General features: G+C 42.0%; 12 protein-coding genes and 1 pseudogene across 38 annotated transcripts; 6 read left to right on the forward strand and 7 right to left on the reverse strand.

Moving 5' to 3' along the window:
• The first annotated feature begins 38,867 nt into the window (after window positions 1-38,867).
• fdx2 (ferredoxin 2) lies at window positions 38,868-42,675 on the forward strand. The gene is made up of 5 exons (XM_030413965.1): window positions 38,868-39,065; window positions 39,410-39,461; window positions 40,453-40,559; window positions 41,219-41,306; window positions 41,419-42,675. The coding sequence occupies exons 1-5, from the start codon at window positions 38,879-38,881 to the stop codon at window positions 41,573-41,575; spliced, it is 591 nt and encodes a 196-aa protein (XP_030269825.1). The 5' UTR covers window positions 38,868-38,878; the 3' UTR covers window positions 41,576-42,675.
• Window positions 42,676-42,918: 243 nt separating this feature from the next.
• zglp1 (zinc finger GATA like protein 1) lies at window positions 42,919-48,784 on the forward strand. Of its 3 annotated transcripts, XR_003983597.1 has the most exons (6): window positions 42,919-43,038; window positions 44,512-45,819; window positions 45,918-46,030; window positions 46,931-47,024; window positions 47,717-47,899; window positions 47,932-48,784. XR_003983597.1 is itself a non-coding variant. In XM_030412643.1 (5 exons), the coding sequence occupies exons 1-5, from the start codon at window positions 42,998-43,000 to the stop codon at window positions 47,847-47,849; spliced, it is 1,689 nt and encodes a 562-aa protein (XP_030268503.1). In that variant the 5' UTR covers window positions 42,919-42,997; the 3' UTR covers window positions 47,850-48,784. The 3 variants fall into 3 exon arrangements, 2 of the variants coding, with proteins under 2 accessions (XP_030268503.1, XP_030268513.1); XM_030412643.1 differs by having other exon boundaries at window positions 47,717-48,784; XM_030412653.1 differs by having other exon boundaries at window positions 42,946-43,071; window positions 47,717-48,784.
• A 978-nt stretch (window positions 48,785-49,762) lies between these two features.
• On the forward strand, window positions 49,763-52,175 carry LOC115590685 (forkhead box protein D3-like; annotated as a pseudogene).
• A 3,418-nt stretch (window positions 52,176-55,593) lies between these two features.
• On the reverse strand, window positions 55,594-57,506 carry LOC115579120 (sialidase-4-like). The gene is made up of 2 exons (XM_030412632.1): window positions 57,210-57,506; window positions 55,594-57,121 (listed from the first exon to the last, which is right to left on the reverse strand). The coding sequence occupies exons 1-2, from the start codon at window positions 57,408-57,410 to the stop codon at window positions 56,168-56,170; spliced, it is 1,155 nt and encodes a 384-aa protein (XP_030268492.1). The 5' UTR covers window positions 57,411-57,506; the 3' UTR covers window positions 55,594-56,167.
• Window positions 57,507-59,746: 2,240 nt separating this feature from the next.
• LOC115597399 (sialidase-4-like) lies at window positions 59,747-62,066 on the reverse strand. Its single transcript, XM_030443306.1, has 2 exons — window positions 61,627-62,066; window positions 59,747-61,537 (listed from the first exon to the last, which is right to left on the reverse strand). The coding sequence occupies exons 1-2, from the start codon at window positions 61,852-61,854 to the stop codon at window positions 60,590-60,592; spliced, it is 1,176 nt and encodes a 391-aa protein (XP_030299166.1). The 5' UTR covers window positions 61,855-62,066; the 3' UTR covers window positions 59,747-60,589.
• Window positions 62,067-62,388: 322 nt separating this feature from the next.
• On the reverse strand, window positions 62,389-64,288 carry LOC115597465 (sialidase-3-like). The gene is made up of 2 exons (XM_030443420.1): window positions 64,043-64,288; window positions 62,389-63,954 (listed from the first exon to the last, which is right to left on the reverse strand). Exons 1-2 carry the CDS (start codon window positions 64,268-64,270, stop codon window positions 63,028-63,030), a joined length of 1,155 nt encoding a protein of 384 aa, XP_030299280.1. The 5' UTR covers window positions 64,271-64,288; the 3' UTR covers window positions 62,389-63,027.
• Window positions 64,289-88,241: 23,953 nt separating this feature from the next.
• Window positions 88,242-96,663, forward strand: lyl1 (LYL1 basic helix-loop-helix family member). Of its 3 annotated transcripts, XM_030432258.1 has the most exons (5): window positions 88,242-88,574; window positions 88,673-88,945; window positions 89,960-91,265; window positions 93,154-93,251; window positions 94,109-96,663. In XM_030432258.1, exons 3-5 carry the CDS (start codon window positions 90,523-90,525, stop codon window positions 94,651-94,653), a joined length of 1,386 nt encoding a protein of 461 aa, XP_030288118.1. In that variant the 5' UTR covers window positions 88,242-88,574; window positions 88,673-88,945; window positions 89,960-90,522; the 3' UTR covers window positions 94,654-96,663. The 3 variants fall into 3 exon arrangements, with proteins under 3 accessions (XP_030288118.1, XP_030288100.1, XP_030288109.1); XM_030432240.1 differs by having other exon boundaries at window positions 88,242-88,945; XM_030432249.1 differs by having other exon boundaries at window positions 88,242-88,945; window positions 89,963-91,265.
• Window positions 96,664-99,161: 2,498 nt separating this feature from the next.
• LOC115588455 (uncharacterized) lies at window positions 99,162-107,706 on the reverse strand. Of its 2 annotated transcripts, XM_030429075.1 has the most exons (8): window positions 106,530-107,706; window positions 105,413-105,747; window positions 105,133-105,243; window positions 104,736-104,858; window positions 102,213-102,588; window positions 102,037-102,096; window positions 101,574-101,911; window positions 99,162-101,396 (listed from the first exon to the last, which is right to left on the reverse strand). In XM_030429075.1, the coding sequence occupies exons 2-8, from the start codon at window positions 105,743-105,745 to the stop codon at window positions 99,804-99,806; spliced, it is 2,934 nt and encodes a 977-aa protein (XP_030284935.1). In that variant the 5' UTR covers window positions 105,746-105,747; window positions 106,530-107,706; the 3' UTR covers window positions 99,162-99,803. The 2 variants fall into 2 exon arrangements, with proteins under 2 accessions (XP_030284935.1, XP_030284945.1); XM_030429085.1 differs by lacking the exon at window positions 102,037-102,096.
• Window positions 107,707-107,850: 144 nt separating this feature from the next.
• On the reverse strand, window positions 107,851-111,820 carry hmgxb4b (HMG box domain containing 4b). 3 transcript variants are annotated; one of them, XM_030429109.1, is made up of 8 exons: window positions 111,687-111,820; window positions 110,682-110,816; window positions 109,867-109,906; window positions 109,537-109,634; window positions 109,330-109,386; window positions 108,868-109,245; window positions 108,321-108,443; window positions 107,851-108,170 (listed from the first exon to the last, which is right to left on the reverse strand). In XM_030429109.1, the coding sequence occupies exons 2-8, from the start codon at window positions 110,814-110,816 to the stop codon at window positions 108,126-108,128; spliced, it is 876 nt and encodes a 291-aa protein (XP_030284969.1). In that variant the 5' UTR covers window positions 111,687-111,820; the 3' UTR covers window positions 107,851-108,125. The 3 variants fall into 3 exon arrangements, with proteins under 3 accessions (XP_030284969.1, XP_030284958.1, XP_030284963.1); XM_030429098.1 differs by lacking the exon at window positions 111,687-111,820 and adding an exon at window positions 111,607-111,655; XM_030429103.1 differs by lacking the exon at window positions 111,687-111,820 and adding an exon at window positions 111,250-111,599.
• A 1,798-nt stretch (window positions 111,821-113,618) lies between these two features.
• hmox1b (heme oxygenase 1b) lies at window positions 113,619-116,130 on the forward strand. Its single transcript, XM_030429123.1, has 6 exons — window positions 113,619-113,738; window positions 113,889-113,945; window positions 114,582-114,693; window positions 114,823-115,038; window positions 115,127-115,399; window positions 115,491-116,130. Exons 2-6 carry the CDS (start codon window positions 113,896-113,898, stop codon window positions 115,677-115,679), a joined length of 840 nt encoding a protein of 279 aa, XP_030284983.1. The 5' UTR covers window positions 113,619-113,738; window positions 113,889-113,895; the 3' UTR covers window positions 115,680-116,130.
• Window positions 116,131-116,938: 808 nt separating this feature from the next.
• On the reverse strand, window positions 116,939-120,491 carry rnf11a (ring finger protein 11a). The gene is made up of 3 exons (XM_030434355.1): window positions 120,045-120,491; window positions 119,001-119,173; window positions 116,939-118,666 (listed from the first exon to the last, which is right to left on the reverse strand). The coding sequence occupies exons 1-3, from the start codon at window positions 120,141-120,143 to the stop codon at window positions 118,495-118,497; spliced, it is 444 nt and encodes a 147-aa protein (XP_030290215.1). The 5' UTR covers window positions 120,144-120,491; the 3' UTR covers window positions 116,939-118,494.
• A 419-nt stretch (window positions 120,492-120,910) lies between these two features.
• LOC115588254 (pistil-specific extensin-like protein) lies at window positions 120,911-122,856 on the forward strand. Its single transcript, XM_030428719.1, has 4 exons — window positions 120,911-121,103; window positions 122,167-122,313; window positions 122,393-122,542; window positions 122,625-122,856. Exons 1-4 carry the CDS (start codon window positions 121,101-121,103, stop codon window positions 122,679-122,681), a joined length of 357 nt encoding a protein of 118 aa, XP_030284579.1. The 5' UTR covers window positions 120,911-121,100; the 3' UTR covers window positions 122,682-122,856.
• A 3,538-nt stretch (window positions 122,857-126,394) lies between these two features.
• Window positions 126,395-241,113, reverse strand: LOC115580196 (nuclear factor 1 X-type-like). 20 transcript variants are annotated; one of them, XM_030414262.1, is made up of 14 exons: window positions 240,158-241,107; window positions 232,851-232,934; window positions 202,653-203,184; window positions 149,942-150,004; window positions 149,565-149,639; window positions 149,091-149,214; window positions 148,565-148,600; window positions 148,078-148,205; window positions 146,808-146,882; window positions 142,371-142,499; window positions 139,216-139,385; window positions 137,458-137,605; window positions 135,052-135,140; window positions 126,395-131,288 (listed from the first exon to the last, which is right to left on the reverse strand). In XM_030414262.1, the coding sequence occupies exons 1-14, from the start codon at window positions 240,158-240,160 to the stop codon at window positions 131,274-131,276; spliced, it is 1,671 nt and encodes a 556-aa protein (XP_030270122.1). In that variant the 5' UTR covers window positions 240,161-241,107; the 3' UTR covers window positions 126,395-131,273. The 20 variants fall into 20 exon arrangements, with proteins under 20 accessions (XP_030270122.1, XP_030270147.1, XP_030270131.1 ...); XM_030414287.1 differs by lacking the exon at window positions 146,808-146,882 and having other exon boundaries at window positions 240,158-241,110; XM_030414271.1 differs by lacking the exon at window positions 148,565-148,600 and having other exon boundaries at window positions 240,158-241,109.
• Window positions 241,114-251,589: the final 10,476 nt, after the last annotated feature.

Raw genomic sequence — 251,589 nt, forward strand, 5'->3', positions numbered from 1 at the left:
TTTGTGTGCATTCTTCTGGTTGCAAAAAGTCTTTTTAAATCTCTTCTTGATGAATGACAGATTAGGAGAAGCTGGAGAAATGATTACATTATGATCTCATTGATGCCCCTTCAGGGTTAATGGTGTTTCTCTACATTTAAAAGTTCACATTATGTCATCAGTTGGCACTCTGGTACGGATAGGTAATTAAAACTGGATCATCCTGATAGTATAATGGAGACTCTTCTCTTCTGTCTATAGTAATAACATAATGACACAAAGACAAAAATCATTAACTTACAGTGCTTACACAGGTCTCAAATCTTCCCTCAAAGTTAAGGTACATGTGATCAAGGGACGTTGGAAGTCAGTCAGAGTTGGAGGGGGCTGAGTAGTCATAATGACATCATAGTAACTGGTGTGCAACATCAATTATTTTTATATTTATTTGGATAACTGAAAGCAAAAAAATTGAGACGTTTGGACTACAGCAGTTGGAAAACTTTAACACCATCATACTATAGGTCAGAGCAGCCACAGAAACTGCAGTCAATGACAGCAAGAAGATAAAGAGGGGGAGAAATTCTCCAGACTTCCTTATAAAACTGCTTAATTTTGAGCATTTTTGAGATAGGAGAAATTTTGTGAACTTTGCGTCTACCACAAATTCTTGATTATTTGGGCCTTTTTTTAAATTTTGGTATGTGTCATACATCAATTTATTTTTTGTGTTTTGTGCAAGGAAGTGAGATCATATCACACATTTTTTAATGCCTTGCTCTACTTCCTGTGTACATTATGTGATATGAGCGTGCAATATGTGGAGTGCTAGATACAAAAATGCAACTGATGTTGCAGCAAAAAAAGGTGTCAACACCAGAAAGTGCACTGAGAACAGTATATAAAAGATATAAAGTATTAGGAGGAAGTGGCATAAATTTTCAGTTTCTCCTAAATAAACACTTGTTTCCAATGAAAGAAACAAAAGGTGAGTGGAAGAACCAGTTTTGACAGGACACGGCTCCGTAAAATTTCCCCCAATCACCCTGAGTCAACTGCCATGGAGACACTGAGGTTTTGTGTTTCTCAAGTTCCTTTGAATTAATTTTATTTTATGCCACTGATTATGTATTCTACAACCCCTAATTATGCAGCAAGGCAGGTGAAGTCATTCACAAGCTTTATGTTGTAATGACAGCATCCCAATTCCCATAGCCTGTCAGTGAGAGTGCAGCATGCTTTGACAAGCTTAAGCGGCTCACCTGCGGAGCCTCCCCAGTGCCTGCAGGAGGTTGATCAGGACGGAACAAGCAGGGGAGAGGTGAGAGGGACTGTTGTGTATCAGCCTCGAATAAAACTTTTATTGGTAGGATGCACATGTTGTCCTGACTGTTCGTGTTGCACATACAGAAAGAGCAACACATTGTCTTCTGAACTTTGCATTTATACAATACCTCCATTAATTCAAACAACGATCCTTCTCAGCCAAAGCGTTTGACAGTTGGAAATCCTGTTCTTTATCCGGATGCTCCTCGGACACATTACACTACAGCGTTTGGTTGCTCAAACAGCGGCTTCCTTCAGCTAAACCTGTTTGTTGTAGGATTATCTGCTTTAGCTGAATAGCCCTCTGGCTCTTTTGTGTTTGTCTGCGTCTGACTATGGAAAATATACAAGCGTGTTTCTTTCTTTCTCTGCCATCAGACCCCCTCTATATTCTGCTCTCTCTGTCTCACATGGCCTACATCAGTATTTTGCATTCTTGTCTGACGGGGTCAAGTGCCTGCTTTTCATGCTCCTGATAGTGTGACTACTGGCACACTGACACACATCAACAGATCAAACAGTCCCAACACCCTGAAACCGTGATCTGGGCTCTGTACTAAAAAGGGATTAGTCCAATTGGTAACTGAAATAAATACATGAACTTTTCCAATCAAAGGACAACTGCGTCCTGTTTTCGTCAACTGGAAGCTTAAAGGTCGCTGTGTATTGTGTCAGGTAATTATTGCTCCTGCACAAACATCAGTATGTACAGTAGGGCCTATAATATCTGCATGTATGTACATGCAAGCAAGCAGTCATTGAATGTCATTAACTACACATTCAAGGTACTTGTACTTTACATTATGATTTTGCATTGTATGAAGCTTCATTGTGCTACTCCACTACATCTCAGAGGCAAATGACTCCACTGCAAAAATTCTGACAATTTAAATTTAATGGCCAACTTAATTAGAAATAAACTACTTCTAATGGATTAATGCACTGTCTCAAAGCTGAAATCTAATGAAAACCTGAGACTTCAAACAGGACAGTGATGTAACAAACACATGTTGATCTCATAGAACATGATGTGTTGCTGTAGAGTAAAAAGTTGTTCAAAATTAGCTCAATTTGAAACATCTACAGCAGTAAAATGCAGCGTACACATACCCTGTATACCCTTGCTACTATATACATCAGTATATAGTAGCAAAACACTGAAGGGGACCATTTTACCGTGCAATGCCTATTTGTACTTTTCATTCTTTACGTATATTTTGGTGACTTTGGTGACTGGTGTATTTACACTTTTACTTAAAGGGTATTTTTCCGCCAAGTTTACAGATTTAAGTGCGTTTACAGGTCTCGGGGAGTACGACAGAATATGTGAAAAAAGTCATATAAAGCCTTTTGTGGCTCCAGAGGAAGCTGCTTGTAATCTGATAAATTCCCTCAAGTAATGTGACTTTAAATTGCATTGTGGGTAATGAAGACAACAGGTTATGAAAAGCAGTCCACTGGTGTGGCATTGTGCTGTTTTAGACCTGCTGGACTCATGACCCGACAAATGGTCAAATCGAATCAAAATCGATGCAGGAGAACCAGAGATATCACATTTTCTTTCATCCTAAGCATTCTTCTTCCTGATGCCTACATTACCCATCATGCAACTTAATCACTGAGTCACATCACTGGAGACAATTTTATAAGATTACTGCAGCTTCCTCTGGAGACTTTTTTTCACATATTCAGTCTTACTCTCCAAGACCTGTAAACACACTTTAATGTGGACAATTGGTGGGGTTACCCTTTAAGTAACAGCACTTCAACACTGCATCCATGTGAGTCTGTTGGTGAATCTAGTAAAGGACCTGAAGTTGGGTCAACGTTCTCCACTGCTGCACTTGAGTCTATCACTGTTTTGAATGTTATGTGTCTGTGTGTGTATAGATATCATGTTTCACCCACACTTCCTGCTTTCTGCACCGCTGTGTGCAGGAGGGGAGCTCACTAAAGAGTAATATCCTGCTGGGGTGAATGCAGAAGCCTCATATCAAAGCCTCAGACAGAAACAGAGGTCTGAATCTGAGGATGAGTGGTCTAACAGACGGACAGGACTCGCTCAACTCTGCACAGGACGGAAGCGCTGTCCTCTTTCATCTCTACTTCTTGAGCAGTTGTGACTTACTCTGTCCTGCCCGTGTCTGGTATCCTGTCTCTCACACTTTTCCTGATTGTATCCATTCCTTACGCCAATTTCCATCATGTCTTTTCTCCATTCTCCACTTTCTGTACAGCGACAACGGAAACACACTCTACAAGGATTTCCCTCTCTGGTATTCCTAACATATGTTTTTGGCTGCGCTGCGATGCTGACCGCCTTTAAGCTGAGCCAGCTCCTCCTGGGCGTGGAGGTAATGTTGACTTTGATGGACCAGTTTTGCGACCTGTATGTGGTGCACGAGGGGTTTATTTCTGTGGTTCACCCAAAGCTGCCCTGCTGATTTGATTCTACTCGGGAAGTGATGTTATGATGGCTTCCCTAAGCTGGCAGTGCTGACACAGAGCTGTGGTGTTAATATTTTTACAGCCTTGATATATTTCTCAGCCTGTGTGGAGAGACGTTGTTGTCAGAAGTCTGAAACTCAGGACCACCTAAGGTTTGAGAGTTGGAAATGTAACTCTCCTGGCATAAATTTTTTTTTTTAAGGTGAATTTTGGCCTGTGCATGAACCTGATCGCACTTCCTCCCTCAGCAATAAACCATTAAAGTATTCCAGACATTATTTCACAGCTTCAGCTTTTGCCTGTCAGACATTCATAAGGGTTGAGGTTTAGATAACCTAAGAGGCAACGATATGAGCGTGGCATATTGGGCTCTAAAACACAATCTAAATGGGTCTTCGTCAGCCAAGTTCTCTCAAGTCCTCTTCCTCATCACCAAAACACTTCAGACTGAGGTCTTTCCACGGCTATCGCACCGCAGCCCCTCCTGCAATCTATCACCACTCAGTCCGCGGGCCTAATCCACTGATAAGTCCCCCCAAATCAGACTCGCCAGACCAGCTCTGTGATGATAAGAAAACATTCCACACTGCTTGAATTTTCTGTTGCAGGAGCAGCATATTGCCCCTCTCCTCTTTGACTTCATCCTCCCCTCTCAGCATTTCCATGTATCCTCACTGGAGCGAGACGTTTACTTTCCAGTATCCGATCACTCGATGGGCTCAGAGGGCTGCATCGCATGACCTCAGACAGTCCTACACACTCATCAGCGTATTGTTTGTTTGGATTTTCCAGCCGACTTGGGGCGGTCTAGGGGCCACTCAAGGGCGATTTATGAGGATCTGTGTTCTTTTGAAGTGCTCGCAGGTCACGGTGGCTTCGAGAAGGAGGGATGAGTTGAGAAATTAGTTCAGAGAGACAGAGCACACTGTGGGAAAGAGGTACACGTGATGTCGTCCTCTTCTGTGCACAATTGAGTGGTTCCTGGGAGCTGCGGCGAGAGGAGCGACGAGTCATCACAATCAAGCTCCTTTCTCGCAGGAAATGACCCCTTATTACTCCAATTACAGTGATAACAGCGGATAACACCTCGGACAAAGAAGCGCCAATGATCTGTGTGCGTGTGAGCTCATTCATTTATGCAAGTGCGTCTGTGCTTGTTCTGTATTTACATCTGTTTTCAGCAGTCTGCAGTTTCCATCCTCTACTGTAGAGGTGGTTCAGGTCATTAAGCACTCTGTTGGTGATCCGGTCTGTGTCTCTTGGCTTGGCTGTGTCTCCATGCTGAAGCTTTGTTGGGTGAGCGTGGCTGCAGTCTGGATGTGTTCACTCCAGCACTGGCAGACTTCAGGCCTAATGAGATCCAGATTTGAGAACTTTCTTGGTTTAGAGTGTGATACTGACACCCCTCTCAGCTCCACAGAGATGTAAGCGTCTCACTCAGCCCTCAGGATGATGTGTTCATTCCCGCTATGCCAGAACTGTGCACAAAACCAATAGAGGCTTCGGGTCCCTGAGGGCATTTGTCAGTTAGAGACGTTGCATCAGTCACACTTTCACATGTGTATATACACACCTCTCCCTCCACATCAAAAAACGATAATAACTGCCATTGCTCCACCTTAGGACAAATAATGAATTTTATCAAGATGAATGTTTATCAATCCCAAGCATCCGTAAAAAAGCAAACAGTATAAGAAATTATTAAAACCGGCGACCAAATAAGTGAACAGGAATAGATGCAATGTTAAATAAACATGAATTTAAATTTTGGTGACTTGGTTGGGTTTTCCCAGAAAATATGGGTACGGTCATTACATCTACATTTACATTAACATTTAGGGCATTTAGCAGACGCTTTTATCCAAAATGACTTACAGTGATTCAAACATACATTCATACACTGATGGCGGTGGCTGCCATGCAAGGTGCCACCCAGATGAAGAACACATAATGTCAAAACTCCACAGATAATTCTCATCTCTGTCTGTAGTTTCCCTCGGCACTATGGTGCATTTTAGTGTCTTTCAGCTCATTGTCTTTGTTTCACGGTCTGCACCTTTACTGTTCCAGTTCTTTCTCAATGCTCTCTCATCAGTTTTCTCTCCAGTCAACGGCTAAAAGGTAAAATATGACACTTTTCTCTCCTCATTATAAATGCAGTGGTATTATCTCCTAGACATTCACAAACACACTCGCCGACAACACACATGAACACATGAATCCTGCCCTCATGGACCTCTCTAGAGACATGATGGTAATCAGAGGAGATGGGCGGACAAAGACATTACAACCGCACGGCAGCCACACGGATCCCTGTGGGACGCTCACTCAAGGATTTTGTTGCTTGAACGATTCCCGCTCTGTTTCTTTTTGGCCCCTTGAAATTCCATCTTGCTCTCTGTTCTCTGAAAAAAAGCAGAGCAGGAGAAGCACAAACCAGTAAGAATGTAAATGAATGCCAGATCTCCCAGTTTTGGCCCCTTTCTGCCTCTCGGAATAATTTGTAAAAAAGAAAACCTAAAAAACACACACACACACACACTCACATACACACACAAAAAACTTGCAGCCAAGATGCCGATAAGGTGAGAGTGAGCAGAAGTGCACGAGACAAGCTTGGGCCTGAGATGTTTTTTTTTTAATTCTTCTTTTCATTTCAGTTCCTCTTCTTTATAGCCTTCCTACTTATTATCTAGGTTTGACCTCTACTCTCTTTCTCTCTCAGAAACTGCCTCATGTTTCTAGTCGGAAGGTGTTTTACAAAGAGCGAGACTCAGGCGAAACGGGCAGAGTACCAGCTCACTCAACCAGAGTGTAGGGTTAGCGTGACTGCGAGTGATTTGAAATTAAGTTTGGCATCCCTGTTATTTTTTTCCTTAAAGTGTTTATTCTTCAAGAGCGTACCACTCAAGAAATTGTTGACCTCAGCTGAATGATTGCCCCCCCCCCCCCCGCATCTCCTTCAAAGTGACGGCATTAATGTTTCAAAGAATCTTTAAGTGGTTCGGTCAGCTGAATGTTTTCATAGTTTCAGCATGATTAACAGGGCGCCAGCTCAAACAAATGACATCTTTTTAAAGGAATAGTTTTTGGGAGATATGGAGAATTAGTATGGGGCTAGAACCAAGGAACATAAAAAAGGGAAGGTTATTACGTCACCAAGTCTTGCTTTGGGGACAGACTTAGGTGCCAGCTGTACTGAAGTCAATGAAAAACATTCAAACCCAACATATATATGACATCCAGAAAATGTAAGAACACACTTCAGGTAGTAGCTTGATGATTTTTTTTTTTTTTTTAACCAATGCGTTCGTGCCTCTAATTTGTATTAGGAATAGAAAAGGCTCCTGTTTGTAGTGTGATTGCAGTCTCATCAGTGGAAATAAGTCGGACCTGCCCCGTTTGATCACTATATTATTGGCCCTGTCAATCATTTTGGGGAAAAAAAAAATCAGTCTTTAACCTACTCTCTGAAGTGTGGACTGTCATTTTCTGGAGCATTTCTTTAACAGGAGTCATACAACGTAGATATGTTGGGTTTTCGTGTGCTTCTCCATGCATTTCCCATTGACCTCAATACAACCGGCATCAAGACCAGCATGTTACTACTTCTTAAAAACACAATGAGCATTTTAATATTTGTGTACAGATTAAACAAACCAGGTGCAATATGTTTATTAGTGGCTTTACAGGTGTTAGAGGGCGACTTCTTCATCCTCTCATGTTCACTTCCAGTCTGCCCTCAAAGACTGGGCGCTACCATGTCGCTCTATCGCCTCTTGAGGTACGAGGACTTATTACAAGACAGGACAGACCGGACAACACTGGGACTAGGTTGGTAACTAGCTAACTTCAGGACACATTTTGTCAGCACAATACATAGACGTGTTTGACTTACTGTAATGTCAAAACTGAGAGAGAAAAATCTTCATTGATTGTTTTCATTCTCAAACAAACTAAATAAACAAACTCTCTTCATTTTCATTACTGAATAAACTGAAATAACAAACCCCTAAAGAACTGCCACTTTTCCAGCCTCGAACAATGTTCTGGGGACCTTATTTTCCTCTGACAAAGAGTTTTCTATTCAGTTATGGAAATAATAAATATTGTATTCAGATTATCACCTTATCAATATTGTAGATATTACTTTTCTGAGTTTCTCTACATATTTTTTCAAACAAAATGTTTTACATTTGGTTTTTTACTAGGTCAACCCCAAAGACATAAAACCCTCCCTTTTATAATGGGAAGAAAAGAAAGTTCTTGCTGGATTGTAACGCTTTGATCCCCTGTTCAGTCTTGTAAGCACAACCCTGTTTCTGTTTAGCACATCTTGTAAAATGTAAATTTTTGACAGCATTCACAAAATTAAACTTAATTCAAAGTACTGCCGCATCAGATACTTGCCAGAATCAAAGCTGCAGAATTAAGCAAAAAAGCCAAACATGTGTCCCAGATCTGAGCTGTGCCGTTGTGCGCCTTTGGCTTTCTGCTATCTGTTATGTTTTCTTACCCGTAAATCATTTCAGCTTCTCTCCTATTCACACAGTTGTACAATCAGATGTTTAATCAGATCAGCAGCACATATTTCAGCCCCTTACTGTGCATACTGACTTGCCAACAGATGCCGGACATGACGACACATTAAGATAAATGCTGAAGATAAAAATTCCAAAAGAACATGATGATTTTTCATGTCGACTTTTATATTAGAAAAGCATTAAAAACATATTATATATTTAAAAAAAATATTTCATGTAAAGCTCAATGTGTGATCTCTGATAGCCTGTTTTGTTTTGAACGACGCTCGGGATCTTTCACTGAGCCTATTAGTGGGAGTCAACACTCTGATGTCATTCAAGCTCTGCAACCAATTATGTGCGGTTCGGAGAAATTCAAATGCAGTATTCTTAATGTCTTCCTGGGTTTCAGAGCCTCCACGTCTATGTGTCAGTCACCCGTCTCTTTGTCCCCCACCACCATCACAACCAACTCCCCTCCTCCAGAAAACCACATTTCCATGCTGCTTGTTCCACTGCAAGCAATTAGATGTCAGGTCACGAGCGCACCAGCAGCTGGGTCCTGTTTCAGTGTGCCGCGGTGCAAGTTCAGAGCAAGTTTTAGTAAATGGGGTACCGTGAGTACATCAGCAGACTGTACACAGATAAAAACCAGCTGGCCCCTGCAGCTAATTTGCTCAACGGTGAAAAGTGAAAGAAAGCGAAGGGAATTTTGATTTAATTTGAAAAGTGCTCCAAATGTGAACTGAGCGATCACTGCAGCAGAATAATCACCCCGGCCTCCCTACTTACATGTATAGGCATGTACGCACACACTCATACACCCACTGGGGAGTGGGGCAAATTCTTCCAAAGCCATGTTTAACTCCTCATTTTTCAGGCAACCCAGCTCATTGCCCTAAAGGTTTAGTGGATCAGAAATAGACCCAGCTGACAGCCAGAGGGGACAGAAGAAATCTCCAGAGTCACAAAGTTCCCAGTCAAAAAAAAAAAATCCCTCTGTTGGAAGTCAGTCACTTTCTCATGTTTTCAACAGTGTCTTGACGAGACTCGACTGCTGATTAAACAGTTTTCATTTAATTACGAACCAGAACTGCTGAAGGGAGCGAGTTACTGTGCGGTTTATGTTTAGACAAATCCAAATCGTGCAGTCGCAATCAAAGTTGTCGAATCAGCTCAGCAGAGGGGGTTTCAAATCAGGCAGTGGTCCTGGGGCTTACTTGCCTTAAAGGGGTAACCACCAATTTTATATATTAAAGTGTGTTTACAGGTCTTGGAGAGTACTGCTGCAAGTTAAAACAGTAGATAAAGCCTTTTGTTCCACGCATTCTTCCTCCTTTGACATCCATAATGAAAATCTTTTTTTTATTCTCCCATAAATATGCACTACAAGCTACACAAGCTTTTAGAAATGGTGGTAATAATCGGTTTCAGTTGGTCCTTGGTTACGATCACCTCACCCCCAGCGCCTGATGTTCTTTGTTCTAGACAAGCAAATCATTGGTTCCACTCTGGAACTGAGTCTCCTGGCTGAAAGCCAATTATTTGGCTGTGGAAACAAAGAACTGGTGCCAGAATAGGCACTGGCTCTGAACCACCACCATAAACCACCGCGGTTGCAACTAGCACCGGCCAAAGATCAGAACTTGGTTAGCTCTGGTTGAAAGTGGGTGATATCATTGGAGGCAACGTATCACATTACATGCAGCTTCCTCTGGACCCAAAAAAGGCATTATGCTACTTTTCACGTGTGCAGAACAACTCCAGAAGACCTGTAAACATATGTCTAAAAAGTGGTGGAGATACCCTTTAACCAAATATCCCCGCACTGAGATTACTCGTCAATCCCACAAACTCTTTGGCAGGTCTGCTTTGCACCAAAACCACAGAACTTGTAAAGTCTAGTCAAGATGCCAACGTTTCCAACGATACCAAATGAGCCCGGATGAATTACAGGGGAATGTGTACAATTTCCATTTGACGTAAGAATCTTTAATCAACGTAATCGTGCCTTTAGTGATGTGCCGGAACAAACAGGTCCAGTATGTTCATGTGATATCACCTAACTCGTAAACCAGTTTTTCCAACTATTCCAGGGGAATTTTGACAGAATGAGAGTAAAACAGTGTTATGTCTGCACATAGTTCTGTGTCAGGACCAATCAGCACTGTGGGACTTCAGAGATCAGCAGGTCACTGTGGGTTTTAGCTCCATGTCTTATTTTGGTGTTTTGTTTGGGTGCATTTCAGGAGGGAGGGTATTTTAGTTTTCCCAGTGACTGATAGGCCTCGTTTGTTTACGGAAGCACAATTATATGAGCGACTGGGCAGCATACTGGTCCCAAACGAGTCCCTGCGGGCCCCTCTAATGGCCACGCTATAACTGCTGAGGTGTGGTGAAAGAGCAGCTAGTGTCTTTGCTAGCTGCTATAAACTATTTTACTGTTCACTTACACTGTAGACACTGTGCTGGGCCTGTGTTTGCAACATCCTCCACGTTTAATGTTAAGGACTGAGAGGGATTCATAGGGGAAGAGGTCTTTTTTAGAAGCTGGAGGCGATGGATTTCACAAGCTTCCTGATGTGCCTCTGACATTCCCACTGGGACTTGTCATCTGGGACCTTTCCCCTGTTCTCCCCCTCTAAAAGGTAGCATGCCAGGAGCAATTAGGAGGGATAGGAGAGCAGAAGAAGGAAGAGGGAGGACCGGTTCAAAAGAAAGTCACTTTGAAGGAGAGCAGGAAGAGAGAGCAGGACAGAGACAAAAAAGGACAACACCAACAAAGAGGACAATAAACAGATTTGAACATTATCCAGTTGCACATGGCTTTCCTCCGGCCTCACACATTAAACAGCTTTAATGAAAACATGGAATAGAGCAGTGAGTGCTTCTCTCAGTGAACAGCCAGGAATATGCCAGTGCCTGAAGAGAAATGGCACTCTTCTTTTAAACTTGTTTGGACTAGAGAGCAAAAGATCCTCCATAATTCCTCACGCTGTCATCTAGTGTCTTTTCTTCTTCTATAAGCTAAACCTTCCTCCCACCGTGATCGTCCTCTCTTGTGTTTTTTTTACTCCCTATATAAGCCTCCGAGGGGAAATGTGTCCTCTTGCACATCTGTGCTTATGTTTGGACGGGAAAACATAAAATCCCTTGTAGCGCTGAAGTGATTGGTCAAGGAAAACCAATGTGCTGCATCAGCATTTAATTACCTCAGAAAAGATACACAAAACAGTTACTTACGGTAAGTCCATGGGTTTTGGTGTGTTTAACCATAAATCAATGAGTTCTAGTCTGTATTTATATGCTGCAGCAGGTCACTGTATGATGACTGCCAGCTGAGAGGGACCTCAAGGCAGATGGTTTGGATGGGAAATGCACTGCAATGCATCCTGGACATGCTGGAGGAATACTTCCCTACCACAGTGGAGTGGGGGTTGTTTGTTTACTGTTTAGTCAACTACACTGCACGTCCGTTCTCACCCACGCCTCCCTCCCACTTTCTCTCTTTCTGTTTCCTCGACCTCTTCTTCTTCCCACAGCTCAGCCCGGGCCTTGAGTCCCTCTCTTACTCTCCAGTTTATTTCACCCTTCAGACTGCCCCTGCCTTTATTCTTTGCACCCATGGTCATATTCTCTTGACTCAGTGTGCTCTTGAATGCTCATCACAGCATCAGCACTAATAAATGTCTTATACAAGTCCAAGTATACTTCCACCAAAGTGCTTGTTGAATGGCTGAACAACGTATGGAATGCTTTTGAGACACACTGCCTGAAAGTGCAAAAACTGCTTTCATTCAGACATGATTAGACGTCAGGTCACACAAAGTAGTTCATTTGAAGCATAACTCTGCCTCTCCTCCCTGCCCTGCTCTATAACTATTACAAACTGACATTGCGGTCCAGAGCCTCTTTACGTTCATTTGTAAACATCTCTTGCAGACAGAAAAGTCAAAGGGATTTGGAGTGGGCAGCATTGCCATCAGCATGGATAGCAACTGGATAATGTGTTAAAATCCACGCAGACTAAATGCAGTCAGTCAGGAACTAAAACCCAAGGAGGACACAACATGAGAGGACATGCAGAGACAGTTTGATATCTCTGTCAAAATCATTCTGAAGAAAGGGGAAAAAGTTTACAAGACATTATTTTCCCATGATTAATCCGTCTCCGTCCAGCTCAGTGCAAATTATGCTTGTTAGTAAGATTTTGGATGGAGTCTCACGGAAACAGAATACAGATGGTGATCGAATCCAGGACAGCTGACCATTTCATGCCCATTTGTGGACGAATCTATTTGGTATCTATGCTACACAGAAAAAAAACAAGCAAACGACAACCTAACATCACTAAATGCTCTCATCGTACTTGTCTGTTTCATTCAAATGCTGCTGAAAACACATTAATTCACAGGCTCCCCATCACAGTCTACTTTCAGAGCCCCCATGTCATGCCAATGGGACATGGAAGAGGGAGCAAAGCTGATTATATCTTCAGGCCATATTTGTGTATTTTTCCAATTGGGACCTGCTTGTTTATTTTGGTTCTTGTTCAAGCGCTGCCTAATTGCAGATGTGATGGCCCTCAAGTAGTTTATAAAGATGCACGCTTCACCACCAGTGACCTTAAAGATCGCTACGGGAAATGGAAGGGTGAGAGGTTTTCTGTGATTTTGTTTTTGTGTTTAGGTATGTTTTCTGTGTGTGTGGCTGTAACGCTGCCCCGGGCCAGAGAGACAAATGGGGTCATGAGCCTCCCAAAAAATATTCTCAAGAAAAACAAAGTTCAGCAACTTTATCTTTCAAATTTGACCTTTGGCTCTAAGTGGTGATTCCTGAGAGCTTGTTTTCATTCTTTACATTTACCTCATTCTCTCTCCAGCTCCCCGCCCGATCCTGTTAAACCCCTCAACCACTTCTCAGGTCACGCCATCAGACTTTTTGTTTCTAGATGTGACCACTTGTTTTCTGCTGCAGCCCTCTGTTTTGGCTCTTAAGGGGCGGCATTACCGTCAATTTACACAATTAAAGGAGAATGCGTGAAGGGTTAGCACATTGCTGCTCTCCAGCCAAATATGTAATTGAGCTAATAGCAGCTGTTCGAGCCGGATCTCATAACACATTCACATGTTCCATTAGGAGCTGCTCTCAAGAGCCAGTGGTGGAGTGACTGGCTCCAGATGTTTTCCGTGGAGCTGAAAAAAAAAAAGCCTCACAGGATACAACATAGGAGATGAGGAGATGTGTTTTCTGTCAAAAGAGTGACTTTAAATACCTTAAAAGGGGCTCTATTTTTACCAGCTCCGGACCTATCGGGCTGCATTTAATCAGACGGCGTCCCTGTGCCAAATCCTCCTGAGTAATCACGTCCTGTGAGCTGTCCAAATGATAACACCTTCATAATTCTGTTATTGTATTTTGGTTCTGGGAAACTGAGCACGCTGTGGTCCTAGTTGAGTCACGTTTGCGTTGGAGGGATGTAAACAGCTCTGGGTGGTGGTTTGAGAACAGAGCTGATCAAGAGACACGTCTAGTAATGTTTCTGCTCAAGCTTTTCATAAAATTCATGTTTGTGTGTGACTGTCTCCTAACCATGTCTAACTATGATTTCGATCAAATGTACCACACCAGACGCTAGAATAAAATGTTTGCAGTTTATGTTTCGGCAAACCATGTTACCTGGTTAGCTTTAGGCATTAAAACCTCTTGGTTAATGTCAGGAAAAGATTATGTTGGGGCTTGAACTATACATTTTGAATGTCACAAACACGACTGCTGTAGTCCCAACTTCTCAAAAATAGTGGCTTTTTTGTTGCCATAAACATGGCTGGATATTCTTCTGTGGTGTCACGCTTACAAATGACGAAATGTAGTCACGAAGTAGGGAAAAATGCTTGTCGGCCTTCTCACCTGTAAGGGCCCGTGTCCATGTAACTTTTCAGAAAGGCGCAGGGTTGCTCAATATCAGACAACCAATCATAGTTAGATTGAGCGGAGGTCGTCACACTTAACTAAACGCATGGAGGAGAAGCTTGTTCTGGCTGTTCCAAACAGAGACAGTTAAGCCCATTTGTTGGAGCAGATCCTCTAGACACTGAATATGGATGGTGAGTGTTGTGCTTTTATCACCCTACACATTATAAGTTTGTTGTCAGCTTGTTGTCAGCTGTGTGGTCAGCCCTCTGTTACAAAGGCTATTGTCCATTTCTGTCAGCGCCCAGTGCTTCATTCCAGCGCTCCCGAGTGCAGCTCCTGCGCCACATTCTGCCCGAAAGAAACACTAAACTGGACACGGGCCATAACTCAAACATCATCCCCTCCATCTGCCAATATGACAGTCAGGTCATGGATGTGTAATGTGAATTTGATATGACACTTATTGTAGAAATGTCAATATGGTATGTAGACCTGTGACACACATAAATCTGGATGTATGAGTGGTTTGCAGAAACATTAAGTGCCAACATTTTACCCTCATGACTTGGTTGCCAAAGCACTGGATACTTCTAAAGAGACAGTGGGGCATTTTCCAGCTGTTTTTTGGTGACAGCAGCAGGTTATTCATAACACGATCTTTTCCTAACATTAACCAAGTGTTTTTTGTGCCTAAATCCAACCAGAGCACAATCACAGCATTGTTATGTTAAATTGAAAACTGGACATAAAGAAACAAAGTTGCTTCATAAAGGAAGTTTCAACATATCTGTGGTTTTGCAGAAACACACACTGACGTCATGTATTCTGATTGGGTTGAATGTACGAGTTTTCACTGATAGTGCAGAGTGACTGGCTTCTGATCAGCAGCATGTTAACTACTGTTCTGATTCTGCTGCCGGTAAACTTTTTCCAGGCCAGACAGCTGTGTTCTCAAGGGAAAGTTATACTCGTCACTGCTCTCCTTAGGCAGTTCATGTGGAATCAAGCTCTTTAACTTTTCTCTCATGACTCAGGATTTCTCTTTTCCAACATTGTTAACTCACTGATTCTTCAGCCAAGCTGGAGATGATTATTCATGCACATCATTTCACATCACTTGATTGTTCATAAGTAATCAGTAATCATTCTGTAATGCAGCCGCTGACCCTGTTTCAGTAAAGGTTCAGAATTCAAGTTTTTCAAGCTCAACTGTTTACATCAGTGAATTACTGCAATCTGCGGGTCAACGAAAGCCTCTAATCAGGTCTTGTTGGTTATGCCCTAGGCCGAAGACAAATGCTGATTGCACATTTTGGAAGTGAGTAGTTCTGGACTGAAGCTTTGACAAGTTTTTTACAATAGATATACATTGCTGTTTATATCATATTGTTTAACTTCTTTTTATGAGCTTAATATAGTATTCAGCACCCGGTATGCCTCGGGATCACATCCATATAGGATGTGGATCATGACTTTCAATGGCAATGTTCTTCACCAAAGGAAGTACAGCAGGGTGTCATTTATGTGAAATGGTGAAAAGTAGGGGTGTGTGGGTCAGAATAGTGAATGTGTGTGTAACATTTCTGACTTTCATGCGGGAGACTGAACTTTCTGTCTGGTCAAAAACCTATAATTAATGATTGCCTTTTTATTATCTGTGACCATGATCCTTCCCAAACTATAACCAAGTGTTTTTAGTTGCCTAACCATAACCAAAACACTGACCACATACATATTTTATTTGCCATGACCCCAAATCAGTCTTTAAGCGTAACTACACAGTAGAGCAGTTGGCATGCACAAATATTGTAAAGGGCATGAATTAATAAATTATGGCATTGAAAACATTTTGGGACTTTGCAGAATCAGCCAGTACAGACATTCTTGTCAGAGGAAAAGGCTGAGTTATAACTGTGAGGCTGCAGAAAAGGTACAGTATTTAGAAGATTTGCCAGCAATATGCTGTGGGATATGATTCTATGATCATGTTTGTTTGTGTGTATGTATCTTCATGTCTGTATTTGGCCTTTTGATGGTTGATGAGATGTTTTGTTTCCTGTGGTCTATTAAACTTAGGGGAAGTCACAACAGCAACAGTAGAGGAAAGCATTCAGGGCACTAAAGCCAACAGCACATTAAACAGATATGTTCTCTTTCTGTATTTTAGATCGCCTGCATTGTCTGTTTTGCTTCTTCATCAGTTTTGGGGCGGTTAGTCATGCTGGATAGCTCGGCCTCAGGGCTGCTGACAGCTCATCAAAATAAGAGTCAGGTGGTGAAACCGACATTTACAGTGACTAAAGGGAGGAGAGGAACACTGTCAAACACTACACAAGACCACAGTGAGAATGTAATGTTTATTCTATACAGTAGCTTTCAGGGAACAGGTCACAAAGTGCTTAACAAGTAAAATCAAGTAAACCATCAGATTATAACAAATCAAAAAGAGTAAAAGTACAAGAGTGATTTAGCTAAATCAAACCTGTGAGTTATAACTAAAAATCCTGTTATTGCTTTATTTCCCTCCATACAGATACACATGATTTCCATGCAACAAAAACACTGGCAGAGTCTTAGTATTTCACAGAAATGTTAGAAAGGGAGGAAAAATACAATAAAAACGTCATCCAAGAGTTGAACTCACAAACAAACTGTTAAACCCTTTCATTAATATTTTTTCGACCCCAAACTGGTTTTGTGGAAAACTCTGTTGGCCAACTGGTCAATATGAAATCTATTTGGGAATGTTAATGGCCATCCAAAAAATAGAAAAAGGACAACCAGAGGTGCAAGACATATTCAAATCATTTACTGAGGTCAAAATACCATCCACACTATAAACATACTACTTTAGAAATTATCAGAAGCTCTATATTCAAATGTCTAGTTAAGTGAAAGTGAAAAAATATTAATATCATTATAATTTACTTATTTGTATGTAAGAAATGCTTTAATGCTGTAGTTGGTCAAGGTGGAACGTTTAACTGTACTTCATAGTGTCAGGCAGTTAAATCTGTATAACATTATAAGTTGCTACTTATATGTTTTGTGTGTACAATTTAAATCTGAGTAATTTACAAGTGACTAAACTGGTGTAACAAGTATAATAATTCGAAAAAGTATGAAGTAACATTACAAGGAAATACTCAAACTAAATAGCAGCACTTCAGAAGAGTCTGAAAGTTTCCCTGACTAAGTTTTTCACAACTTTAAAAATAACACTAAAACTACAATTTAAAGTCCCAACCAACACTGGGACACTTCTCCACAGCGTGCCGAGGTGGAGGTTTTTCTCCCGTGTCAGGGAATGTGGTTTTTATGAGCCCATCTTCTCATCTGTGCTTCGTTAACACTGGTTGTGTTCTCTTGTGGTGTCGGTTTATGTGGCTCTGATCTCTGGAGCTAACTGCTCCTTATTCAGTCAAGTCAACTATAAATCCTAAATTTCAAGCAGATCTCCGAATCTAGAGAAGAGTTGAGCCACATCATAGCTTAAGTAGCAGGTAATTGGATGAATTGGCGTCTGGGGAGTGTTTTAATGATGCACTCATTTGGGTGGCTTTATGTGCTTAACGATGCTAATGTGGCACACATCTGCCCGCTCACAGTAAAACACGTCCAATTTGATGACGAAATCAAGTGTAATGTGTTCGATGTAATCAAGAATTGAAACAAAGGTTGAGTAATGCTCTCTGTAGCCGTGTTTTTATCTCACGGTCAGGCAAATTTGAAGCAAACTTTTAAAATATCACAAAAAAGAAAAAACTAATAAGGTGCGTTTCTATCAACTGGTTTGGAGCGAATTAACTGAGCATAGTTCAGTCAGAAGTGAGTGGTTAAGGCTACCTTCTGCTGGCTGTAATTAACAGAGTAGAAAAAAATAGAGGACTCGAACCATAAACAAAACCAGTTGTCTGCCAACCACCAGTAAGCTTCAAAGAAGAAGAACAACCAGTTGCATTCATTTCTTCTTTTTCTCTTGCGGTGGAAACAGCTGATCAGTCATGTCAGTTAAATATTGGGTGTTTCTATTTCCCATTAAGAGCAGTAACCCTGTTTCAAAAAAAGGCAGAATAACCCCTTCAAGTGAGCACCACAAGTTTGCCTAATTTAGGTTTTCTCAAATTCCCTGTTCGCATCAGCCAAAATGCACATGAGAATATGTTGCTTATGATCATCCTCTCTCTATCTCACCGTCGCTCAGAGCGCCGCAGCACCTTTCATCTGCTTTGACAAACTGCTGCTGTGGTTTCTCAGGCTTTGTGTAAACACAGTAAAACACCGTCGGCTAACACATCTGGGGCAAGCAGCCAGTTAGCAGCAAAAAAACAACAAAAGAGCATGAACTGCCAAGGGGGACTTCAAATAAGCTCCCATCCAGCGGTGTTACACTGACCCAGTGCAGACAGCAGCTGATTTAAACTGACGACAAGCCTCATTCCCGACTTCGACTCCCTCGAAAAGTGCTTTCGTTTCACTCCCTGCAGCTGTAAGCACATTTTGAAGACAAAGTGTGTGTGGGGAGTGACGCCGGTCATTAATGACTGACGTTAAACAAGGGAGTGACACTATAATGGTGTCACAGGATCCTCGGTTTACATTAGCAGCACTCTAAGTAATCCCAATCTGTTTGGTGCCGCTTTAATGAGGAATTAATGTGAAGTACATTACATGCTGGTTGACAGACAGGCGACACACTCTTTAGGTGATGTCACCTCCTCTGCTAATGAACCCGTCAGAGACACATTAGAGAGGGAGAGGGAGACGTTCCCCACATTCTTCCTGCATAGTACGTTTATGTTCTTGACGCCATTGTTACGGTTAAGTTCCTGACCGCTAAGTCTTATCACTGGCAAACTAACAGATCTCTGTCTGAACACTGTGCTATAAATTGTATTGAATTGCAGCTGTTTTTCACAGCACAACTCACTCTTGACCACAGACCCGCACAGCCAGATCTACTATCTAGTTCTAGCTAATGTCGCTATTGACCATGTGCTTTGCTGAAGTCTTTCTATACAGGTCTTGCCATTCAGCAGCCATGTATGCCACAATCCTAAGCAGTTGTTTCAGGCTAACAAGAGGTCCAGGCCCCTATCTAAGACCTAGCCGTAACTTCACTTTCTGGTGTGGGCGGGCCATTACAACGCATTTTGACACGGAGCAAAAGAATGCGTATCTTGTCCCCCCTCTGGCAATTAGAGAACCAAAAGCAAAGATGTCTCTAAATCTGTGTGGTGGATAATTGAGTGTTTCTGTGAGAAAATATCCAGTGAGCCAATCCATGCTGAAGTCATAGATCCTAACGATGCGAGCCGTAAAGCTACCAATTCCCACTCCTCTGGATAAACAAACTGTGTTGTTCAGTCGTCCTCCTAGACAACTGGAGCCATTACCAGCCACCGCAGAAACCCAAGGCTTTCTCCTTATTAAAGATTGCCTTCATCCACGGCCGTTTTCATAAGCCCCTCTCCTCCATCCCTTCCTTGCTCGCTCCTCCAACCTCATTCTTTGTGGGTTTCGGGGGTTAGCGGGTGCGAGGCGTCACAGAAATTGAGGCCCACTCTCTCTCTCCATTTTTCTCTTTCTCGCACTCCCCCCTTTCTTTTTTCTTCCTCTCTCCTTCCTTCCTCCACTCCCTTTCTCGGGACTGGGCGTTCACGTTTTTTTAAATGGAGGGGGGAATTGCCAAAGCACATGTCAGAGAGAAACAATGAGGGAAGGTTGGTTTGAGAGAAAACACAGGAAGCCATGATGTATGGACTCCAACTGGCCTGTACCCTGTTGAGAGTGTGAGCCAGCCAGATGAGAGTTTGGTCTGTGGGTGCGGCCCGCCCTGCTTTCTACCCAGGGATGGAGTGATTTACCTCACACAGACAGAACACACACGAAAGCATTCACACAGACGCTCGCCATAACAATAACACACACATTGATACTCCAAATTCTCCATTTCCTTTTCGAATCTTCAACTGAGTTTGAAAGCAGCTCGGCATTAATGGTCCAGAAAATTCCTCCTTGTTCCTGAGTGTTTGCCAGTTTGAGTTTGACACGACAGAGATCTGCAGATAGTAAATGGAAACCTGCAGGGGATAGATAAGGAGCAGGAGTGCTTTGGGGGGGGGGGCACATAGACTCACAACAGTTTACAACCAGAGTGTGGGAGGACAGATGGACCCCTGTGGATGTAGATGAAGGAGGTCTTTGTTGATAATGGTGATGGACGATGTTCTTATGGAGTCCTAGATGGTATCTGTTTTAATACGGTCCTAAAGATGGGTCTGGGGGTTGACGGGCACAGCGCCACACTCCATTCATCAAGTGTGAGGAGGAGAAGAAAGAAGGACAGGGAGAGAAAACAGAAAGAGATACCAGTGTTTGAACACAACTTGTTTATGACGATGTCCTCCTCCTTACATGGGGCTTTCCACTGAAGGCCTTTCAACATGGCAACATGAAACACATGCTGGAAGAGGGAGTTGGGATGAGAACAAGAGTAATTATTGGCACGGTGGGAGTCATAGAGTCATGTGGGAGTGCAGTCTGCGTAACTGGCATGTCCTCCCGTTCTGCGGTTTCATGTGAATCATTAAGAAGAGTTGAGAGAAGAATTTCACCTCCGCTTCTCGCACATGGACTTTTTATTGTAGCTGTTGTACAAGCAGTTCACAGAAGGAACCTGCTAAAAGGACACATCATGTTTTTCATCGGCCTGCTGCTTCTGCTTGCACGCCTGGTATTGTGGCTCCTCATCAAGCATGTCTGCATATTGTACACAGATGGCAAAGACGACCTCTCGGATAGAGGCAACCCAAACCAAAAGGCACAAACTATTCATTTTCAGCGAGGGGAAAAACTTACATCAGCAAGAAAAGCTTCATGAAAAACGCTGCTTTCACAAAAGACATCTGGTGGAGGCTCTTCACGCTGCGCTGGATGAGCGTGATTGACAGCCCACCATCCTCTGTGTGCCACTGACATTTTGGCTTTTGCATCGCAGGATAGGTCAGGAGGGAGAGTTTAAGGTGGCAAGGTGCCAACAAGCAGGAAACATGATCCAAGACGGCATGCTGCTGGGCCAAATGTCTCTCCTTTTAGCGCTATGGGTGAAACAAAATCACGTTTCCAACGAATACGAACGTGGCCTGCATGGAGCACGAAGTCAAAAATATACCTGAACACATGAATAAATAATATTTAATAGGCTATATTAAAATGTCATATTTATGACCTGATAATGTTTTTACAGACTAAAAACAAACATCTACATGGCTTGAAGAAAAGGTGCAGAGTAAAAGTCACTTTTCATTCAAAACATTACCATGATTGTGAATCAATAATTAAAAAATGTTTGTCGGCTCCAAAATGATTGCTATGTTCATCTCTGTGTAACGATTCTGACAGTTGGTTCCAGCTTCTAACAAAATTTGTGAGACAATAGTATAACACTGTTGGTATCATGTTGTATTTCTGTTTCGTCAGCACCAGCAGTCTGAGGGGGCAGATAATTCAAACAACAGTAGCGTTGTGATGTGAGTGCAGTGGAAGGAGGGAGATGGAATGGAGCATTTAGTGGCTGAATGCACATCAATATGAAGATAATGAAGACAGAGGCCTGTGTTAATTTGTTGCTATCTAAGTAACTTTGCTACTGTTAGCAGGCCAGCTGAAGAATGTGACCCTACATCAGTGGACAAAACAGAAACACGTCATCATGCCAAACCGTGAAATTGTCAGCTTGTCACTGTCATGTTTGGCTTCGCCTGTCTGTGAAGACAAGAAGGTCTAATTCCATTTTCACGTGAGCAATAACAAACATGCAATGTCGCCAAAACTACTTCGTTAAGTTTAAGAAAAGATAACTTTGCTCGGAGGCGAGGCAAACCGTCAGTGTAATACACACTTTGGCGTGAGACTGGGCCCACACAGTGTATAACTGTCCAATGTGTTCTGATAACAGTTAGCCATAGCTGGGTGGGTAGCCGAAAAAGCTGTTCGTTAGTGTGTTTAGCGAACAGTGTATTCAGTCGGGCTCAAGCCCCGAGGAAGCTGCTTCGCCAATTCCACTCATTAGCTCGACAGTGTTATTACAATGTCACATGATGCACAGGAGACAAGCTTACATTGTGGAAGAATAAAAATAGTTTAGTGATTTGTTTCACAATCAGAATTTGATCCTTTTGGTCTGATAACATTTGTAAAGTCTAGACGAGCTGCATGATTTAGTCAAGTGAGGAGATGTCTAGACCAGAAGTTAAGTGGCTGTAACGCGAATTGGTCTATGGGCAACACGATGTGGAAGCTATGTGGAATATAACTTCATACCCAGGCGTCGAACTTTGGAGGCTTCATGCACCAATGAGCAGCTTTCATAGGAATGAACGTGGCCCCTCCTCAGACACCGTGACCACTTCTCATTATGTGTCCATGGTTTGGCTAGCTAGGAACACATTCCTGTCATTTCTCTGCAGATTTTACTCACACAAAAGCCAATGGACCCAACAGGAAAACTGGAAATGTGGTGAGGAAAATGGGAAATGTTACTCTGGTAAAATAAGGAAAATAGATAAATGATTATTTGCCAAAAGAAAAAAAGAACATGAAAAATTAAAAAAATTAGATAGTGATGCATAAATGAGAGTTATATTCAGGACTCATCTGTTAACTTTTAACTCCTCAAACCTGCAGCTAACTGAGAAGCTGTAGTTCCTGAGGTGAGGAAATGCCTCCAGGAAAGTGAAATGAATTCTTTCCATGAAGGGGATTTCCACACGCTGGTGGCTCACTATCAGACTTGTCCAAATTGTGTTTCTTTCATGTCAGTGGAATGTGTAGCTTACGCCCCTCCCCTTCCATCCACAGAGCCCCGACCATGAGAAACCCCATGTGTGGCATCAACTTTAATTAAAAAGCAGATTACTAAATGGATGTTGGTCAAATGACTGTGTGATTGTAGATCTGGCAGACGCTGTCTGTGGCTGAGCTTCCAGTAAAGATACAGTCATCGTCTTACTCATTTATTTTTTTCATTTGATGAATCTCATCTCGTTGTTTGTCTGCATTTACAATATCGTCTGTTAAAGCTCACCGTTTACTTATCTGTGTATTATGTTTAATTATCTGCTTTTTTCAGCAGCTGTTGTCAAATGTGATCTATAAATAAACTGACAAGACTTGACCTGACCAGCATCTGATTGATGTTTACGTGTGTGTGTGTGTGTGTGTGTGTGTGTACAGATTTATTTTAGTTTCTATGAAGTAATGTGACCAGGTGCTGCCTTCTAGACTCTAGAGAAAGGATGAGGTAAGTGTATAGGGATAATTAAAGGACCCTCTTTATATTTATGTGTATATGTGTGTGTGGCAGTGGGTTTGTCATTGCTCTGTCTGTCTACGTCTGGGTACTCTGTTAGATGTTTGCTGCGTGGGCGAGTGTTCGTGTCTTGGAATGCGTATGACTAAACCTGCAATATGCACCGGCTCGACACACCTGTCCACACCACGTCACCTCCTGAGGTGTCTGGATTTGGCTCAACTTTTTTAGTGAAGGGAACCTAAAGATAGTGTCTTCTCTATAAGATGATAAAGAGGTGATCAAAAAGCACACATGACTTAAAGTGCCTCCTGGTTCCGTGCGTTAAGTGTATGTATACATCATAGGTTTGACAGCACTTGTGTCTGTGTGCCCTTTTTGTGCATATCTGCGACCGTGTCAGCAGGAAACCCCGGAGTAATAACTCACACAGGGCAGTGACAGGAGCTGCTGCGATGCCCGGCGCAGATACACCATCCCTGGCTGAGGCGACGCCGCTGACAGCTGCCGCTTTTCCAGGAACAACCACACCAGACCGTTCAACTGCCACCTGCCAATTCTTTATCATCACCTCCCTGACCTTGTGTTAAAGTGTGTGTGTGTGTGTGTGTGTGTGTGTGTGTGTGTGTGTGTGTGTGTGTTTGTGTGTGTGTGTGTGGACACAAAGGGGAAGGGGTGCAACACGACCAGCGGCAGGAGATAAAGTGAAGTCAGTTTGAAGAATTGCATCACATGAAAGGTTGGAGAGAAAGTGTCGGTATGTTCGGTGGACGGTAGATGCGTGTGCTGTGCATGTGTGTGTGTCTGTTATAATTTCCATAATTAAATCCATGCAGACCATTAATCATTTCCACCGAAAGGGCACATTCTTACCACTATGACAGCCTGTGTAATGTTCATTTGCTTAACAAATTATCATCTCAGATGAAAGAAAGCTTTGGCTGTTCTCTGGCTCTCACCTCATGTAATATAATATCTCTTTTTCACTGGACACGTCTGGCCCGAAAGCACAATGTAATGAGACTTTGGTGCCAATTTGAACTTGATGACTTTTCCGGAGTTTGATTTGACCCAGTTGAGCCTCCCCTCGTCTCCTCTTCTCTTGCACGCTCTCTGATCCATTTCCCCATAAATCTGTCCCATCTTAATCCTCCTCCAGCCGGCTGCACAAACCCCCGAGATGTTAAAAAAGAATGAGGGCTTTGTTTGAGTTTGCTTAAGCGTTGCTTAAATCTTAAATCATCACAGCTCTCTTACAGCTTGGAGAGACTAATCTTCTCACATGTCTTCAACCGCAGCAGAGCTTTCGATGCAAACACCAACATCAGAGAGAGACCTAGATTAAATCTGAAGAGCAGAAGACAAAATCCTCCGCAGCGCGCTCGAGCTCTGCCACCACAGTTTTTATTTCAAGGCTGCAAAACAAATTTGAGGAGGAGTTGTTTGCACGCAGAACATAAAACAAATGATTTTACACATGTTGGGATTCTACAAACCATTGCAGACTGATGCTTTTATTGTCTTTCAGTAGTTTTTTTAGACCTTAAAGCACAGGATTTAGAAATAAATTCATCACATTTAGACAATCAATGAGAGGAGAAACTATTTTAGAGCTGAGACGACCTGCGTACATCATGTGAATTAGGTGCACGTCGACACAAAATACATTATGTATAGGAATTTCCCCATATTAGGCTGTCAGAAATGATTTAGGTTGAGACTTCACATCACCTCTTAAAGGGTCAATTCTGGTTCACCCAAATTACAAACCAAATTTTCTCACTAAAGTGTTGTGGTATGATTTTGGACTGATTTGCGACTTCGGGATCTGCCTCGGTGTTTGCTGCCAGTTTTTCTCCTCAGATGCATGGAAGTGAATTAGTGGCGCTCGCAGCCTTGAAGTGGCATTTTGAGATTTCAACAGCAACGTTTCTTTCCAGAGTCGGTTCCCCATTTTTTTGGATCATCCACAGAAAGTTGTCAGGAATTTTCATTCGGAAAACTGTAGCAACGGATAAGTAATTTAAGTGAAAACTGCTCGGAGAGTTCATATCATCAGTACAGTCGTGTGCGTGTTTGTTTTCACAGTGTCACATTCGGGGCTAGATTAAACTGTAGACCAGTTATTTCTGGACTGCATGCCTGTTTGACATTGTGAACAGTCATGGACAGTGGTGTATGTTTACTCAAGTACCATACAAAGGTACACATTTAAGCTTCTTCTTGTACTTTACTTAAGTGTTTCCATTTGAAGCAGATTTATACTTCTCCTTTCAGAGGCAAATGTATTTTTTACCCCATTACACGGATCTGCCAGCTTTAGTTACCAGTTACTTTTCCGATTCCATTTTTTCACAACCCTCCAAAACCCATGTATCTCTAAATTTGGGTGATTTCTAACATGAATGTGAAGGATTAAAGGGTTTATAGGTTTAGAAAATCCTTCTACTTCTTCAGCTAAATAAACGTTTTAGAAACCTTCTGGGACGACCAAGGAAAAAAGGTGGAAACAGAAAACTTGACTTTTTAGAGATACAAACATATGATGATCTCATAGAATATGATGCATTGCTGTGGATTTAACTACCCAACAGTATTTGAAGTAGTTCAATAAGCTCAACCTGAAACATCTACAGCAGTAAAATGCAACATACACATTAATGCAGCAGTAATATTAAAGCTCCAGCACTATTTGACTGCAGAATGAAGACTTTTCATACTTATTGCTGAAAACCCCTTAATATTGAAACTGGTGAGCGATGACTTTTTTTGCTTTAACTTATCATTCTGTAGGTTAATACTTATCCTACTCACTTTTACTGTACTAGTTGGTGTGCTGGATTTATTTTTTATCTGTTTTACCGGCATTGTTTTTTTGACCTGTCACTATCCCCAGGTAACAGCTGGAATAACTCTGGAAACTCTACACTGCAAAAGTTAAAGAAACCAGCTGAAGGAGGAAGAAGAAGGTGTGTAATAGAAGCCGAGGTAAAACACAAGTGAACCGACGGACAGTCACCCGATGGAAAACCATGTTGTGTCATAGCCAGTTCGCACTTTTTTGGATTAGATTGTTCAATAACAAAACCTGACAACGCATTAACATTACAGTGTTTTACTTTGCCTTTTCATAGCACTGTGATCAGGGTTTATAGGTCAAATTAGGATTCTTTCCTGCTTTAGACAGAAGTCACTTTTACTTAAGTAAAGGATCTGAATACTTCTTCCACCACTGATTATGAAAAGATACCCATCCAAGTCTGGCCTACACACCACTGGCCTCCTGAGTTGTCTCTTATCATCCCTGCTGTGCACCAAAAGCTGAAAGCCCCGAGCTCCAAATAATAAGAGATCCCAGACAGGAGACGACCAACATGTACAACATGTACAACACATGCACACACAGACGAACACACACACTGGCGAGCGCGTAAAGAAAAATGCATCAACTAACAGATACACATACGGCATTATACCCTTTGAAAAACAACATAAACTGGTTACTTTACATCATTCAAATTAGATAATCGAACATGAATTATTTTTCCAATGGATTTTAATGTGTTCCAGAGGTCCATGTTGCCTTTTGAAGACACAGATAAATAATTTTACAACCTCAGAGCTGCTGTCACAAAGTCTAGGAAGAGAAAACTGGGGCAGTTAATATGCACACACACTGTTGGCTACCGCCATGTAATGGAAACCAATAAAGCAATATTTGAGACACACACAAGAAATAGGTTTCCATGCTGTCTTGGCCATTTCAGTCGGCAAGCAGCACCGATAACACTGTTTAGTCTGGCTATACTGTGGAATCATCCGTCTAAATCATTAGAAAAGAAAGATGTGCTTGTGTTTTGTTTTGGTCCCGAAGAAGATGAGGGATGGGTGTTCGGTGGAGAACGTGCAGGAGGAGGAAGAGAAACAGGGTGGAAATACGCCAGGAAAAGCAGAGTGGATGAACTGAATTTTGACGTGTCCAATACCAGGGTGACGATTTTCCTAGAAGTAGCAAAGGCATCAACCTCAAATTTAGCAACAACTTAAAATAGTCAGAAAGTCAGGAGCATGTCAACCCTGATGCCATACATAGAGTGTTTTTTTGTCTTCTGCAAGTTTAATTATTTTTTGAATACAGAATCGTACTGCCTTTAAAGGCAGGAAAGCAAAACTTCATTTAGAAGTTGAAAGGGAATCAACTTCTGACTAAATTAGAGTATAAATTCCTAAAGTACACTGTTTTACTCAATCTTTTGTTTCACTCTCTGCACTATTTGGGCCTAACTTAAAGGAAAAGAACACCTAATAAAGGAAAATGTGGCATTATCTACTCACTCCCATGCCAACGGAAAGTCAGGTAAGGTTTCTTAGTCCACAAACATTTTCTGGAACCTCACAGCAAAACAGTGTTGTGGCATTCTCCATAACAACTGATGCAGATGGGGACTTAAATGGTGGGTAGAAAAAGTACATTAAACAGCTCCCTACAGTTCATCCATCACTTTTCAGCTGAAATCTAAGCTGATAAGCTAAAAGCACCTCATCTTTAGTGGGGGCATTTGAAAATGTCTTTTTAAATCACTTGGATTTATGCCAGATGCACTGTATGGAGGGATTTTCTTTTTCTTTTAAGGTTTTATATCAAATTCAAATCTACTTCAGTTGTTTTGCTGCAAAGCTCCAGAAATGTTTTGTGAACTACAAAACTTGAAACCTGACTTTCTATTGGCTTTGAATTTTCCTTTAATACCCCTTTGTCTTAAAAACAATGGGCCTCATTCACCAATATCTTCTTAAGAATCTTCTTAGATTCTTTCTTAAGTTGTTCTTAAGAGGTTCCTTAAGAAAACCCTACGTCAGATTCACCAACGCGTTAGTAAGCCTCAGAATTGTTCGCAGCTGTGTTCTTACATTAATGAAAGCCGCAGGAGCAATGTATATGCCATTGTTTTGCGGGCCTTGGATGGAGAAATGCCACGTATAAATATGGTGGGGGGGTTGCTAATTGATGGCATGTTTCCAATTTACTTGATTTATCTTAAATCATTGGCACATTTAATTTATTTTAGAATTTAAATTCTTTGTAAATTACCAAAAATATGAAATGAATAAATAAATGAATAAATATGACATAATTATTACTGTAATATTGCATTTTATTGAACTACACAAGAGAAGAAAACACAACCATGCCAACATTTCGGCACTGAAATGTGCGTAAGAGTACTCCTGAGTGTTTGTAGGATTTGTTCTTGCCTAAGAAAAAATCCTAGATAAGAAAAAATTCATGAATGCCACAATCTTCGTAAAATCTTCGGAAGTGGGACTTAAGAACAAATTTGTTCGTAAGAACGGTTCATGAATGAGGCCCAATGTATCCTGACAGTTTGCAAAGTGCTCAAACATATTCTTCATTAGCCAGGGCTAAGTGGAGTGTGTGTACACACTGGCACACACCCGCAACTTTAAACACCTTTGTTTGAATGAAAATTTCCTCTAAATGTAATAACAAACTACTGTGAGCACACACGTCATTTTCTTAAGGATAACCACTCATTTTAAAAAACACTGTTGAAATAAAGACAATTTATAGCCACAATGAAAAGTTGTCTCATGTGGAGGGAAACAGAGTCCAGCTTGTCATGGAGTTAACACCTCTCAGTCCCCAGAGAGACATCGTACTCCGGTCGGGACTAAATGTTTCACAGAGGCCAGGTCTAGATCACGGAGGGTCAATTACAGTCACTGTTGGAGCCGTAAATCAACTCCATGAAACACACACACACACACACACACACACACACACACACACACACACACACACACACATATGCGCACACACACATGCACGCACACATGCCGGCAAGTCGTCAGGCAGAAAAATGAATACGCATTTGCACATGCAAACATGCATATACATGCAGATGTTTTAAGTTTATTCACATAGTGTATTGACCTCTCTCTCTCTCTCTCTCTCTCACTCTCTCTGTCTTCGCTCTTTGTGTCACACACACACACGTGAACACACAAACACGCACTCTTTGCCCCAGTGAATGTGATCTTTACCTGCTGTCAGCACATCAGAGCAAAGGCCCTGGAGTTGCTCTCCTTCCCCAAGGACACCTATCAATCACTCTGCTGCCATGACAACAGAAGAACGCCTCTGGTTGGTTCACATGATGATCTCAGTTCAGGATTGCTGACGTGCCCCTGGTAACCATTGAGTGATTGACAGGTAGGTGTATAATTGGAAAGGGAAAGGAAATGAAAGGGACATCATATTTTGAGAACGCAGCGTCTGAGGAGCCAGTGGCATTTAAGATATAAAACTGGTGACGTTCTATGTTTGGATTACTAGAATCAGAAAAGGCCAAGTATGCAGCCACACACAAGGAATTTCACAACAGTTTTATATTGCCGTCAGTGTACTTAGACAGAAATCAACATACAGCTAGCTAGGAGCAAGGACAGCAACTGGACAAACAGATCAAACAGTGGCAAATCCGTATCATTATCAGCTTTATTGGCCAAGTATGTGTACACAAACATTGGATTTGACTCTGCTTATATATGCTCTCAATGTACAGGGAACAGTTTTTAAACATTAGATCTAAAAAAACAAAAATGAATAAGTGAAAAATAAAGACTAACATGTACAGAGGAAGAAGAAGAGGAAAAAAGTCTGATTGTGAGGAGTGCAGAATTTTCAGCAGTATTTACCTTCCAAACAGCATTTACATTAAAAACAGTTTCAGGAGTCACTGCACAGTGTTTTTTTTCTGACACTTTGACTGTTAAGTGTGACAGCCTGGAGGAAGAAACTCTCTCTGTCTGGTCATTGTGGCGTACAGGGCTCTGTAAGGCCTACCGGAGGGGAAGAGCTTGAAGAGTTTGTGTCTGGGGTGTGAGAAGTCAGCAGAGACATTACTCGTCTGTTTCCTGACCCTGGAGTCCTGTATGGAGGGCAGGTCGGCTCCAATTAATTGGTCAGCTCTAATTATTATCAAGTATTGAATAGTCAAGAACATATTGTTGTTTTTGTTTTTCTAACAAGATTTATTGACAAAAAGAAAAATACAGCACTAGCCTTATCCTTTAGCTTAATATTAAAAAGGTCATATTATGCTAATTTTCAGGTTCATACTTTTATTAAGGTCCTTGTAGAATAGGTTGTGAGACATCTCATCTGTGTTGAATTTTTGGTGGGTGTTACATATGCACATTACTTAACGGGCTGGATGAAGCCACTCAGAGGGAGAGTAGGGTGGGTCATGCAGAACAAGGTAGTGTGAACCAAAATAACACCGCTACAGTAGTAGCAACTATATGTCTGCTGAATGACTGGAGTGTATATATTTTATAATGAATAATATAAAAATGTAATTTATAAAACAAATGTTACATAGTGACACACAAAAGTTACGGAAGTTAAGGCTCGATTTAAAACCAGCTGTTTCAGGTGGTGCAGGAGCAGTGTTTTCTGTGGGAGAGAGGAACTACTGCACCTTTGGCGTGGACTTCGAGCTTTTTCACTTTGCAGACCTTTTACATGCATAAAAATGCTGCATAACAAAATAAAGGAAAGGAAAAACACAAAAATCATATTATGACCTCCTTAAGTTGGCAAGGCAATCTCAGCACAAGATCCATTCAACAGCTGTTCTTGAGCACTGTGCTGCTGTGTTAGCAAATTATTTAGCCTGTATAAATCAAACAATGATAGGGTAAGAGCACGTCCTGGACTCAAACTGAATTCATTAGAGTAACTTGTCAGCTTGTCGACATAAAAATCACAACAGTACTCCTAAGCACTTTCTTGTTGTGATGGTGGCGTAATCATGAGCACTGTCCTGGGTCTGATTCTTGGTTGGGGCAGGGCCTTTCTATGTGGAGTCCACATGTTCTCCCTGTGCTTGCATGGGTTTCTCTACCATGAAATCATGCACACACAAATTTTCCGGTCAATGCCTTTGACCAAGGTGCAGGCTTGGATCTGGAGTATGTCCCTAGGCGCTGTACATTAGCTGGCCACTGCTTCAGGATGAGTTAAATGCACAGAAGCAGTTTCACTACATTGTAAATGTACGATTGCATATGATAAATAAAGATTCTTCTTCTTCTCCTTGACTTTCGTCTCTTTGGCCATGTCCATGCCCCCACAAGAAAGGACATTTAAAAAAATTTCTAGAAGGAGGGTGCCTTGAATTTCTCGTAAATTGTAGGAATTAATTTGCCTTTTTGTTGCCTAAATGTTCTTGTCAGCAGTAGAAACAAATGGCCACAGATAGTTGAAGGTTCTCAGAAAGTGTTGTGAGAAGGACTTAAGTATTGTTGCTTTAGTCCTGTTGTTTAAATGTGAGAAAACCCAGCATACACAATCTTCCCTCTCTTCATGTTATGTAAATGTTGTTAAAATCGGATCTACATTCCGGAAGCCTTTCGCCAAATTGAGCTTTAAAAAACAACATGATTGGAATGAACCTATAACTTCCTTGGTGTGTTTGGATTTGTTGACATGATTGGTTGCACCTCCATGACCTCCCAAGTCTTTGACCTCTCTCTGCAGCCTTTCTTTATCTGGTGTCAAAGGTCAACAGTCAGTGGTCAGCGCTGTCTGTCACGGGCCAGACGGTAGTCCCTCAGACCACAGACTGAAACCAGTAAAACCACTAAACCAAATCCAGACCTCAAGCTTAAACAAACACTATCACCGCTGGCCGCTGTGCAGTTGTTAGTGCTGTGTGTGAAAAAGGTAATTAATTACTAACTACTCAACACAACCTTGAGCCCCAGGGAGACTCCTAAAACGCTGGTACCATTAAATGTGTGACACACAGTGGAGAAAGTGTCCCAGACACATTAACATCACAGGAGTTTGACTAAGACGCTGTTTGCCCTGTAACAGTGCCAGCTCCCAGGCTGCTGTGTTTACTCACACTGACGGTAAGTTTCCCCTTTTGTCTCGCTCAGGAACAGGCATTCCCACACACATGAAACATGATCGGGCATAGGGGCACTCTTTTCTCTCTTACCTGTTTCTAATTAGTTACTCTCCGATGTTTGTGTGACTCATCTGAGAGAAGGGGCGTCACGACACTGCTTGCACAACGCTGCTCATATGCAAACCTGCAGGTACGTTCATGTGCACACATACAATGGTTACATACACGAAGGCGATGATGAGATGGTGATAAGATTAAATGGAAATCTGTGAACAGAAGTTCAGACTTGTCCTGCTGTCAATGCATTCTCTTTGAGGTCACAGCAGCATGCTAGCTGTGAAGTTTGCTGAATCGTGTGTCATAAAAACTTCTACAAGGAACTTCTAACTTGCTATGAAACAATCTTTGTCCATCAGTGGAAAGATTGGCGGTGTTCTACATTTTTAATGCCTGTCAATGGGTATTTCCAGTTAAACCAGATTAAACAATTACGACAAGCAGATCGGAAAAGCCTATGTTTACATTTTCCCCGGCAAAGTTTTACAAAGATATTATTGACAGTTCAAATTAAGCACAGCCAGGAGGAGATTTTGCTTCAGGGAATCTTATTTTTGATAATATGTTTTGTGGTTATGGCTGATACTGAGGCAGAAAATGGGGTTAACCTGGGGTAGGGAGCCCAGACAGCTTTGGCAGTCTTCGACAGAAATACACTCATCTCACCTCCGAAGAGGAAGTGCAGGGATTGTGTTGAGTGCAGCAGACCCTGAGACGATCACTGGACATGGCATCCTCCAACAGGGCAGCCAGACCAAGTGGACCAATCACCACTGCAAGCAATGAGGTCAGCCCATGAAGTTGAGGGAGCAACTCAATTTGAACATGTAGAAACTTTAAATTCCTTTTTTTTCACATTACTACACAATATTTTATAATTCAATATCACAGGTATCAGCAATATCAGTAGGTTGTGACACCTCTAGTGTCACACTTACAAACTTTGGTCTTACAAACGGTCGCTTGGCAGCCTTCTTGCCTGTAACTCCAACACAGTCTCATTCACCTCTCAACATGAAAGTCAGCTCATAAACATGTAATATGATTGTGATATGACACATTTTGTAGAAATGTCAAAACATTTGTACGAAGCCATATGTATGTACAAATCAGTGATGTGCAGAAACGTTAACTGACACAATTTTGGTGGTAAATCAAAAGTAATATTAAAGTTATTAATCTTAATAACCACAAATTGATGCATCGCCAATAAGCATCCTGCAAACAGCTGTGGTTATAAATAAGGTGCTAGCCACAGGGGCCTCCAATATGATCACAAATTGTAGTTCCTTGTAGTTGCCTTTTGTATTATCAAGCTGGGAACAAAAAAAACCACACAAAATTTAAGTTTGGGGTGTTAATTGTATAACTGCATTGTTCAAGTCAGCTTTTTAAAGGCAGTGTTGCTCAACCCTGAACAGGCTGTTCCTAAAGGAGGGCAATAAAACAGGAGAATTAAAATGAGACAGCTTCTGACCTTCAACCAGGTAGCCTAATATAGATCACCATGACTGTTCTTACAGTAAAGCCAGAAATAACATTGAAAGGGGGAACTAGAATATGCATACAGACAGTGTAAGCATGCAAGAGTAATCATACTCACATACACTGACACGCTTTAAAATACTTTGCAGCTCCAACTTTGGATATTTCTTTGCCTTACAAACCTTTTCAAATACCAGAAAAGAGATAAAATCAAAGAATAAGGTTGGTTTTATTCTATACTTTCCTTACATTTCCAATAAATAACCCATTGTAAATATCACCACCAGCAATTTTATCAGTTCCTCGCTAAGTAATTTCCAACTTCCATTTCTGGTCCGTGGCTTTTGACCCTAACGCCCTGTTGTTCCTTAATAGCTGTTCCCAAATACAGTTTATAGTTCCATTTTTTAAGAAATAATAAAATAATTTCCTCAAACTGCTGATCACTGCAGTTTTCTGGCAGAAGTTACTCGGACATGAATGAATACCAACTTTTTCTTGAGACTATTTAGAATTTCAGAGTATGTGTACAAAACTCAGTTTCCATTTTTATTCCATTGATGGTTTAGATAATTTCATAGGATTTGTGGTCAAAAACTAAGAAATGGAAAATCACCAAGTTCATCATGTAGAAGAAGTGTAAATCCACCTTTTTCAGATTCCAGTTGGCCACTTTTTCAAATATAAGACTTCTGCTTCAGAGGTGGCAAAGGTACACACATTTTTTTCTCAATTAGAAGTAAATATACTTGTGTATCTAGACCCTGGAGAAGTAGAAGTACTGATCTAACTTCTTTACTGCAGTTAAAGTAAGAAAGTACTCTCTGTAAGTATAAAAGTGAAAAGTATCCCTTTGTAGGACTTTTCTACCTACCATTTCTGTGCAAAGTTGACTGAACCTCATGTCATATAGTATTGATATTCAAATTCAAAGACTATTAAACTTAAAGGTAGAGTCAGTAGGATTTGTCTGAGCTGTTCGTAAACTCACCACAAAGATAGTTGATTGGCAAATCTCATTCCCAGGATGTCAGATACTCACATATTGGGTTGGTAAAGTGTCCTGAGCAGCAGAAAAATTGAGACAATTAGAAAATTGAGGCAGATATGAGACACTTACACAACATTTCTTCCCATTTGAGTCTCCCTCGTTTTCTGTTTCTGTCTTTTACATCATTTCGTCTTGCTATGTCTGCCGTGCTTGATTTGCACTGACAGGTTGAAATCAGTCTTGTGATGCTGGAAAGGTGGCATGCAAAATGAGAACAATAATTTCACTCAAACGCATTAAAACTAAAGGTTTGAACATGTAAGACATAGAAAGTCCAGATCATTTTGTTAAGAAATTAAAAGTGAATATTTGTAAGAAAAACAAATACTCAAGTAAAATACAGATACCTGAAAAATCTACTTCAGTACAGTAACAAAGTGTTTGTACCACGTTACTTCCCACCTAGGCAATTCTGTTGTGATTTTCAAGGTGGGAAGAGTTTGATAAATAATAAACAATACTGGGAGTGCTGATGGGAGTGATTGTATGGCCCCAAGAGCAATGCTGGGAAATGTTGTGTTTTTCCATGCTCCATCTGCCAGTGGAAACATAGGCTGTGCACATACACATGGTGTCCTCTAGGGAGATCCGGGGAGATCCGGGCAGATCACTAAATCACTGCCCAAAATGTCCACACAGGCTGTTGCTGCTGGCCGACATATGTTAGAAAAGTGTCTGTGAAGAAGTGTCTCGTTTAAGTGTTTCAGTGTGACTGTGTGAAGGAAGTCTGCTGGGGTTTGTGAGTTATTGTACTGGATAGTCATCAGGGAGTGAGTGGAATGTAAACTGAAGGAACAGCTAGGGGCCACTTCATACCCAAGTCAAGTGTATGAACCTCCACCGACCACACCTCTGCACACACACACACACACACACACACACACACACACACACACACACACACACCTGCAGGACCTGAGGACAACAGGGCCCAATGATATACTAAGAGCTGTAAATTCACAGACTTCACAGGTAAATGGTCTCTGGGCAGTAATCTTGTGCAGGTGTGTTTGTGGGAGATTACATGAAAGTGTAATGGTGTTTCATTATGTGTATAGAGTATATAAAGTGTAATAATCCGTATGCCAGGGAGGTGACTCCCAGCTCTCCCTATAAAATAAAAAAGTAGGCATGAGAGTGCCTCATTTACTTTTTATGGCCATGCAGGGAACCTCTGGAGCCAAATCCAGATGGGGGTTGAGTATATATCTTAAAAACCAGCTTTAGAGTGGATTTCCCCCAGATCATTGTGAGACACTGAAGGAAAGATAAGACAAGAATAGTGTTATCCCTGTGGATGAGATCATCAGTCATTATAGAGTCACTAAAGTCTATAAATCACATCTCAAATATCAACACAGCGCTCCTCCGGGGGAGTTTACTACTCTGTCAGAGGATTATATATTTAAAGGCTCAGTTCTTTCTTTAAGATAACTTCCTCTCTCTTTAAGTAGATGTCGAGGACTGAGAGAGAGAACAAAAACAGAAAGCCTTAGCTCTTCACATGCCTCTAGTCATAACATCACTTCTCGGTCTTCATACACCAGTGGTCTCAGCTTTCTGCAGCCAGTGTGCATCAGATTTCTTATCTAGGTTTGTCTTCCTCTGCAGCACGCATAAACAAGGCAGGACATGTACTGTATTGTGCTGTGCGATGCTGGCAAGTGCAAAGCCTAACACTGAATGCGACTTTATGAGCATATGAAATATTATATTTTGATTCTGTTGAACCGTGGGAAAACCTGTTTTTCTTAACCAGAGAAGAAACTTTAACAGGCTTAGACTGGTCAGAGCGGCAACAGGGATGAAACAGCAGCAAAAGTAGTGAGCTTGGTGAAGTAAGAAAAAAACAGAAATACCACAGTGGAAAAACTACGACAGTTACAGGTAAAAGATATGCATTGATATTAGACTACATTTGCATAATCAGAGATTAGATTAGAAAAGTATTAGTGATGTTAGTTGAGGTGGAGCTAATCTGACTCTGCAAAGTGAGATAAATGTAGTGGAGCTGAAGTAAATATTCTGATACTGACAGTGAATGTTCCTAAAAAAGGCAATGTGGTTTAGACACAGTAGTCAGAAAGTAAAAAAAAAAAAAAAAAAAAGCAGCAAAAAAATAAAAACAGCAATGAATAAAACAACACTGTCTTCACTTATCACCAAACCATCTTGAGAAAGAATTGAGCCCTATCTTATTCACAGCTGGTCACAGACCAAATAACATTTCCCAATGAGCACTCAAATAGTATTTAAAGCAACATCATCTCACTTTTTTAATCTTAAGATAACAGCTTCAAAATAATTGTGATGGTACAGTGTCTTGTAACAGGATGAATGGTGTCTCTGTCTCAGCCATCACTTGTTTCTGCACTATGTAACTTCAGTGAGGGGGGAGGATCACGGCGTTACACAGTGTTTACTTCAACATACAAGTTTTCAACACATAACACTGTTATGATGTAATGAGTTTTGTTTGTAGTCAGCACCTACATTACGTCTGACAAACTGTTACAGACCTGAGATTTTTATTTTAAGACAGTGGTGTTGCACACAGAAACGGTGGCATTTTGGGCAAATAAGGTAAGAAAGGTTATGCATTATGCTGAATGGCCCCTTTCAAATGGTTACATTGTTGTATGTTTTACTGTATTGGAATGTTATTAACTTACGATAATGCATTGAAATAGTTAGTTATAGCTGCGTTTTAGACGTGTAGTTGATTAATTTAAAGCCAATTACAAATATTCTATATGATGTCGGATAGATCAGTCTATTACAGTACATCATAAGTGATCATATATCAGATAAATGAAGTTGAGTAAAAATATATAACATTAAAAGAAACAGCAAATGGAAATACTCAAGTACAAGTGCCTGAAATTTTTAATTAAATCCAGTACTTTTTATCCCTGCCTTTTTTCTTTTCTTTTTTTTTTAAAGATGGTGAAGTAAAAGACCTCTATGCTACCACTTCTAGGGAGATAAAAACCTCCACCCTGATAGAAGCAAATAAATGATGTCTGGAGTTTGATATTCTCTGATGCATTTGTAGATTGTCATTCATTTACCTAATAAATCTCCTGTGGTTGGAGAGTAACAAAGTACATTCACTCAAATGATAAACAAAACCGAGGTACTTGCATTTTCATTTAAGTTCAGAGTGTTTAGGTACTATATACTTTACAGATTAAGACTTACAAAACAGGCGATGATCTTAGAAAATATTACCTTGATATTCCCTTTTCCTTGTTTATTTTAGCTTTGTTTTGGCACAGGGTGATCGTTCATCTCGAATGCAACTAGTGTTGTTGTGAATGTTGTAGGGGTTAATGGGATTGGGATGGAGGAGGGGTGTTATTGTCAAAGTATTTTTTATTTTGTCTCATATGTATGAATTATGTATATGTATTCATCATGAAATAATAAAATACACTGTGATGAAAATATTGTGCTTCGTTTGAGATTAAAATACCAAACAGTATGCAGAGCAATTTAAATTTGCTCGACCTTGACCAGCTACGCACAACAAGGTACGGATTACATGTTAATAGAGGTTATCAATACCATTGATCCAATAAGAGACTAAATTCAAAGCAACACAGACAGCGGTCAATCTGCCTGATGAGTACTTGCACTTTCACTACTTTAAGTTCATGAGTTTTGTTTTAACCTCAGTAAATCTGACATCATCCTCCTGTTATGATCTGTATTTCCTGTGCAGTGTGAGAAGCAGCAGCGCCCTCTGCTGTCAGAGCTGTACGTCACAGCTGAGACGTCATCGCCACAGTGCTCTTCTCCTATTGGTCGCTTTCGGCCATGTGACAAAAACACAATCATGGCGGCCTCTGCTGCTGTCCGGTCGAGCATGGGGCTGACTTTCAGACTTTCTCGAGTTATGCCGGACTGTAACACGTGTCCTCTCAACAGGTTAAAGAGCTGTGTGAGCGGCGCGGCTAATGTCCAAAGGAGGGGTTCATTTGACAGCTTCCGGACGATAAACCGAAACTTGCAGACGAGTAAAGGTGAGTGGTGCAGCTTGCTAACACATTTTAGCCTCCATCAGAAGCTGGTTCTTCTCTCTGGACCGTTTGTTGATAAATAGTCGTAATAAATCTTTGTTTTTTGTTCCGGAGTTTATAGTTTATGTTGTTGTTAGTGCCGGCAAAGTCTGGAGGCTGGTGGTGAAAGGACATCAGAGGTTATTAGAGTCGAGAATCCGCTCAATAACACTTGTGTAACTTAAAGTCAGCATGCCCAGTATGGCTGGTGAAACTTTGTGCAACAAGTCAAACATTGTCCACATCCGGCACAGTCTGATATTACCAATGACAGCAGAGACACAGAGTTGTTGTTTCTTCTCTCGAAGGTCTTTACCACAGTGAGGAGGGCAGCTCCAATGCAGAGGACCCGGAGGATGTGTAAGTTCACTACGTGCTTTTATTTTGGATTTATGTGGTTTTCCCAGTCGGTGTTCATGCACAAATCCTACTAACAGATGCACCACAAGTCCAAGTTAGAGGAGGCTACAACAGATATTCAGGGGAAGTTTCTTCAATTTTTTGCATTGTCATGCTGAACATGCATTATTTATTTATTTATTTTTTGCACACTGAACACATCCTGAACATGGACTGAACCAGTTCTTTACTTTAAAGTGAAACGGTTGTGCTCTAAACCAACAGCTTACATATTCAGTTTGCATTTAGGAGACAAATTGTAAACAAAACCCATTGAGTGGGTATACATTATTAAAGTTTGATAGTTCTGACAGTTTTTTTCATCTTAATTTGGTAGTCGCTGTTTCTCAGAGTGGGTCATCCATAAATTTCAGAGCTGTTGGTTTTATCTCAGTGTCATTTTGTCCAAAGTGTTTTTAGCAAGGCAATGAACTCAATGAGAAGCAAAATATTAAAGCGCTTTCTACATTTACAACAAACTATTACAGTTGTTGCTCTTCTCTGTGTGTTTGAGTTGGAAACTAGCTTTTTGTCCTTATGCTTAAAATAACAAAAAAACTATGTTAACCTATATTTGTTAGAAAATGGCAGCAATCAAAAGTAGCAGTATTCAGTTAGCCAGAAATGTAATGTGAGCAATGGAAAGGGCTTTGTGCTCTTAAACTAATACAGCATAAACAGTGTGTAGGTGAACAGTTTCACCTGACACAGAAACATGCATTGCGTCTCTAGAGTGACAGAAAAAATATAAAGGAAATGAAGAACTGATTCTTTTGTCAGTGTTTTTTTTCTTCAGATGTTTTTAAACTATGCAACAATGTGCAGATTTTTTGTGATTCTTTTTCAAGCCTTAAAACAGCCCAATGATGATTTGAAAATTTTCAAAACCTTGCAAGATTAACTGAAATACGTAAATAAAGCTAAATAATTTCTAACCTTTTTTGCTGTTCAGGGTGAACGTGGTGTATATAGATCGGTCTGGTAAGAGGATCCCAGTTAAGGCCAAGGTGGGAGATAACGTCCTGTATCTGGCGCACAAGCATGGAATTGACCTGGAAGGTGAGCATTTACACAGATGGGCCTGTTTTAGATCAAAGCAGGTGTTGCAGCGAAAAACACCAGCCCTCTGAATTATTTTTACTTGGTAAGCTGTTTAGGCTGCACCAGTGTGGACTGAAGGGGTTGATGTCATGCTGCGGTGGTCAGTCGCATAACTCAGCAATCAGACAGGCTGGTCTGTATTATTGTAGTTCAAGCTGTTCGCACTACATTTAGAAAATGAATAAATTACACTATAAACAAAGTCTGTGATACTTATGATGGAAGCTTTTCACATTGTCTTATAAGCACTGGCTGACATGACAGACTCCACGCACAAACATTCAGAGGTCCACCATATAATGCATTTATGTTGCTTACGTCCTCTAACAACATTGTGGTGCCAGGTGACTGCACCAGCAGGGGAAGAGAAATACTCTCCAAACTTGATACGAATGGAGAAATCCTCTCTGGAGGAACTGTTTCTCCCAAGCATAAAGCTGGAAATTGGGCACTTTCATGGCGAGTTCAGAAACCAAGCGATGATATTTTCCCAGTTGTGTCCACCTCTGCAATGCCTGATTTGTTCTAAATGAGGTCTTAAAGTTATTTTTGAGGTTTTATTGAAGCATGTTGTTAAGACAATTAATGCTCATTAACTATGTTCCTTTTTCATCCAGGAGCCTGTGAGGCATCTCTAGCTTGCTCAACATGTCAGGTCTATGTGAGTGCTGACCATTTTGACAAACTGCCAGAACCTGAGGAGAGGTAGGTCTGCTACAAATGACATCTTCCTGAACCATTTCAGTTTTCAGCTAATATGTTTGATGAGGTGAAAGGGAGGTCATTGTAAATGCTGACAGATATGTTGGCTCTCTAGGGAGGATGACATGCTGGACATGGCGCCCATGCTTCAGGAGAACTCCCGGCTGGGATGCCAGATCACCCTCACCCGAGACCTGGATGGAATCGAGCTCACACTGCCCAAAGTCACCAGGAACTTCTATGTGGACGGGCATGTGCCCAAACCTCACTGAGAAGAGGCCCAGATGATGATGATGAAGAGGGGGATTGATGGAAAATGCCATGGGGTCTCTGCGCTGCCCCTGGAGTGACGGGTTGCGACCATGAAGAGATACACTGCGAGGATAGTGAAGTCCGTAGCAACTCCCAAGATGACTTGAAGAACAACTGATTCCACAGTTAACCAATGACAGGACCGACCTGCAGATGAGATCAGGCAGAGTCAGACATTATATGAGTGAAGGTGAAACTAATGGTTACTTCCAACAACCAAAAAAAAAAAAAAAGCCCTGTGATGGTTTAACTGATATTGTATTTATTTTTGTGGACATGTTCTCAGGCCAGCATTACAACACCATTCAATATCAAAAGCTGTTCTTTGTTAAAACACCCTATACATTTAGATACATTTCATGCTTGTTTTATACATCGCACACCTGTTTTAACAAAGTTCATCTTTATGCCGTTAAATGGAACATTCCTTGTTACAGCTCATACACGCACAAGTCTCACAAGCTGATCATTTCTGCCACCCTGATTCCCTTGTCAGATATTGTATACATAGAATTTACTCTCATCTATATGCTCATTTGTAGGTGTTGTCATGGCTTATCAGTAAGTACCCACTAACTGTAATCAGCACTAAGTCACAAACCCTCAGTTTTCCTCTGCATGGCCCTGGAGAAGAGGAAGCCATATGATGAAGTGGTGTTAGATGACAGTATTTGACTGGAGCTTAACGGATGGTCTCTTTAAATATAGTGAAAAATAAACCAGGATTTAGACTGTTAATGATTACATTTTATTCACTATAGACATTTCCAATCATATATGGCTGATTTTGCTTCGAGTGTTCATTTAAAGCACTTCCTGTTAGGTGCCAGTGATTCAGCTTAATTAGCAGATCTGGTTCAGGTGTGCTTTGAGATGGAGGTGGAGACTTATCTGTTCTGAAGCTGGTGGGCTTTGTGTTACCATGGATTGAGTTTACTACATCTACCTTAAAGTCTACTGTACTCGTCCAATTTACGCACAAATATAAGTGAATTCTGTATAATATGTCTTAGGAATTACAAATATTTAAAGTTGTGCAATAAAATCAGTTTTAAAAAGATGCTTTTTTGAGACTTGTCATTGCCAGAGGAACAAAAAATGGGACATTTTTTCCATTGTTGCATCAAGATGGAAACAACCAATAGTTCATTGTATGAAAAGAAGGCAGCTATTCTTAGTAAAATCGCTGCATTTGTCCGGCAAATATTTCAACATGCATTCGTGTGGTTGCAGCAGCTACAAAGTGAAACTAAGACTGTGAGTGGGCAGCACTTTTATTCCCAAACAGGTGTAATCCAGCAAATCAAATACACCCGCGCAATGTTTCCTGGTCCAGAACACGTCATAGCAACACATCAGCTCCATCGGTGAGAGTTACGACAATGTTGGCACAGTTTTGTGGCGATCGATCTGAAGATCCGAGGTGAGCATGAACAGTAGTACGCAACGATGACAGGTAAACTGAGTGGTCTGCACGTTTTTAATATGATTCTTGGCCCGATTTTTAACTGTTCTCTTCAGGCCCAAATGATCAAGACGTGGTTATCCACAGAGGCCATGACAGGTCAAGAATAGACAAATAGAAGCATGGATCTGCGATTTTTAAGTTAGATCACAGTTACAGGATCAACATGTGCGACAACTGAATCTTGTAGAGTAGATCTGCCTAAAACTATGAGAAATCATAATCCAGGCTTTGGTTCAGCCTGGCCATAGTTACTACGCCAAAACAATAAATGAAATAAAGTACACATACTTCTGTATAAGCAACTAAATCGACCATCATTCAATATTTTTTAATGTGGTCCAGACATATTCGGATGCAAATATGAGAGAGTAGAGGTGGAAGAATCGACAGGTTCAGTCATAATTTCACTGATTTCCAATATTGCGTCGGTCTCCGTTCGACCTGCTTCTGCGCTCGCGACAGTCCAACTCAAGAAAACCGCGAAAAAAATCTTCATTATTGTAGAACACAGGAGCTACGTCAGTGTTCTAGAACTCTGGAGCTGCACCGAGGGTTCCACGGTTTGTTACATTTCCTCCGCCGGTTGAGTAGGCCGAAGTTACGTTTTTATGAAAAGAACAAATCTATCGGCTTCATTTAAGTTAGTTTTTTTTTTTAAATAATTGTTGTTGTTGTTTTTAACAGGGGTTTACATTTAAATTGTCACCAGTCGAGTCTTGTTAGCTTAAAAATAATGTAGGTCAATGGAACATTGCAATAATACTATCCTCAAGTCAAGAAGCTAACGTCACTGTCGCCACAGTTTGGAAAAAAAAGTTAAACACTGCAATAGCTTACCTGTTGTCACTGTGGATATAGATTTGGCACAATTTGTAATATTCTCTGTTGTGGCAATGTTTGAAATCCATTTAGCCCTGGAATGGAGGTACTGTATTTAAGTTCTGTACTTAAGTACAACTTTGAGGCACTTAAACTTTACTGAGCATATCCATTTTCTGCTACTTTATGCTTATACTGTGTACTTTGTACTCCACTACATCTATCTGATAACTTTAGTTACTAGTTACTTTGCAGTATGATGCATCAAGCCGCACATTTTTAAATAATTCATTAAAAAAACACACACAAAAAACCAAAGCAGATTCTGACAATCAGAAAAATGCTGAACATTGCTTTTAGTAATTGGCCACTGGGTCGACCCATAATGTAGAATATATACATGTAAATGCATTTACCATTTACTTTCACTTGTATTTTTGATACTTAAGTACTATCAGAGACTTTCAGACTTTTACTCAAGTACTATTCATGTGGGTTCAACATAATTTTGTGTCAAAAAATAACTGCTTTTATTATTTCCTATCTCTGTAATGAACCCCTTTATGGGACAAGTGATCTGAAAGCTGTTTGTTTGTTATTATGATGCAGACACTGTCCAAACATGAGCACAGGACCAGAGACACAAGCTTCCTTCATCCAGGGAAACCAGAGCGCAATGGAACATGATGCCTCCCATTCAGCCCTCCTGTATCTTTTCCAAGAAGTTTCCAAGCTAGCTTCCCCCATCCACAACAGTTTCCTGGACACAAATTTGCCCTCCACCTGGCTAAATGAGACTTCTAGGCAGGGTCCTTTTGTGTCTAAAAAAGAGGAAGATGATGCACATTCATTTCAAATCTCTAACGGCTCCCACCAGCAGGGTTTGTCTCATAAGATGCCTTGTAATCAGATGAAAAAAGTGAAGGAGAAAAGTCACAGCAGTAAGGTCACAACTTTTGTTGACCCTCAAGTATTGAGTCTGATCGACCTGCAGTGTGAGAGGCTCCTGCATCACAGTGATGTAGAGGACTCTGACTTTAGTTCAGCATCATCTGACACAAAATTAGGCCATTCAGTAGACGAAGCAACAGATGGAACAGATCAGGGAGTTGGAGGTGACTTCATAAGTGTTGAATGCACTTTGAGACCATCTGTTCTTGTCTGCGAGAGAGAGGATACCCCAATCTGTGTTAGTTCAGTGGAAGATGTGAGAGTCTGCAGTGGTGGAACTGGAACACCAGAGTCCAGTGTGAAAGACTGTTGTCTTCAGTCACAGGCTGTTGAAAAAACTGTTGCTGTTAGACCAGAGCTGGAGGAGGAAATCTCAGCATCATCTCAACCTCACCACAGAGACAAAAGAGAGAACAAGTTCAGTGTTCACAGACTATTTCAGTGGAACCAGGAGAGCAAGAAGAATTGTTTCTCTCCTGAACAGGATATTTTGAAGGCACCATCCTCTGAAAATGAATCCCTCAGTACCCAGCTGACTTTTATTGAAAATGAAGATGCAAGCGTGGCTCTTACAAAGCCAGCACTAACACTAGACCACAATGCAAACCTTGCTTGGACTACAGAGTTCCCATGTGACAAAATCACTGCTTCTACACCAGAATGCACACATGCTCCAATAGTGGAAAAGTTCCCTCCAATTTCTCAAGTGAAATCCTCAAGCTATGATGGTGAAAAGAACCACTCACCTTCTGTACCATCAGAACCAGAACACAGACCAGTGGAAAAGGAAAAAAATGTCCTTCCCTTTACCCAGAAGTGGAGAACCAAGACTCCTAGAAAACAACCCCGCCCCAGCCGGAGTGCTGATATCCAAGATCCAGACTTCCAGGGAGTGACGTTCAGGATGGACACGGAGCTGGACGACAGTAAGGAACAGTGTCGGCTCCTCATAACTTCAAAGTACAGGTAGTGAGAGACTTGTTTTTTTTGTACAAGAATTTAGAAGATAACATATCAGTAGGTAAAATGTACTCACTCTTTTGCTGCTTGTGTGCCCAACACAGCAAGGAACTCTGCAAGAGTGTGAGAAAACCGAGGCCGAGGACACGTACAGCACAGAAATCCCTCAAAACAAGTGGCTCGGAAGAGGAGAGTGACCCAGCAGCCAGTGTTTCCAGTGAGTAACACTCCAGTGCCTGTCCTGTTCAGTCAAGCTGAAGTCACTTCACGTCAATTTTATAGGCTCGTTAGACAGCAATGTGAAGCCTGTGAAATTTTAGATGATAGAAACTCTGAACTCTGAAATCTGTACAATACATACAATACATACGCTCTCATCTCCAAAATGCTCCAAAACTTTTTTATGGGGAAAATTAAGGGGAAGGAAGAGTGAATAATGTACATAATTAATGAAGTAAATGACTGCAATTATTTAAGTTTCAGATATATACTTGAATATAAATGCATCCATCTTATGTGTTTACATTGGATGCATCAGAAGCATCACTCTATTGTAGTTGATATAACATCATTTGAGGTATGAAATGTCAATTCTCTCCACTAGAGGACGCCATGACACCAGAACATGTGACTTTATAGCGTCGCTCAGGACAGGTGGTGGACATTTGTACAAGTATTTATGAAAGCTGCTGTGTAAATATCCTCCAACCATGATGGATATCATCTAGTTCTCAGGAGACCGTGAAATTCAGTATAAATTCCAGCATGTGATTTTAACTTTCAGCTGTTAAACTGATGTTTTTGAGTTGGTGTGTTTTCACCATCAATAGAGTGAAACTTCATTGCATTTCAAATGAATTGATTAGAGTCTCTCCTTGGTAACACATTTCAACACTACTTAACAATTGGACATTTTCCAGCTCATAGAAGGACATCAAAAATACACGATACTCTTCCAGGTTGTAGTACTGATCTATTGATTAGCGTTAATTATTCAAAAAATGTTATGATGCATTAAAGTACATCTGTCATTAAGACAAAAACTGTTTCTCAAAGTTCACTCATTTTAAAATACCAGTAATACTAACGATTATGTTTTTTTTCTGTTTCACAAAAGAGGGTAAGGTCTGTGCATCATGCTGCACCAGGAAGACCCCCATGTGGAGAGATGCAGAGGACGGGACCCCCCTCTGTAATGCTTGTGGAATAAGGTAGCTGACATTGACAGTGGCTCAGTTTACATGCACACAGTATTCTGTTTTTTGCCCTAATCTCCAACTAAGCTGTTCACATGGCAAATGAAAAACCATCATTCAACTACCTGCTAGAAGAGAGGTGTTGCAAAATGTATGCATATCCAAAAAGCGACTGATATTCCAAGTTATTTATAATGTTTAAAAAGGAGATGGGTTTCTTCGTCTGACCAGAATCGTGGGCTTTTCTTCTGTGCATGCGTTTCTAACTCGGCTTTGCAAATGGTTGGCTGTTTTTTTGATAATGCACACAGCCGACTGTATGCTGTAAACAAAGAGGTCTCAAACTGCTATGTATGTATTCTGAAGACATTGCAAACATGTCCAGAGAACACTCCTAAAATAATGATAATCCCAGAATATCCCAAATTTTGTTATTGGAAATGCTTTGTACGGAATTATGCCGAATTATGAATATTCAAATAGTTTACACAACATGTTTCAGATCCTGAATATTGTCGTATCCGAAATAACAGTAGAAAGTTTGTGTGCATGTAAATGTAGCCAGGGACCCATAACTGAGATCTACTTCATATATTCACAGATAAATACTAAATATATATGAGGTATGGATAAAATCACCTCCATCATGAGACCTGAACATGAAAGGGCTCATCTGTGTATTATTTTTCTGTCTTGAACTTTTGAAGGTATAAGAAGTACAGAGTGCGCTGTGTCAACTGCTGGCATATCCCGAGGAAAGAGGGCAACTCCAACTCGTGCTGCCTCAAGTGTGGAAACTTTGTGAGGCTGACCTCAGCTCTGCGGAAACACACCGCCTAGGGAACATACACAGAGCGAAGGTTTTTATGTCCACATGTGACAAAGCTCTTCACACACACACACACACACACACACACACACACACACACACACACACACACACTTTTGCACATGACAGTTCAAGGCTACACTTTCGGCTCCTGTAGTTCTTGGTCCACTATGATTCACTACAGATGTGATTGCAGATATGGAAGAGCAGCACCAGCGTCTTACATCTTAGGTGACTCTGAGTATTTAAATTAGATTCACTGCTACAGGAAAAACATTCAGAACCTTCAGAACTCCTAAAGCAGTTAAAAATAGAGGACAATGTCTAAAAACATATTTGTACTTGAGGCTTTACCTGCTCTATTTGTGCCACCGGCTGACATCTATGTAGCATGTGTGACAGATCTTTATACAGTTGATGGGTTTGTTTTCTTCCATCTGCACAAAAAGGGATAGATTGTTGAAGCACAGACAGTTTGTAGCAGAGCTGAGAAACATTTGCGGAAATTAATGGCATACTGAAGGGCAACTATGAGAAAACATTCAGTGGAAAGTTTAGTCATAATTGGTGACATTTTTCATCTAAATAGCTTCAGTGTTGCCTGTGTACGATGGTCTGCGGTGCCAGATGGCTGCAGTAGAAAGTCATTTCTGTACAGGACCTGAGCTCAGCGCTGCGTTCACTGTTATTAACTGCAAAACAATTCACTTCTCTTGACCTTGACAGCAAGACTGTCTGCTAAGTTCAGTGGATAGACATTAAGTTGCACAAGTTAAGTTATTGATTTTGTTTTCTTTGTCTTGTTTCTGATTTGTAATCGTTTATTTTCTCGTTGTTTGTTTGCGGACTTTTGCTGGTTTAGTTGCTGTTTCCCGTGAGAAGAAAAAACAAAATTTTTGTGTGAGCTTGCATTGGTTTCGTATTAAATTCAGTATGAACCATCCAATTTGTTCCCTGGTTCTGTTTTTAAGGTACTGTACTTGATGTAATCCCCTCCTAAAAATGCAGTGATTATAAAATAGTGTAATAGTTTCTTAGGGGTGCACATATCACATTAAACTATGTGGAGAGCTACAAGGAAGAATTGTTCATTAATGAGACTTCCCACAGTTTCCTCAGCCCACCCTGCAGTAAAGCACCATTTGCCAAGTGGGTGGCCTCACACGGATTGATACAGTGCAGCTATTATTTCAAAAACGGATTACGTCTTCCTCTTATTTGAAACAGCCAGAGAGAGAGAGAGAGAGAGAGAGAGAGAGAGCTGCCTCTCTTGCCATGTGCCCAACCATCCAGCAGTGAGGAACACCGAAGGAAATGAGCGTTGTTTGGGCCAAGAACATAAAAGATAGAAACAAGCTCAATAAAATGAATGTGCTTGCTTCATTTTTACATTAAGCATATTTTAGTCCAAATCAGCCTCACCTGCTGCGGTCACCAAAGCATCAACTGAAACAGAGTCAGCAGTGAGGGAGAGTAACTCTGCAAGTGCTGTACTTGTACTTGTATTTTATTGGAGTATCATCATGACATGGATACCTTTGCATCATATTTCAGAGGAAAACTGTCTACTTGACTACTTTTGTTTGAAAGCTATATTTTCTTCTTTTATCGTAAACATAATCCCCTTGTGAAATATGAATTGTTACAAAGTAGTACGTAAAGTAGTTAATTGTAGCTCCAACCTGCGTGCTCATAAATTAATGTATGTATAATCCAATTATAATTATATATGCTATTTGAAACAGAATCTGTCGAGGGTACATCTGTATAATGTACTTTTATTTTGTACTTTTATGAATGCATGACTTAGTAAATACTTATTTTCAAAGTGCAGTTATAGTTAATCTAACATTGATATCCAGACAGTCATTTTTGAGACATTGTACTACAATTAAACATAATTCCTGCATACATCTTGGCATTAATGGATCTCAATTGTGTCTTTGCTGCCTCATCCAAAAGGGAAAAGTAGGCCAGTTGTATAAAACAGGAATTCAGATGCGACCATTCTTCCCACAGTGAAATCGTGACTTTCAAATATCATCTATCACTCAAGATACTTGAATCATAGGATAATTATTATTATCCTCAGTAGTATCATTCACAATCTGAACCTTTCATTCAGATGTTTTTGCTTCAGGTTTGTGTCTGCTGCTGTTGTGATGAAGACAGACTGAGGAGGAGGAGGAGGAGGAGAAAGTTTAGAGTGGGAGGCAGAAAAGTCAAAGATGCAGTCAGATGCGCAACTTTTTTTTTTTTTTTGTGAATGAAAGGAGAGAAGGGGGTCTGCTCTGTCCCGGACAGGCGCTGATCTCGCCTGCTGGGGCCGGCGTGCCACCGGACGCTCTGGACCATGACCTTGGGCGGCAAACTCATGGACGGGTCGAACATTGACGTTGGGGGACAGACAGACGTGAAGAAGACAGATCTCTCAGTGTTTAGTGAGAGTAATGTCGACTTTGAGCAGAGCGCGTCATCCTTCGCTCCTGCAGACCGGGAGGAGGGAGACTTCACGGTCCGGCTACAGGAGGGTCCGGGCAGGAGAACCGCCTCGGTGAAGCCCCCGTACTCCTACATCGCTCTCATCACCATGGCCATCCTCCAGAGCCCGAAGAAGAGACTCACTCTCAGTGAGATCTGTGATTTCATCAGCCAGCGCTTTGCATATTATCGGGAGAAGTTCCCTGCGTGGCAAAACTCAATCCGCCACAACTTGTCTCTGAATGACTGCTTTGTCAAAATGCCCCGGGAACCTGGGAATCCTGGAAAAGGGAATTATTGGACCCTGGATCCCATGTCGGCCGATATGTTTGAAAACGGGAGTTTCCTTCGGCGGAGGAAACGCTTCAAGAGGCAGCATTTCTGTGTGGGCGCGCTGAAGGACTCCAGGGCGCCGGAGCGCAGCCTGGTGCCCGTCTTCCCGCTGCTCGGTGCGCACAGCATGGGTCCTGATTTATACCGCGACCTGGACATAAGGAGTCGTTTGGGCTCCCAGTGTATCGCACCTGTGAACAGCATCATACCTGCGCTCTCCTCGCTCCTCTCCAAGAATTTCCCCTCTCGTCTTACATTTGAACATCTCGACCCGGTTCGCTGCGCCGCCGTCCCATCTTTGGCCCCCGGCTCCTCATTCATGTCTCCTGTGTCGCTGCACGGAATGATTCCCAGCTACCAACATGTCTCTCACGTGTCCAGTTTCCCGACTGGGATCATAAAAGTTTCGTCGAATTCAATTTAATTTGATGACGAATTTACGGGAATCTCAGAATAAACTCACATGGTACAGAATGTAAAAGGTACGACAGTTTTTAATGACGGCCTAAACCTGCGGACAGGCCGCTATATTCAGCGAGTTGTTTTCTTGACGCAGATGTTTTTGGATACATGATATTTTACATTTTAAATATGTTTGCAATAAAACGTGAATGAATTTTGAAAATCTGTGCAATCTGGATTAAATATCACAGGGTTTATAATCATCAGACATCATCAAATAAAAGTTACCTACATTTCTTTTAGATTATTGATTTACTGTTTTAGGCCGAGATATTTCTGTCCTTTTGTTTTGGCGGAATTTGAGACAAGACATCAGTGAAACGTGAATTAAACCGCAACATAGAATAATGAATATTAAAGAAAAAATCAATAGCCTTTACATAATTCAATGCAACTAATTATAGGGTGACAGGCTAAGAGCGACGATGGAGCTTTGTGTGGCAAAATGTGGGGCCGTTTATTTTGTAAGATTTGAACGATGAAAAAAAAAAATACCCATGATAATGAATTAAAAATAAGTAAACCGACGTGAAAACATCGTGATCGTGTGATTTGACAAAATATCTGAGCACCAGCACATTATTATCTTTTTCCCTTGCTTGTTTATTGACCGTTGGTGTGTGTGTGTGTGTGTGTGTGTGTGTGTGTGTGTGTGTGTGTGTGTGTGTGTGTCCATGTTTGCTTTAGTCAGATCAGGCCTCTATTACCACACGCTGGTCTGGTCAGCCTCCGCAGTCTGGCAGTGATCAGCATGAATATATGAAATGCATGTGATCATCTGTTAAAATTGTACCACTGCGCTGACTTTCATCGCTTGTGGCTTCTTTTTTTGTTTCTTTTTATGTGGAAATATGAGGCAAAAAGCGCCTGTATTTAGGAATGAGAAGAAACAGCAACATGTTATTTAATTGGGCCTTTACGGACCTACTCTGCAGAATGACTCTTTTTCAGTGATGCGTTATGAAGCCTACAGGCCTATTTTCACTACAGTGGCCTCGAGTGGACACACTTCAGGCGAATAATTGTGTGGATTTCACAATAAAACGTCACCAGCAGACAGTTATTTTTTTGTAAAAGTGTTGAGAAATGTTATTTTTAGATAATGAGGTTGTGAAATTAAATGTGTACCAATTTTCTTTCCACCAGTCTGAAAAAAATCAATTCTATGGAAGCAAAACAGCATAAAATGTCAGAAAACTGAGCAATGCATGAAAAACGTTTATTTGTTTCTTCCACCTGTAGTGTCTCATAATCAGCTGCAGCTGCAGCTCATCATATTATGTTTGTTCAGGACAAAAAGTTTTTAGTCTTTATTTGTGAAGTAAACATTGACTTCGACTGTCTGTTGCTCCGCCAGACGGCTGTCTGCAGGTTGTAAGAGATTATAAAAGTGTCAGGGGTTGCGAAAGTTATTCAATCAGAGTAAATGCAGTTAAAAAGAGGCAGTTTAGTTTAAATTATAAAATAATTTATCTTGTTGTTAATACATTTGATTTGACTTTTGATTAACCAGGCAAATCATTAAGAACAAATTATTATTTGTGACTTGGCAGTGTTGTCCTGTCAAGTCTACTAATGCAACAAAAAAAAAAGCTTCTTTAGTGGATGAAACCCAATTTTTACACAGAAAATATAATAAACTTGCATTTTCCATTTTTCAGTCTTTAAATTAAAACTGTTTATTCAAAACAGAATTTCAAAAACGTCTGAGTTTTAATATGTTTCTTACACTGTCATTTAAAGTTTTACATGTTTTTACTGTCGATCTCACAATAGAGGCTTGCTTATGTTGTAGCACTACACTTCTGTTTGCACGTTTGTTCTTCAGAGGAACATCAGTGGGTAAATGTGTAAAAAAAAATCTCTCCCAGGACGTAGCTGCTGGTGTAAGTGTGATATGGCTCATAGCAGATCGTCTGCCGTCTGTAAACAGCTGCCTTCAGCCTAAATAATCCCTCAGGGAGCAGTTTGCTTTTCCTGGCACGCTCTTTCATATCAGAGTTTACTTCAATTATACCGCACATGCACACTCACAGTCCTGCTCCCCGCTTTGAAAACATCAAATCTCCATGTATATCCTCATCGAGAGTGGCCCATTAAAGTTAGTTGGTGATGTGTGGGCCACTGTCAGACTGTGACAGGAAATACGCTGCTGGAGTATGTATGAATGTTTGAAGAAAGGGGAACCCTCTCCAGTCCCTAAAGATGGGCATGGAGGGTTAACATGTGACACTAGAGCCACCCATGAGCTCATGATTTCAATATGTCTGTAAAAAGAGAAAGACTTTACTGACAGAGTGGCACTGCCAAAGTATGGAAGTCGATTTCCATTGATAAAAGAAACAAAAAAGGTGAAAAGTGAGTCATGATAAAGACAGTGTAACCCTCGGAAACAATAATCCATGAGGCAGAGAGGCAGAGAGGGAGTGAGAGACGGACTTAAGGTCAAGGTGACAATCCAGTTTATTTACAACAACAAACTTTTTATCCAAACAGCTGTTGCTTAATATATCCTCAGCTCTCTTTCATAGGTGTGGGTGTGTGTTCTGGGATAAATATGTATGATTATAGTCTGGGCATGATTCAAAGCCACAACAAAAGCAGAAAAAAGAGAAGATTGCAGAAAAGTCCTAATTTAACCAGCTGTGTTTTGCAGAGAGCCTGAGACATGACGTCGTCAGCTCAGCCTCAGTCAACCATAAAGTGATCCAACACATTGAAGGACTTCTCTCTGTGTGTTTCTGTGTTTTCAGCAGTGACACACACACGTGACGAACAGCAAACACCAGGACTGCTACAGGCCTTTGATGCATGGAGGTTTGATTTGGCTTCTGCAGATAATCCTTTAAAGTTATGTCGTCCATGTTATGTGTAAAGTGATCGTACAATGGTTACGAAAGAATGAAGACAGAGTAAACTGCTTCAATCAATAGAGATTGCCTGCTGTTCCAGTGCAGTGCAGGTATTTTTTATCAGAAAGGGGTCTCTGATTACAGACTAAACTGAATTCTTCACTTTTCAAGAAGTGACTATGAAAAAAATCCTCAGCAGCACTTTTCAGTTGATTAACACAGAAAATAAAAGTCCACTTCCTTTTCAGCAGTGACACACGTGACAAATAGCAAACACCAGGACTGCTACAATCTCAGTGACCTTTGATAAAAGGGGGTATGGTTTCAGTTAATCTGTTATTTCTTTACTCTCCTACAACACGACTCTGCATCTGTGCTGCTTTCTCTCTTGGCATCTTTCTCACCATGTACCAAATGAACTCTTTGCATGAGCTAAAGGATCATTTCACCCAAGTTACAAAGATATTTGTATTTAGTGCATGGCCATCAGGGGTGTCGATATCTTTTTTTACTACATGATTATGGTGGCCGAAAGACAACATGACAACGATATTATCTAATATCTAGAAGATCTGAAGAAATGAATATTTGATTTTTAAATGTCACGGTTATCATAAGTACAGGCATACTGGGACACTGGTGATAGAATAAAAGGAAAAAAAATCAACTTGTCTTCTTGATAGTCAACCCAATATAGGTATTTTTTCTGGGAATTCTGTACAAAGATATCAACAAGTCTACAGCATGCTGAAGCCCTGTGAGGCCAATTTGATTAGAGTTACTGTCGTGTTTCCATCCAAACCTGGTAACAGGAAACAGGAGTTTCCTTCTTCGTCTTAATCTATCAAAAAATAATTTTCCTTGGACTGATAGTTCAACCAACTGTGATGGGAATTTTAACATCATGTTAGAAATCCCCTTCATTTGCTATGAATTGACATCGTTGGAAGTACACTCATTGTTTTTTCCCACAATAGTTGGATGATGAGATTGTTACAACTTTGATTCTGCATGAAGTATGGAGCTAAAGGCAGGTTACAGTTAGCTTAGCTTGGCATTAATACTGAAATCAGTGCACCAGCTGATCATTTGTTGAAAAATCTACCTACCAACAGCCCTAAATCTCACTTAATAACACTTTTCCTCACCTGTACACAGCGACAGAAATGTAAAACCAATAGTCATGACTGGGAGTTACATGCTGTAACCATAGACTATATAAAGATGGTCGACGCACTACCACCTCCTTCTAATGTACAAAAATGAAGCCAAATATCCTGGATGAAGGCGCCGTCATATTGCACCGAGTTCCCGCACACACAGCTGCCCAATTCAACTGCAAGCAGGGCTCAGCTGTCAGTCATTATGTCACGCCCTCTTTTTCTAGCATCATAACTAATTAAAACCAAAGTTATCAGGAAAAATACAATTTGAACTTACTTCAGCAAGATAAGAGCAACCTAAAATAACTAAAACCATCTTTGTGAAAAATGTGACTTGTGACCTATGCTGCAGACAGCCATCCAGACCACAATTCATATTTAAAAATGTATCATTAATTACATTGCAGACTGGTGCATTTATTAATTTATTAATGCACTAAGTTGGCACAATGAGAAACCTATGACCCCTTACCAGTGACTTTATTAACATTTCCAACTGCAGTTGGAATGAAGTTTACATTTCTAAGTAGATGATCAAACACTTTAAACATTTTAACTCTGTACATGAATAAAATAAACTTATAAAATAAAATAAAATAAATTTGTAGATAAGAGCAAACATCAGCAAAATATCTCTGATACATACATCATTAATATGGTTGATACAGCTGAAATAAAAACAAAATCAGTCATTTTCATGGACAGTGTCAGTCATTATAACTTTGTTTTCTAAATCATATCAATCTAACATCTTTATATTGAGTAGTTATAAGTGTGATTTCAGTACAACAGCATCACTCTAATACACAACAAGCTGCTCTGAAGGCTGATGTGAGTGAGACGTTTTAAAGGCCATCTGATCAACTTCACAATGCTTCCCACACTCCATTAGCCTGAGCATTTAATCAGATATTTACAAGCTTGATCAGCATCAGAATCTAAAATTCAGGTGTATTTGTAGAGCTCGTAATCATTTCAGGTCTTCAGCCCCATTCAGTGTCTACAAAATGGTAGTAAAAATGGAGAGAAGGCTTCACATCAGTTAAAAACAATTTCTTTCCCTGCAATGCCATTTTCGACTTGACTGTAATGAAAAACTTCACACTTTATCTGCTCAGTTTCTTTCTGCACCCCACACTCCATGAGACATGCAAACCAACCATCACCAATGTAAGCCAGGTCTGAGTAACCACTGGGCCCACTGTTGATGATCCAGGGTTTGCTCCATCCATTTGGATCCTGTGGGGTTTTATTCAGATACACTCCTAAAGCGATCCTCTTGCACTGATCACTTGGGTGGGTGTAGAGCAGCCACTTATTTGGGCTTGAGTCAGACGTGGCACCTTCGCTTACAGCTGGAAAGGAGACCACACTTCCCTGACAGCCTTTACCGGTTTCCACAAGCTTTCCAGCAGACGGGAGGATTTTAAAACCAGCCCCCGTATCAATAGCTTCCACTCGATAGCCTCCCTCACTACGAGCATTGCAGTAGATGTAGTTTTTGCCTGCATCATCAGACACCTCTGCCATTTCACATTCAACTGATTTTGTTTCAAGCATCCTGCCAAATTCCCAACTACTGCCCTTATTGTCACTGTACAGAGCGAGAGCATGTGGGACGGCGCAATAACATGATATGCAACAGTATGAGGCGGAGCAAGAAGCATATGCATAAGTTGGAATAATCAATCTACCACTCTCTGTTTGAATACCATGACCTGGACCAACAGCAAATGTGGCCCATTCATTGATATCAGGAAGATGCGTCAAATCAGTCACCCCGCTCCAAGTCTGGCCACCATCTTTTGTTGTAATGTAGCAGAGACGAGCCCTGTTACAGCCCCAGAATCTCTGCCATCTCTCTGTGATGCCGTCCTGAACACAGATGAAGAACAGGAAAAGTGTCTTGCTGGTTTTCTCATACACTGGACAGGGGTTCATCGGACGATGTCCATCAAGATGTGCCTCCTTCACCACTTTGAGCTCTGACCACTAGAGAGAACATTAATCAGAGATGTGTGAATGAAACAAAGCAGATTCACAAGTAATTTAGAAATGAAACAATTGTTTGGATGATTACCTCAATCATTCTCACACCAGTGCTCTCCTCCTTCTTCAGCGTTCCTGTTTTCATAACCAGGTGTTTTGTCCTGCTATCATCCACAGTCTCCCTCTGCTCTGCAAAGGCCATGAAGCTCTTTTTGTCTCTGTCGTAGAAAAGAGAAGGAATCCTGTAAACCCATTTCTTAAAAGTAGTTTCAATCCGCGGGTGATGATCCATGGTTGGTGTAAAATGATCGTATAATGGTAAAGAAAGAATGAAATGCAGAGTAAACTGCTTCAATCATCAAAGTTCGCCTGCTGACTGTTCCAGGGTGGTGCAGTTTTTAAATGAGGGAGGGGTCTCTTATCACAGACCAAACTTCATTGTTCGCTTTTCAAGAAGTGACTTGAAAATATGTTGACGTCATCCTTTTCTAGGAAGAGTATCAGGGTCACATGTAACAAACTGTTTAATGCTGATTTTAAACTCAGAAGTCTGTCTTTTTTTCTAAGAATTCTCAGATCACATTTTTCAGAAATTAAATTTCTTAGAATTCAAATAAATGTTTCACATGCGGCACAAATCCTCTTTAGCACGTTTCAGCTGATTAACATGGAAAATAAAGGTTCACTTCCTTTTCAGCGGTGAGACACACATGTGACAAACAGCAAACACCAGGACTACTACTGTTTGGTTTCAGTTAATCTTTTATTTTCTTGCTCTCCTTTTTACTCTCCTACAACACGACTCTGCATCTGTGCTGCTTTCTCTTTTGGCATCTTTCTCACCATGTACCTAATGAACTCTTTGCATGAGCTAAAGGATCATTTCACCCAAGTTACAAAGATATTTGTATTTAGTGCATGGCCATCAGGGGTGTCGATATCATTTTTTTACTACATGATTATGGTGGCTGAGAGAGAACATGATTATGATATTAACTAATATCTAGAAGATCTGAAGAGATGAATATTTGATTTTTAAATGTCATGGTTATCATAAGTACAGGCATACTGGGACACTGGCGATACAATAAAAGGAAAAAAAAACAATTTGTCTTCTTGATAATCAACCCACTATAAGTATTGTTTCACCGGGGAATTCACAAAGATATCAACAAGTCTACAGCATGCTGAAGCCCTGTGAGGCCAATTTGATTAGAGTTATTGTCGTGTTTCCATCCCAACCTGGTAACAGGAAACAGAAGTTTCCTTCTTGTCTTAATCAATTAAACTATATTTTCCCTGGACTGATAGTTCAACCAACTGTGATGGGAATTTTAACATCATGTTAGAAATCCCCTTCATTTGCTATGAATTGACATCATGGGAAGTACACTCATTGTTTTTTCCCACAATAATTGGATAATGAGATTGTTACAACTTTGATTCTGCATGACGTATGGGGCTAAAGGCAGGTTACAGTTAGCTTAGTTTGGCATTAATACTGAAATCAGTGCAACAGCTGACCATTTGTTGAAAAATCTACCTACCAACAGCTCTAAATCTCACTTAATAACACTTTTCCTCACCTGTACACAGCGACAGAAATGTAAAACCAAGAGTCATGACTGGGAGTTACATGCTGTAACCATAGACTATATAAAGATGGTCGACGCTCTACCACCTCCTTCTAATTTACAAAAATGAAGCCAAATACCCTGGATGAAGGCGCCGTCATCTTGCACCGAGTTCCCTCACATACACCTGCTCTGTGACCCCTTACCAGTGACTTGATTAGATTTCCAACTGCAGAACTGAGGGTTAGAAAGATTAGAGAAAGTTTGGCCAGTTACCTTTCAACAAATGTAATACTGGATTTATGAATCCTTCCTTGATTAGAGTCAGTGTTGTGTTTTTTTTTTTTAAAACAGGAGGAAGAATTTTCCTGCTGCTTTCCCTTTTGTCTTCGCAGCATCTTACTGTGAGAGAAAGTCACCAGCGATACTGTAAAACTATTATATAGTCACATTAGATTCTCAAGAAACAAGCTTTTAGTTCTCATGCTATGCAACATTTCCCTCTAAATGATACATCCCTTGACGTACGCATCAGAAGTATCAATAAAATTTCAGCATATAATCGGACATTAACAATGTTGGTTTTATAAACTCAGTTAACATCTTAAAGTTAGGCATATTTGTATCATTTGAGGTGATGAGTCTATTCAAGGAAAACAAAAACCTTTAAAAATAGTAAAAAAAAGTTTTAACATCATGTAGAGATTTTTCTTCACTCTTTAATGCCGTGCTTGACCTGATTGTAGTGGGAAACGCTTCACATGTCATCTGCACACCATAAAGTCTGAGTAACCACTGGATCCACGATTTATCATTGCCTTTCACAGCAGCCTTCCTGTATATGAACAAACAAATAAGAGCACAAAAACAATGTTAAGACAAGTGCTGATGATCAAAGTTAAAATATGTGCCCCTTTGAGGACGTGCATGTTTACAAGTGTGCAAAAATAGATTAACTCTGCAGAAAACCAATAAAAAAGTGCTTATAACTTCATTTATTTGTCAAAATTTGTTTACATTTAATAATAATTAAAAAAAAACATTAAATCTGTTCCAGTACAGCTTTGCTTAAATTACACCACATTAGTATCAAATGTTAGTAAAATATCACATTTAATATGGTTGTTACAGCTGAAATCAATCTAAAACATCATATCAGTCAAAACATGTAGATAATTCTACATTTGCAAATCATACCAATCCAACCCTTTCAATATGTCTAATAGTTGTTAATATTATTTCAGCGCAACATTTTCTCTTGTAATATACAACACAATACAACCAGTTCATGGGAGCAGGAACTCGGCACAGAAAACTGACTTTCGGCCCTGAAACACCTGGTTGGAAACGTTCTTTGTTTGATCCTTCACTCAATCTTATCTTTTTTTACACGAATGAGAGTAAACGCCACGTCAAACACTTTAAACATTTTAACTCTGTACATGAATAAAATAAACTTATTTGTAGATAAGAGCAAACATCAGCAAAATATCTCTGATACATACATCATTAATATGGTTGATACAGCTGAAATAAAAACAAAATCAGTCATTTTCATGGACAGTGTCAGTCATTATAACTTTGTTTTCTAAATCATATCAATCTAACATCTTTATATTGAGTAGTTATAAGTGTGATTTCAGTACAATTGCATCACTCTAATACACAACTAGCCGCTCTGAAGGCTGATGTGAGTGAGAAGTTTTAAAGGCCATCTGATCAACTTCACAGTGCTTCCCACACTCCATTAGCCTGAGCATTTAATCAGATATTTAAAAGCTTGATCAGCATCAGAATCTAAAATTCAGGTGTATTTGTAGAGCTCGTAATCATTTCAGGTCTTCAGCCCCATACAGTGTCTACAAAATGGTAGTAAAAATGGAGAGAAGGCTTCACATCAGTTAAAAACAATTTCTTTCCCTGCAATGCCATTTTCGACTTGACTGTAATGAAAAACTTCACACTTTATCTGCTCAGTTTCTTTATGGACCCCACTCTCCATGAGACATGCAAACCAACCATCACCAATGTAAGCCAGGTCTAAGTAACCACTGGGCCCACTGTTGATGATCCAGGGTTTGCTCCATCCATTTGGATCCTGTGGGGTTTTATTCAGATACACTCCTAAAGCGATCCTCTTGCACTGATCACTTGGGTGGGTGTAGAGCAGCCACTTATTTGGGCTTGAGTCAGACGTGGCACCTTCGCTTACAGCTGGAAAGGAGACCACACTTCCCTGACAGCCTCCACCTGTTTCCACAAGCTTTCCAGCAGACGGAACAGTTTCAAAACCAGCCCCCTTATCAATAGCTTCCACTCGATTATCTCCCTTACTACGGGCATTGCAGTAGATGTGATCATCAGACAACTCTGCCATTTCACATTCGAGTGATTCTGTTTTAAGCATCCTGCTAAAATGCCAATTCCTGCCTTTATCGTCACTGTACAGAGTGAGAGCATGTGGGACATAGTGCTTACGTGATATGCAACAGTATGAGGTGGAGCAAGAGGCATATGCATAAGTTGGAATAATCAATCTACCACTCTCTGTTTGAATACCATGACCTGGACCAACAGCAAATGTGGCCCATTTTCTTTTTTTGATATCATGATGATGTAACCAATCAGCCCCACTGTTCCAAGTCTGGCCACCATCTTTTGTTGTAATGTAGCAGAGACGAGTCTTGTTATGGCCTTTCTTTATCTGCCAGCTCTCCGTGATGCCGTCCTTAACACAGATGAAGAACAGGAAAAGTGTCTTGCTGGTTTTCTCGTACACTGGACAGGGGTTCATCGGACGATGTCCTTTAAGATGTGCTTCCTTCACCACTTTGAGCTCCGACCACTAGAGAGAACATTAATCAGAGATGTGTGAATGAAACAAAGCAGATTCACAAGTAATTTAGCAATGAAACAATTGTTTGGGATGATTACCTCAATCGTTCTCACACCAGTGCTCTCCTCCATCTTCAGCGTTCCTGTTTTCATAACCAGTTGTTTTGCGTCAGCGTCATCTGCAGTGCTCCTCTGCTCTGCAAAGGCCATGAAGATCTTGTTGTCTCTGTCATAGAAAAGAGAAGGAATCCTGTACACCTCATTCTCTTTGGTAAGAAAGACAGTTCTTTCTTCTTCGATTTTTTGACATGATGGTTTGATGCCCATTGTTTTTGTCCATGCGTATCTGCATATAATGTTTTGGCTTATGAGCAAGGTGTTTATAAGGCTTGGTGCTGCCCTGTGTGAATGAGGGAGGAGTCTTTTATTACAGACTTAACGTCATTATTCACTTCTCAAGGAGTGATTTGAAAAACAGGAAGACATTTCAGCTGAAGTCATCCTTATCTAGTAAGAGCATTAAGGGCATGTGTAACAAAGTGTCTGAATGCTGATTTTAAACTCAGAAGTCTGCCTTTTTTTCTTAGAATCCTCAGATAAAATTAATCAGAAATTAAAGTTCTTACGGAAAATAGAAGTCCACTTCCTCACTTCTTCCACAATTAGGGTTACAAATGCAGAAAAAACAGAGTGAGTTTATTTTTAATAGATAACTTCTGGCCTGTGCAAAGTGCCAGTATGACAGGAATATCTGTCGTATGTCCATTAAACAGCAGGAGGTAATTTTCTGTTTAATCAAAAAAGTAAAAAAGTATACCCTTTGAAGGTCATGCATGAATACAAGTGTGAAAAATGTACACATTTTTCAGAAACACAATAGAGTTATTTCAATGCCATTGTTTGTCAAAAGTGTTGTTTAATTCTTTAGATAGAACGAAAAACTAAAACTTGGTGTCGATACAGCACCGTTTGAATTACACTTTACAGTATCAAATGTTAGCACTTATCATACATCATTAATATGGTTGTTGCAGCTGAAATAGAACACAATCAGTCATTTTAAAGGATGATGTAAGTCATTACAACTTTGTTTTTGAATCATATTAATCTAACACCTTTATATTTAGAACTTTTACATGTCATTTCAGCACGATGGTGTCACTTCTATTACACAAAAGACTACTCCGAAGTCTCAAGTGAGGAAAACAACAGGTCATTTTGTGGCAGAGCCTCAGAGAAAGATGGACATATAAAAACATTTGATTTTTACACTCTAGTGCCAGCTTGACTTCACTGTAGCAAAAAACCTTAAAGACAATGTGATCAGCTTCACAATGCCTTCCACACCATTAGCATATTTTCATACATACATACGGCGTCAGCATCTTGAAGTCACACATATTTGTAGATCTCTTTATCATTCAAGGTCTTCAGCCCCATACAAGGAATCCAAAATATATAAAAGGCTTCACACCCGATAAAGGCATTGATTTCATTCTTTTACTCCTCAGTATTCTTCTTGACTTGACTGTAGTGAAAAACTTCATATGCTATCTGCTCAGTATATTTCTGCACCCCACACTCCATGAGACATGCAAACCAACCATCACCAATGTAAGCCAGGTCTGAGTAACCACTGGGTCCACTGTTGATGATCCAGGGTTTGCTCCATGCATTTGGATCCTGTGGGGATTTATTGAGATACACTCCTAAATTGATCCTGTTGGACTGATCACTTGGGTGGGTGTAGAGCAGCCACTTATTTGGGCTTGAGTCACCTTCGCTTTGAGCTGGAAAGGAGACCACACTTCCCTGACAGCCTCCACCTGTTTCCACAAGCTTTCCAGCAGACGGGAGGGTTATAAAACCAGCCCCCGTATCAATAGCTTCCACTCGATAGCCTCCCTCACTACGAGCATTGCAGTAGATGTAGTTTTTGCCTGCATCCTCAGATACCTCTGCCATTTCACATTCAACTGATTTTGTTTCAAGCATCTCGCCAAATAGCCAATTACTGCCTTTATCGTCACTGTACAGAGCAAGGCCATACGGGACGGCGCAATAACATGATATGCAACAGTATGAGGCGGAGCAAGAAGCATATGCATAAGTTGGAATAATCAATCTACCACTCTCTGTTTGAATACCATGACCTGGACCAACAGCAAATGTGGCCCATTCATTGATATCAGGAAGATGTGTCAAATCAGTCACCCCGCTCCAAGTCTGGCCACCATCTTTTGTTGTAATGTAGCAGAGACGAGCCCTGTTACAGCCCCAGAATCTCTGCCAGCACTCTGCGACGACGCCCTGAACACAGATGAAGAACAGGAAAAGTGTCTTGCTGGTTTTCTCGTACACTGGACAGGGGTTCATCGGACGATGTCCATCAAGATGTGCCTCCTTCACCACTTTGAGCTCCGACCACTAGAGAGAACATTAATCAGAGATGTGTGAATGAAACAAAGCAGATTCACAAGTAATTTAGAAATGAAACAATTGTTTGGATGATTACCTCAATCGTTCTCACACCAGTGCTCTCCTCCTTCTTCAGCGTTCCTGTTTTCATAACCAGGTGTTTTGTACTGGCATCATCTGCAGTGCTCCTCTGCTCTGCAAAGGCCATGAAGCTCTTGTTGTCTCTGTCGTAGAAAAGAGAAGGAATCCTGTAAACCGCATTGTCTTTGGAAAGAAAGACGGTTCGTTCTTCTTGGAGTTTTTGATGTGAGGGTTTGTTGCCCATGGTTGCTGTCCATGCATATCAGCATATACTGCTTAAGCTTATGAGAAAGGTGTTTATAAGGCTTGGTGCTGCCCTGTGTGAATGAGGGAGGAGTCTTTTATTACAGAAAATGACTCATTGACCAAACGCTAATAAATCAGCTAATAAAGTAATAAAAAGCTGGGAGCTGATGTCCTTACTCCCTCTACATCTTGATAAAACTAGAAATGACAGGACAAGTTTTCAAGCCATAATTGGAAAATGTATAATGCAAGGTTTATATTATTACATATTGCTAGTTATTCAAGTAAGTAAATTTAATAGCAGAACAGAGGCAGGATTGAATACACAAATCATGGAACTACAAAAATGTTTGTCAAATGATCAGTCTGACAGCTAGCAAGTAAATCACATTTACATTGCTAGCGCAAGCTAGCTACCCACTGGGCATGACAGTATGCTGGGTTTATACTGTAACCATTTTTACATTTTTCTCCACAAACTACCAAGACAAATTGCTGTCAGTTTTCAATTGCTGATGAAACAGAAATACCAAGTGATACCAACAGTGCGAAGCTATTGGCTGACAGCGCTTTTTAGAAGCTAGAACCAAGTTGGTTCTAGCTTCTAAAAAGCGCTGTCAAGCATCAGAATTGTGAGAGAGAGACAAAACAATCACTTTGGAGCCTACAAACAGTTTAAAATGATTCATTCACAATCATAATACAGAGATACTTCTCTTCTGCACCTTTCTACAAGCCCTGCAGATGTATTATGATATCAACATGACATTTAACATGTATGTCATGGCTGGTATGAATATGAGTCATTTACACTGGAGACACTGGGGATATGCTTTTTTTAAAAGCATCATTTGTTAAAATTTTTAAAAATAGCTTAGACCAAGAAATGTTCATTAACAAATGAAAAATGCTGACAGATGCACTGGTGGTTTCTGGCGATATTGACACTGTTTGAATGACATGTTGTTGAAGTTATGGGTGTGATACATATGAATGAGGGCTACTAGGTTGGTCAATGTTATTGTTGAACCAAATACAGATAAGGCAAGCAGACGGGGAAAGTTCCCAGATGTAATTGACCAGATAAGGAAATATTAAGTAAGCAAAGGGAAGGCAGCCCCAATAGAAAAACAATTCCAAAGGGCCCGGCAGTAAATCCAAAATCCAATGACAATGCATAGCTTCAAAACAGCCAAGTAACAGGTCTCAGCTTTTGGGTTTCGGGTAGCAGATTACAGCAACTTAATGCAAAGGGGAGAAGCAGCTTTGACAACCTGGCATTGACTGGATAAAGGGGCTGGTATAAGTACTGCAGGGCTGATAAGGGAAAATGTGTGAAAACATGTGGACATGGAGAGGTTACTGCAAGGCAGAAGGGAGTGGCTGGATGTTGGATCAAGGTGACTGGGACACGAGAACAGGGGGCATCTCATGAACAGAGCATAGGACCAAACAGGGGAAGTGCGAATGTGGCCAGAGGGAGGAATACAGAAGTTGAATGTAACAACAATTTTGAAAAGAAAGGCACTTTCAGCAAAAACGCCCAAGTGTTTAGAAGTGGAGACAGGAACAGAAAACAGTTTTCACTGAAAAGTTACGTTGTGCCAGTTATAGAAGAGCATGTTCCTTTTTCATGAAAACAACTTTAACTTTGTGTTGTCAGCATTTAGCACTGCTCAGTTCATACTGCTGTCACTGAGTCGTCTCAAATGCTACCTGCAGCTAACATGTACCACACTGTGTCTATCTATCTTGTTGTCTATATTTTTATTTTACAATTTTTCATCAATTTTTTTTTTACACTTGTTTATATTTGATATTTATTTGTCAAACTAAGAGCTGCTAGCTATGTTTCATTGTTTTTGAAACAATGACAAACATCTATTCTATTCTATTAATTCAAGGGTCTGAACAACACATGATTGCAACATCTGCATAACCCGTAAAGAAACATTTGACACACCATGGCTGTAAATTGCAAATGAAAGCTTGTTTTCACACACTATGAACATGCCAGTTGGAAAACCATTTTACCATTGCAAACAAAAAGGGCGCGAGAAGATGATGTAATCATACCCAGGGCCTTTAAGTTACTTTAAAATGATTTATGTTATATCTGTAGAAATCTCTTCCCTACATCCAGGCAGCAATCAATAAATCAAATTCTCTGAGAAAAAAGAAAAGAAAATCCCGTGCCCATCACAGGCTCAAACAATGATACACTTCTGGGGTAGTCTGGGTAACCCTTTTCGGTACATTCCTGATGGCTTTTTGCTTGTGTTTATCTGATTGTGCCATTTAACAGAGTAGGGAATGTGCATATTAACTTTTAGTAAAAAAGATAGGAGAGTTTTTTGAAAGAAGTGGACTAGCTGACGCTGAAGGAAGGCCTGTAAGGAGGTAGTGGGATTCTTCCACTGAATGTTTGCTCTTGCTGGATTCTACCATCGTACCAACCCCACTTTTTAAAAAGGGCTAATTACACCTCTAAAGATGAAAAAAAAATGTAGCAAACACAAAGGTCGTCAGTTTCCATTAGGAACATGAACTGTGTATTGAAAATGGGAAGAACCACCCAGAAGTGAGCATTAAACTATATTGTGAAATTTAGCTTTTTTTTCGTAGAACTTTGCAGTTTCACCCAAATGCTGTTACTATTAAATTACATAATAGTATGCAATAAAAAGACTTGTACGAATTCAAGATACGGAACAATGTGTTTTTTAGTTTCTAAAGATTGGTCCCCCCATATGCCTAACAATGGTTTGGTCTGACGCCAATCAACCTGCCCCTTACACACCTGTTTCTGTGGAGCCTCTCAGCACAGTGCTGGTGGATCATAGTAAGCAGATATTTTGCAAAAGTTAACTTAAAAGAAATGTGCTATTTTTCTCTTGTCACAAAGTTTAATGTTAAAGCACAAAAAATGCTTGGTTTGGGTTAGAAGGTAAAAGTGTTTTAGCTTAAAATAGGTCCCTGTTTCAGTCACCACAAATAGTGTAGATGTCTCAGTAAAAAAACATCTGGTTTTGTCACAACAAACAGGAAAAGAAAATTTCTCAAGTTGTCCTTAAAAAAAAATTTCAGAAATGTGCTCATTAAAATGTTTTCTGTTTATTGTCCCCCCAACTGTGAAGGGAAATATCTGCCCCTGCCAACCATAACTGTGTGCTTTTAGCACAATAATATGATAATGTTATGTGACTTCAATCACAAAAATCTACCATTAAACTGTTAAACAATCACTGAAAATAGTCAGTTACAGCTTTCAGGTGATTGTTCAGGCTCATCTTCGAAGAATCAAGGACAATATTTAATAAAACTGCCACATTATTCAAAAGATTATATAAGGTCTGCTTGCTCTTGCTGTGCTAGAATGAACTTTGTTTTTCTCAGCATCCAAGGACAGCAGGTAAATTGTCAACCTGCAAATCAGTAGCACACATAAACCCATGAACATTTATTACTGAGCTGTATAACCTTGCAAGGTCTGTCTCAAATACCACTGCAGCCTCACATGCATTGGTGCAGTGTTTGCATGAAAGTTGTCCAAAATTCAACCCATTTGTTTTTGCTCCCATTTTTTCGAGTTGAAGTCAAAGATTTAAGACTTTCTTTTGTGCATATTTTTCCAGCCACCTGACAGGTGTGGCTTATCAAGATGCTGATTAGACAACCTGATTAGTCCAAAGGTGTACTTTGGACTAATCAAAATTAAAGGCGTCTCACACAACACAGATGTCACAATTTTAGTCCCATAAGTCGTCTCCATTATGGTTTGGTGTGCTGTGTGACCAACATTTACCTCATGGATTGTGACAAAATATACATTCAGTTCCCGAACAGCTGGTGGAACATCCCTGCAGTCAACACTTGCTCAAAACATGTGAAATCTGTGGCATTGTGTTGTGTGATAAAACTGCACATTTTAGAGTGGTCTGCCTGTTATTGGATTGGTCCAAAGTACAGCTGTTCACTAATCATGTTTTCACGTTTAATCAACATCTCGATAAGCCACACCTGTCAGGTCAATGGATTGTTTTGGTAAAGGAGCTCACTAACAAGGATGTTAACAAATATGTGTTCAAAATCTGAGAGAAATAATTATTTTGTGCGCATAAAAAAAGTCTTGAATATTTGACTTCAAATATGAGCTAAATCGAAACAGCTGTGCTTATATATTTGTTGGGTGTACATGTTATGTACACATTCACAAATGAATTTCACATTTTAGAGATGCAAGCTGTAGAATAAGGAAATATCAGAGACAGTATCACACACACACACAAACACACTTGAGTGGCAGCAAATGGCAGTGATGCAGCCTCATCTTGTGTACTGACTGTTTTCTGTTTGTTTCGTTGTTTTCGTCTGCAGATGGTTTTCTGGGCTGGAGTAAAGATTGCATGAGCATGAAATGGCCCAAAATGGAAGTCATTTTTATGTTTTGGAGGTAGATCACATTAAGACTCAACCAATCAAAACAACTATAAAACAGGAACGTGTGACAGACATGGGAAGGAATGCAATGCATCAATGCATAAAATGGGAATCTTCAAAAAGAGGGGAAAAAAGCATCCTGGTTCCCTGAATTTTCCTGCTTCAACATACATTTGAATCTTGTAACACTTGAAAATTCTAAGAAAATTCTATCAAACAATTTGGAGCAAATTACACGTTTTACTGTAATCATGTTTAATTTGCCACATGTGCTCCCCAAGCACGGCCGTAGGTGCACAAACGCACAGGAGAGCTGACGCTGAGACACTGTGGGCGGTGCCTGATCAGGCCTGTGAGAGCTGACCAACCAGAGCAGACTTAGGAAGTCGGGCCTTAAAGAGACAGGAGCTAAAATGGATTGCTCAGACAAAGGGTGAATAAAGGTGCTGCAGTAATAGAGTGTAGGAAACGTAATGGGGTTTTTGAAAATTAAAGCATTTAAACATTTCTGGTAGATACCCAAGCATTGAAAAAAGAACCTAATCTTACTAAGGGGCCTCCCAAGGAATGTGTTGAATGGAGCCATAGTCCAAGCTGCACTGAAGTCTTTATGAGCAATAATTGATGAATCGATAGATAAAAGATATCAAGAGCAAAACAGCCTCAATGGCAGGTGTGGTGGTTTCATACACGAGGAGGGAGAAGGTTTTGTAAGAGCTGCTTCCTACAATGCCGTGCTGAGTGCCACCCTGCAGCCCATAAATATCACAAATATCTCCCTTTCCTCTCCTCCTCCCACTCCTCCGCTTCTCCTCCCTCCAAACTGCTCTACCCTGCTGCTCTGTATCCACTCTTTCCTCCCGTGCTCATAAAAAAAACAGAGCTGACAGGTGCTGGAGACCCAAGCCAGGAATACAAGAGTTGCTGGGATCATTAATGAGCTCTGGGCCTGATAACTCGAATATTTTTGGATCAAATAAATCCGTACTTTATATTCTTTCCAAATATATATATAGACATCAACAGCTGCCTCTAAATTCAAATGCACTTGTTTGAACTGTTTTTTAAAACGGGGAGACCTGAATCAGCAAAAACAAACAGCTGCAAAGTGTTGAACACACCGGCGAGCCAATCCTGACATGAGGTCTGGTTAACTGGAAGGGGAAGTAAGACGAAGTCAGACACAAGGTCAGTGTCAAAAGCAGCTTTGTTATTTTAGTAGAGGACTCAAATCTCCTTCCTCCTCCTCCTCCATCTCCACCACCCACCACCAACTTGGCCAGCCCTGGCTGTCTCTGCCGCAGTTGGGAGAAGTTAGGAAGAGTCGGATGACTTGGATGTTTTCTGCTGTTGTGTTGACAAGCCTCCCATCTGAGCACGCAGCCAAGGACCACCCTGGTTGACTCTTGTAAAAGCTCACTCCCCTTCGCCCTCGCTCGCCCTTTCCTCCGCTCACGATACAAGCTTGTGAACTCCGGTTTTCTTCGTTGGCTGCCTTGTTTTCTTTGTTCACTTTGTCTGTGTGCATCATGCTGGTGTTTGTTGAAAGAGAATCAGAAATCAACTCCTCGCCTTCAAAATAACAATCACAGACGTTGTTCAGGAGTGAATTAGCGAGAGTGCTGACAGCTTTCAGGCACGATTAAAAGGTGCATGTTGCATTGAGAACAGGCCATTTGTGTATGCTGCCATGCTACATAATCCAATACAACACATTGACGTGCAACATGAGCCACAATGGCAAAATACAGATGATACTACTTCCCTGGACAATATTTTTGCACGTGCATCAACATCCTTAATTCTGATACTCACATTGTACATCATTCTTTATTGTATTAATTTGATTCTATATTGTACATGCAAATTTCTAGAAACCTAAAAAAGTTACTTTAAATAATCACATTGTAAACACTGTTTTAATTGTTACTATTATTATTGTTGTGTCTGTTACTATTATAATTATTTTCATACTTTATTTTTCAGTTTTATTTTTCTATAAATGCTCCCTGACTATATAAAACTATATAAAAAAAAGTACTTTACTATGGTATGGTATGGGGCACAGGCCAAAACTAAGCTTTAATTTTCTTCCACTGTGTGTTTTGTGTATTAGCAATACATTTTTGCTAACTTGATTAATAACAAATCTCTTTTATAAAGCGCAATATAAACTTCAATAACAAAGGACTTAAAACTATAGTTTAACTCAGTGTTGATCTACAAAAAAGGATCTCAAATGTATTAAAGGCCCTGAAAACTTATTTGCCCAATCAGCCTCTTGCTTTCAGTAATAAGGTCCTCAGAACAGTTTCAGTTGATTCACGGGAGACATTTCTGTATTTGGGGGTTTTTTTCTGTCTCCTCCAATGGTTTGAAATGGGTGGGACTCCAATGGACACGGATCAGGATTCATTCTTTCGAATCACATTTTGATTACAGTTGATTGGTTGTTCAATCAAATCAAATCAAGCCACATCTGCACAGTGTCTGCATAACCTTCTAATACCTGAACACATATTGGTTGGTGAATATCTAATGTTAAATATCAGTTTCAGCCCAGTCGCCAGATTAAAATGTTAGCCATGTATGTTTCTACAAACCACAGATAAGTAATTTGCACCATCAGAAAGCCACATGATGAACCTGGAGCCCTCAGGGCCTCTGAGGGTCTGAGCCCCAGAGTTGTTGCCCACTGATTATCCAGCACTGGTTGCTACAGTGTAAATGATTCAGCCAAGTTATCCCCCCACCCTGATCCACCACCATCCTTAGATGTTGCTCATATATATATATTATACATATATATATATATATATATATATATATATATATATATATATATATATATATATATATATATATATATATATATATATATATAATATATATATTATATATATATATATATATATAACATACATACATAAGTTATCCATCTCTATTTCTATATTGCCTCTGTGCTCATATTTGCACTTTATCTGCCCTTCACTGCATGTCTCGTAAACTGACTGTGCTGTGTCTGTTTTCTGTGCTCTTCAAAGTAATTGGTGATCCAACCAAAGGTCAACGTAAGATTAACGTCAGAACCAGGGAACAGCAACATGGAACCAATCTGCAATACATTTCCCAATTATTGACAACCTGTAACAGAAGAAAAGTGCATCTGCAGGCCTGAGTCGTCTGTATAAGCTCTGCATGGCCCCTTTGAACCGTAATCTCCCAAATGTTCACTCACACAGCAGAAGGCCTCGCTAAGTGGAGCACTGTCACACAATGCGAGGATTCACTTCAAAAACAATACGAATACGAAACAAGGGAGATGCACATGTGCGGGGAAGCAGACTCTTTCATAAAACCTAAAAAAAAGTTGAAAGACATGAAAGCTGAATATGTCTCAGCATATGGTCGCCAGATTTGTGGCAGATTTCCGATCATAGAGATACAAGCTTTCCTGGTTTTTGAGAGAGGAAGGACGGATGGGAGGGGGGAGGGAGTCTGTTTTATTTTAGAGTGCTATAGTGGTCAGTGTTTCATGTATGTGCAAAGGCTGACAGACAGCTCCATTCACAGCGATACATGCTTTGAATCTGATGCTGCAGTTGCAAGGAAAGATCAAGTCTCTCAGGCTTTGAGCTTCAATGAAATGTTTAGTATTTTTTAATGATAGCCACAGTCATGATTCATGAAGAATGAAACCAAAATGACGGATAAAACGAAGTCTATTAGCAAGTGATCAACGCTTCAGTCAGAATGACTATTTTTTATTCTGATTTGTCAGCCAAAAAAATCACATCATAAAACTGCAAGAGCTGCTCGCAGACAGCACTTACATAGAAATAAAATATCTGACGTGTGTTACATTTTTGAGGGAGACTACACAGGGAGAAAACATATGGCATGCAATATTTTTTTCCTTGAGCGGAAAGCAGTGAAAATAGAAAACTTGTGTTAGATGTCTGCTTCACAAAAGTTATGAGTAGCACTGTTTGCATGCAGATCGTGAATGGTGGCATTGACAAATGTTTGTTGTCAAAAAAGGGATCTAGCATGTAGCTCTTGCATGGGTTCTACCTATGGTGTCTGTTTTGAATCCTGACACATGTAAGAAAACAAGATTAATGAGAAAAAATTACCTCATGTTGAAAAAATGTCAAAAGGGCCTTAGATTTTTAGCCTGACTATCAGACTAAATTGCAATTTCTAATAATTTAATTCAATCAAACATTGTGCTCATGTTTTACTTTCTAATTTTCCCCAAATCAATTTTTTGCAGGAATCTATCCCACAGTACTTGGTGATAATAATGGAGTGTTAAACAGCTGAAGATATTTCTTTCAGGAGTTGGTGGAGATCAAAACCAGAGCTAAAAGGTTCACAAGGTGGCCAAAAATATGACCTCAAATGAATTATAATGTTGCTCCGTCACTGCTCCATCCATGTCAGCGTAAAAAGTAAAAGGGGGTGATATGTCAGTGCTGTTCAGCTTATTCTAAGTAATGTTTATTAAAGTTATTTCTGCAATTACACTTAAATCTCAAATGTACTTTCCGTTTGCTTTTGTCTCTTTACAGAAAAATAATGTCTTCAGTCTTAAAGATATAGTATAATATTTCTGCAAACAAAAGAGTCAAATGGCTACTAGAACTGTATAACATAATTTATTGTCATATTTTTACTGACATCAGCCCAAATGTATCAAAGGATGTCCACACCAGAGAAATCCACAGGTTTACTCCAGGTGAGTTTTATTTGGTCGCCTGTCACTTCCTGGAGAGAGTCAGAGAGTGAGGCAGGAAGCCACAAACCAGACTAAACATAAGACTATACAACATTACATCATACTTGAACATTTGTTTCATCAGCATTTGTTGTTATTCATTGTTTTTTCACCCCAAATACTCTGATTTCTTAACTGTGCATTAGCCGTAAGCTAGTGGGCAACGGCATGCACCGAGGGTGTCAACCTCTCACTAAACTCAGCATTCATCAGAGTTAAAGTACATTTCCCCTCCATCCCCTGTCAGCAGTCACCATTACATTACATAAACACCCAACGAGTTCTCCACCCGTCAGGCTCCGGATCAGAAGAAGAAGTCAGATGTAACTCTGGGTGTTTATTCCTCCAGATGGTTTGGCTCTGCACCAAACGTCTCATGCTTTGTTTTGATAGAGAGACCCCTCACAGCAGAAATGACTTTCTGTGCTTTAAATCCCACCAATAAAACATTGATTGGCTCAGTTGTCTTGAGGAAACCGAGCACAACACCATATGTATGTGAATTGCTACATAACTGGAGATGTAAATCAATATTTATCAGTATATCCCTGTGGGACATTCTGTCAAGGTTTAGGGTTGGCACCAACTTTAAAGCTAGGGTCTACAATCCTGGAGAGCTAGCAAGAGAGCTAGCAATATTTGAAAGTGGCACCTCCTCTAAGTTCCACCCCCCCCCCTCCCCATCCCGTCAGTGCTCCATCCAAAGCCACTCCCCCACAAACTTGAACGCGCATCTGGCAGTGGGACTCAGCAGGGAGAAGGAGATGCCGGAGCAAGCCGCAGCAATTCAGCTGAATTTAGCACGGAGCAGACAGGAAGTCAAGCGCCAAAATAACAAACTACATCCGGTTGCTTTTTAAAATAAAACACTCCGTGTTGACACTAGCACACATCGTGAGGCCAGCTGTCTACCGTACTGCGGACTCAAACCACAACCGGTGGGGGTTGCCGGAAGGCGGAGCAAAATCGGATCAGAGCCGCAACGCAGCGGACCGTATCCAGCGGAAACTGGACCGACTCATTAGCCATTCTCATGACTAAAAACAACACACAAAGAAGCTAACGTTAGCATTGTGCTAATACGAGCTACAAATGTAGCCAAGTTGGCAAACCTCACATATTTCATAAAAAATAACAAATCCCCCTGAAACAAAACAAATAATTACCTGTCCAACAGAAAGAGAGCAACCTCTGCATCACTTTTCAAGCCCTTCACATGCCCCAGTTGTCTCCAAACGCCACACCGATGTTGACTCGGTCCGACTTCTTTCTTTATCCAGAGCCTTTTTCGTCGCAGCCTTTTCTGCCTCAGGCTTTCTTTTCCTTGCCTTTTTAGCGGGGTGAGCTGTTAAAGTAACGCTGGCTGCATTTATCTGCCATTGTAACCAAATGAACGTCTTTTCCTGCAACTCCGTATTTCTGCAGAGGAGTGTGCTGAATATTTACGGCATCAGTGAAACGTAACGTGTGCACACGCGGAGGAGGGAGGGACAGAGGACGAGACATGAAGGCATCTGACCAATCCGTGCTATCCGGGCCAGATGGCACGGATTGGTCAGCTTTTTCTCAGTCCTACAGCTGCCACAGAGGTCCAATTATTTTCGTTCCTTTTTCTGAATTCATAATGTATTGACTACTCTCAGGATAGCAGGATCATTTCACCCAGTATAACAAAATGTGTTTCTGAACAACATTACAGACCCTAGTTTTAAGTGTCCATAGGATACATGCACTGTAAATATGTACAGCCACACACATGCCCTTAACACCCACACAGGCCCACACACACGTCTCATATCAGCAAGCTTCTCCACATTCAGAATCCAAGTAATTACATGAGATAACACTGAGTTTTTAGAGGAATCATTTATTGCTCTATAACCTGCGAGAAAGGAACAGCTCTGAAAGAACAACAACTACCAAAGTGCCAAGTGGGATAAAACCTAATAGCCCCAATAACCAGAGCATCAACCAAAATAAGTTTTAACAGTTCCAGGTAACACACCTCGCGGTCGTAGCTGAGCCGCAGTGAACGTGGATTGAGGCCCCGTTTATCCCGGTGTGTGTTTGCCTTTCCATGCTCACTGGTTTAACTTAATATCTCGTTATGAAAGAGAGCTCTGAGGTCATCTGAGCCAACAGGGAGAAAATATGAAGGATGAAGTAAGGACCCTGTATGGAGAGGGCAAAATAGTAAATGCAAACAGGACCTATGCAAACACAAACTGGTCTGCTTTATATGATGTTCTATGTCCAGGAAGTCGTAAATACAGATTGTTTTCTGTCATTTAGGAGGGCAGGTTTAATGTCATGCTGTGTAACAAGCCACATCTTTATCCTGTTAAACTTTATTAATTTGGCCTCAGCTTTCATCCAGACTTTATAGGCCTTGGAAATGCCTGAATCCCAGAGGTGGGGCTTGTCGAACAGGGCTCACCCACTGTTAGCTATGTAAACAGCTGTAACCCACACACAGACAACACACACACATACACACATGCTGCAGAGGAAAGAACCAGTAAATCAAACCAAAAAAAAAAAAAAAAAGATGCAAGGCTGAAGCTTGAAGGGTTGGGTTTATGATAGATTTTCTGTGCAGGCCGAACACAGAAATCTCGCAGTGCAAATATTTAGAGGTGAGAAAAGAAAGTGTGACGTATTCATACAGTATGTTTTAGAGAGCAGGGTGCAAGTCATAATCACAAACAAATTCAACCAATGACACAAACGTGGTTCAGCTGGACAAAAGAAAAGAATCTGTATTTAACAGAAACTAAAAACAAGCGAAGTTAAAGATGAATTCTTAGAAGCTGTAGTTGATAAAAACAGTTTTAGCAGCTGTTCTGGAGCTTTTAATCAAAACTCCACACCGTCCTCAGCAGATGAGGTCTGCCCAGTTGTCATTACATTTAATTATTTTTTTCTAAAGCGCTTAAAGGACACTTTATGTCCATGATAGCTTAGATAGCTTGGTTGATGAGCATGAGAAGGTGAGAATATTTGACGAAAGCTTTCAGATTAAAAGCTCCAGAAATCCTACTGACTGAACCTCGTGACACTGCTGCTTTTGCCAGCTTGCTTTTATACATTTTTGATGCCTTTTTCCTGCTTTTCCATAACTATCTCCTTTAAGAATTTTTATTACTTTATACCTTAAGTTTAATTTTATCATTATCATACTCCAAATTATTTTCTTCCTTTTTTATTGATTAATTTATTTCTATGTTTAAAGTGTAATCATTTTCATTCATATAGTTTTTTTTTAATAACAACCTGTACACTGTATGCTCTTACACAGTGTATCCATGTTGATCCAGAGTGTGTGTGTATTTGTGATTTGTTGATATGTATATCACACTAAGCCTTTGAAAGTGTGTGTGGTCAGGAAGCGCCATGAGCAGCAGAACAACCGTCTTCAAAGGTAGTTTACTGTAAATAGGCTTAATGATGGTTTGAGTGTTTAACTGTTCTGCTCCTCGTTATTCATGACTACATGATATTTACTTACAGATCATACAGTTAAATAAAGGCAACAAGGTTAACTGTGGTCTCAAGTGGTATCTGAGTTACAGAAATATTAACGGAACTTGATGGAAGTTTGTTATTTCTCTTGGAAACAGTAAGTCCAACCTGTCTGATCCCCTCTCATCAACATCTTCCTCAAACACACACACACACACACACACACACACACACACACAAACAGTAACTGGACATGTTTTGACAGGTGGTCATCTCTGGTTTATACTGTAATAGCAGCCTGAAGAACGGAAGAAGAGATGGAAAGAGAGCCAGTGTGTGTGTGTGTGTGTGTGTGTGTGTGTGTGTGTGTGTGTGTGTTATGTATATAACCAAATGACAGACAACCGGAGCCAACACACACGCACACACAGGGAATAAATAGAGAGCGCGATTGAGCGAGGAGCAGAGGGAGTCTGAGTGTTATTTCAGTCACAATACATCCAGTTGTCACTGAGCCCCGTGACCAAAAGCTTTTTCATTCCCTCCTCTCTGTTTCATAAAGCACCTCCGTATGCAGAGCAGCACATCTGGTGGACAGATGTCTATCTCTCCGTCTCTTGTTTTCTCTCCGTCTCTTGTTTTCTCTCCCTCTGTACTTCTTTTTCCTTTAGGCAGGCCTGGTGCTAATCCCTTTCTCCTCCACCTGGCCCGGACCACCCACACACTGAGCGGGGCTGCGGTAGCCCACCAGCAGAGAGCAAGTGTGTGTGTTTGTGTGTGTGTGTGTGTGTGTGTGTGTGTGTGTGTGTGTTACATATGGGCAAAAGGCATCTGTACTGATGTTTACACAGAGGCAATAATATCAGGTAAACAACAATCAAATATTATTATTACTATTATCAATGTTTAAAATATCATACATTTTCTTTAAGTTTCTGGCGTCACCTAAAGCATGATAATCAAACTTTTGCCACTCTATATTTGAAACAAATATCACTGCAGTGATAACTGTCAATTATTTTTAGCATTTTTGTAGGATCTGCAACACAACAACCCCCCATTTTTACAAACAGCAGAAAACAACAGTGTCTTGTTGTGTCGAAGCACTTGATGAGCCTTGTTGAGATTAATTTTAGGCTAGCGAGTTTTGATTTAAAGCTTCCACAGCACCCCACGGACACTTAAAATCTTAACTTACATGAGACATCTAAAGGAATGTGTTCCTCTAGAGAAGCAGCATTCATTTTCAACCTCTTCGGTGATTTAAAGGTGTCAATTGAAATGTTCATCCACTAAAAACCTATTACACTTGTCATTGCTGTGAGAACCATTCACCACTTAAACTGTTCATCTGATGGTACTTTTATAGATTTTGTTTTTCAGTTTTTGTGTGTCATGTCCTCTCTATCTCATACAGATGGATGAAGGATATGCAGAAAAGATGTTGCATTAGTTAAACTATTAGCTTTTGTCGCCATCTTGTGGTAAAAAGATAGACAAAACACTAGACAGTAAATGACATTTTCTTTTATTCCCCTACATCATGTTAATTGTGTGTGCTTACAGGGAACATTAAGTCAAACTGGTGTTGTGTTATTGTGATAAGATACTTGTTTATAAAGAATTTTTTATATATATATTTTTGAATATTCATCAAATTGGTGATGGTATATTCATTTTAGGAACGATTGTTGCGTGTGTTTGCATATGAACTCTTCACTTGCACCTTGCTATGCACTCAGTTGCCTGTTAATTAGCTACATTTGTCTGCAAGTAATTCAGCCTAATATGACTGTTTCAGAGAGGAGCTAATGATCATTTTTGGATGATATAGTTTAAGGATGCTTTGAATGGTTTGTATTATACAGAGAGGTGTTTCTGATCTGCTTCTTGTTATTCTGCCCCTGTTGATAGAAAAGGGGTGGAGAAATTAGAATAGTGATAGAGACACCTGTCCTTTGCAGAGGGTGAGGGTTAGGGGAAAAAAAAGTCCCTCTGTTGGGTAGAGACAAAGACTCAGCGGTTCAAAACTGGATACTCTTCACAGGCTCCCAAGAATGGAAGGATTAGCGTAAAATCAGAACTCAAGCCTCCCTCGTTACATGCTACATTTGCCCTTGAGCAAGAATCTTCGATCAGAACTTCCCCAGTGTATCATTCAATGATCAACAGATTTTACCATGGTGTAGCCTCAGTATGTGAAATAACACCAAGGACACTGAGCCATGTGCTCTTGATTCTGTTGGTATTTGGGTCTTTGCAGTCTGCTACTATGTGCCATACATTCTGAAATATAGGCCTTGACCACATCAATACCCCTTTCACACTGGTCAAAAAACCCACTAGCACCTGCATTTAGTCCCCATCAGCTGAGATGAAAACACAACACTTGGGTGAAAACATTATTTTTTTGCCCTTTGTAATTGTAAGATGATATGACATGTGTTGGAGTTAAGGATGCTGGCTTGTTATTACTTTTGAATCCGTCCCTGTCAAATCAGATCCTGTGGTGGAGAATCTAAGGAAACAGAGCAGGACAACAGGCAGTCTTTTGTCTTTTGTTATACTGGAAACAAACTGGTTACATATGCCAGGCTGTATGTCATAATGTACGTTATATGAACAAAATCGAACTGCATGCAGTGTTTCTCCAAAGTAAACAATCAAGAGTGACTGAGCTCCAAACAGGAACTCATATATTTTGAATTAGTGAGGGAGAAAGTGGAAAAGTGATGCTGAGTTTCCTATTATTGCAGGATGGGGGGCTGACAACAGGGCCGAGTCCGCCCACCATGCAGTGAGCACGGCAGTGGAATTTGGACGCCGACAGTGCTGATGATGAGAAATATGAGAGAGGAAGACACAATACTGTGCTGTTCCACGCAGTGTCATCGTAACCCGAGGGCACAGCCACCTGACACACACACACACACACACACACACACACACAAACTAGCACACACACACACACAAAGTTGTTTCCATTTATGCTTAGAGACACAAACACAGTTGTACTCATATTCACAATTAGTAATTTTGAGTAGTCGTTCACAGTGAAACACACACACACACACACACACACACACACACACACACACACACACACACACACACACACACACACACACAGAGGCTATTGTCAGTGCTCATCTCATGTGGAAATATTTGTAGTTTCGTTGCCAACACTGGAAGTGGATGCGAGTGGTGCTATTTGAAAAGCCACAGCGCGATCGTAAAGTTCTGCACGTAATCCAGTGCAGGTGACGACGCTTAAGAGTCAAAGGTCAGACTGAGGCGTCGGGGTCAAATGAGTCAGACCAGTCCTCCCAGTAAGAGTTACTGGGCTGTCTGTGTTTTCCCGCTCATCGTTTCTGCCTTTTTCCACTGATGAAGAATCAGCAAATGTAATAACAAAGAATGGATAAGTGGTTAAACTTGTGCTGAGAGCAAAAAATATAAAACAAGACAGAACGTAAAAAAGAAGTGAAAGTAAAGTTTTGATTTATTGTATCACTTTATTAGACGTGACGGAAAGCTTTATGTTGAATCAGCTGATGCATTAAACATAAATATTGTATTTTCAATATTTTATAACATTTCTTCTTCCTCTTTATGCCTCACTGAAAAAATATATTCCACAGTGGAAAAAAATATTCCACCAAAGAATACAGTTTTATCCCAAACTGATCTTAAAAAAAACAACAACAACCTTTTAATGCATGAAGTAGCATCTCTAATTTTATCTCAGCCTTCTCCAAATCTTCCAAAGTTAAAACAGCTGTCTAGTTACATCTTAAGCAAAAATAATAAAGCAACATCATGTAACTGTCTTGAGAACTATTAGCTGATTGTTGAGTCTCAGTCCCCAAGTTTTCCAGTAGCCTACTGGCACTTTGGGTTTATGGCTCAGAGCCAGACTTTTCACTAATACTCTTATACTTATTAAACCAAATCAATCTACTCATGTGTCAAAGAGGGAGATATTCACCACATTATCTGCAGTATCAGTCAATATTTTAAACAATTTCAAATGAATGTTAGACATTTAATGTTCTTGTGGCCATAAAAACATCTTTTATCACTGAGGTGTTTGTACTGCAGAACACTGAAACCTCATCAGACGTTTTTATATTTTCAACACTCCTGATTTAAGTACCTCGTAAAAACAGCCTCTTTTCTGGCTGCTGTTCAGCTGTTGAGGCTGAATGTACATTATATGTGTGCAATCAAGGAAACGATTGATTGAACCCATTATGCTCTGATTAGCCTGCAGGCCGCTCTCTCCCTCCCAGCTGAGTGAGTCTATTCTGAGACGGGAGACAATAAAGGAGCGCTTTCTCCTCGCTCCCTCTGTGAGTATGTCTGTCTGTCTGTCTGTCTGTCTGGACTGTCTGTCTGTCTGTCTGACTCTTCTTATCCTTCCATTTCCCTCAACCAATCCTCGCCCCTCCCATCAGGAAAGTCTTTGATTTCTTTTCTAAAAGTGCAAATATTAGCTTGAGCAGCGTTGGTTCCCTCACACCTGTGGCAGATATATCCTGTTTGGAAAAGGCTTCACTTAACACCCTTATCCACCCCCACTTTTACCCTGCCCCTCTCCCCCTACTACCCCCCACCCCATCACTACCCTCCTCCTCCCCTCCTCTGCGCTGCCAAACCAGGAAGTGTGCACAGGAAACAGCTGTCCCCCACGTCCGCCCGCTCGCCCCTGGCCAGGTGCATCCTGGGAACGGAGCAATGTGTGACCGTCGACATGTGGCTGACACTGTACGAGGTGCCGTTACAGTAATCAGGATTGCTATGAACTCCAAACAGCGACAAGATAAAAATAAAGCACCTTGTTATCTATTAGGCCTTTTCAGATAACCTGAGATTTATTTTTGTTGGAAACAGTCTGCAGTGTTTGAGCCTTGATGTCACTGGGAGGCAGTGATGGGGAACAAAACAGGTTATGTTTGATCTCAAGCTGATACACTTGACTCACAAGTGATCGCTTCTCCTCAACTTGAAGGGGAACTCCACTGATTTCACACATCAAAGTGTGACTACGGGTGTTGAGGAGTGTTACCGCGTGTGTGAAATAAGTTGTTTAAAGGCTCCAGAGGGCGCTGTCTGGAATCAAATAAACTGCCTTAAGTGATGTCACTTGAGTCAGCTGCAGTCGTGGCTGAAGACGTTGGATGAAATGAAAAAAAAACTGGGAGTGTGGAGTTTGCAAGAAGTGTGTTTAGCAGACTTCTGTACCTCGTTCCTAATCTCAGCAAGGCTGCATTAGCTGCTTCTAGCATTACACGCCTGTCTCCAACAGAACTGTCAGTGGTCAATTTGAATTGTGGGTAATGGAGGCAGCAAGAAAGAAGAATGTGTGGAATAAAACAGATGATACCTCTGATTCTACTGATCCCTTTGGTAAATGCACTGTACAGAATTTCCAGCAATTCAGCACCAGGGTTTGAAGCCAATTTAAAGTCTAGATGAGTGAAAGAAGTCTAGAAGGGCCTCATAATTAAATTGGCTTATTTGATTCACCTTCAAGTTTGCGGAGGGCTAAAACGGAAGATAGCAGGCACGGGAGGCGGAAGTCTACAGTACGCATATTCTATGTTTAAACATTGTTGGAAACATCTGGGATCATCTAAACACACAAATCAACACCATTTATAGCAAAGGTCTGGGCGTTTATAGACATTGTAATGCAGAAAAGTAACATTATATCTTTAAACTTTGAAATTTCTGCTTATCTATTTGGACTTCTGCGTGGTTATCCATATTGTCTCTAAGTAGTCCAACTCACCAGCTCAACACTGATCTTCTTTTGTAATTTCTGATTTAACATTTAAAGAAGAAATTCCTCCACTCTTTTTGACCTTCAGCTCACATATAGCAACCTCTTCTTTATCAATTCAAACAGGTGCATACAGGTTGATCCCGAATGGTTCTCTCATACACTTCAGGCCAGAACAACTCTATTATTACTATTTTATTATACTTAAATAAATAAATTAATCTGTTTGTGTGTTTCATGTTCATAACATAACAACATGCTTCTTCTGACACCTCTGGTCATAAGCTGATTACTGATGAGGTCGATCAGGTCTAAGTCATAAGTGTTTCCGGTCAGATCCTAGGATGGCAGTACACACACGTCCTCCTGTTTTGTCCTAATTGTCCAACAGAAACTGACACTCTTCTTGTTGTTGTTTTCAGCAGTTGGATGGCCGGTCTCCAGGACAATCAGGAAAAATAAACAGAGCCGACATCTGTCGTGGCAGAGGAGGAGAGAGAGCGTCTGTCCCGGCCAACGCTCACAGCATTGTTTGTCACTTTCTCCATGAAATGCACTGCGAATATTGCCTCAAACAATTAGGTTCCAGCGATCGCTATCGCCCGGCACACAATAGTGTTTACATGGCGAGGAGGAAACGTGGCCATGGAGCCCACTTTGGGGAGTGTGTGTGTGTATGTGTTTTCTTGGGCATGTGCATGCGTCTGTATATATCCACTATACGCTCACACGATTCTGTGACGGTGGAAAATATTGGTTTACCGTAAGAATATTGTTTTGATTGCTTTCTCATTTTCACCCTTCAGTTTTCCCAAACTTTTGAAACTGACACCTTTAGGGTTTTTCTGCCAGTACTGCAATACCTGAGCTTGTATGACTGGTAGCTTAGCTCTAAAGACTAACTTTAAAATCATTTTAAAGGCTTCGTCACATCAGAAAGTAGCTAAGCCAAACTCATCCAGGCATGTCTGGGAAGTAGATGGTTCTTTGTTGACATTAGCCTCATCGCAAGGCTTGTTGGTGAACTAGTTTACTGCAGCAGGCAAGCTAACTACTGAAATGCTAGCCATCCATGTCCATGCTAATGTAGTGACTAACAACAACTCCCCAAACTTACTTTCAACGTTTTACACACTTTGTTTTAGGGACTTTGCATCACTTAATAAAGGCTTACTGAAGAGGAAAGAAAAAAGCTAATGAGCTTGCTAACTGTGCTGTGCTAACTGATTGTTAGCCCTGTTGCTAACAGGAACTTGAAGTTTCTGCAGTTTAATCAAAAACTGTATTAGTATCATCATCTCCTGTCTCATAACGGTCTGCTAAACATGCCTCTTTTGTTACGTAGATACAACAACAGAGGGGTTAAATAATACTCATTGGTGCAACACAACTGATTAGCTATGTTAGTTTCCTTCATTTTGGACTCTTTGGATCTCTGTTTCCCACAAAGATCAGGGGCCTCACTTATAAAACAGACTTGCGATTCATTTTGATCTTAAGCTTGACTTACAGCAGAAAACCTTGTAAAATATGTTCATGAAAAAACATATTGAAAATGACCTTGTCACTAAGCAAAGTCTTGACTAGACTGCTGGTTCTGTGCAGGTGTTGCAGTTTGGAACAGATATGCATCCAAACCTGTGGTGAAATTTGCATGAGCTTAACAAATTCTGTGCAGCGGTTTGGCTTCGTTCGTCAACCCACTGTTCAGTCACTCTACTCTTCTCTACCATTGTTATGAGTCCATCTTCCAAAAACTTTTATTTGCTTATTTGATCGGTGACTATTTTTTTGTGCAGGAATTTTATAGCAAGGCATTTTTTACTCAGTATCTTTTTATGAACTGAATGTAAGCATGTCAACCATTATCTTAAGACAAATTTCATGTATAAATCTACAAATAATTTCCGTAAGAGAGGTCCCAGTTCTGTCAAGGCTTGTTTTCTCCCAGTTATGTGAATTTCCATGGCTGGTCTTAACAGACGACCTCTTGACATAAGGGCTGCAACTGATTGCAGCAATTCCATTGTGCTAAATTTATTTTACCGCATAATTTTACAGTTGTAAATACTGGTAACCAGGAGCTTTTATTCTGCTACCTGTGTTAGAAACATAAGATATGTTAATATCAAATTAAGTTTGGTCCCTGCACCCAATTATCAGCTGATCATATCTTTAGGCCACAAATAAGCCTCATGGTTTTCATTTCCCACACCTCACCCACACATGCTTACTGGCCCAGCAAGAGATCAATGCTGTTTCTGCAGGTGCGCACACGCACACACACACACACACACACACACACACACACACACACACACACACACACACAAAGTGAGACAACCTTTACATATAGTTTTATTTTTACTTGATTCTCTAGGGTATTTAGCAAACAGCCTGACCCTGCCTTATGTATGTACACGCACACACACACACACACACACACACACATACACACGCGCGCGCGCGCGCCGAAGGCACTCCCATCAATACTCCATTTATTGAGCTGGGTATTTTGAGGTAGCCAGGAGGAGGGCGTGACAGCTCGGCTCTGAGATTAAAACAATCCTCTCTTGATTTCTTCCTCACTCAAGGGAAAAGCGGAAGCTGTCTGTTATCGTTTGTTTCTATAATTATTCCCCATTTACAGTTTGGGTGTTCACACGGGGCCTTAAATAAGAAATTCAACGATTTGTCTTCTGCCCAGAAAACTGTGACTGTGTGAGATGCAACAGTAAAATGGGGGAAACCCAAAATGCACATTGATTTGTTGTCTGCTGGCTCACCGAGTTTCATGTGACTTAATCTATAATTCACACAACTGTGGCACCACACTTTGAGCAACAGCTTCTTTACTATGTTAAAGTAATTAAGAGGATTTGGCAACTAAAACTGCATTTTCAAACCATTTGGAGTCCAGACTATTTTTCAGATTTTTCTGAGAATTTATGTCTTTTTTTAATGGCCTAATAAACCACCTTTACCTCCCATTCATGGTATCCTGTTTTCCAGCACAAACTCAGCTATAAGTCAAACTTAGCATTTTTTCAATTTAACAAATCATCAGGACCTCAAAATACAAAAATCTAGCATAAAACACTTTACAGTAGTATTTTTCAAAGAGCTTATAATCAAACGAAAGGAAAATAAAGAATACATATTAGAAGCTATTTACATATAAATTGCTTTTAATCCCAACTTGTTTTTGTTCCCTTTTCCTTGGAAAAGACAGTGAAAATCACAGATATTAGAACCACAACTCTTAAGAGACCATTCTTGACAGTAATTATTTTTCTCAATTAAGATTCCAACATTAAAAAGCAACATTTCCTCTCCCCACTGTAGCCACAAACACTTAAAAATACTAAGTGAACAAAGCCAAAGGTATTAAAAGACATTGTCCATTTAAATTATAATTTTAAACAAACATTTAAAGAACTAAAACTGTTCTCAAAATACAACATTGTGATGCCATTAAATTACATTACTTTTAACAGGAGCGGATAAAGCACAGGAAAAGCTAATCCCTTAAGGATTTCTCTCTGTCCCTTGTGTAGCTTTTTATATGTGACAGGCAAATTCAGGCAGCGTCTGCAGGGACGGCGGAGCCACTACAACGTTATTCTGGCTCACAGAGGGTGATCAACTGGAACCACAGCTGCCAGACGCAGAACAGTGTGACACACCAATAGAAGACACTCTGCTCTTTGATTGTACTCACACTATTGTTATTTCAGCATATTCAGACCGCCAGGGCTTCTATTCCTTATAATAATGATGATGTTGATGATATTGATGGCCACAATGAAAAAAAAGGATAACAATGATGATGATGATGAGGATGATGAAGGCGATGACAGATTTGTTGAGTAGTTGCTCAGCAAGCTGCTTTCTTTCCCAGGACCTTGAAGGTCACGTAACTGTAAAGCCTTTATAATGTTTGTGTTTGAGTCTGTCTAAGAAGGAAATGACTGAGGGAATGTAAAAGAGGCGTTGACCCTGAGGTTGAAGGAGGGAACAGGAATGGGTGAGCACAGAGGAGGAACGGGTGAGGGATAGATTCAGGAAGGAAGTTCAGGAGCTCTCGGAGAGGAAAGTTACCACGATGATGACGACTCGTACGTTGGTCATCAGCGACGCAGGTGCGCTCTGATGTCATAAATCCCCAAATCCGTCTCGTGACCAATAAATGAGACCTTCTGTGTTTGTACAATGCTGTACAACGCTGTAGTAGGAATCAGGGCAGAAACTAATGATTATTTTTACTGTAGATTCATCCGGAGGTTATTTTCTTCATTTAGATTTTTATGTGTTTTTATGTGAAGCACTTTGCTTTTGTATGAGCAGGTGGTGTATAACTGAAGCTTAATTGGATTTGATTAAATAACTATTTAATTAAAAAAAAGAAACTATTTATACTATACCATTCACATTATTTAAATCGTGACATGACTGTATTTTTGATTTACTTCCAACCATTGTAATTCATTTAAAGTTGTAGGGTTTTTATGTAGCTGAATGTTATCTTATAATTTTTAAAGTTTTTATCAAACAAACCCACGATTTTTAATGGCTTTGGCTTTTTTTTTTTTTTTACAAGCCTGTTGTGGAACTGCTTTTACTTCGTCAGTAATTTCCCTTTTTATTGTTTCTCCTGTTCTTTGTATTGTTTGACTCATTGTCACTGTAAATGAGACCTACCCCTCAATGATCTTTCAAGTATAAATAAAGCAGAATGAATAATGGTGTTGTTTTGTCCAACCTTGAAAATTATAACTTCCCAGAACCCTGTGTGACATAATAAAATATCTTGTTTTATCCAGTCAACAAAACCTAATATATATTTTTTGGAATAGCTGTGTATGAATTTAGTTTATCAGAACAGTTGACGATTAATAAAAGAGGAGCTCTATTCTGGGACCCACAGTTGCCCCTCTTTTCTCCTTCTCACCTACTTTATTGCATGAGTTTGTCTGAAATCAACAATAAAATAACATGTGTTTTTTTTTATGTAATGCTACTTCATATTCATATAAAAAGTGTTTGACATCAGGCTGTGAAAATGACCTTTAACAGCAGACATTTGATAAGACAAAGAATTTAGGTGATTTCCTGTCTACGCATGTCTGTGTCTGACCGTTCACTCTATGTGTGTGTTAATAAGCGTGTGTGTGTGTGTGTGTTTGTGTATAGTACACATTGGTCTGTTTATTATATTGTGATATAAGTCCAGTTGCGGATATTTTCTTGGAAACAGTCCAGGTCCCTTCAAAGTCTGACCAGTCTGGTTTGATGTGTGTGTGCGTATGTGAACGTAGGCGTGAACCTGCAAAATGCGTGTGTGTGTGTGTGTGTGTGTGTGTGTGTGTGTGTAGGTATTGGTGGTGGAGGGGGGAGGAGGGGTAGTGGAGGTTTCTTATCTACAGGCCACAGGCAGCTTTTGAGGCTCTTATCAGCAGCCACCATATTGTACTCGCACATCCTCTTGTCCAGCAGGGAGCGGAAAACTCTCCTTGCAACACGGTTCCCTCTCTCTCCCCCTCTCTCTCCCTCTCTCTCTCCCCCTCTCTCTTGGTCTCTCTCTCCCACCTCACATTTGCCAGAGTACCAGAGCTCTCCGACTGGCAACCAACTGGAGCATTGTGTCTTCTTGGCAAGGAGGGCGAGAGAAGGAAGGGATAGACAGGAGAGAGAGAGAGAGAGAGAGAGAGAGAGAGAGAGAGAGAGAGAGAGAGAGAGAGAGGTGAGAGAGGTGAGACTGACATACGGATAGAGACACACAACATCCACCTCCAGCCTTTGTCGTGAACAACTTCACGACAAAAACACAAATAAGTACGTCTGGGCTGTCCTTCTCTTGCATTTCCGACTTCATCTCTTTGTGAATATTTCGAAGTTCTATTTCATTTTAAATTTCACAAATGATTTTGAAGGAGATTGAACTGGGTGCGAGGAGGTGTCCTGAGGGGTGTCAGACAGTTTGGCTCCAATTCTGATCTCAGGTTGACAGACAGACGCTGACAGGCTGCGGTGGAGCGCGAGTGACCTGAGGAGGAGGAGGAAGAGGAGGAGGAGGAGGAGGAGAAGGAGGAGGAGGAGGACGTTAAACACTGAGGAGATACACCATGTGCGTTCACAGATCACTTGAACTCTGACGGATTTTGCATGATAGACAGACGTGGCACACTGGACATCATAATGTATCTGTGAGTACTTATTTAATATCTTTTGAATTATCTTTTTATGCAGCCTGTAGTATGTCAGTGTTTTTTACCTCTGACTTTTATTTTAAATAACAGTGACCAATATAAAAGAGTCTGACTGGAGGTTCTGCTTATTTAAATAGCTGACAATAGAGATTTCATATCAAGTCATGTCAGAGGGTTTGAGGGATGGCTGTTTACTGTATTAACTAATAACATTTCTGTGACAGTCTACTGGTTACACTTAATACACAATATATTGTTCATCTGGCTCAAACATTATATTTGAGACATGTTTTAGGCGAATCTAAAATGTAGTGCAATGAAATTAATCCATTTTAATTAAAAGTATTCTAATGAAATATCAATTGCATTAAAAGGTTTATCACAATTGTCAGAAATATTTTATTTGAGGCGATGACTCAAACTATTGGAAAGGTCGTTGTGTAAGTAATTGTGAAGGAATATATGGGTTTGACTAATAATCAAATGCTGTAACCGATACTACATTCAGATATATGTGTGGAGCCATACTGACTTTGTTTCTGGGCAACCACAAAACCAGCAAAATTATTTTTTTTAAATGTGCAGAAGTTCAGCAACTTTATCACTTCTGCTGCAAAATGAGATGGTCTTGTCTGTACATGATTGTGAAAGAGGGAACTGTCCGATATAAAGTCATGACCACCCGAAAAGACCGAAAACAGGAACAGTTGCTATTGCAAAACCTGAGAAATCATAAGAGTGTTACGCCTTCGTGCAGGGCAGAGTAACAACAACCATCTCCCTCGTCGAAGAGAAGCGTTCACTTGATATCCAGCATGAGTCAAGTCTGTAAATTTCCATGAATTAAATTCAGATTTTAAATCCAAGAAACGAGAAGTAACAGCTCCTCATCACATTTTGGTAAAAGCTCTTTCGCTTGACCTGTGTGCACATTTTCTCATCGTATCCCTTTTGCTAAATATACACCAAATATATATCCTGAGTGCTTGTTTTTCTTTTTCTTTTGTTCAGCAGACTCTTTGATATCAATCCAATCTTCAGCGATCTGGGACGTTTTCAATGCTTAAAAGGATTTTGACTCATATCCTCAAAATACACACAGACAGACAGACAGACAGACAGACAGAAGGACGGACAGAATCATTAAGAGTGGCCACTGGAGACTCGTTCAGAAACCTCGAGTCTGCTGCTCAGGATGTGCTGTGAGAAAAACCCCCGCCAAATCAGACCGCAACCACCACCCCGGCTCCACGCTGCGCCCAGAGATGATACCACAGAGATAGTCGTCCATTAATGACTGTGGCACCTGAATAAAGACGACCTCACGTTCGCTCAATTACCCAGGAGGAGCTGATGGATTTCAGGTTGGACAGAGGAAAATCTACATGTTTAGTAAGGTAGGAAAGTAGAGCAAAAAAAGTCTCAGGAGTTAAAGAGGTTTAAAGGTCTCTGCATGAACATGTTAGTTACTCTCACACACATTTAAAGACTCCACTGGGACAAGACACACTGACACACACTGAGAGGAACAGGAGCTTGGCACTGACAGGAATCCCTCTTGAGACTTCATCACCATGATGGAGAAGCTGAACTCTACAGGCATACCTGCCTCACCCCCTGACCTCCCTCGCCCCTCCTCCTCCTTGTCCTCCTCCCCGTCCTGTGCCTCCTTAGAGCAGCACAGCCCGCTTCAGAGCAAGACGCTCTCGGATCCTACCACCAGCCCTCATCCTGCTAACAAGACAGGCCATAAAGGACACACGGATGTCCCGTTCAGGTCACCAACTGCCACGACGACAGCGTTGACCAGTCACCATGCAGGCAAAGCAGCTGCACCTGAGCCCATTGTCATGGAGACCGAGGAGGAAGAGGAGGAGGAGGAGGAGGAGGAGAGGCCAGGAGGACCAACGTCCACCACAGCCCAAGCTGCTTCTGGGTCCCCAACTCTCTCCTCTCCGCCTCCACTTCTCCCAGCACCAGCCAAGACCTCCCCATGTGCTCTACCGCCTCCCACCTCGGGCGCGTCCTTCGTGGCATCCTCATCGTCCTCCCCTCTTCCTCCACACATTCCAGTCATCAGCCTCGGCCACAGCAAGCCCCCTCTCCCACTCACCAACACCCCTCTGACTGCCCTCCACCCAATTCCCAACCTCCTGCACGGGCCCCACGGGGATCTCCGCCGCAGTCAGATGACCTGCTTGCCTGTGACGAGCCCTGGAGCTTCAGGATCCTCTGTAGGCTCTGTAGGGCCTTCAGCTGCCTCACCAGGGCCCCTGCTGCCTCAGCAGTACCTGTCTGCACACCCTTTCTTCACCAGGTGAGACCTTGCGCATAAGCCCTATGGTCCCAACCTTTCGCCCTAATGACCTCTTAATATTAACCAGTTTATACGTGCAACCCCGTCATCATCAGTGAGTGATGAGCAGAGTGATTTTCACTTCTCAGATTGTTCCATTTGATTACTATTTTGGGGACGAATTAGTTAAACTTTCTATTCAACAAGAAAAAAGCAGTGTTATAAAAAGTATCCAAAAGTTTTACTTGAGCAAAAGAAAAGATACTCAGTGAAAGTCTAATAAATCTGCATATTAAAAGTATCAAAAGTAATTTTCTGACACAAAATGTACTGAAAGTCGCCCATAAAATAGTACTGGAGTAAAGGTCTTAAAGCATCTGATATTAAATGTTCGTATCAAAAGTACAAGTAAAAGTAAATGATTCATGTATTTCTGTTGATAAGTATGTAGACACTGTTTACTTTGGGTCAAATAATTACCCACCTGGATGATTATTAAATTCAAATAATTCCAATTTTTGATTGTCAGACTGCATTTTGTTTTGTTTTGTTTTAAACTTGAGTAAAAACATAAAAACTTTACTTTTGTACAGTACTTGAGAAAATTTGAACCAGTCAGGAAATGTGAAAAATGTAACCTCTGTGAAGCATCGCATCAATTAAACATAAAATGCCACATTCTCATTCAGCTCCTTTTCACCAGGCATGCAAACAGATGTGGAACTCTAAACTATAAAATACCACAATACACTTTCCTGAGATGTTACCGCATCATTAATGACGATGCTGCTCCGTTGGTAACTATGGCAAGTTTATGTTTCAGAGGAAACCTCAACTGCTGGGATTTCATGACCTCCCATAGTGATTTATAGCCACTGCGTTGCACGGTTATGTGAAAGTGACAGCAGGATGTGTGCTGTTATGAAGGCACCTCACATCTCTCACGCTAAATTTACTCATCAGAACGTTTGACTGCTGAACACAAGTTGCATCACGGATTTTCCTTTGTGCACATTTAGTACCAAAACCCTTAAGAGATTTTACTTTTGAAACTATACATTCAGTTTTAATTGCGGCTAAATTTAGTCGTTGAATTAACAAAAGGCGACAGAACCCCAGAAGCACTTTTTTCAGGCCGGTACAGTTGGCAACCCTTAGCTTACACTTGTGAAGAAAGGCATTCATTTGCAGACATTATCAAAGCCCTCCTACTGTTCATCTATTCTCTACTCCAAAAAGGATTTTCCACACAGTTTCTTTCTGTAACAGAGGAGCATCAGCGATGTAAAAAGCAGGACTTTTTTCACAGTGTCTACATCTATGGTTGCACCATCTGTCATGGAGGTCTGGGAATAAGGTTCCCTCCTCCCTGTTTGTAGCAGGAGGCATTGATCCCCCCGCGGTAGAATCAGCTAGTAACCAGACTTAATGAGACTGGGCTGCAACTCTGCATGCACACTTAATCAATGCCACCAATATAATCCCTTCATGGTTAATGGCCCCCACCAACCTCTTGATTTCTCCAGCCGTTCTCCAAGATATTTAAGAGGAGAGGTGCTGGAACGACCCGACATGTTCACCAACTGTTTTTTTGTATTTAGCTGCATTGTATTTTGCGAACACTGCTGAAATTCAAAATCTCACTATGCACCATTTGCCCCATTTCCTGTTTGAAATATCTCATTACACTTAATATAAGACCATGATCACCAAGAAAGTAGCATTTCAGCGAGATAAGATGGAGTTGATTCAAGGTCATTTTTATTTGTTCCATTTGCAGATGTCTTTTACTTATTACAAGCAAAGAAATTTCTTCTGTTAATTGTCACTTTGAAGTGGCTATTTTTCAGTGAATGCACTAACATACATGTCAAATTTTCACACACATTACTGTGTATTTTGTTCCCAGTTCTTACCTCGGCCCCTCGGGCGGAAACTATGGTGTCATCAACAACAGCCGGATCAAGAGAAGACCCTCGTCACACTTTGAGATGGAGATCACTGAATGTGAGTTTCTGTGGGACCAAATAAATAACCAGAGATTAGTATTAATATGGCCATAGTTACTGTATGTGAACTGATGATATACCGTATATCTAAAGTGTCATGTAAAGGATAAGTTTGAGTTTGCAGATATTCTGTATTTTTCTTATTGCCAACATCATTAATGTGTTAGTTTGTCTCTCAATACTTTCCTGCCACGGCCCAGTTGTTCTTACTGAGGATATAAATATCGACACACCTATAAATATGATAATGGGTCATAGATACATATTCATATCTTTATAAAAATGAAACAATTCTCTTAGACATCTGGGCACTGTAGTATTTAAAAGAAAGTCGATTCGTCAGGGACCTATTTTCAGCGGTGGATTAATACAGAATTTATTCTAGTATTTACAGCAAGCAAGACAAAACATGCAGGGTTGACTCACAACAAACTGAAGTGCCCATGTCCCAGTGCAACAATGCTGACCACCATCTTGTTTTTTTTAATAGTTTTAATAGGGCCCTTTATATAGCTACAAGATTCTTGGAAACTTGCTGTACTATCTTGCAAACCAGCTCATATTTCCACCAGTTTTGAGCAGAGAAAATTTAATCAAGGATTCGTCATCAACGGAGGATGTTGCATAACACATAACATGTAATAAATGACACAGCCACTTTGGTTCGCAATTAAGGGCAAGGACAATCTTTTTTTGGACAATATTTTTGGTTGATATATTGCGGCTCACGATCAAGTGTGTGAACTGGAAAATAACCAAATTTTTCGTTTTATGGGATTTGTTGAGAGAGAGAGTGTGTATCAACTTCCTACATCCTTTATGGCCCTGCACACTCACAGTATTTGTGTCTTACAGGCCCTCCTCAGAAAATTGCCCGGCGTGTCTTCACAAACAGCCGTGAGCGCTGGCGACAGCAAAACGTGAACGGGGCTTTCTCTGAGCTGAGAAAACTCATTCCCACACACCCGCCTGACAAGAAGCTCAGCAAGAATGAAATCCTGCGTCTTGCTGTCAAGTACATCAACTTCCTGGTCACTCTGCTCAACGACCAGGCACAGGACAAGAGCAGGGACTCAGCTGAGGATGAGGCCGAGGAAGAAAGCACCACAGTTGGGTCGGACAGTAACAAACTGAACCCTCTTTTCCAGTGCGACACCCCTCCTCCGTCCCGCGCTGCCCCGCCATCCTCAGCTCATCCCGCCTTGGCAACAGCCCACAGAGACAGAGACTCAACTGACTCAGTCATCGCTCTGGCTAACTCCCCAGCGACGTCCAGTTGTTACGGTGACACGGACAGCGAGGAGAGCTTTGGGGCTAAGACCTCTTTGGTGACCCATGGCATTCTGGGAAAGGTCAAGGGCCAGATGAGTATGGTGGCAGCCACAAGTGACGAGCGGTGACATGAAAACACAGCATACAGAGGTGTGCAGATAAACGGACACTGACGGACAGGACAGTAGTGTGAATAAGAAAGAGAGTGATTTTTAGCAACATTTGTGCTTTGAATCGCTTTAGGTTTTTTCCTGTCATGTGAAAATATTGAATGTGAAGTTCTTGTTTTAGGAAAATAATGAACTGTTCTCTGGCACAAGTTGAAACACCACAGAACCTGAAGTCACAGCGTTCCTTTGTCTAAATGGTATACCCCAAAGTCAAACAATATAGATCCATAACATGGATACATTATGCAAGACAGGATCATGAAGTCTAATTAGATCAGCTCAGACTGGATTTTCCAAAGAACACCACAGACCGATAAAGTTAATTCTCTCACAAGATGTAAATTAGTAGCATTGCTCCAGTAAAGTTATGGTGGCATAGATGGCCTAAGACTCTATGTTGTGCCTGCAGAGAAGTGAATGACATGCATTCATGAATATAAGCTGCAGTTTGGTCCCACCCTGACATTGTGACACACTCGTACCAGACAGAAATAAAGTGTGTTTTAGTTTGCTGTTCCGTATTTGTCATCCTCTTACTGCGCTCCAAAGACTGCTCTTTGTCAGCACAATTTCTCAACACGTTTGCCATGTTTGTCAAATGTTGAGGAAACATTTGTGTGTCTCAGAGTGCTCAGTAAATGGTAATCTCAGCCTGACATGAATCAGATGCTAAATGTATAAATGCAGTGCTGCTGGATTGGGGTTGTGAATGAACCAATTGAAATGTGAATGCTTACTTTAAGCTATGCCGCACATTATAAAGTATGGGCCAAGGCCACACTGCATGTTGTTTATTTGTGCTGTTTGACCAGAGCGACAGATTGATAATGGTACTTTTAACACGGGAGCCATAAACAACACCGGTTAAAAAATAATGAAAAAAGTGAGTGATGTGACTCCCTGAAGACCAGTATAACTGTTCGCTGACGTTACTGTGACAATCCCAGCCCTGGAAAAAAGAAAAAAAAAAAAAACAAACCTGTTGACCTAATTGCTTTTGAAGTGCTGAGGTTTAAACCAGGCTGCAGATTTCAGGAGGAGTGTTATACATGTTTTCAGTGGAGGAATATGTACTCAGATCATTTAGTAAAGGTTGCAGTATCGTGGTGTAATAATACTCTATTACAAATAAAAGTCTTGCATTTCAAATCTAGCATCTAGTGATGGTGTTAGCATCAAAATATTGTACCCAAATTAAAAGTACTCTTCATGCAAAATGGCCAATTTCAGAATAATAAACATTATACTACTGGATCATTATTATCTTAAGGTTATGTTTTCATCCGTGTCCATTTGTTGGTTGGTTGGTTGGTCAGCAGGATTACACAGAAACTACAGAACGGATTTCCACGAAATCTGAATGGAGGATGATTGTCGACCCCATTGCGGATCCCCATTCTGTTAACTTCTCAGGGAATAGTGCACAGATTTTTAAGGGGCTCTGTGGAACTTCTGTGTTGAGCTGGAAGCCGGCCATTAGTTTATGTTCGCTGTCCTCCTTTCTAAACTAACGCTAGCTCCTGTTGCTCTCTGGTAGCAGAGCAGAGAGAGGCAGCAAGACAAGACAATCGAGAACGTGCATAAAGTCACATCTATCGGGGAGATGCTGACCTGGGTACTTGTCAAAGAAATCCACAGTCCAGCAGAAACTAAATAACTAAAACTTAAGTGTGTTTTATGGGCAACTGAGACAGACGGGAATGTCTCATCTTCACGTCACGTTGCAAAAAAAGCCTATAAAATCGTGATTACAATATGTAGATTACTACTAATGTTATATTGAGCCCCTTTAATGCAAAAAATCTGACGTTTTGAGGTAGAAAAATGTTTGCAGCCGGTGAAGCTGGAGCTAACTTCCATACGCTGCCAGATAGCTCCATAATCCATAATAACAAATCATAATTCATTATCTGGTTTATATTTTGTGTTGATAATCTGAAAGTAAAAAGTTATGTCAATGTCAAAAAATGTTGTGGACAATATTTGCTTCTAAAATGTTACGGAGTAGAAGTATAAAATAGCAGGAAACAGCCTCTAGTAAACTACAAGCAACTCACAATTTAACTGAAGTAAAGTATGTTTCACCCCTGCATGTTTCTGATGTGTTTGTGCATGCTTTGTGTGTGTGTGTGTGTGTGTGCGTGAGTGTGTGTGTGCGTGAGTGTGTGTGAGACTAGTTAAAACAATTATGCAACAAAAACATTTGTAGGTGTGCGGTTGTGTGTCAGGAAGGTCGGGGGGATGTGGGAATGCGGTTAGAGATGGGGTTGAGCCTGGTGGTGTTTGGGGGGGGGTGTAAAAGTGAGAAGTTTGGGGGGTAAGGTGCAGCTGTGCAGTGGTGCTGGTGTGTCTCAGCCTGCGCGCTCGGCTCTATCAAGTGGCCAGGAAATGGCTACAGTTAGTGCTGTCTCATTGATGGCCAACAAGTTTCCTGGAGGAGGGGTGGTGGCGGTGGTGGCAGTGCTGTGTGTGTGTGTGTGTGTGTGTGTGTGTTGATGGGTGTTTGATGGGTGACATGTGGGGTGGCAACTGCTGCATGGAAGAAAAGGGAGAGGGGAAAAACAAAAAAAGAAAAAATAGAGTACAGCCACCAGGATGCTCTGGGAACCCCTACACACCCGGTTTCAGGGCCACACAACAGGAAGAGCTGCTTTCACAACGCTGCTACGGCTGCTTCTGCCCGCTCTGCTGTGCCAGGCCGCTCTGTCGCTCTCTGCTGCGCTCTGAAACCACAGAGAGGATTACACACCGAGGCAGGGGTCACACACATTACAGGGGTGCTGCAGGATTCGGAGAGAATTTTTTTTGCAGCAACACAACACAGCCAACACAGTGATTTGCTGTACTATCGCAAGTTATTTAACAATAATTTGTTGCAGTACAGTTTTGCGAAAGGCCTCCTGGTGTCATGGTGTGTCATTAGAATATAAACTTTATCACAGCACACATTTGGCTTGTCATAACACAGAAAGCACAGGTGTAACTGATTATATCTGACCAACTGCAACCCATTTAGGTGATCTGGTTCCAAGGGTCTGTTGTTGTGCATGCTGGCTAACACATGAATTAAAATGTTTGCCTTGCTTTATCAATGCAGATTTGACTGGTGGACATTTGTGCAGCCGGTTTAATCATTACTAACAGCCAATGTACTGACAACACACTTACAGTTATAGAGGACTGAACCTGTAGCCTAACTTCTGAACTGTTTTGTTATTTTCTTCAGCTTTCCCTCTCTCCTTTGTTGAAGCTACACAGTCTAAAGAGAGTCAGGAATTTTAAAGGTTTGTTAAACACAAAAAAAAACAGCTGCCTGCTGTGGTTGAAAATGATAATATGAGAGCAGAAACTTCAACTGAACATACTTTAAAACTACAGATTCAGGTGACAATTCTCTTAGTGAAAATGTCATACATAGCTGTGCTAACAATAGCTAGTTCTGTTCAAGTGAACCAATATAAACAATACCAGGACACTGATGCCTGTGTGTGTCCTTCTGTGACATGTCAAAAAGCCTTCTTGGAAAAAAAACATTTTCACAGCAGTTTGCATCCACCATCATATTTCTGTAACTGTGCCTCTTCTAAAATTTGCTCTATGTTACACCAACACCTTCAAACTTATCATTTTTATTCAAGATCACCAAAATTTTGACCTGATAACTTCTCCATTGGATGTGAAAATATTGGAAGCTTTCTTATTTTTGAAAGGATTCTTGTTATTCACAGTCCTTGTTTAACCCATATTGTTATCTCTACTCCATCCCCTGAGAGGATGACTTTACTGAACCAAATGACAAAGCTGTTGCCTGAATTTTCCTAGTGTGGGAAGAACAAGCTGTTCTAAACAAGTGGGGTTTTTCATTAAATTAAATAATGTGAAGATGCACAGTATAGGTGAAGGAAATTAAACCTTATAACTGGGGTGTTAACCTTCTCCCCTTCTCCTGATACAGGAGGCCAAGCAGGGTAATGCTGGCCAGCCTGGGACTTACAGATAATGTCCCTGCCTCCACCCCTCCGTTGTGCCCCTCTTGCCACCAGAGTCACACCCACTTGCACACAGAAATACCAGTACCTCTATTTCACCAGTCATGCACATTCTAAACCTGCACGTCGCATGTGAGCAGTAGACATGCTGGAAGACTCTTGGTCCTAAAGCAGCTGTACTGTAGATGGCTGTTCCCTTTCAGTCGATTCACTCGGTACAACACATATATTATGTGTTGTACCTCGTTCCTCTCCTTCAGGGAACAGAAGTTATATTCATAACATTTCGTTTAATACAGAGACTTCGCAAGTTGCCAAGTTTCATAAAGGCAAAACAAAGTCAGTGTAGACAGTGAAATTGTGAAAAAAAAGTTTAAAGAGGTTGTGATAAAACATTATATTTACATTAAAACACGTGTTGATAATCCAACACAGAGCATAATGTACAAAATAAGAACACTCAGGATAAAGATGCAATAATTTAACATAGATGTTTTTTAATTGAGTGCTGAAGAAGATTACAGTATTAGCAAAAGATAATTGGTAAATGATCGATATACTGGTATATGTATAATTTGCTTTAAATATGACAGATGAACATCTTGCACACAGCATAAGACATGGACCTAAACACATTTTGTCAAAATCTGAAAACATATTTTCATGCATATTGCTAGAACATATCGAGAGGGGGGGGGGGGGACGACATTTGATGAACTTAGGGACGACAATATGCTTAATCAACAATATTTTGACATTTATAACTAAAAATGTTGGTAGGTCATTCTGGTTCTAACCTCTTGATATCAACATTATTTAGGGAAATAAAAGGAAGTCACACACATCCTCATTCATTAATTGCCAGGATACCAGTAATGGAATAATATTGAAGTTGGGTACCATCTGGAGGCATTTCTTTACAAACAAAAAAATTAAACCTTTAACTTGTATCATAGTTGTGTAAAAAGAAAGAAAGAAACATGAATAGGGTCAAGATCACTCGTCAAAATAAAAATGAAAAAATTCTCTCCATTGTTTTTCAAATTATAAACTCTGATGTTACCAATTCTTTATTTTGTTTTTAATTATTTGTTACACATTTAATGTACATTCAGCCCTTCATTCAGTTTTCAATACTTTCTCGCCCTGTTTTACCAGTGAGTCCATGCTGTCATTCACTTTTCTCTCCACATTTTTTGCAGCTTCATTTGTCTTTTCTAACGCGTTTTTCTTGCTGAATTTTCGTCTGCCCACCTCAGATACTGCAGATCCAGCAGCTGCCCCGACAGCTCCGCCGAGCACACCCCCCAAAAACATGCCAAGCACCAGTCCCAGCAATGCTCCCCCTATGACTACCTTTGGCACCTGTTTAGCAGTGGTCCCAATTTTCTCCCACACCGAGCTCTCAGCCACCATTTTGGCCCCTGCTTTGGCCCCAGAGCCCACCTTCCCCCACACTGGACTCTGTGCCACCTTCTTTGCACCGGAACTAATTCCAGCTCCAACTCGCTTAGAATTTTCAGCCATCAGTTTAGCTCCAGTTTTAGCCCCAGATCCGACTTTTCCCCACATAGGACTCTTTGCCAAATTCTTTGCCCCGGTTCCAATCCCAGCTCCGACACGCATGGAACCATCTGCCATCAATTTGGCCCCTGATTTTGCCCCTGAACCAACTTTTCCCCACATGGGATTTGCTGCTGCAGCCTTTGCTCCGGATCCCACCCATGTAGAACCATCCACCACTACCTTGGGAACTCTATCTCCTACTAGTTTGGACACATGTCCGGCACTAGCTCCAGCCTTCCTCCACACAGAACTGTCAACCACTATTTTCTGGACGTTTTGTGCTCCGCTGCCGACCTTTCCCCACATTGGACTATTTTTCACCTTCTTTGCTCCCTCGCTGACCCACACAGAGCTATCTGCCAACAGCTTGGGTAAATTCTTTGCACCAGACTCCATTTTCTCCCTAATGGAACTGAGAAGTGAGGGGTTAATGCTGGAAAGCGTAACAGGAGGAAGGCTCTTGATATTCATGGTTCTTACACTCATCTCTGCCTCATCCCTTGTTTTCGCAATCTCATCCTCTCTCACTTCCTCTTCTGCCTCAACCACAGGCTTCATGTAGGAATAAAGTGCCCGCCTATCAGAACTGAGCTGTCTAACGTCCCCTTGTCTTTCTTCCTCTAGTTTTTTCCCCTTTCTCTCCCTTGCTATCTCCACTTGTCTCTGCCTCACTCTGTTCTCTGCCTCCTGAAAAGCAGGACAAGAGTAACACTGTCCTCCAGCTTCCTTCACCGTCTGCTCCACCTTCTCAAGCAGCTCTACCAAATTCTTACTCTTCCTCCAACCTCCTGCCGTCTCCATCACATGAAACCTGTCCCCGCATTTCTCCACCAGCTTTAACAAATCTCCACGCTGACCAGCGATGTAAGCCTCCACGCTGTCGTTTCCAGCCTTCCCACTTTCTCTCAGTCGATCTGCGTAAGTAAAGAGGACCATTGTGTGTCTTTGGACCGACTCCGGGCCAAAAATGGATTCAAGAGCCCTGAGAGCTTGCAGCTCGGTCTTTGCTGGCTGGTCTAAAGGGACGCACAGGAGAAAGACATGGGGACCGGGACTGGATAAAGCAACACAGGAGGAGATCTGAGCTCGGACCTCATTTGGAGTTTGCTCTGAATTGAACCAGTCCGGGGTATCCACCAACGCTACCTGCAGGTGAGAGAGGAGAGAAGAGAGTTGAGTAATGGGCAATTAGCCAGATTGTATTGTTTCATGCCATGAAACAGAGGAGGGTGTCAAAGATTAGATGTTTAGATGTTTTGGAAATGGCACACAGTGTAAAGGGGAAATTCAACTATGCAAGCAAAAAACATCTTCATAACTTACCTGTCTTCCTTCAACCAGAGCTTTCTTTTTCTCACACTCCTTAGTGATCGCTGTGAGGCTTTCTGGATGTGACTCAAACGCCTTCTGTCCCAATATGTAGTTGGCAGCTGCGCTCTTTCCTGCTCCAGATCGCCCAAGCATCACCAGACGGAGCTCCTGAGACGATGAGGGGGAGGAGGAAGAGGAGGATAAAGGGAATGAGTAGGCGGAGGAGGGAGATGAAGGAGCTTGGGCGAAGGTTGGCGATGAGGGGGAAGAGGCGAAGACAGGCGAATCAGGAGAGGAGGTTGGAGACACCTCAGGGGACCTGTCTTCAAAACTGTTGATTCTGTGGTGCACTGAAAAAAATCAGATGAAATCTGAGATTTAATATGGAAAATTAAAAATGAAAATTATTTTTAAAAACATCATAGAAGTGAACTTTAAGGGGCAAAGTACTAGATAGCCAGGTCCTGTGACTTACAAGTAGTGACCAATTTTGGCGATGATTTAACCTCAGACATTTGTGAGAGTAGAGCTCCATCTATGGAGGAAAACCAGAAAATGAGTCTGGTTCATTTTCAGCTCATATTTATTTTTCTCCTTTTTTGCATTGATCCAGAAAAACTGGACCCAGAAAGTTTTTCTATTAGCGATTACCTGCATTTAGTCTGAAACTAGGCGTCCTCTTCACCTGTGTGTCCTCACGCGACTCTGAATCTGACTGTCGCTCTGGTGCTGGAGTTGAATGAAGCCCGTTCGACACTTGGCTCACATCCACTCTTCCATCCATCACATCCCTCTCTCCTCTTCTCTTCCTCTCCCAGGTGGTGCTGTATTCCTCTCCACTATCATTACTCCTCTGTGTCTCTGTGTATGGGATACGTGTTGAAGCAGTCCTCTCCATTCTCTCCTCCTTTTGAGCTCTGTAACTTTCCATAAGTTCTTGCTTTCTGTCTCTCACTTGTTTGTCCAGCTCTCTCTCCTGAGCTGATTTCTTGTTGTATACCCCGTTTTTCTTCACCATGTTGTCCACCTGTTACATTAAAGGAACAGATAAATAAATTATGCATTTAGGAAATGTCCCCTAACTCAAATTTGCAATTAGAGTCACTTTTTATAACTGAAGAGGACATTTCATAAGGAAGTGCGGTGTGAATGCTAGATGTTCAAAAAGCTGACACTTAACTGCATTGCTGACTTAAAAAGTTGAATAATGGCCATAATATTTGAAAGATTTGGAAAATTGGCTTTGAAAGAGAATGCATGAAAAAAGTGTAAGAAGAAATAACAAGCTGATGGATGCGAAATATCGTCTAAGCTAGGGGCTGAGCTGCATTATGCCTTGAACAGACTACACAATTTCGTCAGATTGCTGTCCTGTTTACATAGCACAACTCTCTGCCTTGTAGTTGTACAGTCATTTTGGTTTTCACACTACATGACAGATCACAGGGGTCAGACGCTACAAGGTCACGCACACAAGACGTGACACAGTAATGAAACAATCCAAACAGTCCAGGTTGTTTGTGCGCTGATTTGCCAAAAACAAAAACTTGTGATTGCTTGCTCCTATTGTGGTTCAGCAAGGAGGATTGGGGGACAAAGTGTGCGCCCACCTGAACTTGGCAGTACTTGATAATAATGGGAAAGGACTGAATCGCATTGCTTGAATAATTCCTGGAAACTAAACTGCATTGCTGGCATCACTTTGTATGAAGAGGCAGCTGGAGGAGAAGCTAGAAAAGTGTCTAGTTCTCCTTCCCTCTGGAAATTTCTGAGTTTTTGCACAGTTGCTTGGCACTCCTGTCACAGGCTCACAGTACCAAATGTTTCATTTTAATCGATTCCATGGTAACGTTGAGGGCATAATGCATGAAGAGAGAAATGTGTGGTAGTAAGAGAAAGTTTAAGACAATTTTACAAAAGATTTTACAGCTCATCTCCACTCTAATGATGATGTCACACACTCTAGCTTGGAAAATTCCTACCCATACACACTACTGTAAAAATATGAGAAGCGTTGAAAATTGCATGCAACTTAAAACTGTGATTGTGTCAAAAGTATGATTGATATGTAAATGCTGAATCACGTCCCAAGTGTTGTGAACATGTGAAAGAACTGAATGGGGTTTCAAGCTGAAAGTATGAATGAGTAGATGAAAGGTGAAAAACCTTAAGAAAGCGTAAAATGTCGGAATTCTGACATTCCATCCATCCATTTAAATAAGGGAAATTTCCACATCACTGTGGAATATTTTTTCCGTTTTCTTTTCCGCTTATCCATGAGGGTCGCGGGATGTTGCCGCTTTTTCCCCCGTAAGGGGTTGCGGGGCTTACTGGGGCCAAATCCAGTTTCACTCTATGGGCGTAGGCCAGGGTTCACCCTGGATGAGTCGCCAGTTCATCACAGGACCCTTACTGATGGCAGTGGCTGCCTTCACACAAGGTGCCAACTGCACATCAGGAGCAACTTTGGGGTTCAGTATCTTGCTCAAGGATACTTCGACATGTAGCTCAGTCCCGCCCTGGGGAGCCAGGATTCGAACCAGTGATCTTCTGATCACCAGTCAACCAGCTCTACCCACTGAGCTACAGCCGCCCCAAGAAATATTATATATCATAACAAAAACTATTAATAATATAATCAATAATGGAGCTGAGAGTTACGTATTTGTTTAAAAGTAAAATGGTGGGAGTTAAGGGCCAAAAAACAAACCTTCAGACAGAAGAATAAAATACAAAAATGTTGATACTGGCAGAACATGTGTTGTGAGTGCTTCCTGCATTCTCAACATTTCCTGCAGTGAGTCTCCACAAAGGAATGAAGTCCATGTCAATCAGGGTTACAACGTAATAAGCCAAATCATTAAGCCCTAAACTGGTCCTGAACACGACTGGGTGTGATTGTATGAGTGTGGCACAGGGCGTTGCCTGGAAAAAAAAAAAAACTACTACAGACAAAACAATCAATTAAATCAGGATTTCATTTTTTATAAAGTCCTTGAGAAACATCACTAAATCCACTGCATATTTCCCCCATATACATCAGAACTAATTGAACTGTTAGATAACCAAAATAATCAATATGAAACAAAGCTGTTGAGAATACAAGTGCAAAATGTGTGTCCAAAATCTTGTCTTGACACTTTCTGTTTACTGTTTTCTGTGCAGACATCTCACCTTCTCCAGCAGCTCACAGACCTGCTCCCTGTTGCCCGGCTTACGATTATTGATGACATGGTACCTCCCCCCACACTGCTCAATGATTTGCCTCAGGCCTGGGTGTTCTTCCTGCAGGTACTCCTGTGGGAAAAAATTTAGATTTGCTATGTGTTGCCATTTCCTGCTCTTACAGCAGCCAATTAGTCCAAATTGTTTACAGTGAATGTTACGAAATACTGCAGAAATGTCTGAAGGAAAAATAGTTTACAAAAAATGATGCCATCCTGTCACAACTGAATATGCTATTCAACTCCAAAAGCTTCTTTTTCAAAGTGTGCTTGGACTTTTAAAATACTAAAATCCAGAAGACTTGACATTTTATCTCAGCACCCCACAGACTGTACACCTCTAATACCTCCACTGTTTTTCCCATCAAGTAGTCCCCACAAGTCAGCAGGACCAGAGTGTGATCCAGCACCTCCTCCCCAAACACCAACTGCAGCTCTGCAGGCACACGAGCCTCCATCTGGGAACACCAGGGAAAGAAAAGAGAGAAAAGGAACAACAATTAGGAAACATAGTATTGTAAATCAATGCCATTTTTAAACTACCAAAAAGATGTCCGTGATGGTTGCATGAGCAAATGAGACCATGCAGAAACACAAGTCAAAGCACAAACAGGGATTACAACCAACCTCTGTAAACACGCAAACAGGCACCAGCAGTAAAATAGCATGTGGGCCTGATGGTAGCAGCGTCAGTGCTTGCTCAGTCTCCTTCCTGACGCTGTCCTCCATCTTGCCACCGACCCAGAACCACCTCGGCGCCTCTACCAGGGTCACACTCCTGCCATCAGAGACGCCCTGTCGCAGCTGGCAGCTCCTGGAGGAACTGGGAGTTACTGGGGACAGCTGGCCCAGGATAGTGTCTGCTGATGATGTCTTTCCACATCCAATGTTTCCCAAAAGAACAAGTCTGAGCTCCGGGGGCGAGGACCCATAGAAGCTCCCTGTCAATCGTTCACTCATGGCTGGAAACAAAAGCAAAAGGTGTTTTTAGGAATACATGTGGCTTTAAACCAATAACAGACTGAGATGAAAGTGAAAATGAAATGGGGAAAATATGAGGACTCGATAGGTTAAGTACTGTAGGTGTTTAACATCTAATCTACCATCTGTTAGGTAAACATAAAAATAGATGTCTTTTTATTTAATTTCCTTTGAACATGTGTCTTTCCTACAAATTCACTCTAACCTCTCACATGTTTTACATGAGTCAACAGGAACTATGCTAATCGGTAATAGCTGTGGTCTTAGATGAAGCTTTTATTACACCAATATCATTCTTCCTTTTGTAACTGCATCCCTTTTTTCTCAGTGCGCCTCACACACCACAACTCACCAGTCCAGTCCAACTACATTCTACCTGGACTTTTATACTTGACTGATATGCAAACATGCACAAAAAACATCAACCTACAAAAGTACATAAAAATAACAACCAAACATATGGCACCGCACAACAGAGGAGTATCCTGGAAAATGGTGCACATTTAGCACTAAGATGAAACTTAAACTTGGCATTAAACTTATACCGAAAGTAAAGAGTATATCTAAACAAAGACGGCAGTTGTCATGACAATTCAAAGCTGACATTAGACTGACAACCATTTCCTCAGAATGACACACAGCTGGTATTCAAAACTACAGTGCCAAAAGAAATATGGCCAAGAGACTATGTAGGTTTACTAGTACTTAAAACACCTTAGATTAGTAAACAGATGTATTAGTAAACAATAAACATCATACTTACTCAACAGTTTGAGGTCTTTGAAGCCGTGTTCATATACTGTCTTCTCTCTGTGCTCTGTTCTGTTGGCACCGAATTACGTCTCTCATCCACACAACTTCAGTACATGTCGACTACTAAAAGCTGCCTACGCAGGTGAGGTTCATCTCAGGGAACAACCCGTCTCACCACTCCCAATTTGGAACACATGGACACACAAACGCACTTGTGAATATCTTTTTGCGTGCGCAACAGGTTTCTTTGTCTGTGGGCTGCTAAGCATTCCAAGATGGGGCGGAGGAGGTGTATCCCACGGCTCATGTGAATCATTCTACCTTGGAGATTTATCTACCACACCCTTTCAGTGTCAAAACTTGTGGATGAGCTTCAGGATTTATGGTTGTTTAGTTTGGTAACAGGTGAAATGTGCATGTAAATATTTTGATATGATGCAATTGTCATCCCTAATCAGAAATGAGGGCATGTTACAGAAAGAACTGACAAGTTCACAGAGTGTTGTGTGTCATATGGACAGACCTTCACTAAACAGTACTTTCACCCTCCATACTTTGACAGCCTCGAAGCCACAGGCTTTACTTCCTTGCAGCCTGTGACTTGTGTCAAGTACTACCTGAAACCAATTCACAGGTATTGAATTTCAGAGCAATTAGACAAATAATAGACCTCAATATAAAACTCTCTTACAAGTATCACATTGAATTAAGTAATAAGTAGTAAAGTGAATTGGTTTTGTTACAGTATTACAGTTTTGACTGTGAATATCCCATAAACTCAAAAATGGCCACTCTTAGCTTATTGGATGGACTTTTCACATTATTGAAATAGTGGCTTTATTCTCCAATATAAACAAATTTATATTTTCTCCAGCTTTTAAAAAAAATATGTGATTAAGAACTCTCTTCTAAAAAGAAGAAGCACTTCTTAAAAGGTGTAATTTGTACCATATTCGCATTAAATTGTCTGAAACAGGCTACACCTTTGTAACATTATCTCGAACTGTGTACTTATATTATCCCAAATGTTTCTTACAAAGTTTAAACCCTGAAAAAAGGGGGGTGCCATTTAGCTCAGTTGGTAGAGCAGGCGTCCCATGTACAGAGGCTTTGTCCTCACTGCAGCGGACCCGGGTTGGACTCTCCATTTGCTGTGTGTCACTCCCCCTCTCTCTCTCACCCTGTTTCCTGTCATATCTTCAGCTGTGCTATCAATAAAGCCATAAATACTTGTGTGACCACATTTCCTTCTTCATCAACATTTCTATCAGATAGATTTTCATCACCAGTGTGGTTGTTTAAAAATGGAGACAACTACCATGATCCCAAGCTTCTTCGCAGAATTACATACTGTGTTTTTAATGTGCCCAGTGACACAGACAGAACGTATCTTGTAAACAAAAGAAAGTTACATGTTTCAGTCTTCACACACATCTTTTGACTAAACAACCAAGAAAAAAACTTGACATATTTAAGTAAACTTACCTATTTGCAATAAAACAATAATAGTTTTTTAGAGCAGAGAAACATCTGTAGCTATATATCTTTTTTGTCTTTCTTCATATTAGAATGTGCTTGGTACTGCTAGTACAGTCTTCATCACCTCTCACATCCCAGGCATCACATAGGCAATGTTTTCCAGAGTGGAGGCCTTAAAAACAATGATTAAAAAAATAACAGTTGTTCCCTCCTTCATGATGACATAACATATTGGAAGAACAATCATTTCACTCATGTGCATGTCTGTGCAGGATGTCAGGTAAGTAGTGTGAATGTTCTGTTAAGTGGCTGCATCTCTCACCAGTGTCTGTTGTGTGCAGCTACTCAACTCAGGTATCTCTGCCGTGAGGCAGAGTAGAGGAGCCAAGGCGCACAGGAGAGAATCCAAAAGCAGAGACAAGCTACTTGACATACTCACTATTTTCTGCAGAGACACAAAGAAGGGCAATTATCATCCCTCACTGCAGTGAAAATGAGTAATGTTGTCCTGCAGCTAAATTAAACCCGCCTTTCTTGATCTCAAAGTCAGCTGTAGCCATGTAGACCAACATGTTTGTGTCAACACTGGAGGGTTTTGTCTTATAGGACTGCAATATTTCACAGCTTTAAAAATGTCCTTTGACTTGTCCCCAAAGCAAAGTAATTTCAAACTATGAGTACATTAAGCAAGACTGTAACAAAGGGTTACATCATGATTTTAAAGATTAAAAATAAAGACATACAATTATGAAGGCACAGCCCATCAATTCTCCCTGTAATATGCTCACAATATCAATGAAAACATTCAAGACCAGTATCATTATAGATCAAAAAGAAAATTCTTCACTTTCTACATTGAATCTACTCACATTTGTCTCCTGAAGATGGTGTCCAATCAGGAACAAGGATTCCCCCAGCAGGTGTAGGTGAGCTGCAGCACTGACAGGACACTGGTCAGAGCAGCTGGGACTCCTGGATGTGGATCTGAGTGTGTCCCAGGCTGAACCAGGGGGACTGCACATAGAGTTTGCCGGACTGCAGGTGTCCTTCATGGGGCTAGATACCGCTGAATTACCCACAGAGCTCATTTTCAAAGCTGTCACTGTACCAGGAACAGGTGTGAACAGACAAGGCCTTTGGGTTACTGAAGTGGCAGGAGGGGCAATAAATCTTGTGACGGGACAGTCTGCCATGTTGTGCTGGTTATCTAGATACACCCAGTACTCTAATGTGGAGCTTTGACTTTTCTGAGAGAAACAGAAAGGTAGAAAATTCACACAAAGTCGAGGTGAATGTCGAAATAAAGTTAGCGTGACATACAGCATAATTACCTGATCAATGCTGACCTCTGCTGGGCAACATGAATGCAACAACCTGTCTTGGATATTCTGGAAGACAGAGTTTACGTATCAACATGAGTTAGTATAGAAGCAAGTAAATAATGGGCACATTATTTATTAATTGATTTTACCACATACAGACAAACTTAACCTTACATTTAATCCCATGGTCTTTTAACCTCCCTGCTGTTCTCTCACCTCTTGCCCTCCTCTTATTACCCATCTGTCTTGTGGATAATCAGGGAGGAAACTGGAGGACTCTGCTCCGTAAAGTTCAGGGTCAGCTTCACTATTACCTGCAATGTGCCATTTAATCAGATTAAATATCTAAAGATTATCCTGTTAACCATGTCTTAATTTAAGGAAGTGTCCTTAAGATCGCACCGTGGTAACCATGTAGTCATGGTGGTTTTAGCTGACATTTGCACACCATTTACCACCGACATACTGTGTTACACAATGATGGATTTGTGATGATGCATGCTAATGCATTGTGAACACAAACAGTCATATTAAAAAGCACCTTACCAGAGTGTTGCCTTTCCTTGTTGAGCAAGCCTTCTGGTTCCTGAAATTTTTTTAATAACAAACTATCAAAAGTGGCTCTAAGAATTAAAGGTTAAGTTTAACCAAAGCGGAAATTTGTCATTATCTACACACCCTCATGCAGATGGAAAGTCAGGTAAATCAGCGTGGTCCATAAAACATTTCAAAACAAAACAAGAACCCATCTGTTTCCGTTGTTCAGGAGAATGCTACAATTCTTTTATCTGCTCCATAAATGTTTTGCCAACTACAAAACGTCACCTGACTTTCCATCAACATGGGGTTTGGTATATAATGACTACATTAATTGTTTTTTGTGTGAACTTATCGTTTAAAGTAAGTTACAAGATCCAAAATGAAGAGATAAAAGCAAGAAAGTTATGTGTAACTGGCAACGATAACTGTGCAACCAAGTTGGAAAAAATACATAAGTTTAGGGATCAATATTCAGGCAAAAATACAGTTTTATTTACTGCATTACAAGCTCTCTATGTCACAGAAGGGCTTATAGGAGACAGTGTGTACAGTATGAACAGTGTGTACAATGTGATTTGCGTATCTCAGCTAAACTGCCACAAATCAGAACAGTTCCAAGTTCAGTTCTGTGCAGTTAAAGATATACCTGACATTGCAACAGAGCACAACACCAATTCAAATGTATAGATAATATGTACCAGGGCACTACATGATAATATATCACATCTGCTGTTTACACGCCTAATCACTACTGTTGATAGTCTTAAAACGTCATAGTCAATACTTTCCCCAACATTTGTCTAACTAACAGTGAAGCCCACCTTGTAAAGCCTCTTGGTGCAGCATTCCACAAAATCTAAATCTGGATCCTCCTGCTCCTCCTCCTCCATCATGATGTCTTTGAGGGACCTTTTCGTCCCTCTCTGGCTGCTCAGCAGGCCAGATTCATCCTCCATCTACAGGAATGACAGGGGAAAGTGATTCAGCAGCAGTAATCATACTGAAGTATAAGCTCCACTTGTGATTGAAAGGAGAGCAAAAGAAAAAAAGTTGATTTATTGCAGTATGATTGAAAGATTTATTTCTGATAAAATCCACTTTATCTTAAAAGCTACATACACCCTATTTGAGTTTGTTTTTCCTCAAAGTTCATTTGTAGGTTTTGAATGCAGGACATTTAATTGTAGTTAATGATTTTCAGCGTGGTTAATGTACTTTAAATTAAGTAAAGGGTCCTACTCTGAATACTTATTCCACCGTTAACTATAGAAAGCAAAATTGTGAGGAGCCGAGTTAGCTGACTAGTGCTAGGCTAGCACGGACATGTTAGCTTAGCGTAACATCCAAGACCACAATGTAGAAAACAACACATAATGTTTCAGGGTTTACCTAGGATACATGAGAGTCTGGCTTTCATGTAGCTGAAAAACGAAAGAAAACTTGGGGCTGCTTGCTCCAAATGTCAGGCTTTCCAACTGTCCCCATGTTAACGAAAACAAATGAACACAAGGCTAATTAAGAATGAAACTGTTAATAGCTTGTCGCCACGTTGCAAGTTCAACGTCTGTCGTCGACGTTGCCAGGTTACAGTCATGGTTAAGGTTAGTTTATGCCTTCAACTAGCTAGGCTAAAGGCTAGCTTCGATTTCATATAATTCACCAGCAATGTCGACCGAATAACATGCTAACATGTAGCCCAGCAAACAACTCCGGTCAAAGACCTCTAATGCGGGACATGTTTATCACCAGTAGCCTTGAGCGAACGTCTGGCATGTCGGTCACCGGGTCTGTGTGAACCGTGGGAAGAAAAAAAGCTGCTGACTCACGTTTAGCACCTCTGTGTCTGCCTCTCCCTCCTCCCTCTCCGCCAGAGTGCTGATTCATGTTAAGCTTGAGGAGAGTTAGCTGATTTAATAGGTGACCGATTGTTTTGTCTCCCTGGCTGAGCAGATTAGCTCTGTGACACATTTATCACATAAAATGACATAATGGGAGTTTTAACAAGTATGACACTCCCTTTATATACTTTTGTGTAGGCATTTTATAATTATGGGGTTTTGAGCTTGGTTCCTTGTTTCCAGTTCATAAAAATTAACAATCACAGAATCCAGTGGTCCAAAAAAAATAATAATCCCCAAACCAAACAAACTCAGATGTAATAAATAGACAGACAGCCCTGCAGCTCTGTATCGTTGTTTCCAACTCCTTCTCAGCCAGCAGTCAGGAGAAGTCAATGATTTGCACTCACTGATGTGGCTGATTGAGAACAGATCCCTGCAGAACATACTGTGCCAAAGTCTTCACATAACAGTGGAACCAGTAATATCAAAGCCCACGCTTTTAGAATGAGACGCTCAACAGATACAAGTGGGCAGATATGTGATTCAAGTAATTTGGTCCAAGTTCTCAAGCAAGTCCCAAGTCATTTCATCTTGGGCAAATCCAGTCAAATTAAAGGAACAGAAGGCAAGTCTGGAGAAAGATAGTTGATTGTTGAGTCTCATTGCCAGATCATCAACAAAATTCTAACCCCAAAGCTTCGGTATTTGATGACCTTGCAATAAGAATCAACAATCACCTATCTTTCTCCAGAATCACCTTCTCAGCCTTTAATCCGGCTCCTTGGTTATGGCAAGTCGAGTCACCTTTTCCCCATCTACAACACTGAAGTCTTACCTGCAGTGTGAGGTCTTTATAAAGACAAAAGGCAAGGTATTAGTACCTGTATCGTAATGATATCATTGGCAATGTATCTAACCTATTAAAATAACTATAACTTCTTAATTCCTTCTAAATCAAAAAGAAAAACTAACCCTCCTCATCAATTTTCATTCGAGTTGTTGTGTCCTAAAGTCAAGTCACGCGTCTTTATATTCTGTCTAGTCAGTTGCAAAACATGACAGCAGTGTGACCTGCATCCAAGTCACAATGAGTCTTCTACATCTCTGCCAGTGGATGTGCTGTTCAGGGGCCCACATACCTTTGTAGTGTTGCTCTTTCGGCAGTATTAGTGTCACTTGCGCAAGTAATCACCGAGCCATTTGTCACCAGCCAGACAGTCGAGTGTGATGTGACCTGAGTGCCATTTAAAAAAAGATATTAATCTAACCAATCGAATGAACATTGCGCAAATAGTTTTCATTTTAAAAGCTGAGCTCTTGGTTTGTTTGTTTTATGGAAAAATAGAATGAATTCAAATTGTTGGCTTAAAGTTGCAACTTAAATCCTTGGGCAAAATCATAGACGATTTCACCATATTTCTACAAATCAGTAATGTATCTGTCATCTAGAAACACGGTTGAACTTGTTCTTGTTTCCAATGAACTGATAACCACTGGTGCACTGTGCTGATACAATCATGTGATTGTTTTATTTTCTGTACCATTAGTCACCGTTTCACCGCTTCCTCCCTCTTCAGAAACTCCCACAGTCATGTTTAACACCGGCTCCTCCTCCTTCTGTCTGTTCAACTTTGCAATTCCAAAGCTGCACGGTCATGCTTAGCGCTCAGCCCTCCTCCCTCCTGTTTTCCAGGGCATGACTAAAAATCTCCACACTCATGCTAAGTCCTGTTGTCCCTCCCTTAGGAACTTTCCAAGTTGCCCTCATAGTTGCTGCATCATGTTAACTCTCAGTCCCTCCTACTATTTTTTTTTTCTCTTTACTGCTGAAGTTGCCAGGTCATGTTTAGCAGCAGCTTTGTGACGCTTTGTTCCTGTTTTCATTCAGCTGCTGCTGGAGGGAGGAGACAGAGGAGGATCGTATAAAAAGGGAGAAGACTGGTTGGGACACAGAGCACAAACTGTACTGGACATCCAGAGACAACAGTGAACGGCTGTGGATATACCCCCAAAACCTGCAGAACTCCATCCTCACTGGTGAGTGAAACACAATATTTACATGGCTGTATTTGTCACACAATCTTTATCACCTCTTTCTGACATCTGATGCCTCTTGAATCTCAGTGTCATGTTGCAAGATGGTTTGTGTCATGCAGAAGCTCATCTCTCACATCCTCATTTTTTCAGGGCCACTATGGATACAGAGACGAAGACTCAGATGGCAACAGAGCAGATGACTGACATGTAAGAATACGCTGCTCAGATTTATTGTATCTGTAAATCTAAAATTCTTCCAGATCCATTCACATTTCCCCACCAGGCAAGGCAATAATCAGACCAAGATTATCAAGATTAATCGTGTTTAAACTGTAGAGCTCTTTTTATTTACATTAAGTTCAAATGATATATCTGCTTTAGTGCCACAGCAACCAAAAGTAGGTTTGTAGCACAGTGCGTGCTGACTTTCTGCTTGTGCACGTGAAAGTATCAGCTGTTCTAAGATAAACATCATAGGTGACGCAATATACACAATGTATCTTCTGTACTTTGGAGCCCCAGATTTTTATGTTCATGTCACTGGCTGCACACTTTTAACTATGGTCAGAACTTGATTTTAAAGGGACACGTCAATTTCTTACATTTTTAAATTTGGGGTAGAATAGGTTTACACGCTGTACTCTCATATTTCAGTGCTGTAGCCCAGTATTCCCCTTCTGTCTGAAACGCTCTGTATTAGACCCTCTTTAATGACCCCCATCCTGAACACCCAGTCTGCTCTGTTTGGTCAACTCACACATGCCTGAGCTAGCACTGCACAACAATGTCTGAAATCACTTTTGATGCAGTGAGTATAATGTAATTTTTTTTTGTTTTTTGCAGGGATCTGTCAGAACAAATCAAAAAGGTGACAAAAGAGAGCCACATCAGGGCAGAAAACACTGAGCTGATGATGAGCTTCCAAAAGGCACAGGTCACTCTGCAACAGTACAAGGTAATACAATACTTTTAATCAATTTTATCAGATAATCTCCCTTTTTTTTATTTTTTATTTTTATTCCATTTTGTATGTTACTGTGATCTTTTTGTCTGACACCTCCTCTCCTTTTTCCTCCTCTTTCAGCTCCTCCTGTGCTCCCTGTACGAGATCTACCTGGCCTTGGAGGAAGAGCTGGACCGGAACTCCAACCACCCTGGTGTCGCACCTATTTACTTCCCGGCTGAGCTGGCCAGGCTGGAGGCCATCGAGAAAGACCTGGAATACTTCTACGGCCAGGACTGGAGAGAGAAGATAGTTGTCCCTGGAGCCACCAAAAGATACTGCCACAGACTCAGACAAGTATGTTTTGTTGGATCATATTTGTGTTACACTCACACTTTACAGCTGTTAGATACTGAAGTAAAACTCTTCATCCTTTTTTTTTCAGATTGGCAAAGAAAGCCCAGAATTTCTGCTGGCCCACGCTTACACCCGGTACCTGGGTGACCTGTCTGGAGGGCAGGTCCTGGGCCGAATCGCCCAGAAGTCCATGGGGCTGAAGAGCAGCGAGGGTCTGTCGTTCTTCGCCTTCCCTGGTGTGACCAGCCCAAACCTGTTCAAACAGCTGTACCGCAGCCGCATGAACAGCGTGGAGCTGACAGAGGAGGAGAGGAATGGCGTGCTGGAGGAGGCTGTCAGAGCGTTCGAGTTCAACATTCAGGTACAGAGCGAGAGAAACCGCAAAACAGAAGCTTCGTGTTGAGGGCTTGTTTTAAGCCCGAACCAGCTGACCGATGTTCTTTGTTTTACAGGTCTTTGATGATTTACAGAAAATGCTGAGTGTCACTGAAGATACGTTACAGAATTGTTCAACACACTCCAAACCAGTTCAGATGCTCCAGATCAATGGGAGCCTTAACAAAACGATTCCATTACTCAGGATGGTTCTAGGACTTTTTGTGGCTCTGGCGACAGTCAGTATGGGAATCTATGCTCTTTAGAGGAGCGGCACAACAAGAAATACTATGTATTTGCTTTAAAGGGTCCAGTGTGAAGGGTTTAGGGGAATCTACTGGCAGAGACTCATAATTATGTTTCCATTAGTTTGTCAGCACTTGATACTAAGAATCAATTTCCTGTCTGCAAACTCACCACTAGATGACACTATATCCTCCACGCTTGACCTTAAAAAGAGTCTAAGATCTTTGATTTTGTACTGAAAGATATGAATAACTCTCACCTGATGTATTTGTAAGATTTTAATGTTTTGTAATAAAATACTTTGTAATATTTTTGTAATTTAACAGAGAACCATTTATAATATGCCTGCATGAAATATGTAATGATTTTCTGCCATCACTGCTCTCCATGGTGCATTAAAATGTGCAATATGTGTCCCCTCACAACTGTAAATATGTTACTTTTAAATAAAATCCTGTCAAAAGAAAATAACTCTTTCTCCAGCAGTTTTGTAAAGTATGTGTCTGTGCTGTAGTTGTCACTGCTCATGCCTTCTGTACTTTCTTGTAATGGTAATGACACTGCTGATGTTCAGGGTCCAGCTGGCTGACATGTTGTTCTGGCACCCAAGCATGTGCCGGCTGTTCATCTGGACCTCGGTGTTGGTCATCGTGTTTCCTGGTTAAACACTCGGAGAGATTCCAGTCAGTATGATTGCGCAATTAATAAACACAATTGCCGCTAAACCATCTTGAACATGCAGGATTATTTTCTCCTTTTCATTGTCAGGCAATACTATTTACATTTTTTTTTTATCCATCTCTTACAACAAAGGAAAGTCAACTAGTACACTATACCCAATACTTAAGCCTTTTTGCCAAAGTGACCTCTTCAGCTTGAATCAAGAGGCAACATCCAGAGCTGACAAATGAAGCAATTGTAGATTACCGATAACTACAGTTCCCTGAATGGCCACTCGAGGCTGGCTCCAAAAGTGAGTCAATCCCTTTATGAGCCCATGTTAAAATGCTGAAACTTCAATGCAAATATCAGACATATAATATGGCTTTCTGTGAGGTTAATTCAACTAACAGACCACAGTGGAGGGACAGATGGTGGTGTTTTGGATTAACGAGCGAGAATGTTAGCGTCAAAGGCAGAGCTGGCGAACTCTGAAAGAGATGGGCAGAGCCTGGAGATTCTGGAGGAACAGAGTTAGAGAGAATGGAGTTGAGAAGAGCACAACATTTGTTTGTTAAATGTTTAGATATGCACACAATAAAGAGACAACACACCATACTTGTGTAAAATTTGGTATCCACTTTTATTGTGGTTTTACGATTTTCCTAAAACGTGCACCGGTGGCACACACCATAAATTAAAAACACAAAATGATTGTTAACAGCAGCCAGAGCAGTGTTCTGGCTTCATCCTAGGCCTATTTCATAGTGACACAAATCAGTGCAGTGCTGGTATCTGTCTCCCTCTAAATGACAACGAAAAGAAAACCAAAAGTTATGCCAGAAATGATTGTACTTCACAGGAATTGGCTTACCTCAACCTTAAAAGGCACAGCAGCCTGAGTAAATCAGAAATGTCCTCTTATTGTCGCCTCTAAATCTTTAAAAGCTGAAGTACTGCTTTACATTCAAGATACATTCCTTTCTACAGATATCACACACCTAATACCAAGAGTATTCTGTTCAACCAGACTCAGGAGCTCTGGAAATGCATCACTTGCTGTAAGAAGGCCATCAACACAAAACGAAACAGGTTCAAACTAGAAAAAGAGAGGTAACTACGACAAGGCTTACAACTGACAGGGTTAATTCACAATGTTACCTCGACATTTCAATCTCTACCCACCATCCTGTCAAAAAACACACACATACACATACACACACATCAATACTCACAATCATCTACCAAATTGACGAGCTACAGAGTGCCAGATGAGGGGTATCCCAAGGTGCTTTAAGGGGGATTGCACGGCTTATTCTGTCTTTGTAAATGTCACTGACAGTAAACAATGATAAGACACATGAAGGGTTGATTTTTAAAACTACACAGAGCAAACATTTGAGGCAAAGCAAAGCAAGGGTAAGGCAAAACAAAAACAGATCCACGCTAACAAAAGCAGCGTCAAAATAAAAATACTACAGTAAAGACAACAAGACCCTAATCAAATTAAATATCTTCAAATATCTTCCAAGCTGAAATGACACCATTTCATCTCATGGCGTTAGACATGAATGGGGACCTCACAACCTATCTTTGTTCAGGAAAGATTTTTTTTTCTGTGCTTTGATGGTTGCATTGCATAAAGAAAGGCCTGTGTTTTTGTGACATTCATGGCCATGGGTTAAAAAAAAACACAGTAACTTCACTTCATGTTATCACTGGATTTTCTGACAAACTACAATGCCAGGACAAATCTCCTGCGTTTTCTCCATTGACATACATATTGCACGTGACGTCTTGAAAGGGGAAGTAAATTACATTAGTGACATGCATCTAATTACCATAGAAAACACAAATTCAAACAGACTATCAGTCATACAAAAGTGAAATTACTTTGCAGTAATATTTTGCTACGTGTACAGCTCTCGATATTCTTTATCTAGCTTGATTTGGCACGTTGTCCTACTGTAAAAGGCAAAGACTTTTCCAAAGCCCAAATGAGGTCCTGACCTAATCAATGCACTGTAGGAGCATCAACATCTGCCTGCATCCCAAAACACCCTCCAAACATCTGCATAACGTCACCTTGGCTACCTGTTTGAACAGCGAGGACAGTTTCGGCTAAAAAGGTGCAGTTACATTTAGGCAGGAGCAACCATCCCGTCAGGGGGCTGCTCAGTTGGTTTCGTAAGTGGACAGCAGGGCCGCGTCCACCGGCTCCATGCAGGAGGGGCAGGTGAAGGAGCGCATCAGCCAGGGGTCAATGCAGTCTACGTGGTAGATGTGAAGGCAGGGCAAGAACCGAATGGGATCGCTGTACTCGAAATCCATCATGCAGATCACACACCTGGAGGGGAGAGACAGTCAGTCCTTAAAATGTAAGTATAAAGATAATATTTGTAAAATAAGTTCAGGCCGATCTGTGTTACATTTTCGAATACACATGCACTATGGTACAATATAGCGCAAAAAACATTTCTACAAGAATAAAAAAAAAAATCTAACTTATCCTACTTTGATCATCCATCATCATTCAACAGCTTTATTTAAAAATGGCACTAAATCGAACCCAGTCCATTGTGTTCCATCAAATCAAGATGCAAAACAAAAAAGAAAGAAAGAAAAAGAGAAACAAAACATTAAACAAACAGGCTGGTGACTTTTTACTAGTTCATACTCACTCTTTCACTTTCTTGTTGGAGGGGTCGGAGCCCGGGTCGAAGACACCTTTGGGCAGGTGCTGGATGAGACCGATTCGCTGGGCGATGCGAATCTGCTCCTCCTCGGTCAGCTGGTAAGCCAGACGACTCTCACCTGGGTTGGGATGGTACACTGGCAGTGGCTGGGTACGCTCCTGGAGAAAAGAAACAGAAGACAACTATAAAGCAAGTCTTCTTGGAGGGGAGGTTAAAGCTATGCCTGTCTTCTCTTTGCATTAGAGCCAGAGAAATTTACAGTAAAATGACTGTTTCAAGGTCCAGTGTGTAGAATTAGGGATGATCTATTGGCATCTGAGACAAAGAACCGTTGTGTTTTTCTTACAAACATATCTACAGAGGGAGCAGGTCCTCTTTCACACAGTCAGCCATTCAAGAATTCCCTAAGGTTTGTTACAATCTACCACCAACAACATTAGATGCCTACGCACTGAAAGTCTGTGTATTTGAGTCACAATAATTGATTAATCAGTCATTTAATTATTTTCTTTTCCTTTGATCCAAGTTTCTTACATGTTAATATTTTTTTTACATTCTATGTGACAGTAAACTGAACATCTTAGGGTGGTAGACAAAACTATGAGGAAGTCATTTTGGGGTTTAAAATAAAACATTTTCATCGTTTTCTTACATTTTGTACTGAAACCAACCACTACTCAATGATCCAAGAAATTAATCTATATCTAGGGTTAGGAGTACCTGGGCTTTTTGGATCTCCTGAGATTTTAAATATAGCTGATATTAATGATCGCTGTTATAGTTATTGCCCGAAAAAATGTTCTGATGTGCAGCACAGTGTGTCCAGGTCTCTGCCAGCTGCTCCTCAGCTTTACAAGTCCCAAACTGAATGAACATCATCTTCCAGGACTTATGCTCTTTCGATATTGAATATGTCTGCAACAGTACTGAGAGCTAACTGTATGACAGATGTTATAGCAAACAATCAAGGGGATTAGCTAGCGTGTTAAAACTACCGGAGTGTGTTTGACTCGAGCCCCAGCAGCTCACCTGGTAGGGCGGGGGAGGCTCTCCGGGCAGGCTGCCCCCCTCGGACTCGTTCAGCAGCGACAGGTCATCCGCACCATGTGAAAACAGGCAGTTCCCCATCGAACTGAGACCACCATGAGAGTGTCCACTTCGTTCAGAGGGCGGTAGACACCCAGCAACCGTCAGCAGGAGCTAAGCTAACAAGCTATCGTTTGGACTATTTAGTTATCTTAGCTAGTTAGCTGATAGTTTGCTGTCATTCCGTGGAGAGCGTGAAGGTAAATCGACGGCAGCAGCGACGGCTTTCTCTCGACGGAATAAAAGTCCACTGCTGAGTTATAATATGGCTGGTAAAACAACTGGTGACACAGATTATAGCCGTCACAACGACGTGTTTTGTGTGTGTGTGTCTACTTTAAGGCTGGCTTCTTGTGTTTACTAAAAACACTAACCGGAAGATCGTCATTGGGAAGTCTGGAGAACACCACACTTCCGCTTTTGTATTTTCAGAATATTTTGATTATATTTATTATGAGGATACACACTCATATTGTCCCTTAGTATCTATACAAAACACACATACATGACAATGTTAACATCATATGAAAAGGTCAAATAAAGACTCATTCAGCGCTACTAATGTTAAAGTTAATGATATTTTTGAATGGCTTTGGTTTGCAGATGGTCAGGATCAGGATATCCCTACATTTAACTGAGTTTGGTGACTTTTCCGCAAGAAATGTTAACATTCACTTATTACATTGTTCTGTAATTCCTCCACCCAGATACAGTAGATAGATAGATAGATAGATAGATAGATAGATAGATAGATAGATTTTTTTTAATATCGTCTTTAACTCTGAAGGGTAATTTCCGGATGTGGTTGCTTCCGGACCAGAATCCGTTTGAGAGGATGTCGGCTGTTGATGAACAGTTATTTCTGCTTCTTTAGTTTTTTTTATTACGTTGTCGGTGGAGGAAACACACTTGGGGTTTTTTATGTGTTTGTATCGATCTCTGTTTGTTCTTCCGGTTCCTGTTCCGTCCCGTGCTGGTTTTTGAGAGAGCCGAGGAGAAATGGTAAGGGTAGCAGTAGCGCATGGTCTGCTCAGCAGTGGAAACTTTACAGTTCAGTCAAACAATGTCATGAATATTGCTGTAATATAATAATATGTCATTTATATGTTATATAAATTACTCTGTAGAGCGCCACTGGAAACCTTTGCTGCTATTATACTTGGTATAGCTAACTTGCTAACTGCTGCGGTGTAGAATGGAGTGGGTGTGTTTTTATTTATTTATTCATTTATTTTTAACCTCGTGGAGGCTCCAAAGTCACACATATCGTAGTTGTAGACGCCATCGATATACTGAGGTCATGAGGTCAAATTCCCTTAGTACAACCACAGCAACAGAGACATTTCTGTTGTATTTTCTGAGCATTTACAAAACAAAAATACATCAATAATTTGTAACGTATTCCTGCATTATGAGCTGGCACCAGGCAGTGCATACGTATTTTTATTTTTAATTTATTTTAATTCAGTCAGTCACCTTGTATAGAAATGTTTCTTCACATGTGGAGATAGCACAGCAGTCTAGTAGGGCTGGGCAATATATACCACATTGTTATTGTGATATGAGACTATAATAGAGTAGTGAGCAGGGAGACTTTACCTTCCCTGTGGGGCGATGGTCAACAAGACCTGTATCACTCACACTGTCACCTTAGATCATTGAGCTTATGGTTTGTTCAGAATCCCATGGCTGACGTAATTAAACAAAGAAAAAATGCTGGTCGCCATACCAATATCCAAATTTCTTTAATTTAAATATTGGTATCGGCCCTAAAAGTCCAGCTTCGGTCAAATCTGGTAATCATCCTTAAAAATCTAGCAGCATTTTTGATATGAATCTAATTGCAGAGTGCAAAACTTAACCTTATGTTGTCATTATTCCTTCGAATTTCAAGAAATATTACAGAGAGTCTTTGTATAGCCACAGCCCTGACACCCGTTTTTACAGACAACCACAGTACCATAAACCAATCAGAACAGTCACTGTCAGAGAAGTGGATTAGGGCCCAGCTTTGACACGAAGTGGGACTTAGTGCTTTCCCTAACGTCAGTCTGCGTTCATTTAGGAAACAACTTCACCACCACCACCACCTCCTCCAACCCTCGTGATGCAGCAAAGTAGGAAAAGTACTCGGCCGTGCCCTAAACATGCTGCACTGCCATTTAGAGACCCTCCTGTCCAAGAGACAAGGCCCCCACCAGAGACTCAGCAGGTAAGTGTGTCCTCCACAGTTTGAAGTAATGTTGGTGTGAGACTTCTAAAGATCTCACTGAGAAATCTCCAACATCCAGGATGCACCAGCTATACTGCCACCCCCAGTGCAAAATGGATCTGTGTTTCCAGCGTCAGAAAGGCCAGATGACAGTCCATACGATAGTGGGGAGAAATCCGGTCCAGTGCAGGAAACTGAACCTGCACCACAGACATCTCCTGGTCCACAGGTAGATTAAACAGATGCTCTTTTTCACTTTGCAAATCACATAAAACATCAGAAATAACTGTTGATTCTCTCTCTGTCCCAAGATAACAGAGACGCGAGTTGAAGCAGCGGTTCAGATGGACCTGGCTGCAGAGGACTGATCGCCCTGAAGCACTTTAGTTACTAGTTTGTTTAGTTATCAATTAGCGGTGCTTGAAAATGATGTTTTGAATTGTACTGAGTAGGGCTGGGCGATATGGACTAATAGTCATATCCCGATATATTTAGGCTGAATATCGATATACGATATATATCCCGATATATTTATGCAAAGTGAGAGCAAATGTTCAGTCAAAGTCAAAGCCAAATATGACATGTGGGTGGGAATTTCGTCATTTTAGGGGCAAGTCCATTTGGCCTTCACTTTTTTTTTTTCAGGGGCACCAAGGCCACATGACAGGGCACAAAGGCCACTGAGTAAAATTTGTTGATTTACCTTTCAGACTGTACCATAACATCCTAATTTATAATAAGAAATGGATTATGTATTAAAACATTATTTAAATACCAAAATCAATAATGTTACATTACAAAAGTTTTTTTTTAAGTAGGGTTAGGGTGAGGTGAGTTTTGTGACACTACACTGAATATTAGTGTTACTGAATATTTCTCCCAAATAGAAATTCCCCCAAATTATGGCAAAGCACATTTTTTCCAAACAAAAAAATTGTAGAATAACCAGCAGGAGACCACTGATGTGTGGAGTGATTTTGGTGACACTAGACTCTGAATAATAGTGAAGTTATTGAATATTTTTTGTAGTTTCTCTTTTCAGTGTTGCACTTTGTAGACGGTCCCTGCGCCCTCGTCTCACAGACGGCTGACCATACAGACCAGAGTTAATGTCCAGACGCTCGTTTGGATGAAAATACGGTTGTAGCTCGTTGTCTTCCTTACTACCGTAGGAAAGAGCCGTCAGATGTGTTTTAACAAGGTTTCACTTATGAGTTATTGATCCGGGAAGTTAAAATCTGTGAATATATTTCCAACTTTACCGGACTAAATCCTACCACATAAGTCAGTCACGTATCATGTCAAAACCGGCTGAGCTCGCTCGCTGTGCTGTAAGTTTCGTTCTTCTGTTTTGAGACGCTGCTGCTGTGTGAGAGGCTTTCACGTGAGATCATCGTGATGATGAGACTCCACCTGCGCGAACCGCGAACTCACTGAAGTTACTGTGAGTGACCTCTGTGCACTCAGGTGGCTGTAATTCAGGGCAAGCTCGCTACGCTGTCCGGTGGCCGTGCGATGATTTTTTTTTCACGGGGCATCAAGGCCAAAGTGCGGGGCAACGGCGGCCACCAAAGTGTTTGTTGAAGAGTGCCGGAGTGTCTGTTCCAGCCCCTCCCTTCTTTGTGCATGAACGAGGAGGGGCGCGGGGAGCAGTGCAGAGAGCTCCGGGTCAGCGGCTTGCCTGGAGCAAGGATCACAGCGCAAATTTGAACTATATCGATGTATGCGATATGGTCTAATTTCATATCACATTTAAAAAATATAGCGATATAAGTTTTATATCGATATATCGATATAAGTTTTATATCGATATATCGCCCAGCCCTAGTACTGAGACACTGTAACTAAGGAACACCCAAGTGAGCACATTACTTTATGTTCAGGCCAAAAACCTTTTGATAATCATTCAGCCTTCAGTCATCATCATCATCATCATCATCATTTCTCACAGCTAAATTGGTCAGTTAGAGCTTTGCTTTTTTCATACATATTCTAGCCATATACTTTATAGTGCCTTTGACCAAACTGAGCTTAGAATAGATATTTCAGTGATTTAAAATTTTAGTGATGTACCTTCCGACCTGTTGTTGTTGCCAGTGTTTAACTTTATATATAACTAAGAAAAGCAAAGACACATTTACCGGACAGGGAAATGTTTTAACTGACCTGTACTCAGGACTTCTGCACCTCTGCAGCTTCATTTCAAAGCCTTCTGTTTTAATCTGCCTCGTCTGAGTTCTATTTTTTGTAATTGTGAGCAATACTAAATTGTGGTACGCCTTTATTTAAAGCATATTATTTAAGCTTAGAGAACTTAAATTTAATGTATATTATCATTTGATTGTGTTTATTCAAATGAACATTTGGTGCGTTTTTGCAACTTCTCACAATTAAACTTGATCCTGCTTTGCACACTCTGTTTCTTTGTGTTACTGCTGAAAAGAAAGTTTATATAGACATGTTGTTATGTCAAAAATGATGTAAATGCTAAATGTAACTAAAAGTCTACAGCAATGCCTCTGTTAGGTTGTATTTCTTAGGCTGGACGGTGCCAACATGCTCACAATGACAATGCTAACATAAAAAAACAAACAAAACACAATGCATGGAGTGCTGCTTGGATGTAGAAAAATGCTAATATGTTGATGTGGAGCAGTTATATATATGTTTACCTGAGTTTAATTCAGAAGTATTCTAATATTTGCAAATACACACTAAAGTGCAAGTGCACCTGAAGCAGATGGGAATGGCTAATTATCTGTCATTTTTTTCAACCAAATTACTGGATGGATTTAAATTTTAACGTAATGACGGCACTAGATGAAAGGTCACTGGATCACCAAAGTTATTAAAGTCCATCCTCTGGGAACTCTGACTCTGTTTAACACATTTCAGAAATCAGAAATCCTCCCAATACATTTCTCACAGAACCAAAAACGTGAAGTTGAAACAACTTTATTTTTTTACTGGACAAGTGAAACGTTTGACCTGCTGGTGGTTCGACATGCATATTTAGATGATCATCACGTCAGTAGTATTAATCCTCGGCACCATACATACCCAGTCTAAAGATGAAAAACACAAACATTGTTCAGATGTTTTGAACCAAAGCCATGGACTGTTTTTGGGTTGTCTGTCTGCCTGTTCTTGTGAATGCGATATCTCAGGAACACCTTGAGGGAGTTTCTTCAAATTTGGTGAAAACTTCACTTGAACTCAAGAATGAACAGATTCGATTTTGATGCTCAAAGGTCACTCTGACTCTGTAAATCTCATTTAAGATAAAACGATGTAGTGATGATATTTTATATCCAAAAGGTCAAAGGTCAACTTCACCGTGACATAATATTGTTCTGCAAAAAAATCCCTTCACTTGCCATAATTCAATCCCATAACTCAGCAGCAGAAGGGGAGACAGTGACCATATTTCCCATTTGGTTGGATACTGACATGGTGACACTGATCTTGGATGCACGCTGTAGAGATCTTCTATGCTGCTAGGTTCAACATGTGGGTGAAGCATTTACGTTTTAGAATTCACAGCTTCTTAGTGCTCCATCAGAATCAGCTTAATTACTTAGACAGTAATCGAAACACAGCTGTTTTCCACCACAAGCTCTGTTGCAAATGAAGCTCTCTATCAGTCGTCTGTAGAAATTGTCTCAAAGTAAAGACAGCATGTTTTTCACTGGATGACAATATACTGATAACTTCAAATTTGCCAGAAAATACACTTAATAGCCTAATTTTTTCAGTCTTTACCACATGCACATTATCTAGACAGACATGGATGTAAACTGCAACTTTGAAATGATATAATTTTTATTCAGTTATTATTTGAAAAACTACTCTAGTAACACAGAGATACATGTCCTCTTACCCCTGTGTATATGATCCAGGTTCACTTGGGATGAAGAGCTGAAAACAGCACATAGACAGCACCGACCTTCAAGATAAGAGCTCAAAGAGGATCTGGTGTGATCAGAACGATTTATAAAATAATTGCACACATTTAAAGACAAGTAGCCGATTTCTTTGAGCCACCAGTTCATAGAAAGAAAGACATGGCACAGCAAGAAGGTACAGTCAAGAACATCCTTTTTATTCAATCAGGTGCTGCTCTTCTCAAACTGTGTTTTTCTTCTTATGGAAAAGAAACTGTAATTAACACATGCATTTCACCTAGAGCTCTGGGGGTGTTCTCACAAAGAAGTGGTGCTGCACTGAGGGCATAGACGGAGGCGTAGAAGAGCTGGGAGTCAGGGGGCCTAAGGGTGCTGCCTTATTACACCAATAACCATACACGCTTAAGAAGATAAAGAACAAAATGAACAACAGAACAAAAGACACGGAGCAGTCCAGCATGAGGTGGTAAGAGGAGAAAAAAATGGAGGGACTTCCCTGAATCCTCACAAATCGGAGAGATCAGGTTCATGCTGGCTTTTCAGTCTATCTGGTTGGTGTGTTGTAAATGGCTAATACTGCTGAGGGTTTCACTGTGTGAGACCCGCCATGAACAATAATACTTCACTTTGAGAGATTTGAGTGAATGTGGGATATGTCCTGGAAATGCAACCCCCCTCTTTTCAGCCTCGTGCAGGACAAGTCCGGTTATAAGGTGCTTGTAGCTTTCATTTACAGTCCAAGGCTTCCTCAAAGAGAGCCTAAACGACAGCATACCCTGATAGCAAAAAAAAAAAATCCAAATTAAAAGGAAACAAAAAAAGTGGGTGGGTGGTGTGGGAATAAAACAAAGCCAAAAAAATAAATAGCTAAAACAAGAAGAGCAAACTCTTTTCCTAGTCGAAGCAGCCCCTTTTCCAACATCCCAAAGCAGTTCATCCAGCCCTCTCGACCCCGTCAATCTTCTCCGTAAAAACCTCTTCAACCCCAAACCCCTGAACCCCTGTCGTCCCTTCCTAACCCACCCAAAGGACACCCCCAAAAGCCCATCAGCGTAATTTGTTCACTTACATTAGCTGTTGAATGGAGAAGCTGAAGAAGATGGGTATGGTAATACAATGTGAAGCATACAGACAAGAATAACATGTGAGCTAACTGCATTCTGCTCAGACAAAAAGTTTCTCGGCAATTTTTTTTTTCACCCTCCCAACAGCGGAGAGGGCAGGAGAGAGAGACAGAGAGAGAGAGAGAGAGAGAGGGGGAAAGATAGAGAGAGCGAGAGAGAGAGAGAGAGAGAGAGAGACTGACAGAGTGACGGACACACAGTTACAGACTACTCCAGTGTCTAAGAGAAAACAGACAGTGGAGACAGAGGGGAAGAAGAAAAAAGCAAGAGCTGAACGAGAACAAGTTTTTTTGCCTTTTCGAAAAGTTTTTTTTTTTGTCATCATTTATCAATAAAAAGTAAAGAACTAATTCACACCAGTTTCCTTTTGTACTATATATATATATATGTATATATATACGGCTTTGAAAAGGAAGAGAGGATATAGGGGAGGTACAATGGAGGGGATTCATTTTCGAAGGCGGAGGGAAAAGTTGTCCCAGAGAGCTGAACAGGTGGCAAACTTTTGCCTCCTCGTGGCACTCAGGGGCAACCTGCTACCTCAAGCCGTTTCGAAAAAAAAGGGGGGCGATCTGGATTACAAAATGGAGTCTGTGAACAAAAGGCACTTTTAAGGGACAACCTTTAACTGCTGGGAAACTATACACTACAGCACAAGCACTATAAGAGTAATTTACAGAGGAGGGGGTGGAACAGGGGAGAGGCTCACCTTGCTGCCTGTTTCATAAATGGTTCATATTTTTGCCCCTTTTTTCTACTTCTGTTATCTGTGCAGGAGACAGAAGCTTATACTCTTTCCATTGCATGTGGGTCTCAACACAACCTGCTGAATTTGATCCAGCTCCGGAGTCGGAAACAAGTTGACATGATCATGGGAAGAAAAGGTTTTCTGGATGTGAAGCATCTCCCGCAGAACGGGGAGAAACTTGTTGTGTATTTATGCCATACGTGTGTGATAAAAATGAGTAAAATTGGGAGGGTTGTTTTATTTGTTTGCTGGTGAGTTTCAGGCAGTGCGTGGGTAAGTTATCTGAAGGGTTTCTCTGGCGTGACATTATGGGTCTGATTGTTTTTGTTTTTTTGATTTTCTAAAGGTTGAACCAAAATGCCTTTTGTGTCACAACCTTAAGGAATAGGAACCTCTCCCCCCCACTCAATACAAATAGAAGAAGAATAAAAATAGAGAGAGGAATAATGCTGTTTCCTTAATGGTCTGTTATTTTTGTTCATTACCATTCATTTACAATAATTCTGAATGTACTTTATAGTGTTAAAGCACCAGTTTTCATCTGATGATAGAGAATTTTTTTTTCTCAAGTTGTGTAGAATTTTTTTTCCTTCAGCCCTCCCACATTTTTATAAACAACTGATTACACATAAAACATTAAAAAAGAGACAAAGGAAATAAAAACAAATAACCCCCAACTTACAAAGACTAGGATTTTTCATGGCCCTCTAGTTTAGAGTCCCGGAGCTTACGGACTTGAAACAAATACATTTTTTTTCTCTTTTCTCTTAGCTTTCTTAAAAATCTCTAACAGACAAACACAATGATCTACCCAATGCATTGCACGTGGCTCAATCGACACATATTTTTCAATAATAATACTTTCCATCAAAAAACAAACACTTTTTTTTTTCTTCAAACCTACTGTCGATTTTTGACATGATCATCTAGATATCATAATGCTGCGCTGCAGATGGCGATGGCGTGTGTCGTTTGCTCCGTACTGGTAACAGTGAGGTGATGTTACTGAAAACGGGTTGTGGGGGGGGGGGGGGAAGGGGGAGGTGAGAGTTCAGAAAATAACTAGACTGCCAACCAGCTTGTGTAGTAAAAGTTAAAAAGGAGCATATATCATAAATATATATGTATAAGATCTCTCTCTCTCTGTCTTTACAAAAAGGTTTGCAGTCCTCTATAAAGATCTGTCCTAGGCCAATGGTTTCCACATGCACCATCGCTACCATTCCCTGTAGCTTTAGCTTATATGTGGGAAGAGAACCTGAAGTCAAGTTTATTACTAATTGCATTAAGGGAATACAGAGGCACTTTCATATACTGTTATAGTCTTGATATATGGTTTTAGTACATAGAGCTAATGTTACTAGAGAGGCTGAGAACGGGGCCTCAGCCCTGTTTACTATCCCTGCAAAACAGAACCAACAGCTAGGCAGTCCAGTTATTTTGTGAGGTCGGCTTTTGTTGGATTGTGTCATGATGAAAATAATACCGTGAGCAATTTCAATGTGAACATTTACATAGAAAAAATATCTCAAATTAAAAAGACAAATCTTAAGTGAATGAAAAACCATTAACAAAGGCAGTTTGGAGAACCAAATATAAAGGCTTCCCTTTATAATTTTATGTCAGGTTGTTGGTGGTGTTAGTGTGCATTTTATGTGTGTGTCTGTGTGTGTATGTGTGTGGGTGTCTGCGTGTAGTCCTCTGGGGTTTTCTGTGACTGGACTAGGGGATACAGGGTAAAGCAATGCAATGCATGTGATGAGCTGTTGTTACTGTGCTGTCCATACGTGAGAGATTTGAGAAACTGCTATTACTGTTTCACTGAAATTTGAGCGCCATACTGCAAACTAAAGAAAAAAGTGTTGTGGCATGCAAGAGAAGATTAAAACAATCCAAGTGAGACAAAAACCAAAACCAAATCTGGCCAAAAAAGAAAAAAATATCGCAAGAAAACACAAAATGAAAGCTAATAATATGAAGCTGATGCTGCGTGTGCATTACTGTAAATTAAATTCCATGTCTATGAATAATAACAAATGATATAATGAGTGGTTGTGTGACCGACTATTCTAGAGAAGATGGTCTGTATGTGCTGTATGCAAGCGTGCATGTGTGGTGTGAGAGTGTGACCGTATGTGCGCTGCATGTTTCAGGGCCTAGACCTGAATGTTAGCACAGCCTCATCCCTGCAGCAGTAGCCAGCCTCCACTCACTTCTCTGATCGCTCATCTGACCATCGATGTGCAATACTGTTCATCCCTTATTAAAATTAATAGTGCATAGGTGAGGGGATGAACGAGCACATGTAGAGTTAGTGTTATGACTGTCTGTCGTGTGTTCACTCGCTTGTACTCGCCTCATGGCTATCACTTCTCCCACAGCAGGACGCCCTGATACTTTGACAGGTAAACAAAGACCAGCCACTTAGTGCATATATGTCACACCATCACATGGTGTCACCAATGATTGGCCAATCAGAAATGAAAAGAGGCTCAGGGCTGAGCGAACGAAGTGGCAGAGTGTGGCGACACGCAGGCATGCGGCTGTGGTTACGGTCTGGACCCTGGTTAGCATGGCGCTGCAGGTGGGGCAGTGGTGGGTGGAGGGGTGGGGGTTGTGGTTCAGGTGGGACCATGCACCTGGAGGATATGGAGGCGTGCAGTTTGGGTTGCAATCTTTTCAACTTGCACATCCGATGTCACCATTTACCACTACTTTCTTTTTTTTGGATCTCCCAGCCAATGCATGGAGTTTCATTGTGGAGACAACAAAATGAAAAAAAAAAAAAAAATCATAAAAAATGAAACAACAAATGTATAATTGGTCATTTGTCAGGTTGCCATATTGTGTTTCCTTTCTGACATTTCGTGGTGTGTGTGAGACAGTTCATCTTCTTCTTCCTCCTCCTTGCATTCTGAGCCTGTCCACTCAATCTCATTGAAGCCTCCTGCATAAAGGGGGGGACGAAAGTTCCTGCTCAAATTGTGTTGGATTGAAAGTCCTCTTCGGGCGGAGTGGGCGGGGGGTTGGGGGGGTTCTGTAGTAGTACTTTGAATAGTGTTGGCGAGAGAGAAAGACCTTTGAGTGTCAGCAGTCCGTTCTTAATCAGCGGTGATGTGTTTCTTTTTTCAAATTTTCCAATTTTCATGACACAATTTTAGCTCTTGATTTAGAGAGGCCTTGTCAGAGGAACCAGGACTGTGGAGAGAAGAAAAGAAAGGAAATTAGTCGATAATATATTTACATTCCAATTAAGTCTCGATTCTCATCAGTCTTGAGTGCCTGCAGTAAGAAGGAACAAGTTGAAAACAAAGCACATTACTACTAAGACACACACACCCAAGTCATTGGCATGGAGGTAGATAATACAGAAGGTAGAATTGGTACAGATGAAAAGGTGTGAAGTGCGACAAAGAACAAGGTGTTCATCACTGGTTTTCATCTAGAGCTGCAACCATTAGAAGATCAGTCAATCAAATAATTAGTTGCCAACTATTTTGATAATGGATTAAACATTTCAGTCATTTAAATAAATTTTCAGTCAATTTTGATTGACATTTTTAACGATTAATCAATAAATCTTCATGATTTATTGATTAATAAATCTTTTTAATAAATCTAATTACTATTGAAAGTAACTGCTAGTCACAGCCCTATGAAGAGTAGAAAGCTGAAGAGTACAAGTCTGATCAATATGACAAAATGTCACATTTCTTAGCTTTTTTTCTAGAAATTATTGGATAGCCAGATAATAATGTTACATGTTTTGCAACCAGGTGGTCGATGCAAGCAGCAACCAGGCCTCGTGAGTAGAGGTTGCTTTGTTTTACAGGGTTTCTAAGTGTTGGGGACACCTTGTATAGACACTACTTCCTCCACTAGGTGGCCACCTACTACTCGTTTTCCTCCCTCACTTACAGTACTTGCTGAGCTCAGCTGTCCCATACAGTGTTGAAAAAAGTTACAACCTCTATTTTACCACTTGCTGATTTAAAGAGGGCTGACTTTGGAATTTTACTCATTAAAAACACTTGTGTTATTTCAGATCTACGACCAGCATTTTTTTCTCTCAGCCCTGAACAGCTTACCAGTGAGCAAACATGGGACTGTAACTGCTCTGTCATGCGCTACCAGTTTACATGTAAGGCGATCCTCCTAATAAGTCTCTGCTCTGTGGGCCTGAGTGGTCTCAAGCTACACTGTAAAGCTATTGAGGGCAGCTACACCGGGGATCCAGTTTCTCAGTTTGATAAGAGGGCAGAGTGAAGGCTTTGGCACAGGCGGAGCTCTTCTGGCTGCCACTGACATTCCACAGGCCTCGGCCCAGGGAGAGCAGCGATCGCCCCACCTTTAATAGAACGAGAGAGAGTTTTAACCCCCCTCGACCTCCGTCTATCCTCCACCAACTCTGCCTCCCTCCTTCCTACCCATGATTCTTTGGTGTTAGTAGATAAACTCCTCCCCCTGGCTCAGACTTCCCTTAACCCCCTTCCTCTTTTCCTCTCCCTCTCTCACTCAGGCTCTCCCAGTGTAATCCTTGGCAGTGGAGAGTGACCCCCTCTCTCTAACCCCCCCTTCGAGTCCAAGTTCAACTGCCTATGACATCATGTCTGGTTGCTGCGGGCAACCAGACAGCCGGGACGTGACTGTGGAGTGCAGCGAGCTTCGACTAACTCCCTCCGTCCCTCTTTTTTCCCTCCGTTTCTTTCAGTCCCTCCTACTTTGTTCATCCCTCACTCTTCCTGCAAGGCTGAGGTCTCACCACCAGAGAGCTCCTCAGACCAGCTTTTCTCTGCTTCTTGTCCCGACAGCAGTGGGAAGACTCTCTCCCCTCTGTCTTGGCGAGTTGGCTAGCAGGCGGCGAGGCGGGCTGGCAGGGCCATCGTCTGAACCTCTCCATATGCCAGAGAACAGCAGGATAGGAAGAGACCTCTGTTACTCACTCTGGCTGGGTTTGTTACTGACCTACTAGGCTCGGCTAACTGGGAGCAGTTGAGACCAGTTGCCCAGGTTCTCGCTGTGCGTGCCGTAAACCCGGCAGAAACGTTCAAAGTGGACATTTTTCAATCATGTTTGATAAGCAATAGCAGGAGATAATAAGCGTTCTGAACAGATGTAAGCTGTTGTAAAAGCCCTGTTGTTTTTTTAGGAGAGAAAATGAGGGGCAAGAGTTTTGGCACAGAGTTGAAGTGTATGTGCGTGTGTGTGCATACGCGCTCACACACATTTGGATGGTGTTTGGATGTCCCCTCAGTGCCAGGGCTACATCTGTGGGAGAGTGGTGCAGGTGGGGAGCTCGAAAATACTAGAGGGAGCAGCAGGAGGATAGAGGGAGAGCGAGAGAGGGAGGGTGGGCTGCTGATGCATGAGGGGAGGGGAGGGAGCAGAGCAGCCGAGCAGAGCTGTGCCGAGGAGGAATGCAGATTGTTTCCATGTGTGGGGAGGACAGGAGAGCCGAGTTGGCTGCAGGCAGGTGCGGTTAGCCCCTAATGAGAAAAGTTGTGTTGGTGATGGAGGAGGCCCAAGACACTGCAGCCCAGTGGCAGAGCGCAGCCAAAGCTGAAACCACAATGTAGTTCACTACTGGCCTCACACGCTGCACTAATACACACTGTGGGGCCGAGCAGAGATAAATCAACACTGCTGGAGCTGAAACTAACTGGCACTGCTTACATTCACAGTGGGGAAACTACTGTGGTACAGACACTGTAAACCAATGCTGAAACCAAAGGCCTTGATACGCAACACTTTGTGACAGTGTAGGTGGGCAAGTTTGCAAACAATTGCTGGGAAACATCAAGTCGATGTGACATATTTGCTTCCCCTGGTTCATTAAAATATTCCTCTGCATGCGTTTTAGAGATGGTGGTGTGTAAGATGTGGACAAGCACAACAGGACATTTAGTACAAAAAACTTAAAAACTTGATTTTATACGAGTTCAAAGTTTTGACCAAATAATTCCAACTCAAGGTCCACTTAGCCTTCAGATGTATCACAATGTTCATTAATAGGGGGTGTTTGCTCAGTTTTCATCAGTGATGGGATGTTACTAAGTACATTTAATTAACTACTGTACAATTTTGACAACTATTTTAACTTACCTTCTACTTCTACTCCACTACATTTTGAAAGCTAATATTGTACCTTTTACTTTCCCTTTATTTTAAGTTATTAATTACTTTGCAGATCTAAATTAGTGCAACTTTAAAATATGTGATTTACTTAATTGACAAACAGATAAAAACAAACAAATAAAAAAAATATAGATTCTGATAATAAGAAAAATGCCAAATATGGGATCCCACAATCGGCCAGGCCAATAATCGGTGGACACATATCATACAGCATAAACATACATGTAAATATATGTATGATTTACTGTCAAGACTTTAACTTCATAAGTAATTTTTATTTGGGTAAGTATGATTTTGGCTACTTTTACAACACTGGATTTCATGGACATGTATCTGTTGACAGGAAAGGCTCAACGTCACCTGCTACTGAGTATGGATGTTGACAGATCCATCTTCATTTAAACGTAGCTCAGTTCACTGATTAAGCTAGTAAGTGGCCTTTGAGTTGGGGTTGTTTTTCCAAAATTATTAGCAAAATGATGCAGGTGACAATTATGACCGACTACTGATGTCATCTCAAAATATTAAAAACTGTTGATCAACACTGGGCTGAATCACTAAGCATTGCCAATGCAGATCCATTGTCAGAGCACTGCCCCTGTATCACAGCCTCCACTCTTATGACATGCTTGTCCCTTCAAACTCAAAGGTGCCTACAGTAATGGAGTACTGTAAAATGTCATCTACTGTGCAGACAGAGGCTTGCAGCGGCTGATGGGGGACAAGGAAGAAAAAGACATAAAACAGAGGAGGAGGAAGAGGGGGGGGGGGGGAGGGAGAGGTGGATGGGTCAATGTTAATTAAATGAGGGAGGTTGGCGGGGTACCTGAGTCTGCTGGGGGATATTCAGAAAGTTGTCCCGTGTTCCGATGCCGACAAACCGGTTGGGAGCTGTGGAGCCTGGCGTGGAGTATGCTATAAACAGAAAGAGACAAGTGTGTACATGCTTTTACACACACACATACACACTGAGCTCATAGAGTTTGATGCTCTCGTCATCATTATCGATATGTTTAAATATAATATTAACCTACTGCTAAGACTACAATTCACTGTCAGATGAATTACTGGGAGAAGACAGTAAGGCTCAGGGATACTGATGCCCTGTTAGTCACATGGATGATTTATTCATACTGTGGGCATGTTCATTGTTGTTTTCCTTCACTTAACCATTTAATCTGTGGTTTACAAGGGGATGAACAGCCTGTAATGATTAGTGTTAACATGAAGAAGCTATTTCCCCCAAATATGGCTGCGCTGTTTAGTCACGGACTCTCCTCAGCAGCCCCTGGCCTCAGTAGTAAGCCACCGTAATCATAGAAAACCACTGAGGATTCACTGTGGACTTAATAATAGGGTGACCAATGGAGGAACTGTATTCATCACAAGTGGTAGTCGATGCTCCATTACGTTTAACTGGTTAAGAGGAGCATCTTGCCTCCAAAGTGACACCATTCAGTGATGCCAGAGGATCAAATTTAGGGCAGTTGTGCTCACTGGACTCCTGTGCTGTGCATGACTTGATTGAGGTTGAGGGGATGGGGATGTGTGGGGGTGACAGTGACAGGGCTGGAAACTGATGTATGAGTGAGGGTGAGATTGTATCATATGCATGTGAACATATGCATGTATGTGTGTGTGTGTGTGTGTGTGTGTGCGTGTGTGTGCGTGAGTGTGCGTGTGTGTGTGTGTGTGTGTGTGGGACTGTAATTACGATATCTTGAGAATCAGAGACAAAAGTAGAGGGGGTAAAAAAAAAAATATTCGAAAAAAAAAACAGTGATAACAGTCACCGGAAAGAGAAAAGAGACGGAAAGTATGATATTTATTTATATAGATATTCATATAAATAAATAATAAAAGTGACACGTTAATCTGAGAGAGCTGGAAGGGGAGGGGAGGAAAGGTTGATAGGACAGGAAGAGGAGAAAAAGTCAAAATAAAAGGAGGAGAAGGTGCCCCGGTTGCTCCGTCCAGTGCCCCCTCTTGGTGTGCCTCTCCCGTGGCCCGACTCTTGCAGCGCACCTGTCTGGGTGGAACCAACCAAAGCCTCACCGCTCCCTGATGACACTCCTCTTTCCCGCTCCCCCAGTATAGCACTAATTAGATAGGTTTGATTAGATTTCAACATTCATGTTTAGAGAGATTGGGTTGTTCTTGTTATACTGTGATTTCCATGTTTTTTGTTGTTCTCAATTTTTAATTGTTGTGAGATTTGTGTGAAAGTGGCGAGGGGATTGGGTGGGTAAAGTGGGGCATGATGTTTTTTTTGGAGTCCACGCCAACTGCCCTAATTTTGTTCCCTTAAAAAGAAAAAAGAGAGAAATAAAGGGAAAAAAGAAACAAAGAAAGGAGGATATGAGAATATATCAAATAAAGAAAAGAAGAGGGCAAAAAAGGAATGAGAGAAGGGGGTAGATTGTACTGCCGCTTTCACAGACAGACATGCAAAGTCTGCATTGATCAAAGGCTTGCGGCTACAGAGGCAACGTGCACAGGGCCCTGCTCTGCTCCCCCCAAACTACAAAACACATCAAAAAGAGGGGAGAGAGACTACACTGCCTCTTGTGGTGCTTGCAGGAAACCGAACACCAGAGAAAGAGAGAGATGGAATAAAAAGATTTTGAAGAAAAAAAGGTGTAGAGGAGCGAGGCTGAGGAGATTTGCAATGACATGAAAAGAGAAAAGAAGACTGAACTTCAGAGCAAGAGATACAGAAGAGCTTGAAAGAGGATCTCTGGTTTGGCAAAGGCGTGGCTTCTGCCTCGACAGAATCGGATCTTGATAGTACAGTACAGTACAGTACAGTACAGTGGCGTACAGTTCATAAGGTGATGGATGAAATAGGAGTGAAGCTCCTGGGGCTGCTGAGTGTTTGACTGAGCAGACTGCAACCTTAATGGAGGCAGACAGTCAGCTAAACTATGAAAAACTACAGAAGTAGCCATTGTAGAAGTCCCAGACCTTTTACAGTAGTTGCACTACATGATGACAAAAAGTGGAGCTGCACAGCACTTAAATACTGAGACTTCTATGATGGCTACATCAGTTCTAGCCTAGCAAACTTGATGCAGAACTGCTTGGAACAGGCGAATAAGTAGCTGCCAGCTAAGAGCTAACCAACCTACTGGAGCTTACAATCGGTTCAGACTGGCCTCTATGAGAAGTCTGTGGGCAGACTGGGGCAGTAATGGGGGTTTGTGGAGGGGAGTGGGAGTTGGGGGTGACTTACACGGAGATGCGGGTGAGGTGAGTCCGCCGTCAGTGGGCGTGCTGATGATTTTAGAGTCGGGCATGGGGAGGGGCACAGGGCGTGCCACCGGGGGTGGCGGAGGCAGCAGGAAGGAGCCCGGCATTTTGCTCTGGCCACCTCCATTAGGCTGCAGACGGACCATACAGACAGGGTGAGCGGGACACACCCCGGGAATATACAATGTACACGGAGCCAGACACACACACACACACGACATAAAGTCACACACACAGTCCCATGTAAGGGTAAGACACTCATATATAGACAGGTTTCAACAGTCGCCACATAAGTAGTCCTCAGTGCAGTCAGACACACATTACTGCTCACACACAGGGACAAGAGAGTTCACCAAACTCACACATTTTCAAAATGGAACAAACAAAAATATCAGACAGTCTGGCCAAAAATAGTGAGGTAAATTAGAAGTGTAAAAGTGATGAACACTGTCAACATACAAGGGGAAAATAAAAATGGAGCTGTCCACAAGAAACGTTATTATAGTGCAGTGTAAGAATTTTAAAAAGAAGGGAAAATCAGTAATGAGGGTGTCTGTGTGTGTGCATTGTGGGTGTGGAATTTGACAAGTGACACTGTGTCTCTAGTGTGTGAAGTAACGAAAACGAAGATTACTAGGACATGAAAAAGGGCTTAATTACTGGTTTAAAAGTTGCTCACAAGGCCAAGTTTACAGTAGAGGTTTACAGTCCTACCAGCACCCTGCAACGAACTGAATGTGTGATGAAATAATTTTGAAATGTCTCTTTGTGACCATTTGTCAGTTAGCTGGGTTTCATGTTTTGAAACTTCTTTTCAGGAAGACTGTAGGCCGGTTGTTGGGTTATAAAGAGGGCACCTCCTTTCACTGATGTTTCACTGATTTGAACCCAGAAACACCTCCCTCTGTGCCCCAGTTAGCTTCCACACTTTTTCTCCTTGCTACAAGCACTCACGACTTCATCTGATCGCACGGTGCATTTTAATCATAATTCTTCAATTCCCCTCTGCACTCACATAAATTTTGTGTTGACAAATATCTTTTATGATTCATGATTGCAGATCGCAGTGCAGACTGGGAAACCCTTTGAAAGATTGTGGCAGCAGCAGCAGGCCAATGAGGGCTTGTATGAGGAGTCTTAAATGTCTGCTGCAGTTTCCTTCAGTGGACACCGTACTCTCCAAACAGCGATGATCTAGATCGGTCTTCAAACCCTCTACCAAGTTTGTAGACCAATTGCCTCTGTTTAGTAAATCACTTCCAGTCACCAGTTTCACCTGGGCCACACCTGTCTATAACTTGTGTGAAAAGGGATTTTTCCAGATACTCCCCCAAACCTGAACATGACTATGGGTGGGATAAGGTCATGCTGAACCTACAGTATGATGAGTCAAATGTGGTTAGGTTCCACATGAGAACCCCAAACCACAAGCTTTTCTCTTTTGTTTAAGAACATCTGGCTGCCTTCTCCTGTTAACACAATTGCCCTCAAACCATTTTCCTCTTCCCTGGTGCAATCCCTGGTGAAATTGGTCTAGACTTACATGACATTGTCACACCTGTGTATATAATAATTTAGAGATGTTTGATGGACCAGTCAAAGCTGTCACGTTCTTTCTTTTTACAATGTGAATTCTACAAAAGTAAACTGACTTCTAACAACTTTTCCTTTATGTCAGTTTGCACTGTAGACACTCCCGGTGTAACCTCCCTTCCCTTTGCTGAAGCCATAGACCACTTACCTGTGCGCTGGGCTGTCCTGTGCCGTCAGTGCACACAAACTGCACAAACTCCTTAAGCGGGTCCTGGTGGTGATGGTAGCGTATGGTGGGGTGGGTGAAGTACGGGCTGGACTGCTGGATGATAGAGGAGGAAGGGAAGTGCAGGGCTGAGGCTGAGGCACGGGGACTCCCTGAGGAGAAAAGTGAAAAGGGGAAAACAGAGAAGGAAGAAGAACGTGAGGAAAAGATAGAAGAGATATCAGGAGTAGGTGAAATACAGTGAGGCACAGGTGATTCTAGTGTTTGTCTACTAAAACAGCTCACACAACACTCTACAAACTACATTATCCAGGACATTAACATGCAGACCTATGACAGTATATAAGACACGCATTATGTTCCAGCTAAGCACCAAGACAGTTAGCATCATAGACCAGGTTGCTGCTTCAGCCTTTTATAGTCCTAACAGAAAATAGCTGTGACATTCTCTTGTGGTCGACTGACTGAAGCTGTTTCTGCTTACAAATGACTGGCATTATTCCTGGCTATTGGGAAACATCTGGTCCCATTCATTTTATAAATCAGCCCACTAGATTTCTCTGTACCTCAGCTAAGCCTGGCATCACCACACATACACACACATTCAAAGTTCTGTGCACGCTAAAGTGTGTTACAGTATTTTCTCCCTTCTGGTCCCTCTCAATTTCTCTCTCAAACACACACACACACACACACACACACAAACACTGGGTTTTTCCACTTTTGTTTTATTGCTTGTCGGTGATGTGTAATCAATCAGCAGCATATCCTTGCTGTGCGGTTCTGCCCAGTAGTTTGAAGCTTGAGAGAGAATCTCCCCTCCGCTCCCAACCGACCACAAAACGCCTCCCGGAGACATTAGTCAGCCAGCCAGCCAGCCAGCCAACCAGCCAACCACACACACACACACACATACACACACACACACACACACACACACACACACACACACACACACACACACACACACACAAGGCTCCACTGTCTGTCTTCTGCTGAGATTCTATGGCTTTGGCAATTTGGCACACCAAACTAAAGAGGCAAGCTGCTAGGTGAGGGGAGCCTGGCGAACAAGCATCTGTGATTATGTCTGTCACCTACTATCTCTTGTGTATGCTCTACTCACAGAGTGTGTCAGTGCCTGTTTGTACAAACTTTCTGTGTTTGGTGTTTTCTTGCATATCCTTTTGTGTTTGTTGTGTGTCTGCTGTGTCTTTGTGTGGAAATGAATTTTGTGCGTTTCTGTGTCCGTATGTATTTTTGCAGTCTGTCTGAATGAATGTGTTGCTATGACTGGTGCAGCTTTCATGTGTCTTTGTATGTATATTGGTGTGTGTGTGTGTGTGTGTGTGTGTGTGTGTGTGTGTAGTCACCGTCACAATGGCAGACTCTCCAGACTGGTATAATCAGACAACAGTCAATCTGGCAGCCCTCCACATCAGTCTGGAGCCAAAAACAGGACATAAACCATCCAGTCCTTACCCCTGAACACCCACACTCACTAGACCTATACAACAAGAGCTAACAGCTCCAGTCCATCCAAGGCAAGCCATGATTGCTAACTGCTTCTTCCCCCTCTCTGTCTACCCCCATTTCTCTTTTCATCCCTCTCTCCCTCCCATCATCCTCCAGTCTCTTTATAGAACCAAGGCCTCCGAGGGACATTCCATTTGGATGGCAGCCATTTTAGCACAGAGAGTCCTCCACAAGAGTGTAAATTTACACATGCGCGCATGTGTGTATCTATGTGTACGTGCACAAACGCACCCATACACAATCTCTAAACACTGTCTCATTACAGCCTCTCTGTTACATGAAAACCTCTTAGCCAACAGTCTACGCACACAGTTTCAGAGTGTGAGAAGTTAGTTGGGGGAACAAAGAAACCTGAGCCAGTCCCTCACACCTCTTCAACTCACACACAAAAACAGAGGAGCAAAATTTAGAAATCAATTCAAATGCAAAATTCAATCTGGTGCTTTGGATCCTCTAGAGGCTATAAGACTGCTCCGTGCAGATAAACAACATGGCTTAATGGTGAGTGATCTGGCCTGCACTATATTTTCTAAATATACTGCGGGGAGCACCATGAATAAAATTCAATACGTTTCAACATGGAGGGCAATGAGTCCAAATGACCTTTACGTGGTAGGTCTGGTTTGGCTGAGGCCCAAACCATCCCTTTGAGAGACAAATGGAATGAGAGGGAGAGATAGAGAGAGGAGGACATATTTATTCCTTTGAAAAGAGAAACGAGCCTACAGGGACTTGTTGGCAAACTTGAGATCCTGGAGACTTTGGGAATTCTCCGACTGGAGATGGAGAAACCATGTCGGTTATCCTATAGGACCGAAAAGCTCTTACGAGGACAACGGATGAAACAGGGCCTTGAAAACAGGATGTTACTTTAAGAATTTTATACACTACAGTTGACATCTGTGCAACTGCATGGACCCACATCCCTGTTACTTACTCCTTTTCAAATGTGTCTATAATCTCAAAAAAGCACATCACGTAAAAACAAACATAGTGAGATGTTTTGTCTAAATGCAATGTACAGTCTTATTACAATATAAAGTGTGGTTTGGTACATTAACACAACCAGTCAAGTTCATTACATGAGAATAAACAGCTTTGTCAGATTGAATGTAAGAACAGATCTCTAAAAACATTACAATGGATGCATGAAGCAAGTAAGATATGAGGCAAATCAGTCACGACAGCATGGATGCAGCAATGGTACCATGCAATGACAATATTAAAAACACATAGGCACAAAGATGGTGGTAAACGTGGATGGATGGAGAGAGGCTGAAAGAGAGAGAGAGAGAAATTTATGCCAAGCCATGATTGTAGCAGTAACACTGAACAGGTGAAACTCTGCGGGCATATTGATTCCCAGCAGTTGCAACTGCAGGATTTGCAGAAGTTTTATTTTGCCTTCTCAGCAAATATATATGGAATTTTCATCATTTCCAGGCACATTTTTGCAGAATTTATTTTGTTTGTTTCCAGAGGAGTTTGGAGGTGTAAATATGACAATCTAGGATCAAGTTTGACACTCCCTTTCCTTCTCTCTCTTTTTCAGATTATAAAAGGGGGAATTGGGGTTGTTGGGTTCATGGCAGCGCTCTCACCTGGTCTCACTCCTGCCAGCACAGGCAGCGGGTGGTGTGTGAACGCCATGCGGGGGGACCTCGTCTGGGAAGTCAGGGCGTTGAAATCAAACTTCCCCGGCTTCTTAAGTGAACCAGGCGAGGACAGTCCTGGCAAAAAAAAATGGGATCAACAAAAAAAGTGGGGGGAAGAGGGAGGAGAAGAGAGAGGTGGTTTTAATCAACAAAATGTTGCTTATTTAATTGGCTACACTAAAAAAAAAGATTTGTATTAAAGGGGACTTGAACAATCATGATTTTCTGATTAGATTGTTTAATTTCCTCATTTGTTGATGGCAGTGCATTGCTCCCTGTCCTTTTGGCTGTTGGCCATTCACTCATGATCACAGGACTCTAGGCTATAATAAGTCATTCAGAGATATACTGTAGTATTCCCAGCTCCCAGCTTTATAGTCATATAATATGGGCTGAGCAATATTTCAAAGACTAAGTGCACGTCTTCAAAGGAAAAAAAGGGAAAAATAGCTAAAGCCAATCTGAATCTGCTCTTTGTTTTCGAGCCAAAGAACATCTTTAGCTACAATAACCTCTACTGTGCCACTGTATGTTTTTCTGTCTCATCTCTTTCTCTCTGTTTCTCTCTCTCTTTCAGGTGCCAACTCTGGGCTTTCTCTGTGTATGAGCATGGCCACCGTTCAGCCACAGTCAGCTAGTTGTGGTCTGGCTTCAGCGAAGCTCACAGGCTGGCTGCACGAGAAGAAGGCTTCATTCAGAAATAGCACACACTGTACAGTATGGACACGGCAGCTGCTGAGTGCGAAAGACAAGCAGACGGACAGAGAGAGGAGACAGAGGGAGAGAGAGAGAGAAAAAGAGAGGCGAGAAGAACGTGGGAGACATGAAAATATGCGAGGGAGCAAGGGAGCGAGAGAGCAAAGCAGAACCTGTGAAAAATGTAGCAGTGTCTTGTTTTTCAATGCGTTGCTCTGACGACATGTATGAAATTGGAATGTCATAAGATGTTAAATATGGTTATTATCTCTCTCTCACACACGCTCGCTTACACACTCTGAGCACACTCAAAAGCGTGAGCACACGTCCAATCATGGAAAAAACAAAGACCCTTAAAACACCGCCACATTTAACTGATGACACAATGGACATGTTTCTTTTCCTTTAACTTTTCTTCTAATCTTTCTAACAAGTGACTGATGTGATAATGTTCTCCGTTTAAACTTTTTTTTAGACTGTTGTTTTGTAGTCTATTTCTGTGGCCCCTCCGCATCAAACGAGGCATTAAATACGATTCCTCCTCAGTTCTCCAGCTGGAGACGTGTGAAAGTCTATGGGAGTGTGGGGGCGTGTAAAACCTTCCCTCCCTGTGTGAAAGAGTTAAGTCTCAAGCAGGTGGGAGTGAATATGTGTGAACCATTTATGTCTTTAGCAGACATATATTTCTTTTTTTTTTTCTCTCCCCCCACTGTAGCGGGAGTCTGGGGGCGTATTGTACTGTCAGACAGATTCCAAGCATGAAGACAACCCCAATCCCACTTCTGACACCAATAGTTAGCAGTGATCGCTATGACACTGTCACACTTGTGGGAGCAGAGTGGAAATAAGAGCAGTCTGCAGAGGTTTAAACAAGGAAAGGCACTGGAGGGGAGAGCAGGGAAACTCTGAGAATTGGAAGAGAAAGTGTAAAAACCAGAACCTTATAGATAAAACAGTTTCAGGGAGGTAGTTATGTGTTTTAATTGTTGGAAGTATGAAATGAATCACAGCCAGGAAGTACAGAGAGGATCAGATGAAGATTGACATCTGTATATGTATGAAGTTATAGCACTGTCACTATCACCAAGGGAATGTGAAAGACAATATTCAACACTTCAGAGACTGTGCAATGGTCTGATCTGGGTTGTGTGTGTATGAGTGTGTGTATGTGCCACAACTGCACTGTTTCCTCTCTTGGCAAAGCCTTAGTATTTCACTGGCAACCAATCAAGCGCTCCCATGATGACCCTTCTGTCTCTTTGCACTAACAGGCCTGCCACCAGATGCGCCTCTGAAGCACACATAGACGCAGACACACACACACACACACACACACACACACACACACACACACACACAGTTGGAAGAGACAGGAGACAGAGGTTTGAACAAGTGAAGGGAAAGTCAGGGAATTTGTCTATCTCCAGTGATTTGAACCACATATGGAGGCCCAGCCGTGTCCCTCTACGGGCCTGTAACATTTAACTCAAAGCACCAAGAAAGCCCCCCCCCACCACCACCACCACCACCACCACCACAAGTCTCTGGTGTCTCAGGAAAATTTCACAATCATTTGGAACTAATATGAAATCATGGTTGTTTCGTTTTCCTCCGCTAACCTCCCCCACCCCTCTTCGAGCCCCTGTGGAGCAGATGTCTCCAGCATCCTCACCAATCCCAAGGCTACACACACGCAGAAACACCATCTGGGTCCATGCTTCAGCTGTGCATGTGTGTGTGTGTGTGTGTGGGCAGTGTGATATGTGTGCACAATTCTACCATGTGCATTTCTGGATGTATCTGTGTTTGTATGATTTATATATATATATAAATGCATCTTCATACATCTGTGTATGTGTGTGTGTATATTGCCAAATGTGTGTGTTCTGTTGGTTATAGAGGGAGACAGGGGGAGTAGATGGTGCTATGGACAGACGGTGAGGTGCACCTGTGTGTGAGTGCGTTTTCTATTAATTTTTTTTAGAAGCCCCTTGGCTTGTTTGTGTGTGTGCATGTGTGTGTGTTGCTTGTTTACATACCCCCCACCTGGACAAGAATTCCCAGATGAGCTTTGCCTGTGGCAGGTGGGATCCTTTGGAAAATCGGATACACACCGTACCAACATCACACGTTCTCTCTTCGCTCCATTCTTGCTCTCCCATACCTCAATCTCTCCTTTTATCCCTTGGTTTCTCTTCCGTGTTTTGTGCTAGTGGCAGTTAAAAACTATTTCCAAACCCACACAACAGTAAAAAAATTATTTGAAAAAATTCAGATAATTACAAAATCCTAATTTTTCGCTTGGATTTGATAAATTAATTGGGTAAAGGGTCCAGATTTGCACGTCATTCTACACCTCTATTTGCCAAACTCATTAGGAGGTGTACAAGGCTGTGTGTGGTGCACTTTGGAGAGTAAAGACGTGGTGCACACACACACACACACACACACACACACACACACACACACACACACACACACACACACACACTAGTGCAAGTGCCAGTGAGAGACACAGGAAAAAGATGGGAGGTGAGGCTCTGGTGCGCTAAGGCGTGCAGCAGCCTCTGTTGTGGCTCTGATGAACAGCCTCTTAATTACATTTACAGCTAAGTGGAGCAGGAGCAGGAGAGCAGCCGCTGAGGCTCGAGTGAGAGTAGACTGGGGCAAAACCTAACCAGGGCTCTTGGCTCCGCTACCTCGCATCCTGATAACCCTTCTCTCTCATTAGCTATCACCATTTCACTCAACCAAAGTGTTCTTCTCTCCTCTCTTCCATCTCTCACCTCCCACTTTTCCCATCCACTTGCTTTGCTTTCCGCTCCTTCTTCTCTCTCTGACATGTTTTCTCCCTCCCCAGGGTCCCTCCTGCTGTACACGTTTTCAATTAGACAGAAGGGAGACAGGGATGGAGGGTTGAAGAGAGAGCTAGGGAGCAGGAGGAAGGGTTTTACACCTCTGATCCACAGACGGTAAGCGTCTTAATGAGGGATTTGAGGCAAGGGAGGGATGGAGCGAACAGAGGGATGGAGGCAAGGCAGACACCTGAACACCTGCAGGGGTGGGGAGCCTGATAAGCATGTGTTTCAATGTGTGAACGTCTGCGTATCAGGGGGGTTGTAAGTGTATAAGTCATTGCATGTGTAGTGGGGCGTCTGTGTATGTACAGTACACTTATGTGTGCATGTGTGTGTGTGTGTGTGAGGCAGAACTGGGCATAGCATGTGAATACGCCTGCTGTTGTTGTCAGTGTTACCCTGGTGACATCTGTCAGTTAAAATGCTGCTGGACGACTGACAGGACTTCTGAGAGATAAAGCCAGGGATCTTAGGTGAGCTACTTGTAGGCTCATGATTCACACAGAAAATAAGTAAAGCCTGAACTGGATTATCTTTGACAATCGTGCTACTTTGTCACAGGAAATGAAATTTTCATCAGCAGCAATGAAATCAATCTGATACCAACTAAACATCACTGACATTATATAGAGTATACTGTAGTCCTTTGTACCCTTAACACAGACATTCATACAACTTACATATATACACACACTCACATACTGTATATATTATATACATATATTGTATATACATATACTGTATAATACACACATAAACAAAGGAATGACTGAGCTACATATAGTTTGATAAATAGCAAATATATGAGTGTAATCAATGTTGTTCTAACCATGGTAAGGAAACTGCACGCCATCGTTTTCATGTTTTATCTTCCTCTCCTGCACACTCGCCAAATGGTGCTGCACTGAAAGTGGAGAAGGGTATTGTTAACAATGAGACAGAGGAAGAGAGAGAGAGAAAGAGAGAGAGAGAGAGAGAGAGAGAGAGAGACAGAGAGAGAGAGAGAGAGAGAGAATGAAGAAAAAGGGAGAGAGTTACGAGGGAGCATTTGTGTATGGAGGAGGTAGTCAGTGACTGATAATTGACACAACATCAGGGTAAACTCTATGTGTGATTATGGATTTAAGGTGAAGGATGAGGATGTATGAAGCCTTGAGACTCAAGTGAAGTAAACAAGAGGGTTTTTTCTTGGAGTTATTGGGTTGTTGGAGGGATGAGGTAGGTTTACTGAGGAGATAGAAAAAGAGGGTAATGTCCAAAGCTGAATCACAGAGGTAGTGGTTACTGCCAAAACAATGGAAACACCAACATAAATCCTTAATACAGGCTGCTGTAAGCTGTTATTTCATCCTTGATGCATCTTGGCATTTACATTCCTGATGTCTGGAGCTATTTGGTGGATGGTATTTAGCACCATTTATCCATGATAAATTCAATTTTCTGGGGTTGTAGCGATGATAGTGAAACAAAATAGTGACAAAAAAATGGCACAGAGTGTCATTTAAAACATGTCGATGGTTTTAAACCATTTATGGAACAATAAAGGAGGAGACTATTCTTAACAGTGTAAAATAGCATCACCGCACGGTGAAGGTGATGACTGTGTAATGGTTTTACTGCCAATTATATTCTTCCTAACAGGACCTTAACCAGGCCTTTCATTATTTATCTCCATTTCCTTTATTTTGGCAGGTAGCAACTGAACACTTAAACATCTCTATTTCAAATCGACATGATTTATATGCTTTAATATGAGGCAGACTATCACATTCTTAACAATAATAGATAAAGTAAGTATTCCTCATATTTGTTTTTCTTGACAAATTATCAGCCTTTGTTATTTAAGAGCTCCAGTCTTGGTTGTTGCTGTTTTCTAAGGTGTGGACTAGTCAGATTGAGGTACATGGAATCAAGGAAAGTGGTGGGAGAGAGTCAGGTTTTGAGGGGTGTACATCACCAGAATGAAGGCAGGTGATTGAGGTAGGGAGTGTGACATAGAGACAAAGTCAGATGAAGGCATCAGTCTGGACTTGGTGGTGGTGGTGGTGGTAGGGTGGTGGTCAGGCAGGAGTGTAAAAAAGAGTTGGGGCCGGGGGTACCTGCATCCATGTCGTTGGGCCACGCACTGGACTGGGAGGAGCTGGCAGCAGGCGAGCGTCCAGGGTAGAAAACATCATCTGTGGGGCTCTCCAGCTCACTGTCATCTAATGACTTCCTCTTGGTGGAGCTGATACCGGGGAGAGGATGTTTGGAGGGTGAAGATGAGGCAGAAAGAGAAGGGGAGAGGAGGCACGTTTTTCAAAATAACATGTAATGGCAGGGATCATGTATGGATCAATCACACTTCATATCATTTAAAGAGGCATCTTCATTGAAACAACATTACTGTTGCTTAGACCAGAACAGACTGCAGAAGAAATGTTAAGACTATGAATGAAAAAGGAGGAAACAGAAAGAAAAGTTAGGAAGCAAAGACAGCCTGATGAAGACTCTCTCTAAGTGTGTGTGGATGTGTGTGTGTGTGTGGGTGTGTGTTTTAGTGCATGTGTCGCATTAGTTTGTGTTTTTGTAGGTGTTTATAACTACCTCCGTGGAAGGTTTGCGTACAACTCCACCTCAGACCTAAAGTGACAGCAGATGACAGAAGTAAGAAGAGAGAAAGAGACAAGTTAAGAAAAAGCAGAGAGTGCAATCACACATTCATAAAGAGGAGAGCAGTTCACAGAGAGACACACACATATATGAAGAGGTTTAGGACAGATTCCAAGACTGGGAATCAACTTGAGGACCAAATGCCATTTATAGCAGGAAACCTCAATGAAATGCCGCACTTCACTTGCCAGTAAAGTCACCCTTCGGATAAGAAGCAATGTACTGTTGGCAGATATTACTGTGATTTCACACTTCCCTGCAGTCTGCCCTTGGCTTCACAGAGAATCGCATACAAAGGTAGCACTACTACTGCCACATGGTAGCTTCACCCACAAGGGACTCCACTAATGGTGGACAGCTGGACTTGTATAATGGTCATTGGTGTTTCCTGGGCAACAGACATCTCCCTACATCCCTATACTACTGTTCTCATTGTGGAATTGTAGTTGGGACTGCTTACCTGGTGGAAGGAGGGGAGGTGAGGGAGCGTCGTCCCAGAGCCACCTGGTTGATGTTGTAGTAGCTCGGACTGCTGTCCAGGTCAGCCAATGAGAAGTTAGGACCTGACGCCGTGGCTACAGGAGCTGACAGGGATGAAATTATGCAAGAATTAGTTAAGATGATGAGTATATTCCAGAAATATTCTCAAGATTTCACCAGAGGAAATTAACCATCAAAACAGTTACATTCTGTCTCAGTAGACACTTACAAGGCATACACTGGATTGTACTGGGCTCCTTGAAAATAAAAAAATATAATATAATAAAATATTATCAAAATGGTGCAGCTTTGTTGCAGTTTTAAGTCCTGATCAGGGGAAAATGTACTTGTAAATCCACAAATCATACTGTGGATATTGTAACCACTTTGTTGCAGTTCTAACTTTTTTTTCTGTCCCTTTGCCTCTCTGTCAAGTTTTTTTTTTAGAACTTACTTTGTGACACTCTGACCAACTCTGCCACGTTCCACACCCCTGAGGTGACAAAGCAGTCCTGGAAACTCAGGTGCCCTGTACAGAAAAGGATGTGATCAGACATACACAGAAAAGCTTTGGAGAAACAAAAAAAACTAATTCATAAAATCCTCCCCCAAAAAATTGGAAGAAACCCTGAAAATGGCATTCCTTTGAGAGGGCGACCATCTGCAACTATGTTTGTGGATCAACATCTGTGTGAGTGTGTTTGCTAATTGGATCCATAATTGGAAAATGTTAAGACTGATAAGCATGATGGAATCAATTCTAGTATGCTAATTTGACAGCGTTTGGACATGGATTTGTGCATGTGTTTGTGTGTGCGTATGTGTACCTACCATTGGGCGGTGGTTTGATGTCTGTGTCCCCCTGTTGGCTGGAGCTGTCTGATTGTCCGGATTCTGCACAGAAACAGAAACAGGGTCGGGAGAGAAGAGGAAGACAAATGTTTAGGATCTGGTTTGTACGCTAAAAATGAAAATAATCAAAAACATACTGGTAAGTGTACAATGTCTCGGTGAATCATATATATGTGTCCGTGCTGCCAAGATGGTGATATTTGAGGTGTGAGGGAATAAGAGGGACTTGCAGTATGAGCTGGGACATGGTATACATCTTGTGAGTGTAATTGTGTGTGTGTGTGTATGTGTGTGTGCGTGTGTGTGTGAGTGTGTGTGTGTGTGTGTGTGTGTGAATTCACACATTTTTGTGTGACAGTCTTGCATCTAAGAATGTTCTCTCCCATCTCCCTCTGTCCCTCCTGACTTAAGGTGCAATGATTTACAGTGTGCCGCTATGCCATTTAGTATCTAACCACGCAATCATATCCCTCGCCCTAATCCTATTTAATACCTTCTTGCTGGTAGGGATTTAGTCTGCGTAAACAGAGCACCTTACATACACAGACACACACATATGAACACACACCCACACAACCATGCACACTCTCTCTCAATCTGTTTATTTCCTTTGATTTGTTTCATACTTTAATACATGCTGTAGTCCTTGCATGAACACAAACACATGAATACATAAACAGACAGGCCCTGTGAAAAGGGTGACCATGCCAGTCCGGCTGACTCGAGGGATTTGAGGCAGAGTTTTTCAAAGTTGAGGCAAAAAAATCTTGCTCTTGGGATTAAATGACAGCAAAGCAAAACAAAGACATACACACACCTGTTACGACTGGTCTATGGAAGCATTGGTGCTTCACTCACATGAGCAGACAAAAACATGCCAAGTCTTGGCAACAAAGGGCCACAATTAGACCTGAAGGGGCTGCAGGCGGAAAGAGGAGGGTGCAAGATTAAGTTTTGTAACAAGAGCACTGGTTAAAGTTGGCCTAGAGTCGATGCATTCTCGCTCAAGCTTTGAAAAAAGATATAAAGTGTATATGCTTGTAGATAGGGAATGTTTGCGACCATGTATCTGAGTTGGTGAATAAGACTGGGCTCCATTTCCAGGCCTAGTGTGGTATGTGTGGGGGGAGTGCATTGGTCATTCATTCAGGCCTAGCTAGGTTGTAGCTAGCTAGCAAGCTAACTAAAGGAGGTGTTTATCTGCAGGCTGTAGGTGATAACAGAGCACACAGACTCCTGCCAGCAGCACTTGCCTTGCAGCCACACTAAGCCAGAGATTACTGAGCAGAAACAATAACAGACCTGTCTCGCTGCCTACGAAGCACTGCTTATCCACAGAGAGAGGGGCGAGACAGACGTGAGCAGCGAGAATGAAAGACAGAAAGAGCACAGAAATGAAAGAGAGCTTCTTTTTCCCCTCTTTTCTCATGCAGAATCTCTCGCTCTTTTCTGTCTCTCACTGGCTGGGTGTAATCCTGGCAGCCATCTTAGAGCTTGGCAGCCATCTTAGCATTGGCGGTAGCGCCACATTCCAGCTAACTGACGGCACTCACTCCAAACATACGAGGCTGCGCCCCTGTCGCGCACACACACCCAGACACTTTCAAACACACACACTCATACGTGGACAAACATTGAGGTACACACTGAGAGTAAACATATATGATGGCCAATGAAAGCTGTTGAAAAAACAACCTGACTTCACTGGACTTTTTACCGTCGTGTAGTATTTCACCACAGGGCTCGACAATATTGTAAACACTCTATTTCTCACACCATACATCTGCTGGTTGGATACACAGCCACCTTACTGTTGTATAGTATGCTTGAGAGATCTGATACAAAATCATAAGTTAAAGGCTGTTTTGCTGCCAAAAAAAGACAACACATGGAAATATCACAGAATTACGAAGTTTCCGAAGTGACCTTAGCAAAATCTGTTTCCTATCTACAAAATTCTACTACATAGAGGGGACTAAAATAATAAGTCCAGGCCTTCCTGACACCACAGAGAACCCTGGAACTGCTATCTCACTGATATCTTTTTCGGAGACTTTTCTTTACACTACCATAATATCCTCCTACTCATGGACTATATCTCTTGCTAAGTAAATAGAGCAATGGTTTTTACTATGTGGACATATCACATTTTGGAAAAACCCTGCACTTAGAAGCCCTGTCTCAACTGTTGTTGGCCTGTCATGACCCCAACATGTTATGCTGTTCCGAGGTGTAAAAGACCAAGAGTGAAAACTGAGGCTCATGGTAGATAAGAGACTGTCAGGCAGGGACACTGATAGCTGTCCTTAAAATCACCCTGAGGCCTTGACTGACCAAACCACATCAACTCATCAATGAGACAGAAGGATATGTGTTGTTGCTTTACAGCAGATATCATGACTCCTATCTTTTTCTCACTAAAGTATTCTTATTCCAATAGAAGATGTTTTTTAATTCATTGTGTGCAGTATACAGAGAAGGAGTTTACTGAAATCCTGAAAAGCTGTCCTGGAGACTGTACAGTAAGATGACCTAGCTAGATACTGGAGCTCTAAACAGTTCTGGCTTTACTTTTCTAAGATTAGGCTCCTTAGCCGACTACTTACAACACAGTACTACATCATTCATTGAACATCAGTGCTACTGTTGAGCTCAACAGTGCATCATATAGCGGGGTAGAGACGTGATGAGGACAGGGGGAGAGGGAGGTAAGACAGAGGAGGTCTAGTTGCTGGTTATCGCCGCTCTGCCAGCTGCAGCCTACAACAGCAGCCGCAACCCCCTTTCCCCCCTCTCAGCCTTGTAACCACACATCCAGCCCCTTATCTTCCCAACCCAGCCCCCCAAAGCCCTCCCTTCAGCAAGCCCAATCATAGTCCTCCAGCCCCCCTCCATGGATGCCCCTCCACCTCCACCACCAGCAACCACATCTCTAACCTCAAACCTTTCAAGCTACCCTGCAGCTCCAGCAAATTAAAAAGGAACGCAGAGATAAAAGCAGAGAGTGCATAGTGTGACCTGATGATTCACATATGAAAGCATGCATAGGACTGTTGGGGCAGTTTTGATAATCAACAATGTTTGACTGGATTGACAAGATTGACTCAACATGTTCTGTGCATGAGTCAATCTTGATGTAATAGTTGGGGCAATGTGGTGCCATAGACATCAAGAAACTGGGGTAACTGTCAAGGGTCAAACGGTCAAAAACGTCATTAAAGTTAGATTTTAAGATTGTATTTTGATTGTTGATTAACAATGTTGCTCCATGCTCAACTTAATTTACTTACATGATTTCAACACTGTGAAAATACCCTGAAACATCCTCAACATGTGGGAGAGGATTCTGATGTCAAAAGAGAGCAAGTTAAACTAAATCTGAAAATTAATGCTTTCACAACTAAGTCTTGTTCTGTGTTGTGGATAAAAAGGAAAGGAGAGGCTGGTGAATAGGGTGTAGTTCAGCTCAGTTGAGACAAAAGACTGGAATAACTTTTGTCGGATTGGCAGCCCAAACCCGTGCTAAAAATGGACCTAAATTTGTTAAGGTGCATAAAGACCACTAAATGTTTGCTAACAAATTAGCCTTTCAGCAGATGATAAGGTTTGCTGTGGTGAGTGTTAGGAGCCTATTTTCTAACTGTAGTTGTTCTTTGTGGCTGCCACTTAATGATGGCTGCAGTCCTTGGATTCTGATTGCAGAATTTCCCCTACAGGCTCCGGGGCAAATCTCATGACCCTCACCACAATCAACATAACCCCAGCCATCATGGCCTTGACATACAGAACTGTACCCCACACTGCGGTTGCTCTCTCCCTCTCACAATCCTTCCATCTTTTACTGTGTGGCTGAATTCTTACCATCTCTCTCACATCCGGCATATATTTCTGTGGCTTTCTTCTCATCAGTTCAATCTGTACTGCATTTTTCTCATCAACGTTCTTTTTGTAACTGACATACTCATCTGGTTTTCCACTGTATAAGCAACTCCATCCCTGTTCTGAACCTACACAACTAATCATTCTGATCCCTCTACTATAACTTTTTCTAGATTGTCCTCTGCAAAAACATGGCTGTATAGGTCTGTGCAACCCATTGCAACAAACTCTAGTGGCTGTAGTAAATATAGCAGGAGCAAAGAAGGGAGGCAGGTATAAATAGCAACAATGTCCGAGAAGGGCGAGGTCAATGGATGGGTCACTTTCAGTCGGGAAACCGCTGTTCATGTCCCCTGTGATGCCAAAAGTCGACATTGATTCATGCACTGGACAGAACGTAAATTAATTTTACTCACGTAACTTATTCATTTCAAGCCAAACTGTGACCTTTTCCTTAACCTAACTAAGTCATTTTTGGTGCTTAAACCTTAATTGCGACCAATTGACAACGTTAACCTATTAACAACAAGGTCCGGTACGCCTGTTGCTAGTACTCTTAAACAGCTGTATATTGTTTTGGGAGTCATTAGCAAATTAACGGTTCTATCAATTAGGTATGAGGAAATTGTGCTTCTTCCATTTTTTATTCTCTTAACTACTTTACTCTTTCCCCCATGATTACATGCTGCACTGTTTGCCTCTGGTCTGTTACTCTGTCTATCACCCATCCCACCAAGCAAACAAGCAACCCACCGTCCATGCATCCATCAGTTGTGGATTAAGCTTTGGCCCAGTGACCTGTTGGATTGTGCTGTTGACCGACTGGTGATAGGGGTCAGGCGGAGTTACCAGTCTGTCACTTTTCATGGTGAGCAGACAACCAGCGGAGCAGAGCAAAGCAGGAAACTAAAGCTCCGTTGCAAAAAGCCCAGATTACAACACATTCAAACATGACCTAAAAGTGGTGTGCACAATACTATAACAGACAAAGCTGAAAATGCACAAATAACATTTCTCCAAGTGTGGTAACATACAAGCTGGTGATTATAAACTTGGGATAAAACCAAAGTCAAAGTCAAAGGCATGAATGAAAGAAGTGTCAAGTGGGCTCTGCAGTGGCACACCACTGGTTGACAGATGCATAAACAGTGCTGGTCATTTGTGAGTCTGTGCAGTGCAGGCATGCACACTCTGAAAATCAACATCCAAACCAACAAGTGAGCTAATGTACTCTGTAGTCACACCAAACCAGTGTGTGTCCATATGCATGTACACAGACTGGTGGTTCACAGAGATTCCCCTCCTTGTTGGAACAAATGTCAACTCCCCTCTCCCCCTCTCCTCTCTTCTCCTCCCCAAAACACAGGATAACGCGGTACAGCCTCCCAATTGGGTTTCGCTTAAGAGGTTTATCGGTATGTTGCTAAACATTCTGACCTTTTTTTAATCCTTAATGCGCTTAAAATGTTCCAAACCCTCCTAATCCCCCCGGCTATCCCACACAGATGTTCACTCAGCTCTTTTATTGGACGTTATTTTATTATTTTTTTCCCCCATTTTTATTTATATATTTTTTTTCTCTGTTTTATTTTTTAATTATTTAAGTCTGTGTCATATGAGGGTATATTTCTGTTTCAGTGTTAAGAAGTCTTTATCACTGCTACTTGTGTGTGTGCAGTAATGCTTTTGTCCTAAAAGTGTTAACAAGATCCCCATGCAGTGAACCAGAAGGGTGAATGTGACCTTTTCAAATGTTTACTCTGATATAAGCAAAAACTTAGAAGTCACTTAGAAGCTAAACTTGAAATCTTAAAGAGTCATAAGAGAATACAAATGTCATTGGAAACTGAAATTTTCTACAGTGAAATGAGGTTTTACATGTATAGAAAACCACTGTTTGCAGAGTATATACACTACAAACACATGTACAAATCTGTGTATGCACAAATGTTTGTATGTGCGTACGGATGTGCAAATAAATGTATGCAAGTATGTATGCATGTATGTGCGTCTGTGTGTATTTGTGTTTGTGTCCCGGTATCACTGTTCTACTGTGCCAGGCAGGCTGCGTGGCGAGGTGGCAGAGTAGGGCTCTGTATGTATGTGTGTGTGTGTGTGTGTGTGTGTGTGTGTGGAGCAGGTGTGCCTGGCCGCCCTGCGCAGCTTGCTGCCCATCTGTGCTCCCGTCTGTGTGCCGCCTGCGCCCACGCTCTGCCAACAGCACCACACCACGGCAAGAAGACCCAGGAGAGAGGGATGCTGAGAGACGAGGGGAGGGATGGAAAGAAAGCGAGAGATGGAGGGGAGAAGGAGGAGGAGGAGGAGGAGGAGGGGAAGAGAGGAGCGAGGGGGAAGGATGGAAGGAGGAGCAGAGAGAGGAGGTAGAGGGGGATTACACGTCTGGGAGCATGGAGGATAGGAAGGGGAGCAAAAGAAAGTGGGAAAGGGAAAGGGAGGGGGTTATGGGTCCAGAGTGTATGCATGAACTCGCAGGGAATGGGTGGAGTGGGTGACAGCGAGAGGGTGAGGTGCTGAGTGGAGGTTTGGGGGGCTATGTGGCTGGCTGGATGCCCATACAAACCCCCCTCCTTCTTTATCCCCTCCACGCCTTCCCGTTGTTCCTCCCTCTCTCCATTCATCCTCTTATCCTCACCCCAGCATCACCTCTTGGCTCTATCAGTGCAGATTATTGAGGACCTGTGTGACACAGCTACACAGTGTTCTGTGGTGTTTCTCCATTCCTGGGTTATGACCCAACAGTGGGTTATAAGGGCCTCTGAAAAACGAGTCCCTAACTGTTTTTGAGACACGTTTTATCCAAAGATATTGGCTTTGTTAAGTCACAAGGGTATTCCCAAGCTGCGACATTATAAGCTAGGCTAATTATCTGTATGTAGGCCCAGAGGTAGTATCCCCAAACGGGCTAGATTTTATCAAATTAGCCTACCCAATGGCCTATAAAAATCAATTTTGTGAAATTCCAAGAGCAAGAGCATGAAAACCAAAGGTTTTACACCATTTTCTAAGTCCTTCATTACTGTATACAGTCAAAAAAAAAAAAAAGACAAGGAAAAGCAATTCCAATTTCTGTTAAAATAGTTTAAACCGAGTGGATATTTTATATTATGCATATCAAGGGTGAAGTACGTCACTTGTGGGATTTAAGTAAGCCAAATGCTTACTCAGAGGAGTGTAAAATGACTTCCCCTGAGAGTTATTAACTTCAGTACAGGATGTGTGAATCTACTGTTATGTGTGTATGAATTAGGCCAGGTTTCACAAGTTTGTATGAAACTCTGTTGATGTTGGAGTTCTCATTTGGTACTTCTACTTTAGGCTGTCTATCCTCATGACATCAGTATATAAAATTAAGCTTGAAGTAAAGCTTTGATACTCAACCTCCACCGTGATATCAGTTTCATTTTATTCTTTTTCTTTAACAAGGTGCCCCAAGAAGCCAGTTTAACAAGGCTTAACATATTTGTTCCTTTCTTGTTGCCCTCCTCTACCATTTCACTGTATTGTGCTGAAAATGAGTCATGGACTTAATATCCGAACACGTGCCATGGCTTGTTTCCTTAAATCAGAGCATGTGAAACAATGCACTGTGTTAAGATTGCCGGTATTCAGGGCCTTGTCTACTTGTTCTAAGTATATTTAAAGAAAAATTAATACAGATTAAATTACGTATAAAATAACATCAGTAAAATAACTGTTATTAACAACAGCCACAAAATATCAGAGTGATGTGTAGAATTCTGGTGCTGCAAAAATCTGCTTAATTATGAAAGAGAGAGAGGTTTGACTCCATAAACAATTAATGACACTCTTGATAAATATCAGTGTATTTAACAGAAGTTTGGGCTCATGAGAAGCAGCAGTGGTTCAGAGTTCAGTTAAAACAGAGCCAATATCAGTTTGAAGTGGATCAGACCTTATTAAAGCTGTTAGTTATTCACATATTTTATCATCCACTTCTTAACTTACATTTGAAATAAGACGATTTTATAGTAATTGGCCTGAATTTATGTAAAAACTTTGGGGTAGGACTAAACTTTAAACCATCTGTCTCGAACACCTTATGTTAGTTGTGCATGGTCTAGGTAATTCCTTTTTAGTGGCAGGTACAATTTATGTAAGAGTGTTGGAAGAACTCAAGAGGCTTCAGTGTATCCAAAGAAAGAATGTAACATAAAAGCAAAGGTGGACTATACTAAGGATTCCTACACCAAACAAAAAAGGAGCCTAACGTATATTTCATATTTTGTCATTTCCTTTAGGTCACTAAAAACTTTTAGTCAGGATATAATACAGTTAATGAGACAGGCAACCTTGTTAGCATCTCATTTGGTTACTGTGATCATTTCAATGCAATGCCGTCACAGAGGCTTCCAACAGAACTCTGATTCATAATTAACATGGATCGTAAAGTGTAAATGGGATTCTGTGCTTTGGAGTCATTCTGTCAAGACTTGCTTTGGGACAGCTGCTCAAAGTCACAGTGGCTCAAGGAGCAAAGATCAGAAGAAGACAAGCAGCCTTACACACGCACACGCGCACACACACACACACACACACACACACACACACACTCTCTTCTGGCTGACACGCGTCAGGAAGAATAAGCACACTAGGCTCTGGATAGCAAGTGTACCTGACTAGAGAAAACTTGAATTTATAATCCTTTTGAAAGATTACCGAATGCAGTAGAGTCCCGCAGTAATGATCATCATTGAGCTGCGGAACTCTACTGCACTCTGTAATCGACTCACAGGGCTTCCCCACAACAAGGAAGCCTTCTCGGGTGGTGAGTTTTGTTTATCTATTCCGACAAATCCGGCAATGATATCAAATGTTTGATGCCTCGAAATAAGTGCTGGGACCCTATTTCTAATGTTGCTGAAGTTTGGTGCTGTTCTGAGCATTATTTGTGGCTTTTGATGGCGGTTTTATATTTGGACCCATTTACTGCAATGTATTGTTGTCATGCGGTCGTTTCTGAGGATGCTAAAACTACGTTAGCTAGCGGTCTGCAAACTTGATCTCTCGAGAGGGAGTCTAACACAGTTTCACGGTGTGTTAGACCATGGATTAAACTTACACCGGAATATACCTTTAACATGCTAAGAATTAGCTTACATTTTTTTTTAAAATGTAACTAAGTAAATGTGAAAATATTAAAAAGAACATGTTGAGAAAAAGTACACATGTTGAATCAAATGAATTCCGCTTGTGTGTGCATATGTGCATAAAAGTGTTTACTGTATGAGTATGAGCATTTAGCAATCATGTACATCTAAGCTGCTTCATTAGCAGAGGCCCCACTGCACTGCGTGCGTATGTTTGTGTGTGTGTGTGTGTGTGACGGAGGCTGGGGGCCCCCAGCACGGTTCACGACCCAGCCTAACAGAGTGTGAACGTCCCCCTGCTGAGCTGATACTGATATAACTGTCCTGTAAGTGGTGTTGACACCAGCATTATTACCCTGTCAACCTCCATCTCTACTCAGCTTAAAGGCGTCAACCGGGGCGGGGGCCCAAGTGTGGTCAGGACCAGTGTCTGTGCACAGTCCTGCTCCAGCCCAAATAAATACAGCTGCACAAAGGCCGGAAAGGGAAAGAGAAGGGGAACACTGGGGAGGGAGAAGGAAGGAGGAAGAAGGAGGGGGGCAGTGGGGGTACACTTAACCCTCTCCACTACCTACGCGGCTCTTACAAGATACAAACATCTGAGAGAGACACTCACACTGAACTGGTGACTGCACTAGGGAGTTATCACCACCAGGTGGCATTTTCCTGGCACTTAGAGAGCATGGTGAAATGCAAATAAAGCAACAAGGCCTTGGGCCAGGCGCCTCAGCTAGCTCAGACTTCTCTCTCTAGACTGTGGAGAAGCAGGCCAGGAAACGGAGAGAAAAGGGAGACAAAGAGATGAAAAGAGAGAGAGCTGTGATGTGAATATAATCAAAGTGAAATATGGTGCCATGTATATTATTGAGATGTGAGTAGGAGCTTATCCTTCCTGCATTTTGCCCTTAGATAGCAAGATCCAACACACAGCGTGCACACTATCGTGTTCAAATAAAGTGTTTCAAATCAAAATGCACTCTCCACCATAAGGCAGCTGAGCACTGTTAGACAAAGCCTAGCCTACCAGAAAGTGCAGAGACACAGAGATATGTGAGCTGGGGGAATGTAGATTTGCAAGAACAGTGCTGTGATAGAAGGCATATTTGTGGCAGAAAAGAACAGCAATAAAAAGAAGTGAAAACTTGGAAAAAAAACAAAGAAAAAATGCATTACACGGGAGTTTGGGAAAATGTATGCAGGACAGCAGATTATTAAAAAAAGCCATGACAAAACTGTGCAGTCGTTGACACTGTACAGCTTTGTTTAACTTTACTTCAGAAAAATACAAGACAGTTGAGAGTATAAGAGGAAAAAGACAAAAGAGAATTGGAGTGAAGTGAACTAGTACAATGCAGAACACTTGAGTGCAGCTTTGCAAAATGAAAGGTTGGAAATGTCAGTCAGAGAAAGTACAGTACAGAGCTGAATACAGTGCTGGGGAGCGAAGGAAGGCCTGTGTTGAGACTTGGATTTCTCCTCCCTTAGTCCCTCTTCCTGCTGGCCCAGATACACACTGTGGGTCTTTGTGCTGAAGCTGTTACACACACTTCCTGTCTGGCCAGCAGAGGGGTGCTTTAAGGTAAGCCTCTCCCATGTTCTAGCATTGGAACTGTCTTTCTATTCCTCTCTCTTTCTCTGGTGCACTTTATTATTACCCTGCATTCATATATCTGGTTAAAAAATATAATTTATTTCATTTTTTTTTTACTACTAAAACCACTTGCTTTCTGCCCATGTCCTTCCCAATTCAACATTATATTTGTTCTTGAGTGATATTTTTTTACACCGACATGCTTTTCCTTACTTTTATCTTTCAAGCTCCTTCCATTTCTTTGTAAGATATATGAAAGAAAGTGAATTACACTAATAGAACGCTGGAGCACTTGCACAGCCAAGGACACATCGATAAGAGTGAGAAAACATCCTCAGCACAGACACACACACAAACACACACACACACCAACAAAGTGATACTGAGCAAGGTTGCCAATTCCTCCAAAAGCACCACTGAGATAACAGTGATAACAAACATTCTTCCCGCAGCCAAGTCTTTTTCTCCTGAGGAACACTTCAATGAAAATTCAGAGCAAAATGTGCCACTTTATGAACATAACAATACGTCAAAAAGTCAGTTGGGTGAATGCGCCGCACTTGAAAGCAACAGACCCAATTACAGAGGATCTCTTAAGTTCTTTGCTCATGAGAAATGCAATGATGAAAGTAAGGAGAGAATCTGTTCCATTTGACGACATTTGAAAATAATGATTGTTCTGTTGGGAAAGCATAAAAGCCATGATCGAAATTATCTTCTGTTGGAAAAAAATACTTTTCAATATAATGAAAATTAACACATATATTTCATTTCCACAGTGCGATTTTGGTTAAGTATACTCTGTGACACAGGCAGTACGTTTTAGACACTGTTGCTCTCTGCTGGGTTGTACACATACAGTGCAGCACTCAGTGGGCTGGACACTGACACAATATGTGTCTCACTGGGAAGTATGAACAATCCAAGTGACTCAATCCTGTCAATCTGTGCCAAGTGGACAGAGGGAGGGTGGGACTCAGAAAGTAAGAGGGCAGGAGGAGGTGGATGGGGGGGAATCAAAAGAAAAGGAGGAGCAGGGATGCTAGCAGGAGAGGAGGAAAGGAGCTGTTGGCAAGTAGAGGAGAAGAGTGAAAACAGTGATGGATATAAAGGCTGTGTATATCATACTGGACATACATGGAGAAAAACTACAGGAGATCAAACTTGATCAAAGAGGTCATGCTGTCACGTTGACAACACACACACACACATACACACACACGCACAGAAGAGCGGAAGGACATGGGGCTAGTGCTGCCAAGCAGTGGTCACCTTTGACCCTTTGGCACTGTAGCTGGAGATGATGCCAGCCAGACAGCTCAACGCAGGAAGTAGAGCAAACAGTGTGTTTGAATGTGCTTATGTGTGCATGCCTGTGTGTGTGTTTGTGTGTACACAGGGGTGTGGATACACACTGGCCAATCGCAGCCATGAAGTCAGATCGTATGAGCCAATGAAAGCAAAGTTTGACAAGGTTTACAAGGGTTGATGATCGCTCATTTTGTGCCATGTCAATATGCGTTCATGTCAGCGGTTGTGCATGTTTGAATCAGTGTGTTGGTTTGAGTGTTGCTATGCAGAATGAGGATTAAAAAGGAGAGGAGAGGAGAGGAGAGGAGAGGAGAGGAGAGGAGAGGAGAGGAGAGGAGAGGAGAGGAGAGGAGAGGAGAGGTAAATGGCAGAAGAGGCAGACTGTGAACTCGGTGCACACACTCCAACCACACAAAAACACAATGCTTAAAAAGACATGTCGCTTGGTAAAGCTGACACTCTTTCACATAACCACACACACTATTGAGGCAGTCATTGTCCATTGTGCTGCCTGGTGAAGGCAGATGGACGGAGTGGTTAGGGGCAAAGGGTGAGGTCATGTGAGGAAGCTGGAGCCAGGCGCGAGGGCCAGCCTGAAGTCAGCCCAGTAGTCTGCATCGCCAGTGGTCGAGCCTGTGCATCCTGGTATGTGATCTTTGATGCAGCTCAGGGTGACAACACAGGTAAAATGGGTGATTGTTTTGTTTGCATGGGGGAAAAGAAAATTACGGAAAAGGGCTGTAGTGCCGTGGTCCATGAATAAACTGCTGGCTGCAGGATTCTCAGTAAAACATTCAACCAGGAAGTTCCTTCTATCTGCATCATCCACACACAGGTGACCCGATAAATACCACTGAAAAACAGGCTGAAACTACATAATAATTACCAACAAAACCAAGGGAGCATTAATGCTTGATGAAGGGAGACAGACTGCCAATCTTAACACATAGGAAAAAGTCAGTTACAAAAAACAATGTCAGCAAGCTAATCCAACAAATAGAGATGGTGGTAACCGTAGCGGCAGGGATAGCTCTGAACAGCTTGGATTCCGGACAAAAAAGTGATGGCACCAACACAGACAAGTAGATAAACCAATCAGGATGGGGATGTACAGTAAAGCAGACCACCATCTGTCTGGTGGTATAGGCACTCACTGGGGAGCTGCATCGCTGCCATATAGTGTCAATCCGTGTGTTTGTGTGATAGAGAGAGAATGAGAGAAAAACAGAGCAATGACATATACCTAAAGTGTGTTTATTATCAGCATATGCACAGACGAACATATTACTCTCATAAACGTCTGCCATCGCCATTCTCTGTCCCCAGAAAAGAGCACTCAGTCTGGGCAGAAGACAGCAGGCGACTCCAAGGCTTCTGCCAGACAACAGAGGCCTTCAGTCTTTTTAGTGTTTGGATCACAGACAAAGCATGTGTGTACCCATGGAGCAACAAGTCAAAACATTTGTATGTGTGTTTTCTGCCTACTCAACCACTACTTTTTTCCCTTTTCCATTTTCTCCTGTCATCTAACTTCACCTACATTTTATCAAGTGGAGACCAGACAGGCCTTCATGTAATGATTGATCTTGCTGTGCGATTGCTTTTCTGCATGTGTGCATGAGTGTTTATATAAGGATCACATCCCCCCACCACCTCGCAGCGCTTAGCCTGTAAGCCCATCCCGCTTAACGTCTCCTCACTAATTCTAATTTTAAATCTAATTCACCTCCTTACCACAATCACCCCACACATCATCCCTGTACTCAGCCCCAGCTAAGCTACACACACATAGACACACACACACACACACACACACACACACACACACACACACAATATCTGACTGGCCACATGGCAACTGGACCATCGTATTCCACTATGCTGTATAGATAATCCATATTGATAGTGCTTTGCTTAGCTTCAGCTATTACCCTAATCAATTAAATTCAGTGTAACCCCTTATCCAAAGCATACAACACTTTACAGGTAAGCGCTTCCCGTAAACACACCTGATTTTGGGATATGAACAGAAGGATGAATGATACACTAAAACCATTGTTTATTATTCTCTTCATCAAATTAGCAGAATTGATTAAACAGACATGCAAGCTTTTATCCACACTATATAGAGCTATAAAGTGGGGAGCGATGTATGTGTATGCTGGGGGCAGAGGTTGTGTGTGAGCAGACCTGATCCCCTGTAATCTAACCAGTGATGTAATGCCTGGTGTAGCCACCATAATATGTTACATAACCTTATAACAGGCTTACGTACCCGAGGGTTCACAGGGTTCATTCTGAGTATGAATGGCTGTTTTGTCAAGACCAGATGTATAAAGATCAAGACACAAAAATCTTCAGTGGTCAATAATATGCTTCTTGAATTAACAAGGCTTTGCTGCTGAACCCACTGAAGAATTTCCATGTTGTGCTATTAATTATGTCATTTATTACATTTATGTAATTATCAAATTTATATAAAAAGCAGTATCTTCAAAAAAGAGTCAAGAGTCACCATGTAGCTCTACTCTGAAGTAGACCTGTGTTAAAGATCTAGCTCCACTGAGACCGCAGCAGTACGACACAAATGGCTTCCTTCAGTCCTTAAAATGGATACAGTCAAATCTGTATTAAATGTACCCAATCTGGTGTGTGTCACACATGCTCCAAAAAATCTGTCTGTGCGATTAATTAAATATTACTGCTGTAGCACCTGTACAATAGATCTTTTCTATGCATGTGTGTGATAAGGCTATAACTAATGATTTTTTCACAATTACCATTAACAATAAATCATTTAGTTTTCAAAAAGCCCTAACTGATGTCTTCAAATTGCTTCCTTTGTCAAAACAGCAGTCCAAAATACCACTATTATGAATCATAAAGAATAGCATTAACTCAGTAAATTTAAGTAGCTGAAATGAGCAAATGTTTGCTTAGTCACAGAAAAAAACAACACTCACCCTACATTCGCAAACTGCTCCTTGTCAATAGGAGGGGAAATTATGTCATAAACGTGTGACAACTACTGACTAATGGCTTGAACTATCAACTACTAGTTGACTAGGAAAACCCTAAGCTGGGGGCAGCCATATAAAACACTCTCAACTTATAGATCGTAGAAGTAATAGTTCTATGCGATTTAAGACTATTTGCTTATCTTACTGCACTGTAAAATGACTGCCATCATATCATTTTTCGAAATTAAAGAAGACTTAATAAAAAAGGCATAATCAAAACAAACTGTTCTGTTCTGTTGCTGACGCAGGGAGGCTCCAGATAGGATTTGAGAACACAACCTTTATATTATGAGCCTGTTTATTAAGTGACTTCTGCCCACAGACCCTCTTTATGGAAAATGACTTGAATTGGTCTGTAGAACAATAATCTTTTGATGTCTCGTTTAAAGTGGTTAAACTGTTTCACATGTCTGTTTGTGTCTATGTCTGATAAGGGAACAAAAACGCTTTACAGAGTTTTACTGGATGATCAATATGAATTTAATACATATAACATTATATGCATGAAGATCAGTTCACTGAGATTTTTTTGTACTACTCATTCCAAGCGTAATATGTGGGTGTTTTGTATAGCAAGAGTTGTTACGTATTCAACCAAATAAAGACAATGCTGATGTTTTGTGTGCCCTGTATGCAACTAGACTTTACCAGTCTCATGCCTGTTTGATGAATGAACCGCTCTACTTGTGGTGGAAACAGCTTTTGCTCTGAGCTTTATGCTGCTTTAACTTTTGTGGCCTGTGTTACAAAACTTTCTATGTGCAAAAAAAAAGTTAATGTACAGCCTTGCACTCACAGCATACCTCCTTGGCCCCCAACTGTTCTTAGCTCAGAGGGAAAAGCTTTTGATTTGGTTGTGACTGGCAGCTCATGTAAACACTGCATCAGCTAGTGAGCGATAGTGGAGACTGGGAGAGAGTTGAATGCCTGCCAAAAGCTGCAAAGCCAAGTTTGGCCATATAGCTCACTGTGCGTGTTGGGCTCACTGTGCGTGTTGGCATGTATGTGTATGTGTATGCATGTGTGGTGAAAAGAGGGTTTGTATGTGCAGGCATGTGTGTGCATACAGTGAGTGAGCGCATGCGTGTCTGTGTTTAACCCATTTACGTAACAGACGGGGTCCCTGGGTTCAAGCAAATTTAAAGACTGAGCAAGCAAGCAAGACAGGCAGAGAGAAAAAGAAGTAAAGGAAGGAGCTATACGGGGAGAGTGAGGGGGGGTTCTGCCAAAATAAAAAAAAGTAGGGATGAGGTGGGACGAGAATTGTAAGGAAAGACAGCACGAAGGCAGGAAGGAAAATGTAGGAGTATAGACTTATAAAGGGAAGAAGGAAAAGTAAGACAAAAAGGGAAAGACAACCCCCATTTTTCCACTGCTCCCCTTGTTTCCAAACACAGGGCCTTTATTAAAAGGAAACACAAAGCGACAGGCACCTGACGAAAGGATTTCGATGGAGGAAGTTTGACGAAGCAGAGGCTGATCAGACTTTCGAGGCCAGACACCGCGCTCTTTGGACGACACTCTGCTATGAGATTAGGACACTAAGATGTCGCCCTTGACAGAGAGGAGGGGAAAGAATCAGACAGCGAAGAGGAGTGTGAGAAAGTGTCAGGAGAATGGAAGAAAGACAGGGACAGAAAAGGGATAGAAGAGAAAAAAAGCATGAAAGTGAGGGTGGGGGGGTAGAGAGAGAGAGAGAGAGAGAGAGAGAGAGAGAGAGAGAGAGAAAGGGAGAAAAAAGAGAGAAGCATGAAGGCTTGTTTCTGGTGGGACTCCAAGAGCCAGCATCTGTTTGGCTGGGGCTCAGAAAAGTCTAGTGTTTCACCCTGCAGCGCCCGGGGGAATGCTATTCCAGGCTGCATGGGCTTCTATGAAAAACAGCTTTATGTGGAAAAGGGGAGACGGAGGGAACCGGAGAAAGAGAGGCAACAAGGGAAGGAAGGAGAGCATGGAGGGAGAAGGAAGAGAGGAAGAAGTGGGGAGAGGAAAGGGTTGACATACGGGGGGAGAGATGAAATTATGAAGAGTGGAGTCTGAGTAACAGGAAGATGATGAATGACAAAGTGCAGTGCCTTATGAGATATTTAGAACATGACAAAGAGTGAAAATGAGAGATATGACAGGAACAATGCACGAAGGAAATGAAGGCCACGCTTTCGTCTGTCAATTTCACCTGTTTACAATAGTTTTTCGAGTACGTCCCAAAAAGAGCCTGCACTTATTCAAAAGTTATCAAAAAGAGCGCGGGGTGGGGGGATGGGGGGTAATGAGGCAACCACAAAAAAATACACACACGCACAGACAGAAGATTTTTGTCCCTCCTCGGCATCTGGGCTAGGCCAGCTGTGTTGTGGCTCGGAGCCCCGGGCCTCCTCACCTGTCAGTCAGACGGCTGAAACCCCCCTTAGGGACAACAAACAGCTGGCAGACAGGTGCCGCTGCAGTCCACCTCCCAAACCGGCACCTGTGTGTCTCTGTGTGTGTTTGTATGTCGGTGCATACTTGGTGGGTATCTCTCAGAATTTATAACGGCACAGAGAGAGACATATACTGGAGGCAGCCAATCATATTCTGGTTCCAAAAGCCAAATCGCTGCGCTTCTCAACAGCAAAGCAATACATGATGTATGATGCTGATACAGTGTGTGTGTACTGAGGCGGAGGAGGAGGAGGAGGGGGAGGAGGAGGAGGTGGTGGTGGATGAGGGGGGTTATGGTATTAAAGCGGGGCCCTGGGCTTAATCAAAAGCAGAGGCACTTTCCCCTGGAAAAACAATGAGGGAAGGCAAAGTTTACATGAGCTAACTGACAGAGAGAGGGAGGGAGGAGAGGAAGGAGAGATGGATGGACGAGTGAGGGAAGTTGGAAGGGAAGAAAATAAACATACAGGGGAGTTAGAGCATGGAGATCGATGGAGGGAACGAGAGAGAGGGAAAGAATGAAGCGTCAGTGTGACGGAATAAAATAATGAAAATGTGCTTCTCATTTCTTGATACCACACAACCACCTTCTCCTTCTCTAACACTGTGTTTCAGTCTCTCCTGCTTCCACCATATGTTTCTGAGATACTTTGTTTTGTGATTTGATTCTTATATGTTAATTTGAATTACTACAGTGGTGAAACTGCCCTCTCTCTCTCTCTCCCCCTTACTCTCTAACTCCCTCTAGATCCCACTGGAACACATAAGCCTGTACTATCCCTGTACTATCAGCTTTGGGAGGATTTCAGTCATTTTAAGGCATTTTGCTTGTCAGGCCAGGATTGATGTTGGGCAAAGCAGCTCCCAAAACCACCAAACCCCCACATAAAGCTGTTCAGGGTTGGCTGAGGACAGACTGGGAGAGACATTGACAGTCAGAAGCGACTAACAGACATAGAGAAGGTTGTGGGAAGGGTTTGAGATGACCTGACGCCTTGGAAGTCTTGTGACTGAAATGAATGTAGAAAAGTTACACAATTGATGCCAGGTCCGGCAGTTTTCGTTTGGTTGTAGTGCAGAGGTTTTGCTGTGAGCAGGGTGGACTGGTATTAAACTTTTGCCAGCTATTCATTTGGGAAATAATACTTGATCACTCCTTACTTATCCACCAATTAAAATGAGGACTACGGTATATTCACTGAAACTAAATGATGCAGAACTTTTGACTATATTGTCAAATTATGTTTGTAGTCTCCTGGCTATGTAATTCCCTAAAATAGCCAGTCAACATTTAGTGCTTTAACTAGCCTAGTATTTACTTCAGCAGGAGTATGTGGGATTGAATCAGAATAAACTTCAGTTTTGTTCATCTATTAAAGGCTCGTCACTCAACGAAAGTGTGGTGCACTGATGGGTGTTGAATTGTTTGCAGACAACAATTGAGGCCTATGACATAGTCTATATCAGGCTTTAGCTACATAGACCACACTTGTTAACAGGATCAGTTCATTGTTAGTTCTGATCTTTTAATCAAGAAGAAAAAGGTGGAATGTCACCACAATTATCCTTTAAGCAAGGCATTAAATTTCCACACTTATCCAATCATTAATCAACAGTACAAGACAGAGGTTCTACTGGACAGCTCTCAGGTGTGTTAAATGCTCCCTCCACTTGTACACACTCCTCCAGGCCATCGCCTTAAATGAAAACACATAATCAGTCAACCTGCCTGCCTGAAGACGAGTTGAAGAAAACCACATAACACCACCACAGATACAGCATTCTGCATCACCTCAAAGGCTGAGGCTGCTCACGCTATCTCTAACAAACACATCATTACTCTTCTCCATTCAGCTCTTTCTGTTTTTGAAGTGTCTCCCTCAGGCAAGGCTTTCTGTAGAAAACTGTAAATATCTGAGCTAAGTGTCTGGTTTGAGCTTACAAGTGCATTAGCGTTATCTTTAGTTGTGCAGTTCTACTGGCGATTTATAGCCAAGGACCTTCACAGTGAGCAAAGAGGAGACGATTGCAGACGGCGATAAAGAAAAGACTTCACAAGAGCCCACAGCTGGAGGTTAGAGACCGAACAGTTTTTAACATTTTCTGTGTTTTTCATTCATCCATCAAGGCCAAGATGAAACCCTTCAGAGACAGGGCTGATCTAGCCAACTTATTCTTTTGGACTAAGATTTTTTTTCTGTTTTCCTCCATTTTTTTAATCTAATCTTGACAGCAAGTTCTTCCCATGCCAGACCAGAGTAAAACTTTAGGATAGACCACCTTTATCATCTCATTCTCTAAACCCACAGCTGGTTGTGTTTGGTCTTTTTTTTCATCATATTACCAAAAAACAAACAGTGACAAAAAAACAAAACTAACAAATAAATAATTAAATTGCACAAGGAATGGGGCGCCGGTTAGCTCAGTTGGTAGAGCGCACTCCCCATGTGCCGAGGCTCTGCAGCGGACCCGGGTTCGACTCCCGGCCCGGGTCCCTTTGCTGCGTGTCACTCCCCTTCTCTCTGTTTCCTGTCATATCTTCAGCTGTTCTATCAATAAAGCCATAAAAGGCCAAAAAAAAAATAATTGCGCAAGGAATAATGTGTTTTTTTTAAACTGTCGATAATTTTTCTGCTTGATCATAGGAAATGTATATATGACCTAGGTGTGCATTAATCACCTGTTAGGAACTTCTTTTTAAAATACACAAATATGAATCTATCGGTCATCTTAGCGGTATCGGCCACAAGAAGCAGTTGTAGAAGTATTGGTTATCATTGTCAATTGCAATCAAAAATGACTACTTTTGTGCATAACTACTTTTTAGTACAATATGAGTACAATACATTGACAGCAGTACAGTATATTGTCTGGCAACTCTAATATCTTATTGTGTCCCAAATTCAAAGATTAAATGCTTTTGGTTGCATCTTTAATTGTGTATATAACCCAACATTTTCTTGTGAAGCCTATACAAACACGCCAAATGGATTTGATATGATCCAAAAACAATAATTTTATCATCATTTGTGAAAAAAAAAATGGTTTAAGACAATTACACAAGACTAAAAAGCAGTTTGTTTGTCATATATTAATCATTACCTCAAGCAATCAAACAGCATTTAACAGCATATCAAAAAGTGTGAATGTTAATCTGTGAACATTTTGTCACCAAGTCCAACTTGACATCATTCACCACACACTGTTTTCTATTATAATCAGAACACTTAAAAGACTAAGTCATCTGGTCCTTCTTTGACAGGAAGGAGACCTGATGAAAGAAAACTGGTGAAATGTAACCGAAAACAAATGTCTACTGACATGTTTGTGGGAAATTCAATCTTCCATGAAGGAATGAATGTCCTTTTAATCTCATAGCTTTCTTTAACTGATACCACTTCTTCTTTCCACATTCAAATAAACCCCCTTAAACAGCAACTGTGCACCATGACTGGCTTCTATCTTTGGAAATTTTAAGTTCACCTCCTAGTGAAGTCATGTGTCAGGTGTCAGGGCCATTTAAAAACAATGATACTCTTTCATTATGTTTTTCAGCTCATTGTCCTAATCGGGCTGTTAAAAGCTTGACTTTACTGCACCAATATGCTTTCTTCTGGCCTCGTGCCATGGCACACACTTAATTGTTGAACCCTGATGCCAATTATTTCATGGACAACTATTTCGCAAACTGCTACAAAGCCACTTGATCGCACTTGAGCTCAATCTAAAAACCACATGACACAAGTGTGGAAAATATGCAGATAAAGAAGATGCATTAGAGGGAAGTAAGGACGCATACACACACACACACACACACACACACACACACACACTCACAGAACCATATGGGCCATAGCATAAATGAGTTGGCTGTTTTAATGAGTGCTGTTGAATGAATGTTTACAGCTACATTGAAACCGTCTGCACTCATCAACACCCTCTCTCTCTCTGTTCTGTGATGAGACAGCCATATGATTTCACTTATCCACGGCCTTGGTCTGAGAGCCTCCAGACTGCGGATAGTGACGAACTAATAATCCCCCTTTCCTGCAATTATCCTCCTCCCCCCTCTCTATCATTCTCTATCTTAATTCCTGTTTCCTTCTCAATCACAGCTCAGCTTTGTCTATTCCTCGCCTCTTCTCAGTCAATTTCTGTTTATTTCTGTTTCACAAGTTAACCTCTCCCTACCTTAAACTCATACAAACTTTATCCTCTCCCTTCCGTCTTTCCACTATACACAAACATTTATGATTACACTTAATTTGTGACATCAATACTCTTTCTTCTTTGCATATATTATTCCTTGTATATGTCAAACCTGCTCCCTTTTCTCTTCTAGCACTATAGAGGAAAATCTGGCAGATGAAGGAATGAGAATACAGTATGTGTGTCCCATGGTTTATATAGATAGGTTACTAAATTCCACATCCTGTTACACAATCCTGCAGATGTGTCCTGTATGGGACTGTGTTTACCTCCAGAAGGACTTCTCATTTTCAAATAATGGAGAACAGAAAGACTCAACAAACCAAAAACCACTGCAAATAATCGAAATTGAATGCATCTCAATGAGAAGTAGGTCTTGATTTAACAGGTCACGCCTGTAGCTCACTACGACTGGTTACAACTGGTTCCACAACTATGATAAAGTTGAGTAGAGGACTGCATGAAGTCAACAATATGCTGATGGCTTGTGACAGACAGCGTCGTTAACAGAGGCGGTGATGTAATTCACTTGGGGGCTTTGTGGCAAAACTACTGACGCCCTTACTGATTGTCGCTCTCATGGGAGAAGCAAGCAGAAACAGAGACATAAGAAGAGAAGAGGAAGGAATTTTGGTTAATGTAAAATAAAAAGTTTATGACAAACTGTGTTAGAGTTCATGCTGACATTGAGTTCATGCATATTAGCACTCATGTGCCGTTACACACACTCTAATCAATGTGCGTGATCAATAAGCCAGTGTCAGATTGTTTTAGCTCAGTCTAGCTCTGGGTCCAATGCTCAGCCAGAAATCATACAGCTCAGCCTGAGGGGTAAGGCCCACAGAGTCCTTATTATTAGCTCTTAGGTTGGGCTAACAGCCACAGATCCTCCTGCTTTGGCTCCTTAATAGCTGATGGTGATTATTTGGGCTCATTGACAAGCTAATGGTGAATCAGGGCCATGAGGGATTGTTTAGAGAGGATTAGTGACTGAACTAGTGGGGATATAGGGACCCTGATGATAGCAGTGGTGGTGCTGATGATGTTGGGGCCAAGCTGATCATTACTTGGATAGAAAGAGAAGAGAGGTTTACACTTCAGGATGGACACAGAGTATGGGAGGTGAGTGAATAAGGGAGAAAGTAAAGAAGGACACTATTGGTATAAGACATTTAGTCATCTATCTATTGAAGTTTACATGTTTCGTGATTTGTACATTTACAACACTAGGGTTGTAAAACCAAACTGAGATGAAGTCCCTTTATGCTAGATAAGGCAAAAACAAAACAATTTCATAGAGTGGAGTGCGGAGGATGAATGAAGGAGTCTCACAGCCTGAGGAAAGAAGCTGCTTCATGGTCTGGTGGTATGACAACAGACATGTTGAGAATGATGGTAACACGGTACAAGATTCTGCAATACATGATTTACTTGTCCATGATTTACTTGCCCTTGTGCTATGGACACATTAGTGACAGGGACAGCTATGGACACTACTGTGTCCATAGCACAGGGTATCGCAAATGACCAAAAACGTTGGCATAAGATTCTTTGTCTTTTTCGGAATAATTCTAATTAGATATTTGCCTATTAAAACATTAACTTTGCTGATTTTAGATCATGTTTTATTTTGAAAAAAGTTTTCGTTTAACTATTTGGGTTAAGACAAAATAAGTCTAAACACATTTGCCTTTGGTGTCTTTTGAAAAATAGAACTCTCGCTGCAAATTATCTTCAAATATCATTTTGGTATTAGTACTGACACTTGGGTATCATATTACCAATACCCAGCTCTGCATGCATGGCAATCATATACAATATTAAACTAAATTATTTTTCGGAAAGCAGCAATGGATCACAAATTACTTTTCTTTACTATTATGAGGTGTCTGAGCCTGAACAACATGAATTACATGTTACGTCATTCTGAACACAGCTATAAACTCAAATTAGTTCAAATGTGAGGAGCAATGGAAAAACCCCTTCTGCTTCCATAACACTGCAGAACATGTTGCAATATTGGTGCCATTATATTACTGCATGAGGGATTATGTGTCTCACCCCTAATTTCAACTGTGGCTAACTTTGAACTTTTGAAGATTTTACTTGTGGACACTGTTGGACTGGGAGCAGAACACAGCAGCGTGATGCAGTCGGAGCTGAGACGGCGAGCTGATCAAACACAAGGTGGAGTGACTCGCTCAGATTAACTCTCCTTTGGCTTTTCAAACAACACTGACAGATGCATACCCCTCCGCACCGCCGTTTGTCAGAGATCTATTCCTGCACTTAAAGCAGACTCTCACATATACACACGCACACACACACACACCCATGCACATGCTAACACACACTCAAACGGCTTACGCTACCTTTGTCACCTCCCACACACTGGTTATCTCCAAGGACACAAAACCCACAAGATCCCCTACCCAATTTCCACGCATGCAGCCTAAATGGAGCTGTAAGCAGGCATTAAGCCTGACGGGGAGAAAGGGAACAGGAGAAAAAAAATACCAATGCTGGAGAAAAGGAGGAGGAGATGGATGGAGAGAAGTAGGGAGAGAGGGAGGGAAGACGCAGGAGGTGGATTTCTACTTAACACACTGACTTTCATCTCCGCTTTACAACGTACTTATGCAGGGTTTTCTGGGAAGGTGCGCGCTCTCTGGGTTTCTGCGCACACGAATGCTCCCCCTCCTCGCCCAGACAGAAAAAGACACAATGAACCCTCTGTACTTTCTACACCGGGGGGACACACACAAAAAAAGCTCTGCAATCCCTGCCAGACTTAAGAACGTCTTGGTTGCTAGCCAAGGTATCTGAAATAATACTCTGCAGCGCACAATACTTTATGTAACTTTTTTTTAAATCTGAGATTAGAGGTGATCTCCTTTCACTGTTAATGCTCCAACCAGTCTGATTGGTGTATCTGTAGTTTGGACTGGATTCGGGCCAGGAAAGGAACCGTGGGCAGCACTGGGCAACAGTCCAGGATGAAAATATATAGCTGGATGCTTCAGACATAGATACACATACATCTGACTTAAGCCTTAATTTAACCAATGTTTCTTAAAATTACATTATCTAAAAATGATATTAGTCACACTAGAGATCATTTTCGTTTTGAATATTTGGATTTCCGCACAGTTAATTTTAAGAAAAGCTCCACCTCTTCAGCACACATCATGAAGTATATTTGTCCAGAAATAAATTCATGCACTTGCAGACTGACTTACAGTCACTTGCGATGATTTGTAAAGGTTTGGGGTGCATCAGAGAGCAGGTTGTTACGCTGTGAACCTTAACAGGACAGGCTGAGAGATGACAGACAGAAGCATAAAGACACCACCCACAAAAACCACATCAAGCAACCACACGCTTAATTCAACAGCCACAGTTCAGAACTCCCACACACTTGTTCAGACCTTTGACTGATCAAGGACAAAAGAAAATGCTGTTTTGCTCTCTCATTTTCATTCATTTTACCCCTCTTCTATCAAAGCCTGTGGGCCATTAGAGCATCTCAGTGTCTCAGTGTTCGATGTCCCCTGAATGTCATGTCTGGTGGACCTAACTCTCTGCTCTCTGCACCTCTCATTCACTGTTTACACACACGCAAAGTTACTGAGAAAAGTCAGGTTAAAGCACAAATCCAAAAACATGTTTTGATTCACACAATAAGCTCAGTTGCCACAGGTTTATTACATTTTGCTTGCAAATAGTCAGAAATCACATTTCTTCTTTGCTGACAATTTGGGGTATTTGAGCCTTTGGACATACAGAGACAACAGGTTCTGTGGTCATAAAGCAAACTTGCTTATTGTGCAAATGGGATTATTAAATGAGCGACTGTTCAGTTGTTGAAGCGTACTTATTTTAGTGTCATTTTCAGATGCATTGAGATACATTAGCATACAAGGACACACTATTAGGAATAATTTTCTCTCCTTTCATTTCAAATACCACCATGATATTTGAGAAATCCTCTAAATAAAAAATAAAAAAAACATACAGACTGACTGTGGACAAGCTATCTGATGTAGTCAGTCTGCCGACTGGCAGGGTTAATGAGCTGCCTGACTGTCTGGCTATCACTACAAGACATAATCTTATCTGACCCGTTGGCAGGACAGTAGTCATACTGTTCATAGAATTCCCATCTTGGATATTTCTGACTTTATCAAGACCTATGGTACCACAAGGCATTAGTTATGTTTAAAAAACTGAAAAACAGATATGCTGGCACACGGACAAACTCACACTAACTGGCTCATTACTAAATCTGTATCTTATGGACTGCACTACATCCTTTTCAATCAGACTGGGCTTCATGCTTGGCAAAGCTACTGTTATCCTTATCTTTGCCATTTCAGGTTATGTGGGTAGCTTTAATGGCCCTGACACACCAGGCCAATGGTTGGCCCAGCCACTGAGCATCTATGGCCATAGTTAGGTCCCTCACATGTGTGGAAACACCTTAAACCTTCCCTTTTCCTTTAATTTCTAATGGCCACAAATTTATTCAAAAATAAGTCTTTTGCAATATAGTATAATACTGTATGGATGTTCGTTTTGTATATCACGGTACCAATTTGAGTAAAATAGATGATAAAGCAGGGTATGCTTTAGAGCATGGCTACCTTGACACACGTCGCTACCACAGCATGTTCTTTGGTTCTCAGTCAGATGCAATCAGGATAACTTCCCCTGCTAAGACCTCTCGTCCAAATATTGTCACACTAAACAAACAATAAACAATTGCAAGGGCCAATAAGTCAGACTCGAAGCTTTAAAACATAAGTCCACAAGCAAATTTGTGACGTCACAATTAGATGACGTCTGTTAAGTATTTTGTATCAGTATTGTAAATAGCATGTTTCAACTGTGTTGCACTTCGCTTCACTTTGGAGTTAATGACGCTAAATCAGAGAACAATTATCATTTTCGAACCCAATTTTACCTCTTTTGCTAAGAAATTCAAGAAATTCCCAGAACAGGACGTACAGTGATGGAAACCAAATAGCATCACTGGCCCAAATCACTATCCAAAAACTTTTAATATAGCCTTACAAGTACACAAGGTGTCTCATCATCCATTGATTTCTCCTCACTCTATCTGGCCTTAACAGTGGGCTTTCTGTATGTCAGCTGCCCTTTGCCTGACCCAGTCAGTCACCCAGAGGAAGGAGTGATTAGCAGGACTGTAGTAGCATGAGCCCACCTGCTCTGGCTCAATAGGAGCCCTCACACAGCTAGCTCGCTAGAGTCAACAGAATTTTAATCACATATACAAAGACACACTTGCACAGACAAAGACCCATGTACACACACAGTTACATAGGTGCGCACACACCCACACACACATACGCAGGGACAATTATGCACATAAGGAGTGCGCCCTCACACGTACTCCTTCACTGACTCTTTTATCCTAGCAGATAGATAGAAAGAGGAAGGAGGTAAGGGAGTGATAAAGGCCCAGACAGCAGTGACGGGGGGTTGATGAGGGAGGGAGGGAGGAAGGAAGGGAGGAGGAGCGTTTCCTGGAGAGACGTGGTAGGCAGGATATGCAGAAGGAGAAGGAGGAGGGGAAACACAGGGGTGGCTTGTTCCAAGCAGAGGTTCTGTCCTTACAGGGGATCTGTACACGCCAGTGTCAAACAGAGGGGGACAGACACACTGGCTGGCCTCTTCCTGATGTACAACACACTGGAGAGGAGCAAACACAATACAGATCGATGTCGCAAGTAGACTGACACGTGGACTTGTGCATAGACAAGCACAAACCCACATGTTCTCATATTAATGTGCACAACACATGCAAATCTAGGCATGCAATTACACGCACATCTTGAGTTCTCCTCGCAGGTGGCAGTTTGGATTCAGGTAATGAAATACAGTTTCTGTGTTGCAACTTCTATGGAGACAAAACCCTGGAGGACTCTGCAGTATGTCCTGTTTGTAAGAGGATCTCTCTCTTTCTCTTTCTTTCTTTTTTTTCTGCCAAGCCTGTTTTGTTGACTACTTTTCTTCAGCCTTCTGCCCCTTCTATCTCTCAGTCTGCTTCGTTTCTTTTCCCCTCTCTTTTTTCATCTCTTTTTCTTACTGTCCCTTGGCACAGTCTGGTTTGTCAGGCCTGTAATAGAGCTGCCATTGTCTGATCAGGGAAGCAACAGGAACTGTACCCTGTTAACCCAGCTCTTGGTATGTGTGTGTTTTTGTGTGCGTGTATTTCAGGAAGGTGCATGTCATTGTGTGTGGTTATGTATGTTATGTATGGCTGCCTGCAGCGTGTATGTGTGTGTGTCTGATAACAGTATACATTTCTCTCCAGTGGGTACGCAGACTTTATGTTTGAAGTGTAAGTAAGCATGACATTAGGCTTTATGTTGAACAAGTGCCTCTCTTCATTGCTGATTATGACTACAAACTTCCCCCATGTACTTTCAAAGGATTTGACCTCTACACATGACCTCTCTTTGCTCCAGTTTTTCACAAATGCATGCTCACACATGGACTTATTCAAAACCACACTGTAACATTTCGTTTTCACACATGCTTTCCTTGGCCTGCCCTATGACCCTTTCAGTAACATTCTCGCTTTCCTTTCTATGCTGTTAATACCCCCATCCCAAATCTCCAAATGCCCCCATCTCAAGTTGCAGGACCTGTCTCTCATGCCTCTATGTGTGTGAATGCACACGTGTGATGCTCCATTAACTCTAGTGGTGACAGGCCTTTGATGCCGCCACCGCTCCTTAATCCCAACACAGAGGGAGGGGGAGATGGGGGGGGAGTGAGAGGGAGAGAGAGAGAGAGAGAGAGAGAGAGAGAGAGAGAGAGAGAGAGAGAGAAATTTACAAGCTGTGGGGGGAGGGGTGATTGCCAACTGGCTCTGACCCCTTCAAGCTCTGGTTCAGGGTTCAAGTTCAAGCTCAAACTCAGAACATGAACTCATGGTAAAGCTTGGTAGCTTTCAGCAAATTAGGCTATTGTTTTCTTCACTAATGCAAAATTGAGAAAACGACCAAGTGATGTAATCAGGACACAAAGCCAAAACAGAAATAATGTGTTGGGGTATTTTTGATTTAGACAGCATTGCGAAACCATAAATGTAGAACGGTTTGATGCCTTTTAAAACTGCCTTACAATAACATTGCAATGACAACAAATATCCTGTTTGTTTGTCACGCAGGTGAGGCCGCACAACAAATGAAAGGAACAACTTTTGACCTACATAGCTTTAGGATTAGGTCACGCGGGTTATGTTTAGAGCTGCAACGATTAGTCGATTAATTGTTTAGTTAATGGAAGAAAATTAATTGTAGACTATTTTGATAATGAATTAATTGTCTCAGTTGATTTTTGAGGAAAACTGTCACAATTGTTTTGTCTTTTATAATAGTAAATGAAGAGTTATGGTCAAGGTTAACATCAAGGTTTGGCCTGGAATTTGAAGACATCACTTTTTTAGGCTCTGGGAAATTGTAATAAGCATTTTTCACAGTTTTTTGCCATGTTACAGACTAAACGATTAATCGATTAATTTGGAAAATCATCTTCATGCAGATCAAGGCTTAGGTGTAAATAGTTGTCTGACTGTGTGTAATTTAGATTGTCACACATATACAGCGATGCAAGATCTTGGATTTTGAACACAGACTCTAAGGTGTGGAACCTAGCTGAAAATGAACTGTTAACCAGACCAATAAGATGACCTTAGTAATTAAGGAAACACCAGATGTGACAAGGCAACATTTTCTGTTACTTCCTGTGGGTGTCAAGTGATAAACTTAATTAGAAGACCATTACATAATGGTGCACTGATAACGCTGGAGAAAATACAACTTTGGCTTGAGTCCGCTGTGATAGATTTATAATCTTGTTCTGTGAAGTTGTTTTTCATCCTGTTTGAGAAAAAAATTGTAGCAAATGTGTTCTTCTGAAGGGAGGGAAAACAAGCCCTGCTATCTTAAGCCCAAACTGAGTGTGTGCAGACATGACCAAGAGTGACAGACAGATCTGGTTTGAATTAAAACATTTAAAAACAATGTATTTGAGTTATTGTTTCATATATGAGCCTCTGTGTTTTGTGATTTTAATCTTGCCCCAGCAGCATAAAAACAGAATGAAAACTTGAAAAGTAATTTATCGTAAATCAAATGCTCCTTAGGCACTCACGTGAATTTAGATGCTATATTTGACAGTAGAAAATGTCCACTGTTGCAGTATAAGTGTGTAATGCACTATAACACAGTCACACTCTATCCAACAATGTCTTCATCAAAGAGTAGTGAGTATTGGCATTTAACGAGTTAGTGATTGATTATAAATGTCTAGTTTGGATAAGGATGAGGACCGCAGGCCGCTGGGTGTGGTGCAATCATTTATTGTTACGCAGAAGACTTCCAAAAAAGAGCTCTGCAAGCTTTGCAGTTTGAGAAGACAGCTTTGACATGTGTTTACCATTTTGCCATCACACAGGGGAAGATTTACGATGAGCCCCTCAACTTCTAATCAGAAGGGTATTTTTTGTTCTTCTTCTTTTTTAATGTCTATCTTCTGTGAGAAAAGTGGTTACTTCATTCTGCCAGGTGGTGTGTGTACGTGTGCATATGCCTGTGTGTGTATGTGTGTGAGTGCACATGAGTGATGAGGTATTTGGCAATCGGAGAGCAGGTTTAATAATAACTGATATATCCCTGGATGCTTTCAGACCTGGTTCCAGCTGGGAGCGGTCTGTGATGCCTCCAGACCCCAAAGTGAAAGAGAAAAGATGAGAGAGAGAAAAGGTTAGGAGAAATGATGAAGAGAGACAGAGACATAGAATGAAGAAAGCACACAAGATGAAGAAAAAGGGAGGGAAGGTGTGAGATGACATCTGCCTGGCATCCTTTCACCTTGCATGCTCTTTGACCAATCACTCTCCCCCTCCCCTTGTCTTTCATAAAGTAGGAGGAAAAATGACATCGCTCATCTGACAAAGGCAAACATCCAAACCACACAACCCCCCCCCGACACCCCTGTCTGACACTTCTTCACTTCTCAGAGGCACTGTGTATGTGCGTGCGTGTGTGTGTGTTATATTCTGAGGGGTGTATTTTTTTCACAAGCCTCTGGTCTCACACAGAGAGACGTTGAGATGAACCCAGTGCCTCTGCCAGGTTTCTACTCACTGAGAGATATTGAGGCGTCTCACACTCTCTAGCTGGCTGGCTCTGGTTGTGTGTGTGTGTCTGTGTGTGTGTTAAAGAGAGAGTGTGAGTGCGTATCTATTGGGTAGGGATGCCTGGATACGTCTGACTCTCACACACAACTGAGAGAACAGTATAGAACATTACACACATTGACATGTCCTTGTGTACTTTGCATACACGCATGCATACAGAGCAAAAGAGGGAACCATAACAGCATCGGCTCCAACAGTGCCTCTTTGACAGATTTAAGTAAATAGCAGCAAACAAGCGATTATTTTTGGCAGGCCAGGCTGCGGCCCATTCCAAGAACTAGGGGAGGTCCAATGGGAATGGAGGGAGATGAAATCACATAAACAGATGTGATTAAAGTCAATATCATATGTGTCATTACTCATTCAGACGATGTACTCCTTCACTCGTGCACACTTATGCAGGCACAAATGCTCTCATTTTTGTTCTTTGCTGCTACTCTTTCATTTGGTGTTCTACTTTTACTGCTTCTATGTTCAGTTGAACCCTCAGAACATTAAACCAAGAAAAAACTTCTGAGGCTCAACAGACTGTAAAGTCCCAACATCTGCGACACGCAAGGAAAGCAGGATGACCATAATGCTCTACAGTCAATATGTGCATGTGTGTTGCTCTCACATACACATGCTTCATGTATTGCAACTAACCACTTGGGAATTCAGCATATTCATATTAGTTCTTTCATATATGCAACATGAAGCAGTGTGGACGGGCAGCGGGATCAGTGCGGGATCTGCAGCTGACATAGTCAGGCTGACCCACTATAAGTGGATTTGTAATCCCCGAGTGGATTTAAACTGTGTTTACTGTCACGGCGGTTGTGTGTGCGTGCATGCTTTTTTGAGTGTGTCTGCACAGCTGCATCTGTTTCCCTCAGTCACTAACTCCTTTGTCCATATTATTTTTCCATCATATGACACAAATCATATTGCAGACTAATGCACAGTGCTTTCTTCATAAATGTAATGAAATCATCGCTGACCTACAGTAGGTACAATTCATTCTTTCTTGTACTTTGGGATGGGGGAGGTCTGCTCCAATAGTACAGTTCCCAAACACACACACACACACACACACACACACACACACACACACACACACACACACACACACACACACACATACACACACAATCACGGGGTGTTCTAGCTGTGCAGCGAGAGGCTAAGCAGCTTTCAGACTGAGGGGAGCTCTGACACTGTCACCAGTCGATTAATCAGCCATTACCAACACCAGGCCAGGCCAGAGAGTCTAATGCTAATATGGCTTTGCCACACTGGTATGTCAGAGTGTGTGCAGGGTCAGAGGGAGATCAGACTACTGCTACAGCTGAATGTGCCATGACCCTAAAAGTTTGGTTGAGGCAAGAGTCAACTTAGGTAAATCAAATCAAATTCGATTTAGGCACAGAGGAGTTTAATGATGGGCACAGATGGAGCCGCAGGTGACAGTCTAAGCACTAAGCTAATTTACTGGAGTCATGACGAGTTCATGAAATCAAAACATTATATCTAAAAGAGTTTATTTAAATATGTACAATATGGATCAATAAGATGCTGTCATGATAACTCATTAAGGCACTGTTTTGAAAGACATTTTTGAGCATTTGTTGTTTTTGGACCACTATGAATGTCAATGTATTCTGTTTGCTACGTTGGGTGAGATATGGTACATTTTAGAAAACTTAGCCTAGGAAACTGTGTTTAGACCAGGAATAACACCATCATAAACCTTAAACTTCTAAAAACAAATTTTACTTAATAATGTAACAGAGAAACTACAATTAAGGCGTTGCTTTCACAGTTCACTTCCCAAAGGTAAAGCTAAAGCTAAAGCTCAGCTGCTACTGAAGCCAAAGTTTATAGATCGAGGTGCTGTGAGAGAAATTATATAGGATTTGCCACCGCAGGACCATCTTCAAGATTTGCACGGGATGACGTCAATGAGCTTAAATCTGGGGAAAATCGTCTCATATTTGTTTACTGAAAGCCTCACGGATCATTAAGTAAAGTCAAGACAGGACTGCAGGAAAAAAAGGTAGGTAAAAATAGGTTAAAATGAAGTCTAATTCTGTAGAACCTGCTTCTGGGCTTGTGAAGGAGGACATAATCTAATTAGTTCTATTAAAACTATTTAAGGACCTAAATGTGAAAGTCTGTGTTGCAATGGTAAGGAAAGGAAAATTAGAAGTTGAGGGAGATACATTTAGCAAAGGGTACTTCTGGGTGTGCAGTGATAACATTGTAGATTAGTTAAGGGGATATTTTGGGTCAAAAGGTCAAAATAGCAGCCAACTTAATTAAGTGACGCTACAGTCACATTAAGAAGTTTTCTGAAGTTTAGTTCAAGAAACTGCAAGAATTAGGATGATATGGAAACATGGCAGTTAGGTTCAACCTGAGGTGATTTGATTAAATCTACATTAGATTCACTTCATTTAATTGGAACTTTCTGTCTGCGAGTAAAGTTAAGAGAGCAAAACCTGTCAAAGATGAGATAAAATGGACAGAGATGAGCTGTGATAGTTGGCAGTAGCAATACCACTGCCACCCAGAGAGAGCCCTAAGGGAAAACATTTTCTGGCCCCTCACTAACACCTCTACGCAGGACGTGTGTTTGTGTGAGAGTGAGAGTGTACATTTATTGGCCCCCTGCTGCCACCTCTGGAGAGGAGCCGTCCAAGTGCTGAGTGACACACGCTGCTTAGTGTCTTAATGGAGGGAGAGGAGGGCCAGCCAAACCACAGCCTTTAGACTGGGATCTCACAGCCTGTAATTATGGAGAGATGTTAAAGTCGCTCTTTGTGTGTGTGTGTGTGTGTGTGTGTGTGTGTGTGTGTGTGTGTGTGTGTGTGTGTGTGTGTGTGTTCACGTGTTTGAGAAAGAAAGATAAACAGACAGGCAGAAAGATATGCTACATTGAGCCAAGGTGAATGTGTGCATGTGTGTGTGTGCCAGTGGACCTCCGTACCTATGTTATGTATTATTGTGTGTATGTGTGTTTTTGGCACTGCAGTGTGTATCAGTGCCATGTGTCTCCTGCTGCTCCAGCTGTGGACGTGCTCACACAAACATACACACACAGACACAGAGACACACACACACACACACACAAAAAGAAGAAATGAAAGTTGTTGGGAACTGGAGCTGCGTTCAATTAGGGTAACCACATATTTACAAACAGTGGGGGGAAAGCTGCCTCTCTGTGACTCATCAGCCAAGCGGCACACTTGCACTTTTGACTCCAGGCCTGCCTCTCCCAACTGCACAGCTCAGAGCCAGGGAGGGAAAGAACAGAGGGATGGAGGGAGAGAAGGAGAGAGATGACAGGGTGTGGACAGAATGAAAAACACACACATGCATGCTGGCTGTGCATGTGTGAGCAACCGCATAAACAAATACATGTGTGTGCATACAAACACTTGCACAAATTAAATGAGCTCATTTAAACTCCTGTGGTGTGAACAAACGCACACAAATCCACACAAACCCTGCCTACTTTCAGAACATGACTTATAGCCTCAAACTTCTGGTAGAGGAGAGTCCCTGTAGGACAAATTGTTGCCAATTTACAAATTGGATCTTCACCATTCTATATTTTATTCAATGATGAACATGATTTGTACAGTAGTTTGCTTGTAGACCTCGAGTGACAGGTCCCCCTTTTGGTGTTCTACTTTCAGAAAAAGGGGGAAGCCTTGTTGTACAGACGAGGCCACTCTCCTGATTTAAATTGTTTATCGCCACGTTTATTGTTGAAAAATGTTTATCTTAGGTAAGAAGTTGAAAATATTAAAGTCCCCCTCTAGTCAAAAATGTGTTTTTCCTCTAGTCCCTGTAGCTAAATGTTTAAGCTTTACTATGCAGAATTAATGTACATGCAGTATTTGAGGGATGAAGCCAGTCCTGGTCCAAATACACAGGAGTGATGTGGGAACTTGAAGCCTCCAGTGAACATACAGAGAATGAACTATTCAGTAGGAGACATATTGTGCAAATACATAATAATAATAATAATAATAGTAATAATAATAATAATAATTATTATTATTATTATTATTATTATTATTATTATGATATATTTGAGATACTTAATTAGGAGGGAGGAAAAGGTGCCATTTCAAGGATTTGAATGTTGTTACTATATTTGAATTCTGTAAATATCTTTTCAGACTTTACATTAGAGAGAAACAGAGGTTTATACCAGATCCTACAGATTACTTCTCATCTGAATATATAGTGTTTTGTCTTTGTTTAAACTCAAAATACCATGTCCATATCATGTCCTAACATATGTACATATGTACCTCGTCCTGTGCCTAAGGCCTGTTGTCAAAACCTGCTAATGCGCATGTGGCAAACATGAGAGTACATCAAAGCACAGGGACCAGCACAGCAAAACCCTGGCCTTGTTTTTTCTCCTTGGCTGTCAATGCCTTGAGAGAGAGCAAACGGAGGCACAAGGCCTTAAGTGCGAGTGCTATTTGTCTTGACTTGACCTTGGTTTATGTATGTGTGCGTATGATTGCATGTGTGTGTGCGCATCTGCGTGGCGAACCACATCAAAGAACGACGGAGTGGCTCAGTTGTTATGACCTCTGACCCTGGCGTGCTCCAAGACAGAGGGAGAGTGGCGGAGGAGGAGAAAAAGACAGTCAAACATACCCGCGCACACACACACACAGGCAGGCAGACACAAGCACATGCACAAGGAAAAGGGTGGGATACACAGTACAGCCTCTAAATTTACAACAGCTAGAAAAACAACCACGGATAGAGACATAGCAATTTGTCTTGTTAACTTTTATAGGGACCTGTGCGCGAGCACACACAAGTAAATCATTACAACTCATATATGCACACAACAGTCACACAGACTTTCCTGTCTCCTCCTTCCACTCTGTATGCATCTTTTTCTGTGGTTACAGCCCACCCTTCATCCTGTTGAACCTGTCTGAGTCTGCCCATCTGTATGGCAGCAGCCTCCTTGATTCAATCAATTGCAAATGTTCAGAATGATTCTCATTTGACTTTGGTATGAACATGGAGGAGAAATGGAAGAGTTTTTTGGCCCTTAGATGAGCACTTTATCTCTCTATTTGTACTTGAAGTGAATTCTTCAAAGGTGATCTTCTCTGCATCGACGCCGCATTTATTTTTAGCCGACGGCGGATATAACCTAAGTCCTTGACAAAACATCAAACGCCAGTTTAGCATGTGTGTGCATGGCGTATGAGTCACTGGATCAGTGTATGTGCGAGTGTGTTTTAACATGTTTGTCCAACCTGCAATAAATGACTCATTCACTCAGTGTGTAACTATACACAAGCGTGTCTATTTGTGTGCATATTTTGTGTGTGTGTGTGTGTGTGTGTGTGTGTGCGTGCATGTCACAGCTGTAATAACTTACAGGTCCCTGCATTTTAGCTATGCTGTCACGGTCCATTATAATGTTCCTTCTACACACACACACACACACACACATATATATATGCGCACATATATACACACAGACACACACTAATGAAAACATTTCTGAAAAACGCTCATTTGAGAGCATGAATCTCCCAGTCGAGTAATCATGGCTGCAGAGAACTGCAGTTAAAAGATACCTGAACTCTGCCTCTGATCACCACAGGCCTGCGTGGTCAGCTACAGTTACAAAAAAATTACATCTTCTGCAGGTGCTGACAGCATGGCTGTTTCTACAAGTGCATGCATGTGTGTGCACAGTGCGGTATATCCAATCTCAGTGTGTGTCAGGCTTTCTGTGTGACTTCACTGTATATATGCTCATGCACATATATGACTGTATGTTTGTGTGTCTTTGTGTGTACATAAAGCAACCCTTGATGGCCATTGGGGGCGGCGGTGGCCCAGCCGGTGTGTGTTTGTCTTGGCAGCAGTTCAGCATTCCACATTCCTCTGTGATATTCAGTACTGTGACCTCAGGAAACCCGCCCTGCAAAGAAGCGCTCTCTCTCTCTCTGCAAGGCTCTCTTTCTTTCTCTCTCTTGCCACCTCCTCATTTCTCTCTCTTGGTTTCTCTCTTTCCCTCCCTTTCTCTCTATCATTTACTCCGCCCTTTTTTCATATCTGAACTTGGGAAATCATCTGTCAACCCCCCCCCCCACACTCCTTCCACCCTTAGTTTATTTTCCCGCTCTCTAAAAGTTTCTCCTCAACATTTCCCCCCTATTTTTTCTGACAGAGGTCCCCTGATGAGGCACCTTTCTCAGCGCTCCAAGACTGAGCATACATCTTTCTGCTGTCACTGAGAATTCATAACACTTCTTTCCTGGTCACTCAATGTATCACTCAGATGCATATTTCTCCTTTATTAGGAACTCCTTCTGCATCCACAGCACAGCCAGAGGCCAGGAGGAGTTATTCCGTCGTCTCCAACTCTATTTCTCTAATTTTCAAGACTTTCATTCCTGCTACTGAAATCATCATACACATAAGAATAAATCAAAGAAAGGAATGTATTCTACATGTGAATTTTCTGCAAATACAGTATCAGTTACTGACTGGTTTCCTGATCGCTCCTCCTTTAACTAAGTTTCTATCTGTCTTGTTGTGTCAACAGACTCCTCCTCTGACCCCTCCCACTTCTGTCTGAGGCCATGCCCACATGCCCAGAGAGACATTTCACCTGAGATGACCCAACACGGTTCCTCCTCCCTCCCTGCTTGCCTCCCTCCTTCCTCCCCTCTCTTCGCTTGGGCTGTAAACTACTACACATACTTAAAACACATGGCCGCCACACCTGCCACAGAGAAGCAGAAGGCTGTGCAAAAGACAAAGGAAAAAGAAAGTGGAAGAAGAGATGGCAGGATATGAACTCTCTGAACTCTCCTGTGGTATATAAATGAACAAATAAAAGTATTTTTAAGGCTGTATATTTACAGAAATTCAGTTAATAAAGGATTAAACAATACTAAGAAAGTACCATGAGTAAAGCATGTAAGCTTTTATAAAGTTAAACTGAGATAAAAGCCACATTAAACCTCAATGAAGGTGAAATTGCTGTGCTGAGAAATATACTTCAGACAGCTAAAATCCAAGAAGCAGAAATGAGAGATAACCATCATAGACAGTACCACCCCCTTGCCCCTCCCAAAAGAAGCCACCCCATCTTTCTTTTTTTGTAGCTATCCACTGTGTGCAAGTTGTGCACTGTGTGGTTGACCCACATACAGTGGAGCAGAGCAGAGCATGGGTGAACTGAGGTAAAGGGTGGAGCCGCTAGTCAACCCTCTTATCTGCCCGTCACTGTGACACTTTCCTCTATCTCAAGTGTGTCTCTGTACATAAGGCGTCAGTGTGCGGCAACAATTGCTGCAAACTACTGAAGTTGTAAAAGTAAACAGAGGAGAGAAAAGGCAAAGAGAAAGCAAAAGACTGACTGACATAAAATCATCTACGTTTGTGTGTGTGTGTTTATGTAGCGGTATGGGAGATGAGGACAGCATGCATCGTCAATTAAAGCTATCCTACATAAACAAGTCTGCACGCAGATGCTTAGTCCAAACAGAAAAACAAACGGATAAAAGTACATCCGGAGGGGGAAAGGTCAAACTTGTGAAACTAAACAAGTGAACATATGCTGCAATACTCTTATGTATAGTAAACATTTTGGGAGGTATTTGCTAATAAGTCAATTGTTTTCTTGGGAATTTAAAAACTTTGTGTGCATAGAATTAAGACAGAGGACAGAGAACATGCGTGTGTGCATGTGTGTCTTTGCGAGGGGATGTGTGTGTGTACGTGGAAACGTGTGTTTGCAAGACTATGAGTGTGCGTATGTGTGTGTTTCGGATTAAGAGCTTCACCCCTGGACCTCGAAATTAGATAGGGGATTAGCGGGACACATCCGCCACCTGGCATTTTAAGCCCCGCAATTACAACAACAACAACTTTTAATCAACAACAGCCACACATGTGTCACATACAGTCAGAACTCAGCAATATACTCATCTTCTTCCTCATCCCACTCTCTTTCTCAGACTGTCATTCGGCTCACCCCACAATAACTCCAGGCCACATAAAGGGCAGCAGTACGCTAGCTTTTAGGCTGATCATGACCCACTGTATTAATAAGGATCAGCCTAGATTGGGACTTGTTAGCACGGTGCACTAGGAAAGGATTTAGCATCAGAGTGACTTTTACTTGGCACAAGACTAAGAGATGGAGAGGATGTGAAGCAGTTGGCACTAGGCTAGGAGGTAGCATCTCATTAGCACCTGTGCAGGGCATTTACCATCTAAAGAGCATGATGCTATGCTAGGAGTTACTACTAATATGATACCTCATTGATCCCCTATAAAAATTATTTGCTCTAGCTGCCATGCTCAGTGGCGTCAGAGGCCAGGGTTGGTTATAGAGCAGCACCTCTGGAATTGGTAGGGATTCAGTGCCTTATTCAAGGCCACTAAAACTGGCTGGGTGCTTGCCAACCACCACAGCTTTAACCTGAGTCAGTAGGCCACCCTGCTGTTATTCAAACCCCTATTGCGAATGTAGCTAAGAGCTGGGAGCAAGCCGTGGCAGTGAGATAAGTTAATGAGATAAGTCAAATTCTTAACATAATACTTAAGGACAATAATACTTAAGGATATATGTTAACTAATACAACGTATCAATGTTATAATTTCACCTTCCTAAACCCAGTGCACATACAGATATATCTAGAGGCTTTCATAATCGAGAAAGGGGGCGTTCTGGATGTAAAGATACGCCATGCCAAAGAAATCAAAAGTAGCGAGGGCAACCAAACCCTTGACAATTCTGCTCTATTTCATGGCCGGAGCGCAGTGGGGAGGAAGACACAGCAGGCTAGCAACCAAAGTAAACACAAACAGCAGCCAGGCACCATGAAAGGAAAAGAAATCATGTTCGTTTTCATGCACACCTCAAGCTAAACACGTTAATACAAATGCAAAAGTCTTCCTGTGGCTAAGAGGCAGTTTGGACCACAAAGTGAGTTAGTGGAAAGTAAGAATTATCCTATATACCAGGAATTGCTGCCAATATGCAGAGTATAAAGCACTTTCCAAACCGCATTACATTTAATAAAAATTGTACTCTTGATTCTGAGAACTGTGAGCCGGGTCACATTGAAGAGAGAGGAAAAAAATGAGAAAAGAGAGCTATTTTAAACTCAAATGGAGAGAAGGCCAACATAAAAAAACCCAATCAAATGAAAACAAAGGAGGGAACAAAGAGAAAGGGAGCACAGCTCTGCATTTTTTTCTTTATTAACAAGCAGCGTTTCCATCCAACATCTCAGATAGCAATCTACCACAAATTAGGACCAGATTACTCTAATTGACCATCATGCTGCTTTTAAAGATGAAGTGCCACCTTGATTTACCACTACTACCTAAGAAAGTGACAGAAAAAGAAGGAGAAAGTGAGCGAGAGAGGAAAACAGAATGATTGGACTGGAAGAGAAAATGAACACAACGAACAGACAAAGCTACACAGAGAATTTGAGAGGGAGAGGGAAATGGAGAGAGAGAGAGAGAATAGGAGAGAGGAGGGTAATTGCAGGAAAGGGGGCTCATTAGTCCGTCACTATCCTCAATCTAACCCCCAATTTCAGGTCAGGAGGAACACAGAGAGAGACTACAGAAAAAAAAGAGAAACAAACAAGGATGGAGCTACTTAATAATACTAAATCTCTTGTTTGTGTAGTCTCAAACAATGTAGTCTCAAACTTTTCTCCCTCTCTTCAACTTTCTACCTCTGGCCTCGTTACACTAGCTGGCAGCGCTGAGTGTTCACATTGCCGCCAGCACCGTCATGGATCACACACCATATCTCCTTACACACCTCGCATGACGAATCCACTGTCTCCCTGCCACAGGCTGAACTCACTTAAGAGTTAGGAAGAAACACTGACTTTGTCCTTGGAAAGAGAGAGAAAATACGTCTCAGGAGTGGTTAAAAATGGGAGACCAAACCATCAGGAAGACACAACTAAACTGTCCATAAACCCCTCTGCAAAGTTTCTTGCTAATCTGAACTTGAGCTCAGGCAATTTGCACGTCGCTACTTTCATCAAGTAGAGACCTACTGTTGCAGTGATTGGCCCTTGACCAATTACGGATACTGACTCATAGTTTGAGAAAGTAGGGTGATGAGATATCCATTCCTTCCCTGCAGAGTCAACGTGTTGCTCTACCCACCCGTTGTGCAGTTAAGATCTGGAATGTGCTGCACAGACAGCAGCAGACTTCACTCCACTACTGAGTCTGACTGCTGTCTGAACTGCATTTTTTATACAGATATTATTAAATGAGTCATATACTTTTTTTTTATATCATTGTATTTACACTGTCAAGTAACACTTTCAGCTACTGTTGGTGTGGTGTATTTACTTTTTATTAAAGTAGGGTGGATCATGGCAGCCTGCTACTTATGACTGTAATGCCACTCTTTATTGGTGTCTAATGGGGCTACAACTAACGATTTATTTTCGTTATAAATTATCTACTGATTATTTCCACAATTAATCATATTGTCTCGTGTTACCAAAAATGTGTCAAAAATGCCACATTTCCTACAGCCCAAAGCAACGCCTTCAAATTGCAAGACAAAGAAAAGCACTGAATCCTTACATTTAAGAGGCAGGAATCAGCAAATGTTCTACATTTTTGCTTAAAAAGTCACTTCAGTGATTAATCTATTTTCAAAATAGTTGGCAACTTATTTGCTTTCGACCGACTTATCGATTAGACGACTAATTATTGTAGCTCTGGTGTCTAAAGCAAAAGAGCTGGGCTCCAGATTATGTACACCAAGGAGTGTCAAATCTCCACTCCACTCTGTAAAGCTAGACAGTATGTCAGCTTTCTCCAAAGTGCTGATATTTTTGGCAAACTGTCAATGGCCAGGGCAGGGTAAACTGGGAAGACATACTGTGAAGACGCTCTCAGTCAGCAGGACCCTACAGCTCCAGTCTCCTATGCTCACTGTGCCACAGCAGGGAAGCCAAGCTGAGGAAATCTGAGGTAAGGAGGTGTGCCCCACATGGATCCCCGCTGTACCAGTCTGTGAGTGAGTGTGACAGGGTGGGTGGATGCATGGGCTCCAGGTGCCAATCCATGCAATGAGATAATGTGCCCAAAGTGTTGCAGGATTCCACAAATAAATACAAACATGCACAAGTGTCCTTTCTATTTAGCATACAATCTGGATCACACATAATAATCATCACATTAAGTACGAGGACTCTGCGTGTCACCTGCTTGTTTTGTTTGTAATTAAACATTGTGAAGCAGATGACCATATATCCACTTTCGCACAGGAAGCCATGCACTCACACACAAGCACACCCACATACACACTTTGTAGAGAAAAAAAAGCCATTCTTTGGAAAATATACAATAAAACAATAAAAAAACAATAACCCTCATGAATGAATTTCACCTCTCGTTCACACTGATGGTTTTCAGCATCCGTCATAAAACCATATTGCCTCAACAGATGCACAGTGCTGCACACATCATGATAATCAGGCATCTAAATAACATACACGTTTTGGCAAGACATGCTGTGCCGAATGTGTGCAGCTGCATATTTACACACCCTGGTAGAAAGGCATTGTTCAAAATAACATATACGCTCATATATTATACATTGAAAATGCATCTCTACGCTGTCTTTCTCCCTCTCACTCACTCGTCTCCCTCTCCTGCATTCTCTCATGTGGGAGGCAGAACTGGGCACCCAGCCATGCCACATCAATATGCGTGGTGAAACGTTTCCCCTGCTTTCCCCCATGCTGCAGTGGCTGAGGCCTACAACAGTGGAAACAGTGGCCAGTGACACCGGATATGGCAGGTCATGTTAGCTGGTAGTTAGTTAACGAAGGTTAGCAAGCTAGCACGCCCAACACAGCCACAGCCGGGCTTGCCCTGTCGTAGCAGCCTGCCGCGGCGTCAGCCCGTTAACGCAGACAACGATAGCCAGTGCCACCCTGGAGGCACCTTGGATTCTGCCCAGGCAAGGTTCCCTGGGAGCCTTGGTTGCCATGGTGCCAGCCAATTTTGGGTCCAATAAACGTGAGGGGAACAGGCGGTGGGCTGGGGAGGGGGACTTTGAGGTGGCAAGACAGAGGAGAGAGAGAAGGGGGGTTCCTGAGTGCTATGGCAACCTTTAAATCAATCTTGTGGTTAAAAAATGACTTGTTTTGATAAAGATGTATTGATGGAAGGACATTAAAATTACATCATTGATAACGTATAAAAGACATGCAGCAAGCGAGAAATTGTGTTAGTAAGTGTGCTGGATGCTGCTGACCAACAAAAAGGGCTTTTAAAAGAGTCTATTTGCAAAGTGAATTACATGATTAATGTATATGTGTTCTACTACTCTGATCATGCGAGTTAAAGAGACAGACGACTCGTCTCATATCTTACTCCACAAGGCCACTTTTATCCAAAGATGTGCTCTTAAACGATTATAGACAAGTTAAAAAGGAACTGTTAACAATTACACTTGAGTGTGGCACAATTAAACATATGCTGAACTAAAGCTTTTTAAAGACACTTCTCTACCCTGCTTGCTCAGTCAGAATTCACTAAGTGGTTGGAGGTGACTTTACCCTGATCTCTATATTCATTAATTCACTTCCTCTTAATTAAAAAGTTTACATGTAGGAAATGTGCAAAAAAGGACTTTTTAGCACTTAGTTTACACCTGGCTCCCTTGGCTGACAGGCTAACAGGCTGAATCATGAACAGCTGAAGCAGAGAGTGATGTACCGCACCTTGCTGTGGCCGGTTCACCGTGTTGTCCCTGAGACCCCATCACTCGGGCTCTATCCAAAGTCTACGTCTCTCTCTCTCTCTCATAAAAAAAAGACCTGCTGCTTGGCTCATATGACTGTAAATCATGCAAAATAGAGCATAGCTCTCGGTCTGGAAAAAATAACCATGTATAATGAGCAGACAGACATATGCACATATGCACTCTCACACACATGCACGCCTGTGCAGACACACACATAAGCCATTGCCAAAAGCACAGCACCCCCTACACCGCTTTGTACTAGACACACAAATGCACACTGTCATCGGCCTATCCCACAGTTCTAACCCCCAAAACACAATCCTTCCCTGAATCCACGCTAGTGATAAAGAACAAACAAAAACACACTATCTCTACCCCCACCTTACCCCACTCGTTAAGACTACGTCCACATCCCACCTGCTCTGCACCCCCTCTACTCACACAAACACGAACAAACCCGCACACACTAACGCCATTCCACTCCAAACTCATCCTGTTATCTAAACAAGCGTCGTCCTCTCGTCAGCGTCAGTGGGCTCCTTTCTCTGTCTCCTCAGAGAAAAGAGAGACTCTCCTGTTCACAGATGAATGGAGTCTTTTGATGAAGCGCCGAGCCTTGTTTACTGCCACTCCATTTATTTACCGGCCTGTTTTTCAAGTCGTCATTGAGGGACACTCTACCAAACACCCCCCCCCCCCCCCCATTCTACTCACCCGCTCAACCTCACCCACCAGCCCCCTCCATCTCATCCTCTACTTAACTACACCCCCCCATCGCCTACACACACACACACACACACACACACACACACACACACACACACACTATCCCCCCTCTCAATCCCATGTCGTTCCCTATCCCGTTTCATCCTGCTTTCTTCTCTCCGTCTAGTGTCCTAGATCTGTGTCCAAACTGATTTGAAGCTTACTCGCTTACACAGACGCATGCCAAATTTGATTCTCTGCATTCTGTTGTGCTTCTCAGCGAGCTTGCTCATTCACCCCCCCACCCCACTTTCTGTCTTCTCTACACTGCTCTCCTTCTCACGGTGTAACAAACACCAAACGATGCCCTCATGAAGGTTGTCTCTCAAGAAGAGCGAGTGGTCGGCTGCAAAACAGTGCCGATATTCGAAAATGGCTTACGATTTCGGGAAAAAATCTACCACCAATGGTGTGAAAACATAAACAACCAAACCTAATCAGTGGTCGAATAAAATGTTTTGAAAGTCTTGTAAAGTGTAGCCAATAAATTTACACAAAACAAAAGACAAACTAAACTGCAATCAAGCCTCACAGACCATTTAATTTCACAGCCCAATTTAATTTCTACTGAAAATATTTTAGCTAAAAAAAAATTTAAGCATAACTTGCGATTGAATATGAAATGTAAGGATCCCATCAGAAAAGACAGGAAGCCAGTCTTTGTGAAGATATATCAACCGGATGGCTGGTGGCAAAACATCTTTGCATTCTAAATGAAAGAAACGTCAGAGAATTGAAAAAAAAAATCACAGTCAAGGCTCACAGCCCCATGATGGCCTGCCTTCATGAAAAACAAGGATAATGGTCCTATTGAATTCTAAAATGTTTGTGCTTACAAGTTATTATACATTTTTCTGTAGCTGCAAACAGGAGTCCGGGGTGCTAATGAGGCTGGGGGGGGGGGCATTCATTTGAACCCTAAAGAGGAATAAAAGAAAAAGGGGAACAAGTGAAAGAAAAGAAAAGAAAAGAGAAGAAAGCGAGGATCAGAGGGAGGAGGTTGGCAGGGACTGTGTATGAAAATTTGGCGTCTTCCATACAGAGAGATAGCATCGTGCCAAAAACGGCCGCCGACACAACTCCTCTCAACTCCTCTCACTTTCTGAACATCAGCGTTAAACTCACCCACATAATAATATCTTTATTCTTCAACCCACATTTGCAAAATAAAATGAAAAAGGCTTTTAATTGTTTTTGTTGTTTGTTTTCTAAATTAGCATTGACCTAACTTTTTTATTCACCAACAAAAACTCAGCTAAGACACCTCGTATAGGCAAAATAACTCCATGGGAAAAAACGGAATAAAAACAACAAAAAGAAAAGTAATGGTTCTTTGGATTTTAAACACAGTATTGTGACTCTCATTCTAGCATGACTATGGCTGTGTGGTGCTGAATAGCGTTTTTAGCCAGACTTAGTAGCCGATGCCAGGGCCTCGCTGTGAGTGCAGCCCGGTGAATAAGCCATGTTCCCTGGCTCTCCCTCCTTTCTGGCTGGCCTGCCTGATAGTGAGCATTGGGCACAGCACTCTTTCTCCTGCTCCTTCTCCTCCTCCTCCTCCTCTCTGTCTCTCTGAGGTCGGGAAACCCTCCTGAGTGGGTATATGGTTTTTGGGGACAGACACATTTCATGGTTGGCGCCGCTACAAAAGCCTGAAAAGAGACCCGGCACTGGGAAGACACAGTATTAATACAGACAATACCACCCCCTCGCTGCTTCTGACTCTCTCTTTTCTAAATAACCTCATTCTTGTCTTTTCTTTTTCTCTTTTCTTCCCCCTTCTTTCTACCCCTTCCTTGCTCTCTGAGTTTTTTTCCAAATAAAACACGTAAAAAAGCCCACTCAGCTCAAGTAAAGAATGCTGTTTTTATCACTGCGTGCTTAGCTTAGCCTACACCCATTTTTATTTGACAATCGTTAATGTGTTTTAATGTGTAATTAAATCTTAACAGTAGATATTATACTGGGTTCAGCAATGTGTAAAACACTCCTTTTTTCCTTTAAACAAAATGAAAAATTGCTCAGCATTTATATGTATATATATACATATATATATATATGTATATATATATATATATATATATATATATATATATATATATATATATATATATATATATATATATATATATATATACACACAATTTTATAAATCCTATATTGATTTTTTTTCACAATTGTGAAGTATAAGTACATGTATTTTGATTTCCATAATGCATATCAACAAATTGATTTTAGCACATTATATCTGGGCCTATGTGTGGTTTAAAAAGAATTTGGGAACTGACATTGATTAATGATAATTTTATTTTGTCAAAATATAAATTACTACACAAACAAGGTAGCTGTATTTCAAAATGTTAAAGGCGGAATTAAAGTAATATTGCAAGAAGGAAAAAAGGTTTGCAACATTAGTAATGAAGAAAACATGTGCGATCCTTATTTGACCCTGGAATAAGATTTCTGTGTTCCATCGAGAAGAACTGCAGAATAAAAAGCTGAAAACGTTTGTCAATTCTTCTACTTTCCTACCTGTGTTGCCTTTACAGCGGATAGATACTCCTGAGGAGAAACACGAAAAAAAAATCTGACGACTGAGTTTATTCAAAAAGAAAGAGGGGATCAGAAGAAAACTGATTAAAGAGCCAAATAGCACAAACTGCCTAATTCGTCTGTTCCACCACGATGATGGCCTCCCGATTTCACTGGAATAATCTGTTTACCTCATATCTCCAAATGCTAAAACGCTTCACACAAAAGGAAACAGATGCGGGCAGACCAGAAATTTTCAGGGGTTTTAGTCTCTCTCGAGTCAGGCAGAGCCAAAGAAACCGAGGCTTATGATCGTTATGTAAAAACCTAAAAAAGCACGGAGCTGTTTCTAGGACAAAGGCACCATATCACGAAGCATGCCAGTTTTCGCTGGTCAATTTAATGGAAGACCAAACATAACAACATTGTCTTTGACTCATCTTTCTCATGTTGTTTTTTTTTTTAATTTTCTCTCGAGTCTGCTCGTGTCATCATGGTCTCATGAGATAAATGCAGACCCTGCGGTTTTGGACCAATCTATGTTCGTCTGTGACACCCCAATGTTAGCCTCACGTCTGTGTGTGTGTGTGTGTGTGTGTGTGTGTATGTTTTGGAGCGAATGAGCACACAACAGGGCTTTGGCTAGCCTGATGCCATTAGCTATCCAAATACACAGACTTTTTTCCAAAGCCAAGAATAGTGTGAGAAGACTCCCTCTCACTCTGTCTTTCTAATTTGACAGGGCTCTCCCTCTATCTTAACCCTTCAGATTTGATATGTAGCCACCTCGAGGTACCCTTGACGCCAGACAGAAAGACAGAGACGTGCAAAAGACGACACAGGCCCGTCTAAACAAGAACATCTACCAATGCCAAAGGCGCTCTGCATGTGGAGGGCTTTTCTTAGCCGCCGCGGGCCCTGTTCCCACAGCATACAATACAAAAGCCTCAGACCTGACCGACTCCCTCGGTGTCGAGATTTCATTTAATCAAAACTCAATGCTTACTTCACTGCTGAGGGTCATCTTGAGCCTTGCACGCGCGCACACACACACACACACACACACACACACACAAACAAAAACACTTCTACACAAGGACAGTCCACTCAACTCTTGTGATGTCATGGGAGCCGGAGAAGAGATCCAGGAAGTAATTAACAACAGATTATTTTCACAGGAAAGAAAGAAATACTGAGGCACAGAGCAATGAGAACCTGTGGAATCCATCAGAGTATCTTTTAACACGTTGCCATTCATCATTTCAGCCATGACTGTAATGATGCCTCTCTTTCTCTTTTCACTCTCCTATTCCTACTTCTTTTTCCCACATTTCTGTTGTTTCCCCCCCATAAATCCAGAATACTCCTCAGTGATGAACAAAAGTGGGGTTTTTATTAGTGAATCCTTCCTGTGGTCAGTGAGTTGGGGTTGGGAGGGTGGGGGGGCGCACAGTGCTGGGGTTTCTCTGGGCTTTCTCACAGCGTCGTCCAAGGCATTACTATTGCTATAGCGAGAGGGAGGCGGGATCTGGCACCGTACAACGGGGGAGTGTGGAGCGGTCATGGCAGAAATGGCACGGCAAGCACATTTCACACCTCCCTCGGAGTGACTGCAAATTTCCTGTACTGCACTTTTGATTGGAAACACATTTGAAACATCTTTTCATGATCACACTAATGGCGCACAAAAGAAAGAAATGTTGAAAAAAAAGCAGTAAGAATGAGGTCCAAAATATGACTAAGTGCACTGAGCTAACTTTGGAACTTACAAATGTTTTTTTTTTAATCTTCAATTTTTCCAACCGTGAATAAATCAGAAATGTGCTGAGTTTGAGCTAGAACAGCACAAAGGTTATAAATCAGCCGAACACTTGGAGAAGCAGCTAAATTATTTCTCCTCTGATGTATAAGTGGACCCACTTATGCAGTAGTCAGGCTAACAGAAGTGAGAATTATATCTAAACTAGTACAGTGAACTAAGCCTATCCAACACACTCCATTCATTGGTTATCATAGTGACGCTGCCAGCATGTGGCTCTGGCAGACCTTTTGCTTCTCCAGGCCAAGGGCCACTATCTCCAATATAATATCAGTCACTGTCTCCATTATGATACTCATCACTCACTCTTAATAAAACACTAAAAATAATGCATCACTCACTATATAGCACCACAACCACTCTGTTCGTCTCCACTGTTGCCTACCAGTTTCAGTTCAATAGTTCAATATTCAAAGACATGTTGCTCTGTCTGATTTGTTGCTCTTTATCTGAAGGGCCTGAAAAACATGAGAGAAGGTTGCGTATTGTGGCAGGCAGCGTGGTTTGTTCCGTTACGGCTGCAGTGTGTTATGCTCTGTAACAGAGAGGATCTCAAAGGCTGGCTGGCTGCAGAACAGCCTGAGAAAGCCTGACGGCAAGCCCAGAGATTCCCTGTGGCAGCTTTTGCCACTCTGTCATAAACAAAACACAAGACGTCTTTCTCTTCTTCCCACACCAACGGGGCTTGGGCGCTGCCAAACAGAACAATCACTATCGCAGCCTCTTCTCCTTTCCAACGCACTCTCTTTTCCTCTTTCCCTCTCTCTCTCTCTGTGTCTCTTACAATATAAACAAAAGAGATCAGCAGAGGCTTTACCTCTGTGAGAGCAACAATGAGGGCGATGTTTAAGGAGACAAAACAAAAGTGTGCACGGGATCAAAGAGGAGCGAGGAAGACAGAGATGCTAAAGACCGACAAAACGCAAACTAAACAAAAACAAACAATGAGCGCATCTTGTCATTCATTGCGCGGATGAGGCAAAAAAATGCAACCGCAAATTACATTCACAGATAAATGTGAAAGATAATGCAGGCCCTTAAAAGTAAATGAGAGCCAAGAGTGGTGACTGTGGCGACCTTATGACAGGTTTGCCCTTTGTATTCCCCTCTGTCTGTAGACCCCAAGGTGTCTCTCCAACTAGGAGTTTAAATGAGCACATGTTCTTTGGAGGCAGATAAAAGTGCCGAGGCATACTGTGTTATTCAGACAAGATTTAGATTTAGATTTATTAGAGACCACACAGTAAGTCCACATTATGAATGGGTACTTTACTGTACTTCTGTAAACCACAGTACTGTAGTGACGAGTGCACAGCAACAAACTGAAAAGTTGACAGCCTATCATGCGAGAACAGGTTAAAAAAAATTTTGTCATGAGACATTTACCATATGCGTGTGTATAGTTTCACAGAACATTTCAAGATTTCTTCACTTTGTCATGCAATTCTCCATTCTCTGATTTACTGAACAATTTCAAAAATCCGTCATGTCACTTATAGCAGAATACAATACCACAAATGAAATATTTATAGATTCAGGTGGACTGTGTTTTATTTTAGAGAGAAATCTAGTCTTTTCAATAGGTTTTAAAAATGTGTCAAGTTTAAAGAATCTTAGAACTATATAATTGCTTTAATTAATGTTTTGTTTAAAAAACCAAAACATTTTCATAATAATTTCCCCTCTAAAACTGAAAGTAAAATTGCTTGCTATTTAATTTACAAACAAAATATTACGTCAAACACAACACTAAAATTAAGCAAACATAACACTATAATTTAGTGTGCTCTAAGAGTAAAATTAACAAGAAAAATACTGCTGAACATCACTGCACATTTAATAATAAACTGGACAAAAATAGGCACTGTAGATATGTCACTAAATCCCAAAACAGGACTCCCTGACCCAAAATCGGCAGTCAGTCATTCAAAAAGAAAAAATATTTTCTGTGGCACTGTGGCAGTTATAGTACAATAGCAAAGTCGCTGAAAAATGTAATTAAAATTAAGCAAAACAATTACATTTGAGAGACAAAAAAAAATGAAAATAACACTACAACAATACAGAAGATTTTGTCAGTCACTGTTCAGGTCTGCCTGCTACCTACGGTTTATCACAGCCACAGACAGACCAACAGAGTGAAGCTGGAGCTGCTGCCAGGGTTTGGCTCGGGCCATGTGAGGTGTTTGGCCTGGGCCGAGATTTTGAGTGTGTGTGTATGTGTGTGTGTGTTTGTGTTTGTGTTTGTGTGTATGCGTCAGAAACAGAGAGAGAGTCTGAGGGATGGCTGTGATAGCATTTGGCTACACTCATGTTAGCGGCTAACATTAGAGTTCAGCCTAGGCTGTGTGTGTGTTGGGCAGTGACCGGGGAGTGCTGTATATATATGTGCCTGTGTGTGTGTGTGTGTGTGTGTGTGTTTGTGTGAAGCCGGTTGAGTCACTGTTTGAAATTTCCAGAAAATTCCAGCTGAGATAATATTAGGTCATGAGCGTGTGTTTGTATGTATACGTAGCCAGCAAATGGTGAGGCAGTGTGTATTTGGAGGATTTGGCTGTGAAATGTGTTTCATGTGTGTATGCGTGTGTGGTTGCTGTGACAGGGTTGTTTTTTTTTTTTTTTTGCTCAATACGGGGAAAAAACTACAACACAGCCAGCGTTTTGGCTGTGTGTGTAGAGTACGCGCACTGGAGGCTACAGTGATGTTTGGCCGAGTGTGAGTGTGTGTATCCATGATGGTGGCCGAGATACAACAATGTTTGGCTGTATCAAACTGTATCTATGATAGTCCTTGGCTGAGAGTGCGTTGCTGTGTGGGTGTGTGTACGCAATCGTGACTAAAACCGCGTTTGGCTCTACGTGTGAAAGTGCGCTACAAAGATGACAGAGTTGTTTTTCTTTTTTTGTTGTTATCTAATGTGTGTATCTTTATTTAGCTGTGTTTGTATGTGTGTATGGGTGTGAAGGTGGCTGCAATAGTACTGGCTGTCTGTGAGCGCTGGCTTTTTTTGTGTGAGAGTGTGTGTTTGGCAGCCAGGTCCAACGTGGTGCTAGTGTTCAGGCAGACGGTAAGGCTGCAGCAGCCCGCGGCCTGAGAGCAGGAGACTCGCGGCTTTGCTCTCCCGCTCTCTCTCTCTCTCTCTCTCACACACACACACACACACACACACACAATCTGGGTTGTGGCCAAATGACGATCCCTGGCTACAATGGCCTTATCGTAGCACATACACTTCAACAGACTGAGTACAATCTTATAAACAGCGACTCACACTCATCGCACAGAAACACACAATTTGAGAGTAGTGATCATCTCATAAAAAACACTCACACACTCACCACTTACACACACACACACACAGGCATGTAAATTCCATCCTATAAAAAAACACAAAATACATGCTCATAGGAAGCCGCAAATTCCTTGCTGAGAAAAATGAACACGTACTTGCCAGACCACGCTGGCCGGATGCCCTTGACACACACTCACATATTCTTTTTATTACTGTTGATATTGTGTTGTCATGTAAACAAACACTAACAAACAGAAGACAAGATGGCAAAATACAAAAAAGACAAAAAAACTAAACTATTTGTTGTCCGCTAGGACAAAACTAAATAATTGATTCTCAGAGGTAAATGTTTGTTTATTTATTCAGCGGAATATTGTTCAATTTAAACTTGAATACACCATTTTCATATATATTATAAGATGTATTTATTCCCAATTGTAATCATATCCTAAAATTTCTAGAGTGTTTCCGAAACGTACTTCACTTATCTTTGTTTTTTTTATTTCTGTCATAGCCTCCCTATATAATTATGTGTCACAGAGGCAAATGATTCTGTGTGAAGTGTATTTCTAAGTGTGTGATTATGCAAATGTGTGTGTACATCTATATGCACATGCACACGGGCATGTATGATGAGGTTTTATGTGTTGGCATCCCTTCCTATGAGTGTCTATTATCCAGTTGGCCACATACCTGGCGTGTGGACGAAGTAGGCCAGGTAGAGGTCCAGCTCCTTGACGGACACTCCGATGTGGTGCGGCTGGACGCACAGGCCAGGGTTGGTGCACTGTGGTGACTTGACCAGCCGTTCCCCGTCCGTGCTCTCCAGGGGGCTACCTTTGAACAGGATGACCATCACCAGGTCCAGCCGCCACACCTTGTCGGCCTGGCGCAGGCAGTCGATGCGACGGATCTTGCCCTTCTGGTCGGGGTTGGACAGCACGCAGCAGGGGGGCTTTTTCCCCGTGATGGTGAGCACAAAGTCCTCACGGAACTCGGGCCGGATGTCCTTGCGGAGCTTGGCCAGCAGGCGCGAGGCCCACTTCTGCTTGATCTCTGGCTTTTCTCCCAGCAGCTCATCCTTCACTGCGCGCTCTTCCTCCTTGGACATGCGCTTCTCGTGCTTCTTGAAGTATTTGCGCTTTCGGGCCTGCAGGTTGAACCAGGTGTAGGCGAAGGCGCGGACGTGGGGCAGGAGGGCCTCGATGAAGGGGTGGAATTCATCCTGGATGAGGGAGGAGGATGAGGGGAGGGTGGAGGAGGAGAGGGAGGAGGGGGGGAAGCAGGAGGAGGCAGTAGAGAGAGAGGGTGAGAATGGGGGAGAGAAGGATGGGGAGAGAGGGAGTGGGGGTGAGGAAGGGAAGAGAGAAGAGAGGCAGTTAGCACCGGCACGCAGCATGGAGGAGCAGCGCCCGCTCTGTGTGAGCGGAGGGAGAGAATGAGCGAGAGGCACCGAGAGAGAGAGAGAGAGAGAGAGAGAGAGAGGGAGAGAGAGAGAGAGAGAGAGAGAGATGGAGAGAGACAGAGAGAGGGATGCTATACACTCTTTACTCTGTGTCTGTGACACATCACATTGAAGGACACACTTGACAAAACACTGACCAACACAATACTACAAGACAGAGGTATGAGATGAGAGTTTGTCTTCTCCTAAGGGTTTTCTTCAAACAATAACATAAACATTTCTGTGCCTAAATAAATAAATACAATTTTTTTTTATAAATGAAATATCACAAGATTTGCATTCACCTGTTACAACATCACAAAAAATGACTGTATCAATTCTAGCAAATATTATTCATTCTAAAACACATTTACACTTTTGGAAAAAAAAATAAAATAATGCAGAGTGACTGCATCAACAAATATATAATGCGCAGAAAATTTAAATAATTTAAGAGAAGACACAGACCAATTTCTAATTATTACAAATTTGAGCGTATTTGTCCAGAAATAACAAAACTGCGTCCACACTGAAAATTATGCAATAACAGTCGTTATCACACAACATATGTGAATATAAACAAGAATAACATGGTAGTTACCATTTTGCTCTCTCATCATAAATTCACCCCGCCGATTGCAAAGAAACTTAAAAAGCGCCAGTAACTGGACTGTTCGACACAAAAAGCTCTGAAGTTATGCTGCGTATATTAGAAAACAAAACACTGAGGAAGAAAAAAATAAGCAAAAGAGAAGCTGAGAAAGTGTCCAATAAAAGCAGCAGGGGGGAAAAAAGCTGAGAAAGAGGAGACAGGCCAAGGGGGCGCAGTGTAATACCAGCACAGGAACACAGGAGGTACTGTAGCAGGAGATGCAGGAGAGGTACTGTTCAAGAGCACAACAGAAGGAGAGTGTAGAGAAGTTCAGCAATCTCTCGGTCTAAAAGGATTTTTAAAATGCTGGACGTGCACGAACAAAATAAAATAGACGTTGTAGCAAAAAGGATGAAATTGTCAAAAAATGAAACAAGCTTCTTTTTTTGTTTGCAAAAATGTGTGGAGAAAAATATCTTGATGAAAAAAACAATAAAAAAAAAAATGCTTGGCAAAGCGGCGCGTGCTATTGGTTCAATTCTCTAGGATCTGCATAAGACTCACGGAGAGGGAGAGAGAGAGCTGGACAAGGGGGGTGCGGACGGAGGAGAAGAAGAAGAAAAAAAAAACAAAACAAGAGGACCGAATCAATGTTGGAAGAGTGTGCACGACCGCTGGCAAACCCGAGTGCAGCTTCTTTTTTCCCCCTCTTTCTCTCCAACTCTGTCTCTCTCTTTCTCTCTTCCTCTCCACTTTCCTTCTCTAACCATTGACTGAGTCTGTGCCAACATGCAGAGGGCCCACCTATTTGGCACCGAGTCTCAAACAGCCCAGCCAATACGCACGCTCCCAGCGCTGAAAGGGAGGGAAGAGAGAGATGGCAGAGGGAGAAGCAAAGATGTGGGGGGTGGATGGTTGGTGGCTGGTAGTGGAGAGAGAGAGAGCGAGAGAGAGAGAGACAGAGAGAGAGAGAGAGAGAGGGAGGGAGGGGGGGAGACGGGACTGTGTGTGGTGCAGGCAGAAGGCACGTCATTAGCCAAATAGACAAGTTCCAATCTAGTGCAAAGGCAAAGTCCAGAGGATATTAATTTTACATGCATCCAATCCAGACAGCACCCGCCTTCGAAAGCCCTCTACACCCCCCCTCCGCCTTCATCGCCTTCGTCACCAGCGTGGTCACAGCCATCCCAACAAACCAGCTCGCTCTCCAACTGCACCCCCCCCCACCCCCCTTCCAGAAACACCCCTCTCTCTCCCTCTCTCTCTCTCTGCTCGCGTTACACCACCTTGGCATGGGATGGCATGAGAAAACACAGGCCCAAAATCCCACTAGACCCTGAGACCAGCAGCTGCTCCTGGATTTACCACACAAACAAAGAGAGGAGGGGGAAGAAAATGCCCGTTACCCCCCTCCCGCCCCAACAAAAAAATACCATCCAAAAACATGCTCTCCTGTTTCAAAATGCACTCTCACATCCAAACTGGCCCCTTCTCTCTCTCTCTCTCTCTTTTTTGTGCTAGTCCATGTTAAAAGCCCCAACAGCACAGACACAGAAACACATTAAAAGTTTCTGTTACCAAATTAGAGAGCAATCCTATTTGTGGGGTGAGAGACAGGATGCAACGGACAATGACAGCTAAAAATGCTGTGGTGGACAGCTTCATGTAAGTAGCCTATACATGTTAAGCTGTTGACAAAGGCAAGCGGATATCAAAACTGTCTCAAACAGGCACCAAGCTCAGTCTAGTGCTTTCAACTTCAGATACAGTGGTCTGTCTAATAGCCAATATCATCATAGATCCTAATGCAGCCACTAAATTGCCCATATTTTCATCGTGTTGCATTGTGAAGTACACAATGACACGTGATTGGGATTGAACAGCAGCAGAAAGTGAGGGAGCACAGGGCTGTATGGCTGCCCTGGCAGGCGCGCTGTCTCGTCCTCATTGGCTGACCCACATGACCTCAGAGGGACAAGCTGTGCCCATTGCACCATGGGAGGAATATCTGAGAGACAAAGGCTTTCACCAAGGATCAGTCCAATATAATCTGATGTATGTGTGAAATACGTATGGACCGTTTTTCTTATTAGAGGTGCAATAAAATATAATTCTTCCAAATTACAAAAAAAAACCAGAACACATTTGCTCATTTATGCTGTAAAAAAATTAAATGAACTAGTCCACGGGGCTCATAGGAATTATAGAGACATTGTCAAAATTTGGAATCTCTGCAGTGGGCAGCCACAAAAAGCTAACTTGTCATGTGGCAAAGTTGAGGGCTCGGACATTTGATTGTGGGTTGAAGCCCCCTGCTGTGCGACGGGACAGGCTGTCTGTGTGAACGCCCTACAAAGGCCAGAGTCCTCTGGTTGGCTCTGTGGACCATCAGATTTAGCCTGGCCTGCTCCCTCTGTCAGTGTCTGACAGAGGAGCCACAGCCTGGATGACTGGCTGGTCCACTGACTAGCTGGCGAGCTGGCTATTAGGTTGGCTGAGAGGCTACATGACTGGCTGGGTGGATGACTGGTTGGCTACCCGGGTGGGTAGCTAGCTGGCTAGCTGGCTCCCTGGCTGGCTGGCTGACTGGCTCATCACTGCTACTGCTGAGGGAGGGGAGGCGGGGGGGGGGGCAGACCCCATCTGGACCTGGCCGAGCCGGGCCGGGTGCCGATTGTCCATGCTAACATACGCCTGCCTCACACAGCCACACTGAACACGTGAAAAATGTGGGAATGAGAGAAGATGGCGGAGGCTAGAGAAAAAAAAAAAAAATACGAGCAAAAGGAACATGAGGAGATGGAATTAAAAAGGATGTGTGTGTTTGTTTTTGTTTTTGAGGAATAATGATGGAGGTGTGTTTGTCACTTATATGAAAAGACTGAAGGGATCTAGACTTTCTGATGAATGGGCCGTGGACAAAGAAGAGGAAAGATATGTGCCAAGTATTACTGTCACTTCCTGTAATATAGCCATGCCATTACTGACAGACAAAATGATGATAACCAAGATTACGTTCAGGGAAATCCAAAACTCTCCATTGTCCATTCAAACCAGCAACACATTTTGCTTTCATAGTTCAAGCCCCGCAGCATTTTTTCACTAACTTAACTCTTATTAACTCTTTATATAACAAAAAGAGGATGAAAAACCTATTATGAGCCTACAAATTAATCCACATTATTAGGCAAATACTATTTGAATGAAATATGTAATCCTCCACAAAAATCCCCCTTTTTAAAATCACTTACTTAAATCCACTGCCAGGCCTATTATGATCATAACCTGGACCACATACAAAATTATACACATAAACATCATAACAGAGGCTTTTAAGTCTGTGCACAATTTGCAGCTACGGCGAGATCTTTTATGATTTTGGCTAAGAAGTGAGTCTGTGTGGCACCGTATTATTTAATGTGTCTTTTTCTCCCCTTTACTGACATTTTCAACCTCAGCTCATTAGCGAGGGTTTCTCCTGTTTGCCCGGAGTTCTTCGGGGCAGAACGGAAAGGTGGGCGGCGTTTTTTTTTGTTTTTTTTTCGTTTTCCGGGGCCCTGGCCACTGGACTCTTTAGGTATCTGCTCCGCAATAATTTGAGCGAGAGGGCTCATCTTATCTTTGCAAGCCATGCTCTGTCTTTCAGAAAAAAAACCCGACGACCTTTGTTCGCCAGGCTGGGCAAGACAATCACCCCTCCTGCCCTCCCTGACAGGGCACAACTCCGAGAGCAGCAGAGAAATGAAAACCACCTCAGGTTTTTACTCCGAGGCCAAGCGTCTAGCAGCGGCTACTGCCAAAAAACACAAGACAAAGGAAGGACAGAAAAACGGAAAGTGTTGAATTCAAGATTTTCTTCTTTTTGGTGCGTAGTGCAAATTCACCTATTCGGCCATGTTGTAATGATCGCGAGGCTGGCAGTTAAATGTCATTCTGTAGAGTTAGTGGCACAAGCGCTGAGAAATGAGGCCTAACGATGAGGTAGAAGCGATAAATTCTGGTTTTAAATACACGACAACAACTTAATGAGCTATTCTGAGTATTTAGCTACTACTTAAAGACCACTTTATGTAATGTATTAAGGTTTTAGCTACATAAGTTATGCCTTTAAAAGAGGAACACACACACGTCTGTGTGGCCTGTCCTTCAGCTCAGAACGGCACTGCACCTTGCCTTTGTAATTATTATTATTTTTAAATATAAAATTAATATCCTCACAAAGGGAAAAAAGGAACCTACCTCATTGTTTACCGGAAACTTATAATCTCCCTAACAACGCTGTAACGGCACTTGGCTATCGTTAATAACGGCTGTCTGTTAACCTTCCCAGACTGTTGTTAACCTCCTCCAGCCCGTTTGAAAGTAACTCTTTGAATTTCACGTTCGTTAAAATAAACAAAATATAATTTTCTTGACAGCAAAACTGCTCTAAATAACAGATATAAGCAAATGTTAACGCTGCTCTTCACCGACGCAGACACACCGGACCTGAGCTCCGCTAACGGGCTCCTAGCAGCCTCGCTTCCGAGCGGCCTACGTTGAACAAAAAGGGTCAAAATTAATTCTTTAAAAGTCGATTTGGAATTAAACAGGTGCTGAATCTGCAGCCAGAATTGTGACCTCAGGGAAGGCAAACATCCACCAGAGCAAACAAAGCAAATACATGTGCACAAAGACGTTCATGCAGCTTTCGTCCTTTACTTACTCATTTTTGTTTTTTCTTTATTTATTTATGTAGCCTACTAGAATATGTTTAAATAGCCCAACACCTATATGCAAACAAAAAGTATTTGTTCCTCCCTGCGGGCTATATTTGCATACAATTCATTTTATTAACTGTAACTTGGGCCTTATTATAACAGTGTTCAGATATCACCTGAAATGAATTATAGACATGCAAATAAATGCAAAAGAGCTGACATCTCTGCAGGAATTAATACGTGGGAAGAAAGATCAGGTCAGGCTTTTATTCTGCATGCGGAGGATGCCTCGTTTGTGAGTCAACAGGCATTATTTTTTATTATCTTTCAGGCAAGATTTCAGGCGTTAGGGAATATATTACAGCATATGGGTGGATTGTTTTCTTTGGTTCTTTTTTAACTCTTCAATTGTGATTCCACCAAAAGACGAAATGGAATTCAAAAGTTGCAATAAACAAATTATAACAAAAATTAATTCTAGTCCAATAAAAGAAAAACTTAAACAGCCTTCTAACAGATCTCCTTTAGATTATATTAATACATTCTCCCATTGTGTTTCATACTATACCATCAACATAACCTCAATTATCTGAGCCTCTTATATATGTGAATTTAAAGTTTACTCGTTACTATTTAAATTTCTTAAAAAACAAATTTTGGAAACATTTGAAAACATTTTAACAATTGCTACAGTAAATTAGGCTAATTAACTCAAACATCCTATAAATCTATATATTTATTAAAATGTGTGTGTTTAACAAAGGGGCGATATTTAATAAAAAATCTAAGTCATTCATAAAATTGATCAAACCTTTCAATCTCATTCAGTTTTGTATGAAAATTCAGAACATTTTAATCATAATCATTTTGAATGTCTGTTTCTGTGTAAATACATGTTTATAAATTGTACTTAATTGACAAACATTTCAATTGTTCTATAATAATAATAATAATAATAATAATAATAGTAATAATAAACCCAAAGACATATTTTATTTGCTTTTTGCTTTTTCAGCTTTTTATTTTCATAACATTTATTCTTAAAATATAATAATAAATAAAAAAGCTAAACTTAATTTTAGGAAATAATAAAAACGCATAACTGAAGGCCACATGTGTCTGATTAAATTATATTTGTCTCACACACACACGTTTTTTTATTAACTCTGTTCAAATTAACCTGTAAGAGTAAGGATAGGAAACACTCTCTCTCACACACGCACACATACATTCGCACACAGAAAGCTAATGAAATTTGCAGCGTGTCAGGACGTGTCACGAATCCATCTTTGACATCTGCTCTGTGAAATCACATATTGACAAGTGGTGATGTTAAGGAAAGACTGCGAGAGATTTTAACTATTTTCCCTGTGCGTGCATGCGTGTGTGTGTTTGTGCGCATGCACTTGTGCTCTTATCACTCGAAATGGTCTGGAGTAATTTGGGTAGATGTTTCTTGAGCTGTTTGTCTTTGTATAGAAATAAAACATTTTTCAAAACTGTTCAACACTTTTTCTAAAAACGTTTGACCATTTTTTATGCAGTGCAGGCATAATACCATCTCACAAGAAAAAGGAAGAAGAGGGAGAGAGAAGAGAAAAATAGTGTTTCTGCGGGTTGATTGAAGTTTCCATATTTTCTTCCAGTGAGGAGTGCAGGAAAAGTAAGGTGTGCAGGCCTGACTAGTGGTGAGTGACACCCTGCCATTAGGAGGTGATGGGCTGGTAACCTCACAAGCCTCAGGGATATAAAATAATTACCGACAAGTTGACATAAACTACTATTTCCTTGGAAACTCTCATGAATTACAAAAAATAAGTGTCCTTTTTTCCCTTCCTTTCATTCATTTATTCACTTATTCAAGGCCACACACACGCATTCACACACAGACCCGCATTATTCTTCTTTAAAATTTCCTCCTTAACTTCATCACTGCCAGTCCTTCAATTTCCATCCAGCTCAAAACCTTTTCATCTATTCAACCCTCTGGAAGAGGAAAAAAACGTACCCTCGTTCTGCTTTCTTTCTCCCATCAGCACAGATTGATGTTAAAAGTGTGTCTGCGCATCGTTTGTAATTACGCCTGTTTACACACTGAAGCATTACTATGTGTGAAAGTCTGGAACCCATTTGTGGCATGAGGCTGAGAGGGGAAAGACAGAGTGAACAAACTTTAAACAGCTCCAGAGACACAAGCGCTGATGGCAGGCTGGGGCTTCGGACATGACTGCAGACCTGGGTAATTTTATACTCAAATGTGCTTTCACGTTGGTACGATGGATTTGTCTGGATGGACTGTTTTTGCCTCAAATGTAAGCACATAGATAAGCTCCAGGGCTCTTCTTGATTTGTATTTCTTTTTTTAAAGTTTCAAGAATTTATTCAGCCAGGATTTTCTTGAGGTTTGTGAGGGTTTTCTATGACTCCGTTACATCTGCATTAATTTCACCTTATATGGTTAATTATAAACATAACTGTACCCTCACAAGAAATTCTCAGTTTATATTCTGAAAATATTTAGAGAACCAAATTCAATTTGGAAAACTTTGTGATGCTCAAATTTTGTTAAATAGATTTGGGTTTTTCTTATACACTGCATACATAAATACATACACACCGCATGTATTGTTGGAACAGCATAAAGGGCTGTGTGAAACATTATACATTTACTCCCCATAATGCAAAACTGAATGCTAATCTAGATAATGGTGCCTCCAATTAGAGAGAATGTTTCTCCCAGGGATGATGTTATCGTGGTCTAAATAAAACTGGGCAAAATTATAGATTTCAAACTGAATTAGGAGATTCTGGCGCTACGCGCTGCAAACAATGATTTAATAAAACCATTTCACCATGTGGCTGCAGCTAAATGGGACCATATAGGATTACATGTATGCTAAGTGAATACATATAGACTACTGCATGTGTATTTACATTACAACAGTTTCAGTCGCGTCACCATAGTGAATACACACACACAAACACACACACATACACACACACACACACACACACATACTCATACTGTTGGTGTGGCATTTTCCGACAGGACGCTGCAGTAAAACTGAGTGTGCAGCATTTCCCCCTCGACAAGGGCGCCCATTCCTGATAAGGTCAAGTAGGCAGTGTGATACTTGGGGTGTGTGTGTGTGTGTGTGTGTGTATGTGTGTACGTGTGTGTGTGTGTGTGTGTGAGGGGTGCTAGAGGAGTGTGTGTACGGCAGCGTCAACCATACAGGGAAGGAGAGCGTCTGTCTCACACTCTCTGTCTCACTCCTAACCCGAAGCGCATGCTGCATGCACACACCTACAGTGTTCCAGTCTGCACATGCCAGCGGCACTCACTGGCTACCATGCCCTGCCTACAGCTGCACAGAGGGCTTTGAACCTCATGGTTAGCAAATACAGCAGGAATCAAGCAGATAATGAAAGCCGATATCCCCCTCCCCACCATGCCCTGCTCCAACAGCAGCCAAGGCCTGCTTCTCCTCACACAAGAGATGCACTATTGAGAGACTTTCTCTCTCACTCTTTCGCTCCCCCTCATTCTTTTATTCCTCCCTGGTCCTCGTTCTGCCAGTCGGCAAGGCGAGATGCCAACCTCTCCCCAAAGCCCGGGCAGAGTGCCCTCACCCTTTATGCAAATGCTTCACCACTAGCCCAACTCACACATTCACTCTGTGCCCCCCCACACCCACCATCACCTACTCCTCCATTCCTTCATTTATTTATTTCACCTCTTACTCTGCAACCCCCCCCCCCCTTCTAACACTTTTTCCCTTTCCTGCACTCCATATTGTTGTTGCACTTCAACCATCCCTCCCTCTGCTTTTTGCTGCTTCACACTCTCACTTCTTCTACCAATCGCCTGTGCGATCTCTATCTCGATTGCTATCCATCTTCCAGCATCTCACTCTTTACACAGTGGAACTCCCTCCCCCCTCCTTTTCTCTCCCTCTCTAACGCAGCTTGACTCACCCAGACTCAAACTTGTACACTCATTCCTCGGTCACTGCCAGACAGGCAAGTGCAGAAACTCCCTTTACCCCCTCTCTCTCACTCTCTCTCTCTCTCTCACTCTCTCTCTCACTTCTTCCTCTATCTGTTTCACTCTCTCTCTCTCTCTCTCTCTCTCTCTCTCTCTCTCGCTCTCTCTCTCAGCCACTCATGCCACAACTCATGCCCTGACACTTCCCTTAAAGGGAAAGTATCTCTTCTATAAATGATACTTTTTCTTTATCTGCTGCGGTTTGTATAACTATTACATCGTCAGCATTTAGTTTGAATGTATAATTTGCGAGAAGGCAGTTGGTACATTTATTCCTAACTTTTTTAATTTAACTGATTGCTTCCTTGATTGTTGAGCAGGGCATCAGTGGAGCGCACACACATTCTCCCTTCATGCAAGAACAGAAAAATACTAGAGGTGCCGTGGTTAAATCGTGTGTTAGAACATGCAGCCATTTCTTTTTTTTTTTTTTTGTGTTTTGAGGTACCGCAGGATATTGTTCCAAATTAACATCGCAGCAGACAGAGCGATGCATGAAACCATGCTGATTCTAATCTTGGTGATTGAAGAATTATTAACCATGAGATGAGATTCTACAAGCTTGGCTTTATTATGAAACTCTTTTCATTTTTCTTTTTTTTTTAGGACTCATAATTCTGTGGTTGTCGAGCTTGAAACATGGCTGTACAAGAGAGCAATTGACAGAGGTTTAAAGGAGCACTGACTGATTTTTTAATTTTTTTTATGCATAAACAAACTAAATTACCAACCCTGTTTTCATGACTGAATTAACTGAATACACAAACTGACCTTAAAGGACAACACAATTTCATACTGTATCACTTTGCTTATATTTGGCGGACCCTGCCACCTTTCTAGCTTCAAACAGTGTTCTGGACCTTGAGAACAGCTTGTGTATAAAGTTAAGGAAAATATCATATTTCTGGGTTTTGTATTCTTACCTCATTAATATTGTAAATATTAAAACATTCCAGAGTTTGAGCTACTTCTCCAAGACTACACATTGCCCCTTTAATGTGCCAAATTATACAAATTCTCAACAAGACAAAGAGCAAAACTTTTTCAACTAGATCACTGCAAATGTTTGTGGTATGCTACTTTGCAAATGGAAAACCAGCCCTGTTACATTAGCATCTTATTTCCGCACCAGCGAGCTCCCTATCAGGAACACTGAAGCTTTGCAGATTTAATTCTGCTTATCATGTGAGCTGGAGTTCAGCCTGTGCTGAGTTGGCGCTGTGAGGGTTAAACTGTGCCCGCTCCCTGTGGCATGATATGAGCTGGGCCTTTGCCTGTGCACTCTGCCTTGTCTGTGCTGAGTTGGTAGTGTTAGGGGTTAAGAGTGGGTGGCTGCTCCAAAGTGGCTTCATGTGCGACTCTGATCCCATTAGGGTTAAAAGGTGTCTGTTCCAAATGGCTTCCTGAGAACCGGGTCTTAATCTCTGCCACGCATGACAGAGTTCGGGTTAAAGAGAGACAGGCTCTTGATATGGCAGCGAGTTATGCCTGTCTCTGAGCTGGCAGTGCGAGGGTTAAAGGTCGCTCTGCCCATTTTGAGTGGCGTTCCCTGTAGGGCATGCACCATGCCAGGCCGGAAGAAACAGAGGACTCACACAAACACATGCGAGGCGAGAAACAAAGAGCCTTCACAGCCACACACACACTCTCACATAAACACACGAGGACACGTGCGCGCACACACAGCGACTAAATCACTTTTGAAACTTTTATCCTCTCAAACCGGCGCTTTCTTTTTTTAAAGACGGATCCTCCACCAAAGTGAGGGGAGGACAGACAGACACACGATGCAGACGGGCGCCTCCGAAAGAGTGTGTGTGCAGTTATCTCCTCTGTGACCACGCTCGTTGACTTCCCGAGCCTAAACTACCACCTCGCACAGACCTCAGGAGCACCACAGTACCACAGGCAGACGGCCATAAGTACATGTCCTCAGAGGGGACATAAAATGGAGGAAACCCACCTCCATCAAAAGGCAAAAAACACGAGAAAAATGAGGCGAGAACCGAAACAAGTTCTTTATCACTGATTCATGCTTCAAATTAGGTTACTGTTGGATTTAAAAATGATATGCTTGTGTGTTCAGTTTTTATTAACGGAAGATGTATAATTAAAAAGCACATATTTCTTTTCTTTAGGAGAGCGCAATGTAGTTTTGGAGAAGACATTTTAATCAGAAGTGAAAGATCTTTGTTTAATAATTTATTCATGCCTAAACAAACTAAAAATAACCAAGTCTCTTCGTTTTCGTAATTGAATAAAGTGAATAAACACGCTGATCTTAAAGGACAACATGATATCATACTATTTCAATTTGTTTATGTTATTCGGTTGTGAATAAAATAAATTGCTCTGAGTTTGTACTTTTGCATCATTAATATTGTAAATATCAAAATTCTGAGTTGAATTCCTTCTCCAAAACAACATTTTATTACAAAATGCATAACTCAAGCAAAAGAATGGTGTGGGATTGTTATGCAGAATGAGTGCAATACTGCTATATTATTTATAGGTAGTATTAGTATTGGCCCTTAGAATCCTTTGAAATTGTGCTGATAAACGGGATAACACGAGAGTGAAATGCTGCATTTGTAAAACCAAATGTGCCCGTTCTGGCCTCACAGGGAATCATGCCAGATTTTTTTTTTTTCAAAAACTTTTTCTCCTTTACTCAGAATCGCTCAGATTTACTGTTGTTTCATTCCCCCCCACCCCCCAAAAATAAAAGAAAATATTTTACTTGTGCCATGTTATTTTGCAGCGGATGGCACTGTGTTTATCAACTCTCAGCGAAACCGGTCCTGTATGAAATACCAGTCAGTCTCCATTTATAAACATGTGATTGTATGAAAAGATAGTATCACAGAGAAGTGAGCCAGAAGGAGAGAGCTGGACGGAAAGCAGCAAGAGCTGCCACGTCAGATGCTGCTGAGGCTTCTTGGCTGTCAGGAGTGAAACACACACACACACACACACACACACACAAACTCCCTCACACACGCATGCACATGCAAATGCAGTATGGCCTGCACACCGACACACACACACACACACACAGATCCACACGTCGACAGGAATGTACATGCACAAACACGGACTTGTATACATGCACATACACACATGCACACACAGCATGAAGGGTTTGCCTTTGCAGCGCTGTTTAGGGAGTTGCAGTCATCAGCCAAGCCTGACACCCCTGCTCGGTGTAGCCATCACCGCTGTCTCTCTGTGAATCAACATGGATGGAGCTGCTCCATCAACAACACACACAGGCCCTAATAATAAAACGAGCAAATCCTCCCTCCTTCCAGCTCGCCTGCCACACGCCAGAGAGGGCCTGCCCCGGTCTGATCATATCCTGTTAGGATCGCTTCTGGATTTACACTTATCATTTGGTTACACTCTTCAAGCATTTTGTGCTCCAAATATCAGTACAGTATTCAGATGCTTTTTTCAAAAAAACATTATTTTACTTTACAACCAAGTCTAACTGTACTATATGCAAAACAGTCATGCACAGAGAGGACAGCGCAGCATTGTTTTCAAAGAACTACATATAGGGAAATGCTGTGGCCAATATTCAAATGCTTGAATCTGATGCAAAATAGGATTTGGCCTTGTCTTTATTTAGGCTAGCCTTCCAATTCCTGGATAAATTGCATTATTGAACACAACAGCGCCATTGTTTCCTCCAATTTTAGAGGGGCTTTCAGCGTTATACATCATTTCCAGAGAGGAAAAATCTAAATGGAAACACCATTTTTCAATTTTAAGCGCAGAAAAAAAGCCTCTTGTGCAGAGATTTGATTCTCCAGATAGCACTTGGCACCATTTGCCTCCTCTAAGTACTGTAATATGGTTATGATACATTAGCATTCCTTCACATCACCAAAGAAACCCAATATGTGTATTATCAAGCATTTTAGTCAGCGTAGGAACAGAAAAAGAAGCAAAGGGGAGGAAAACAGAGAAGGGAGAGGAGGGTGGGAGTCTGGAAGATGGAGCGGCAGGTAGGGGATTAGCATTAAGAGGCGATAGGGAGTAAAAAAAAGTTGCCCGATGAGCAGCATTCCAGCGGACAAAGCCTGGCGAATGGTGAAACTGTTTTAGATAGCCTGTGCTGTTCTCAGGAGAGGCAGACAGGGAGTTAGTAAAGTGGCTTTTAAGCTCACCAAATCCAACATATCCCAGATAAGACTGTGGCTCTTCCTGAGGGAATGAAAGAGAGGAGTAGCAGAGGGGGCTGGAAAGAATGAGGTAAAACGGAGAAAGGGATGATTGAAGTAAAAGAGACAGAGTTGAGGGATGGGGGGAGAGTGAGAGTCGCAGACAAAGATAAGCAAAATAAAGGGGGAGGTTTTGAGAGAGAGAGGAAAAAAAAGATAGGAATGAAGTTTAAGGAAAGTGAGAGCACATTTTCAGAGGAGAGCACATGTGAGATTTGGTGTCGGCTGATCCTGTCTGATTCAGTGCATCGAATGAACCTAGAGACACTGAGCAGCCCCTGCCTGCCTCTCCAGCAGGATTTTATCACCTGCGTGAAAGGCGCCCTGAATACACACACGGGCCAACATCATCAATCTCGGCTCTGCACTGCTGCAGAGGGAACCTGCGCGGGCCTTTTATGTCCTCTTTGGTGTTAATGCGATGTTTTGGATAGTGTTTAGGCAACAAAGTCATAAAGAAGAGGTGCAGGAATCCCACACACACAGGAGTACAGCGCTATGGCACAAACGCTTTGCCTGAAAAGTAGTTTTTTCCGTGTTCCCTGTCTGAAACAGGCAAAAAACGCCAACGTAGCATTACGGCGGGTCGTAAAATCGCCATGACATATAATTAATTTTTTTATTGTTTTCATGACTCAGCCGACTATCTCTCATGCCCACACCACGTTTCTTTGACTGAATGAAACATGGGCGGATGGCAAGCGAACAAAGTCCAGGACAGTCACACCAGAATCACCAGGGTTCACAGCCAGTCTGGGGTTAGGCTGAGCCAACAAAAACACTTTTGTTAAAGTTGGTAAAAAGATATTTTCAGTCTGTGCAACAGTCGTGAAATTAAATGTATAGGATTCGTTTTGTTTACCTAAGAGAACAGTCCTGATTTATGTTATATGCTAACGAAAAAACGTTTGTGAAATACTGACCAAATTTAAGCAGTAGCATTTCTGCACATTGACATGTTTTCCATTTTAAACTCAGTTAAATAAGTGGAAAATTTGCACATTTGTCCAATCCTATTGATGATGCGTGCATGTGTGGCGTCAACCTAATATTACTTGCACATGCATAAATATTCAAACCTGCCTGAAGTTCCATTCACCTTTGTTAGACTCACCTGCGGAGCTGCCTCCATAATTAAAATGTGTTGCCCTCTCATGTGGGTCTCGGTTAACAACGTGGTAAATGCATGCACATACAGCGACAGGAGACAGGTGCACCCACACAGGCCCGGAGAGCAGCGAGTCAACAAACAGGGGTCAGTTTTTAATCATCCCCCAAGTTTGTTTATTTAGCAGTGGTCAGGTTTTTCACTTACAAACCTCCCCAAACTCCATTGCGAAAATTCCTCCTTTTAGACTCCAGAGAGAACATTCAAACAGTATTAATTCCTCTTGCTGGGAAAAGGGACGGCCTTTTCCCGGAGCAATCCATAACATCTGAATATAAAAATAAATACGGAGAGCGGGCGCGCTCTAAACCCCAAAGTGAGGAGGGAAAAAACCTGCTGGGAAGTGTGACGGCGGCTGTATGTTTTTCCTGCGTTTCGCCATATGCAACATATTTTCTCTGCACAGTCGCTCTCACTAACATATTTTCTTCTTCGTCTTCTTTTTAATCAATGTCTTTATTGAACCTCCTTCCTCTGTCCGTCTTCTTTATCTTTACTCCCTCTCGCTCTCTACCCCCCCCCCCCCCCCCCCCCCCCCGTCTCTCTCTCTCTGCTGGACGCCCCTGTGCCAGTTAACTCACCACAAGCCAGAGGGAGGACCGCAAGAATGCTTAAATCAGCATAATTAGGCCTGTGTGTACTTTAAACACACACGTTTCCCCCGAGCCTGGACCCCTGCCACCCGCGCACCACTGTGTACGCAGCCACGGCCCGTCTCTTTGAGTCAATAAACACAAACATATCGGCAGTCCTTCTCACACAGACGTTCGCACAAATACATATGCAACGCACGAGGTGAAAAGTGATGCTGTGTCCAACTTATCCCACGTATACCTCCCTCATACGGCTGTCACCCCTTCCTCAGGCCCCAAACCGCCATCACCACACTAACACAGTTTGACCCTTCACACTGTGTAGCCGGGGGATTAGTGCAGAAAAAGTGGCACGTTTGTTGTTCGAATTTCCATAAGCAAGCCGGTAGAAATTAAGCGCGAGCGTGCACTAAAAACAATGGCAGGGCTTCTCTCAATTGCGGTTTCGTCCCACACACATCTGCATGTGTTTTAGGTTTCAGTGGTGCATTAACAAACAACCTCCTCTCAGTGCCCGGCTGCATATGGGGATTATCAGTAGTCATTACAGACCATTTGATAATAATCACCGGCATCAAAAACGAATCAGTCCAGGCATGTGATATTTGGAAGGCCGATATCTCTGGCTGAGTGGATCATATTAGTGAAGATGACAACTAATTGGACAGTGTCAGGCATTTCATCTCATCGTAGCTTACTATTGTCCACGTCTAGAAATGTTCTTTGCAGCTTAACATGTGCAAGATAAGACCAATTACAGAGGCAATGCCAGGGAACTTGCAGTATTAAACAGTTTGAAAGCCAGTGACTAAGTCCTGCTATGAAGGCGTCCAATAAAAACATTACACTCCCTCCCTCGGGAGCTCAAACAGTCACACCTGCACCCGAAGAAGCCTCAGGTGCAGATGGACACTGCGAGAGAGGCCTGCACTTGCACAAACACGGCACCAAACGCATCGAAACCGGATGAGAAGAGGAGTGCCGAACATGAAAGGCCCTGCTAGCCCCTCAGCCCGCGGCCCTGTACGTTCATTTCCATTCTAAAGATGTGCACGGAGAACAAGTCACTCCAGTATCACTTGTGCCACTGGGCTCTGGAAGCACAGTGGTGTTGCCATGGAGTTTATATGTCATTAAAGCAAAACACAAAGTTAATTTGATTTCCATTTTTAACATCGACCGCCTCAAAAAAACAGATAAATTTTATATGGCCTCAGCTTACTTTTCCTCTTGGCAAGGCGCTCCAGAAAGTGATCAGGACGCCGTCTACTCGCTCTACTTTGGAAAATATTTTGTCAGCAGCGTTTGATCAAAGTGGTGTGATACTGTTTATATGAGGGTATGTGCCGAAAACTAGCCACAAAGAAGCCACTCTGTGTGTCTTCTCTCCCTCTGTCTGTCTGTCTGTCTGTTTGTCTGTCTCTCACACACACAGAGGCAACAAGCACACTAATGTCTCTGTTTGTGCGCTCACACAGCTGTGGATCTTGCGCAGGGTTCAACCAAGGTAAAGATATGGTATATTACGCAATGGCTTATAGATTTTTCCACCCCTGGCGAGCTGCCAGCACTCTCAATGGAAGAGAGGGAGAGAGAGAGAGAGAGAGGGAGTGTGTGTGTGTGTGTGTGTGTGTGTGAGAGAGAGAGAGAGAGAGAGAGAGAGAGAGAGAGAGAGAGAGAGGATCAGAAAGCAGCACACTTTGTTCCACAAAGTCTGACTCACTAACTGGATTCACTGGCTCCCTCGCTGGGACTGCAGGCCTCTGTGACCAGTAGTTACATTGAGGAAATAGGGCTGAACAAAAGCATGTGAGTGTGTGTGTGTGTGTGTGTTTGTGTGTGAGTGTGTGCGTGTGAAACTTGATAAGACTGGGAGTAAAGATTGTTGTTGCTTTTGCATCAAGTATCAGATACATTTATTAGGTCTGGTGGATATTTCAGCCATCAGCTCCCTCAGGCGATGTGGACTGCTGCTGCTCTATATTAGTGTCTGCCTCTGCTTCACACACACACACACACACACACAGGCAAAAAAACCCACAAAAAAACGACCTTAGATAGTCATCCAACACACTGGCCATACAGTGTCAGGACAAGTTATGCTTTACATGCAGAACATCGCCGGAGAGACACTGTTTGACTTTTCAGTGCTTTACGTATTTAAGTGCCGTGCAAACTCATTTGACAAAGCGAAAAAACATCATCATCAGACGCACGAGAAGAAATGCCTTTGACATGATCAACGAAAAAACTGTAATGTGCATGCATGACAGACATCTCGTTGGAGACTACTTCCAAAAAAATGAGACTTGGAAGAGTCAACAAGAGCAGTCCAATCTGTTTTGAATCAGACGCTCGCCTGTCAGGATGATCAATCCCACTGTTTTCTTGATTTACTTACCGAGTACGTGACATGCATATGTTAATGAAACTTGTGCGCTTCTCATATCGGTCTTGTCCATATTCTCCCGCCTGGATTAAGAAGGCAGACATACTGTTCACACACAAGGCCTAGAAACGCATTCACGGAGCTGAGTTGGCCTAGATCTCGCGCACCGAGGTATTCCCTACTCTTTTAATTGGGCCCTTGATGCTCGACATAGGGTGTACTTCCTCTAATTAGCTATATCTATAGCGTATGGGAGGGTGTATGAATGCATGCATGTGTAAAATCCTCTTTTGAGCAACTCCAAACTAACTAAGAGCTTTAATTTCACGCTAGGCTGCATTGTCCCATTCAGTGGGGTTACCCCCACAAAAAAGCCTCTGAGAAAATCAAAAAAGAACGGGCGACAGAGGAGGGGGATGGAGAAAGACAGCGCGGGAGAGAGGGAGAGAGACAAACAACAACAACAACAACAACCGAAGCTCATCCTCGAACAATGCGGATCTCTCGCTAACCGTTACTTCTCTTTTAAAGGGAGCTAATTGAGGAGGTGGAGGGGGTGGAGGATGAGGAGCACAGGGATGAAGGTGAGGGGAGTCTGTCCCAAGCAGCTGCACCAAGAGCACCGTACTTTGGCTCTTGTGTCGTCTCTTCCCTCGGTTGCTTTGCGAGATTCCCTGTGAGTTTTCTGTCTGATCGCCTCACACTAAAGTCTGTTAATGATAGTCGCACCTTCGACTCCCAAAGCTGTGAAGTGATAATGGCAGTCTTGCACCGGGAGGATAAGCAGTTATCAGTCAATCACCCGTTCACGTTGCGCACATAATTCTTAGTCACTGCTATAGTGACGGGAATTACAGCTCTGTACGTATGGCTCCGTTCCTTTCCGGGATCTGTTCCAAATATCGGCTTAATTTCCCTTTTTTTTGGTTCCTTTAGGGGGACCAAGTTTATCTTTAAAAAGGGTGTGATATGGATCTGATTCAAACCAAGAAATCGCACCAGTATGATTTAATTTTGCATGTGTGAACTAGGTTTTACTGCATTTAGGTTTAAACTGTGTCTCTCTGCGCGGTCGGTGCATTTCTTACGAATTTGTGCTCTAAGTGTTAGGTCAATAAAGTCGCCTTGCCTTGAATGCATCAGTTTCAGTTTTCCAACCATTTATATAAAGAGGAGCGGGCGTCGGGAAGGGCAGTGAAAGCTGGGCGCTCTCGTTGAGTCAGGTTCAACTCAGGTTTCCCCCGTTCGCACCAAAGATCCCTTAAACAGAATCAGATCGTTTGTGAACAAGACATCAAAACTACTGCCAAAAAAAAATCAAATATTATCAGGTCGTGAGCACCGCAGCAACAAACGCTCACGCCAGATAACTGCATGTATATCTAGATTTTGGAGCTCCTCCTGCTCTCATGACAAAAGCTGGCAAAGGCCCGGGTGAGAGATGTCCTCAGCATCGGCACACTGATGTGATTGTGACTCTTCTGCTCCACCACCACACGTCTGTCTATCTGTCTGTAACATACGTGAGTGTTCGGTCTGATTTCAGATGTGCGCGCCTGTGTGTGTGCGTGTGTGTGCTCTTGTGCGTACGAACATGTGTGTGCTGTATGGCTTGGTAAACACAGCTATATCAGAGACCAACATAAGACCGCTATAGGGGCCGCCTGCTCCTACTGGCCACAGATCAGCCTAAACCTAATCCACACTAGGAGGCAGGAGGAGGGGGGTGGGGGCCACACATTTTCACACAGACACGTATCGGACACACACACACACACACACACACACACACACACACACACACACACATGCCCATCCATCCAGGGGACAGCCACCTATTACCCTGTTGTGCCAATTGCCTCAGTTGAGCATGATAAATCCATTTTCTATGGGCGGTCAGCAAGACTGCATAGATAAGGGATGAGCAGAGCTGCACAGTGCTGGATTTAACTCACCTCCAAGACACACACACACGCGCACACACACACACGGATTCGGAGGAGTAGGCTCTTTCTCCTCTGGCTCCATTTTTAAACACATTTTTTTTGTTCCTGCACACAAATATATATATGTAACTCTTGATGGACATGGACATGGGCAGCGCGTAATTTCAAATATCTGAACTGAGGATGAACTCTAACAGTCCCTCACGTAGATTCAAGCACTTTTCTTTCCCGTGTAATCAAAATGTATTCAGCCACTGTCTAACTAACATGGACATGTTGTGCCATCTCCCACTTCCCTGCGCTCCTTCCTCCATCCCATCCCTCCGTCCCTGCCTACCAGCTCTCACTCTGGGCCAAAGCAGTGTAAGGTGGACCTGGTCCGCCTCCAGCAGAAAGGATGAATAAGTAAAAAGAACACAATGTACCCCTGGGTTCTGCCTGCAACCCACTGCCTGCCTGTCGTCCTGGCACAGTTGGCAGGCCACTTTTTACCCCGTCTACCGTCCACTACAGCAAACCTATTCTCCGCCTGCCTGTGCTGTGCCTACCAACTAGTCTTCTCTGTGTGTGTGTGTGTGTGTGTGTGTGTGTGTGAGCAGGATTAGTGTGTGTGCGTTTGGTGCAAAGTGACGCCGGCGAAGGCTTGGTATGTTACCAGATCATGCAGGCCCACCTCGGCTTACACCAGCACCGCCACCGTCCCCGTCCGGTCCCAGTGAAACCAGAACCGAGGGCTGACGCAGGAGAGCCATCGGCCCAAAACGGGACAGGAGTAAGAAACACACGCACACAAACACACACACACACACACACACGTACTTTACACACAAATTAATAGCTACGACAGTCTGGCGTGGACTTTTAGGCCTCAAACGAGGGTTTTAGCTGAAAAAAGTAGACACAATAATTTGTATTACACATGTATGAAAGCTGGACTGTTGTTTATGTGTTTGTTTTCTTGTCTTGTTCAGTTGAGGGGCTGCAGACGAAGAGACAAAAAAACGACTGAAGAAAGAAGATACTTCGGACAACATACAAAGTTGCTTGCGTGAGCTCACACACTTCACGCATGAACCGCATTTTGTCCAGATGACAAGTTCCTTTATCTCCATCACCAAAGACACTGACTATAAGTTTCGTTATTTTTTTATCTGTTGCTATGGCTATATGGCATGGCTACAGTATGTATGGCTTTCACTGCAGGCTTTCAAGTGCTTTGCCAATCTGCACCGCTGAGTGAATTTCAAGGACTCATTTGATCTCCCAATCTAATATATATATATATATATATATATACATATATTAAAAACACCACACTTTTAGAAGCGCAAAGAGATGGACACCAAGCACTTATGAGCGAATACAACTTTTTTTTGTGCGCGTTTGTGTCTTTGCGGGAAACAGTTAATCTCCCGCACAGTGTTAAAACATCTCAGGGAGACAGAAAGAGAGGGAAGAGAGGGGAAGAGAGAGTTTTGCGGCAGAGCTTCAGTAGCTGGCAGTGTTTGTGAGACGCGCTGCGTATCGGCGGTCCACATCTCATTTGGATGAGCGGGACTTGAAGTGGAGTCTGAAATAATTTATTTCAGAGCGCAGCACATAAAAGTTTTAATTAACGACGACCTTCAGACCGCATTAAAACTTTATGCTAATGCATTTCCGTCACAGGGATGTGAAACAATGCCACGTAGCCCCGCAAAAAAAAAAAAAAGAAAGAAAAAAAAAGAATCTCCCGGTTGGTGTTTGGCAAGTGCACATGCGTGCGCCACTTTTGGCCGCCCGGGTCCGTCACCTACCAGGCCCTTCCAGCAAAGCTTTTATCAGCATTAATAATACATTGTAGATTGTTTACACCGGTTTTGCATGTTTTCAGTGATTTGTGAATTATTCACAGTCTTAATGGAGTCACGGTCGGTCGTTATGCGCTTTGGTAGAATTCATCCGTGTGTGGCCGGGCGTGGACACCACACACAAACACCCACAAACACACACGCACACGTAAAGAAACGTCAAGCAATCCCGCTTCAGATCATTAAAACAACCATTTAAAGCTGATTAAAAGCGGATGTCTCAACCCTCCCCCTTCCAGCTTATCGACAGGTGTGACACGGTAGAGGTGGCTGTCGCTCGTTACACACGCGCACGCACGACGGGCCTCAAGTTCATATTCTGACCAGTGAAACCTCACAAGCCTCTCAAGGAGATCTGAGAGCACGCAAAACACAAACTGAGCCTCGCTTGATGCCCATCAGCAGGACGCAATAACAGCAGCACTAAGCAGATCAATATGTATCGCGCATATGGGCAGCACGCGTCCATGCGGCGCTCGTGCGAGAGGATCTGCTGCCAATTAATTTTAATTAATGGAAAGAAAGAGGAAACTCGATGCGGACCTCTGCCTCATACCACCAGGCTTGGAAAATTATCTGTGCTAAATATGCAAGTAGGGCTGTTGGACTTAGTTTACGCAGCAAATCAAATAGACTATTGATTAGAAAATGTCTCACTCACTGTTTCAAACTCAGCAGACGCCAGAGAGGGTCAGGGGGAAATTTAAAAGAAGAAGAAGAAGAAGAAGAAGAAGAAGACGGGAGAAATGAAGGAGACATATTTTGCAGCTTCTGATTCTGGTGAAAAAAAATTATAAAATAAAATAAAAAAGATGTGATGACATTTCATTTTGAACATGTCCTCTGGTTCCAGACGTCTATAAACATATCAGAGAAAACATATCGAGCTGTGCGCAGAAGGCCTGAAATAATACTGAGACGGGTGTTTTTCCACGGAGCCCGTTCCGAGTCACACACGCTGTTCTGTTTAAGGAACGGAATGGCTGCGATTTCCCTGCTTCGCCACACACATGACATAAAGGTCTAATATTAATCTCCGAAAGATCGAGCCGGAGTGGGATTCTCTGTGTTCTGACACGACAGCAGCGTTTAACTGTGTGAGGAGGGCGGCAGGCCGTGACCTCCCTGCAGCTCTCACACATGTGAGCACAGGCCCGGAGCTGAACAGCTGGGACTTTATAATGCAAAATCAGCTATCAGTGCGAATTAATGCGCAAGAATTATAGTGCATGAGCCTGATAATTAAGTTTCTTGGACTGCCTCACGGAAGCTCCTGACCTCAGACAAAACCACAATCCCTCCTCCCTCAAAAAAAAAAAGAAAAAAAAAGAAAAGAAAAACAGAAAGAAAAATGTGAAGACCACACTGAGCTTGATCTCTAAAGCGAGGGTTGATGGGAAAATAGTGAATCATGAAATCGACTCTCACTCCGGTGCGTAATGTGGTGCGAGCCGAGCGGCGGAGGGGAAAAGCGGACCTGCGGCGGCCTGAAGCTGGAGCCGTGCGCGCCGGCAGCTCTCCTCTGTTAACTCTGCATTGACTGAGGACACAAGTATCCGCATCGGTGAGCTGAAGCTTCATCTAAAACAAAACAAAAAAAACCGCTTCAAATCTGCGGTCAGGAAAAGGGCGCGAAAAAAGCGCGGCGCTGCAAGAGAAAACCACAAAAAAAGGTCATTTAAGAGTTGACCTTTGCTGATTGCGAGCTGTTTTATGATGTTTGCTTCACTCGCTGATAAAAAACGCGGTGGACACGGAAACAAGGCGAATCCAGCACATGTGGAAAATATAAAAGTTTAAAGAAACACAATAAAATATAAATTCAGAAAGAAAGACAGAACAGGCCGTTTAAGGATTACCTGCTCCAGCAATTCCTTTGTGCAGCCACGGATCAATTCAAGATTATTTCTGGTGGATAGTTTGACTTAAACCTAAAGGTGGTTTCAGGCTTTGAGCTGATAAAAAAAAAAAAAAAAAATTAGAAGAGAAATCTGGATTTATATCTGTGCAGTGACAGGAGTGCGCACGGAGAGATTGAGGCCGAAAGGTCAAGACGGAGTCCAGCCTTGTTCATTTAACAAAAAAAAACTGAGCTGGATATTCAAAATCGAGATCTTAATTACACAGCACAATTTATAATATAGTTATTATACACCCCAAACAGAAACCAACACGTAATCACCAGTGTAACTTCTAGATGAGCCATTTCCTCCGGACGGCCTCTAAAATTACGCACAGGATGAAGCGAGATTTCCTTTTCACGGCAAGTGATCCCTTCAAAATCTCCACCTTTAGTCTAAAAACTACATAATTAAGGGGGATATGACATCGTGCTTCTTTAAAGGTCAGCTGTAATTTGTGATTAATCAAACTGCAGCCAAGCACACACACAACACACGCCCACCCTTCCTCGTGTCGCCCTCAGAACGCCCTCACGAAACTTTTTTTTTTTCTAAACAAAGGCTGAAGTGAAATAAAGTCAGTGTCGGATTGGTTGTGAATGTGTCCACGGTGACCCTAAAGGCCCCCGACCAGCGCCGACCGCGGCTGAGGACCGGCAGCCCTCCGATAACAGCCGCAAGTCAGAAACCCTCCTCCCCCGTATAAAAAAAAATAAACTGTCCCACAACTCAACGAGCCGCGTTAAAACTCGATCCGTGCTTTATAATGTTTGTCGATAGAGACGATTATTGCCTCGGGGCGGCTGTAATTAGTCGCCAACTGTCAGGGCAGCGAGCCCCCTTCTTCCCCTTTCTCCAACCCTCCGTTTTATATAAAATAGATTTGGGAGAAGCGCCATTTTCTCTCCAAACCATGCGCAATGAGACGCACAAGAAAAGCCCGTTGGAGGAGTGCCATTAAAGAGAAAGGGGAGAGAGGGGGAGAGAGGGCGAGGGAGAGAGCGAGAGAGAGAGAGGCTAAACACTATCGGGGAAAAGAGAGCAGAGCTGGAAAAAACGGTCCTTAAAACGCAACAAATGACAAGCAGCAGCGGCGGCGGCGGCGGCAGCAGCAGCAGCAGCAGCACGGCACACAGCACAACACTGTAACCACATACAGTAGAAACAGACCGGAGGCGCACCATACCGGAAAAAAACACAGGGCAGCGAAAGAAGAGCGTGGAGGAAAAAAAACGGCGATTCGTTCATACCTGTGTCAAGCAGTAAGGGGAGTACATGGTTGTGTCTAGAGATGAAAATTGGAGTAGTTGATAATAAAGTTGGATGGAGGTTCGCTGCGGTGCCGCATTGCAAAGCCGCTGTGGCTCAATCCAGGCTGTAACCCCGCCTCACTCACAGTGAAAGCTCCGCACCAACTTTAGAGGAAAGTTTTCGCTGCTCTCCCTCCCTCCCTCCCTCTTTCTCTCTCACTCTCCCTCTCTCTCTCCCTCCCCGCTCCTCTTTCAGATCGACACAGACCCAACTGTATTTAACATTTCCATCGTTTTTGTTTTTTTTGTTTTTTTTTTTTAAAGAAAAGAAAAATACTTTCTCTTTTATTTATTTATTTTTTGTCAGCGAAAAAAATGTAAAAAAATAAAAAGAACAACCCCCAGAGAGGAGCGAGATACAGTATCCCGACACGCACTGTAGGGGCTCACGGAGCGCATGTGGTGGGTTCAGTAACCTCGCCGTGCTTTGTGCCGTTCTATAAAAAATCATATGGAAATATCTGTAATATTTCTTCAGTGGCTCCATCTGTCCGCACAGCTCTGCAGCAGCCGTACTGTTTACATTCACTGCTGCATTTATAATTTGTCAGGGGGTGATTGTTCTGGCTTTGTCTGTCCTGCAACAAGCATTTCCACAAAGATAGATAGATAGATAGATAGATAGATAGATAGATAGATAGATAGATAGATAGATAGATAGATAGATAGGCTTTGTTACTCAGAGGAGAACATTTTATTGCTTAAAAATACTTATAATTCTCTTGCGGTGTGAATTTACATTTTAAAAGGAACCATGTTGTGTTTAAAGGCTTTTCCAGCGCATGCTTTCAGCAGTATATTTTGGACTTTGTGTTATAAATAAGTCTCGAATCTTAAACTTTAAAGGTGCACTGTCTCTGGGGAAGACATTTTAATCAGAGGAGAAAGATCGTTCTGCCCAAACAAACTGATTAAACGAACTGACCTTAAAGGACAACAGGATTTCATACTGATTTATGTTGTTTGTATTTGGCGGACCCTGACACCTTTCTACCTTCCTCTGGAGTGTTGTCGGAAAGCCTTTTTTATTCAGTTATTTTTATTTTTATTTTATATTTCTGAGTTTGTATCATTACCTCATTAATATTGTAAATATGACTTTTCTGAGTGTGAATTCCTTCTCTAAAAACTACATAGTGCCCCTTTAGGTCTAAATGCAAATGACAGAGGAGTCAGATTTCCCCACAATTAACTTTTCCAACTTTTATATCCTTCACCGTCACACAAAATGCAGAAGCAAACCCCAAGTGCGACCCAGAATAGAAACAAAGGTTTGAATTTTACAGCTGAGATCTCGGCTGCCGCCGCTGCGGTGTTTGGTCGGCCCGTCAAGCTGAAGGGTGACACAAAGCTTTTCAGCTTTTCAGCACACAGTAAACTCATTCAAGTGCCTCAAGTGGAAGAGGGCCCCCTCCCCTTTTTCTCGACTTGAGCGTTTGTTACTGTAAATGAAAAGTGTGCGGTGGACAAAGAGTTCGATGCAGCGGAAAAACATCAGCAACCAAAGTTATTTGTGTTTAATTCATTTTACAAGGTGTCACGGCCAGATTTGAGGCCCCGACTCTTGGCTGAGGGCGGCCGTAGTTGCACAGTTTTAGGTTTAGCGGAAGCTTCTTAAGGCAAAGTAGAAGCAACGGCACATTATATTCTCTTCAAGTAACTAAACAAGTCCCTACAGCAAGCTGTGAGTTAACTGTGTGAAATATTGTACATTTTTCAGCTGCGATACTGCTCGGATTCGTATTTGTTAACCCAGTCCAAGTCATATTCCAGTGCTCTGTGTGCGTATATGGAGACAAAAGATACCTGAAGTTGGACTAAGTGGTCTAAACCGGTTTCATTGTGACTTGTATTGTATGGAAGCGATACACTCTGTTTCTAATCAGGCTTGGCTTTATCCTCGCCCGCTCCCTGCTCCTCAGCCTAATCAAACTCATATATGCAGGCAGAGTGCCTGCAATTATACATAAGCCCCTGCCTTGTGCATGTGTGTGAGTGAGAGTGTTTGGAAGTGTGTGTGAATGCAATTCTGTGTGTGTGTGTGTGTGTATGTATGTGTAAGGGTGCGGTTTCGGGGGGCTGAAGTCACCCCAGAGCTCGGATGCCAAGTTTTTCAGGGGGATATGAAGCTGTGCAGCTTTACGAGACCTCAGCCTATGTTGGATACTTAGACACTCACACCACAGACACACATGCATATAATGTACAGTATGTACACAACACACACATACTACATACACGGCCACAAATGTCTTGCGGTCAAAGATATGCTGGCACGAGTGGCTAGAAAAGGAATTAGATTGAGGAGAAAAGGGAGGAAAATACGAAATAAAAGTGGAAGAAAGTGAAGTATATTGAGGTGTAGTCGATTCCTTTCCCATAGTCTCTCCTCTTTCCAAACCACACCCCGCCACGGCACAGGCCCAAACCCCAGAGCCTTTGTGTGCTCCCTCGCTTTCCCTCTTTCTCTCTCTGTGTCCACCCCCTTTTTCTATCCCTCCATGCTTCTTTTTTACTGACCTTTCTCTATCTTATAATCTTTTTGCCTCTCTCTCTCTCTTTCTGCCGTCTTAATCACACACACTGTTTGACTTTCATGGGCCGTCTTTGTCTCACCGGCTGGCCCGAGACAACCGTTTCAGTATTCAACACAGGCGCTTGGCTGCGACAAACAAACTATAGCAACCACAGGAGTTACAAAACACAGACGCTCAGGTTCTCCTTCCAGAACTCGGATCAAACGCGTCCTCTCTGACCATCACCTACAAAAGCCCCTCGAGTGCACACGGGGCCCTGGCGCTTTCCCGGGCTCGCCATTAAAAAAGCTCACGAGAAAACCATATGGTGTGTCTAAAGTTAGCATGTTGTGGTCTCCCATTGACACACAGCACTGCCCATATACTCGCTGTTTACCATCGCCTGTGGCTAGGCCATTAAATATTGAAAGTGATGTAGCATACTGATACTGCCATTAGCATGCTAAATGTGTGAGACAGGTGGTCGAGGCCGCCTTTCAAAAGGCAGGAAATATGCGAACGGAAAATGTGTGTGACTGTGCCGTTTACTACGCCGTACAGTGTAAATATTGTTTGAGTAAGCTGTTTATGTGTGCTCTGGGAGGGAGCACGCCAGTCAAATGCATACAGGCATATGCAGTCAGAAAGAAATGGCTGACTGGCCGTTATGGCTAACAAGCATATCATACACAGTGCGGATCCCAGAGACTCTATATGGATCTGTTTGCAATCTGAGAGTGTGTGCGGGGCAATGTGTTACGCCTGCTGCTTTTTATGTGTTTACTGTGTGAAATGGCTGCATATACGTTGAACTCGACTGGTTTGGATTACCGCCCCTCTACCGTGGTGGTATTCAACAGGAACAAAACGTATGGATTTATATTTCCCGTCTGAAGTCATCGTCTCTTTAATTTGAGTGGTAAACTCGACATGTCAGATTACAGCGCACGGGCGAAGTAGCAGTCCTCCAAGCAGCCCAAGAGTTTCAAGCCGGGCCTGAAAGAGGACGTGTTGTTTTTTTTGTTTTTTTTTACACAAGGTATGAAAATGATCACACACAGAACGTGTCCCGCAGGAGAAACAATCTCATACCTTCGGTCTTCCTAAAGCTCTCGTTTTAAAGGCCACGGTGTGTATTTTCTGCTGCGAGGGGTTTCTCAATCAAAACGACAAAAGGACTTAGTTTGGTGAAGTAGCATGGAATCGTGGGAATTGTTGCCATTATCGTTGGACCGCTGGCCAAAATGTTTATACGACACTTCACAGATGAGGAAATGTACACGTCATGTTTCACCACATCCCTCCTCCCTCTCTTTGACGCATCATCTCATACGCAAGATCACCGCGACAGGGGCCGTGTCCTCGCCGCGGCGGCCCGAGGTTCAAATCCAACCTGTGGCCCTTCGCTTCTCGTCACCTGCCTCCCTCTCTCATCCCCTGTCCTGTCACTCTTGAACTCTACTTACGAAATAAAGCTATGAAAAAAGCCCCAAACACACATATGCATATAAAAAAAAATTGTTGTTGATTTCTCTGGGGTTCGAACATTGTTGGAAACATTTGGGACAATGTAAGTATAAAACTCAACAAAATATACAACAAATGCTTGGATGTGACATATTTATATCTTTATCTGGCTGCTGGCTTTGTCGACCACGTGAGGAAAAATGTGTCCGAACTCTGCCACAAAGCCAAACTACTGCTTGGCATCAGGTAAAGAAAGCCTAATTAAAAAAGAATACATGCATCAGAACGTTTCTTTTTTAAGGACAGACACTGTTCATGCAAGGCACTGTTGCCACACGTCAGTCGACACATGGGTTCACGACATCCACGATGAGGAGATGGGCATGCTAACAGAATGTCAACACTCAAAAACGTGTGTGTGTGTGTGTGTGTGTGTGTGTGTGTGTGTGTTTCCTGGACACATTAACCCACAGAGCCTCCCATTCAAGATCTGAAGAATGAGGATAATATAGTGGTTAACATCCCCATGGTGAAGTCTGACCCTGTAAAAATGATCCTGCAACGTGCACTGATGAGCCTTTTGTGCTCCTCCTCTCAACTGCGGTAAATCTTTTCAAAGGAAGAAAGAGATTATTTTTAATGGACTGGGCTTGTTTAAGTGTCCAGGAAATAAATCTGTGAGACATCGACGTGACGAGGACAGAGAGTTTGTGTGTGTGTGGTGTGTGTGTGTTTGTATACCCTGTATGTATCAGAAACGAGGAAACACTCAGGCATCCCTGGGCCTCTAGAAGGATCGTCGTTGACCAGGTAGGTGTCGGTAGCCTGAAGAAAAAACAAAAAAACAAAGAGATGATTAGTTTATTAAAATTGGTTTAATTAATGAGAATTGTGACTTTGTCATGATATTAAAAACACTTTTAAAAAACACTTCCCAACCATTTTTGGGTCTAGAAATTCAAGCATTTGCTAATTTAGTGGCTGCCTGAACCTCTCTCAGTATTTACCATAATAAAATATTAGAGCTGACAATTCTTGCTCTTAAACAAATGCTCAGTAGCAGTGGAAATATTGACGTTAAACAAGTATGCAAAATTGTGACAATGTACTTGAAATTCAGATGGTCATTTGTGACAGATGGTGTCCTGAAGTCACCCTGATCAAACATGGATTTTCTGCTTCCCCTTTGTGAGTCAACCCTAAAAACTGACCTGTGTGTATGAAACAGCCTCATAACCCCCACTGGTTTCATTTCTCCACAGAAAACCCAGCGTCTGCTTACAACTCTGACACTATACATCCCCGGCCAGACTGTCTGTAAGTACCAGTGTGCATGCATGCATGTGTGTGTAAGTGTGCATTCAGGGAGCTTCATTTGTATTCTAAGTCAAGCAGGCAGGCAGGCAGGGTTCTGGCAGGGCCCGGAGCTGTGAAATGGGCTCTCCTTGCAGTTCTGCCGTTGATTGGATCAACCTATCCCACTCTACTTAGCCGAAGGGAGCCCAAATCCCACAGCCGCTGTGCCGTTCTGTGAAATCCTATTTCATTTCACAACTTTAACGGATAAAAAAGCGTGCACGCACGCTTGTGCCAGCCCAAGACCCCATGCCACATTTGTTTAGCTGAACAGGAGCAGAGAGAAAACAGTGTATCTGCTGTGTGGAAACATTTAAACGCACATAGTCTCAGCTGCTCTTGAAAATATAATCACCTGCACGTATATGTATGTACGTTTTTTTCCACGTCCCTCGCGCACAAACACACACACAAGCACACACCAATGCACACGTGCATGCCACTTACGCAGACACACAGACACAAACCCCATAATAAGAGCCAGACATTGGCAGACCACACAGCCCTGAGTTGTGGTGAAAACAAAGGCTATTCATATCCTTCGCAATGAGAGGTCTGTACAGCTAACTCTCTCTCTCCCTCTCTCCCCCGTCTCTCCCCTCAGCTTTTTATTACAGATAATCTGCACTCGCAAACCTTCCATTTTTCTGCAATTGTGCGATTTCTAATCATCTTTATTAGTCCATAAACATGTTTTTTTTTTTTTTTTTAGTTTTAGTCTCTTTTTATAGCCGAGGCCTCCAGCTCCTTAAGGGGGCAACACAGTGCTCATTGTTGAGTCTCAAGAAGAGGATGAAGCCAGGAACGGAGTGAGAGAGGCCTGCTGATAAGGCTGCTAAGCATTATGGGAATGGGGTTGCAGAGTTCCTCAGATGCACACATACGCATACATGCTCGCACACGCACAAACAAGACAAAACGCAAACACTCAAAAGTGCGCCAGGCCACATAATAATGAGATGATGCATCTGATTGGCCGCCGCTCAGAATAATGGCCCGGATCCACGGCACCTGTGTGGGGGTCCGCACCAGCGCGAGCCTGCCGACCACCAGCGAGTGGACCACAATGCATCAGGTGTGCTGGAGTGCCCGCCATTGGCTGTCGCCGGCCAGAAAAAGGGTCAGGTGCACCAGCAAGCCGCCCCTGATTGGTTGAGCCGGACCCAAAAAGCTGCGGGTGGGAAAGAGCCGTTTTCATTGGCTGCCGCCGCCTCATTCTGCTGGTGAATGGGTGTCTGGGAGGATGGCACTGGGACAACTGGTTCAACTGGGAGAGTGTGAGGAAAACCATGCAAACTATTTGCGAATATCTTTGTGCATATGCAGAGAGCTTCTCAGTGTAACTCGTCCTTTAACGTGAGCTCTTTGAAACAGCACAAATCACGCCGCACTCCGACAATAGATCATTTGCTCTCATTTTATATTAACCAACCGACAAAAGAAGAATTTAAACGGCCTCTTTATGTCGTCAGCCAAGGAAACAGGTGTTGATGAACCGCAATCCCATTGTGCAACAGTGAATAACACGCAGCTAATGAATAGGCTAAGCTCTGTACCTGCCACTGGGGAGGCCAGAACATACTGACTCCCTTTGTAGTAAACCCCCCAAAAAACTCCAGGCCCCCAAACACTCTCTCCTGCAGCAGTGTATGAATTATATATTGTACTATATATATAGAGCATATGCCCGGCCCATATGGCCAGCCCTGAGCGAAAAAATCTCAAAGCCCTCCTTAATTAACATTTTAGAGGGAAGATTCGGAGGCGGGAGATTGAGTCAGTGACCTATTTGGAGTCCATCATCGCCCAATGCAAATGTGTTAATTGAGACAGATTTTCCCACTCCACAAATATGTGGAGTAGGGGATGCGATGGAGGGTTTTTCTTTTTTTTCTTTTTTGTCTGAGCCATCTGATCTAAGGTAGGGGTATAGGATGTGTTTTAAAATGCCTTTCCTGCGCTGACAAAAGACGACACTTCTCTTTCACTTTCTTTCTCACACACTCCTTCCTTGGCTCGCTTTCTCTCTCTCCGGGTATATGTGTTGACGACCATATGGCCAAATTCTTTGGAGGTGAGATCTCCGAAACCTGCTCATACACACACACACACACACACACACACACACACACACACACACACACACACACACACTCCTGCGCGGCGCGCGCACACACACACACACCTCCACAGAGCTTTCTGTATGAAAGGCCCTGATGGTGGAATTTGTTCTCAGATGGCTCCATTTTAAAGCACATGAATGGCAACATATCAATGATCCTCCTCTCTATCTTTCTGTCTCTCTGCATCTCAATTTGCGGTTACACACAAACCCACACACACTCACACACACACTAATTCACCACCTACATACCAAAAACTTGCTCACACACCTGGTACAGCCCCTCTCCTTGTTTCCAGAAAGCATTTATTCTGGCTGCTGCACAAGCATCAAGCGCCATCAGTGCTGCTGTCAGTCCCTCTTTTTTTAAAAACCATAATTATTATCACTGCCATTGTGTCTTAAACACGTTTTTATCATCAGGATTTAGTGGCTGAGAATAGCACTGCCAACTTTAAGGCACAGGATGAAAATGGGAGGGGGGGTGGTGGGGTGGGGAGGGAGCGAACGAGAGAGTCCAGCCAACCTGCGTGAGATGGCAGCCACTTCAAAGACGCCGGGCCGCACCGGCGATCTGTTCCACGGTGTGTGAGGGGTGTATGAAAGGCAGAAATGGCCGCCGTGTGAGTGCGTGCCAAAGCTACCTCGGGGAGAAATGTTGGAAAAATACGATTTTTCACACAGCCATCTCGGGGGGAGGTGAAGGGAAAAACGGGGAAGAATAAGTAAGAAGATGAGAAAACTGAGGGGCTGCATTAAAAAAAGAAGGGTAGATGGATGGCTGAGCAGAGTGGGGCTAATTATTTCACTCCACTTGTGGGTCCTGAAGGTTTTTTGTTGGGTCAGAAGCGCAGCCAAGACGCAGTGCTGAAGATTGCATTAGGCTTAATTGCGCAGTTGTGTTTTACACAATAGTAAACGGTGGGATTCTGGAGGCGGCATGAGGCACACGGTGTGAACAGTTTCAGTTATGGAGGCCTGACTGCAGGAGGCAGGAGCACAATATAATTCCAGATGACGTGTTTGTTTACAGGGTATGGGGTTGGGGGTTCCAATCAAAACTTGCTTATATGCAAATCAGCCAGGTGAGGTGAAACTTGTGTGAATCTATGCCAGCCCTAACAATGGCAGTCCCCATCCCTCGCACAGAAAGAAACTTTCACCAAAACGGTTTGACAAGTTTGAACAGAGCACTCATTGTGACACACCCCAACATCGGCTTGGCTTGGCACCTCGCCTGTCAACTACCAATCTTGCTCGACAGGCCGGCCTTAAGATAACACCATGCCAGTTGTAACACTGAACTGCAGCATTTTGCCGTGGCACCGTACGCCACCTCCGCAACACTAGGTAACCCAAACGCCACTGGCACCCCCTTCCCCAACACGGATCCTCATTCAAGCCTCTTTTAACGGCCAAACCGCACTCAGTTAAGGCCTCGCCGCACCGGCTATGTGCATTTAACAATGAGGTTTCGGCTGGTACAATCGGCCCTTTGTGTCACACAAGGACTGATCCATGGGGAGATTTTCTTGTGGTTATGGTTCTAATACAGCAGAGTTTACCGCAAAGACCAGGAAGCGTAGGGTTACCTTACAACACACACACACACACAGACACACACAGACACACAAGAGTATGACTCAATAAAGCAGCACGTTGAGCTCGTGTAAAATGTCTCACCCATTTCAACTGAAAATGTTTCAACTCTAAAAAATGTATTTCATAATATGCTAAGGTTCACGCCCACCTCCCAGCTTGGCACCAATAAAAGTATTGGCTTTGGTTTGACTGACAGGTTCTGTGGTTGGCAGGTTTTCTCTGCAACAACCGCGCCGCGCAACCAACTGTGAAATTATAGGCCTACTATCAAAACAAAATGAGGACTGTTTTATCCGTGCCAATTATGAAGCATTGTCTGATGGTTCTTTTTACCTTGAGACAAACAGACAGATAGTTGGAAGGCTGATATCTCAAATCACATACGGCCCTTTAATTTGACTTTTTGAACCGCTCAGGGCCCAACAGTGGTGTTGTTGTGCAGGTATGACTGAGGGCAACAAACATTTCTGGCAGGTGACCCCCCCCCCCCCCAACTCTCCCCATAATAAAGTTACGTAAGGCTGATATTTAAAACACCGGAAAGTATGTCTTCACATCCTTCTGGGGTGACAGAGCGAGCTGACAATTTGAAGCTCATCTGGGGAGGGGAATCAAGTTTCTCCTGTAAAGTTAGCTGATGTCAGTCTCATACTTTCTCTCCAATACCATATAAAGAAACTTTAGCAAATTGTGGACGACACGTTTTAAGGACAATATATAGAACACCTCCGCCAAACTCAAACATGTACGAGGGATTCATTCTATAGAATCGACACGATGGATAAACAGCCGTAAGATAAGACAGGAGTTCAATTTCTGTCAACTATCGCGCTTATTTCGCTGCACCGCTGATCATTTCTAGTGTGTTTCTTCTTTTTAAATGATTTTCGTCTGTCTTCTGGATGAGATTTAATTACATCTTAATAAATTATTAAAGTGTATACAAACCATTAGATTACATTGCTATGTTGAACCCAGGAAGACTTGACCTAGAGGAATGTTTTAACGCCTGTTCTGCGCAATAATACTAACATGTTCAGTGAAACTATTTGGTCAGCTGTGTTTAAAGCGGCACTTTGTAGTTTTGGAGAATAATGTTTGATATTTCCAGTATTAATGAGGTCATAATACAAGCTCAGAAAGGTGTATTATTTCCCTAACTGAATATAAAAGCTGTGTCTCGGAGGAAAATAAGGTCCCCAGAACACTGTTTGAAGCTAGAGAGGAGGCAGGGTCCGCCAAATATATACAAAGTCAAATAGTATAAAATTGTGTTGTCCTTTAAGGTCTGTTTGTTTGTTCAATCATGAAAATTTGACTATTTAGTTTGTTTAGGCATAAAAACAAATAAATAAAATTAAAAACAGCCAATGAAGATCTTTCTGTTTTGATTTAAATTTCCCTAAATAACCCTAACCCTAACACAACATAATGCACCTTTTAAGATCTTAAGTCTTGGTGCAAAATGAATGTTGTGTTACTCATAAAGAATGATTTCTGATCATGCCAATGGTGCATTCAAGTGTTTTATTTCTACACTAAGAAGAAAAAACTTCCCTTCCTCAACCTTGAAACCAAAAAAGGCTAATCAACTCTGTAAGCCACATCATGGCACCCTTACTCCTGAGTGGGTAATGAAGATCAATTATAAGGTAGCTCGCAATTTAAGGACACTATAATTCATGGACATAATTCAAAAGCTTTGAGCTGCAGCACGATAAAGACAGATAGTAATCAGCTGATGCAGTGGGGGAAAAGCAATGAAATGAACAAAGTCAAATATCAGATTTCTATCTCTAGATGCTGAAGGTTTTTTTTATATTATTATTTTTTTTAAAAGATCATTAAAGCATCTTTTACAGTCGGAGATTCCTCCTGTTGTTTTAGTCTGATCAACATTAAACACCTCGGAGGTGCTCCCGTCCACGACGCTCTCTCAGCACTTGTTCTGAGGGCACAAAGACGGCCTGTGTGTCACCTCACCTCCCCACCCCCTTGTAGTCTCTATAAAGTGTCATCAACTACGCAAATGAAGTGCCCATTGATAAAAAACAAGAGGAAAAAAAATAAAAAAAATAAAAAAACCCGCACGGTGCAGTCCGGTGGAAGCCAGAATGCTCCACACTATGAGGTGGTTGCAGAATATCATCATCATCATCATCATCATCATCATCATCATACACTATCACTGTGCTCTGGCCTGTCGCCGTGTGTGTGTTTTATTCTGTTTGATCTGAGCAGCGCAGGAAGATCAGCCTCCAGTTTGTCGATCGGTGTCTACAAGCGCCTCTGCAAACAAGCCAGCCTGCACGCTGTTAACCCGCCACCGAGGCTAAAGCAGCTTAAATCAGGAAACACATATAATTGTTTTTTTTTGCTTTTAAATGTTAAATACCAGGTGCATATTTAATTACAGCCTTATTGTGTTTCTGACGAAGGTTTAAGGGGGACAAAAAGATGAATGGGAGATGTTTTAATGGTTAAAATAAAAAATAAAAAAAGCTGCATTTAAATACACTGTCTTGTGCACGTGAGGCTGTGTGTCGAGATGCATGGTAAATGTGTTTTTTTTTTGTGTGTAATTTATGTTAATCAAAGTGAGTTTTGGTGCTTTATAATGATTCAAATTGGCAGGAAAGCGGTGATCACACACCTCTTTCTGTCTCACTCAGTCACACACACACACACACACACACACACACACACGCTCTCACACACGCGCTCACAGGTGTGTTGTATCGTCATCTATGGCCTCACACACACACACCTCAGCCAACTCTCACTCTGCGCGTCCAACAAAGTGCAGATCTTTTTACAAAGAAACGAGAAACCTTAATTAAAAAAAAGAGAGGAGAAACCCTCTGCTGGGATGCACTTAAACACATGATGTTTGGTTTATTTTCAGTCCTATAGACTTTGCCCCTATAGACCCGACTGAAGGGGAACTATTGAGTTACACAGCACGTACCATTATAGCGTGGGGAGATCTGCCAACCCTCTCAATGCCCCATTTTCCTTTAAAAGTTCAGCTTCCAAAAAAGTGAGAGAGGGAGTGAGGGCTGAGGGAGGAAGACTTGGTCTCTTCGCTGTTGCCGGAAGCAAAAAAAGGGACCTTTAAACAAGTCGGCCTTAGGCCCAGATAGAAAAAAAAAAACACACGCGCTTTCAAAAGTGGGTCCACTCTGCGAGAGATAGGAGGAAAGGAGGACAGCAGCTCCGAGCCCTCCGTTTACCGCCGTTTGGCCTCAGATGCGTCCATGTCCAGCAGCAAGAAGTCAGGGAGACGTCTGCGTCAAAGTCCCGAGGTGCGTCCTTCAGCGGGAAAACTTGTCCAGCAGATTGGGAGACGCCAAACAAAAAAAAACTCCCCCGAAATAATATCAATAGCACTCGAACGCGTTGAATGGACGGGAGAGGTGATGCAAAGTAAGTTTTCTTTCTTGATATTTTTCCGTGCGCAGCCTTTGCGGTCGACCGGCTTCTGTCTCCAAAACGTGTCCAAAAGCGGCTGTCTCCTGCGCCGCGCGTCCGATCTGTTTTACCCTCGCATCTCTCTCGCTCGCTCGCTCTCCTCTCTCTCTCTCTCTCGGTCCAACACACATACAAACGACGCGCACGCACACACGCGGTGTTATACACACACACGCACACACAAACGGGAGGACACCCCTGGTCCCTCGCCGCCTCCTCCTCAAAGCTGACGAGATGAAAGAGCAGCTTGCGTTTTTTCGCAACGATAAAGCAGAATGCCTGCACAGCACAGCACAGCACGGTACTCCACGGCACTGCACGGCAGAGCAGAGCGCAGCGCGGCGACACGTAGTTGCTCCGTCCGGGCTGCAGCGTGGCTCTGGATGCGTAAAATGGAAGCTCGCCGTGCGCGACAGACAGCCTACACTTCCCTCCCGACAGAAAATATATATAGCCTAACAGCCCACCTCACCAGCGTGCGACCTGTTTACACACACACACACACACACACACACACACACACACACACACACACACACACACACAAATAATAATAGACGAGGAATTGGGGGCAGTTGTTTACAGTGAAGGTGAAGGGGGGCGGTGTGTGGGGGTGCGCAGCGGCGAAGTGGTGAATTATTAGGTGAATTATTAATAAAGCGAGCGGTGTGCAGGCTGTCGCGGAGAGAGCGGAGCGGCCAGGGGAGCAGCTGGGGCTTTAGGAGAATTAGGAGGACCAGGGGCTAAATCACGGACGGCGGGGATTAGGGCTGCACTGGCTCCTACCTACCGCCTGCGTGTACTGAAGGGTTCCAGAGTGGCACTGTGGGCACGACCCGAGCTGCTCCCGGTCTGATTTCCGTCGTGTCTCTGTTCTCTCTTCTGATCTGAAGCGAGGATCCCGCCACAAACAAAAACAAAAGAAAAAAGAAAGAAAAGAAAAAGAGAAAGAAAAAAAGAGAAAAGGTCATTAGGTTCATTTAAGGGAAGGTGTCTCTGCTAAACCCCAGCAACATATATATATATATATATATATATATATATATATATATATATATATATATATATATATATATATATATATATATATATATGTATTTAAATAAAGACTCTGTTCCCAGAAATCCAGTGGATGAGAGGAGGTTCAGAGGGTTTTTCTGATCATATTTGGAGCTTTGTTGTATAAAGAGGTTGAATCTATTCTGTTAATTCACACTGGTGGTGATTTTAATGACGGAGTTTAGCGAGCTTTAACTTGAAAGCTTCTTTTAAACACTTCTTCCGCGCAGATTTCTTGTCACTGTGTCTCCCAACAGGAGGACGCAGTGAAGCAACAGGATTAGACGCGACTGAGACATACTGTAAGCTATAAAAGATCTGACTTCTGGGAAATAACACAGGAGAATTCCAAATTTGCCTTTTCTTTTCCTTTTTTTGTTTTGTCTTTTTTGTTGTTCCTCTAGTAAGAGTGCTATAGTTGTGGGGGACTGGAAGCCTGAAGAAGCCGGTGGACACTTTCTCTCTGGTTGTTTAGGAAAAGAGCCAAAGGGGGAAGTTGAAGTTTTGAATTAAGAGAGTTATTAATGCAACGTGGAAGGAAGAGCATTAATCATCTCTGATATAAATGAATCAGGCCAGCAGGACTTGTAGGGACACCACGGTGCCCAAAAAAGGGGGAATGGCACAAAGAAAATTGGCTGGAAAACACTTGTGGTAGATAAAACAAAAATAACAAAATAAATGATTTCATCAAACCCCCAAAAAACCTTAAAACATTAAAGCAATTTTAGAAACATGTTGAAATATAAAATAAAACCTTCTTGGCGCCCATCACGTGTTAAAACCAGCCTGTGTTTGTGTGTTTGTGTGTGTCACGCTCAGGTGTTTTCAGGCTGAGTTTAAACCAGGACAACAGGAGTCTGATTTTTCGCTCTCGACACAGACGGATGCAAAACTATCGAGCCTTTGTTGTATCGATAAATCAGCTCCCAGAGGAAATGTTGCTCCTCATGCGTGTGTCGTTATCCGTCCCTTTATTAAAAAACAAAAACAAAGACGTCTGATGACATTCCTCTAACATGACGGCTTATCAATAATTAAATGTTGACCTCCCCTCACATTTGGCCACATCAATAATTCATTTTTAATTGAATATGCAATTTAAGTTGTTTTTTGTTTGTTTGTTTCAGCTTCATCTGGAGGATTCAGTTTAGCACCAAAGTGTGTCTGCTGTGGGATGACGTGTGAGGCGTATTTGTGTTTGTGTTTCACTTTAAAAAGAGAAGATTTTGGGTTAACGGAGGCCGTGATGGGTCATTTTACTCAGCAGCAGGAAGAGAAAGGTGTTTTTATGTGGCTTAACATGGAGGTCAACAAGGGCCATCTCATCATAATAAGAATGTAGGACAAAGACACATAATGCGAGCTAACTCTACAATCTGGAGATTTGCACCTGTTCGTTAATACTTGCAGACCATGTGTTGCTCTAAAGTGAGATTTTTGCTTCATATTTCGATTTTATTTTCTAAATTAAAAAAAACCCCTACTTCACCAATTTCATTAAGCTGACTACATAAACGTGTAGGAGCTCAGATATGAGCCTTTCATTGTCATTTTGGGACACGAACGGTCTGACAAGTCTAACAATGATTTTTCTAAGTGTTAATATTAATTCTTTGCGAAATGAACACTGGCCATCAGCTGGGACACGAAACAAACCTCAAGTTGCTGCAGTGAAGAGTTAATAATTGTTGGCAAGTTAAGCAGCCAGCCAGTCAGATGTAATGATGAAGTTATTAATGGAGTTAGGTGAAGGGAGAGAAAAAAGAATTCTTTCACAACAAAATAATCGTGCAAAAACCATAATTAAAAAGTACAGAGGGTAATATTAATTTAATAGAAATTAAACAACCACAGCAACAACTACAAATGTAATAATAATAATAATAATAATAATAATACCGGTAATACAAATAATAATAATTATACAATACATATATAATTCATAAATCTTATGCGTTCTGATGTTTTATTGACTGAATGACATCAGCATCCATCAGTAGAGCAACGTTCACAGTTTACATCCTGACCTTCCTAAATCTGCCTTTTTTAATACTAACTCTGGTGTCTCTGCAGATGCTGCTGCTCTCTGGGAGGCTCGCACATGCCCGACGGCCTGTTTGGAGAATGACCAGTTGATTGGAAAATCACCAGCATGCGCCTCTTAAACCCCAAATAATCCCACGACACGATTTTTTCCTTAACCCTTAATTAAATTTACAAACAACAGTTTGTACAGTGGGAGCGCGCTGTGTACTCAGCAGGAGCAGCCGCAGAGCCCGGAGGCTGCAGGAGGCCACACACACATTCTCCACAAGGTCCAGGTAACAAAACTGCGGCCGGAAACGTGGAATAAAATCGAGCAAAGGTGTTTGTGGGAACGAAAAAAACAAAACAAAAAAAGGTGCAGATCTGTCTCGTGGCCGTACGATCGAAAGGGACGTTTGTTATTTGGGTTTATTAGACAGCAACACGTCCTCTAATCAAATATTCAGCTCTATATTTTTTAGGGTAAAGTGCATATTAAAAAAAAAAATGTCTCGCAAACATATTTCTAAAATCGAAAAACTGCAAAAAAAGAAGAAAAAAAGAAGAAGAAGCTGTCTTTTATCACCTGCAAAGCTCATTTGAAAATGTCAAGTCATTTAAAAAATGTCACAGAACCGCGTTGAGTTCGTTCATCGTGTAGATTTATCATGAGGAGGAATGTTGAAGAAAAGGCCTCAATTTTAAACAGACTGGATGAACATCAAAGTGTTTAAATGACAAAATGTGAAAATAACAATAATTATCAGAAAACTTGTTTGTTAAAAAAAAAAATAGAAGTTGTGTGATTCATAAAAGTCTGATCACAGAACAGTGAGCCAAATTCTTTGAATTATGCTCTTTAAAAAAAATCTGCACACTGAATCACTCATTCTACCTACATGACTTGCTTGGTTGTTTGTTTTGTTTAGTTTTTTTTATATAAATGTGTCTTAAATATAACTGTGATCTCTCTCATCCTAATGCACCATATGTTTGTAGCAGTTGACCTCATTTCAATTTCTTAAAATAATGTTATTGAAAATGTGAACTGCTGGTCTGAGCGTCACTTCATCCTCCTGTAGTCATTTTTCTTTATGACCTCCAAACCATCTACAGTAATAAAATAACGCACATGGTTTGGTCATGAACATTTGATTTATCTTGTTAAAAATTTGATAAAAAAAATAAAAATAAAAATGAGCCAAAACATCTAACAAGTTTTATCCTATTTTAATGTTTCTTGGAAGAAATGAGAACGGTTCGGTCGATGCGTTCCAAAAGTTTCAAAAACAAACTGTAGGAAATTTGTTGGCGACACCGGCCCTAATCATGTAAGGCAACCTATAAGTGTCAATTAGGCTGAGCTCTGGGTTAATGAAAGCCCTGAGCGGTGTATCTCACCACAGCCCCCTTAAAAACCAGCCATTACTGCAGACCACAATGGCTCTGATACCACACTGTTTTAAGACCCAGCATTTTGTGGGCAATAAGTCCCCTAAAGCCTCGCTGTGAGAGGAGAAGGGCACATTGTGGGATCAGACAGGCAAAGTTCAGACAACACAGAAGGACTTTTTTTTTCCAAGTCCCAAAAGCTTGTCTGTAAACCCCTGAGAAGAATCAGGGTGAACGTTTTTCCCCCCAAATTACAAGTTTTGGATTCCAGGCTGGAATACAACTGCAAACCATGATTGACTTGTTGGAAGTAAATCATCAGATGGAGAGACCAGGCGATAAATTGCTGGTCAGTGGACGGCACTGAGGTGAACTGTGGCTGATAAATATTCATTCCTATCAGAGATGGACTTGGTGCCAACACTTGTTTGCGAGTTTGGGACGGACGGAGGGAAAAAAGGTAAGCAAGAAACTGTGAGATTGTGGTGCACGGACATACGAACTCTAATCAACAGGTTCACGCTTCATCAGAGGGACTATTGAATAACTGAGTGCATAATTACTTGAGGAAAAATGTCAGATTGTTTTGAGAGAATAATGCACTGGAAATCAATCAAACCGCTGTTTTATGCACAGCATAAAAGTGAAATGTTTTCCTCTCCTTCTCCAAACCAAAACCTAACATCCTGATCATCATTTACAAAAATGAATATGACAGGGTAGCGCGTCTCAAATTTCCAAATGAAAGAGAGCAAAATACTCACGTTTCACCTGTTTGTCGGGCTCACATGACAATAGATAAAAGGACAATTTAGTACTACAGAAGATGATGGTGAGGGAAATACAAATGAGAGTTAACCGAGGTCGAAATAACAAATGAAAATGAAATCTCTTCAGAGGCAGAAAGACTTTCTCTCAATGTCAGATGGAGAAAATAAGGAGAAAAAAACCCAAAACCAACTGGCGGCTCGCTCCAGCAGCTTCAAAATGTCCATGTTTTATGCACAAATTTGCACAAAAAAAAGTACTCGCAGTCAGTACTCCTATAACCACTATAAGGCTCTGGGCCTGCCAGCATCATAAAAAGTCAATCAAATAGACGTAAGAAATGAAGAAAAGCCAATAATAGCTGAGCTGGAGAAATGGGTAACTATTCTTCCCAGCTGATAAGCCAAAGTTTAGATGGGTGTCGGTGCCAGTGGTCCACAAAAGTACAAAGTACAACACACAGTACAAATACAAATCAAAGGCCTCAGTCCTGCTGCCACCTATTAAAAGCACTTCACTCTGACTCCTCCTGGCTGCAGCTCCACTGACTCCCGGCCTGATCTCACTGCCCTCCGCTGCAGCCAAGTCAGGGGAAAATTAAACACTCACTTGGCCTTACACAAAATATACTCTGCACCAAGATATCAAACTGAGCGGAACTGGGGTTTTTTCCTTTTTTTCCCCTCCTCTCTCCAATCCTCATTCGTCTAAAAAGAAAACGACCCTGAGGATTCTGTGTCTCCGTGCGAGAAGTGCAATAAGCGGTGGAAAGGGAAGGGGAAAAAACAAGGCTCTTTTTGTCTGCGGCGGGCCGAGGTTTTTTTATCCCCGCATTGCCGAGTGTTGTCTAGCATTACAAATCTCAAGCCCTGGCCTGGATGGACACAGGAGGGCTCTGCTGGCCCTGCTCACACTGTCTGCATCCTTTACGCTCTGCCATGCAAATAAACCCAAATGAGAGAGCAGCTGAGGGAGAGAGGGAGACACAGAGAGAGAGAGAGAGAGAGAGAGAGAGAGAGAGAGAGAGAGAGAGAGAGAGAGAGATGGAGGGTTGTTGAAGAGGGGGAAAAAATAAGATGGAAGGGAAGTGAAGGAAGAGAGAAGCACGGGGAGGAAAGGAGGAAATGTATGTGGCAAGTAAGGAAGGGAAGGAAGTGGACAGTTTTTTGAAGCAGTTGCATAGGGACAAAAAGAGAGTAAGTCTGTGTTTGTGTGCAACAGAAAGAGAAAAAGAGTGGGTGCTAACCGGCCATTGGAGGGGAGAGGAATGCCCGGCCCTGGCACAGGAGAATAGGATGGAGGGTGGAGTATGTTCACATTGCTGCTGCCAGCCGAGCACATTCCCTCCACAGAGTCATGGAGACTTTTTAACCTACAGATTATGAAGCTGCAGCCTTCAGGAGGAGTTTTTTTCCCACAAACATATAGGGTCCGATAGTGTGAACGCTGCAGAGCAGAGGCCGCGGAAATCATCTGCTGAGGCCGAAAATAGATTGAACAATGTGTTCTTGTCTTTTTTATTTCGTAGTCATTCAGCAGAGATATACAGGGCATTGGGTGAAAAAAGGTTCCCGGCCAGACAAGAATAGGGAACGTTGTGATTATGGTCTGTGCCTTAGACCACGAAGGATGTCCCGAGCAGTTCATGTTTAACTGTATATGGCCGTACCGTCATTCTTTGCCGAAATCTGACCTCAGGAAACCAAATCACACGTTGTGAAATGTTAAAACAAACTAAAAACCCGGATCACATCATTCTTGATATTATTTGTCAATGAATTCCGAGCGTAATCTGAGGTAAGTTTGTTTGAGAGGTCGTTCACACAGGCAATAAAAACAATAAAAACACAAAACATCATAATGTAGAAAAATATAATAATGGCAGTTATTAATTCATACCTGTCTACTGATATCTAACACCACAAGAGGCACATTAAGTCAAAAAGTTTGCATTTCTAACAAGAGAAACTGTCCAATCTCTCGTACCTTAACTGTCCACAAGTTAAATTCTGGCAGAAAAAAATCCAGCCTCCTTTTGTTTTGTGAGGCGTACGGGGAACCTGTGTGGAGCTGCTCGATGCTTTTTTTAATTAAGGGGTTTAATCAGAGTGAAGCTCTGCTAAAGGGATCTCTGACAACTTATTGTTTGAATTAAAAAACATATGAACGTATAAATGTCTTCCCGTTTGCTGCAGTAATATTTAAAATAAATAAACACACCAAATGTTGGACCAAAGCTAATGAAGTGGAAAACATTAGTGTTCAATTTGAAGGTACTTTTATTTAGTATTTTTATGTCATGCTACTTTATACTTCCAATCAGAGGGAAGTATTGTGCTTCATGCTTGAGTCATTTTACCGATTAATATTGACATTTTAGTTTTGTTTTCTAAAATCTGAAAAAATAATTTAGATTAAACTACATGACAGCATATGAAGCAGTGAGTGATCGTCTGCCATATGCAACATCAAAATGCTGCTTTTGTGTTAATGACTCAGTTGCAATGACATAATAATATAATATATTATAACAAACAGCTAAAGGGGATATTTCATGTTTTCATTTGGCTTATGAGATTTCACTGAAGTAGGATTTTGAATGCAAGAGTTGTACTTATTATCAAGTATTGTTCCATACAATGTTATACTGTTATGCTATACTTTTATTTAAGTAAAAGCTCTAAATGCTTCTCCCACCTCTGTGGTTTCAATGCTTTGTCAGGCTTCACAGTGAGTGGTCAGTGAAGATTGAGAGTCAGAGTGTGTGAAGGCGAGCACGAATACGACGAGCCGTTTATCTTTCTGGAGAAAGACTTCACCTTTCCAAGAATCTGAGACGAGTGACGGGCGAGCACAAGTGTCTTTGTGTGCACTGGTTATCAATGGCTGACATTAGGCTCAGCTTTGATAACACACACACACACACACACACACACACACACACACACACACACACACACACACACACACACACACACACACACACACTCAGTTCTGAGTCTGATATTTTGAGTGGATTCAAATAAAACCACTGTTATTTTGTCATAAAAATATTTATCCAAACTAAAGCTTTTCAATGAAGAATCAAAAAGTTGTTCTTTGGAAAACTGTTTTGATATTTAATTGTTTTTCAAGCAACATTTGCTGGTTTCAGCTTCGCCCATGTGAGGATTTGCTGCTTTCCTCTGAATATTGAATTTTTATATTAATAATGCTGGTTAAACAAAGGAAGATGTTACTGTGGACTCTGAAAATGTGTACATTTCATAGACTAAATTAATATGTGATTCATTGAGAAAATAATCAGATTACATGTTAATGAAGATAATTGTTAGTTTAACAAACAATATTAATAATAACAATTATTATTATTATTATTACTATATTAACGTGAACACAGGACACAGTGACACGCTGCGGTCTGTATTTGTGTACTGAGTGTCGGTGAAGCAGGCAGATACTCCCTGACATCACTCCTCTTTGTGTCGTAAACAGTTAGCAAACGTGACCTGATGTGAGGTCATCTCGACTGCGGCACACACAGGCTGTCATTGTGTCTCTATGTCTCCACCCTCTCCGTCAGCGGGGACGACGTTCAGCACCGGGCGGATTTGTTCTGGGCTGGGCAGGTCAGCTGCGGGTGCAACGTAAAAGTTAGTTAGTTGTCTGTTTGTGTGAAGAGGAGGAGGAGGGCGGTTGAATGGAGGTTGTGTGTGTGTGTGTGTGTGTGTGTGCTCCCCCAGGAGAAAAGAGGACTCCTAATCTGTTTTCCTGGCTCTTCTTTAAAGGGAGAGCAAGACACACTAGAGGCTCCCTCTGATCTGCTGCCCCATCCATCCCTCACTTTCTCTCCTCCATCCCTCCTTTCCTCGCTCCCATCATCTGTCTCTCGTTCCCTCTGCTTTTAGCCCTCGTTTTCTCGGCCCCCCGTCCCTATGCTCTCTCATCTGTTGTGTTGGCCCGCTCTGGTCTTTGTATGGCAACAGCTCCCATCTCCAGATACTGCCTAAGAGCTCTGATTCCACTTAATCACTCAGTTTTTTATTAGTTTTCCCTCGCAGGGTATTTTGTGTTCTGAATTGCGTTTATCTATTATGCTGTTTCAGATTTATTGCTTTAGGAGGCAGACTGTGTGGCACACTACCCACCAATACGGTACACGATGCTGTGATCTCTCTACGTCTGCCCCTCTTTATGCCTGTCTGCTTTCATCCCTTCAAAATTAAATGAACAAATACACAAGGAGGGTGCCGTGCCACACTCGCTCACAACTCCTCTTGTACTTTTTCGCATACTTTTTTATTAGTTTTCTTTTATTGGGCGTCTCAAGCTCTCAACCGTATTTATTTAGCGTGCAGTGAAGACCACAGGGGACCATAATGTGGCATCAGTTTCTCGGATGGTACTCTACACTTGGATCCATCTGTCCTGGCATCTTTTGCGCCTCATTGCTTTACTTTTCCAATTTCAAAATAAAAATGAAAGTCACAGGTATGGCTGTCTCTGTGAGCACAGATGTCTGTCTTTGAAAGAATTTTCAGTAATTAGCAGAATATTTAGAGTGGCTTAGTCGTGACTGTGGCACCTTTAAATCACATTGTGTTCTAAAAAGGCACAGATCTACTGTTAATCATTCATTAATTCAGCACTGTTGAGAATTTTTTGTCTTAGCAAGCAAACACTAATGCTTGAGGTCATTCTGTTGCCACGGCTTTTCGCCTCTTATTTCACCTCAACAAGGAGACATGGCATGCATACTCAAAATATTTTGCCCCAAAATGGCGGCACACCATCCCAGCCCTCCATTTTGTTCTGTCACTGGATCGAGTCTGGATCCTGCACCTGACTTGTTGGACCAGTGTTTGCATTTGAAAATACCCTCTCTCCATGCCCCGCTGTTACTATGCACCCCTCCTCCGGCCATTGGTCACAACGGGTGCCGCTAACCGGCCGCACCAATAGGAAGGCGCCCTCTGATTGACGTTCCCTCCTTCTCCACTCTGCTTCCAGGGGCTTCCTGTGACCGGGGAGGAAACATGGGCGCTGGCCATCACCTCGACCGAATCCAGAACCAAATGAGTGAGAGAGAGAGAGAGAGAGAGTCAGAGAGAAAGAGGGAGACAGAAACGCTGGGCAGGCATGCATGCATTCAAATAATTAAGACAAAGTAAGGAAGCATGATGACCACGTAGATGAGGACAGCTCCTTTTTTATGATAAAAAAGGAGAAAAAAAGATTAATATTCATGACCCTGTCCCTCCCATCCAAATTCACCCACCCTTCCTCTCCCTCCCCACCCAAATCCTCCCTCCTCCTCACTTCCTCTCCCTTCCATTGGGTGGCAACACTTGGTAGGGCACATGGTGAGACAGCTGTTGCAGGGCAACATGGGCATCTGTGGTGCTACATAGAGGAGAGGGGATAGTATGGGGGCTGCGGGGGGTGTTTGTGTGTGTGGGGGGGTGCAGACGGCATAGAGAGAGGGAGATGGTACCCCTCGCTCCGCCCTGTGTACATATGTGTTTGTGTGCGAGTGTGTCCTGAAGTTATAGGGATCATTATTGGATCTTTCTGGAAAGGTACAGACCAGATGACATGTCTTCTTCTTCTCCTTCCTCTTCTTTTTCTATGCCAAGCTATGGATGAAACGCAGCACCTGTCCTCCAAGCTAAGGCAGAAATA

Source organism: Sparus aurata, chromosome 1, assembly GCF_900880675.1.
Source record: "Sparus aurata chromosome 1, fSpaAur1.1, whole genome shotgun sequence".
NCBI lineage: Eukaryota > Metazoa > Chordata > Actinopteri > Spariformes > Sparidae > Sparus > Sparus aurata.

Coding starts and splice junctions, on each gene's coding strand:
- rnf11a (XM_030434355.1), bottom strand. CDS start 120,143: ATGGGGAACTGCCTGTTTTCACATGGTGCGGATGACCTGTCGCTGCTG. Junction 119,174..120,044: donor AGCCTCCCCCGCCCTACCAG/GTGAGCTGCTGG, acceptor TCTTTTCTCCAG/GAGCGTACCCAGCCACTGCC. Junction 118,667..119,000: donor TCCAACAAGAAAGTGAAAGA/GTGAGTATGAAC, acceptor TCTCCCCTCCAG/GTGTGTGATCTGCATGATGG.
- hmgxb4b (XM_030429098.1), bottom strand. CDS start 111,633: ATGCCAGACGTTCGCTCAAGGCTACTG. Junction 109,387..109,536: donor TAATAAGAGGAGGGCAAGAG/GTGAGAGAACAG, acceptor TCTGTCTTCCAG/AATATCCAAGACAGGTTGTT. Junction 108,171..108,320: donor GCTGCACACAACAGACACTG/GTGAGAGATGCA, acceptor ATTGTTTTTAAG/GCCTCCACTCTGGAAAACAT.
- fdx2 (XM_030413965.1), top strand. CDS start 38,879: ATGGCGGCCTCTGCTGCTGTCCGGTCGAGCATGGGGCTGACTTTCAGA. Junction 39,066..39,409: donor AAACTTGCAGACGAGTAAAG/GTGAGTGGTGCA, acceptor CTTCTCTCGAAG/GTCTTTACCACAGTGAGGAG. Junction 41,307..41,418: donor CTGCCAGAACCTGAGGAGAG/GTAGGTCTGCTA, acceptor TTGGCTCTCTAG/GGAGGATGACATGCTGGACA.
- LOC115580196 (XM_030414251.1), bottom strand. CDS start 203,358: ATGCTGCGTGCCGGTGCTAACTGCCTCTCTTCTCTCTTCCCTTCCTCA. Junction 150,005..202,652: donor CTACTTCGTCCACACGCCAG/GTATGTGGCCAA, acceptor GTTTCTGTGCAG/AATCCGGACAATCAGACAGC. Junction 146,883..148,077: donor GCCCAACGACATGGATGCAG/GTACCCCCGGCC, acceptor CTCCACTTTCAG/TGCAGCACCATTTGGCGAGT.
- LOC115588254 (XM_030428719.1), top strand. Junction 122,314..122,392: donor CCCCACCAGAGACTCAGCAG/GTAAGTGTGTCC, acceptor TCCAACATCCAG/GATGCACCAGCTATACTGCC. Junction 122,543..122,624: donor AGACATCTCCTGGTCCACAG/GTAGATTAAACA, acceptor CTCTGTCCCAAG/ATAACAGAGACGCGAGTTGA.
- LOC115597465 (XM_030443420.1), bottom strand. CDS start 64,270: ATGGGCAACAAACCCTCACATCAAAAACTCCAAGAAGAACGAACCGTC. Junction 63,955..64,042: donor CTGGTGTGAGAACGATTGAG/GTAATCATCCAA, acceptor TGTTCTCTCTAG/TGGTCGGAGCTCAAAGTGGT.
- LOC115579120 (XM_030412632.1), bottom strand. CDS start 57,410: ATGGATCATCACCCGCGGATTGAAACTACTTTTAAGAAATGGGTTTAC. Junction 57,122..57,209: donor CTGGTGTGAGAATGATTGAG/GTAATCATCCAA, acceptor TGTTCTCTCTAG/TGGTCAGAGCTCAAAGTGGT.
- LOC115597399 (XM_030443306.1), bottom strand. CDS start 61,854: ATGGGCATCAAACCATCATGTCAAAAAATCGAAGAAGAAAGAACTGTC. Junction 61,538..61,626: donor CTGGTGTGAGAACGATTGAG/GTAATCATCCCA, acceptor TGTTCTCTCTAG/TGGTCGGAGCTCAAAGTGGT.
- zglp1 (XM_030412643.1), top strand. CDS start 42,998: ATGTTGGCACAGTTTTGTGGCGATCGATCTGAAGATCCGAG. Junction 46,031..46,930: donor CCCAGCAGCCAGTGTTTCCA/GTGAGTAACACT, acceptor GTTTCACAAAAG/AGGGTAAGGTCTGTGCATCA. Junction 47,025..47,716: donor TGTAATGCTTGTGGAATAAG/GTAGCTGACATT, acceptor GAACTTTTGAAG/GTATAAGAAGTACAGAGTGC.
- hmox1b (XM_030429123.1), top strand. CDS start 113,896: ATGGATACAGAGACGAAGACTCAGATGGCAACAGAGCAGATGACTGAC. Junction 115,039..115,126: donor ACTGCCACAGACTCAGACAA/GTATGTTTTGTT, acceptor TTTTTTTTTCAG/ATTGGCAAAGAAAGCCCAGA. Junction 115,400..115,490: donor CGTTCGAGTTCAACATTCAG/GTACAGAGCGAG, acceptor TTTGTTTTACAG/GTCTTTGATGATTTACAGAA.
- lyl1 (XM_030432240.1), top strand. CDS start 90,523: ATGATGGAGAAGCTGAACTCTACAGGCATACCTGCCTCACCCCCTGAC. Junction 91,266..93,153: donor GCACACCCTTTCTTCACCAG/GTGAGACCTTGC, acceptor TTTTGTTCCCAG/TTCTTACCTCGGCCCCTCGG. Junction 93,252..94,108: donor TGAGATGGAGATCACTGAAT/GTGAGTTTCTGT, acceptor TGTGTCTTACAG/GCCCTCCTCAGAAAATTGCC.
- LOC115588455 (XM_030429075.1), bottom strand. CDS start 105,745: ATGAGTGAACGATTGACAGGGAGCTTCTATGGGTCCTCGCCCCCGGAG. Junction 104,859..105,132: donor TGATGGGAAAAACAGTGGAG/GTATTAGAGGTG, acceptor TTTTTCCCACAG/GAGTACCTGCAGGAAGAACA. Junction 101,397..101,573: donor CTCTGGTTGAAGGAAGACAG/GTAAGTTATGAA, acceptor TCTCACCTGCAG/GTAGCGTTGGTGGATACCCC.